Source organism: Narcine bancroftii, chromosome 2 (assembly GCF_036971445.1).
Source record: "Narcine bancroftii isolate sNarBan1 chromosome 2, sNarBan1.hap1, whole genome shotgun sequence".
In the NCBI taxonomy this organism is placed as follows: domain Eukaryota; kingdom Metazoa; phylum Chordata; class Chondrichthyes; order Torpediniformes; family Narcinidae; genus Narcine; species Narcine bancroftii.
The window spans coordinates 146,911,973-147,126,467 of record NC_091470.1 but is presented as its reverse complement, the minus strand read 5'-3'; the positions used below and the strand labels follow the sequence as shown (position 1 = coordinate 147,126,467).

The 214,495-nt window shown below is 39.6% G+C and overlaps 1 protein-coding gene across 3 annotated transcripts; it reads right to left on the bottom strand.

The window, feature by feature from the left end:
- Positions 1–366: 366 nt before the first annotated feature.
- Positions 367–214,220, bottom strand: pex14 (peroxisomal biogenesis factor 14). 3 transcript variants are annotated; one of them, XM_069918487.1, is made up of 9 exons: positions 214,046–214,220; positions 183,102–183,149; positions 115,278–115,362; positions 86,787–86,906; positions 63,522–63,604; positions 43,217–43,319; positions 20,166–20,263; positions 3,867–3,958; positions 367–2,102 (listed from the first exon to the last, which is right to left on the bottom strand). In XM_069918487.1, exons 1-9 carry the CDS (start codon positions 214,076–214,078, stop codon positions 1,673–1,675), a joined length of 1,092 nt encoding a protein of 363 aa, XP_069774588.1. In that variant the 5' UTR covers positions 214,079–214,220; the 3' UTR covers positions 367–1,672. The 3 variants fall into 3 exon arrangements, with proteins under 3 accessions (XP_069774588.1, XP_069774590.1, XP_069774589.1); XM_069918489.1 differs by lacking the exon at positions 183,102–183,149; XM_069918488.1 differs by lacking the exons at positions 183,102–183,149; positions 214,046–214,220 and adding an exon at positions 162,779–162,865.
- Between the last annotated feature and the right edge of the window lie 275 nt (positions 214,221–214,495).

Below are 214,495 nucleotides of genomic sequence, written 5' to 3'. Positions count from 1 at the left end.
CATCTTTTTCAAAGGTCAGTGGATGTGATCATCAAATTTATTTCTGAAGTTAACTTGACTATAACCGAATAGTTTGATTAATACAATTAATTACTTACCATAGTAATCGAAGACTTCCAGACAAAATATGCTGGCCTTTGATGTTTTAAAATAAACATCTTCTTGCCCCAAAGTTGAGATGATATTATTTGGGATAAATTATGAAAAGCAGGTTGCAACATTACATTTTCCAATTACAAAAGCAATATATCCAATTTATTTTGTTGATTATAACCAGCCCCTCTGCCCCAAATGTCACTGAACCTTTAATGTAGATTCTATCCCAGTACTCGGTGCATAATAAATAACTTTAAAGAGACAGGAGGATTTTAATTGCCTACATCATAAACTGTATTTCTAAATTAATGAATACATCATGTATTGAAACATTCGATGTGCTTTACTGTAAGGTTCAATTTTAAACACCACAAATATATTTCTGAAAAATGGTCCTATGCTTCATCATTGCCACCATGTTTTGGCATTTTACATTCCTTGGAATTAAACCAAATTACAACAAAGATGTTTGAAATGTACGAGACTTTTTGCTCTCCCAACACATTCTCAGAACAAAAGAAAATACAACCGAACAGCTATCTGTTCAGTGAATGGCTGGAAGTTTTTACACCAGTTGGGAGTGAGACTGGACCTTTGCCCTCGAAAGGACAGGAATGAACTGATGGGACTGCCTTGTCAGAGTGTGGTTATCAGCTTCACTTGAAAACTTGCCTCAACAGTTCATGATCTGTGCCCAGGCCCCGAAAGGAATTTGGATTATCTATTGTAATTTGCACAAGGGCTCACCATTGCTGCTTCCATAATCAGACTTCTGGATGGTTTTTTATTGTGGGTGGTGTTATAATGCTCCCTTTGACTTTACTACTCTTTATATCAGTATATTGAGGTTTCACAAGAAATGGTGCAAAGGTGAAAAAATACATTTTTGAATTAGAACTACAAGATAGTTGGGAAGAAAACCTTTTAAGCAAACAAATCAACACTGTCGTGCACATATTCTTTGGATCTACCCCAATCTGCGCTGAATCAAAAGTCACACCTGAAAGATACAAGTTATAAATCTCATATCATTATGTTCATTCATTCCCATAATACAATGAGAATTCTGCCTCTGTCTTCATTTCTGATCAGGTTATAAGCAGGAGCTAACTATACCAGGTCTTGGAATTTCTTCTATCCACAGGAACTGCTGGCACCTCGAGCAGCCATGTTACTGACTCTATTTCTTTACACTTAATGGGGAAGGGCCTGGAATGAGCGCATCCTTGATGCGGCATCACATCAACAAGCTGACTGAACACATCACAAGCAGGCTGTTGAATTTTGCTGGGTTTGCTATCTATAGGTGGGAGCTGAGCAGTTTGATTTCTTCCCCAATGAGGCTGCACTCTGAATCCTGACCTATTCTGACCTGGTCATGCAATCATGTTGCATCCACACTGCAAATGGGTGTAACTAAGCTGTATTTCTTCACCTGATGTTTACGTATGACCGCATAATTTGTTGGTTTGCAAAAATCCACTGCTCAGTATGCAATAAGCACATATTTACAGTAAATTAATAGAATTAGGGAAATTCTGTTCATGGAAGCCAATTATTGAATCACTCTTGACATTTAGTTCATATCACTCTCATTACTGGCACCTTCTGGACGTCGTAATTTATCCACTTGTTCATTTATCTGTCCATCACCACCCCGTCGATCCTCCGTTTGCACATTAAGACAATCGTCTTCATCAACATGGCTGACATCCTCATCTTCATCCTCGTCTTGTCTCTTCTCCTCTTCCCCTTGGACCTCCATTCTCACCTGACACTTCACATCCACGTCATTGCTGCTAGCAATGTGACCACCGAGATTTCCCCCTTCCGGACTATGGTTTTCTGTGGCTGGCGAGGAGGAAGCAGATTCAATGCTGACGGGTGAGATGTCGCTACTGCTGTTGTTTTGATTGACTGTCACAGAGGTGGATATTGTAGACGGTTTGACAGGAATCTGCCATGCAGGAAGCTTTGGAGTTGAAGGGGAAGATGGGAACTGTCGCCTACAAACAAAGAACAAGTTTGTGCATTAACGATCACGGGTTTGTACACTCTTCCTCCAAGAGAGAAAGAGTTTATTTTGCCCAAGGTTGCATTATCTTTCTTCCCCTTACTCTGAATTTATGAGATCATAGTTTCCCTTTGGATTTAAAAAAAATATGATTCTGAACATGGTTTCTCATTCTGGACAACCTCCATCCGAAATCATTAAATAATTACTTCATCTCAGTCTCCGTTTAATGGGTGGCATTGTTGGCCTAGCGGTTAGCGCAGCGCCATTACAGCTCCAGTGACCCAGCTTAAATCCCGCGCTGTCAGTAAGGAGTTTGTACGTTCTCCCCATGTCTCTTTTGGTGTCCTCTAGGAATTCTGTTTCCTGCCACCAATAACAAGGGCCAACTCTCAGAGACGCAGCACCTTCTCCATCACCTTGGTCATGGGACTACAGATGACTGATAAAGGATGGAGGAACTGACTGAGGAGCACAGACAAGAATTAATTAGCTGATTATCATACACAAGATGATGGAAGAAATTCTTTATTTGTACACATGAAGATATTAACGTGGAAAAAAAATAGCATTTTCTCAAGCTAATTCAATTGCTTGTTCCACTAGCCAAAGCTAAGACAAGGAAGCCAAAATCAAAATGCTATCGTCTGTCAGAAGAAACCACAAAATAGTGAATTTGATAGAGAAACATGGAAACGAGAGCCGTCTACCTCGAAATGAGTAACCTCTATAAGAAATATATTCACTTGGTGCTCAACACATTCATTTGTCCATATGTGATTGAGCAAACATAATACAAAGGAGATCAGACAGTTACACATTAATTTACCACAAGACTTTGCTGGGATAGTGGTAAATGAAGGTATTATTGCAGGAGGGACCCCTGCCACTGAGTACCAAATCTCCAGGGCTGGTCCAACATACAGGGCATCAAAACGAATGGTTATTTCTATTACCTACACTGCATGACACGCAATTTCTTTCCAGCTAAAATTTACAGCAAATGGACAGGGAAGTTCTTGAGTAGAGCTCTCCCGTGGCAGCAATTAGGAAAAAGGCATTCAGTTTTGTGAAGTGAAGATAATCAACTTTTCACAAATATCTGCAGAGAACGCCGGCAGCCTCAATAACCAAACACAAGGTTAGGGAGCAACACTTTTCCATGATCATTCACAATCCTCAAATAGTTTGAGCTGGTTGACGGAATCGACGTAGTGAAGGTAGGCCTAAATTATTCGAGGGAAAGTGATTTTAAGATCTGCAGTGGTATGTTTTAGAGAAAAGTTTATTTTAAAATGTGTTCTCCCACTTATCCCTGTATATTCCCCACTTTTTTTTTGCCAGTTTTCTCTCCGCTATTCAATGTGGTGATTTTTATTCTAAAGTTTCCATCATAACTCCAGTATTTGATTCAGGTAGCTACTCAGAGTGCAAGCCACATTAGAGAGCGTACAAATATTATATTATAATACACTATTGTATTATAATCAGGAGTGGAAATATCTGAACCTCTCACTGCCTTGGCACAGCTACATTAACTGTGACCAGTGTCGGCTGGTGGGACATATTAATGCACCCACCCATTAACCCGTCGGAGAAGATCACCTCCAACATCTTTACTCAAAGGCATTTCCAGAGCTCTCCCTTGGTTTGTAAATAGGCATTCTCCAAACACTGTGCAGGTATTAGAACATTCCTATCCTTTTCAAAATAGTTCACTCCACTACGTTCAGCATCAGCCCAGGCTCTACCTTACCTGCTTAGGAGAAGTCCTTTTAATGAAGTGATCTCGGCTTTCAATTCATTAATATTTTGAGTCTCCAGAAGCCAATTTGTCGATGAGGACGCCTAAGGAAATCAATCAGAATAAAACAGTCACCCAGGTGCACATTCTAAAAGTATTTCCAAGAAAATACACAAATACATTTCCAAAAGTGCTTGTTAATAATAACATTATCTTTTTACAATTATTATCTCTTTTGCTGTCTCAGCAAATTGTCATATTGTAGTAGTTTAATGTATGTAGTTGGTGTATCTTATGTACCTGTTGTGTGATAAGAAAGAATTTTGGTGCATCAGTACATTTGTAGGAATACATGAAAATAAACTCTTATTACACCACCTTAATGGTTGTCGGATGTTAGAATTACAGGTGATTCATTTTCAGACTCTTTTAAATGTGAAAAGCCTCTGATAACACCTGATTTTTTTCTTTTGTATCTCCTCCAAACTCCTCTTTGGACTTCTTTACTGCCACTCTTCTTTCTTTAAAATTTTTTTTTTAAATGTAGACCTACAACACGGTAACAGGCCCTTCTGGGCTACGAGCTCGTGCCACCCAAATACCCCAATTAACCTTATGTCTTGGGAACATGAAAGGAAACCAGAACACCTAGAGGAAACCCACGCAGACGCAAGGAGAATGTACAAACTCCTTACAGACAGCACTAGGTTGCTGGCGCTGTAATAGCGTTGTGCTGACTGCTACGCTAACCAAGCCACCTTTCTGTTCTTTTCCTCCAGTCCTGCTCACTGAGTCAACCTGTGGCATCTCAGATACAGAGGTGGCCTGCGTAATCTCAACCTGAGTTCATTTGAACAAAGGTCTGAGAACCTCTGGAATAAATGGCTGGGGGTGGGGGGGGCGGGGGTGGGGGGGGGAGAATCGGGGAAACAGAATGTCTGCATGTAGTTACAAACAGCAATGAACCTGTCATGCAGATGGGGCAATGGAGATAACGAAGGTTTCTAAGTTTTAGATGTATGAGGCAATGTATTTGCCACCTCAGTATGTAATTTGGTTTAAGTTGTGGGAATCTCCGAGGTAGAATTTTTTTTTTGTGTCTGGACTTGTTTCTCAAGAGCGTTTTTGTTAAAATTGGAAAGTGTATGCCTGACAAAAAATGAGAACTAATAAAATAGGTATTATTGCCCATTGCTAGTGTGTCACCAAGATGTTCCAGTTTCATGTAGATCAAAGGTAAGCTTTATTTTATACCAAAATATTGTTACCAGATGAATTCATTCAAGAGCAGAGGATCCAGGAGGAATGGATCGCAGTTTTGCACTAATGTCTCAAGAGGCAACGACATTTTTCCAGTGGAAGGCAAAGCAGCCATCTTAATAAGAACAAGTTTTATAAAATATAGACTCTAGCTATTTAATAGACTAGTTGTTCAATCATGTTAACTTGTCAGCTATCTAATGAATCTAATCCTACATTAATCTCATTAATTTATCACAGTCAGATCCCAAATGTAAATTTATAATCAGCAAGCATTTAATGTTAAATGACTGACAAATTAAGTTGCATTTATAAGCTTCCATTTATTTTGTCAATTAACCCTATCTACTTTTTATCTAACCAGTGTTTTAAATCCTGCTAACTTGGATTCTCAAGTTAATGAATAGTTGTTAGTTTATAACTTTGTTGCTTAATTTGTTTGGTACCTAGCAAGAACATCTGTTCAATTAATGGTGCAGATTACATGTTAATCTAAGCCGGATGAGGTGAAAGAGGGTACAAATAAAGCATTGTTGCAGGGAGTCAGCAAGCCTAACAGACCATTTCAACCCACAGATGCTGCCTGATCTGCTGAGTCCCTCCAGCAACATCCTGTGTTCCTCCAAGGTGAAAGTGTATGTCACTGGGTAGGTGGTATACCCTGACCATTGGTTGCCACCAAGTTACGGTTAAGGAACGAGGATTTATTCTGACCACCTAATGAAGGTTCTTGTCTTAATTCCTGTTCACATACTTCTAATTAAGGATTTACGTCAAATTTCTGATGAACTGCTTATTAGAACATAGAACATTACAGCACAGTACAAGCCCTTCGGCCCATTGACCTATATATACCTAACCCAAAAAAATAAACCCTCCCTAACTCATAACCCTCTATCTTACTTTCATCCATGAGCCTGAGTCTCTTTACCAGAAACAAAAGCAAAATTCTGCAGATACTAATAATCTGAAATAAGAACAAAAAGTGTTAGAAATCCTCAGAGAGGCAGCTTCTGTGGCCAGAGAAATGGTTAACATTTCAGGTCAATGACCTTGTATCACAAGTGGAAAAAGTTACAGATCAACTAGTTTTCAGATACTGAGGAAAGAGGGGGAAAAAAAACCAGAAGGGTTTGCCCACAATAGGGTAGGGAGCGTGAGTGGGGAAATGATAAAAGAGGTGACAAAGTTGAAAAAGGGTGTAAAGGAAATTGAGATCGTCTGGAGGGAGTGTAAATGAGAGAAGCAGAATCTTCAGTTTTTAGCATTTTATATTTTTATTACCATTAAATTGTGTGATCTCACAAAGGAACTGCAAGGGTATGGGAGTCTGGCAATTAGGTTTTCAAAAGAATTAATATTGAGAATGTTTTGCTGTTTTCACTTCAGCATCATGCTGTGTTTATTTTTTTCTACATTATTTAAACTGAGTGGATGATGGTTCCACAGCCGTTCTACGCTAAGCAACAATATGGATTTGGTTTATTAACAACTCAGCAAAGGAAATGTAGACAAACTGTTGGCAAAATCATAAACTTTAATCTCTTAAAGACAGTGACTCATCCTGGGCCATGTTTCTCAGACCTTTTTTTTTAAAATATATCTATATTTTTTAAATTTAGGGCTCCGATAGCTCAGTGGTTAGGGCAGGGGTCGCAAGTTTGTTCCTCACTGGGGCCTCATTTCTGTGAAGGGTGCTCGACAATGTGGTGACTCTCTGCTTTCCTTACGGTAGACAAAGGAAAAGAATTTCATGTATATTACATTGTAAATGCAGAATTACGCGTCAATAATGGAACCTTTATTGAGACATGCAACACAGTAACAGGTTCTTTTGGCTTGTGCTGTCCAATTGCACCCAATTGACCTACAACCCCCAGTATGGTTTGAAGGATGGGAGGAAACCAGAGTACCCAGGGAAAACCCACACAGCCAAGGGGAGGGCATCCAAACTCTTTTCAGACACGCAGGATTGGAACCACAGTCCCTATCGCTGGTGCTGTAACAGTGTTGCGCTAACCACTACTCTAACCGTGCCACCGACCTGAACTGTTATTCTGTTTCTCTCTCCACAGACGCTGTCTGACGTGTTAAGTATTTCCAGCATTTTCTGATTTTATTATGGTTTTAATACTGTTGCTTCTTCAAAACAAGTAGGAGGTAAAAGTCAGCTTCCTAACACAATGTGCACAATTTTTCCATCCAGGAAAATATAGGTTAATCTTTTAGAACTTCTAAACCACCATTTACGCTGTACTACAAAGACGATCATCAGTCAGAGCTTAAGATCACATCTGCTCATAAACCAGGACCAAATATGCAAATGCTTTTCCCACAATGTGGGACTGAGGTTTAGAAAGGAATTTTCAGAGCTTTTACACACCAACTTGAAAAGGAAATGAGAACAAGTTGAAGCAATGTTAAAATGAGTGAAAGGACAACTTAACTACACACTGTATACTATTTTTGGAATAACTGGTATCTCAGACATGTTTAAAAAGACACTTTTAGAATAAGAAATACAATAAAATTCTTTTTATCCCAACTGTGCACGGTTTTGGTCACCCAATTACAGGAAAGATATAAATAGATTTAAAGAGAAGATTTACTAGGTTGTTGCCTGCATTTCAGGAACTAAGTTACAGGGAAAGGTTAAACAGGTTAGGACTTTTTTTCCCTGGAGGGTAGAAGAATGAGGGGAGATTTGTTAAAGGTATTTAAAATTACAAGGTGGATAGACAGATAGGCTTTTTCCACTGAGGGTAGGTGAGATACAAACCAGAGGACGTGGGTTAAGGGTGAAACGTTTGGGGGAACTTCTTCACACAGAGAGTGGTGGGGGTGTGCAACGAGCTGCCAGCTGAAGTGATGAATGAGGGTTCAATTTTAACATTTAAGAAGAATTTGAACAGGAACATGGATGGGAGGGGTATGGAGGGCTATGGACTAGGTACAGGGCAGTGGGACTAGGCAAAATAATAGCTTGGCACAGACTAGAAAGGCCTGTTTCTGTGGTGTAATGTTAGATAGTTCTATCCAGAATTCAAGCAACCGAAACAAGAAAGAATGCATTCAAGCAACCAGCAAGAAAAATAAACAAGGAAATAAATAAATAAATATAAAGATAAATAGGAGTAAATTAAAAAAATTAAATTGTAAAAGTAAATGTTCTCCGAAGCAACAGAGAACCCCTGGTGAAGATTGAAGTAAGCACTCAGCCAGCGGAGCACCCCGATTGTGCCCTGCCGCAGCAGCTGATGGAATAAAGTTTGTGTTGGAATAAAATGTCTGCACCCAGGATGAAGAGCTGGTTGATGCCACTCACCACTGGGCATCTATCCCAAAGTGTCTCCCCATCCCTGCCTACCAAGTCTTTATTAGTATATTATTAAATATATTAGTAAGGCTTTATTTGTAAACTTTGGGGAGGGATGGCATGTTTAGTGTAGCGGTTAGCACAACACTGGAACAGTGGCAGCGACTGGTGTTTGAATTTAAATTTTATAAATTACAAGAATTACCTGATTAAAGTGAATTTTACATAATTAAGGACTACAATACTGATTTTATTTTCAAATTACTTTACATTTTGCACAGTATTTTCTCTTATTTATTCCAAATACTGGTGCATTAGGGCATTGTAAGATTGAGTCTCAAGCAACTGGAAAATTCACATATCTGGGATCTACCAATCCTTGAAGGTGCTGGTACTGAGGGCTTTACTGTATTAAACAGATGGTGGCACAATGAATATTACTCCTGGTATAAAAAAGATCAATAATTATGCCATCCATATAAAGTCTGCTTTAGAAGGCTGACATCAATTTGGATTTTGACAATTCTGGCTTGGTGTTAAATGTCTACTGACTTCCTAATCAATATTTCCCGCCTTAACCCACTCACAGTGAGATGTGTATTGAACAATCTGTTTAAAACTAGAAACTGTAATGTATGTTCAACATCCTGAGGAAAATTGATTACATAAAGCCAAAGCCATCTCTCCACCATCTCCTCCATTGCTCACATATTTGGTCAGAGCTTTCAGAATGTGTCTGTCGCTTTTATTGATTATTTACTATTTTTTTTTAAAAACTTACTGTCAAAATGTTTGGGTCTGTATTTTGGATGCACCTTGGGTGGCTTTTAAAACATGACCAAGATACCACTGATACTGTCAAGAAGAAGAGATGGAAAGTAATCCTATTCCACTTTATAACCTAAAATGCATGAGGCGATTTATCAGACACGTGTGAGCTATGAATGTGCAGCTTTAATACTGGTGAAACCATTGGGCCTTGATCGTGATTGCACCATGGCTCTACCTTGGGATTTACGTACATCCATAATTTATCATTCAAATCCCAAAGTTCCTGTCAGTGATTCAACCATCTACTGTAGACTGCACTGTGGTAGGAGAGATTACCCCTCCAACCACAATCAAGAAAACCAGCTGAGCAAGAATTTCAGATTACAGGTACTTGTCTCGCTGTGGAGATACCAGGAAAACTTAACCATTGATTTTGGAATGATGCACCAAATTAAAAACACACAAAGGCTGGAGAAACTCAGCAGGTCAAACAGTACCTTTATGTAGCGACAAGGAAGATACATCACCGACATTTCGGGCATCAAGGTCAAACTAAAATGACCTGATCCTAAAAAAGTAATTTTACGAATGTGGATCCTAATTCCCTCAGATAAACACCTCAAAGTAAAATGGTCTTGTACTTGGAAGATTAAAGGAGTTTAAAATCAATAAAACCTTCTAAAATAATTTTATGAAGGGAAAAGTTCATTTGCGATTGGTTGATTCACACTGTGAACACAGTGGCAATAATGTGACAAAATAAAACCAAGTAGGAAGAATTGGACAACGATTTGAGAGAAATTTTTAACTCAAAGAAATTAAAGCAGTATTAAATTGGTCAGAAAAGAGGGTGCATGAGGAGGTGTAAAATTGGTGGAAATGAAATGGTGCGGTCCTCAAGGAAAGCAATAGCAGCTACCATGGAGATTAGCAAGAGGAGAAATGAAGCAGTCAGCAGAACAAGAGGAATGGATCATAGAAGCAGGAAGCGAGTCTCACTGCTGAGTATGAACGAGGAGGAAAATTGAAGGAAGGCTCCGGGATAGGGAAGGAAGAGTTAGTTGAAGGAATTACAGGAGTCAAAAAGAGGAATACGGACAATGATGGAAAAAAGAATGAAATTAAACTGATCAAGAATTGTAGGTATGATAACAGAAGCCAAAACAGTCAATAGTTCAAAAGTACAATTAAGAAACTTGGAGAGACAGTTTGCTTGCTTAGTGTATGCAGAATAAAACTGAATTGGAACACCAAGAAGTGGGTGATTGAGACCCTAATGTGAAACTATGGGAGAGCTAACATTTCCAAATTGTCTCAATCTAACTTCCCAATGCATTTACCCAGTCCACATTGTACTAATTAGAGGTTTACACCTCAGCATTTTCTCTGCACACTAGTCTAGTCTAAAACATGACTGAATAAAGCTGTAATTTTCTACACCTACCTAGCCATAACAAAATCAGATGAACATACATTAACAATCACAGGCTCCGGAGGTCAGGACAGCTAGAAAGTGGTCGCAGGAGGCTGAAGAATGGTTACAGAAATTCCTCGAGTCAGCGGATTGGGCAGTGCTCAAGAACTCTGGTGAGAATCTGAACGAGAACACCAAGGCTGTCACACACTTTATCAAACAGCTGTGGATGAGTGTGTCCCCACCAAATCATTCAGGGTTTTCCCCAACCAGGATGTCCGGGATAAAAATAAAATCCAGAACCTAGAGAGAACCAGATCACAGGCATTATATCCACAGATCCAGATCAGAACAGCAGGAGCAGGTATGACCTGCAGAGAGCTATTTCCCAGGCAAAGTGGAGATTCCGGATGAAAATGGAAACAACAAGGGACATCCAACAGCTGTGGCAGGGCCTGAACATCATAACCTGTGACAAATCCAATTTCAGTAAAGTTACTGACAGCAAAGCTCCTCTCCCAGAGGAACTCGAGACATTCTACGCCTGATTTGATAACCGTAACAGCGAAGAACCACCCCATCTACATCCCCACGTCCCCTGACCAACCCACCCTGTCCATATCTGAGGATGACATGCATGCTGCTTTCAAAAGAGTGAATCCAAGGAAAGTATCTGGCCCGGATGGAGTTCCTGGCCGAGTACTAAAGATCTGTGTTGACCAACTTACAGAGATATTCATGGTTATCTTCAATATCTCACTCCTGCGGGGCATGGTACTCACCTGTATCAAACAGGCGTCAATCATACCCAAGAAGAGTGCAGTAACCTGCCTTAATGACCATCGACCAGTAGCATTTACATCAACTGTGAGGAAGTGTTTTGAAAGGCTGGTGATGAAACATATAAGCTCCTGTCTGAGCAGTGACATGGAACCATTCCAGTTCACCATCACAGCAACAGGTCTACTACGGTGGATGCCATCTCACTGGCTCTATACAAAGCCATGGAACACCTAGACAACAAAGATGCGTACATCAGGATGCTCTTTATCGACTACAGTTCAGAATTTAACACATCATCTCCTCAAAGCTGATCATCAAACTCCAAGACTTGGGAGTTAACATCCCATTGTGTCATTGGATCATGGATTTCCTTACCTCCAGATCACAATCAGTGAAGATTGGTAGGAACTTTTCCTCCACAATCTCCATCAGCATCAGAACACAGCCCTGTGTTCTTAGCACCGCCCCCCCCCCACCCCGCTCTACTACTTTACACCTGCGACTGTGTAGCTTGGTATGACAGTAACATCATCTTCTCAAATTTGCCGTCGATACCATGGTAGTGGGTTGTGTAAAGGATGGGGATGAGACTGCATACAGACTGGAGATTGAAAATTTGGCTGAATGGTGCACCACTAACAACTTTGCATTCAATGCCACCAAAACCCAGGAGCTGATTATTTACTTCAGGAAAGGAAAGCCAGAAGTATACAATCCAGTGATCACTGGGGGATCAGAGGTGGAGAGGGTGAACACATTTAGGTTCTTGGAAGTCACTGCAGCATGACAGTACCTCATCTTCCTCAAGAGTTTGTGGAGGCTTGGTATGACATCAGAAAACCTGGCAAATTTCTACAGATGTGTTGACCAGGTGCATCACGGCCTGGTATGGGGATACCAATGCCCTGAGTGTAAAGCCCTCCAAAAAGTAATGGACACAGCCCAGGACATTACAGGCAAAACCCTCTCCACTATTGAGTACATCTACAGGGAACGCTGCCATCGGAGGGCAGCAGCAAACATCAAAGACCCTCACCACCTAGCACACACTCGGTTCTTGCTGCTACCATCAGGAAGCAGGTATAGGTACCACCAGGTTCAGGAACAGCTGCTATCACTCCACCATCAAAAACAACAAACTCTATCAGGGACTCATTTAATGACTCTTACTTGTGCACTTTATTTACTTTGCTCTCCCTGTATTGCACAGTTAGTTTGTTTGCATTCGTTATCCGATTACAGTTTTTTTTATTGTTTATATGTTCACGCTATGTAAATCTTGCACTACCAATTAGTGGTAATTCTGCCGTGCCCGCAGGAAAAAGTAATCTCAGGATTGTATGTGATGTCATGTATGTAGTCTGACAATAAATCTGAAATCTAAGTAGATTTGGATATTTAGAATTTGGGTATTGGGTGAAGGATGGTTAGCATGGACCATATACATATTATGAAGAAAATCAGATAATCTCAATATAAATTTTAGGGCTTATTTAAGGCAGAGGTTGACAGATATTTGTTAAGGGAGAAAACCAGGGAGTGGGGCTGAGTGGGAGGATGGATCAGCTCATGATTAGAATGGCAGAGCAGACTCGGGTTCATGAGCCTGTGCCGCCCAAATATATCCAATTGACCTACAACCCCCATGTTTTGTAGGGCGGGAGGAAACCAGAGCATTTGGAAGAAACCCGTGCAGACACGGGAAGAACGTACAAACTCCATACACACAGTGGTGGATTTGAACCTGGGTAGCTGGCACTGTAACAGCGTTGCACTAACTACTTCACTAATTTAATCCAAAAAAATCCCAAGACTACAAGATGTTGTAAATCTGAATAAGCACAAAAAATGCTGGAAATACTTAGTTGGTCAAGCAGCTTCAGTGGATGAATGACTGTAACAGATCAAAAATCATTCACCAGAATTGGAGAAATTAAGGAGAAACTAACAATGGCTGGGGTCCAGCAGCATCAGTTGTGGGGGACTGGGGGGGGGGGGTGGGGAAAGGAACTGCTGATATTTTGGATCAAAACTTTTCATTAGGTACTGTCAGCCAACATTATACCACTCTTTAAAAAGAGATGAGAGAAGGGTAGACAGAACAAAATGAATGTTTGTGATAGGCCAGACACCAAAGACAATGGAAATGCTATAGGAACTCAGATGGTCTCACAGCATCTATAGGAGATAAATATACTATAATTGACATTTTGGGTCATACCTTGAGGAAGGGCTCAGGCCCAAAATATTGGTAATATATCTTTACCTCCTATGGACACTGTAAGGTCTGCTGAGTTCCTCCAACATTTTTGATTTTAGTACAATCAAACCAAAGACAATGGTAAGGTATTGAAGTCTTGCTAATCGGTCTGGAGCAGGGATAGATAGAGGGCAAACAGAGGAAAGAGACAAACAAACGAGTGCTGGCACTTGATACTGAGATCAGCAGAACTCTCTAGTTAGGCAGGTTCTGTGGAGAAACAAAGCTCACATCCCAGGATGACAAACCCCTAGCATGACTATTTCACCCTCCGCCCACCACCCCCCCCCACCCACCCCCATCCAGGAATGTTCAGGGACTGAGCCCAACTTATTAGAGCACCTACAGCATTCTATTCTCTTCCATCACACTGGTGCCACCCAGAAAGGCTGGGTTCTCGAAGTTGTCACAAGATCACAGGATAAAGGAATAGAAGTCGGCCCATTAGCCCATCAAATCTGCTCCGCTGTTCTAATCAAGAGCTGATCCATCCTCCCACACAGCACCACTCCCCAGCTTTCTCCCTGTAACCCTTGATGTCCTGACTAATCAAATACCTGTCAATATTGTTACACCCAATGATCTTGCATCCATAGCCTCCTGTGGTTACAAGTTCCACAGACTCCTGACCCACTGATTAAAGAAAATTTCCCACATCTCCATTTTAAATTGACACCCTTTTATCCTATTTGTGCTCTCTTGTCCTTGAATCCCCTACCACGGAAAACATCCTTGCCACATCCACTCTGTCCAGGTTTTTCTCAGCGAATTAAATGTCAAGCTGCAGGCTGAAGTATGCATCAATGGATGAAGAGCCGTCTTCCATATTGTTCCTTGAGCTTACGCTGGATTTTAAAGAATAATACAAGTGAGTGAAGTTAGGCAGGGAGGTCAGTGTGGGTTTAGGATGGAGGATTAAGGTGACAGGTAACCAGAAGCTCAGGGCAAAGTAGAGTATTATATATTTCTTATATAAGAAATATAACATGCTCCTGATCATTGTTTTAGGATTTGTGTGTGCAAAGATTGTACTGCTTGATATAGTTGGACACTCAGCTGAAGTAATGTCAACAGCTGAATTAGTCCTGTTTCTCAGCATTCATATGTTTTTTTTAATAAGAAACATGTGTTGCTGAACACTCGTTGTGCACCTGGAAACAATTTCTCGGTTTTCCACACTGGCTTTGAACTGTGAACAAAATTTGAATTTAATTCTGAGGACCATAATGCCAGCCACCTGTTGCATTGACAGCTTTGTTAAAAATTTTGCTCTACACATGGTGAATATTTTATCAGGATAGAATATAATACCTGACAATTTTCAACAGGATATTCAGGAAAAGGAAAGGACCCCCAAGTTCAACTGACGAATTAAATCCTGGCCAGTGCAGCTGTTTGGAACAAGTCGAATGATCATATATCAGTGTTATATTATGGCATCAGTGAAAAGCTGGCATTATTCTGGAATGCTCAGATTGACAGGCCATGTGATTTAGGATTGAAGCATAGCTTTGTTTTTGCCTGGAACTCACCAAACTGGACCCTTCGACCACCTGTGAAGAAGTTAACACTGGTAAAGAAAAATATCTCTTTTGAAACAAAGCAGGTTTGAAGGACCACCCAAGCTCATTTAAAAGCAGGTTAAAGAAGCCGGTCTTGAACGATATATGCCGCATCTGCTGGGCAAATAAAATTATTTGTGCCATTTCAGGTGCCAGGAAACATGGACGCTATTCAAGTCTATAACTCAACAATACCTACCTCTCGCTTGTGGGCCACATCCGCAGTATTAGTAATACCTAGCGATCATTTGTGAGGCATTTGTGTGGTATTACTTAATAATACCACACTCTGAACTGTGGGGCATATCCATGCAAGGTAGAGAAAAAACCTCTCCAAAGAGAAAGAGTAGCATCTTTGAAGGGTATTTGCCTGAAACACATTAACATCTGGAAGAGTGAAATGCAAAAGTATAATATATTTATTCAGATTCTCAAATCTTTGGTATCACCTTTTACTTCTCACACAAGCTGAGAAGAAATGCACAGATCCGCAGGCGATGGCAACACATCAGAGAGAATACTTGATGTTTTCTGATGATTTAAAAAAAATAAAGAAGAGCACTTTAATTTTATTACATGCCAGACTTGAGGCTCTGAAGTTGTTTGAGTACCGTACAAGTAAATTGCAGAAGGCAGATGCTAATCAACATCATTTTTCTAACATGATTTTGTCCCAAAGATCACTGGTTCCCATTTCTTTTTCATAAGGATTCCATTGAACAACACAAAACTTGCTTGAGCTATATTTATCAGATTTTTTTTAATAAAAAGGGCATTTCTAACCCCGAGCTGTTGGCAAGCGATTCTATTTAGATACAGGTCAGGCTGCTAGCTTTAATACCCAATACTTTTTGTCAAAAAGTTGATTCTTTAGAATTTCTTCACAAAAGAGAAATGTCACAAGCTGCTTCACAGAATAGTAAACTGACAAGAACTAATATTGAGTGATGGCAAAAGGACAACTCAAGTTGGCTTTATTTGTCGTTCATACCACGGTAAAGACAAGATAGCATTTCTCCAGGACCACGGAGGAAATAGAAGTTAAAATAGGTTAAAATATTATGACATTTACATTCAAAGTCCACGGTACATTATCCACAAATGTTCTAGGAATTCAGGAGCCTGATGGCTTGAGGGAAAAAACTGTTGCCCAATCTGGACGCAAGGGCCAGATGGCAGAAAGGAGAAAAGTTTACATGAGGGGTGTGTGGAGTCCTTCCCAGTGTTCATTGCTTTCTGCGTGCATTGTGTGCTGAAGATGTCCTTCATGGTAGGAAGAGATCCCCCAATGATTTTTCCCGCTGACTTCACTATCCTCTGCAGGTCTTACAATCTGAGTTAGTACAGCTTCCAAACCAGGCAGTGATGCAATTGCACAGGATGCTCTCTGTACATCATCTGTAGAATGAAGTGAGGACGGAGGGGAGGAGATGGAAGCAGAGGCACTGCTGGGCTTTCTTGGCTATGGAGCTGGTGTTAAGGGACCAGGTGCACTCCAAGGAATATGATGCTCCTGACAACCTCAACAGTGGAGCTGTCAATGGTCACTGGAGTGTGGTCCCCCTGGGCCCTCCTGAAGTTGAAAATCATCTCTTTTGCTTTATTAACGCTCAGATACAGGTTGTTGACTCTGCACCAGTCTGTTAATGACTGCACCTCATCTCTGAACACTGACATCATTCCTACTGATCAGGCCCACCACAGTGAACGTGATGATGTGGTTCGGGCTGTGTTTTGCTGCACGGTCATGAGTCAACAGAGTGAACAGCTGTGGACTAAGAACACAGTCCTGGTGGGGTGGGGGGGTGGGGGGGGGGGGGGGTGCTGTGCTGTATCGATCCAGAGTGCCTGAGGTCTCTGTGACACGAAGTCAAGGAGTGCCTGGAATTGAGGTTTGTTTAAAGGAGAATCTTAAACAGGGAAGAGAAGTGAAACAAATGTTTTAGTAAGGGAGTTTCAGAGCTTAGAGCCTCAAGTGGATGAAGGGAGTGAAGAGAAATGCAGAATTCCGAGGACATGGAAGGATTGGAACACAAGGCTGGGAAATTTGGTTCTGCTTTTCAAATTGGGTGATTTTTGAAGGATAGAGCACCACAGCTCATCAGGAGATCAGAGGAGTCTGAAATAGGGCTGCATCACTGACAGACAGAGACAGAACTAAAGCTGCATTTATACGACTTGTATGCATTCGAGTTTATTTATGTATTGTGGTGGCCATTAATTGAAGACTCCATGTCTTTTCACAGCATCATTTTGTTTGAAAAATATAAAAGCAAAAAAATGTAATCCACTGCTAAGATCACTGAAAAATTAGAAGAAAATTGTTTATGCTTCCCATTATGATGCAAATCAGAAACAAAATTCCACAATGAATAATTTGCGTTAGATCAGTGCAGCAATGTTTGACACCCAACATCATTTAAAAGGCACACTTATTTTTCTTATGTTAACAAAGCTTCCAAGTCGGGAGAAAATTTGCAAAGTTGGCCCATAATTATGATTGTTATTTCTTGTCCTAAATGCAGCATAAACACAGCTAGACATGAAATATGGAAAAGCCGACTACTTTATTGACCTCCTTTCCAACATAGACTGAATGAATTTGCCTCATCATGCATATCCACCCACCCCTAAGGGGCTGCAAGGGAGTAAAACATTAGAGATAGTTGGATTCCAGAGAGGAGGTGGCACTGACGGAGCTGTGGTAACTGCTGTGCTGCCACTGGAGAGCAAGGAGCCGAGACGCAGCACTCCCCTGCGGGGTCCAACCGCCATCAGATCCATACATGCTTTAAATGGCCTGTAAATGGAGTCGACGATGGTTTTCTTTAAAATCCCACTACCGCGGGGTCTACTCCCAAGATGGCGGTGCCTATGATGGGCAGCAGCCACGAGGGGTTGCAGACTTCGGGAAAGTGGAGGACTGGAGCAGGAGATCAGAGCCCACCCTCTACTTGAGAAGGAGAAGCAGAGGAGATGACCCACGGTGGCAGATCTATGAGGGGTTCTGCGGTTGAAGAACCACACAGGCAGTGAGCTGTCAGTGACTCAAGGCAAGGAACCCGTGCAAACTGCAGGCTGCTGGAGAATGCGGTCGAGGAATTTGCACTGGGCTGCAGACTGGCTCAAATCTAACTGAAGGGGTACCAGGTTTGGAACTGGAGCTCGGGCTGCTGGTGGTTTGATATGGATTCTGTGTGGCTGCAGAGACTGGGGGAGCACTGGAAACGAATCCACGGACACTCAAAGTCTCTCAGGGCAATTCTCCTTTGCTTCTCTTTCTCTGTCTGCTATAGAGGTGCTTCAGGCAATTTCTGCCGATGGCAAATCTGTCTGTCTTATAGCAGACAAAAGGCAATTTCATGTAACAGGACACTCTTTATTACATGAAAATAAATTGAAACATGAATCTTGTATAGTATTAGCTATATCAAAGCCTTCCTGTCAACTAGTCAATCGCAAAAATTAGAACCAGGAGTATGTATGCAATTGGCTGGAGACCCAGTTTGACCAATATCTGGATTAAACCTGTTACTTGGATTTTACCATGTGGCTTCTGTGAATTTTTTAATTCAATATGGTGCTTTAGAACAGCTCCAAGCTTCAAAGTGGTGCATGGATAGCACTCAAAAATAAGCTTCTCATTGTATCTTAGTGAAAATAAACTAAACTCTGAAACTCGGGCCCCTGAAGCCTGCCTTGCCATTTAGTGTGATGCATCTGATCTCTGCTGGCCTCCACTACTCTTCTGTGCCACTTCCCCAGAACCGTCAATTCCTTGTCCTAGTCCCACTAACCTGCACCCAATTCATACATCTACCCTTTAAATACATCAAATGATCGGTCCTCCTCCACCCTCAGGGGCAGAGTATTTCAGAGATTCACCACTGTCTGAGAAATAAAAATACATATGCTCATCTACGGCTGGTGTCAATCTGCCATGCTTATAATTTGAAGCAATTATTGCAGTCAGTAATATAATTAGTACAATCCAAGGCCCCGTAGCAACATTGATGCATGTGGTCTGGGATTAAGATACTGAAAATACATGCAAATTGCAGTAACGTTGCCCTTTAGGACGGGTTTCACTGTAACCAGTCACTATTTCGGAGGGTCTTTCCTGAAACCAACACACTAACGTTATCGTGAAGCGCATCAGCGTCCCTAATTTCTCAGGAGTTTGCAGAGGTTTGGTATGACATCAAAAACCGTGGCAAGCTTCGACAGATGAGTAGTGGAAAGTGCACTGACCGACTGCATCACGGCCTGATAAGGGTGCACTTCTGAGTGGAAAACCCTGCAAAAAGTAGCGGACACAGCCCAGGACGTCACCAGCAAAATCCTCCCACTATCAAGAAAATCTACTTGGAATGCTGCAAACTGGAAAGAGGTAGAGGTGCCATAAGATTTTTACCAGCATAGTCAGTTTGGGGTGGCACGGTTAGTGTAGCAGTTAGTGCAATGCTGTTACAGCGCTAGTGACTGGGGTTCGAATCTGGCGCTGTCTGTCAGGAGTTTGTACGTTCTCCCCGTGTCTGCATGAGTTTCCTCCCACTGTTCAAAACGTACCGCAGGGTGGAGGTCAATTGGGTGTAACTGGGCGCATGGGACAAAAGGGTCTGTTACCGTGCTGTATGTCTAAATTTTAAAACAAACCCAATTAGAGACTCGTTTAAAGATTCTTACTTTGCACATGATTTATTATTGAATATTTATTTTCTGTATTGCTCAGTTTGTTTCCACTGCCTTCTTGTTTAAATTTTTCTCTTTAGTTTACGTATCCTTTCTCGAGTACACTATTTTTGCACTACAATAAATAGAAATTCTGCTTGGCTCGCAGGAAAGAGAATCCCAGGGTTGTATGTGATGTCATGTACTCTGACAATATATCTGAACTTTGAACCCAAGTTTTGAGCATAGTTAGGCTAAGCAATGTAGTGTTTACCTTGGTACTAGACAGTTCTTGGGAGAGCTCCTGCAACCTCTCGTGCTGCCGATCCAGAAGATCCTGCACTGTCAAAAGATTTGTTTGCAGTTGTGCCACTGTGCAAGAAAAGAAAATTAAGTTATTTGATATTCACAGTGATTATAATCATGCTATGCAAGATTTCCATTTTTCAACTGCAAAGTGCAATCCTTTTTCTGCATCACTTCACAGATGTGACCATCAGTTCAAAAGGCACCCTTTCCTCCTTGCCAAGATTTGGTTTTGTCTTCAAACAAATTCAGGCAGAACTAAATTGAAATGAGACTCCAACAAATAGTAATAGGGTTCACACGATCAAAACTAAAGCACCATAAAAATTTTGAGGTATCTCTCTTCAAAGACATTCGTTAACAGTGGGTTAACAAATCAGGCTCCATTGCTGTTGGCCAACATTCGAACAAAGAAATGCTCACCCAAAATTGTCATCAAAACTATTTAAGAAACTGAATCATTTATTAGCATGTTAAAATATTAAAGGTGTTAAACCTTAATTCTGGGGTCGAGTGTGATATACAAAATGTGCTGGAGAAACTCACCAGGTCAAGCATCGTCCAAAGGAAGTAAAGGGTATGCCTTGCTGAAGGACTCGGGCCCAAAACGCTGTTTCCTCTGGATGCTGCGCGATCTGCTGGTTCCTCCAGCAGATTTGTGAATTGCAAAATATTGAAGGCATTTGTTCCCTACAGACCTGGTGAAGTTGGTGGAGATTTTCTTTGCAACATGGGGTTCATCAGGAACAGAATACACGGTACTACAGTCACAATTTTCTTACTTTAACTGGATTCAAATTCTATCCTTGTGCAGAACAACTATCTGGGCGACTATTCCACTGCCATCACTAAAACATTGCAATAAAATAATTGTTATTATCGTCCTTAATTTTTATAACAGTGTATTTTCCCAGTCACGTCAATGACTTGGTGGGGGGGGTGGGGGAAATCACATCAATGACTTTATTGGCTGCAAAAAAAAAACCCCAAAGTCCTTGAGGGTAAAATGTAAAATGATCACTGCAAGATTAATGAGAACTGAGAAATATAATAATTACATTTCACTGTAATGCCAGAAAAATAAAATGCAGCTGAACTGTCAATCATTCAAACCCACATTTGATCTATAAACAGAAATAACATTTGATTTGGATTTAAATCTCAATCCTTTTTTGTGTTTTCCAATAAAAGAAGCACAAGTGTAACTCAAGAGTTTAGTTGAAACCAGCTCATTTTTAATTACAATATTTTGTCACAATATTTAGCTCTTTAAGATCTTTTCAAGGTATCAAATGAAATGGTCACCAAGATACAAATTAGCAAAAGGAGAATTAAATAAAGCTCCTAAACAATGTAAATTAGTTTGCACTTTAACTTTGATCTTACACTTATTTAAATATCTGGTATAGATTCTTTTCAAGCTTTATGAAGCATTAAATTTGTATTTGCATTAGATTGTTAATCAAATAATCAAGCACACCAAACATTCTGAATGAATATACTGGAAAATCCAATGCAGAAAATAATTGTGTCACCTCCAAATGTCCATAAGCCATTTGCAGGTGATACACTTACGCAGCAGCTGTGGAGATGCTGCTTCACAGCTCCAGCAATCCTGGTTCATTTCTGACCTCAGGTGCCTCCTGTGCAGAGATTGTATGATCTCCCTGTGACTACATGGATTTCTCTCGAGTGTTAGTTTCCTCCCATATCCAAAAGGTGCGCAAATTTCTAAGTCAACGAGTCACTATACCTGCTCCTGGAGTGAAGGGCGTTGACTGGGTTGTGGGGAGAATAAAATGGAATTATTGTAGGATTTGTGCTGACAGGAGTTTGATGGTTTACATGAGCCCAAGGGCCTGCTTCCGGGCAGAATAATTCTGACTCTATGCAAATATTTCTAGAAAATGAATAAAACAGAATTTTTCATAAATTTTCCTTTAATCTTAGCTAGTCGTGGACAGAATGATGCTTCAGTTAAAGTCTGTCCCTGTTAATTATGAATCTGCATTAAAGTTGATGCAAATAGACTTTTTTTTAACAGCTCATAAAAGGCCCATATGAAAAAAGCTCGTCAAACAAGTAGTTGGATGATGAGATCTCCACATGAGATGCACATTAGATGTCACCAACTGGTATCTAATTGAGTGATATCACTTACTAACTATTAAATGTAAATAAACAGAGCTACATTCATTTAACGAAGGAATGATACTTCAAAAATGTTTGGTGATGAATACAGTGCATTACTCCTTTGCATAAACAGCAAGAAAATTATATTGACAGTTGCAGGATATTTAAACTAAACTGCACTCTTGATATTTATTTTGTTGCTTATAAAGCTGTACTAATAAATGCATAGTCTAGATGAGAAAACACACAAGACCACTAGCAGGGAAATGTTGGGAGTTATCTGGATTATTGCACAATGTTTCACCCAACACTTTGTCACAAAATAGGATTAATGACATTTGACGCATGTTAGATGATGAACATTTTGGACTATGAAATATGGTAAAAATCACTAGCAGGGAATGGAACAAAATGTGCCACATTTTCCCTCTCCTAACTACAAAGTCAAGCAGTATGATCCAAAATATCATGAAACCTTAAATGTTTAAGGTTTAAAGTCATTAAGGTGAGGGATTAAACTGGTTCTGATGTAATAAATGGCAGTTAGATTATATTATCTGAGCATATGCAGTTTTTTTTCTACTTTAAGATTAGTTTATTTTGGATTTACTGAAATCTTCTTTCATGACTGCCTGGTGTCTCCACAATGCTGCACCTTGAAGTCAGTAGACATGGTTATGTGTCAACTAACAACTTGTTAGAGAAACTTTGCAGGTTGAGCAGCATCATTGGGGGGAGGGGGGGGGGTTGTGGGGGGAAGTAATTGTCAACATCCAGGTTAAACTCTTCAAGGATAATCTTGATACATGGTTTCAATCCAAAACATTGACTATTCCCTTCTCCACCACTGATACCAGCTGAGTTCCACCGAAAGGTTGTTTTTTGGTTGCAGATTCCGGCATCTGGATTTGCAGCCTCTTGTGCTTAAGGTTTCGTGTCAGTTCAATATACCGTGAATTTACATCTGCTAAAACAAGTGAGGCAACGAAGGAGAGAGGGAGAACATTTCTCAAAAAGTGAGGCAAGTACAGGAACTGTATTCCACACCATTTACTAAACCAATTCTCCCTTCACAAAAATGCCAGGAAGGTGACGGAAAGAGGAAGAACAAAAAAAGTGTAGAGGGATGGAAAAGGTACAAGAACAAAGATAGAGAATAGAAGCCAAAAATATTTTTGGTAATTTAGTCGAAACTTATCAACTGTCATAATTCCAAGTTCCAATGTAATCACCCAAGATATTTTGTTTATAAAAAACATATGTTGGGGGTTTACTTTGAGGCCGACAGCATTAAAATGACATTGAATACCTTATTCCTCTGGTAATTAGGTCATTAATCACAAATATGTGGAGTGTTGCCACTATTTTTGTTTTTCACTTGATTCTTCCATTTTGAAATGAGAGGAGGTTATGCATGATATTATACAGTTAGTATACTTTTTTTATAGTTAGAGCTGCAAAATTAGTATTTAAAAATGAAGGAACACATGAAAGTGCCCTCTTCAGCATCTGGCAATTTGATGATAGCTGCTCACTTGCCACAGCCTACTAAGGGACAGATAAGATAAAGGCAGGAGAGTGCTTTCCAGAGATTGATGAGATGAGAACTATGGGACACGGCCTTAAGAGTCAGGGGAGTAAATTTAGGATGGATACGAGGAGGAAATGCTTTTCCCAGAAGTAGGGAATCTATGGAATTCTTTGACCAAGGAAGCAGGAGAAGCTCCCTTTTAAATATATTTAAGAGACAGATTTTTGCATAAATCTGAATTTATTGTTATGAACAAGTCATAAAATTCAGTGTTTTGCGACAGCATCATAGTACAGACATTCATATTCTAACCATCTTACAACATTAATGTAAAAAATAAAAATATTAATGCCCAAAAAGTAAGGCAGATCAGTGATTCTTCAGGAATCTGATGGCAGCGGGGAAGAAGCTGTCTGTGTATCGCTGAGTGCTCATCTTTAGGTTCCTGCACCTTTTTCCCCAATGGAGAAGAAATGAAGGGGAAAAGGCAGATCGGTGGAAGGTGGAAATGACGGATCAGCCGTGATCATACTGAATGGCAGACCAGGCTTGACAGCCCAGATAGCCAACTCCTGCTCCTATTTAGACTTTAGGCAAACAACACGATACCAATAACCCTGAGCATAAAGCTCTGCAAACGTTAGTGGGCACAGCCCAGGACATCACGGATAAAACCTTCCCCACCATCGAGTACATCTATGTCGGAGAGCAGCAGCAATCATCAAGGATCAACACCACCCAGCACATGCTCTGTTCTTGCTGCCACCATCAGGAAAGAGGTATTGGTGCCACAAGACTTGCACCAGCAGGTTCAGGAACAGCTGCTACTCCTCCACCATCAGACTCAACAACAAACTCAATCAGGCACTCATTTAAGGATTTTTATACTTTATTGATTTTTTTTACTCCCTATTGCACAGTCATTTTATATCTTTATTAGTTTATTTGTGTACTAGGAGTCTTTTATTTTGCACTGTCAACAACTGGTAATTCTGCCTTGCCCACAGGAAAAGGAATCTCAGGATTGTATGTGATGTCATGTATGTTCTCTGACAATAAATCTGAAATCTTGTGCCGTTGGGTGCTCGCCTTCAGGCTCCTGTACTTCCTTCCTAATGGCAGCAGTGTGAAGAGGGCATGGCCTGGGTGGTGAGGGTTGTTGAGGATAGGGGATGCTTTTTTAAGATGCCACCTCTTCATAAATTAGATAGCTGAAGTTTGAAAGTCATTATTCATTATTTTTGTTGACATAATATGCAAAGGGTTTATCAGATAAATGATGGACTAATGTTTATAATAGAGTTAGCAATGGGTTAATTGCTAGTTCAAAGGAGGAACTTTCAGCAATTAAATATGCATATATATTTTTTGCATAGGAGCATCAACTTCCTTCAAATGCTATCTTCTGCCTGCATGGACCCACTTCTCACCCAATCCTTTTGATCACACAAGGACAAATGGTTCAAATCAAGCAATATCAACAGGCTTTTTGACTGCAATAAGAAAATGACTTAAAATTTTTGGTAAATTCCAGGGACTAATCATTAAAAGTAACAAAATTGCACAGTATTGTGTCACCCGCTCAGTGAGTCATCACTTAAAATTCCCCTCTTGCATTATAAAAATGCTTATTCTCATTCACTGCTATTGAAACCATTGCCAAATAACTCCACGGAACTTCAGTTTTAGTAAGCTCTCCAAGTATCTGAGGTCTGATTAATCAAAACAAGAATTGAATAGAAATTCTCATTTCCTTCATTAGATTTAACTCTTCATCTCAGGGGTCTTGTATAAAATCCATTTGACGTTTACTACACCACAGTATTTGGAAGACAAATATTCTCGTCTGAGCTAGCATCTGTTACCAATTTCCACGCAGAGCAAGATGAAAGATATTTTTAAACCTGTAACATACCAAAACAGAATACCTAAACTTAATTTTTCTCATAGGCACCTCGTGTTTAACAGGATGAAATTATCTCAAATATCAGCCTGGATTCATTATTAAGATCCTGAATGTGGCTGCAAGCTTTCAAACCTGCCAGTGATGCTGTGAAATCACCTTGGTTATACTGAGGGGTAGCTTCATAAACAGGAAGGAAAAGAAACCCTCAAAATTGCATAAAATGAAACCAACATAATCACAGTATCAAAACACTATGGTTCTCCATCTGGCTTCCACTAAATTGTTTGAATTTCCCTTTCTAAAATTAACCTCTTTTATTCACGTTCAGGCATTGAAGGGGCACAAAAATAAAAACCCCAGAAGTAATAAAGGAATAATTTAATGCAGATTTGTACCCCTATTCAAATGATTCTTTCTACTATTTGAAAGTACAGAAGATAACAGAATCCTGACAGTTGAGGTGCAACTTCAATTTTGTACTCTAGGATTTACACCAGTGAGCTTGGCACTCATCTATCTGGAACTGGAATGGAAGTAACACCTCAAAGAGCTGGGCTTGGTTCATGTCCTAGAATGTTAATTGTCTATCTGATCTGCTCCCTGATCTGCTCCTGAACTTAGATATCAAGAGGGACATTTGACATGGAACAGGGTGCAGAAGATCAAAAATTTATGCAAGATATTTTTTTGAAGATAGCAGACACGCAAGGGAACATACTAATAGGAGGGGATTTTAACCTTAATTTGGATTCAAACATGGATAAAACTGGGAAAAAAGTTAACAGAAAGAACAAAGTAACTAAATTTATAATCAAATCGATGCAAGAAATGCAACTTTTGGATATATGGAGGAAACAACTCCCAAAGGAAAAGGAATATTCATATTATTCAGGTAGACATAAAACATACTCAAGAATAGACCTATTCCTGTTATCAGCTCGCATGCAAGACAGAGTTAGGAAAACAGAATATAAAGCTAGAATATTATTGGACCACTCACCCTGATATTGACAATAGAGTTAGAGGACATCCCTCCAAGAATGCATAGATGGAGATTAAACTCCATGCTACTTAAAAGGCAGGATTTTAGAGAATTCATTGAACGACAAATTAAAATGTACTTTGAAATAAATACGGAATCAGTGAAAGAAGTTTATACTATGGGACGCAATGAAAGCGTTCATTAGAGGGCAAATAATAAGTTATGTAACCAAGATGAAGAAGGACTACAATCAGGAAACAGAACAGTTGGAAAGGGAAATAGCAAATATAGAAAAAGAATTAGCAATGAAGGAAGACACAACTAAAAGAAGAGAATTGGCAGATAAAAAAATAAAATATGAAACACTACAAACATATAAGGTGGAGAAGAACATAATGAAGACAAAACAGAAATATTATGAACTAGGAGAAAAAACGCACAAAATTCTAGCGTGGCAGCTTAAGCCAGAACAAACTAAGAGAATGGTATTGGCATCAAGGAAAAAAGACAAGCAAATCACATATAATCCAACGGAGATTAATGAAAACTTCAGAGAATTCTACGAACAATTATATCAAACTGAAAACGAAGGGAAAGAAGACAAAATAGATGAATTTTTAACTAAAATTGAACTACCGAAATTACAAACAGAGGAACAAAATAAATTAACAGAACCATTTGAAATAGTAGAAATACAAGAGATAATAAAAAAACTACCGAATAATAAAACACCAGGAGAGGATAGATTCCCAACAGAATTCTATAAAACATTTAAAGATTTATTAATTCCTCCCCTCCTGGAAGTAATCAACCAGATTGATAAAACACAAAGCTTACCAGATTCATGCAAAACAGCAATAATTACAGTAATACCAAAGACAGGGAAAGATCCATCGCACCAGCGTCATATAGACCAATATCTTTACTTAACACAGATTATAAGATAATAGCTAAACTATTAGCAAACAGATTAGCCGACTATGTACCAAAAATAGTAAATCTAGACCAAACTGGATTTATTAAAAAAAGACGAACAACAGACAATATCTGTAAATTTATTAACTTAATTCATGCAATAGAAGGAAATAAAGCTCCAACAGTAGCTTTATTCAATGATAATCAAAAAATTTGTCACAAACATGTATATTAAACTACAAGAAAAGGAGAATGAGGAAACAAATGGTAAAACTAAACAAAAATGGGAACAAGATCTAAACATAAAGATAAAGAAGGAAACATGGGAGAAGTTATGCTCAGGAACTATGAGAAATACAATAAATACGAAGTTACGTATGATACAATATAACTGGATACACAGGCTATATATTACACCTCAAAAGTTAAATAAATGGGACCCAACAGTATCTGACAGATGTTTTCGCTGTAAAAAGGAAATGGGAACAACAATTCATGCAATTTGGACATGTGAGAAAGTGGAAAAATTTTGGGAAGATCTAAACCAGATATTAAATAAAATCACAAAAAGCAATATACCAAAAAACCCAGAGATCTTCCTCCTAAGTAACATAAAAAACAAAGAATTTGGACTTGATTTGGATGGTGCACAAAAAAGATTTGTTATGATAGCCCTAGCTGTAGCAAAAAAATGTATTATGTCAGCCTGGAAATTAGAAGATAACTTGAGAATACAACAATGGTATATAGAAATGAATAAATGTATTCCATTAGAAAAAATAACATATAATTTAAGAAATAACATTACAATATTTGAACAAATATGGGAGCCATACATGAAACATAATAGAGAAAACCTACCGGGGAGATCTACCACCTAAAATGACAGAAGGAGAAGAGAATGAAAAGAACTGACTCAGTGGAATTTCTTGTTTATTTTTATTGAGTGACAACATTGTTTGACGGGTTTAATGTATCTTATTTTCTGAACTTTAAATAAATGGGAGGGGAGGTAGGGAGGGAGGGAGGGGAGGAGGGGAGGAGGGAAGGGGGGGAGAAAACGACACTGTATATATTCAAGAAGGAAAATGTATGTATCTTGATCAATATGGTTTATAGTGTGAAAAATAAAAAAATTTAAAAAAAAAGAACAGGGTGCAGATACAGCACTGAAATAAATCTCTAGCAACAGGAACTTACGGTGGCAAGATCATATAGTACAATACCTGTACTTTGAATTTAAAATTCTTCATGTTTAACAGCTTTAGGAGTGGCCACATCTCCATTCTGTCCGTGCTGGCAATTTGTTCAAAGCAAAGCTAATTAATTCTGCAGTATGGCTACCGTCACTTGTCATATTTCAAACAAAACTATGTCAATTTTATCTGCTTTTGTCAATTAATCCCGACTAAGTGAAATAGACTACCTTCAGACACACCTCCAAAACAGTAAAAACTATCAGCCATTTCTGGCCCACTGAAATAATTCTAGCACCAATCAGTTTTTAAAAATCAAATTTTACTCACTGAACGTGGTTTGGAAAGACAAAGTACAACTTTAAAACAGTATGCCAAAGTTTAGGAAGCCTGAACATGGGAGTTGCACTAGAATATTGTGAATGATATTTATTTAAGAGAAGATTTATTTTGCAGATTTGCTTTAAGGCACCACCCCCAATGGCAAGAACACGGAAGGCAAACCCCATTAAGAGCGGCATGGTTCACGTAGATATTGTTATAAGCCCAGAGGACTCCAAAACCCAGCGGTAATAGAAATTCACCAAGACAATGGTTACTTAAACAAAAGTTGCTTTTAATTTTCTTTAAACATAATAACAGGATCAATCTTTAACTTATTACTATTAACTTAATCTAACTTAACCCTATTCTAATTCTAAGCACACGTGTATGTAATGTGCATATGTTCAGGAAAGTTCTCTGTTTCACTGTTCACTTTTCACTTCTCCACGTTCACCGTTATCAGACAATTATTATATTGTGCACACAATTTAACATTTATGAATCTTCACTAGGCTTTGGTGTTTAAAGTTAAGTGGTTACCGCTCAGGAAGGTTCTTGTTGGTTTCAGAGAGATATTTGTTGCTCGTTGGACACACACATTCTGATTTCCTCCAATCAGTCACTTCAGTGTCCTTCTGAAGAAACTTGCCCCATCATGGGTTTTCCAGGTCACCACAGAGTTCCTTTTATTTCAGGAGAAACACTCTAGCCAGCCATTTCCTCTTGTAAGGACTACAAGGGTTTTGAACAGGCTGAACTCAGAACTCACAACCTGTCTTCAAAATAGGGTTTTTCAACAAGCCTGTCAGCTTGCCATTTTGCAGCCTCAACTGTAGAACTGACTTCCATCTCTCTCTCCCAAAAGAGAAATCACCTGTTTGCTTTTCCTCTCTCTGCTTGTAAAAACCATACAATTTCTGACAGGGCTCCAAACCCAATCTTTGAAAGATCTTATCAGCCTCTCTGAGCCTGGACTTTATTGCCTATACACAATAGATCAGTATTCTTCATTGTCTCTGCAAAACCAACTGGAGCCTCAACGTCTAGCTTCAGCAAAGCTCTTGCATTTTAAATGAGACGTCTTTTGTGATGTGTTACTCTGTTTGTGAAGTATAACCTACACTAAACCCCCACAATCTCTTTTAAAGACATATTTTATCCATAACTATCCTAACATACCCCATAACAATATGAAAGCACCAGCGAATTGGGTTCAAATCTGCTGCTGTGTGAAAGGAGTTTGAACATTCTCTCATTGTCTGCGTGGGCTTCCTCCAGGTGCTCCAGATTTTTCCCACGATCCAAGGATGTATGGAATTTGGAAGTTAATTGGTTGCATGGGTGAAAGGGATTTTTATCATGCTTATCTCTAAATTAAAATTAAAAAGTGTTATCAAATTCTGGTCACCTATTAAGTGGATGCAGGGAGACTGTAAACAGGTTTGTGATATAAATATATGTAAAGTCTTGGATTCCAGTTACATTCTCACTAAAGCAGCGCAGGTGGCGTAGACAGAAGTAAAACTTGAAAGTCTACAGACACTGTGGGTGAAGTAAAAACACAATTCTGGAGAACTCAGCAGTGTTCTTAACATAGCAACAGTAAAGGTACATAACCAACATTTTGGGCTTGAGCCCTTCATCAAGATGATGTAGAGCATCAGGTTAGTACATTAGATTAAAGTTTACTTTTATAAAGGCTTTGCTTTGCAGAGGTTTATATTTTTCTGCAAATTATCCTAATTATTTGTTTGGGAGAGATTTCGAAATCAAGATTCCTTTATGTCATGGATTGTAATAGGACAGAACAGTAATATTACATGAAATTGCATTCATAAGGCCAGCAAAGAGCCACCATTAGTATTGTCTGGCATCCTTTATAGTGCGACAGAAAAAGAATTAAAAGGGAGCCCCTTCAGGGTCACAGAGCGTCTTCTACAGCTGAATGATCCATCGGCATCGGAACTCCAGATCCAAACCTTCCAAATTCCACAGACTAAAGGAATGCTTCTGCATCTCTGTTTTAAATCGACACCCTTTTATCCTGAAGTTGTGCCCTCTAATCTCAGAATCTGTACCATGGCCATTCTGTCCAGGCCGTTCAGTGAGTACAGTCCAAGAGCTAACAATCGTTCCTCAAATACTTACCCTGTCGTTCCGTGCATCATTCTAGTAAATCTTCTCTGAATCCTCTCCAACGCCAGCATGTCTTTTCTCAAATATGACACCCAAAACTGTACATAATACTCCAAGTTGGGTTTCACCAGTGCTTTAAAGAGTCTCAACATTACATTACATCCTTGTTCTTATTTGCTATCACTCTAGAAATGAATGCCAAAATTGCATTCGCCACCTTCACCACTGATTCAACTGGAGGTCAACCTTTAGGCCAGGGGTGGCCAAACATTTACATTCCATGTGTCAATTTGTCACACATTAGTTCAGATGTGACCATGTCAGTGGTTCCTCTGTTAGCGCGAAAGCCGCACTGTGATTCTGGGAGAATATTCTCAGCGACACTAGGTATTATTCTATTTAGTAGAATCCTAGCGAAGATTTTGCAGACAGCTCCAAGAAAAGTGTAGAGAACAAAACAAAGGACTCTACATCACCTTTGTTGACCTCACCAAAGCCTTCGACACCGTGAGCAGGAAAGGGCTTTGGCAAATACTAGAGCGCATCGGATGTCCCCCAAAGTTCCTCAACATGATTATCCAACTGCACGAAAACCAACAAGGTCGGGTCAGATACAGCAATGAGCTCTCTGAACCCTTCTCCATTAACAATGGCGTGAAGCAAGGCTGTGTTCTCGCACCAACCCTCTTTTCAATCTTCTTCAGCATGATGCTGAACCAAGCCATGAAAGACCCCAACAATGAAGACGCTGTTTACATCCGGTACCGCACGGATGGCAGTCTCTTCAATCTGAGGCGCCTGCAAGCTCACACCAAGACACAAGAGAAACTTGTCCGTGAACTACTCTTTGCAGATGATGCCGCTTTAGTTGCCCATTCAGAGCCAGCTCTTCAGCGCTTGACGTCCTGCTTTGCGGAAACTGCCAAAATGTTTGGCCTGGAAGTCAGCCTGAAGAAAACTGAGGTCCTCCATCAACCAGCTCCCCACCATGACTACCAGCCCCCCCACATCTCCATCGGGCACACAAAACTCAAAACGGTCAACCAGTTTACCTATCTCGGCTGCACCATTTCATCAGATGCAAGGATCGACAATGAGATAGACAACAGACTCGCCAAGGCAAATAGCGCCTTTGGAAGACTACACAAAAGAGTCTGGAAAAACAACCAACTGAAAAACCTCACAAAGATAAGCGTATACAGAGCCGTTGTCATACCCACACTCCTGTTCGGCTCCGAATCATGGGTCCTCTACCGGCACCACCTACGGCTCCTAGAACGCTTCCACCAGCGTTGTCTCCGCTCCATCCTCAACATCCATTGGAGCGCTCACACCCCTAACGTCGAGGTACTCGAGATGGCAGAGGTCGACAGCATCGAGTCCACGCTGCTGAAGATCCAGCTGCGCTGGATGGGTCACGTCTCCAGAATGGAGGACCATCGCCTTCCCAAGATCGTATTATATGGCGAGCTCTCCACTGGCCACCGTGACAGAGGTGCACCAAAGAAAAGGTACAAGGACTGCCTAAAGAAATCTCTTGGTGCCTGCCACATTGACCACCGCCAGTGGGCTGATAACGCCTCAAACCGTGCATCTTGGCGCCTCACAGTTTGGCGGGCAGCAGCCTCCTTTGAAGAAGACCGCAGAGCCCACCTCACTGACAAAAGGCAAAGGAGGAAAAACCCAACACCCAACCCCAACCAACCAATTTTCCCTTGCAACCGCTGCAATCGTGTCTGCCTGTCCCGCATCGGACTGGTCAGCCACAAACGAGCCTGCAGCTGACGTGGACTTTTTACCCCCTCCATAAATCTTCGTCCGCGAAGCCAAGCCAAAGAGAAAGAGAAGAGTTCAGATGTGACACACATCTCTTGAACCCCTATTCAATACTTGTAAAAATGTTACTATGGACATATTTAGCATTTTTATAATGATATATGATTTAATATATAAAAATAAACATTACTGATCTTAATGAGTCTTTTGAGCCTGTTTTGATTTCACCAAGCTTTTAATGTTTGGAGTTGAATTAGTTACTGAGAGCAGCAGAGAATTCTTCAAATTTGAAATAGTCAATCGTGACCTCATTTGGTTATTTATCAATTTCATGGCTGAAAATACTTGTTCACATCTGTATGTTGTTCCAAAACAACAGATATAACTCTGGGCAAATTTTCTTAGTTCTGGAAAATGTTCACAGGGTAATGATCACCAGAAATTAATCACATCAGAAGCATTTGGGACTGAGGGAAGCTCATCAAATTTCATGTTCAATAATGAATTTGTTTTCCAGTCAATAAGTTCCATTTGTATGTTACTTGGCGCCTTCATGAGTTTTTTTGTTCACCAAGTGAAAATGGGGTTATAAATGCAAGTATGCAGTCTCATTCTTTAACAAATTCACAAAAAAACGTCTTTCAAATGGCCTTCAATAACCTGATTTTATCAATATATTTTGTAAATTTGCAATTATCTTCAGTACACTCTGCTCTTTGAAGTGCAGAAACTGGGTTCAAATCCTCATTTTCTAACTGAGAGGTGAACAGTTTTAACTTCATCCTGAATATCACTTATTCAGCTAGGAAACCATTCGTTCTTGCCCTGGAGTTTCAAATTTAGATCACTGAGTTGGCTGGTAACATCAACTAAAAATGCTAAATCAAAGCCAATTTGCCCCCAAAAGGGGCTCCTTCCTCAAGCAGCTCATTTTCTCTTCTAGAAAATGATGAACAGTATTTTTCACTTTTCAAAATCTACTCAGAACCTGTCCTCTAGAAAGCCAGCACACCTCACAGCCATATTCCAAACCTAACATTTCACAATATTCTCTGAATTCTCGTCTGTTTAATCCTCTTGCTTTAATTTTATTCACTCATTTCACAACCAGTAACATAACATGCCCCATATTTAACGTTTTTCCACACAGTGACTCTTGGTGTATAATGCAGTGATATTTTAGTAGGGGACGACCCAAAAAGTTTTCAAGCAAGGTTGTTGTCCCAGTGGATTTACCTATCATTGATGCTCCATCAGTATAAACACCGATGAGTTTACAAGAATCTAGTTGTACATTTTCTGGGCAAGATTTTACTTTGTCAAATATGTCTGATTCTCTTATTTTTCCATGAAATGGCATAAGACCACTAAGTTCTTCAAAGATGCTAAAATTATCATCAGTTCCTCTTATAAAAATGCTTAACTGGGCGACATCACATATGTCAGCAGATTCATCATCCAAAGCTAAAGCAGAGACACGCATGGACAAGGTCTTTCAGTTGCTCAGATACATCATGAGGGAGTTCTTTGGTTAGTCTTGTAACCGTTTGCTTTGACAGTGCAATTTCGGCTACTTTCCTTTCGATGTTTTTAATCACCAAGACATCTTGCAAATATTTGGAGACAAGGCTTAACAATTTTTTTCTCCTTCAGAGAAAGACTTCAGTTTTTTGGCCAACATTAAAGCAATTTTGTAGGACTCTTCCTGTCATCGCCAAACTTTCACAACTTCTTTCAACAAATATATTTTGTTTTCTTTATCACATATTCTTTCCTTAACTCAGACCCAAGCACTAGTTTCAGTTTTCCTTCTGTTTCAGTCTGACGTTGTGTTTTTTAGTGTCTATTGTTGAGAAAGTGTTTTCACAAACAAATGCACAATCCTTTTCCTGGCGGACTCATTTTCCCACAGTTTCTGCTTTTCCTTTGCACTGTGATAGGGAACTGAATGTAAAAACAAAGCTTCATTTTTGAAAAAGTACAAAACTGCAAGTTTTCACAAAGGACGAACAAACCACAATTCCGTGGTGCACGAGTGTCAATTGTAAACTGACTGTGACGCACCGCGAGGGTAGCCGCCTGGTGCCTTAGGATCAAACGTGTATTGAACAGTTAAGGAACGACTGCAGAACAAAAGTCCTTCTTTCCTAGTTTGACTCATTTAACATTTTTTTTTAAATTGAAAACAGATTAATGTGAAAGAACATAATATTTGCCAAAAGATGTGCACGAAATAATAAAATTGCTAAATGTAATTGCTACGTTTTAGATTTATTCTCAGGAAAACCCATTTCTCGCTATATGCTACTTGAATTTCTCTTATAGATTTTTTTTTCTACAAATCAGTTTTTGGTTAATACATTTTCCATGAGTAGGCTTACTCTTTAAAATATTATCACTGGGGTGCAATGTGCCACTTCTAATCATCCAATGCACCACTTTTGGCACACGCGCCATAGGTTGGCCATCCCTGCTGTAGCGGCATCTTGCTCGAGGACTATAGGTATAAAGTATGGTATAAACTGCCCTAGACTACATTAGAAAATGATGCCAATGAGATATTAAATTGTAACTCATTCAAGACAAGCATTTTTGACATACTAACTAAAAACTCCAATTTATAGCAACTCATTTTTATTTTATGGAATTCCTGTTTTATCCCTTCCTATTTATAAAGTTTTCCCTCAGTATAATCAAGATGATTTTTACAACATTTTTGGCAGGTTAAGCCTTGAAACCATATTTAGGATGTCAACAATAATTTCAGGCCAAAGACCTTCTTCAAGATTAAAAAGTTCGTGGGAATCAGAGATTTAGGATAAATTTTCCAAAGATTAGGACCTTGGCAGAGGAAATCAGAACAGGAGGGATTAACTGGAGGGTAGAACAAGAAATCAGAAATGGGAGAGCACAGGGAACCTTAAAGAGTGTACTACAGGGATAGAAAAGGATACGGATGTGAAAACAAAAATAAGAATTTTGAAAAAGGCGTTGCTGGGCCAAGACCCATGTAGATCAATGAATATTCAGGTGGTGATAAAGAGGATCTGGGATAAGGCAGATCCATGATCAGAGCTTTACATGTTTACGATTTACTGAAATTGGGAGACTGGCAAATCTAAAAGGCAACAAAGAAGACAGTTCACCAGGAGATAAACTAAAGCAGGAATGTATGAGAAAATGGAGGTCTTGCTGCTGAAGCTGGAAGCTCAGCTCAAGGTCAAATATGATATCACAATTAATAATAGCTTTCATTCAGCCTCATATGGTGTTCAGAGACTAATGGAGTCAACAAACATAGACAAGAAATTTGTCGTTTGCGTGTGGTTAGTTGAAAGAAATGTCTTTTTCTCCAAGGCTGGACATTAGGCAAGCAGAGACAGAAAAGTCAGGTAGTGATGTAGAGTGCATCACCCTCAGAGTAAATGCGAGATGGGAGCCTACGTAATTTTGTGTTATCACCACGAGCTGCAAGTAGGTTTAAAACAAAGGATCCTCTGATATGGGAGGAGAAGCCATTGGCAACACTTGAATACAAGGCCAGTTCTGCACAGCTGGAAGATGAAGGAAAGAGAGTGGTGACCTATGTTTGAGGCTCCAGAAGATGAAAGGAGGTACTTTATCATTATTATAATCACATGGAATGCCATTTTTAGCTTTGATAGACTGCTTCAGTGATGTACCAGGGGCTGAAACCTAACTGGTAGATTCAAACACGGAAATGTAGAAAAGAGGCATGAATTTGGACGGTCACAACCCATTCAGGAACTTGGAGATGAAAGGAAGATTGGAGAAAGGTGGTGGATTGTAAGAGCAAGGAGAATATTTTTTTTTAAAGGGGTTTTCGCATCAAGTTTGCACAAGGTCAACCTGACAACACAGCGTTCTCCTATCCTCAGCAGAGAACACACAGACATGACACACATACAAACAAACTATACATTTGCAGGACAAGTATTCATACATACAAATAAATATTGTTTCGTGAATGTGAGAGTCTCGGATGGTTAGTGAGAGTAGTTCCTTTGGTCATTCAGCATTCTCAATGGGTTGAGTAATGATTGAAGATTTGAACCACAAGGCAAGAACCAGAGGAATGAAAATTTATTTTAATATGAGTTGACACTTAGGTTACGAAGGAAATAATGGCAGGGAGTAGCCAGGCAGGAAGGAATCTGTGAAAAGAAGATGCGTCTCCTGAACAAGATGAGCTCAGGAGACATGAGGGGTGGTGGGGAAGAAATTAGAAAAGGGATATGGTAGAGGAAGTTTGACTTAGGAGAGGAAAGCAATGAGGCAGCTGAACTGTGATCTGAACATCTGACCAAGGTCTGAACATCTGACCAAGGTCCGACAGGGCCTGTGTCTGACCAATGTGGAGGTCGGCGACATACTTAATTGGTGTAGGTCATGCCAGCCACCTCAATGCATTAAACAGGTCAGGATGATTTGCACAGAATTACCACATATGCTCCCTGTTCTTGAGGAGTACCTTGTGTTTATCTTCAAACAGATTAATGGCAGCTTGATATGGTTTTACTTACAGTGATTTATAAGCACTCAGACTCTGGTCAAGTTCAGGTTGACAAACGTCATTCTTCCCGCATCACTAACTTACTTGAAAAATTCCATTTCATGGATCATTTAAATAAATGTTTGGAGGGCCAGTATCCAACATTGATCAGCCACCACATTTATTCATTCAGAAATCGGATGAAAATCTAACATAACTGAGGGGAATGGAGAAAACACGAAAGTTTGCAGACACTGTGAAAGCACAATGCTGGAGAAACAACAGGTCAATCAGCGTACTTTGTGCAGAAAAGATGAAGATGCATTACCAATGTTTTGGGCTTGAGCCCTTCATCACGGTACATGAGGGGAATGCGTTGTGGTAGGCGCAGAGGATTTGCAGAAGCCAGCATTAGCAGGGCAGAGAGAAGTGTTCCTTAATGCTACACTTTCACAAGTCAGTCCTTTTGTTTTTTTATTATTAATACTAGTGGTACATAAATCAACGATATTTATCTGAATGAGATTAACTGTTACTGGAAAGGGTAATACTCTATTCAATATCCTGATGAAAATAACATCAATATATAATGAACTGTCCTTTCCAGACTACCCCAATTGAAATAAGCATAAATTAGATGCAAGGATGTGGAGTCTTGAGAAATGGTACCAAAGGAAGCTGTTATTTTGACATTCATAAAACATTATAGCTTGGCATTTTCCCTGAAGGAGAGTTGTGAAATTGATTCACAGCTGGCTTTTTAATCCTGAAAAGCTATGTGAAAAATGCTACAATTCTTTTAAAAAAATACATTCTGCTGGGGTGGTGGAAGTACTGCAAGTAACAGAATTTCTTTCAATCACTAATCAAGGTTAAGAAGATCATTCACCAATGAGACGAGCTCTCCATCAGCATTCTTTCTGGTGAAGAATAATGATTTGGAGTGTTGACTAACAATCTGTGGAAACTCAGCAAGATTATTTTTTTCTTCTTTTGAGGCATTAATTCAGAAGCTGCTACAATATTCCTAGAACAAACTAATTCTGTCTTGTCACTTTTATTTTGCATGGCAGAGTGTGCAAGATTGAAGTGACAAAAATAACAATAATTATGTTTCACTCCAAATAGCATGCTATCTTGTTTAAGAAAATCTTTCAAGATGAATCAGTTTCATAAAAGAGTCATTTGTTCTTGGTTTGTACAGACTTTGACTGCATGCCTGTTTAGAGGAAAATATGAGCTCCTGCATTTATTTAGGAGAACAAAATTACAAATATACATGTTGAAAACATCACAACAGGTGGAATACCTCACTTTTCCCCTAATATTTTTTAAATGTAATTTGCACCATTTTTTGCACCTGTGATGCTGCCGCTAATCAATGAATTTTGTGACACATGTTCATGACAATGAATTCTGATTTAAAGCAGAGACTGATAGGTTCTTGATGAGCCAGGGCTTCAAAGGTTACGGGGAGAAAGCCGGGCAGTGGGGCTGAGTGAGAAAATAGATCAGCTCATGATTAGGGCAGGGTCGATGGGGTGAATGTTTTATGGCTTTATAGGAGGGAGTATGCTGCTTTGGAAAGGGTTTAAATTTTATTTTTCACCTCAAGGAACCCCTATTTGTGAAAGGCAAGCTGTAAAGCAATAGTAAGGCGAAATAAAGCCCGTCAAAATGCAAGAAAAAAGATAGAGCTTTTACTGAATTACATCTAATCCCACAAACAGAACTCACATAAAAAGCTACCGGTCTGATTTGAAGTTACAAGAAGCATCGTCTACATATGCTGATGAACAGCTCTCCTCCCGCCAGAGAGACCAGCAATCACTCTTTGGTTTCCATTACCCCCCAGTACATCTTTCTGTGCCAGTTCAAATCTGAAGAAAAACCACTCTCGATTGATTGTTTTACTTTTTGGAGTGGGCCGAGACGATATTTTAATTGAACATCTTGTTAGCATTTTCATAGATACAGATAAACGATCCTTTATCCAGACATCTAAAATCCAGAAAGGTCCAAAATCCAGCAAGTGGGGACCAGCGGTTGGGGGAGGCAGCCAGGCGGCCGAGGGACCGGTGGTCGGGGGTCACGTCCAAGCGGCCGAGGGACGGCGGTCAGGGGATACATCCAGGTGGCCAAGGGACCAGTGGTTGGGGGAGATGACGGAGAGACTGCCGGGCAGCCGAGGGACTGGCGGTTTGAGGAGGGAGCCGGGGGACCGACGATCGGGGGAGGCGGCTGAGGGACTGGCGGCCGGGGGAGTCTGCCGGGCAGCCAGGGGACCGGCGGACGGGGGAGATGGCTAGGCGGCTGAGGGACCGCAGTTGGGGGAGGCGGCCGGGCAACTGGAAGGGGGTGGGGGTGGATACAGCAGCATAATTTGTGTGGGCTTTCCGAAATCCGGAAAAATCTGAAATTTGGAATACACTGTCCCCCAAGGGTTCCGGATAAAGGATCGTGTACCTGTATAAACATTTGACCCTAGGCGGTTCTTTCCCCCCGTTTCCACCATTTCCTGAAAATAGTCTCAGGAATGTAGGAAAGATCTCTGGACACAAATTGTGCTCTTGATCAAAGTCCTCAAAAATAGAAAGGCAAAAAGCCCTTGAGAAGCTGGTATACTTTTGCCTGCAGGCAACATTTATGTATCTAGGTTTATCTTTAAGTTTATAAATGGTACCTACATGGAGAGGTAGCTATAATTGAGTTAGAAAAGTAAGCTAAAAGCTAGTCACGTCTGGAAGATTGTTATGAAAAGAGAATTTCCTTGTCATTTGAACAGCTGATAAAGAAATAGGACTTGTCCAAATGAGACCTTTTTTTGTTTCCTTCAGTTACGATCCTTCCTTAGGGCCAACTCGGGCCTTGAAATGACTCTACCGGCACTCAGTGAAAAGGAGAAACTACTCCTTGAAGGAAATGCATATGTTTATTTCTAGAATGTGATTTTTTTATTGATGAGTGAGATCAAAAAGCCAGATTTGCATAAATCTAGGGAGAGATGGGAGTCAGACTTAGACACAACAATTGACCAAAAACTCTGGTCAGATGTATGTCAGGGAAGTTTGTTGGCTACTATCAATATCCGGAATAGATTGGTCCATTATAATTTTCTCCATCAACTGTACATCTCACTCTACAGAAATTACACCAATGTGAATTATCAGAGATGTGTTTTAGATGTGGTGTAGAGGTTGGTTCCTTTTTTACATTCTAACTGGCTTTGCACGAAGGTGAGGCCCTTCTGGTATAACCTCTGTGACACCCTGACCAAGATCACGGGAGTCACCTTCCCAGAAGACCCAGAGCTTTGTCTTCTGGGGAACTTTACCACGATTGGTAGATCATTAATTCTCAAATTAAATTCACCGAAATTGCCTTAGGTGTGTCCAGTAAGTGCTTAGCAGTAACATGGAAGTTGGACTCCCATCTACTCATAGATAAGTGGTCTTCAGAGATAAATAGCTGCATCCCACTTGAAAAGGTCACATACAATCTCAGGAAGGGATGCAGCACCTTCCTAAAAATCTGGCAGCCTTATTTAGAGCATTTAGATACCTCGCTGACACCAATCTAGGGTTACGATCACTATTGGCTATCTAGTAGACCTCTGTAAAGATTGTAACCCCGTGGTATTATCAAGTCTCCATACATTTTACTGTGCACACTGACAATGAGATGCTCTTTTATGTGTTTCTCTTTCTTCATTCTTTCTTTGTCAGAGAGGAGGGGACAAGGGAAGGCTTCCCTTGATGTTTTGTATTTGGTATGACTGTTGAGTTAAATATATTTAAAATGATAAATAAAATAGTACAAAAAAAAAGCTAGCTGTGGTTCTTATTCCTGGAAATGCTTGCTGAATGGTAAGAAACTGCACGAGGCTGCCAATCTTGTCTTCTCAGATTGGGTGGCCTGCTAACAATTGTTGTTGAGACTCTCAGGTGGAGTAACCACTTGGGCAGTATTTTAGAGGTGCCCTAGGTACATCACTCCAACAAAAAAAGATACCGAAGAGAAAAAAAACATACTGCATCTGTTCAAAGGTTTAAATAAATTAATTTCCATGTGATTTTCTCCAATGCTTATTTCTCAGATTAATAATAGAAAATATTTTGCAAAACAAAGAGACTTAAACACTCTGAATGGAAGGGATTATTTTCCTTGTAGTCTGTGGTGGTTTATCAGGGAAATATTTCTCGCTATCTACCCTACCAGTACCTCCTATAATTTTGTGTACTCAATCAGGTAAGCTCCACTCAGAATGAAAGGATAAGAAAACAGATGCTCATTGCAAGTCATGGACTTGATTTAACCTCACCAGGCAGTCCTGGTAATCATTTTGATAATTGGCAATTTTCTAATCTTGACAATCATAGATACACCAATCATAGATGATAAGGAAACTGGTCTGGGCAAGGCTACAAGAAACTGCAGAGTTGTGAATGCAGTTCAGGTCATCACTAAAACCTCCCTTCCCCCCATCCACTTCATCTCTACGCCCCATTGCCTTGCAAAAACAAGCAACATATTAAAAGATTCATCCCACACCAGCCACACTCTCTTCACCCTCCACCTGTCAGGAAGAAGACTCATGAGTGTGAAATTGCACACCACCAGATTCAAGGACAGACTCCTGAATGAACCTCACGCCAGTAAAATTGTGTTGCCTTTGCTTTACACCAATTTTTTTTAGACTTATAGCATGGAAACAGGCCCTATCGATCCATGAGCCCGTGCCGCCCAATTACACCCAATTGCACTCTCACGCTGGGATGCTTTGAGTAGTGGGAGGAAACCAGAGCACATAGAGGAAACCCACACAGACTCGGGGAGAATGTACAAACTCCTTATAGACAGCATTGGATTCGAACTCCAGTCGCTAGTGCAGTAACAGCATTGTGCTGACCGCTACGCTAAATCTGCCGCCCTATGATCTCTCTCTGCAACCCTGCACTTCTGTTGTACTAAGTATTGAATGTCCCGTTGAACTGCACGCAAACCAACCTTCCTCACTGTAACTTGGTACTCACGACAATAAACTTGAATTTGATATTCCAATTTAATAAACCAATACATCTGTTCTTTCACAATTGTACTTTGATACCAAGAGCAATTCCACTTGCAAAAGACCTGTCCTGCCTCAAAACTAAGTGCTGACTAAGTCCATGAATGTGCAATTTAACCGATTTGTGCCAATGGCAACGAAAGTCATTAGTCACCCCAAAGATGTGTAGATTTGTCAGCAGAATCCAAGGGAAATGCTGGGAATGTGGGGAGAATTTATGACAGAAAATGAGCTGGGGAATGCGACTGTTCTATTAGCTGGCATAGATTCAATAGGCCAAGAGAACCTGTTTCAATGTCATAAAGAAAAATTGAAAGTCACAAACATACACATCAGAGCAGGGAGATGCAACACAGTTTGTCTTATTAAGATAATGGTTTTATAAGGTTTTCATTAGAATATTGTTGAAGCCACGTACACAGGAGAACAGAAGCTTTGCCTTTGAATTTTAGAACATTTGGACGCCAGATCACTAAACTTCTTTTCAGAATTAAAACTGAGGAAATGTAAAGGTAATATACGATAGGATTAATCTTCACCTGTTTGTGATATGGTTCCACTTAGTTCTGTTATACCCGACTCGATCCTCTGTAGATGTTTCTTGTCTTCCTTACTAGATGCCAGGAGAGGCAAAATATATTTCTAGAAAACAAAAATAAATAAATAAAACATTTGTAGAGGAAATATTCCAAGCTATGGGACATGATATTTAAACCTTCTGATATATTACATTTTTATTTCTCACACAACTTAATCAGGAGAATGTGATTGTACTGGAGAGGGTGCAAAGGAGATTCACACGGATCTTGCCTGGAATGGAATGTTTTATTTGGAGGAGAGAATGGATAAGCTCTTTTTCTTAAAGCGGAGAAGACCGAGGGGCTGGGTGACCTGATTGAAGTGCACAAAAATATAAGGGGCACAAAAAGGGTAGTTAGAAACTTTTCCCCACAGCATAAGAATCTTTAAAAAAACCATGAAAGCACAGGTGCTTTTGGTGGGGATGGAAGAATGTTTTTATCCAATGGGTGATAGGACCCTGAATATTGCCTGAGATGTACTCACAAATGAACATCTAGAAAAGCAGCTGAATTACAAGGCATTGAAAGCCATAGTCCCTGTTCTGGAAGAACTTCATGGCCAGCATGGACATAGAGGGCCAAAAGGTATGTTCCTGCGCGATTCAACCACACTTCATTGCCATTATACTCTTTCAATCAAGGCAATGAGAGAGGGGAAAACTGGATTTGTAAGCCTTTCCATTACAGTATATTCCACATGGCTAAATTCCAAAAAGCATGACAAAGTCACACATTCTCTCAGATCCGCAATGAGTTGGCTCTTCATTTCAAAACAATTATTTTCACGTTTCCCAAGTCACATTTCTAGGGAGTGGAAGAAGATGCAGGCTATGCAAGAACAGGGCAATGGGAGGGGTTGGATTTCCCTCGCACTGGCTCCTTCTATGGTGTCCAGCTCCACAGTATTAACTTGCAACTCAGGCTAGAAAGAGTGCTTGGGACAGTGAATTCAACAGGCAAGAATTAAAATGATCCATAAATATTAAACAATGACAGGTTTTACAAAGGATTCCACAGAATGTTCTGCTCACCCTTCAGGGTGGCACGGTTGGTGTAGCTATTAGCGCAATGCCATTATAGCGTCAGTGATTGGGACCGGGGTTCAAATCCTACACTGTTTGTAAGGAATTTGTACGTTCTCCCTGTATTTGCGTGGGATTACCCGGGTGCTCCAGTTTCCTCCCACCATTTGTAAGTTAATAGGGTGTAAATGGATGGCACGGGCTCGTGGACCAAAAATGCGTGTTACCGTGCTATATGTCTAAAAATAAATATTCATGCAGAAATTCTAAGATTATAGCAATGCAACGGTGGTGAGTTAAATTTTGGTGAAAGATCAAACCTCAGATTCCGCATTCAGATGGCATTAGACGTGTAGAATGGTAACAGGCCCTTCCAGCCCACAAGTCCATGCCAGCCAATTAACCTACAACCCCTGAACATTTTGAAGGGTTTGAGGAAATCCGAGCAGCCGGAGAAAACTCACACAGACACGGGAAGAATGTACAAACTCCTTACAGACAGCGCCAGATTCGACCCCGGGTTCCTGACTCTGTAATAGTGTTGCGCTAACTGCTATGATTTCACGTCACCTAGGATTAACAGTTCGGACGGAAGAGCAAGAGAAAAACAGAGAAGAGCAGAGGCCATTTCAATATGAGAGAATGTTGATTACACATCCGTCTTGGGCAGTTTTTAACTCTGCATCATTTGAACACATGATCTGGTCTTTGCACACCTGAAATTGCTTTTATATAAAATGGCTGTGCTCCCAGAGCTGCTGTAATGGCAGCCTGCCAAAGGTGCGAAGCCAGGAGAGCAAGGGGATGGAGACACAACGCTGTTCTTAAGGGTTCAACTACCGACGGCCTTGTACAGGCTTTAAACGGCCTGTTAAAGGAGCCTAAGGCATTTTATTTTAAAATCCTGCAAGTACGGCATCTGTTCCCAAGATGGCGGCGCCTGAGTTTGGCAGCAGCCTTGAGGGGTTGCAAGCTCTAGGGGAGCAACAGAATGTGTTGGGCTCCAGAAACAGGGAGTACACCCCCCTCCCCAATTGAGAAAGAAATGGCCCTACAGCACAGTGACCACGGCTGCGGACCAGCAAGCGGCTCAGCGGCTGAGGGACTCACATGGGCTGCTGCCAACTTGCGATTGTGGGACCTGAACGGGCAGTGGGCTAGTGGAGACTGGCTCATGGGAAGAAGGTATTGGAGCCGGGATTCAAGAGCGCACTGAAGGCAAGCAGGGCCCGTGGCGCTGAAAGCTTCCTAATAGCGTCAGAAGTTTGTATCTGGAGCTTGGTTTGCTGCTGGAGCGAACAGGAGTGTGTGCATCAGCAGGGAGCACTGCAGGAGAATCCATAATGACTCAGTGACTGGTCTCCCTTTTGCTTCTCTTTCTCTCTTACTGTAAGGGGTACCAGGTGACACTAATGGCACTTGTGGCAGATAGCAGTTTCACAAGATATAGGAGCAGAAGGTCGGCTCATTGGCCCTTCGAGTCTGCTCTGCCATTCTAACCATGAGCCGATCCATCCTCGCTCAGCCCCACTCCCCTGCGTTCACCCCGTATTCTTTGATGCCCCGACTAATCAAATACCTGCCAATCTCTGCCTTAAATACACCCAACGGCCTCACTTCCACAGTTCCACAGACCTTCTGGCTAAAAAAAATGTCCTCATTTCTGTTTTAAATTGATACACTTTCACCCTGAAGTTGTCCCCTCTTGTCTAGAATCCCCTACCATGGGAAACATCCTTGGCATATCTACTCAGTCCAGGTCTTTCAGCATTTGAAATGCCTCTCTAAGGTTCCCCCTCATTCTTCTGTTCTCCAATGAGTACAGTTCAAGAGCCAACAATCTTTCCTCGTATCCTAATCCTTTCATTCCTGGTACCATTCTAGTAAATCTTCTCTGAACCCTCTCCAATGCCAGTTTCATGTAACATTACATGACAATAATGGAATCTTGAATCTTTGATTTTCGAACAATCTATTACGCATTTCCTCAGGGGAAAGATGAATTGCACCTTAGCATATAGCTGGTATTTTTGCAAACCTCTTTCCAGCAGTTCCACTCCTGTGATCTTTTCCCCTTTATTCTCCATCTCCTCCCTGACCACCCCATTCCATGATGCTAAATTTCAAGCCTCCGATCCCTCTTCACTTTCACAGGAGCTACCTCAAAGATTCCTGCATTTTGCTGCAGCTTTCAAAAAGAATCACGTCAAATAACATTGGTATGGAAGCACGTAGGCACTAATTTCTCAATTTAACACAAGGAGGAAGGAGTTAGTGAGCTAGATCCCCAAAAATGCCAAAACAAATCCCAAAAAACCATTCAGTAAAATCAAAATGCCACTCCACAATCTCTGTAAATCCGTGAGCTTGGTAATAATGTTTTCACTATATGCTGTGAAGTCATTTTGTAATAAAACAATGAATCCCTAATTTACTATGTGTTATACTACAGGCAGATCATATGGTCTGTCATACTTCATGCCTTGAAGTGTCAAAATCAAGGAGTTACAAGCACTTAGTTTACATTTCCTGAACAATTACAATTGGGATAACCCTCTGGGACATACCTGAACTGAGCTTTATAGCAAACAGGCAAAATTAAATATGTCAACCTGATAGTTATGCCTGGGAGAAGTGCTGGTCTTTTACAAATGTAGAGACAACGGCAACGCTGTGCTCTTTTTCTAAGGTCTAAAAACACCAATCTATTAGGCAATAATTATAGCAGGAAGTCTTACAATTAACCATCATATATTGAAGTGGCTATTAACAATTCTATAGTGCAGGGCTGGCCAATCTTTTAGATATACAGAACAGTAACGGGCCATTTCAGCCCAGGAGTCCATGCCGCCCAATTAACCTACACCCCCGGTAGGGCTAAAATGGCCTGTTACCGTGCTGCATATCTAAATTAAAAATTAAAAGGTTGGCCACCCCTGCTCTCGAGCATGTAACCTCGTAAAATGTTCCAAGGCACTTCATAGGAAGGTTGACACATAAACCTTGACAGCGAACCACATAGTGAAGATGTAGGCTTTCGGGCAATGAGAGATAGCCTGAGAGAGGGGTTTAATTGAGAGTTCGGGAGCCTCAGATTCAGATTTACTGTCAGAGTACATAAAAGACATCACGTACAACCCTGAGATTCTTTTTCCTGCGTGCGAGACAAAATTGCCACTTATTCATCCCAACTTACACGTGTAAGCAAATCAAGAAATGTAAACATTGTGCAAAACAGAGAGAGAAAAAAAAAATCAATAAAATGCAAAGGTAAGAGTCCCTGATTGAGTTTGTGGTTGAGGAGTCTGATGGTGCTACAAAGCCATATTGGGGTGTATAAAAGTGGGATGAGAAGGAGTTCTGAATGAGAGTGCAAAGATCAGGGAGTGTTGGAAAGTTATGCAACTAGGGAGGGCAAAAGTTATGATGAAATCTGAAATCAAATGCGAGGATTTTAAAAAGAGGATGATGATTAACTGGAATCTAAATTAGATCAGCAAGAGACTCAAGAGGAAAAGGTCACAGAATTGGAATTGACCAGGTTTATGACAGTGGGCATTGGGAAGCTAGATAGGATTGGATAGTCTTGATGTAACATGACTAAAGGATTCATCAGCAGTTGAGCACAGTCAAAAAAATGACCCGCATTACCGAGGTGGAATTAGGCATTACAGAGTTCAATGAGAAAACACATTTCATAACTTAAAGCATCATATTCACATTATTAGTAAAGCCGCCATCTCATCACATTTCCACTGCCACATCATTGCAATTCAATATCCATCAAATCTTTTGCTCGAGAAAATAATTATTCTCAATTAGTCTGAAGAAGGTACTTCATATACTACAATCCCAGCAAGTGCATCTCTAACCTGGACCATCTTCAGTCCTCTTTATTTCAAAAGATTCTTGACTTTTTGCTGGAGCTCCCCCCTGCCTCCATATTAGAAATTAGTGCCAACGTCTAATCCTTGTTAATCTAACCAACATTATCTGATTTTTGTAGCCTTCCTTCCTTCCTGCAAAATTGGCTTTCATCCAACGCCTTGATTTCAACTTGTAATTTTAACAAAGTGTTCATTAACCTTGATACAAGATTGATTGATGAATGGTACAAAAGAAAAGAACATCTGAACAGCTTTTCATTCACTTATTTCTACCTACTGGTAATGGATTTGAAACCCACTCAAGTGATGAAATACTGCAATTTCCCTGGGTGAAGTATAGTTTCCACAATCTTACTCAGGGGCCCTACTCATCCAAAATTCACAAACTGGTCGATTATAAATCAACACCAATTCCTAATGCCTTACCAAGATGAAAAAAATTACTGGACCCACTGTTCTGTTAGGTTTTGCAAGGGTGAGGGGTGCAGCAACCCTGTCCTAGTTCAATCCAGAAATGTTGGAGACTTTAAAATGCCTGTATTGACAAAAAGTGAAGTGATCCCAATAATATGCTGCTTTAGCCCTTCGCTTCAGTCCATTACATCCTAATGCTTCCCACTGCAGGGCAGGGAGGTATTGTAACATCTCAACGCAGCTTTGGGATTATCTGATGGTGCTGAACTATTTTCCCTATTCCTCAGTATAACCCCAGCGGCACGGTCTTCACCCTTCCCCCACTGGGAAGGAGATTCACGTGTGAGAGGTCACGCACCACCAGATTTGACAGTTTATTTCCTGCTGATATTGGACAACTGAATGAACCTCACACCAGTAAAATATTTCTGCATAGTAACTGATCTCTGCAACTCTGGGCAGTGTTTTTACTTCTGTACTATGTCTGGGGTGACTAGATGAACAGTTGGGTACATATGAAAATTTCCTCATTAGAGGTAAAAGGTTAATCTCACATCACATGGAAGATTGATCTCAGCAACATCTCCAAGCTCTTTTTGTGAACACAGAGAGACAGGAATGATATTTATTACAAAGGTACATCAATAGCTGAGATAGATATTTGATTTCTACTGAATGAGTTGAGAGATTGAGAGCAAAGAAGAGCAGTTCTCAAAGCTGGACAAATTTGGTTGCCAGGACAGAATGTTGAACAAAAGAGCAACAAGGAAATGTACTGAAGGGCACAGCTGAGGGGCAGGTGCTTCATATAATTAGAACTTGTTCAGTGAACCATTTCTGCTTTGCACCATGTACCCGAACCACTTAAGGGCATTAGCATGAGAAACTAAATACTTAACGTCTGCTAAATATCCCCGTCATTTGTTTTGGGATTTTAAATTCACTTACATCTTTTAAGTCTTTTTACATGGTTGTTTATATATTGAGCCAACAGCATGCATGACTCAGGCAGAGTAGAACATGATGCCCCCCCCCAATGGTACCCATCCATGTTATAGAAAGTTCATCTTTTTATGGGCCTGAAGGTTGGGTAAAAAATTTGTGGTGTTGGTTGTGTGAAATGTGACAGGAATTCAGTCCAAGGTGCTAGACTGAAGCAGCAGGTGAATCGTAGATTAAGGTAAATGACTTTGCACCATCATCTGGAATGCTTCAAGGGCATTAAGATGCACCAGAAATATAAGGCTGAACTTTTTTTTTGCATGCAATGCCAGACACTAGAAAGTGTAAAATTGCAGCTCATGTCAATTCTATTTTTACTTATTTCGAAATCCAGCCTACCAGATCAAATGAAGCAGATCATCTTAGTAAAAGCATCTACAACAAACTATGAAGGGTAGAGTTTGCTTTCTGTATCTTGTTTCAGTGTAGAAATGTACACAGCAGAAATTTATGGATAATGCAATATATAGCTGATTACAATTGAAGTTGCAACAAAATATTTTGAACTCGAGTTAAGTAACTATGAACTCAGGTTAATTAATTAGTCTACTGCAGGGAAGTAGTGAACACAGAACCAAGAGAATGTATTAAAACTAATTTTTATTGAGATGTAATTAGACCCTCAAAACCATTCATTGTTGTTTGTGGCAATAACTTTCATTGTTTGCCCTCTTGGGTTTAACGTACACAGTGCTTAAGAAGGAATAAGGCAATTAAAATTTTCAGCCACAAACAGGGAAGGTGTGGAATTACACATTTCACTAGCCCTCTGATCTCACAAATGCTTGCCTCATGACTGCTTCCATTTATACTGCCTTCAGTATACAGTAACAAAAGGTTTTAAGTCAATTCACAGAAGCATTATTAAATAAGTGAACAAGAATAGTCATTAGGCCTCTGAAGCGAACTGTAATCATAGGTAGTCCACAGCCCTATCTTTCCCTCATATCATTCAATATATTTGGTCAACCAAAATGTATCAATCTCAATTTTAAAATGACAGTGGACGAGGCATGTTGCTGTTTGCCGGAGTTTCACGATTTCAACCATCTGGCATGCATCTCCAAGTTTCACTTGGAGCTCGAATTTGAGACAGTCTTGATCCAGGCGTGCTGTCCAGCAGTTTTCCCTCTGTCTGCTCTATCTTGATGGAGAGCTCAGGCCCGAAGTGGCCAGTAATATCTTTACCTCCTATGGACTCTGCGAGACCTGCCAGATTCCTCCAGCAGTTTTGTAATTTTTCCTACCCTTAAGATCTTGAAAGCTTTAATCAAATCAAAGTTCTGGGAAATTCAACTTTTCTGTTATTCTCTACTCATAATCTACCCCTTGGAGATCAACTATTGCGCTGATGAATCGAAAATGAATTCTCTCCTTTTTTTTTTAAATTTTTTATTTTTCACACCATAAACCACATTGACCATGATACATACATTTTCCTTTTCAAATATATAGTGTCATTTTCTCCCCCCCTCCCTCCTCCCATCCCACCCTCCCCACCTCCCCCCCCATCCATTTAAAGTACAAAATCTAAGCTACATTAAACCAGTCAAACAATGTTGTCATTCAATAAAAATAAACAAGAAATTCAACTGAGTCAATTCTTTTCATTTCCTTCTCCTTTCGTTAATTCTCTCCTTGAGTAATGGACATCCTACCCAGGTGTGGTAACCAGAACTACTCCAGGTGTGGTTAAAACAAGACATCACATTTCTATAGAGAGACTTCTACTTGCTATAAAAGGTCAGCATTTCATTGGCCATTTTATTTATTTTCATTGTGTTACCTATCATTCTGAAGCTGCTTTTCAACATTTTGATGTAGTTCTTCCATAGCAGCTACTCTTTGCCTCTGAAGATACTTCAAGTTTTTATTTCCTGCTGGGCCCACCACTTAGACATTCAGCAGCGCATCGGGACTAAGTCTTTGGACTATTTGTCAGGCCTTGGATCACACAGCAATGTTTTCTTGGAGGGAGGTGTCTAAGGAATGTGTAAGGAGGTTCATCAATAGTCGGAGTGAAGGAGAGGGAATAGAAAATGAGGTGGGGGGGAGGAAAACAGTACTGTTAATACACAGAGACGTTGGGGGCAAGAATCAAGAGACTGGCATTGCTAGGGTTGGAAAGACAATGTAAGTCAATCAAGAGACTGGCATTGCTAGGGTTGGAAAGACAGAAACAAGTGAAGGCCGAGAGGATTGGGGATCAGAAAAATAAGAGATGGGACTAGTAGCTGTGAAATTGATAGTGATTGAGTTAAAATTGTCTATTGGGAGGACTGGCTGTTGGCATCGTTTCCTGAGGGTCAGAGGTTTGATAGGGTTTAGGAAATCTGTAATTTGGTAGTGTGTGGATGGGTGGTGGATCTTCTCAAGGCTGCTACTCAACATTTAGTCTCATGTCATCTTTCTATCACACAGTATCAGGTTTCGACAGGCACAGAGAAAGCCTGGTTCTCCTCCTGAGCCAATGTCCTGCAAACAATACAGGTCATGCATATATACTTAAAATAATTCAAGTGCCCACCCAACATGCAAGCCAATGGACACCACTGTACTTGTCTGGAGGTGGGGTGGGGTGGGTTTGATGTATTAGTTCATTGGAAGCAGAAAGAACCTGATGTTAAAATGGACATCTCACATCTGTCAGCATTAAAATTCTATGGATGATGGCAGACATATTTCAGTTTTATATTCCATCAGAATAAAAGAGTGGGGCGGTTAGAGTTTCCTCTGGGTGCTCCAGTTTCCCCCAACTGTTCAAAACATACAAAGGTTGGAGGTTCATTGGATGTAATTGGGTGGCATGGGCTTATGGGCATAAAGGGCCTTGTTACCGTGCTGTATGTCTAAATTTTTTTTAAATTCCCAACCTACTGAGTAGTTGCTGGATGCCTTCACAACCCATTGGATTACTGAAAAGTGATACAGCAATAAGCTCATGTTGTTTTGATGTTTATTTCTGTTTCACAATCAATTAGTTAAAAATAAATCTCCATGGAATTGCACTGAGTGAAGGGAATATAACAAAGCATACTGTCACACAAAACTTAGTTATAGGTTTCAGTCTCCTGTATTTCACTACAACTTATCAAGAAGCAGAGGAGTTAAAGTTCTACAATCAATGGGTCACAGAAAAGTCCATGTCTCAGACACAATTCCACTTTAGAAAGCTCAGTGACAACTGAACTTCTTTTGATACTCCACTCAATGTGGTTTAGCCTTACCCAAATGCACTTCAAACTAAACACACCCATTCTTCAATGTCAAGCTAATACAACAGATGAATTAGGAGTTGTTCAAGCCTTGATAACATGCTCCCATTTCTGACAAATGCTCTGGCTTGACACATTGGGTCTGATTCAAACCTGCTGAGTATTTTCTATTTTGATATTGGTTGCTGTTTTCGCTTCACAACAAACCCATTACCTTAAAAAATGCAGGGAAAATGTATTCTCTGGCTAAGGAATCCATTTTAAGAGTAAGGCATTTTGGAGCGAGAAATGGAGGGATCTTTCCACTCAAATGGTGGTGAAACTTTGGTACTCTCTACCCTTGAGGTCCATGACGGCTTTGCCGATGAGGTCATTCTAAACAAAGGTCAATGGATTTCTGAACACGCAAGAATCTAAGCATTTGGAAATAGCACTTGGAAATGGGACTGAGGTAAAAAGATCTGATGGGATCTTAAGGAAAAGCAGTGCAGGCACGAAGGGCTAGATGGCCAACTCTCATTTCTTGTGCTGTGTTGTGCTTAAGCTATAAATACAGCAATTATTTTAATTCCAGGATGAAGTCCAAGTAAACACCTATACAGCCATCAAATACAAAGATAAATGCTCAAAAACACAGTTGAAAAGCATCCATGATTACAAAAGGACACAATACAATTTTCCCCATTAATCGAATGAAACTATAAAGGAAACAGTAGCATAAACGACACATGACTTGTGCTATGCTAGGACCACTTCCCCAGAATGCATTATACTCTGAGATTTTAATCCACAGAACATGGAATTAGCCACTCTGTGCAAAACCCAGGCTAATGTGCATGTCACCATGAGATGTTCTGCATCAAATTCACATACTCTGAGGTCTGAGAAACTACCATAATCGATTTGAGACATCTGTTCTCATTAACTGTACCCAGTTTTTTTTTTTAACTTCAACCACGATGTCTACAGATTTTCGTGCTTCACTTCTAACATCAATCATTACTGGGAAACCTTAATGAAGGTCCAGTCAATAAAAAGTCAAAAACATGTTATTAAGAAAGCAATAGTGGCACAGAGTTTATAGATTTACTAGAAATTTACAAAAACTCTTCATCAAATCCTATGATCTGTTTTAGAAAATAATTTCCAGGAAATACGCCGACAGTTATTTTGGATGTCGATTTCCTAAATAGCAAGATCTTACAGACAGAAAGGAAAAGCATTTATATAGCACCTTTCATGTGTCTTTCAGAGCGCCCCAAAGCATCCTATAGCCCCACTCAAATATTTTTAAGTGTAGTTACTGATCTAAAGTAGGGAGCACACAATAATTTACAGTACATTAGTACAACCAATAATTTGAATTGATGAGGTATTATACTTTAGCAATGTTGATTAAAAGATAAATGTAAGGCTAGGACATTGGCAATAGCAATAAAATTAAATTTTTAAAGGGTGTTATTTGAGGGAGAAATGTTTACTGGGGATAGGTAATTTGTCTTTAATTACTGCCATGGATCCTTAATTGGGGTGGATCTTCCAATATTTTGCCAATAATAATGCTGGGATTTATTCCTGATTATCTGCAGAAGTCCCAGTCTTCAGAGCCAGTGAAGACCTAAGTAAAAGGTAGCATCATCCACCTGCTGTGTGGGCTACCAATGTCCCCTCATGAAAGCATCTCTGGCTGGGTAGCTTGCCAACTAAGTTCTGCAATTCCTATTCAAATGAATGGAATAAATCGACTCAATGGCAAGAGGAGAATTTTAATTTTTTTTTAATTGTGCATGGGCCATAATATTTTAATTTCTTTAAAAATTAGAATTTTTAAACAGTAGCTTTACATTTTGATAGATGTCAAATATTTTAAAAGTTTATGATGTCCATGAGCATTTGAAACATTCAATGACACTGACTGCTTTGACAGGCTGGTTGCAGGACCCTCTCATGAGCTATCAAAGACATTCAGTGACGGGAACAGGCTAGCTGAACCACGTCAACCTCTTGTCGTATTATTCACCACATCAGAGTGGTGGGGGCCAGGCATCCAGAGGAAGATTACACCCATCAAGTTCAAGTTTATTGCCAGTGTACATGCATGACATCACATGCAACCCTGAGATTCTTCTTACTGCGGGAAAGGCAGAATTTCTAATTGGTAGTGTAAACTGATACGGATGCAAAAGACAGAAATGTGAACAAAGACATGTAAACAAGCTGACTGTGCAAATACAGAAGAAATAAATATTCAATAATCAATAATGAGCAAAATCAGAGTCCTTAAATGAGCCTCTGACTGAGTTGTTGTTTAGGAGTCTAATGGTGGAGGGGTAGCAACTGTTCTTGAACCTGGTGGGTACGAGTCTTGTGACACCTATACCTCTTTCCTGATAGCGGTAGCGAAAGCAGGGCAAGCCCTGGGTGGTGTGGATCTTTGATGATTGCTGCTGCTCTCTGACGTCAGCGTTCCACGTAGATATTCTCAATAGAAGGGATAGTTTTGCTTGTGATTCACTAGGCCATGTCCACTAAATTTGATCTCCCCCATCCATACCAGGCCTTGATGCAGCCAGTCAACACACATCTGTAGAAGTTTTCCAAGGATTCCGTTGTCATATTGAACATTGCAGAGTCCATGGACAGTTCTTCAGCAATTCCAGAGTGACAGAAGATCTCCATTGATAGATAAATGGCATATTAGTTATTTTGATATTGTGGTATTGCTTATTTATGTGCTTTAAGAAATAAAAAGAAAAATGCTAAAGATTCATAAACAGAACATATAGCTGTCAGAAGATCAGATAGCATCTGTCGAGAATACTACAGATACTGTCATAAGACAAGCTTACAAATTAATTAAGCGTATGTCATATGCTTAACTTGCAAGGAATTCTTTCATGGGACAGAATTCCGATACCAATCCAGATTGCCATTACCCAAAATAAAAACACTCATCGGAGGAACATCTCCCAATGTAACAGAAATGGTTTTATGCCTAATTCCCCCCTCCCCCATAATACAACCTTCTTGAGTTTAAACTAAAAGCACACATAAGGAATCGGGAATTAGAAGGTTTCAGGAAAGATCAACGTCTAGTGATTTACTTGCTATTTTCCTCATATTTTGCCACTGTGATTTTAATTGGAGTCGAGTTTCTTTTTTCAGTAGAACCAAAGGTCCTATCAATAATTCAGGATTACATTTTTCATCACCATCCACATAATAGTCAAGGATTTTGCAGCTATTTCACAAAACACCAATATCAATTTAGTTTCATTAAGAGAACATTTGTTTTAGTTCTCACAAGTCTTGCTGATATTGCGTGAATCACATTGTATACAATGACAAAGTTAGCCTGGTATCCACGTGGCAAATTATGAATATCACTACATCTGAAGCAACCAACTTCAAAAGAGAAAGTAAAATCCAATTTAGCTAAAGTTTAATTTGCTGCACACTTGATCCACTTAATGACAGCACTAAACAGGTGCACAAGTTAAAAAATCATCTTAACTCTACTTGTGTAAAAACAAAGCTGCATATAAACACCTACTTAGATGAATTACAAAATATAAAATATTCCTCCTGAAATCTTTGCATAAATAGTCTGGTGCAGGTTTTATTAGATATCCTCATCCCCAGGAAAAAGCAACATCTTTAGCCACTTTCAGGTGGAATCGCCGGGAGAATGCAGCTCCGGGTGTCTGTGAAGGTGGCAGCGCTGAAGGCGGAGCAAATGCCGCCTCCTGACTGTCATCAGCCTGCCCCCTGCTAGGCACCTGAAAGCTGCTCGCCTTTTGCCTTGCTGCTTCCAGGTGCTTGGGGGGGGGCGCACTCTGAGCCGGAGAATATATCTCCCCGAGGAGGGTTGAGTAAGTGCGCCTCGGGGACGGGTTTTCCGCTTTTAAGAGGCCTCCCAACAGCCGCATTCAGGTATTTTAGGCGACTTTACATTCGGGTATTCTGGCCACCTGAAAGTGGCTTTTGTCCATAACCGCAAGAAGCAGGAGTGAAGAAACACTGCAGTCCTCCTGGAGAAGGCACTCATGTTGTACTATCAGACAGAGTGGCAGAGTGGAGTTTGACCACTAACAGTGAATAACAGCAATACTTTCACCTCAGGGGTAATTGAAGAGGGTTGCATTCTCATCTGACTTTTGCTATTCTTCGGTTGACATCAAGCGAGACTTGGCAAGTTATTCCCGGGCAATTTGTAAATGGGACAAGCTGCAGCCATGGTTTGCCATTGGTCAAAGTTCAGTATGGCAAATAAACTGCCAGTCAAGGCTTTTCCTCCCAAAAGATGTTAAGCTTCTGGAGAATGTTATCCACTAATCCAAACTGTGCAGATGAGTGAAGAGAATTCCATTACAGTCCAAAGATGAGCTTTATAAGATGGTGGAGGAGATGTGGGAGTCAGGAGAAAAGTCATACATCCATTTCCACAAGTTGTTTATGGATGTAATTAAGTCCATTGAGTTTCTAGTCAGCAGTGAATCCCAAGATAGCAATTGTGGAAGATTCAGAAGTGGCAATGCTAATCAATACCATGGGGAAATAGTTGGACATATTGGATACATTCATTGTTTGGCACAAATGGTATCATGAACATCACCTCATACTGAAATGGTGTGCAAGTCTTGCTGGGACACTAGTTAATTATTCAAATTTTAAACAGAATTAGAATTTGTGATGCAAAGGATTAACCAACAACATGTCGCTCAGGAAATCCACGTGGGTGCTCTTGAATGGTCATCTGACCAGGCAGGTCAAAAGTAATTTCCCCATACCAATCAAGGTTAGCCCACCCAGAGGTGAGGGCGCACATTACGATTGGTTCTCTCGAACACCTTGCCTCATTTGGGCATACCTGAACTGGCCACTCCAATCGAATCGAGTATAAAGCCCACCATGTGGGACATCTCTTTCTCTTTGCTCCCTTGAGACATCCCTGAGCTCCACTCCAGGTTGCGGGTCATGAGCAATGCCGAAAAACCGATTCTAAAGGGTCTGATCCACGTTGTGAGCCATGAGCGATGCTGGAAAACCAGTTGTGAGGTGAATGCCAGTACAGGGTGGGGGATATTTGTGGCAAGCACCTGGGGAAGACTGTGGTGTTTCACCCATTGTAGACTATAACTTTGCATCTTTTAATACTAGGTGTATCATGCCTGCTTGTTAGCGATAGGTGGCAGGTTTTGTTTTGTCCTCGCGTTTAACTGTGGGAACTGCGAGTAGTAGTGTTGAACTGGGGAAACCACAATTAGCAGTGATCTGTCGGGTGTAGCGAGTATTTGTGTGTAGTTGCCTTGTTAGTGCATGTGAGCGTGTTCCTTGTTGCGAATCTTCCCACCCCCCCACCCACCACCCAGCATGTGAATCAAGACCATCGTTTGTTAATAAACCGTGTCCAGGACTTGTTCCTTCTTGAACCCTTCAAACTTGTTCTCACCATCACAGAACTTCAAGGTATCATCTCCAAACCTGCAGCTGGATCACTGAACTGGAAAATCCCAGACACAAGCTTCTTGAAGATATTTTCTCTATTTTAATCCTATTTGGTCTCTCTGTATATTATATTTCATGTGGCGCACCACTGCTAAAGTCAATTGCACTCAACTTTAGCATGACTTAAAAAGAAAAACCTTAAATAATCAATAAACGTTTATATAGCAAAAATGCAGTCTATTGTTTTCATATGCTCTTTACAATTTGATACCCTTCACAACAAAACAAAGAGGGATTAAATGAGAATCAAGCTTGACATCCAATACTGTTGGGAGGAAAGCAGGTCAATGTAACTACTAGTTGAGCCTCTTAAAATAATTGTTTTTGCTTAATCAGCTTAAAATAAGTCTTACTTTATTCCTGTTTCCAATTATATATAATGCAATTGTGAAGGGCAAGCTATCACAAGACGAGGCTGCAACAATGCACTGTTTGACCACACCCAAAATATAAACCGAGAGAGTACAGAAATGGATAATGAAACAGCTCAAAACAATGCAATATCAAATGTATCACAATGGAAATTAACATTGTCATTGATATTAAATGAGCTTTAACCATTCTGTATGGGCATGGGATCAAAAACCAATTTTCTGGAAGAACTCAGATGGTTAAGCATCATCTGAGAGGGTGGGGGGGGGGGGGGGGGGGGGGGGGGCGGAGAAATTGTTGATGTTTTGGACCATAGCTTTCTCTCTTTGTTCCCTGAGATCCGCTCAAGGTTGCAGGCCAAGGGCGACACCACAAGACCGACTGTAAAAGGTCTGATCCAATTTGTGAGCCGTGGACAACACTGGGGAACCAGCTGTGAGGTACATGGAGGAGAAAAAACTCCAGAGGGTTGTTAACTCGGCCTGTGACATCATGGGCACCATCAAGACACTGTGTCTTAAGAAAGCAGCCTCTATCCTCAAGGACCACCCAGGCCATGCCCTCTTCACTCTGCTACTATCGGGAAAAAAGTACAGGAGCCTGAAGATGAGCACTCAGCGGCACAAGGACAGCTTCTTCCCCTCCGCCATCAGATTCCTGAATCAACAATGAACCACAGTCAATACTTTGACTTTTTCTTGCACTATTTATTTATTTTAATGTGTTTTAAATGAATGTTATTTTAATGTGTTTTAAATGAATGTTTTCCCTGTGACGCTGCTGCAAAACAAGGAATTTCATGACATGGCCATGACAATAAATTCTGATTCAAGCACCTGCAGTCTCTTGTGTTTCCAGCATAAGTGCTGGTTTGGATCTGGTCTATCTGTATTAATACAGATCACTTTAAAATAATCTTTTTTAGGCAGACCCTTGGGATTGAGGATGACTTCTTATTTAGTGGGCTCTGAAGTGACTAAATATGCCAGTGTGGAACACAGAGAGTCTGCACGTAAGGCAGAGGAGGAGGAAAATATGGAAGGTAGTCTGCTCTTCCCATTGTTTGTGCTGTGCTTTCATGTGTTTCTTTTGCTTGGATTTAGGGTCCTCGGAGTCATCCTGAACCCACCACCAGGATCAGGAACAGCTGCTACCCCTCCTCCATCAGACTTCTCAACAATAAACTCAATCAGTGATTACTTTAAAGAACTCTTACTTTTGCACTTGATTGTTTTTTTCCCTCTATTGCACAGTTTGTTTTACATTTCTTTATTTGTTTACATGTGTACGTTGTATACATGTTTTTTTTTGCTCTAAAAGTAAGTGGTAATTCTGCTTGCTCTCAGGAAAAAGAATCCAGGGTTGTATGTGATGTGTATGTACTCCGACAATAAATCTGAAATGGCTACGGGCCAGAGATTTCTTGGAACCAGTTAGAAGGTCACATTTTCTTCAATAAAATTTGAGCACATCCTTGTACACCTGGTAATCTCTTGCCATGAAACTATGGTCTAGCGTGCCTGTTTCAGGTGTTCAGTGTCGGACAGGCAGACGATGCTGTCTCCCTCACAAGAGTCAACTGAGTGCAATTAGGGCCTCACAGCTGTGGAGGTGTCCCTGAGAGAGAGCATTAAAGTTCATTGAATTGTTTAATTGTCATGCTTTCTTTTGTGTGCTATCCAGGCAATTTGACACAAATTTGTTTATTCTGCCCATCTTGCTGATGTTTTTAGAATATTTTGTGGAGACAGTGTTGGTGATCTCTCTTCAATGCTTTGAAGTGTCTGCTATAAACAGCCTTTGAAATATTAGTGGCCATGTCTGGAAGATTGCAGAGTGCCACACTCAAGTGTTTATTGGAGCGGTTCCAAGCATAAATATACAGTCAACACTTGGACAAGATCAACCTGTGCTTTCCCTACACCAGATCTAATTTGCTACAGGTGCGTAGGTGGAATTTTGCTGGGCCTCTTGATTTTGAGGACACGGAGCCTCAGAAGTATGTAGGCTTTAGCTTGTGTGCTGTTGATGCTGCATCTCTGACAATGTCCTGATAGCCTTTGACCAAAGAGGCTGTACCTTTGCTTACGTCAGCATTGTCAAGAAACTCAACAGTTTGTAAACCCTTCTGATGTTCATAGAAATATGATCATGGAATATGACATACAGGCACTGAACACAACTGGAAGCACTCAGAAACAGAGTCAACACCTCAGGTCAAGAACCCTTCATGAGTGGAAAACAGAGAAAACAAGCACGTGTTTCAAGTTGCAGAAAGAGGAGGGGCATAAGGGACTCCTGTGGAATGCTGCAGACCAAAGATGTCAATGTAACAATTTCTTCCACATCGCAAATCTCCATATTCAACAGATCATCCATCCTCATTTTTGCCACCTTCACAGGATTCCACCACTTTTCAGATTTTAAAGGGAACTTTCCCTCTTCAATTGTCAGATCACTGCAACAGCCTCTCCTTTACCCCTTTTGTTGTAACCATCCAGGGATCCATCTGAATTAGCAATTTGACTTCACTCACATATGATCCCTACTTTGGAGAAACCAAAAGGCACCTCAGGTCTCTGATTTGTATTCAGTCCACAAGGATGATGGTAAACTTCTAATCACCTGTTTCTTTCATTCTCCATCCCACTCAATTCTCTACTTGGCCTTTTATATTATGCCAATGTCAGCTCAAGGATCAGCTCCCATCTTCCGGCTGGATATGCTCACAATTCAATATTGAACAATTTTAGGAAACTCTTATTTCGCTTCCTCTTTCCCCGCAGATGCAATTGCACCTTTGCTTCAGTTTTCTTGCATCTTTTAAAGCAAATGTTTTCTGACAACTGTGGCCTGAGCCCTAATGTGGACATACCTGGAGTTCTCTCAGCTTCTGCCTTCTCTGCAACTTTAAACAATTTTCTGGTTCTGATGAACCAAATTTTTTTTTCTCCCATGAATGCTGTTTGACCTGCTGTGTGCTTCCAGTCTATTCTATTTTTATTTTGCATTTCCAGCATTTGTGTTTCTTTTTCTCCAAATAGATAGTCTGCAAAGTCAATTGTAGCAGCCACTGTATAATTATGTCTTTGATGCTAATCAGGCTGGCAGGTTGCAGCAGTCTGATCTGGAAATTCATTGACTGTGACCTTGAATGTGCCTTTTGGTGAAACTACACAAAATATTATATCCTACCATTCAAAATATCGATTGGAATGAACTGCCTCAAGAACCCAATATATTTTTAATGAAAAGATAGTAAAAATTCATTAAGAATTAAATATTCCAGGTACTAAAATGAAAATAGATGTTGATCTCTACAGCTATACATATCAGGTGTAGAGGAAAGCTTCAGTCTCTCACTTGAGGGAGGCAACAATGAAAGTGGCACAGAGAGGGATGTGAAGAATGGAAGGAGGGGTCTTTGCATTATGGGGGGGGTGGGCACGTGGCAGAGAGAGGGAAGCATTGAAACACAAGGGAAAGTGAGAAAAGACTTGAAAAGTGGAATAAAAAGAGAAAAAAAACTGAAAGAATTCGGCAAAATGAATGGAAGACAATTGGAGAGGTAATGAGAGAGGATTAAAATGTACAAACAAGGGAAGCATCAAAACACTGAGTTAGTAAAACATCCAGGCGGTATATATTGAATTTCTAACTTCAGATATCCAGAGAGTCTGATTAAAATAATTGACAATTAAACATAAATGAATCTTTCAGAGTAGTTATTTTTAATAATGAACATTCCACTGCATTTTTAAACTGGAATTTGAGACAAAGCTGATAAAAGAACATTTTAATCAGCTCGATAGCCCATGTACCAACATAACTCCAATTAGATGAGTAAATGAGACCCAAGCAAGAGGCAGTACAGAAATGCTACTTGGGTGGTCGTGCTTTTGGTAGGTATTATAATCTCAGGAATGGCAATAAAGTCTCCATTGTGAGTCTCATTTACCCACTACAATAATTTTCTAAATTGTTACTTACAGATTGGAAAATACAAAATTAAAACTTAAAAGCAAAAGACACCTGTGGTTTGGATCCTTCAAGTAAAGACTAATTTTGTTTTTTTTTTCTGGTTCAAGACTTAGCGATTTTTAATTATGGCTTGTAGTAAAAATACATATTGGATCAGAAGAAAAATGGTCTCGCACTTCTAAACTGACCATCTACTTTGATCAGTGGAATACACGTTCCTTTCATTACTGCAAAACAGTACATGGCACAACAGCTGTCATGGTTTACATTGATATCAGGGCGTCAGTTGTCGACAAGATGAACAAAAAGCTTGTAAGCTACTCAAGGGAGTTCCAAGAATTAATGTCATAGAAACTGGTAAGCAAGTGTTGTCACTTGATATATTTAGTTGTTTGTATTCATACCCAAGTGTTACACAGTAAAATTACAGAGTAAAAAAAAATCGTTACACCAATAGCCTGTTATGTGTTTCCTGTGAATTATGTTTGAGTTGCATTCACACGCCAACTGCAACACAAACCTACTTAGAATTATAGTGAAAAACGTAGATCAAGATCCAACCTTATAAAAGAATTCCCACAAAAGAAATCTTCACCTACTTCAAAGCCAGCTTGGAGCAGAATGTTCCATTCATTATTTTTAACTTGGTCATTGTTCAGGACAGCAGTACAACCAGCAGTATTTCACTCCAGAGCTACACAGCTCAAAATGCTCACTGTCAGAATACTTGACTTGGAATGGCAAACTCAATAAATTGCAACAAAACACAGTTCAACTGGACACAATTTAAAACATGTGAATGCTCTGTTTAAGTCCTGGTAGAAACAACTTATTGTCTTAGTTTTCAAAAGTAGAATTGTACCTTGTATAATTGGTGAAAGCCAAATGCAATCCCAGCCATGATAATTGCCAATGCACCATATTCCCGCCATCTGGAACCGGGACCTGAAAGATATTAAGATAATGCAATAAGCAAATGGCACAGTGAGTGCAATTAGCAATTGACAGAAAAGGAAAACACAAGTTTGCTATCAAAGAATTGTTTTCATCTCATGATATCGGCCTCACTTCAACAGCCTTCAGTTCCAAACTCAAAGTAGCATTATGTTTCAATTAAGAGTAAAAATACTTTTGCACGCAATAACAATTTTAACTGAGACTGAATTTATTTTGCCACATTTTCACTTTCTTACAAACAGCACCGAGTTAAATCGATCGATTGAACTTAGTTAAAAAAAATTATTGCAGTCTTTTTCTAAATGTTCAATTTGGCAATGACCTATCTTGCCAATGGAAGACAAACAATTGATCACTGCTCATTGGATTGATGTGTGCAGCCACACAGACATGCGCACACTAGCATAAACATAATGACAACTGGATCTGTGTATTAACAGTGGATGGAACATTTCTGGATTTATCCAAAATATATTTCAACAATGGGAAGACGTACAAAATTTGGAATCTTCTGCAGAAATAAAACCAGTGATGATTTTCGAGGTAGCATAACATGCATCATAAAATTTCAAAAATAAAATTCATGATTAAAATTTAGAAAATGAAATGGCTGATGGTTTGAAAGAAAATCACACAAAGACTGGTATTTTCAGAGCCTTATCTTTAATCTGTTTCCTTTTTATGATTGAAGTAACTATGGATTGAATTCTACCTTTATAAAGGCAACTGTCGTGTAATGGGAAGGTTGTATCCTGAGGAAACTATCCATAAACATGATTTTTCTGTTACACACTCCCGCTTTTTCCATCAAATCCCATGATATTAATGAAGATATCTTCCTCTCAGATGTTTTTCCTCTCATATTGAGCCATTTTGCCAGTGGTGACAAAGTGATCGACTGCTGTAATTTGACAGCTGAGGCTGACATTAGTCGGGGTGGGGGGGATGTGGCGAACATGACTTGTGGTTATGAAAGGATTTAGGAAAACTAGGATATTTGAGTTTATGGGAAATAGGTGTGTAGGATTTCAGGGAAGCAATGGGTTAAACCAAGTGACCTGGAGTAAGTTGAGTAAAAACCAAGGGATTGTTTGAACCTGTTATAAAGGTGGAAGTACGAAACAAGCTGTCTGCTGAAGTTGTGAATGTGGGCTCAATTTTAACATTTAAGAAAAATCTGGACAGGTACATGGATGGGAGGAGCATGGGTGCAGGTCAGTGGAACTAAGCAGACTAAAAATTTGACACAGACTAGAAGGACCAAAGGGTCAGTTTTCCATGTTGAAATGTTCAATGGTTCTATGTTTACATCTGTTGTGGACATAGCAAAGGAGGGGTTCAGCTGCGACTGACAAATCAATCCAACTGGTGAAGTAAATCACAAAATTCTGTTGACACCGTGGTTAAAGTAAAAACACAAGATGCTGGAGAAACTCAGCGGGTCGAACACTGTCCTTTATGTAGCAAAGGCAAAGATATATAATGAATGTTTCGGCCTTGAGCCTTTCAAAGTATGAAAGTACTTTGATGAAGGGCTCAAGCTTGAAGCGTCAGTTATGTATCTTTTCCTTTGCTGTTTGCCCCCGTATTAAGTGACTAAAAATGAACATTTATGTTTTTTATATTGAATTTGTATGCTTTTTCCGTTCTGAAACATCTCCCAACCTTCCGGGAGTGGTGTTCATACAGGTACACCAAATATCCGTATCACACCGTGAGTTTCAACACAATACCTGAAGTACAGTATTTAAGGAGGCTGGACATCCTATTCATTACCCAGTTGTTCACAGATTGCCTACAGTTCAGTTTAGACTGCAGGCCATCCATGAAAATAACTAAGGGTCAAGGAGGAAAAGTGTTAGAACAGGAATGAGACCTTATTCACGTTCTGATCTTTTTCCACAGATTGTGCCCTGGAAAATTGGGAATAATTTCCTGGCATGTAGCAGCTGTGTAAAAAACATAATTTTGACAAAATTTGTTGTTTCTTTTGCATTTTATGTTTGTTTATTTCTGTTCCCACATAAATCTTGCAAGAGTGAAATTTTTTTGGCTCCTCAAATTTTTGGGTAGTGGTCTGTGAATCGCCATTACCCAAACTGTGGAAGGTGGGTACTTGTTATTTTAATTCAGGCATTGTAAAAGATTAGCACATAGATGGCTAAAAGCATATTCTGAAGTCAGAAAAATTCAGAGCAGAATTAAAAGTTATTTGATCCACCTACCTTACATCTCTTTAAAAATATTAATTTTCATCAGAAAATGTTAACACACAAAGCAAAAAATGTGCAGCAAAGACATGACCAAACAGATATGTATATTGTTAAATATTAATTCCTGAACATAACTAGTGCAACTAGTGCAACTCACAGTGAGTTAATATTTCTATGAAACCGAGATTATAATTCTTGAAGAGACATTTCAAGTAATATGTACCTCATTCTAAACAGAGGATTCAGTAGCTGGTCATTTGTAATTACTGTATATTACAAGTCTAAATCAGAAAAGGCCTCTTGGAAAGTTAAGTGTGGAAACACAATTTAATTGACTCCTTTCTGGGCACAAGGAACTTTGCTTCCTCCTGTCATTTGTTACTTATTTTACTGAATTGGTCAAAAAAAACCATCGAGGCAGTCAGGTTAGCGTAGCCTCTACTCTTTTGTTCAGAAGCCTGTCAACATTTTTCCATACCTTTATGAAGGGCTCAAGCCTGAAAAAAGGACAGTTTGACTTGCTGAGTTTCTCCAGCATTGTGTTTTTACTTCAACCATGGTGCCTACAGATTTTTGTGCTTTATTTCTTACAGTTAGCGTAGTGGTTAATGCAGTGCTGTTTCAGCACCAGTGATGGGCTGTGGTTTCCACCCACTGTTTCCTCCCAGGGGTGTAGGTCAACCAGGTGAAATTAGGTGGCACGGGTTCGTGGGCCGAAATGTTACCGTGCTGTATGTCTAAATTTAAAATTTAAATTTAAATGATGAAATCTTGAGTTCAGCATTGGTATAAAGCACATAATAATGTGCTAATTTAGACATGGAAATTAAAATGATTGTGTCATGACAGTGTACAAGCATCCAAGAATATTTTATTTAACAACAGAAATAACTTAATTTAGATTTGTAAAGGAAATAAAAGTATTTTTCTGAACGAGAGATCAGAAAGCAGCAGAAGGCTAGCCATCATACGGATGGAATGATAAATTAATCTTTCTGCAATGTGTTTTGATCATGGATATTCCAACAGACGGTGGCCTTTTGTCACAGATGCTGTGCTAGGTTCTGTTAACTTCAGTGAATTCTATTTATTAGGCTACCTCATAAGCAATTCTAATAAATTACTCATTCCACACCAGTGTACTGACAGCCTGCTTTAAAACAGGCATAAAAGTTGAATTTTATTAAAATGTAAGCATTTTATATTTAGACATACATAGAGTATGGTAACAGGACCTACCAGCCTGTGCTATCCGAATTCAATTGTAGGTTGTAACCTACAACCCCATTAAGTTTAGAACGGAGGGAGGAAACCAGAGCACCCAAAGGAAACCTGCACAGACACAGGGAGAATGTACAAACTCCTTACAGTCAGTGCCATATACAAACTCGGGTCACTGGCACTGCAACAGCTAACCACGCCACCTGGAATCAGAAGTCACTGGGTTACCGAGCTTTGTCCTGAAGTGAAGACAATAAGGCTTTATGCTATCTGCATTGACAGAAACTTTGAGAAGTTGGTTTAACATAACCACCCTCAAGTAGATATGCACTTCCTTGCAGCAGAAGACTTCTATCCTCCATTTGTCTCCAGCCAACGTGAAGAATTCTCCCCGCTCCTGCAGATTCACTGTGATTTGTTTTTGTTGCATCAGTCATAAAACATGTAGAGAGAATAAAGTCTCACAGGGATGCCACTATCCTATCGGGTCCACACTCGTGATTTGGTCTTTCTCCAAGGAGGTGTCACCTGCAGCTGAAGCTTCTGTTATCCAATTCTAAGGATTTCAACGTCATCTGTTACTTCTGACCCAAAGTAATTCAAAATTACAGAATTTTCCAAAATATACTGAGCCAAATATGAGCCAGAAACCCATCCAAAATTACAAATATTTATCAAGACTCCATGTCAGAAAATGACCAGGTTGTTTATGTACAAATTATGTACAGATTTCAGTCTAAATATCCTCTAGATAAATACATAGACTAAGTGCATTGTTTTATAGATCAGCACCAAATGAAGTCAATTTAATTTGCATAAACCAAGTAGCGCTACCTCTTTATACATTTGAAACGAAAACTGATTGGAATTTCATAAACAGTTGCAGTCCAAGTGTGATTGATAACAAAAGATTTTGCATAATGTTCTGGACTGTCACGATGCAATTGGTTCAATGGGTGGCATTTACCCTTATCGTCAATTGTAAACCTGTTACAGATAGAATAATTACCTCAGATCATGGACAATTCCTGGATACATTACTGCCAATCACAACTGGCTGCAGACTTTTAATAGGGCTTCCTTATTAAGAAGAACTGCTTGGAGTGTTTTGCTCACCATGGGAGGTTTTCAGTTAAGCGGCTTCTACTCTATAACTGCCAAAATTATTTTCTGTGGGTTTCTAATTAGTAACACAAAGCAAATTAGAGAAAAAGGGTGAAACAACAGAGTGTTTCTTCATTTGCATCATTCGATGATCAACTGGAGAATCTTAACCCCATTGTATGTGTTTTATTCCAGTAGAAAGTTCTCCAGGGGTTAACACAGCACTGCATGCTTCCTCCAACAGTGGGCTATTACGTTAATTATGTTTTATGATTATCATAATATAACTACTTTCTTGATTAGAACCTGCAGCTCACAAAAAAATCATAAATATTCATAATCATAAAGAGCTTGCATTGAGAGTCTGAAAACTCCAAGTTATAAATTCGTACACTCAAAGGCAAAAGTACCATGGACTCCAAAGTAGTAACAAAATTTTAGTCTACAATCATTTTGAAAACAAATGTTAATGGCCAAACTTTGACTTTTCAATGCTTACAGCTATTTGAATTAGACTTCGTTTGAATAAAATATTCTACATCGTTATTGATTTGAAGAAACATTGAATCCCAGCATTGATGCACGTTAACCTGGGAATTTGCGCTCAGGGCATTACACAATAAACATACTGTTTCTTGATGTGGTTTCCACTTTATTTAAATTGTTCAAGTAACTAAAATCTAAGTAGAATTCTACTTGATGAGATTAATCTTCGGCAGTTCACAATTCTAAACAATCAATTCAAATGCTCTATCAGTACTCTGTAATCCCACTGTGCTAGCTCGGGTATTGGACCAACCAATAAATGTAGGTATCTTGTTCTTTTTTTTTCATTGTTTTATACTTCTGTTTTCCAGCTCCAAGCCTTTTCCTCTCTGTAACTGGTCAGTTTAATTAAAACATTTGTCGGATAATGTAATTTAACCATATAACCACTTACAGCACAGAACAGGCCAGTTCGGCCCTACTAGTCCATGCCGTAACAAATCCCCACCCTCCTAGTCCCACTGAGCAGCACCCGGTCCATACCCCTCTAGTCCCCTCCTATCCATGTAACGATCCAGTCTTTCCTTAAATGTAACCAATGATCCCGCCTCGACCACGTCTGCCGGAAGCTCATTCCACATCCCCACCACCCTCTGCGTAAAGAAATTTCCCCTCATGTTCCCCTTATAATTTTCCCTCTTCAATCTTAAACCATGTCCTCTAGTTTGAATCTCCCCCTTTCTTAATTGAAAAAGCCTATCCGCATTTACTCTGTCTGTCCCTTTTAAAATCTTAAACACCTCTATCAAGTCCCCTCTCAATCTTCTACACTCCAGAGGAAACAAGCCCCAGTCTGCACAACCTTTCCCTGTAACTCAAGGCAAATTTGGATCACTCAAGCTGTTTTACCCACATCAGCAACTACAACTTTGAATATCCATGAAGACTTCTGATACTTTCCTTTGAAACACTGAATGGTCAGGTTGGAGTTTTGTTTTCTTAAAGTACAAAATGATCAATAAGGTAATTAAAGGAATTTTTTAAAATTAGTTCAAATAATCAAATTGAAAATGCTGTGGCGCTCTTAAACTTTCTTTCATAAGCCATTCCAATCGACTTCTTTCCCCCCTCTTAAATAACATCAACAAGAACTATGAGCAGCATAATTATCCGTACACAAAGTTATCGCACAATTTGTCAAATTAGCTTTAATAACCCTTTGAGGATATCCTGCACACTCTCTGTTCTTTTATTGGATGTGGCGTTTCATTTCGCCCTCTATTTCTACAAAGTTCATTTGAAACACCATTCCTCCCGACCCCATCCTATCAGTACACGATGGAAGTCCTATTCAAACCAAATTGTGGGCAGGAGTCTTTCACAAATATTTTCTCTTTACTTCTATGCCGGAAGCAGAAGAGAAACCTCGTCCAACCTTCCTACTCAATCATCTTAAACTTTGGTGAACGTTCCCCTAAAGGACTTCAATTGAGATAGCAAGCTGGTAAAGGTTTAAAGAAAAGAGCAAGTTTGCATCTGTATGCAGCGGTAATTTTGGCTTTATCTAAATATTTAATTCTATTAGTAACTTCAGGATAGTAAATTTCTACCCTCTGCCCTGAGGCTGGCAGGTAACCCTGGGGCCAAATGAGGAGGAAGGACTTGAAAGAACAGCATGAAAAATCTTGTCCCAGCTGTATATTGCTTTTGTGAGACTGCACCTGGAGCACTGTGTGCAGCCCTGGTCTCTTTATTTAACGATATAGTTATTCTAAAATCACAGGGACATTGCTTGAAGGTTTCATTATTATCACTGAATACTAAATTTAGAATGAAATTCTTTTACATTGTCTCCCTTCATGAAGGGCTCAACCCCAAAACTTTCTGCATCTTTATCTTTACTATATAAAGCACACTGTTTGATCTGCTGAGTTTCTCCAGCATCGTGCTTTGACTTGGTCTCAGAATAACAGGCCAACTGCTTACGTGATGGTGTGCATTTCTCACAATGAACTGTGAATTTTTTGCAATTCTCTACTCTGGTGAACTGTGAGTGTTTCATTCCATCAGTTAATGAAGGGCAGAACATATTTTTGAACGACAGAGGAAGGATCAGGTAGGAAAGTCAAGTTGAGAGCAGAGATTAGATCTTATTTAACTACTTTAAGGCTTACTCCAGCTCCTTTCCTTGTTATACTCTCTGCTGGGTGCAGTCTTCAGACTCTTCTTTGGCTTGGCTTCGCGGACGAAGATTTATGGAGGGGGGTAAAAAGTCCACGTCAGCTGCAGGCTCGTTTGTGGCTGACAAGTCCGATGCGGGACAGGCAGACACGATTGCAGCGGTTGCAAGGGAAAATTGGTTGGTTGGGGTTGGGTGTTGGGTTTTTCCTCCTTTGCCTTTTGTCAGTGAGGTGGGCTCTGCGGTCTTCTTCAAAGGAGGTTGCTGCCCGCCAAACTGTGAGGCGCCAAGATGCAAGGTTTGAGGCGTTATCAGCCCACTGGCGGTGGTCAATGTGGCAGGCACCAAGAGATTTCTTTAGGCAGTCCTTGTACCTTTTCTTTGGTGCACCTCTGTCACGGTGGCCGGTGGAGAGCTCGCCATATAACACAATCTTGGGAAGGCGATGGTCCTCCATTCTGGAGACGTGACCCATCCAGCGCAGCTGGATCTTCAGCAGCGTGGACTCGATGCTGTCGACCTCTGCCATCTCGAGTACTTCGACGTTAGGGGTGTAAGCGCTCCAATGGATGTTGAGGATGGAGCGGAGACAACGCTGGTGGAAGCGTTCTAGGAGCCGTAGGTGGTGCCGGTAGAGGACCCATGATTCGGAGCCGAACAGGAGTGTGGGTATGACAACGGCTCTGTATACGCTTATCTTTGTGAGGTTTTTCAGTTGGTTGTTTTTCCAGGCTCTTTTGTGTAGTCTTCCAAAGGCACTATTTGCCTTGGCGAGTCTGTTGTCTATCTCATTGTCGATCCTTGCATCTGATGAAATGGTGCAGCCGAGATAGGTAAACTGGTTGACCGTTTTGAGTTTTGTTTGCCCGATGGAGATGTGGGGGGGCTGGTAGTCATGGTGGGGAGCTGGCTGATGGAGGACCTCAGTTTTCTTCAGGCTGACTTCCAGGCCAAACATTTTGGCAGTTTCCGCAAAGCAGGACGTCAAGCCTTCGACACCGTGAGCAGGAAAGGGCTTTGGCAAATACTAGAGCGCATCGGATGTCCCCCAAAGTTCCTCAACATGATTATCCAACTGCACGAAAACCAACAAGGTCGGGTCAGATACAGCAATGAGCTCTCTGAACCCTTCTCCATTAACAATGGCGTGAAGCAAGGCTGTGTTCTCGCACCAAACCTCTTTTCAATCTTCTTCAGCATGATGCTGAACCAAGCCATGAAAGACCCCAACAATGAAGACGCTGTTTACATCCGGTACCGCACGGATGGCAGTCTCTTCGATCTGAGGCGCCTGCAAGCTCACACCAAGACACAAGAGAAACTTGTCCGAGAACTACTCTTTGCAGATGATGCCGCTTTAGTTGCCCATTCAGAGCCAGTCTTCAGACTACAGACAAAAGAAATGAAGCTGGCATCCTACTTCATTTCACTCTTAATTACTGAGCACTCCAAGACAACATTGGCCACAAAACAAATCTCAGGCTATTGTCAAAGAATTATAGATAACCTTCCTTTCCCAGTGAAGATGTTTGATTCCAAAGGAAGCCTTCTGTACACCTTTCCATGGCCTCAACTGTTCCACAGTCTCACTGCATTGAACCCTGCAGATTATCATGGACATATCTGCACAAGCACAGTCACATCCCTGTGAGTACAAAAAACACGTAAATGCTGGAGAAACTCAGTAGGTCAAACAGTGCCTTTATGCAGCAAAGGTCTTCACCGACGTTTCGGCCTGAGCCCTTCATTCTGTGAGTTCAAAATTTGCAACGAAATATATTGGGTAGATTAGTTCAGAAATATTTTACATCCAATCAAACATATTGGCAATTCCACCAAAAGACCACCCTGTAGCAATGACAGAGAAGGGGTTATAATTAGTCAGTTTATGAATTATACCAATTTTAAAAAGGCAACTAAATTGGTCTTGAAGCACAAGTATTTTACAAACTGCATTTTGAGATTTCTAATTTAGGACCCATGCTTTGGGTTTAAAAAAAGTCAACATGCCATGAACAGCAGATGATAAATAATTGCAGGCCAGAAAATAAATTTTGTTTCAATTCATGCAGTTTTCTTTTCTGGGTTAATCACAAGAAAATATCACATTCAGCATTTTTCAGGCAATGCAACTGAAGTCAAAAAACCTCTCTTGTCAAAAAGTAGCAATAAAAATAACCAGACAATTCTAAAGAACCTTCTAAAGAATCTCAGTCACTGGGCAGTAAAATTATAAACATCTGCTACAAATATCACTACCTGTCGGATGCTTACACTTTTCAGAATCAGCTATTTAAAATCTTGATTAAAGGATCCTGGTAAATGAAACAGAATTGTGTGTGTATAAGCTGTTTTCAACATAGAAATATCAATCTTCGTCTGCCTGGTAATGTCTAAATTGCTCTTGTATGCCTCCTAGTTGTCAGTTTCACATTAGTATCTGTAAGGGCTTGACTGCAGGCTCCCTGATTTTACATTTGCAGACTTACAAGAGTCAAATAAAAATGATTTTGCCTTGATTATCTGAACATGGTTTATTTCTGAGTTTCTTCCACTTTTTTGAGCATTTCCCAAGTCATGTAAGGGGTCTGATCAGATGAGGTACAACCTAATGTTTGAATCTTACCTTCACCCATCTTTCCTCAATCTTACAATCTGCTTCTCAGATTCATTAATGCCCACCTAGACTTTCTCAAGGATCTGCTTTGTTTTTCAGTAGGTAAGATACCATTTAGATAAACGATCGTATCTGGTAGACTTGGGATCACACTATCACTTGTTCTTTGAAAAATGCCTGGAGTTAATGCTCTCCCAAAAAAATATGCTATATTAAAACAGTCCATGGTGACTATTTATCATAAAGTATTTCTAGAATACTTCTATTACTCAATTTGCTGATAAGCATGTCAAAAGGTTGTGGAGTTCTTTTTTTCTCTCTTGCTGAGAAAACAAATCTTGAGAGACAATAGATTTGGCTTGCTTTAATGGTCACCTTGTATAACCAGGCAGCACGGTTAGCACAATATTATTACAATGCTAGTGACCCAGGCTTGAATCCGGCACCCTCTGTAAGGAGTTTGTATGTTCTCCCCGTGTCTGCAAAGATTTTCCCCAGGTGCTCTGGCTTCCTCCCACCATTCAAACATATGGGATTGTAGGTTAATTTAGGTATCATTGGACAGCATGAGTTTAAATAGCTAGAATTGGCTTCTACCATGCTGAAAATAAAATATAAAAAAATTTAAAATTATTGATATTTGCTTCCAGAAGTCCAGCGCTAATCTCTTCCTTCATATTTTCAAATAACCCAGTGCAACAATCAAGTAAATGTTGGCATGTAAGACTTTAAGTGCTTCCAATTTCATCATGAAATTCCTTCAGGTATTTGTCAAGTGCAACTGATCCCTCCAAAACCAGTTTAAATTTTCATGGCCAATCCTGGCTCTGGAAATATAAGAGGGAACTATGCTTGGCATTCACCATTTTCCACTCTAATTCCACACATTCCGACCACTGTGATATTTTCCCCATTGCAGAAACACAGCAGATGACTCCCTGAGCTTCACAGTCCCTTCTAGTTTTTTTGTTTTTTTTTAATTTTTCACACTATGAACCATATTGACCAAAATACACCTAAACATTTCCCTCTTGAATATACATTTTCTCCCCTTTCTCTCCCCTCCCTTCCCTCCCTCCTTCCCACCCCCTCCCCACCCACTCAACTTTCAACATATGATACATTAAACCCATTAAACAATGTCATCACACAATAAAAATAAAGAAGAAAATTGTGTCATCTACTTTTACACACTGGGTCAGTTCATTTCGCGTCTTCTTCTCATTCTGTCATTTTAGGTGGTGGAGGTCCGCCGTAGGACTTCTCTGTTGTGTTCCATGTACAGTTCCCAAATTTGTTCAAATACTGTGATGTTATTTCTTAAATTATATGTTATTTTTTTCCAATGGAATACATTTATTCATTTCTATGTACCATTGCTATATTCTCAGGCTATCTTCTGATTTCCAGGTTACACAGGCTATACACCACGCCCCAAAAGTTAAATAAATGGGACCCATCAGTATCAGACAGATGTTTTTGCTCTAAGAAGGAAACAGGAACAACAGTACATGCAATTTGGGCATGTGAGAAAGTGGAAAAGTTTTGGGAAGATCTAAATCAGGTATTAAATAAAATCACAAAAAGCAACATACCAAAGAAACCAGAGATCTTTCTTCTAAGTAATACAAGAACTTGGCCTCGATTTGGATGGAGAACAAAAAAGATTTATTATGATAGTCTTAGCTGTAGCAAAAAAATGTACAGTTGATGCTTAAATTCTGCACTTGTATCATCAATTCCCAATGAAGCTCTCTCTTGCTTCAAAATACACTGATCCAGGTCGAGTACCCCTTATCCAAAATGCTTAGGACCAGAGAGTTTCAGATTTTGGAATAATGTGTACAGGGTAACTAAGCAGCACAGAAATATCAGCAGAATCCCTATACCAGCTGTTAAACAACAGCAGGCTTTCAGTCTCCACCTACGATACTGTGTTTTGATCAAAAGGTTACACACTACACTTTTTTTTCCAACACAGTAATGTTGCTGGTCATGTTACACTCAAACATGGCATTTTAGGTGGAGATGAATTTCAGATTTCACATGAAAATAATGTTTTGTACTTACCAAAAAAAAACTTAATCTCTCCTTACAAAAGAAGGTAAATGCAGCACCAAATACTAGAAATTCTGCGGGACGGCTTTTTCAAAATGTTTCCTCTAGAGTCATCACCGTCAGTAACAAACTGGCGGCAACAGAGCCCCACGTGGGCAAGTGAGACCAGATATGGAATTTTCCACCTGTGGCACTATGTCGGCAGCCAAGAGGTTTCTGATTTTGGAGCATTTTGGATTTTCGGATAAGGGGTACTCAACCTGAGTATAAACATCTTCAGGTACTTGGGAACAATTATTGCAGTCTGTTTAAGGCCTCACCATCCTCACCTAATCCATGCGAGTATATGGTTCATCACTCTTCCCACTAGGATCTGCATTGCTTGGTGACTTGAGTTTCCTTAGTCTTGGTTTACCTTATTCTAAACTGCTTTAATGGGGTCACATCCACTTTCAAAATTTTATAATTACGATAATATAGGAAATGCAGAATCCAATTTGAGTATATCAAACATCAATATACAGAAGTGTGACAATGCAACTGGATAATCTTGCCATTGACATTTTGATCACAATATAAATGAATATTGCCCTCTGTATATCTAATGACATATCTGTTCAGAGAGTAAGTGGTCTAAATCTGCAAATAATGAAAGCAGTTTAGTAATGCAGTAATTAAATGACCACTCGCATTCAAGTTGTGTGAATTTCTGTATTTGCAGCGCATAGAACCTCTGGGTGAAAATCTCTGGGTCAAATAGCAAGAAATTTGGTGCACCAGGCTATTTGGTGTCAATAAATGTTCCAGTCCAGCTAACAGACCTTCACCCCATCATTCTGGGCTGGAGTCAACAGTTACAGAGATGAAAGGCAGTTTATAAAACTCATAAGAAAAAGTCACATTTGAACAGCTGTTAAGAACCTTCACCAATAAAAAGGAAAAACTTTTTTTAAAGTTGCTGGCATGAACAAAACAAGCTATTTTCTTTCTATTTAGCAATTGCATATAATGAACCAAATTAACAGATAACTGCTAAAACAAAGAAACGCATTTACAGAGGGAATTGGAAACAGTTCACAAAAATATTTTGCCCAATGCCAAAGACTACTTCTCTGGTACTGTTATAGTTTTGTAGCTGCAAGCAGGCTTTGATGGGAATAGATGAAATAATCAAATATTGTTACAAGTCTACATATTAATATGAGTATTCTAACATCATTTTGGTACAACTTAAAGCAATCTTGCCTCGCGGTTCAGAGGTTGTGAATTCAAAACCCTCCTCTAGATGCAAATCATGTTAAGAATTGCTGTCATTTCGAGCTGATATTATGTCAAGATCCAGTTAGCAATAACTAACATTCTATCCTCGTTTACTGAGGTTAAAAAGATCAAACCACATCTCACATGTTTGCTGCTTGTAACTAAAAAAAAACGGAGGGCGTTTTCAGTCAAGTAGTTAGCTTCAAAGAGTTTTGAGACATACCAAACATCTCCGTTAGAACACAAGATGGCCACAAATTGTCATAAAGTCCCTTAATGGTTATGGACAAGCTGATTTTTGGCCTTCATCCTATTTTTCACTTCAATTTCCAAAACCTCTGTTCTCACATAGTTCAAAAATGTATCAGCCCTGAAAATACTTTGACTCAATAGCTAAAATTCTGAGGAATAAAAAATTCTAAAGATTCTCAATGGAGAAGAAATTCTTCTTCATTTTAGTCATATTTTGAATCTGTACCCTGACCTGCTTAACTGAAAGAAATACTCACAATATCTACCATGTCAAATTCTTCTGTGATTTTCGGTTTGAATGAGATACTGTTTCAATGCCCCACCTTCCTTCCTACATTGATGTCCTTACAAAATGATACATAATTCAGATTGTTCCAAAGTACTTTTCAATCAATGAATACCTTTGAAAGCATGGTCACTTTGCAATCTAAGAAATATGACGTTATAACCATATAACCATTTACGGAGCGGAAACAGGCCATGTTGGCCTTTCGAGTCCGCAATGCAGGTGGAATCAGATAATAGCAAAACTATGAGCAAACAGATTGGCTGTCTGTGTACCAAAAATAGTAAAACTTGACAAAACTGGATTTATTAAGAAAAGACAAACAATGGACAATATCTCTAAGTTCATTAACTTAATCCATGCAGTACAAGGAAAGAAGACTCCAACAGTGGCGGTTGATTTTGACGCAGAGAAAGCCATTGACAGGGTAGAATGGAATTATTTATTTAAAGTACTACAGCGGTTCAACCTACCAGAGAAACATATTAATTGGATTAAAGCATTATATAAGTTATATTAAATAAAAAGCAGCAGTCTGCCATTCAACACCCCTTGGCTGCTCTAGCATTCAACAATATCATGGATTAAATGTCAGTGTTCTTGTCAGTTTGAGCAGAAGTAGACCATCCGGCCCATTGAGATGCTCCACCATTCAACGTGGTCATGGTTGATCTGATGATTGGCTCATCTCTACCTACCTGCCTATTCCTCATATCCCTTAATTCCCTACTATGCAGAGATCTATCCAACCTTGTCTAAATATATTTAATGAGGTCGCCTCCACTGCTTCAACATATGAATCCTACATCTCTTGATTCCCTTAATGGATAAAAATGTCAGTTTCTATTCTTGAATAGACTCACTGGCGGAGTCTCTACAATACTTTTCAATCAAAAATTCCATATATCCACCAGTATTTTGCTAAACAAATTTCTTCCCATCTCACTTTCAAGTGGCCTACCCCTCATGTTGAGACTGTGACCTACAGTTCAATTCACCTCAATCAGAGGAAACATCATTCCTGCATCCACAGGTTCTGGAATAACATCATTGATCACCTCGGCTCTGTCCGCAGCAATAGCGTGGAGTAAAAGTGGCCACCCAATTCAATTCTCATGCACTTTTAGACTGAGAGAGACCATCCGCAAATTGGAGGAACAACACCTTATCTTCCGACTGGGCACCCTTCAACCAGATGCCATTAACATCGACATCTCCGGCTTCCATTAAACCCCTCCCCCCCTCTTCTTCTCTCGCCACCCAGCCTTTCCCCAGATCTAGTCTCTCTCTCTCTTCCTTTTTCCCTCTGTCTCCTTTCAGAGCCAAAATCAATTCTCACCTCCCCTCTTATCATAGCCAATTAACACCTTTTGTTGGCCTGGACACCTCCTCCAGTAGTCAGCTTGTCTTCAATCTGGTGCCTTCCTGTTCTTTGCTTATTCCTTGAAGAAGGGCTCAGGCTGAGTTCCCCATCATTTCTGTGTGTTTTTACTACAATCACATCTGCAGACTTTCGTATTTCGCTCTGTGATAACTTTGGGTGGTTCAGTAAAACATTTCTCATTCTTCTATACTCAGAGAGGATAGGTTGTTCTGCTCAACCTCTCCTCAGCAGACAAGCCCTCAATCCCAGGAATCACGCTCTCCAATTCAAACAGACGAAGCAGGATATAGAGCATCAGTGATCATTTAAATATCAGTCAGTGGAAGGTGGTGTGGGGGGGCAGTAGAGCACTGGAGGTGGCTGGATCTCTGCTGCTTCAAATCTCCATAAACAAACAATGCCAAAATCAATTTTAAGCTTGTCAAATTTGTAGAAGACACTAAAATAGAAAGAGCAGCAGAGCGGAGAATACAGTTAATCATTTGCAGAAGCTCTTAGGTTATGCAAATGGTCAGACAAATAGCTAATGAGATTCAATAATGAATGTAAAGTACTACACAGTGAAGGGAAAAATGTGTGGTAGAAGTACAGTACCAGTGAATGGAATTAGCAAAGAGATTCAGATGGGATCCTGGGTGGAGAAATATTTTACTGTCAACAGCTGGACTCTAACTGGCAAAGCAGTTAAAAAAGCAAATTAATCGCTAGTATGTGTAGTAAATATAAAGCCGTTTATGGCAATAGTTTATAATCTAGTGGTTATTCCCATTGCAGCGTGCTGTTTTAGGTTAGCTCAGTATAAATGGCTTGAATGCATTGAGATCCCATAGAGAAATAGCATAAGAAGCAGGAGGAGGTGGTCATCTCGCAATCTTTACTTTATTCCTACATTCACTGAGATTGAGGCTGTTCCAATCTTGGCCTACTCCACTTTTTAAAAAAAAACTCCTTCCTATCCCTCGACTCTTCTGTGGTCCTTGTGTCTCAATCTCCACCGAATCAACCCCACAGCTCTCCGAGTCAGGAGGCAAGGGCATCAGAGAAGAAGATCCTCCTCATCCCCATCTTAAATGAGCAACTCTTTTTCTGAAACTATACCCCTTAATTCTAGATACTCCAAGTGGGGAAAACATCCTCCAGCATTGAGAAAAGCAAAAATAAATTAAAAATGTAAAAGCAACAAGGTATAAGCAAAGATTACAGCAACCTCTAAGAAGAGAAAGTTGGATGGTACTTACAGATACAGAAAGTTTAAAAAAAGTTTAGGTTAAGTATTTGTGAAATATTACTTCTGAGTGAATGAGATCATCGTTAATGAAACATAAATTTAACAAAGGTAACTGCATACTTTTTATTAAGGAAAACTCAAATTCTGAGACTTTTGTCTTTAAGGATTTAAAACTTTGTTTCAGGACAATATGTAAATAACTCTCTGATCTCTAACCACAACTTCTTTAAATCGAGAATGTGTGCCAAAACAAAGATAGATTCTTCACACCTTTTAAAGGATCAGCAATATTTAAGCTTGAAATGCATTAATTTTGGTATTTCAATTGATCAGTGAAAGAGGTTTTATTCATCTTAAGGCAGTTACAATTATGGATCATTTACCAAAGATCACCATGCTGCAAATTTTGGTCAGCAGGAAAGATGTTGCAGAGACGACTTACACGGGCCTTGTCTGGACTCGTGGGAATATTGGGAAGGGGGGGGGGGGGGGGGGAGGGAATTATGTGCTGAGCTGCAGGGAGAGGTTGATCAAACTAGGGCTTTATTCCTTGGAGCAGAGGAATATGAAGCGCAATCTCATAGAGGTGTATAAATCATGAGAGGAATAGATCTGGTGAGCTCGGATTTTTGCCCAGAGGAGGAGAAAGAGTAACCAGAGGATAAAGGATCAAGGTGAGATTTAACAGGAACCTGAAGTGTAACCTTTTACATAGAGGATGGTGAGTGTATGGTGGAGCGGGCTGCCAGAGGAGGTGGTAGAGGTAGGAACGGGTTGCCAGAGGAGGTGGTAGAGGTAGGTACTATTGTAACGTTTAAGGAGAAATTGGACAGATAGAGTGAGTTAGAGGGATATGGGACAAATGCAGGCAGGTGGGGCTAGACTGGGGGGAATATTTTGGTCTCCGTGAGCAAGTTGGGCCAATAGGCCTGTCTCTATACTGTATGACAGCTATGTATAGCTTGATTACTTAACCAGAGTACAGTTTACTTTTTCATGAACGTCTGCATACAAAAGAAGGGGGGAAAACTGCTCAGGAGCACTGCTGTTTGAATTTTACACAATAAAACATGGGTCATCTTCCCTCTATCATTTGAATTTAAAATATCACTCTGAGCAAACTCTCTGAAGGAAATGAGAAATATTCCAATCCAATTTCAGTGCCAATAACATGAATAAATTATTGAACTCATGTAGACAAATGTGTTGGTTAAACATTCAGACCAAAGCAAAGACATTGAAAAAAGATATTTTATTGTATCTGAATTCTAAGAAATCAACATTAATTCAACCTCAACATACAAACGAGGAAGTTAATACTGATGGAACAGATACGAAAAACATTCTGTTCAAGATACCAGCATTTCACAGTACCAAGAGATGATCAGGAGAGATGCTTTGAAACATAGAATACACCTTTTCCAATTGCTGCATTATAATCACCAGGAATTCAACAAAGCAGAATTTTACATTCTGAATTCATCCCTTGCAAAATTAATTCCCACAAAACAAACTTAGCCATCCCAAATAAAGTTGAATCCAGTCAGGCAGTGGTTCACCAGCATCGAGTAAAATTCAAAATGGGCAATAAATGCAACAGATTCCCAAGTGTTGTATGTCATGTAGGACTAGATGTTAATATTCCTTATTGCCCTCATGAGACTCTGCGGGGTAGCCAAGTGAGTGGTGGGTGATCAAGTGGGTGCCCTCCTTCCTCAGTGTTTCGCTGATAGACTCACGACATCTCCAGAGGGTTCAGCAGTGAATCTCGGCATCCTGGGCTCGCCCTCTAGGTGCCATTCACTCACTTAGGGACCCAGATAGAATCCTTTCTCCTCACCCAGAGCCACTGACTACCCTTTTCAGCACAGACTATCTCTGTTGTAATTGGCAGGTCTTCTTGGTTCAAGAGAGCATTTCCCTGTGTACGAACTCAAAAATATACAAGCTGGAGATGAAGGGAACTTTCTCACATACATCTTGAACTTGCTCATCTTTGACATATGCTGATTAAAAAGTTGTTTTAGTGATCTGTCCATTATTATGATAACACCTTACATATTTAGCTTGATCAAAACTGAAGCAAAGGGATCATTCAGTTTATGAACATACATCCAGCGCCAACTTACTAGGGACATTCTACCCAAATATCTGCTGCTCATCACCTGTAGCATACTCAGCATCAAGAGTGCCAAGGGGTACCCCAACCAAGCCCGTCCTACACTTCTTTGACTGATCTTCACAATAGTTCCACACGTTTGGCATTCCAACATCTTTCACCCAGGGCTTAGGTGAACCAAAACATTCTCCTACTCTCTGATCTGGGGACTGAATTTAGTTTGAGAAAATTAAATCCTGACTGAATAAAAGTCATTGATATTTAAGCGGTCAGAATATTTTCCGAGAGATTCAGGAATCTTATGAGCGCTAGATTGGGATTTGGCTGGTTTGGACAGAAGTTAAGTAAATAATTACTGATATCCAATACAAGACAGGCAACTCTACAATATAACCATTCAAAAACTATTAGCTCCCACAATAAATAGACCGATCTGCATAAACAAAACAAATGGAAGACCCACTTCATGAAATTGCAAATCTGTCAAAATGCAGAAAGCTCATGAGAAAATCTAAATGATTGTTCCCTGGAGAGTGATTTCCTCTTCTTGTAAGGTGGAAATGTCTGTTTTTATGTGTAGGTTAACAATAAAAAGAGTGAGAATTCATGAAGCAATTTTAAACTAACATACATGGAGACTTTGGTGGGATATTGTATCAAGATGTGTATCAGGAACACACTTCAGATTTGCTCATTTAGCTTTTGTTTTACATCACTATGATTTAAAAAATTGCACTTTCATTTCAGGATCGTTAACAATATATATGTAAAATATGTCTTAGGAGTTTTGTAAATACCTGATGTCAGTGTAAGTACATCTGTATTTTTTCAAATACAGAAAATGAAACTGGGTAATGTGGCTAGGATCGTAGATTTAGATCAGAGCTTACCTGGACCTGTTCTACTCAGATACTAATTTAATATAGACATACTGATATGGTTACAACATTGTTAAGAACAAATTTTCTGAGTGCTTCATTCTCAGGTAAACCATATGTTTTACCCCTGTTTCTAAACTTCAAGCACTTTTATCCTTCGTTGGCCAAAGATTGCATTGGCACACTGAAGGTGGTGAATTTCATCAACGTTTGCCTTCACTGAGTTCTTGAGATACAGGAAATGTTCCAAGTTTTCCGCGCTTTCACTGGGAACTTTTATAAATTATAAGTGTTTCCTCACTGATCTACATTACAAAGTGTGAAATTAAGGAGTAGATGATAAATAAATCCGTGATGGGAAACGTCCAGATAAATACAAAGGTGCATGACATCTTACTCTACCTATTAGCAATATTAAAGCAACATCAAATACTTGCAATGTTCTTAAAGATAGCAACAGCTGTATAAAGTTGAGTAGCTTCATCATAAGTGGTACGAGCTAAAGATACATTTGAAAAATTAAATTATAGGACATCTGGGGGCATCATTTGATAGGATTAATCCAGAGCAACTAGAAACTCTTTAATATTTCAGTCCTGTTTGGTCTTGTGGAGTACTTGGTCCCAATACGAGCTTATTGAACAGGTGCAGTAACAGAAACCCCGAACAACATTTTGGAACATCTGTTAAACAACTTTTTCTCAACACTGCCAAGAGAACATCTCCAATCCATTAGAGCCTCATCAGGACAAAGAAAAAAAAAGCATAACTGTTGCAGGGGTTCCCATGCAACTGACATTTAGTAGCACATGTGTTTATATTTGTTAAAAGCAGAATGTAATAGACACCAAGGACTTGAATGAAGCTTCATAGACTGAGGTTTTATGACAAGAATAACCATGAAGTAACAAAATTAACTAGGGAATTGTTGAGGGAGATAGCTTGGATGCAATAATGGGGAGGTTAAATAAGCAGTTAAGGAGAGTATAAAAGTGGATTATGCCAAGAAGACTTACACAAGAATGGGAGGAGGCTCAAGTAAAGCCAACACAGGTCCTAAAGGGCTGCTTCTATGTAGTGAACTAATGTTACTTTCATTTGTCAGTTGATCTGCTTTAGCCTGCATGATTATATTGCTCTAATAATGCTGTTGGGCTGGGAATTCCAATACTCAGATATTGTGATGAACACAAAATGACTAAATCCTTCCAAGTTGCAACTGAAGAATTTGCAAGTGGTAGCGAACCTACCTTGTCATTCAAGATGATAATTTCTGTAGGCGTGTGCATTTTGATGAAGCTTTTATAAGCTGGTACAGAAGATGGCGCAGATAATTATTGCCATTGGTCAATGGGTGGCCAATCAAGTGGCTGCTTTTTCTTGGATTACATTGACCTTTTTCAATATCATTGGAGCTGCACTCCTTCAGATAAGTATTTTAACCAATTCTAGTGTGAGCTCTGTAGAGAGTGGAAGGGCCATGGGGAGTCAAACAGAATAGCAAGCCTCCAACCCGTAACGTACTTTGATTTAGTGATTGACAGGCATCTTGGTCATAAGCAAGAAATTACAGTTTGGAATATTTTGACTTGAAGTAAAGTTACTTTGTCCATTCCACTCTCTAAACCTCTGGAAAAACCCATGTTGTAGAGCAGGGGTGTCAAACTCAAATTCACAGAGGGCCAAAATTAAAAACTTGGACTAAGTCATGGGCCAAACTAAATATTTATTGAAAATTTTCAACAAAATCTGCATGTTTTCTCTTCTTTCAACATATGTAATGTTAAACTTTTTCTTATTAAAATAAATGTTTAATAATAGTTTTGGTTAAACTCTTTCCAGAAGAAGCATTAACAAATGAGAAATAAAATATTCAATAAATAATATTTCTCTATAGCCTTTAAGTTCTTTTTAAATGTTTTTTTTTCACAAGCCAACAAGTCAAAAAAAAATAACAACTTGCTTCAATGACAAACAGGTTTGTCTTTTAAAATGATGAACATATAGTCTCCCTCCCACCTGTCTTGAAAGGTCCTGTTTTCTGTCTTTCATTTGGCCATTTTTCATAAGGGGTTTATTACATGTGAGTTGGGCGACAGGTCGCAGATGCTAATGAAAGTAAAGAGAGGAGGTGGGGGCGATTAGCGGGCTGACGGGCCGGCGCCAATGCATTTGCAAAGCATTCTGGGATTTGTAGTATTAGCTGTGCATGCGCTATACTGGGGCATCGGCCAGCGGGCCAGCTCTAATACATATTTGATATGATCTTGCAGGCCAAATATAATTATATCACGGGCCAAATTTGGCCCACGGGCCTGAGTTTGACATGTGTGTTGTAGAGCAAAGCAGGAAAGTAACAATAATTACATTGTGTGTGTGTGTGTGTGTGTGTGTGTGTGTGTGTGTGTGTGTGTGTGTGTGTGTGTGTGTGTGTGTGTGTGTGTGTGTGACTGAGAGAAACAGGTTCGATGGGTCCCCATGGGCAATTAATCTAAACATGAGCTGGTTGACCAGTGGTTTTGATTCATATGCATTGGGGAGTTGCAACAGGGGTAAAAGACACACACACACACACACACACACACACTCTCTCTCTCTCTCGCTGGATTAAACGACACACTCACAACAACTCACAGATAGAAAGCTATACAATCAAGTTACCACATACAATGCTTGCCACCCCTTGATATCTCTAGCAGGCACAGGTCTTATCTGATTTAAACTAGGGACAGTAATCTCTAGACACACAACACTTCTTCTCCCAATCCTTTGTCTACGCACACCTTACCCACGACTCTCCAGCATTGCCCACAGTTCCCAACTGTGAAGACCAGCCATCAGCTGGAGGATGCAGCTCTGGTATTGATGAGGAAATTAAAGGGGCCAATGACCTGTGGGCAATCTTTGACCTTGATTGGCAGGTGGAGTGACTTCCAACTAGGTTCCAGATGGAGAGGTCACATGCCCCTCCACAATAGACAATACAATCAGTTAGAAAAAAATAGACATGAATGAAATGGAAAGTGGAGAGCAGAGGAAGGACAGGGATAACTGGGAGAGCTGAACTATTTACCTGTCACATGAAGTCTTACACATCTCTTTTGCTTGTCTTTCTCTTATTGCTGGGGTGCCAGGCAACTTTTACAATAGGCAAAAGTTGAATTATACTGTTCACATTATTTTTTTGTATTATTACATGACAGTAAAAGGAATCTTGAATATTAAAGTTACACTGGTTAACTTTGAAAATCCAAAGCAAAAACAAAATCCAAAACCTGTTACCTATGACTTAGCTTAGTGTTCAGTTAAAATATAGTAAGTAGAAATCACCAGGTTAGACCTTCAAACTACTCACTGTGTGGGTTGTAGTTAACGTTAATGGGGTTCTTGATTTAAACAGCATTATTACAAATTGTTTTTGCATACTTGTGAGCTAAAAACTCAAATGTGTGTACAGCAATGCTCAGACTTGCCAAGTTAAAGGTAAATTGGCATGAACAACATTGAAGATTAAATCTTAGTAGAGATTCTAATGCACAAGTATACTTTAGCAGTGCATTTCCATAGTAAAACCACAGGTATCTGGCACATATGGGAATTGGTAGATGCCGGATAACTGAATTTTCCAGTTGGTTAAGACTACATGCTGCGTGACTGGTGAACTAATGGCTAGATACACCAATTTTAAACTTTCGTATTTTTTACCTAATTTATTTTCTTAATTTTTTTTTCCAGTTGCTTGAGGCTACCGGGGGTGTGGTTTCCGGATATCAAGAGTTTTACTGTTGTTCCAAATTCCTTTCTAGCAAAGTAATCACACTTTACATATCAAATTAATCGTTAACCTTCATAGCAGATCTGTACAATGTAGCTGAGAGTACGTACTGTATGGCACAGCAGCAAGGTACGAAGGCTGCACCAGGTGTGGCTGAATGGCAGGTGCCACTTCATCACTGACCGTGTTTGACTGCTGGAGCGCAATCTCGACTTCTTCATCAGTTAACCCTACAGAGAAAAATTCCAAGTTAACTTTGCATAAATTCACAATTTAAAAAAAAACACAAAAACTAGGAGGTCATGCATGCAATAAAGCAGTGGTTCTCAACTTTTTTTCTTTCCACTCATCTACCACTAAGTGATCCCTTTTCCATTAATGCTCTGTGATTAGTAAGGGAGTGCTTAAGATAGTAGGTGAGTGGGAAGGCAAGGTTGAGAATCACTACTCTAGACCCCATTGTTATTGAAATATTTTGTTGGTCATTGGCCCATTTCCTTTGGAGTTATAAAACCGTGCACATAGCAAGTCCATTAGGTATGATTAAAACAGTGGTTTTAACCTTTTTCTTTCCACCCATATATCACCTTAAGCAATCCCTTACTAATCACAGAACCTACGGCATAGGGAATAATTAAAGTGACATGTGAGTGGAAAGAAAAAGATTGAGAACCACTGTTATAAAGCCAACACAAATAACTGCCATCAAAAGGAAACTCCAGTGTATCCGTGGGCCAACGATGATAAATAAGATGGAATCATTATATTCTTTACCAGAGAGTTCAAATAGAGAATGAGAGGCTTCCAATGTTTTGAAAATCTAAGCTGTTTTGAATATTCAAAAGCTAAAACAAGTTTAATCATTAAACATTCATTCCTATATTTCAGCTAATTTGTTCTATGCTGCTACCAATCATTTTTAAATTAGCTGTAGCATTTCATTCCTTGAGATAAATAGAGACAAGCAGCAGGAAATCAAATGGGTACTAAAAGGGAAAGCTCACCATCCACTTTTCCTGATGCATATGAACAACAAGGCTCAAAGCAACAGATTCACCCAGCCCACATGAATAGGATATACCAGAAGGAGAAATTATAAAATCACCAAAACAAAAATGTGTGGGAGACAGGAGATTCCAGACGCTGGAATCTGAAGCTAAACACAGTCTACTGGAGGAACTCAGCGGGTCCATCAGCATCAGTAGGAGAAAAAGAATGGTCAAATATCTCGGGTTGAAACTCTTCAGCAATCCTCCAGCAGACCTTGTTTAGCTTCAAACAAAAGTATGCCTGCATGCGTGTGTGCATATACCAAAATCCTGAACTCCATCACATGCACTTTTATTTATAATTGAAATAAAAGGGTCAATGGGATGGCGGTGGGGGTGGAGCACAGTGGGATGGCAACCAATCAACCTGCAAGGACTAGTTACTACAATTTACTATAAGGCTGCCTGCCTCAGTGCTCAGTATCATTTTAAATTAAACCTGGCAGCTGAAGCTGCTGAATGAAGTTTACTTCTTTACCCACCCTCCACTATTGGCTACCAGCTGTATCCTTCCCCACACCTACCCATCCGCCATTTCCCCACCCCATCCCAGTCCAAACCCAGACTTTCCTTGTAACTACCAATCCAGCACCGTGCAATATTTGCCAGTTCGTACTAGAAGTCAGGTTAACAGAGAGGGATGGGTGACCTCAGTAAGCAAAGCATTCAAATAGGCATGGCACATTGCATTCCATGTATCTTATCTCCACCATCAATTTGCATAAATAAACTGAAAAATTAAAATGAATACATGATTCTTAGAATAAATCAAAATGTTCCCAAATCTTTTAACTGAAATAATAGCTACGAAAGAGTAATTAGAGAGGACTGCAATCTCATCAATGAGTACAGGAAATACAACAGCTGTGATAGGAATTTATATTATACAGAGGGCACTAAAAAAAAATCTTGGATTTATAAGGCATCTTTCATAGGCAATAAAGCAATTTTAAATTAGTGACTGTTGCAATGTAGAAAACATAGCCAATTAACAAATACAGGCTCCCACATGTAACAATCTGATCACATCCAGGACATATGTTTCAATAATGGCAACAAACATTGGCCAGGAAACTATAGTGCAAAAGGATTGTTTATGTTCATAGCCCAGTTAGTCTCAGATCATCCAAATGTTGGCTCTTCCAACCCTGCAGCTCTCCACCAGTGTTCCACGTAAAGCATCCGCCTCGATCGGTGGTTCTTAACCTTTTTTTTCCCCCCACTCACTTACCATTTTAAGTAATCCCTTACTGACCACAGAGTACCTATGAAATCTAAGGCACCGGTGGCACCTACACCGTAGGTGCTCTGTGGCCAGTAAGGGATTATATAAAGTGGTATGTGAGTGGCTAAAAGGTTGAGAACGACTGGCCGAGATTTATGTGTTTGTGTGCTATTTGAAATCACAGTAAAGACACACAGGGAGTCATACCTAATATTCTGTAATATGAAGAAGATGAACTCATCCCAATTGTTTTCAAAAATCCAACAGTTCTCAGAAGTGGGAGATGGTATCACTGTTTTATAAAGCATTAGGTTTATTTTACTTAATTTGCAGAGCAATGCTGTTTCTCCCTTCCCTCTCTCGGATCAAATTTCACCATATGAACTGTGATCTGTGTTCATCATCTCTACTGACGGAACAACAATTGCGGAATAAACGTTACAAATGCAAAGACTGATAAGTCAACCAATTACTGGGAAATAACTGCTTTCACATTAGAATATAACAATGCACTCTGGGATTTGAAAGAACATATAGAATTATAATTTATCCACATCTTACTTAACACAAAGTTAGGAAAATAAAAGTCCAATACAACAGTGTTGTATGACAGGAAGTAAACCCAAGGGAAACTGCACAGGAAAGTAAGAGATCAGAAAACAAGAAACAAGACAAGCTGAAAATCCCAAGTGGGAGTCTGAAATTTGCACCACAATATATTTTGCTGTAGAAATAAATGTCATTTTGTCAAAAATCTAAATGCTCAAATTCCAAACAGCTTTAACCTATTCACTTTAAATTACTACTTTATATTCATTAATATAGAACTGATAAGTTTATTAGCACAGGATAAAAATGTATCTATACAATTCTCATTATCTAATAACTGCCTATAAACATGTTCAACACTTACTTCCAAAAGAAGATTATTTTACATGTGCTTTATTAATTCTGCATTTTGTGCAAAATTCATACAATGGACAATAAAATTTAATTTGTACATCATTTATCTATTGCAGCAAAGATAAAAAGAACCAGCTCTTCCATAATAATCTTGCTAGTTTTAGATTCCAACAAATAGTTTTGGTCATATTAAAACAAGGTAACTGATGCCTGAATATTCGACTTTAACCTAAATTTTCCAAGTAGTGCAAATATTTCCAAACTTCTTTCAAACAAATTATAATTCCTGTCATGTTTCAGAGTATGGGAGAGGAGGGGGGAAAAATTTTAAATTTATGTTAATACTCTACATAAAACAAAAATCTGCCTTACAGATCACAATAAATAGTTGAGTTATTCAGTCCTTTATGCCTGCTCCACGTTGAATAACATCATGAGTGATCTTTTACCTCAGCATCTCTTTTCAGTACTTACATTATATTCCTCATTTCTCTTAATTTAATAAAAACCTATTAATCTCAATCTTGAACATATTCTGTGGTTGAGTCTGCACAATGCTTTCGGGTACAGAATTTCAAAATTTCACAACTCTCTCTCTTCCAGTCCCAAATGATCTACCTTTACTTCAAAACTGTGATCCATAGCAGATTCTGTCAAGTTAAGTATGTTTCAATAAATACATCTCTCTTTCAACCAAACACAAAGCATTGGCCCAAACTGCTTAATCTCTCACCAGAAATCACTGCGCTGTGCATTTTTATTAGCCCACTTCCATATTCCACTTCTCTTCCCTTATCAATTTCCCAAACTTTTCCCCCCAGAGAGGCTATTTCATTAAACATATTTAAGGTTCAGTTAGATAGATCTTTACATAAATTAAGGGATATGGGGGAAAAGGCAGGTGGGTGGAGTTGAGTCAATGATCAGATCAGCCATGATCTTATTGAACGGCGGAGAAGGCTCGGCGGGCCGGATGACCGACTCCTGCTCCTATTTCTTACGTTCTTTGTGTTCCTGAATAAACAAAGCAATGCAGAAGAATCCAAAATAAAAACAGAAATGCAGTAAAGCACTGAGCAGGTAGGGTCGAAAGAGAAAAATAATTGTTTTTTTTCCCAGATCAAAATGTAAAACCCCTGAAATAAAGACATTGGAAAACTGAAATAAAACAGAAAAGCTAGCAGGCCAGACAGCAACTGGAAGTGCAATTTCACCTGCCTTTTGCTTTCCATGGATGCTGGGTGACCTGCTGTGTTTCTCCAGCACTTTTGTATTCCGCACTAGGCCCCAGCATCAGCAGATTTCTTGTTTACCCTCAATTTAAAGTGGAATTTATTGCACACACGAAAGCTTGTCTGCCATTTGCAAGCTTAGTCAAATCTTTTGCACATTACCAAAGAGAAAGCTCTCCTTAGTTTCATGGGACTGGAAGAAACATGTTGTCTGTGAATCCAGGAGAATAAGCCTAGCCTGTATCATTTTTGCTCTGGCCACCCTGCTCCTTATGAATAACCTCACAATTGTCTCTCTTTTTGTTCTAATGGAAGCAACATCCTTGGAGCTCCAAACCCCTGTTCAAAGCCCACCGCCCAGTTGTTAATGCAGTCCAGGGATCTATTCATTTGTCTGTTCTCCATGCAAATCAATATGGAACACTTTAGAAATGTCCAAGGATGTTCAGTAGGGATAACATTTGATGCTGAATATCATGACCATTTTGAATTTAACCTTGAAGACCATATGAAGTTCAAGCAAAAAAAATTGAACTTGTACCAGAAACACTGCAATTGGTTACAGTGTGTACATCAGAATGTACATTCACAATAAAAACAAGTGGCCAAACACAGTTCAATGTGCCCAAAAAAGCAAAGCAGCATTGGCAGAAGTAGAACAGCAAAGAGCAGGCAGTGGGAACCAGAACAGCAACTCCAGGCCTGCCTCAGTGCTCAGGCCTTTCAGACAGGCAAGGGGCAGGCAGTGGGAACCAGAACAGCAACCCCAGGCCTGCCTCAGTGCTCGGGCCTTTCAGACAGGCAAGGGGCAGGCAGTGGGAACCAGAACAGCAACCCCAGGCCTGCCTCAGTGCTCGGGCCTTTCAGACAGGCAAGGGGCAGGCAGTGGGAACCAGAACAGCAACCCCAGGCCTGCCTCAGTGCTCGGGCCTTTCAGACAGGCAAGGGGCAGGCAATGGGAACCAGAACAGCAACCCCAGGCCTGCCTCAGTGCTCGGGCCTTTCAGACAGGCAAGGGGCAGGCAGTGGGAACCAGAACAGCAACCCCAGGCCTGCCTCAGTGCTCGGGCCTTTCAGACAGGCAAGGGGCAGGCAGTGGGAACCAGAACAGCAACCCCAGGCCTGCCTCAGTGCTCAGGCCTCCAGACATGCACAAATATATATTAGATTACCATGAAGTTTTCGGGGTTTTTTTTGTTTCAACCACGTCATTAACAACTGAGTGTTTTATTTCCCGGGCAACGCCGGGTATCCTGCTAGTTTAAAATAAAAGAAACCCGTTCATCCTCGCTTTTATCCGGGCTTGACAGAGTATTCATGATAGGAGGTCAAGGGCCTTCAAATAAGTGAGGTTGGTCAGTATATAGTATACCCATTAAGCACTTACATTAGGGTAGAAATAATGGGCATGAACTTCATCACTATCGAGCCAACAATGACTCTGCTCTTTGCTGTTCTTTATGGGATAAAATCTACATCCCATTGCTACCTATCATGTATCACCTATTATTTCTGAAAATATTTATAATGCACTACAAACACTTAACTCTCACAAATTCACTCAATAGGATCCATTAAAACTTCAATCTGAAGCACTAAGACACTGCACCACTCAGAAAATTGACTTTCTCATTTCACTTCACAATTCATTTAAACGGATATGACAAAACCCGCCTTTCAGGCAGTGTTAACCAGAAATGAATACTCTGTAATTTCCAGATTTATTGCCTCTAAAATGATGAAGTACTGAAGTAACTAATATTGTAAATTTGTTGGTGGTTTTTGTACTTTACTACTTCTGGGACAATTTAAGGAGCTATTTCTTGGTCTTACTCCTCAAACAAACTGAATTCTTTTTTAAAGAAAATGAGAACTAGTACCCATGTACCAAACTATCAGGGTTGTGGAGGAAGCACTGTAACGTTGAGACAATGATCCAGACATTGTTCTGAAAATGGAAGGAGGCTCGCTTGATGATGGGTTGAACTGTGGTTGAAGCAGTGCTCAGAATTGTGACCCTCCCAAAGATAAGCAGAACTGTCAAGACAGTTCATAGTACAGTAGAACCTTATCCTGGCAGTGACAGTTGAAGCATAGCCTCATTTAAAATATTACACATTTGTCCCCAATATCCAAATATTACATCTTCCAAGAATCAGGATCTGTTTTTGGGTTACATTCTAATACAAACCTAAATCATTCAATCTGAAATACCTTTCTCTTTGCTGCTCTATTTCCCTCAAACAAACTATTAGATCTAGAGACACTTGATGGTGTTGTAAATGTTTCAAGAATTGATTCCAGCTTCTGGATGAAAGGTGAGGTTTAGTTAGAAAAGTTTTGCCAGCTTATCATCATTCTTGGTTGGATAATTGTGAGAATTGAGTCTACATATAGATTTTTGCTACACTCTTGAACTAAGCCTCATAACTTCATGTTCAGCTAAGCTGTAAGCTAAATCATTCTCACAAAGAATGAAATGGTTGAAAGAGAAAATATAGTTTGTCATATTTATAAAAAGAGCAGCCTTTACATTGGAATGGAAGAAAATCTCGTCCTACATAGCCAGTGACATCATCAAAGTGAGGTACTGCACTTGAAAAGACTGATAGCCAGAGAACCTGATCTTTCAATGGAGAGGCTAAAGAAATAGGGTCTGTATTCTTTAAGCTTGGAAGGACGAGAGGCGATCTCATTGAAACATGCAAGATCCAAAGGGAGCATGAGATGGTAGATGCCAAAGCATTTTTACTGGTGGGAGAGATAGGAGACTCAAACAAGGGATCACAGTTTGAAGATAAGGGACGGTCATTTAATACTGAGGTTTGCAGAAATTTCTTCCCAAAGAAGGTTGATGAATTTGTGGAATTCTTTTTGCCTCAGAGAGCTATGGGGGCTAGCTCCTTAGAGATCTTTAAAGTGGAAGTAAAACCATTGTGAAAGGTTGGCAATTGGGGGCTATGGTGTGGGGTGGAACAGCATGGCCTAATGAAATACTGGGGCAGGCTTGATGGGCCATGTGGTCTATCCCTGCCCATAGTTTCTGGTGTTCTTGAACTGCATGATTTAAAGCATTATTTAAAACATGTGAACAACAAGTAGATTCCTGCAATATTTTTTAAATGGTAATTAGTGAAAATATATATGGCAATAAAAAAAGCAAAGATTTCCTCAAATTAAGTGTTCAACAAAGCCACCCAGCTTCCAGAAGCTTTTCCATTTGCAAACTTAAATACCTCTTCTTTGGGCAACAAATTGAACAATGAAGCATATGCAACATTTTTAACATTTTAAGATGTGCAATGCACATTTTTCTCAGCAAACCTTCACAGGCTTGAAGAATCCCAAGTTGGCAACTACCACTTGGCATATTATAGAGCCTTTAAGGAGCTACCAATCACCAAAAATTTCAGGAGAAAAATATTTTTCATATTATTTTCAAATGTCTAACTGTCAGATTGGTTCTGGTAACGTTTTAATCCTTGGCATTGTGCACCTTCACCAACAAGTAGATGTAAAAAAAAAAATCAACAATTGGAAACTCTCCTCACTGCCTCGAATATCTTCCCTAGTAAAATACACACAATCTAATCAGTTAGTTAAAGCACTTGCTTAAATACAGTTTAATACCCATGGGGTTGCTTGATGAGCACAACATCAAATCCAAATGCAGTTCATCCTGTCGCTTAGCCAACAGCAGAGCCACTTGCTGCAAGTCAAGAACAAAAGATCAGGTTCTCCCCAAATGAGGAAAAATCTATTCCACAAGGCATTCTGCACAACAGTCTAACTAAAGACCGATGTAAAAATTACACACAAGGTTATCTAAGTGAAAGTGCCCATTAGCTAGGATTTAAAGAGCATGACAATAGTCCTCTAACCACTTCAACAGATTCCTTCAACAGAATAATTTAGTAGCTCACAGCCAGTAATGTACAATATAGAATTAAGCTCTGGTGAGAAACTGCTAGGAGTCTGCATGATATTTAAAGAGCTCTGATTAGAATGAACTAATCAAAAAACCAAATCAAGAACACCCCATCACTCAATTTACATTATATTTTATTGCAATTTCTGAGTTCAGGTAGCTATTAACTGCTATTCGTCTCATTTCCTATATGTGGGATCTAACTGTGCACAAAATGGATGCCCGCATAGCAGAGTGCCAAAAATTAATGTAAGTAAAATATTTTGAGGATGTGATCACTCCATGGCAAAAAACATTGTGTTTGCTGCTTCACTAGTTTCACCTTACATTAAAGATTTCTTCACATCATTTCCCACAAGACTAGAACAATCTGACAAAAAAAGTTATGTAAAAATAGGCAGGGGCATTTTAACAGTTAAATAATCCATTGACTGTTGTTAGGAAGCTCTGTAATGATTATAACCAACCCCACCTTAGAAGGTCTTGAAAATAAATATCTCAAAGATATTGATTTTTTTTCATGCTGGTTGTTACAGTTCAAAGAACAGCTTGCAAGGCACAGAATGATACTACTTCTGAATTGAAAACTGTACGACTTAACCCTGCAAGTGAAAACATTGTGAAGAAAGCTGAACAAAATTAATACTACATTTGTTCAAAAAAATATACTGTATATGACAAAACACTTTGATCTACTTTATCAACATGAAATAGTTATAAACATCAAAACAAATTCAAATGTCAGGGAGGTCAGTCTGAGAAGTGATGAGAATAAATTGGACTCTCCTTCAAGGGCAAGATATAAAAAGATAATTTTACCAAAGTATTAAATCTAACCAATACAGTCTAACAAAATGGATGCCATCTCTTTAATATAAACGCAATTCTAGAGTTCATTATCCTGCATTATTTTAGCTTCTGATACGTTAAAGGCTTTGTTTATGGTAGCCTGAATCACCAAACGCAACATCAAGGAGTTCTGTGACCTTGATCTTCTCACCGGGGCATGAAATTACAGTTGTGACACCTTAGTATTACTGTCATAAATACTGCAAACTGCATACCTAACTGCTATATATACACACTTTCTATTGTCTTCAAACATAAACCTGACCAGTATTTATTTAAAAGGGGGAAAATTGTGAAACATAGAATTTATTGCCCTATTTTCTTACCTATTTCATTCCCTCAAAAGTTTTTTTTTTAAATTAGCAATGTGGTATTATACATATCCTATTAACTCCATCCAATCCAGCATCATCGTAAATATTATATGTATCTGATTTGTGTAATACTCAAGACCATATCGCTTACCATACTTAGTTTAAACGGATTTAGGAAGAAATGTACAAAACAGTACTTAACAAATTATTTTTCTTGAAATTAATATTTGACAAGAATGGAGAACGAGAAGATTACTGGGGTCTTGACATATTTTTTTTACATCCTCTTCAGGCACAGACAAGTTCCCAGATGATGAGAGCACAGACAATGTTGTCCCTTCTTCAAAGGGCAATAAGGATAATCTAGTAAATTAGAGCCCAGTAAATCTTACACGATTCACAGAGAAATTATTGGAGCGGATTCTTGGGGATTTTCCGTATTGGAAAAGCGTGATCTTATGAGGGATAGCCTGGATGGCTTTGTGTAGTGTAGATCATGTCATACAAACTTAATTGAGCTATTTTTTTCCAGGATATGACAAAGATATGGTGGATGTTGACTATGTAGACATTTGACAAAAGTCCCTCATGGGAAGTTGATTTAGAAGATTAAGACCCTTGGGAACCCTGATGACTTTGTAGATTGAATTCAAAATTGTCTTGAGGGAAATATGATAGGCTGCAGACACTGTGATTGTAGTAAAAACACCAAAATTCTGGAAGATGTCAGTTGGTCTATTCAGCATCAAAAGGAAATGTACATTGCTGATGTTTCGGAACTGATCAGAAAAAGCAAATCAGAAATCAAAAAAAAGCAAAACAGGATATATCAGAAAGTCTCAGAATTCAAACAATGGGGGAGGAATCCAGACCAAAAAAGGGTGTTAATTGGTTATGATAAGGAACTAGGTAGAATTTATCATGTCTGTGTGAAAAGGAGACAGGGAATGGAGAGGCAAGGGGGTGGGGGGTTAACAAAAGCTAGAGAAGTCGATATTAATGTCATCCAGTTGGAGGGTGCCCAGTCAGAAGATGAGGCACTGTTCCTCCCATTTATGGGTGGTCTCAGTCTGGCAGTCCATGAGACCATGACAGACACAAGGAAAAGAATAAAATGGAGAACAAGGGAATTGGCTTGGTCGTTGAAAACAGAGGATTATCATGGAGGAGTGCATCACTGCCTGGATCTGTGACCAGTGGTGGTCTGCAGGGATCAGTGCTAACATCTCTGATATCTAAATAACGTGAATGAAAGTATAGATGGATTGATGAACATTTGGAGAAACACAAAAAGTGGTGGGCATGGGCAGAAACATGGCAGATGAAGGTTAATCCAGACAAGTATGAACAGTTGCTATTTGGGAGGTCAAATGCAAGGGGACAGTTTATAGGAAGAACAACTTTGGAGCACATAACTACAGAGGGATCTTATGGTACAATTCCATCTCTCTGAAAGTGGCCACACAGGTGGGTAGGCTGGTTAAAAAAAACCGCAGAGCAAGATTCACAATCTTTAAAAGGAATGAGGACTGCATGGATAGCATAACAATTAGAGCAAAGCTGTTACAGCATTAGTGACCTGGCTTCAAACCCAGCAATGTCTGTAAGGAGTTTGTACGTTCTCCCTGTGACCCAGTCTCCTCCCACCCTCTAGAAACGTGCAGGGTTGATAGATTAATTGGTGTATTTGAGCATCATGGGCTCATAGGCTGGAAAGGCCTGTTGCCGTGCTGTATCTCTAAAATAAAATGCTGATAAATAATTAAAAGAGCATATTGATTGGGAATATTTCAGGGGTAAAAGAGAAGAGTGGTGGCATTATGTGAACAGCTCCTTAAATAATGAACCAAGGCCCAATGGGTACTTTATTGAAAAAAAAATTCATTCTATACAGTATTTCAACTCCAACGGTACGTAAACATTGAGCACGAATGTGCACATTTATGCACAGACTCAAATGATATTGCCGAGCAAATTAAGGGCTTGATCTTACTCTTTTAGTAATTGCACTTGTTTTCCTGCAATATATTTATGAAAGATAAAATTCAATCATAAACTAAAACTTTCCATTATTTTCATTCACATTGCGAATAATTAATTCTGACCACAAAGTCAGCTGTTAATTCTAACAACAAGGTTATTAATGCTTGTTCAATACAATTATACACTATTTGCTTCCATTTTTACTTCCAATTATTTAAGGTTTTATTAAAGTACACCTTCACAAATGCATTTAACAATCAAGCTGAAGAATTATTTAATTCCAACTAACCTGGAATCCAGCATAGCCTTTTACAGAACTTGCCCAGTAAAAATAAAAGTTGCCTTCAAAAAGAACTAAAAGATATAATACTTTCTCTAAGAACCTTGATAAACATTAGAACTCACCCAGAATTCATTAAAGCATTCCAGCTTTCCACCCCTTCACAAATATTGCAAAAATCTTTTTGTCTAAAGTCCAAAAATATAACTGCATATTCAGCATTTTCTCATGTTAAGGATGATTGGTATACAGCAGAAAAATCACATTTTAAACTGTTTCCTTAATCGATATTTATTTACACAAACAGAATAATTTCGTTGACAGAAACTGCTTTTGTTTTAGACCACATTTCAAAATATATCTTCTGATAGCAATCTAAATGTGCCTAACCATGTGATAAATTAAGCTTGCTACTTCCTCCTTATGAAACTATTTTTTCTTCTGACGGATATTATTATCCAATCTCCAACTTCTACCTCCTTAACCCAACAGTTGTTTTTTTAAAATATTATAATTACAACTTTAAAATAAGATGTTTTGAATGGGGAAGAAAATTTTCATCTGCATCCTGCATCCTGCAAGGGAGACACCTGAATGTTAAGAAGTAAATTATTTGGTTAGATATTAACATTTCAAGCATATTGTATATATATTCCGGGTCTGTGCAGGACATCATATCACTTTACATATTCAAGCATCAATTGTACACGGGGCCAAAGTGCAAGGAGAAACTAAAATTCAATAGAATAGAAAAACAAAGATCAGACCCTGATCCTGCAAGTGATAGAACATCGAACAGTACAGAAATCACTGTGTCAAACGTGATGCCCAAATTAAATTAAAACTCAGCTGCTTGCACATATCATATCCCTTGATTCCATGCACATTGATAACAACCTACTTTTTTTCCTTTAAAACAATTTTCTTTGAAAAAATGAACAATATATGGAAGACGATTCACGTAGAAAGGAAAAAAACAAATTACCAACTACAAAAATTATTATTGATGCAAAATCAGCTAATCTCTTTTACAAGAGATAACCTTTCCTTTAGAGAATGGGAGAGAAAAGGAATCAAAAGAACAGAAAATTGCTTTTTGGGAAATAATTTATTAACATTTGAACAAATTGAAGTACAAATATGGAATAACTCACGGTACAATGTTTGCATATCATCAACTGAAAGCTTATTTAAAGGATAAATTGGGAAACAGACTGAGATTACCAGAAGGAAGCAGCTTTGAATATGTGATTACAGAAACAACGATAATAAAAAGATTTATAACGGACATGTACATCAAGCTGCAAGATAAGGAAAATTATGAAATAAGCTACAAACCCAAATAAAAGTGGGGAAAAAGATTAAACAAAGATAAAAAATGAAACATGGGCAAAGTTATGTTCTGGAACTATGAAGAATATAATAAACACAAGGTTACGCATGATACAGTATAATTGGTTACACAGGTTATATATCATGCCTCAAAAGTTAAAAAAGTGGGATCCAGATAGATGTTTTCACTGTAAGAAGGAAATGGGAACAACAGTACATGCAATTTGGGCATGCGAGAAAGTGAAAAAGTTTTGGGAAGATCTAAATCAGGTATTAAATAAAATCACAAAAAATAACATACCAAAAAATCCAGAGATCTTTCTTCGAAGTAATATAAGAAGTAAAGAATTAGGCCTCAAACTGGATGAAATGCAAAAAAGATTTATTATGATAGCCTTAGCTGTAGCAAAAAAATGTATAATGTCAACTTGGAAATCAGAAGAGAGCCTGAGAATACAACAATGGTACATGGAAATGAATAAATGTATTCCATTCGAAAAAATAACAATTTAAAAAATAAAGTCACATTATTTGAACAAATTTGGGAAGCATACATGGAACATAACAGAGAGGTCTTGCCTCAGACCTTCACTCCCTAAAATGATAAGAAGACAAACCGATTTGATCCAGTGTGTAAAAGTAGATCACATATTTTTCTTGTTTATTTTTCATTGTGTGATGACATTGATAAATGGTTTTATTGTTTTGTATATGTTGAACGTTTAAGGGGTTTGAAGGGGGGAAGGAAGGTGGGAGGGACAAAAGGGGAGAAAATGCCACTGTGTATATTTAAGAGGGAAATGTTTGTATGTATTTTGATTGATATGGTTCACAGTGTGAAAAATTTAAAAAAAGAAAAAATGAACACAAGTGTATAAAATAAGAAAAAAAAATGAACTCTTAGACATTGGTTGCATTTATACCCTTTCAACCAAATGGGGAAACCCATTCCAAAAGGTTTGAACAGTCAACCAAAATGCTACACTAGTCAAGATTCAAGGTATTATCGGAGAACTAAAACAGTGTCACATGATATGAAATTTCTTTTTGCCTGCTGAAAGGCAGATAGATTCGCCACCAGCAGGAATTGCCCAAGCGCCTCTTAACAGTCAGAGAGAGAGAGAGAGAAGAGAGAGAGAGAGAGAGAGAGAGAGAGAGAGAGAGAGAGAGAGAGAGAGAGAGAGAGAGAGGCAAAAGAGAGTAACCCACCCCCCCACCGAGTGTCCGTCGATTCACCTCCGGAACCCCTGCAGCCTCAAGAGTCCAGTCCAAATCATTGGGCAACCAGAGCTCCAGATCTGAACCTCCAACATGGTCAAGAACTCTCCAGCACCCTCGGCAACTCCTGGCATCCTGGTTCCAATACGTGGTACCCCTCCAACCAGTTTGAGCCAGTCCCCAGCAGTCTGCAGCCTGTCTGAGTCTCTCGACAGCAGTCTCCAACAGTCCACAGCTTCCTCGCCTCAAGTCGCCAGCGGCCTGCTGGATGCACTGGTCTCTCGGAAGCAGAGCCCCCTCACTGGTTCGCTTCCTTGGTCCCCATCCTCCACTTTTCCCTCTCAGGCCTAGCATGATTTTCCCATCCTCTGGTGCCCTGCTCCGGTCCGCTTCCCCAGAATCTGCAGCCCCTCTTGGCTGCTGCTGATCAAGAGGGGCTGCCAGCTTGGGCGCAGACCCACAGTCACGGAATTTCAACTAAAGCCACCATCAACTCCCTCAATGGGCTGTTCAAAAGCCCATGCGGAGCTGACTGGACAGCTGGATTCCGCAGGAACGCTGCATCTCCGCTCCCTCGCTCTTCGTGGGTGTGAAACAGCGGCAGCGCTGCCATCTTCATAGGCAATGCATAGGCAGTCTGGTGTCACATATAGGTCAGAGTGAAACTCAGACGCTGTGATTGGAGGAGAATGACTCAGTTCCTCCAGCATTTCTGTGTGTTTTCACAGCAAGGCCAGTCTGGGCAAGGATGACAGATATCCTCTCAGCATTATGGAGTGATTTTTTTAAATAAAAATTCTGTGATGCAGTGTGAAAGAGTAACTGAAGTCATCATTAAGAAGAACGTCTAAAAGAAACAAATTTTATGCTCAAAGAACATTTCAGGATATTATGTTATTTCCAGCCAATGAACCGATTTTTATGTGATCACTTATTTGGTAAACAAATACTGCAGCCAATTTGCCACAACAATGTGTAATAAATAGCAAAGTGCATGGCCAGTTTATCTTTTTTTGGAAAATGCCATCTATCAATATTGCACTGAAATTTCATCCCAAACTGTATGCTCATATTTGGTGAACTTTGAATCATGAGAATAAGAATGGTAGTGTGAAACAGGGAGGTAATACATAGGAGATTGGAGATGAGGAGCCAAGGGTTGTGGGACAGAAAGGTAGACAGAAAAGTGGAGAGTAGAGCAGGGCAATGTCATGGATCAACCCTGTAATGCCCAAAAGGTTATATCCCACTTAAATTTCTGAAGTACCATGCATAAAGTTTTCAGGCATGAACTAATCAGAAAATAAATTCTGCACGATTTCATCCTTGATTGCTTATGTCAACAAAAGGAGAGAACAAGAAGCTTTTGGCCCTGAAGTCTGAGATTGTGTAATGTTTACTCCGCCTTCCTAATTTATTTAATTGGAAATGTGAATTTAAAATATCTTTTATGCAAAGACCAAATATTTTGCAATTTTGTTTCTATTATATACATCTACTGATGATTTAGAAAACAAACTGTGAACACAGCTTAATTGGTGACCACAAACTGAATGACAAACTCAACACAGTGCACTGCTGGTCAGCATCAGTGGAGATAGTGACATCATATTGAACCACTTTATACAGTTCATAATCATTTCTACCAGGGAAAAAGTTGAACCTTGATTCTTCAACATGCAATTTTCAGAACTGCGCTTTTAATTTTTTTTTTACAAGGTCATCTTTACTTTGATTTACTGGTTTGAGAAGCAACTAAACCCATCAAGAGACTGACTACGCATCATATTGTTTATTTAAATTGAGATTTCAGATAGCATAAAAAAGGCAGACATTTGCTTTGCAGTTCTGATTTGGGCTCTCCATATTTGTAACAAGATGACACCAGTATTTTCAATGTTCAATAGCTACATATTGGGAATGTCTTCAGTGTTTTGAAAATTAACAAGAGCAGTATTCACCTTAAAGCCAAAAGCTGTCAGCATTGATTTAATGTTTTGTGAAAGTAAATTTGATGTGAATTAGAAAAGTCTAGCCCTGATGTGCAGTTACTCACATTAGTATGGGAAGGACACAAATGTCATTCACTGGATTTTATAAAAAGACAGCACGAAAATGCTATATTTAAGGAAAAATACAACACGTAAACAATTTCAAAACACAGTTTGAACTGCGTTCAATTGTTTTATCCCGTGACCTTATTCTTAACCTGTAGAATGAAATTATAATAACCCTGTGAGACACAGCCATTTCAGCATTAAACCCCCAAAGAAACTATTTTTTTCACATTTTCCTAAAAAGGTTGATTTCTTTTTAAAAAAAGGTTCTGCACCTTTCTACAAGGAATTCAGAAAAATTAGACAAATGTTGGACTGAAAAGAATCTTTAGTACTCCAAAGAATAAGCTGGAGACTCAGTATAAAGTAGTGGCTCTCGACCTTTTTTCCGAACTCACATATCACCTTAAGTAATCCCTTACTAACCACAGAGCACATATGGCATAGGTGCTCTATGGTTAGTAAGGGATTACTTAAGTTGGTATGTGAGCGGAGGGAAAAAAAGGTTGTGAAGCACTGGTGTAAAGCCACTACTATACTCCATTAATGTCAAATCTCCACTGATTTGTGGAGCTTGAATTTGACTTTTTTCCCCAAACAACCACATACAAGATCATAGGAATTATGTGTGGGTGTTAAAAAAGACCATAAAGTCCATCTAATTCAAGGAGATGCATGATGCAATAGCAGAGCGATGACTAATCATATAATCTTATCGAATGTCTAAAGCAGACCCAAGCATAATGTGGCCAAAAGTAGATCCAAGGTCAGCTTTTCCTGCCAATGTGCTGCATTTAACCACGTTGTCTCACATTACTCAAACTACATTCCAAAATGTGATTTTCTGAAAATTACTGATTGAATTGCTAGGTACCTCTTCATCCATGAATTCAAGGTGGTTCATGCACTTATTATGCATAGATCAGCTCAAAATACAAGACTGTACTGCTTTTCCCATACTACTTCCTTGCTGCCTTCTTACAGTCTCTGTTTCTTTCTTCCCATTGTTGGTAGCCACCCTTCAACCACTTAATCTTAAACTGCAGAAATGTTTCCCAATCAACATCTTGCAGCCTGCTGACACCCCTTGAAACCTCAATATCTCCGTCTTTAGCTCAGTTAATTTTGGTCTGCTGCCACGATAGGAAACATTAAGAATGCACTAAAAGAGCCCCTTATTTGTGGGAGCAGTTATTATTGATTATCGTTGAAGGGTATGCCCCAGGAAAAAGTACAGTAAAGCCACTGGTATCCAGCACCTCCGGATAGGTGACTTTTCTGGTTGCTTGAGACTATATGTGCGTGAATGGAGAACTAATGGCAAGGTGTGCTGATTTTAAACTTTTGTGTTTTTTACCCATTTATTTTCTGCAATTTTTTTTTCCGGTTGCTTGAATTCCAGATAACAGGAGTTGTGCTGTTAATCATTTCTTCTGAGAGATCAGTAGACGACCAGCTGGTTTTGTTACAAAGCAAAGTTGATTGAACAAAATCCAAGAACTACTTCATTATAAAAGTTCAACTATGATCAGTGCAGCACAATTTTTTTCCATAGCAAATGATGCAAAACAAGATCCTAATTTGATACAACTTTTAGTTATTTATCTTTATAGAGATCTAAAACAGAAAAATGTCAATATTATCGTTACATCATTTTGTGCTTCAAGCACAAAAGTATTACTATTTTTTCCTCAACACTGACCTATTGGTGATGAGAGCCTAAGATATCTTGCAAAAGGATTAATATTATTGCAGCCAATTAAAGCAACAAAAAAATTGTATTAGAGCAATATCTTTCTACTCCCATTCAATAATTGGTCTTCCAGTTACGAGAATGTGTGGCTGAACCGTCCAGCCAAAAAACTCCATGGTTCAATTACCATCTAAAATGAGTTAATCCAACTCAAGAATTCTAAGTATTGTTCCTTGACTGGGTACAATTCTCAAGTCTGGATTTTTTTTTTCCAGTTTGAATGGAAAACGACCATCATCCACATTTCCAAAAGTACACCAATTATCACTGATTCTCATTAACCCAATGTGTAATTTGTTTCCAACACGTAGTCCATACTTTTCGTTATTTTTTTTTTAAAAAGCTACCTCATTTTGTAAGGTAGAAAAACTGACATTGGTACATGACCGGGCTACTTCTGCATATTTCTTGACAATAAGAAAAATTTAAGACTGTAAAGAAAGGAAAATAACTCAACATTTATTCCAACAATGATACCCTGGTTTATTCATCAATGCAACCAAGTGCTAAATGGTTCCTGATCACAAAGGTATGAGGTGACTGTGCGAATTGCTCAAATAATATCAAAACACCTGGAAACAAAATAAATCGTGTTGGCTTCAAGTTCTTAGTACTCTATCCTAGATCTTAATCTTACCATATTCTATAAAAGAAATCTGTGTGAACTAAATAATTACTTGGAACATAATAGACAAGACATACAAGTCACTATAACCCATACGTCAGGTTCAAATTGTTAGTGCATAGCTCTCTTTTGGATATTACCTTAATTCCTATTGTGCATTAGTTTTGGTTGGGGGATGGTGCTATTTTGTTCACAGGCAGTTCAGGACAATCAAGTCTAACACGAAATGAGTGGCTGCACAGCCTCAGATTTCAATCTCAGGTATCCCTATTCTACCATGCAGCTTTGCATCTGTTTACCCTGGATTGCTGCCTCAATCAAGCAATGAAGCTCAAAAGCTTTCATGATTAATTAGACCTGATAGTACATGCTTTTCTTCAGTAGAAGATTGTTTAATTGTGTAGCTGCAAAATAACTTGGACCTAAACCCTAACACAAGCCAACCATTTATGTTTCCTAACAGAGTCAGTAACCCATAAAAGGATGTTATCAGCAGCATTTAAAAAAAGGGTGGGATGTAATAATCAATCTCAGTTGTCATGCATTTTCATTGCAGTTCTTTTCAGCTACCTTCAGCTCTTCCAACACCAAAGCTTGTACAGATAGCTCTCTAGCCAGGACTACGAAAAATAACTGTGATATATTACAATAGAATTTATTATACCAACAATCAACTGTATATGTAATGAAACATTAAAGACCAAGATTTAGACTGCGTCACACACATAGGGAATTTAATTGAGCTGCATAATCTATCAGAAATGATTAGAGTCAAAGAAACCATAATAAACTGAAGGCCTAAAGAACCCGTCCGCACAGCAAGTAACACACAAATAGTCATTTTAGTCAATTAAAAGACTATAATTCCATTCATCTAACTTACTGTCCAGAGAACTGTATAAACCTATTTATATGGTGCTTTATAAAAATTAGATACTATAATAAGTAGGGTCACAAAAATACAAATATATTATGTCTAATCTTTTAAAATTTAAAAAAAAAACAAATGGCAAACCAGATATTATTTGGAAGTCATGGTTGAATTTTTTTTTTATTCTGACCACTGGTCTAACTACATTTGAGTACCGTCCCCACAGAGTTTGATTCTGTCTTTTGGCTACTGCTAATGAGCCAAAGATCAATTGCTAATCAAAAGCTTCACCTCACACAAGAGTATTCTATCTATCCTCACATGTATTGCCAAGAGCAGACTGAAAACTCACTTGCAGTGCATGATTCAGCTTCTAAACAACTCAGCATTTACGCTATGTTAGCAAAATCTTTGCCACTACATTAAGGTGTATTCATTCCTGACAGTGCCAACTACTCCCAAAATTTAACTAGCACAGGGGATAACAGAGATAGCTAAACATGGGACATCTATGCACAGATTCATTGCTGCGAACTCTGCAGAGGAGGTAAAAGTCCTTGCCACTATTATACTGGACAACAAAGAATTTGTTTCCTGAACACTTTATGGATTTTGAGCTGCTGATCACAAAAACCAGTTTAAAACTTTCCTATCACAAACCGCTTTTAGACATACCCTATTTTTGTGATTTCTTGTCATATTTTAAGTCTACTTCAAGCATAGAAAACCATGAAGTACATCGTGTCATTGAAAATTCATTTTCTGCATTCACACTTAGGACTTTCTCTCTGCTGATCTTGGTGCAGTCAGTGATGAACATGGTGAATGTTTTCACCAGCACATTGTAACTTTTTTTTTTGAGATTTCAGATTTATTGTCAGAGTACATACACGACATCACATACAACCCTGAGATTCCTTTTCCTGCGGGCAAGGCAAAATTTCTATTTATTGGTCATGCAAAAAAAAACTCTACATAACATAACTTTTCAAATTCAATAAAAGTTAATTTAATGTTTCTCCAACTTCCTACGTTACACTGAAAATCTGAAATTATCTGTGTTCAGCTTGAAGTTGTCTATTATAATCCCCAAACTCATTTCAGGAAGCAAACATTTTGGGGAAAAAAAATTGTTGTCCAGTAGTCTGCATCAAATTTTCCAGTTTCTATTATACAGCAAAAGAGAGTAATTTGAGGCAAAATTATGTATTAGTTTAACTTAATTATCTTAAATCATTTAACAAAGCTTTAAATACTTGACAATGACAGAAGCAGAAAAAATGCAAGTTCAAAAATAATCTGCTGGAGGAACTTGGGTGGGGGGGGGGGGTTGAGCAGCATCAGTAGGAAAAGAATGGTCAACGTTCATCCAGAGCAGATGTTCAAACCCAAAGCATTGACTATCCTTCTTCCTGAATGATGAGGCTCGACCTGCTGAGTTGCTCCAGCAGTTGGTTGGTTGCTCCAAATTCCATCACCTGCAGTCTCTCATGTGTCACTAGAACAAATGCAAGTTCTATTTAGCAAAATATAAAAGACCAATTACATCTCCAAATTTCTCATAGATTGTATTATTCCAGGTAAGAGTTATGAACCAACCAGTAAGACTAGTTTAAGTCATTTTTCTGTCCTCTTTTATAAAAAACTAACTGAAGCATCAACAGGACTATTTTTACATGTACACGAAAAATCTTTACAAAACTTCACTGTATTTTTACAAAGTGCCCCATCAGAAAATAACAGTATGGATTGAATATTATCTTCAGCTTTTCAGCAAGTGGATGGGTGTCAACATTCTAGTGTATCAACATTGTTTAAAAAACAGACAGTACTGAAATGGCCTCCATTTGCCAGATACAATTGAGTCAGGTAAATGTGCAGTAATGCACCTTGGTGGGGGGAGAAACAGAAAGAAGTACAAATGGTATTATTTGAAAGAAGAGCTGGAGCAGAGGGAACTGGTGTTTAATAGTCAAGGTAAAGAGGAAACTAATTACGAACACGGGAAAAGCAGCTTTGTAAACGGAACTGGTTACAAGAAGCAAGAAAGTCACCTTGAACTTTTACAAATCAATGCTCTAAAAGTAATTCACTGCCATCATTCAGGAGATTAGTGGATTCAGTTATGTAGAGGGTGTGCAAAGAAGGTTCACTAAATTGATGCCAGGGATGGCAGGATTTACATATGAAGAAAGGCTGGATCGACTAGGCTTAGGGAGGGGGGGATCTTATAGAAACATACAAGATTCTTAAGGGATTGAACAGACAAGATGCAGGAAGGTTGTTCCCGATGTTGGGGAAAACCAGAGCCAGGAGGTTACAGTTAAAGGATAAGGGGGAGGTCTTTTAGGACTGAGATGAGAAAAAAAAATTCCTGTGGAATTCTTTACCACAGGAAATAGTTGAAGCCAGTTCTTTTATCTATATTTAAGAGTTAAATTTGGCCCTTGTGGCTAAGGGGATCACTGGGTATGGGGAGAAGGCAGGTACTGGGTACTGAGTAGATGATCAACCATGATCAAAATGAATGGTGGTGTAGGCTTGAAGGGTCAAATGGCCTATACCTGCACCTAGTTTCTATGTTTCTAGAAGACAAGATTGTTTCCTTTATAATAATGTAGGTTAAAAGGAAGACCTAATAAGGCTGTTTAAAATTTTGAAGGGCTTGATAAGGAAGATAGGTTTAAAATACGAGTCTCTTCTGGCAATTTTGTATCAGTCAATGAGTTTGATCCAGTATGGGGCTTGGCATTATAGTTGGGCTCAAAGTAAACAAACAATTGTACAGCTAACATAATCAATTTAGTCAGGAAATAGTTAATTTAATGGGCAGAAGAGGCAGAACTAAAGGAAATTTTTTTTCATAATTTAAACATGTTCTTTGTGTTAGATAGGTAAAGTGAGAATAGTTTGATTTCAGTCACTTACAGTAGGCTCAACAACCATGGAAATAATCAATCATATCCATTCCCTCAAAATAATAACAAAGGCTGTGGATAGATTTTAAAGAAAACAATTGCTACCTCTGCACGCTGAAAGTCCATCCTGATGTCATTTCACTTAAGCTACTCTACCTTTTCCAAGACAATAACATTTTCCTCCCCAAAAATAGAGTCAGAATTTCAAGAGGACGCAGAGTTCCAAAGTATGGAGAGAAGGTGAGATGTGCAAATATATTAAACAGATTTTAGAGATGTGAAATAGGCAGACAGGCTAAATAATCTATTTCTTATTCTCCGATACCATGATGCTATTATTCTGTATAGCCAAATACTGTGTTCTACAACTCATCAAGCTATGAATTGCATTTATGGATAGTATTTTTCCAAGGTTAATTATATGCAAATACCGTCGTTATGAATTACATGCAAATATAATTATCTACATCTTTGATGCAGATCTATGGATTTACAAAACAGTCACATAACATAATTTATTGCTGCTCAGTTTGAGCTAAACACAGCAATGTTGGTTTAAAAAAAATTCTAAAGACCAAAGCCCTTATCATTTAATTTATAAAAGTAGACTGCAATAATGTCATAAGTGTGTGTATGTGTGTGAATAAATATATAAAATATATACATATACACACGCACACACACACAATTTTATTTTTAAATATCAGACAGTAGCCGCTGTCACTCTTGGTATATCAAAAATTTTATTATACAATGCAGCACTCAGCTGCAAAAGAGGTTTAGCAGCCTTTGACACAAGATGCCACTTTGGTCATGGAGTTGAAGCAACTGAAGAATTTGAGGACAATAAAATTATCTGCCTTCACTCATTAAAGAGAGTTATCGGCATTCTGAATAGGAGCATTTCAACTAGCACTTTACCTCACCAGAAAAAAAGTTAACAAGTTTCAATAGAAAATTTTAGGCACCACTCAAAAACATGATTAGCTTTGACTAAGCTATTGTTAACTCTGCTAGAGTTTTTTTTAGACAAATTAAGGGGCATTTTAGGAAAATTTGTTGAGACTTCAATTCTCAGAGAATATTAATTCCAGAAATTCTCTGAAGATTTCATCGAAAGTCGATGAGAGCAATTCACTGGAATAACATTTTGGAATCCCCATCAGATGGTGAGTACTAGGTCATGGGCATCTTGGCCTTCTTGGGATGCAGGAACAATGAGCAAGGACATAGAGACTACAGTTGTTACTTGCTAGGGGACAGAAGGACTGGGTTCACTCTTCCTTCATTGTGATTCAAGACATTTCTCCAGCTCCATACAACCTAGACCAGGAATTTCAGTACAGAACAGAATGTTTTATCCGAAACCCGTGGGACCAGACACTTCAGAATTAAGAATTTTTTGGAAAATAGAATAGCAATGCCAGTACGTTAAGTAATTGCCCCGGTTTCAGATTCATGCAAAACAAATTCACACTCTAACTAGAACGCTCTCAGGACTGGGGTGGGGCGAGGGGGCAGGGGGGTGGGGGGGGGGGGGGTTGCAGCGGTACTGGACAAGGAGTGCTTCTATAATTCCACTGTGGTTGCAGGGGTGCTGGAGGGTTGGGGGGTGTCTGGCAGAGGGAAAAAATGTTCAATTTTCTGATGTTTTCAGTATTCAAAATTTCAGATAAAAGATTTTGTACCTGGACCAGAACTAGGAACTTGTGGGACCTCTCCTTTGCTTCCAAAGTCATCCTGTAACATGTTCTTTTATGACAGCAGATGTTCCCTACTTCATTTAAAGAAGGGGGTGTTCCCCCCCCCCCCCATAAGTGTAAGAAATATTAATTCGACAGGTATCACTTTTATCAGTTGTCAGCACTTACTTCGCTGTGATCACTACCGACTCATAGCGAAGTACTGGTCACTCCAACTCAAACGAAGTTGAATCAAATTGAATCAAAGTTGCACCACAACAAATCAAGACTCTGAATTTAGACCATGCTTGGAATGAGACTCTCTGATTTCAAATTTTCAAAAAATACCAAGGATTGTGACCAGATGCAAAGTCTCGACATTGATAATTCTTCCAACCCCCCCCCCCCCACAAGCACTGATGGTGGTGCTCAACCTGTTGAGTTCACCAGCAGATTTTTTATTTAACCCAAGGTTTTTAAAATCAACTTCTTTACTAAAGTGGTTTAGTATTTTAATACTTGACCAGTGGACTTTTTGCGACTGATGCTCAATGCAGAATATAGAGAACGATACAAAAGTGGAATGCTGAATAGCCAAGTAAAATTATATTACCCAAAGGAATGGTTAGGAAGGAAATAAGAGGTGAACATATATGATTTGTTTCATAATGAAGTGCAGGAAGTCACTTAGAAGGATGGTGCAAACTTATTTAAATGGGATGAAAGGAGAGTTTCGGTTTTCAATGTAAATGTGGGTGGGAGGTAGAATTTTTAATGTATTCAAAGAATATTGATAAGCTAATGATGGACACAATGGTCCGAATAACCTGATTCACCATCTACATCGATGATAATCTCATGGTCATTGCCCTGATGTCTCATCGAGAGACTCAATGTCAAATTTTTTTTGTTAACACTCTTGTGAAGCACCGTTGGAAGTTTTGGTCCATTAAGGGTATTATCCAAACAAAAGTTGTTGATTAAAATAAGTTCCCATGAAGTAAGTGGCAGAAGTAGAACTGCCAAGTAGGATAAAAATGCCAAAAAAACTAATTTTATTATAGTGTAGTTCTCCTTTCTGCTTCCATTGGTACAGCTTAGCATTCAGTGGCTGAACTATCCAGGCAAGTGTGTTTCCATTATTTCATCGAGCAAATTATTCCAAACGTTCATCATGCTTTGAACAAATACACTTTTCCCTGGTCTATTTTAAATGTCCTTTTTGGTCATTGAAATTAACATTCTCCCAGATCAAAGAGTTTACCATTTTCATATGTTTATTCATTACATTAACAGATCCAAAGCAGGTTGCACCAAATTTTCCCTCTTGACTATGAATATTTTCTTGCACCTCTCAACTTTTATACTTGGGATTGTTCTTTCTAATCTGACTTGAATAATGGCAGAAATAGAGTGGCCATTCCAAAAGGAGGACATGGTCATAGGTTCACATGCACACACGCACAGTTTTTAAAAAATTACATTCTTAATAAAAACTTAAATGGTGTTGCAAAAACAACAAATGCAAACACAAAGTGTTTATATATTTACATATATATATATATATATATATATATATATGACCATGGCCACCCTAGGCAGAAAATGATAGTAAAATTAACCATTTGAAAAATGCATTGATAATGGGAAAAATACATCCTATGATATTATACTTCAGGAGTCATCAAAACAGATTTTGTCACCAATGATTGCAATTAGTGACTTCATTTAGCTCACTTATCAACATATTTGATTTGGAAGCTTTTAAAAGAAAAGATAGGATGGAAACCCATTGCTATTCATTCTGGTGCAAAGCAGCAATGACATCGTGTGGGTCTAGAGTCTCCTACAGGCAGCAGGTAGGAATGATTAGATCCCTACCCTGAGAAGTGATTGTGAGACAGTATTTTTTCTCTCCCTCCATGATCCAGCGGGTTTAAAGTAAGCCTTCAATTTACAATGATGATATATGAACTCTTAGCCTTCTGTTTGTTGGTCCAGTGTCGTAACCAATTGGCTCCCATCCCCAAAAGCGCAGAGGATTGTACTTCGATGAGATGTGCCTGGTTTTCTGCTGTAACAAGGCCAAATTTTCATCCTGACTTCTTACATAACTATGATTCAAGAGGAATGAGTTTTAACTTGCACGGAAAGCCAGTTTACCAGATGATTAGAGTTGCTTAAAGTCGAAAGTCCCTTTCCTCAAACAAAACACGTTTCCTTGCAGGGGGTTTGTGCGGTGACTAGATAATAATTAATACCCAAGTAAAAGCATCGTGCTATCAGCCCAAAGTTTGCTTTAATAGTAACAAAAGATTCTCTTCCACAGGAATCTCGGTTGTTGACTCTGACAATGTTCAAGTTTATTATCATCTGACTGTACAATGCTACCCAACAAAAGTGTTTCTCCAGACCACAGTGCCTGCACGCACACACGCATGCAGTATACAGAACAACACAACACATACAAATTAAAAATAATCCAAGAATCAGAGTTAAAGGAGAACTCAAACTCATTATCTTTCACAAAAAGTTGATGAAAAGCTTAAACCTGTTCAATCAAAAGTTTTAACACTGTAACAAGTCACAAGTGAGCAATCAATCTGGTCATGAAAAATCAATTTTCTAAGCATGAAGCCTCATTCCCTCCGAAGAACATTTATGTTTTTTAAATATACAAGTTTGTACTGTTCATTCTGTTTCTCTCAATCCTATATCTATGCACAATCTTAACTATGACTTAAAGATAATTTGTATTTCCTTGATTTTACTTTGTGCTTTGCCATGCGTGAACATTTCTCATTCTGCTGACCTGATCAACATCCCTGCTGCATTGCCTCATGCAAACATTCTTCATTCTGATAGGCTGATCACCAATTTCTTAACCAGTGTCAGATGAGGAGCAGTCGATGTTCCAAAGCCCATTAAAACATTTGTCAGTGAATTAAAAGTGACCTAAAAAATTGGGTTTAAACAGAGACAACACTGTTGCAGGGAGCAGAGGTTTAGAAACAGAAGCCCAGATTTCAAGGACATAAAATCTACACAGGAGAGAGAAAACGCTAACAAAACTGGCAAAGCTTCTGGGGGATAAATCTAACTAAGTCAGAAAATTCATGGTGGGCTTGAAAGTTAGAGAATAAGAAGCGATGGATTCGTGACAGGTCAATTTTTCTAATCATTTAGAGAACGAGGCCAGCATTTATTTCATATCTGTAAATGGCCTTGTAAAGATGGTAGCCTCCTGCCTCCTTAGCTGCTGGCGCACAAAGTGTACTACAAGCTCTCATACATGACAGTTGGGTAGGGAGTTCCAAGGTTTTGTCTCGGCATCGATTTGTTCTGCAAGAGTTTGTGATGCAAAGTTCTGGATGAGTTTCAGATTTCTAAGTTCTGAATAAGAATTACAGTAACATTGGTACTGAAAACAGAGGCAGGCAATATACAATTACAGGTAAACCCTGCTTTACAAATTTGTGAAAATTCGCTTATATGAAGAAACCCGTGTTCGTTTTTACAAAGAAATTATAATGGGTTTTAGCTTTTACAAAAATTGTCTTCAATAGTAGTCAATGGGTCTTTGCTTAATGAATTTCTGGTTTACCAACAGTTTCTCAGTAATACTCTACTTTTGTAAAGTGGGGTATACCTGTAAACTAATCTTCACTGGTACAACAATTTCATTAATGAAAAACTCACAGCTCCATCACTAAAAAGGTGGCAAATTCTGCAAAAGGTTAACAAAGAAAAAATTGTATCCTTAATATGCTTGGCCAACCAGGAACTGACAATGTACCTTGGATATTAATTCTTTCGACAGTTATCTCTAATTTTGATTTTATCCATGACCATGTAAAAAATGGTCATTTTCAGCAAGTTTTGCCTGAAGGTTTGGGTGGAGAGGGGAGGGAACATTATATATTTGGTGCATTCCATATTTTGATCTTGAGCAATTTTGTATAAAAAAAATATCATTAATGCCAACAGAAATCGTTTTACTTTTGCATTTTCCATCAGTAATCATACCATTCATTTTTTTTGGTTTGCAAAATTTGCAAATGCTCAAAATAAAATCACAGAAAAATTCGATTCAATGTTCATAAGCCTGAAAAATACTGCCCAGGGATCACGAAGCCAAGAGTGAAAAGATTCACCGTAAATTTCTGTTAAAGTGTGCTTTATTAGTTTTTCAACAACATGTATGGAACAATTCTAAAACAATCTCAAGCCTCCCCCCCCCCCCGCCACCCACAAAATATCATTTACAGCCACAATGTGAAATGTCATTTTAAAAGGCTGATTGGTTAATTTGACATTGATTTGTTCAGCAGGACCATCAAGCAACTCTCTCTGGAACTGAACGAGGTGGGAAAAGGACATACCTTTCTTTTTTAGGAAGGCTTTTCTTGTTGCTAATGGACTCTGACGAACTCTTTGGTTTTGCAAAAACTTCACTGCAGTGGTAATCTATTGGCAAAGAGAAAGGGACAATCCATTGAGTTAAAGGTAAAATCATACTGAAGATCAAATAGCATACCAATAACAACCTTCGGAAATGATCAAAAAATACATTTTGGTGGGCATTTTATTATTTAAAGGAAATATGCCATGCACAAAATTTCTTCAAGAATATTTTCAACTACCCAAATAAATTCACAGAATCAATGGAATCCTCAAAATTCAGCCCATCAGGCCCACAGTTTGTAACAGTGGAAGTAGTACAGGTATATCCAATTCTCCAGCTCCTTTTATGTACCATACAATTTTCTCCCAAATTACTTTTAGAAAACCACAATATTTATGTGGGCATTTTTAAACGTATGAATGTTTACCAATGGATGGTGGGGCTATTCATTCTGGAAACATACCAAACCAGGGCTTTTCTACAGACTGGAATAATATTAAACCATTAAAGGGGGCCATCACAAACAAATTTACGGATCTCGGATTATGCGTGGGAGAGGACAAAGATTACCTCCTAATCAGTATCTAAAGATCTATGATAGACTTCCAATGTATGATCAGGGTGCAATAACACCACCCATCTTCCCTTTATAAGTCATGTTAATAATTTTCTGAAGTGAATAAGTTGGGCTCTGCTTTTATGTGCTTCTCAAAAAATATTTCAGACAATACTATTTATTCTGCAAGTCCAACAACAGACTTAAGGATTGACTTTGATACCTCACACTTCCCTTATTTGAATATTAAGGTCCAGAGAGAGCCTCTCTTTCTGACATGATTAACTGTAACAGATTAATTAGCCCCATTCACACTGGCACTATTTCTTTCTTTGGCTTGGCTTCGCGGACGAAGATTTATGGAGGGGGTAAAAAGTCCACGTCAGCTGCAGGCTCGTTTGTGGCTGACCAGTCCGATGCGGGACAGGCAGACACGATTGCAGCGGTTGCAAGGGAAAATTGGTTGGTTGGGGTTGGGTGTTGGGTTTTTCCTCCTTTGCCTTTTGTCGGTGAGGTGGGCTCTGCGGTCTTCTTCAAAGGAGGCTGCTGCCCGCCAAACTGTGAGGCGCCAAGATGCACGGTTTGAGGCGTTATCAGCCCACTGGCGGTGGTCAATGTGGCAGGCACCAAGAGATTTCTTTAGGCAGTCCTTGTACCTTTTCTTTGGTGCACCTCTGTCACGGTGGCCAGTGGAGAGCTCGCCATATAATACGATCTTGGGAAGGCGATGGTCCTCCATTCTGGAGACGTGACCCATCCAGCGCAGCTGGATCTTCAGCAGCGTGGACTCGATGCTGTCGACCTCTGCCATCTCGAGTACCTCGACGTTAGGGGTGTAAGCGCTCCAATGGATGTTGAGGATGGAGCGGAGACAACGCTGGTGGAAGCGTTCTAGGAGCCGTAGGTGGTGCCGGTAGAGGACCCATGATTCGGAGCCGAACAGGAGTGTGGGTATGACAACGGCTCTGTATACGCTTATCTTTGTGAGGTTTTTCAGTTGGTTGTTTTTCCAGACTCTTTTGTGTAGTCTTCCAAAGGCGCTATTTGCCTTGGCGAGTCTGTTGTCTATCTCATTGTCGATCCTTGCATCTGATGAAATGGTGCAGCCGAGATAGGTAAACTGGTTGACCGTTTTGAGTTTTGTGTGCCCGATGGAGATGTGGGGGGGCTGGTAGTCATGGTGGGGAGCTGGCTGATGGAGGACCTCAGTTTTCTTCAGGCTGACTTCCAGGCCAAACATTTTGGCAGTTTCCGCAAAGCAGGACGTCAAGCGCTGAAGAGCTGGCTCTGAATGGGCAACTAAAGCGGCATCATCTGCAAAGAGTAGTTCACGGACAAGTTTCTCTTGTGTCTTGGTGTGAGCTTGCAGGCGCCTCAGATTGAAGAGACTGCCATCCGTGCGGTACCGGATGTAAACAGCGTCTTCATTGTTGGGGTCTTTCATGGCTTGGTTCAGCATCATGCTGAAGAAGATTGAAAAGAGGGTTGGTGCGAGAACACAGCCTTGCTTCACGCCATTGTTAATGGAGAAGGGTTCAGAGAGCTCATTGCTGTATCTGACCCGACCTTGTTGGTTTTCGTGCAGTTGGATAATCATGTTGAGGAACTTTGGGGGACATCCGATGCGCTCTAGTATTTGCCAAAGCCCTTTCCTGCTCACGGTGTCGAAGGCTTTGGTGAGGTCAACAAAGGTGATGTAGAGTCCTTTGTTTTGTTCTCTGCACTTTTCTTGGAGCTGTCTGAGGGCAAAGACCATGTCAGTGGTTCCTCTGTTTGCGCGAAAGCCGCACTGTGATTCTGGGAGAATATTCTCGGCGACACTAGGTATTATTCTATTTAGTAGAATCCTAGCGAAGATTTTGCCTGCAATGGAGAGCAACGTGATTCCCCTGTAGTTTGAGCAGTCTGATTTCTCGCCTCCTGTTGGAGCTCTGCGCAGAACAGCGGCTTGTCATTACAAACACCCTTTTTCAGCAGAGGGACAGCCTTAAGACCACCTGGATGCATCCCCGATCCAAACACTGGCACCTCCTGGACTACATCCTGGTGCGAGAAAGTGACAAACAAGATGTGCTCCACACCAGGGTCATGCCTAGCGCGGAATGCCACACTGACCACCGGCTGGTTCGCTGCAAGCTCAACCTTCACTTCAAGCCAAAGCCCAGGAACAATAAAGCCCCCAGAAAGAGGTTCAATGTTGGAAAACTGCAGTCAGACGAAGCGAGAGGAAACTTCCAGGCAAACCTCAAAGCAAAGCTCGACGTTGCAACCCGCCTCACGGACCCGTCCCCTGAAACCCTCTGGGATCAGTTGAAGACTACCATACTGCAATCCACTGAAGAGGTACTGGGCTTCTCCTCCAGGAAAAACAAGGACTGGTTTGACGAAAACAGCCAGGAAATCCAGGAGCTGCTGGCAAAGAAGCGAGCTGCCCACCAGGCTCACCTTACAAAGCCGTCCTGTCCAGAGAAGAAACAAGCCTTCCGTCGCGCATGCAGCCATCTTCAGCGCAAACTCCGGGAGATCCAAAATGAGTGGTGGACTAGCCTCGCCAAACGAACACAGCTCAGCGCGGACATTGGCGACTTCAGGGGTTTCTACGAGGCTCTAAAGGCTGTGTACGGCCCCTCACCCCAAGTCCAAAGCCCGCTGCGCAGCTCAGACGGCAAAGTCCTCCTCAGCGACAAGATCTCCATCCTCAACCGATGGTCAGAACACTTCCAATCTCTTTTCAGTACCAACCGCTCAGTCCAAGATTCCGCCCTGCTCCAGCTCCCTCAACAGCCCCTAAGGCTAGAGCTGGATGAGGTTCCCACCCTGGATGAGACATATAAGGCAATCGAACAACTGAAAAGTGGCAAAGCAGCAGGTATGGATGGAATCCCCCCCAGAAGTCTGGAAGGCTGGCGGCAAAACTCTGCATGCCAAACTGCATGAGTTTTTCAAGCTTTGTTGGGACCAAGGTAAACTGCCTCAGGATCTTCGTGATGCCACCATCATCACCCTGTACACACTGGCACTATATCCCATTAATAAACTGCCAATACACCAGTTAACAGGCCAGTGCGAATGCTTACGAATCGGCTCACAGGTGTCAGATCACCCCCAGGGATGGACCACCAGGCAGGGTGTATCATCCCCAGGGCGATGTGATGCCTGTGTGCCAGTTAGCCCAGTGTGAAAAAGATAGGGGATATCCTGGGACCAACTGAGGATCAGTTGAGGATCAGCACCCCTCTCCCCTGGGATGCCGGGTGGTGAGTGCGAAAGGACACAGAAAACCGGTTAACAGTGGTCCAGTGTGAACAGCAAAAACGACTTCTTTAACCGGTTTGTTGAATGGCCAATTTTCACACTGGCTAACAAGTAAAGTAACTAATTTCCTTGACACATCTCTCTTTCTCTCTCATTTTATTTTAAAGAGAAATTTAAATTGTCTCCATAACCATTGTGGTGCAGTAACTGGTGTTTGTAAACTCGCATCTCTCTTATTCTTATTTTCCCAGATTTTTAACAAATTTAGCATCTCAACTTCTTTCTTTTATAAATTTAAACATACACCACGGTAACAGGCCATTTCAGCCCACAAGTCCGTGCCACCCAATTTACACCCAATTAACCTGCACCCCCAGTACATTTCTAATGGTGGGAGGAAACCAGAGCCCCCAGAGAAAACCTGCACAGACACAGGGAGAACGTACCAACTCCTTACAGACAGCGCGGGATTCAAACCTCAATGCCAACCGTGCCGCCAAATTCACTGGGCTCAACTCTTTTGTTCCTTAATGTTTCCACCAAAATTCCAAGTAGATATTTCACTGCATTGTGTGCTTTATTGTTGAAAGAAAACACAATACAATCTTAACGAACTTGAAATGCTGTCTGTCATTTTACCAAATGTCGTTCACACCTTTTATTTCTAACCATTTCCACATTAAATAAAGAATTGGATTGTCAAATATGTAAGGCCCAATGTGACATTTTGTATAATACGGAGTGGGTAGATTGACAACCAGATGATTTAAAAAATATTTTTATTCACACAAACCTCAACATCTCCTTCATTATAAAATATTTCGACCGTCTGGAGATGGAATGCATCAAAGCACATCTCCCACAGGTGCTGGACCCATTTCAGTTCACCTTTAGAAGAAACTGTCCCACAGATGATGCTATAGCCTTGTCCTGACCCATTTGGAGAACAACACCTCATACACCAGGCTGCTGTTAATTGACCAGCTCGGCACTGGTGCACCTCAGGGCAGTATGCTCAGCCCATTCCTGTTCACAACTACTGACCCATGACTAAATCACCAGATCCAGCTCTAACAATGTATTCAAGTTTGTAGATGACACAACAGCAGTCGGCCTCATCAGCAACAACTATGAGTTGAACTACAGAGAAGAGGCAGGAAATCTTGTGAAATGGTGCAAGAGGAACAACCTGAGTCTCAACGTGGACAAGATGAAGGAGAAGACCATGGACTTCAGGAGGATCAGGAACCACTACCTTTCATTACATATTAACATCTCTGTTATGGAGTGAGTAGAGAGCACAAATTCCTTGGAATTCACTTAACTAGTGACCTTTCATGGATAAACAACATCTCCTTACTTGTCAGCGACAGCAACTGTACTTCCTGAGAAGATTGAAGCGGGCAAGGCTACCAGCTGCCATTATGTCAACTTTCTACAGAAGCTTCATCGAGAGCGTCCTAGCCGGCTGCATCAGTGTGATACTATTGCTGCAGAAAAATGGATCAGAGGTCAATCCATAGGACCACAAGAGTGGCAGAGAGGATCACTGGGGACTCCCTCCCCTCCATCAAAGTCACCAACAGACATGCAAATTCTTTGAGGTCCTCTTCCATCCCACACACAGCATCTTACAGCTGCTCCATTGGAAGAGATACAGGAGTATCAGCGTCAGCACCGCCAGGATGAGGAACAGCTTCTTCCCACAGGCATTGAGAATGCTTAGTGACCAAAGGAACTGCTCAGACTAACCACCTGAGACTCTCAGACTTATGGAACACTAGTCTGTCTATCTATCTATCTATCTATTTATTTATTTATTTATTTGTATTTACGAATACTTGTCCTGCATGTGTTTCTTCTTCTTTGGCTTGGCTTCGCGGACGAAGATTTATGGAGGGGGTAAATGTCCACGTCAGCTGCAGGCTCGTTTGTGGCTGACAAGTCCGATCAACAAAATGATAATATTTTGTTACATTTTGCATTGTCAGGGGATAAATATGGTAGAATTCTTTGTTTGCATGTTTATATATGTACGTTACGCCTGGTTGTATGTCTTCTTGTTTTGCACGGAGGACCAGAGAACACTTGTTTTGTCAGGTTGTACTCGTACAATCAAATGACAACAAATGTGACTTGAGCTCTATCTTGGAAGAAACAACTAACATGTTAAAAGACTCATCCCACCGCTACCACATACTCTTCATCTTACTCTCCCATTAGGGAGATCGTACGTCACCAGATTCAAGCACAGGATTTTTCTCACTGTTATCAATCCTGAACAAACCTTACACTAGCTGGACTGCTCGTAAAACAAACTTTCTCGTTGTACCTCGGCATATGTGACAATACAGAATTTATGTAAAGTAACAAAAGGCAGCAATTTGGAAACGTCATTACTGCATTAAATGCATTCCTCATACTGAAAATTATTACAATATGTTCAATTCCAACACATGTAGTTAGTGATTCCATTTTACAAATCTTCTACAATTGGTTAAAATGTTTATATCTGCATTATTCTTTTAAAGTCGTTCATTTTTAACAATTGTGCCAAGTTTTTAAATTCTTGATAATTTTGATACCCGATGTGAAGGATCAAGTTTAACTATTAAAAATGAAAAGGATTAATTAGAAGTATTGCCCTTTATGTTTCTTGCAATCAATACATTATAGCACAACGTGGGCTGTTTTAAGAGCAAATTATTTCACCCAATGCTCCCTAAACTGTTAAACTACTACCTGAAGTCTACATTCCTTTGCTTAAATATTTAAAATCAAATTTCTCCTCATTTCCATGCTCCCTGCCCTCACATCCTTTCCACCCATCATCTTCCCAAACATTCTATCCCACTTGGATGACACTTAGACAAGTTTGCACTCTGCTATTTGCAAGGATTGGTAAAATATCACAGAAACAAAAGGAATTCACGCCACCATATGCTTTAATGCAAACACTTTTCAATCACCCAGTCCTAGAAAAATCTCGTCGTATGCATTTATTGAAAATAATTATTTCAGCTGATCCTCAGAAATTAACAGATTCATCTGCAGTTTAAAGATATCGTATGTTTGGTCCCCAAATAATTTTCTATTTGAAACCGATGATGCTCTGTATCCCTGGGTAAATGAAGGGAAAGAAGAACACTACATTTGTACTTATACCATCTACACACTAAATTTTATTTTAAAACCAATAAAATTACAAAGACCTGCAAAGTGACCAGATGAACATTTCAACAGTGGATAAACTTCTAAAAATCTCGCAGCTGCAAAAAAAAAACCCTTTCACACTGACATCATTCATGGGTCACTTTTGCACCCAGGTGGCTCGAATTTCCTACATATAAAACATCCCAAAAAAATTACCCTCAAATATACTCCATTCAAAGCTATTAACAAACAGAAATGAAAACCCACCAGTCATCAAGGTCAGTGAATGACAACGATTTAGGGAAGTACAAATATCAGCACCAATGGGGGATTTAAAAAAACCCCACAAAGCAATTATTTGCTTTGATTAATCTAAACATTGGAGCAACGTTTGAAAATTCTGTAAAAATATTCTCCATCAAAGATCAATTCCTACTCAGCTGCTTCCCAACCTATCATTGGTAACTAGAGAATTTTTTTTAAAAACATATGTTCCTCTGACATATCTTGCTGTAAATAATACTCGCTAAAGTAGGAAAAAAGCAAGCAAATTTCCCCATCATATGTGTGTTTTTTGCTTTCATTATATCATGGCACACCACAAAACAGATGGATGATAAAGGTAAAACAGCTGTCCCTTGTGTGATAAGCACACGTCCATTTATTTAGGGAACATTGATAGAAAAGAATAAATTTATTTGTCAACGTACAGTTGAAAAGGAATAGAAAATTTCCAGGATCTAATAATAACTTTTGTACATTCATTCTGCCACTTCAACATTCTACAACGGCAATATCCCCGCTCATTGGAGAAATTGTAATCAACCATATTGTCAAAGTACTGTATATCTATCCGGATGCATGGGGATACAAACTACTCCAAGATGGTTAAAGAGTTTCCTATGGAATTGATTAAGTACACGAGAATAAGAACATGAATCACATCGCAAAAGGAATATTTCTTTTCGTCAAAATTAAAATTTGCACTCAATTCCACTAGGAGCAAACAAGGACTTGACTGTCTGTCCTTAAAGAGAAAATTAGTTAATTTTTCTTAACATAGTTTCATTCAAAATTAGCAATTTAACCATCCCGGTCCTATTAATAATTTTACTAAAATAAAGTCAATTAATTAAAACATACAGATTATTAAATGTTGAAACAGATCCAATTAGGATTTCTTCATGAAGTACATTTTTATATATAAAAATGTTTTTGAAACATTGGACTTTATCGAGAGGTGGGGTGGGGTGGGGAGGGGGGGGGGGGGGAGTAACCTGATGGAATTTGAAACCACAGAAGTAGCTTAAATTGCAATAATCATGCTTGTCTTTCCCAGCTTGTTAGGACTGACAAGGAAAATTATTGACTTGAAGCATCACCTCTCTTCCTCTCTTCAGGTGCTACCTTTTCTGCCACGTATTTCTAGCAATCTGTGTGTTCTTTGTAATTTTGGATTTTCAGCATTCAGAACAATACTTTCCTACTACCTGAAGTCTACATTCCTTTGCTTAAGTATTTAAAATTCAATTTCTCCTCATTTCCATGCTCCCTGCCCTCACATCCTTTCCACCCATCATCTTCCCAAACATTCTATCCCACTTGGATGACACTTGGACAAGTTTGCACTCTGCTATTTGCAAGGATTGGTAAAATATCACAGAAACAAAAGGAATTCACGCCACCACATGCTTTAATTCAAACACTTTTCAATCACCCAGTCCTAGAAAAATCTCATCGTATGCATTTATTGAAAATAATTATTTCAGCTGATCCTCAGAAATTAACAGATTCATCTGCAGTTTAAAGATATCGTATTTTTGACGGGTTTATTTACTGCAAACTGCTATAATTCGTCAGTATTATCCTTCAGTTAAACTAAAGGCAGTCGGCTTATTCAGTAACATTTTATTCTCAGCAGCAATTAAAAAATGCTGAATAGGTGCAATAGTGGTGCTCTAATTTTTATTTAATTTTAAAGCTGTGCCCTGGGACAAGCAATTCCAAAATCTACAGGAGGTTTAGCTTTTTGTAAACCATATCATCAAAGCAAATTAAAGCAGAAGTAAAGGTGTTAAAAGTTCTCCTTTCCATAGACTTTATGGGGTGTAGATTGTTAATACACTCTCATATCTGGCTTACAAATTAGTTGCTTTGTGTAAATGTTTAAAAAATAGAATGACATAACCCCAAATGTCCATCTATTTGCAAATTAACTATTGTACTAGAGAGACAAAGAAATGACAAGCGTTGGGCGCCCTCTAGCTGAGTCTTAAATTATTCCAAAGGAAATCATGCCAGGTGCTTTGAATCTACAACAGCTATGAAAGTGCTACTTTTTCCACTAATGGTAATACTGCTGCAAGCTTAATAACCCAGTATCACCTCAATCAATTATAACCTAATTTAGTTGTTTTTAGCTGCTTTTAGCAATGCTGCCTTAACATCTCACTTCCTCTAAAGGACCAGGAGAAGTTAACTCCCTAAATTAACCCTTAATTTGCCACCCAGCTATTAAATTGGGTTTTTCTTTAGGCAGACCACATTGTCTCATGCAATACCATTTGCTCAGATTAAAAGCTGAACAAACTTGCTGTTGTGTTCGTATTTTCTTAAATGAACTAAGCAAACTACTTTTCTTAGTGTAGGTTTAATCTATTCTCTTGCAATTATTTAATCTTTAGTTCAGCACAAATATACCTACATTAAATTTCCATTACAGTTATTGGAAAAAAATACAAACCTATAGGGTCAAGAAAATGTCACAAAACTTTAAATTTCAATGGACCACAATGAAAAAGTACCGTGCTCTGTCATAATTGCGGCTACGTTTCAAAAATATTTCACTAGCGATAAAACACTCTAGTATATCGGAGACTTTATGAAGCCTTCTTCCTTTATTTCTTTCGTAGCCAGTAAAAAGCAGCCTTACTTTACATCAGCGTTGAAATTATTACGTAAATGAAATCTAAATCTAGTGCCCAGGTCCAACTTTACATTGCAGCAACAATCCCTGGAGATGGGATTTATAGTTCAATCCTTATTCCACTCAATATCCGGTTTGAGCCATTACAGTCTGATTTATGCAATACCAAGTTTTCTCAATGTAAAGATGAAATGGCTTCACATTAATAGAAACCTTGTAGTACGAATTACATTTCCTTTAATGTAATACAAGGTGTTCTCAATGTAAGATGACTGGGATAAAAATCCCATTTATGGATTCAATGTACAAATCATTCACAATAAAACCATGCTTTTCTCAGCCTTTCATATTTATATTATTTGCAGCTTGGAAATTATGGAAAGATAAAATGGAACGACAACAGTTCTATTCGAGGGCACAAATCACAAAAGGAAAACCAATCTCTCTCTTGTATCTCGTCAAATGTGATCACAAGCATTTGATGTAATTAGTCTATATTCTATTCCTCCCCCTTCATCAAATTCTGGAAGCTATTATGGGTGCTCTGTAGTGAATAAAGAAAAGGATGTGAACAATTTCAGTGCCACAAGTACTAGGATAGAGTGCTGCTGGGCATTCTGTACTTTCTTTCCAAATCTCCCAAAAATACTTGTTAACAACAATGACCAGAGAATAAACATGCAATGAATGTAAGCAGTTGGTAAAACAGAAATGTCTTCCGAGATTCCTATAAGTATTACATGTTAACAAATCTGGGGAGAAGTACACTTCAGGTAAAATGCCTACAATTTGGAGACACGGACTGCAAACAAAGCAAAAAAAAACACTGAAGTTCAAGTTTATTGCACAAGTACAATCTGACGAAACAGAATTCTCCTGGTCCGGGTGCAAAACATGCAGAAACACAACCAGACATAACACAAATGCAGACAAACAATACATATGCAAGACAAGTATTTCATTTATGCAAATAAATAAATATTGTTTCATGAATACGAGAGTCTCAGATGGTTAGTACGAGCAATTCAGCATTCCCACTACCCTCGGAAAGAAGCTGTTTCTCATTCTGATGGTGATATTCCTGTATCTCTCTCCTGATGGGAGCAGCTGAAAGATGCTGTGGAAAGGGTCCTCAACAATTTTGCCCTCTTCAGGCAACGATCTTGGTAGATCACGTCGATGGGGGGGGGGGGGGTCGGAGGGTGTGAGAACAAAGAATCCAGTGATCCTCTCTGCCATTTTTATGGTCCTGTGGATTGATCTCTGATCCAATTCTCTACAGCAACTGTAAAACAACCTGAGGAACTCAGTGGACTAAGCAGGTGGAAGAAGTAATTGTTAACATTTTAGTTAAAACTCTGCATCAGGATTGACCACAAAGACTTCAGGACTCGTGAGAAGACTGGAGAAGCTGGGAGCCCTATCATACAGCAGGTAAGGTTAGGGAAGATTCAATCGGCCTGTGGATTGGCAGGAAGGCCAGTAACCAGAAGATTAGTGGTCATGATTTGGCAAATGAAGAAGATGAAAGATGAAGAGAAAATAAATTTAGATGGAATTGCATGCAGGCAGGTAATGCTAGTAGTTGATCTCATAGAAACATTCAAAGGAGAATGGGTTATGTATTTGCAATAGAAAACATTGGTGGGCTATTTTTGGGTGGAGATGAAATCAGGAGTGGGACTAATTGGATTGCTTTTTCTAGTACCTGGCATTGGTAAGAGAAATGATAATAAAATAAGAGATTATTTGAGATCAATTAAATTCCCAGTGTTAAAGGAGGATGGAAAGATAAGAATGTCCGAGAATTTTTTAGAGAAAGAAGTTTATGAGACTCTAATGTCTCTACAGAATAATAGTGCCAGATGAAGATGGTACCCACCAAAATTTTATAAAGAGTTTAAGGAGCAATTAATACCTGCATTGATGGAGGTTATTAGGTCAAATGAAAGAGGTTTATGATCTACCTGAATCTTCTAAAACAGCATTATTAACTGTAATTCCAAAAAAAGGGAAAGATGGTTTACAGCCTTCTTTATATAGACCTATATCATTATTGAATACAGACTATAAAATTGTATTGAAATTGTTAGCTAATAGGCTGGTTGAATTTTTGCCAAAATTAATAAATTTAGATCAAACTGGTTTTATTAAAAATAGAAAAGCAGCAGATGACATAGTTAAACTTTTTGGCATTCGATACAGAGAGAGCATTTGATCAATTGGAAGAGGATTTTTTATTTGAGACACTTAATGCTTTTGGGATTTCAAATTCTTTTATAAACTGGATAAAGGCATTGTACAATCAACCAAAAGCAAAAGTGATTACGAATAAACAAATCTCACAACCCTTTTTGCTTGAAAGGTCTTCTAGACAAGGTTGTCCATTATCACCCTTTTTGTTTGCATTAGCGATTGAACCATTAGCAGAAGTAATTAGAACTGATAATGAAATTAAAGGATTTGAAGTAGGTAAAAATGAACATAAAATATGATTATTTGCTGATGATATTATAGTATATTTAACGAGACCAGAAAGATCTTTAAATAAGTTGAATGAGAAATTAAAAGAGTATGGGTTAGTATCGGCTTATCAAGTGAATGTTGATAAAAGTGAAGTAATGCCTATGGTGGATAATGCAAAAGATTGACAAAATTTAAATGGCAAAATGAAGCAATTAAATACTTAGGGAATTAAAATTAGTAGAAATACAAGTAATTTGTTTAAACCAAATTATTTGCCATTGTTAAAAAAAATTGGACGAGGATTTGAAAAGTTGGAAAGATTTACCAATAACGTTAATAGGACGAGTGTATGTGAATTTCTTTGGAAAGGTAAGATGTCAAGAATTGGTTGAAAAAAATTAATGCGGAAATTTGATCAGGGTGGACTAAGATTACTAAATTTTAAGAATTATTTTAAAGCAGCTCAATTGAGGATTTTGTCCTCCTGTTATCAACGGGATGAAAACCAGCTTGGGTTCAAATAGAAATAAATAAAATTGGTGAAACTATTCTGGAGCAAATTTTGTATAAATGGAATAGTGAGTCATTTAAAGGAACTAAATATTTTTGCATATTGAAACGTATTTTAAACAAATGGAATAGAATTCATATTGAGAGAGGAATTAAAAATTATCAATTGCCAAAAATGTTGTTAAAACAAAATCAACTTTGTCCTTTTACTTTGAACAATTCTTTAATTGATCATTGGTTTAGTAAAGATTTACAGAGAATAAAAAGATTGTTTCTTAAGATCTTTTTTCTTAACTTTTGATCCATTAAAAGATAAATACAATATACATAATAATACAATTTTTGCATATTATCAATTAAAAATGTATTTGAAAAAGAGACTGGGAGCAGATTTGAAACTCCCAAAGCAAAGCCAATTCAAAGATATAATAACAGATACATTTGTTGTTAAGAAATTTATTACTAATATGTATATACTGAAAATAAAAAAGATTTATACAAATCAAAAATCCAATGGGAAAAAGATTTAAATATACAAATTCGGGAAAAGATTTAGTCAAAATTATGTTATGAAAGTGTTACGAATACAGTAAATGTTAGACATCAAATGGTTCAATATAATTTTCTTCATCAATTGTATGATACTCCACATCAGTTCAATAGACTTAATCCTAATTATTCAAATAAGTGCTTCGATGTGTGAAAAAAATAGGGATTTTTTTTGCATTCAGTGTGGTCTTGTGAAAAAGTGGAAAGGTTTTGGAATGAACTGAGTATATTATTAGGGCAAATTATGAAGATAAAGAAGCCAAAGGATCCAAGAATATTTTTACTTGGGGATATCTATGAAAAGGATATAAAATTTAAATTGGACAAATGCCAAGAAAAAAATTTTAACTATTGCAATAGCCAACTGCAAGAAATGTCTAGCGATATCATGGAAAGTAGATGGTAATAATGAGATGCCTTTGGAAAAAAATTACATATAGTTTACAGAATCGAGATGAAAATTTTTATAATCTTTGGAAACCATATATGGATTTTATGGATCATTTTCTGTCCACCTCTTCTATCTTATCCACTCCTCTTAATTAGTAATTTTTAATAACAATATTATTATATATTAAATGGTAGGAGTTTCTTTCCTTTTCTTACTTTTGAGTGGGAGGGGGGATGGGGAGAAAAATATAAAAGCATTTTTTGGATATTTGATTAATGTTTTATTCATTTTTTTTCCTGTAATGATGCAAACAATTAAATTTTATTTATTTATTTTTTTAAGTACCTGGCACCTTCGGTTCAACCATAAAGTTTATCTAGGTTTAACACTGGAAGTTCTTCAATCAATCTGACAGTATACGAGCAAATCTTAAACTTTTTTTTTAAATATCAGAATTCTAAAGTTTAGCTCAACATTCCAATAGTGAATTCCAGCATTTTTTTTAAAAGAATCCTCCAGCTGAGTTTGATTGCATCTTTGAACAAGAGCAGAGATGCTTGAAAATTTTATCTAAGTGACATTTCCAAGGCTGCAGGCTGCTTGATAAATTCATTAATCAAAAATGAATCATTTTAGATGCTATTACATTAGCTGCTTCAAGTAAAAAGATAGAAATCATTAACAAGTACAAAATTCAGCCTGCAGATCAATTCAATTCACACATTCATGTAAAAATATCTTTTATGCAATAAAGGTTCATAACATGTCTAAACCTTGTTATGCCAGTCTCAGGTTCCTGTCAAACAACGTTTTTTTAAAAAATGAAGCGCTATTTTAATTAGCAAGATTCCTGAGTGATTTGATAACAGCAGTAGTTGCTTGAATGCTTTCAGCTTGATGGGATATGGATACATGAAGTCTGCAGCTAGAATAGATTTGATGTAACTAGATATTTCTCTTTGCTCTTACTTGTGACATGTGATTATTCTGTTCTACACTTCAACCTTTCTGCCTCAGGCCTATCACAGCGTACAGAAGACTTGTGGAGCACATTTCAACCTCCAAACCTGCACATAACATGCTGAAAAAGATTTAAATGAATCACATAATCCAAATATGTCCTGTTACTACTGGTTTCTGAAGTTCAGGTTTATTATCATCTGGCTGTGCGTGTACCTATTTGGTGAAATATTACATCAGCCTTACGGCAGGCAGGTTATTTCATGTAATATTACGTTTTGTATTATTACATGTCAGTAAAGGAATCTTGATCAACTTGGCTGTTCATTTCTCACATCAGATTCAGAATATCCTGCAGCACTCAAACAAATTATTCTTGCTTGAATTATCAAACAACAGGCAATTCTAATGCTTGTTTTCTCCAAAATAATAGTTTCCAATGAAACAGATAGATACTCAGTTGAGGTACAACATTTAAATTGACGATTGCACACCTTGAGAGAGGACCGTAACAGCAACTTGAGATAGCCCTGTGGTACGTGTACATTACAACATGCACTCAACAGCTTTCCTCAACCTGACCTCAGTGATATTCACACCAGTTATCAAACTCTCCAGCTCATTGGCAACAGGATAAATCTGAGGATTTCATGGGCAATTGTTCAGGCTCCAGAACTCTATTAACAATAATGCAGTGACAGAAACAGGACTAATGGAATCTGTTCAAATGTTGCTGCTTATGTATAAAGGTTGCAAAGTAGGGAATCATACGTTTGTTGGGGATAAAGGGAGATAAGACACTAAGTGTAAAATCTACATTCAGTGGCTCTGTAACTAATCTTAAAAAATAATGAATGGGTGAAAAACCACCTGCCATATGCTTTGATCGGAATTCAGTGAAAAAATCTGGCACTATTTTGTTTTACAATACCCTATGTCTTATAGTTTACGAAAAAATTCTCCAGCTGAAAGAACTAAGCTTACAAATTTTGTAGCATATTAAGAATTGATAAGAGATCACCATTATTCTTTACATTATCAAATTTCAAAATAAACTGGCACACCATGTCCTGCAGGCACAACACAGAAAACAAGCATGCTTTTGAAAATATCCAATTCCTTCCAATAGCCACAAATATCATTGTATTGGCAATGAGATGAAAATGAACAATTCTTTTCATATCACAAAAAAACTTTCAATTAATAGTCTCATCTTGTAATGGCTATTATGTACATCCCCAATAATCCATGCTCCCATTGTGGGGGGGGGGGGGGTGGAAATCAAGGACACAGTAGCTGGGCCTTCCTGTTACTTTCCCCCTTCACAATTTCCTAGAACAATGGATTGACTATCTGATTCATAGATTCAGATTCCACTAGATCCTTCCTTATACAGTGATTTCTTCAGATCCAGAACAATGGGATTAAATGCTCCACTGCATCGATTAATAATTCTAGCTGCATAGGTGATCAGTACGGTAAACTAGATTGTCAAAAGGTAGAAACAGATAAAGTACAGGAACAGTAAAAGAACAGTTAAATCACCCATTTCACATGAGATAGGAAGAAGAAATTAGACAGACATTGGTCTTTTGATACAGGGATGAAGGTATATGACATACTGGAAATATTACAGTTCCAAAGAATGGGAGATGAATAAATCTGTGCATTAAAAGATAGTCAACTAATGTCAGTGATGGGAAACGTTTAGATGCAATAATCAGAAAGATAATTCACAACCACTTGCAGATGCATAGAGTATTAAAGAGTTTTCACAAGTTTCTCAAGACAAATTGTGTTTAACTCAAGTTCTGATGTGGTAACAGGTGTGGATGAGGAAAATGCAGCTGATAAATACCACTTAGTGTATATGTGAGCAAAATTAAAGTCCCTAAGTAATAGAATCACGGGTGCAAAAATGCTCAATGAACATAAAATTATGTTCTGGTGAATGATTTCCATTACCTCATTGGATGGTGCTATATAGTGGAGTTCACGGATTTTCTAGGATGGTTTTAATACACTTTAGTGATGTGGACAAGATATAATTTCAAAATTTCCAATGAAATGAACTTGGAAGTGCAGTAAATAAGGAAGATTAGGTTCCAAACCCTGGAACTCAGCATTGTGGGCACACCCTCAACTCAAGGTATGCCAGGGCTCGAGAAGACAATTCACCACCACCTTCTCAAGGGCAATTACTGGTAGGCGATAAACCATCAACCAGACACACTGACGCTAGCCAAAAATGCTGAGGCTAGCCAAAAACCTCCTAAGCCCGTTAACAAAGGACAAGAGCATCTGGCCCTTCTAATTTTCTACATCTGTATGATCCCCTCCAATTAAGCACATCATTCCGACTTGGAAATATTTCTCAATGTCTTCATTCTCCTGGACAACCTTTCCCAATAGCACTTTATTGTCAGGTAATAGTACAGAACATGTAACCCTTTTACCAGAAGGATTCACCATCATCTTCAAGGATAATTAAGGAGAGGCCAGTTCAATTTTATTGTCACTTGCTGAGGTGCAGTGAAAAAGTTTGTTCTGTGTGATATCCATACACAAGTACACCAGAATACAGTGCAGAGGGTAAGGTTACAGAGAGATCAGTTCTATCAGAGTACGGGTGACATTATTTTACTAGTGTGAAGTTCATTCAATAGTCTGATTGTAGCAGGAAAGAAACGGACATCGAATCTGGCGGTGTGCGATTTCACACTCTTGAATCTTTTTGCGAATGGCGGACGAAGAGTGTGGTTAGAGTGAGATGAGAACTTTAGTTTATTGGCTGCTTTTTCCCAGGCATTAGGTTGTGTTAATGGATGGAAGGGAGAGTGACGGTCTGAACTGCGCTCAAAATTTTCTTCAAGATATTCTTGACTGTTCATCTGTAGAAATTGTTGAGGGACATTGAGGTTCCTCATGTCCTGAGGAAGTAGATGTATTAATGAGCCTTCTTGGCCATCACATCAATGTGGCTGGTACAGGCCAGGTGATTAGGAGATGTTTGTTCCTGGGAAATTTAAAGCTATCTATCATTTCCACCTCAGCATCATTGATATGGACAGGGGAGTTGGTTCCACTCCTCTTCCTGAATTCAATAACAAACTCCTTAGTTTTGCTGACAATAACCATGAAAAATGAATGAAACATAAAGCATTCAATACAAACTGTGAAAGTGATTTTAGTCACTGGTCATGTAGTTTCTCAAGGACCAGGGTGACCAGGGCAACTTGTATAATTACAAAATTAAAAAGAAATTGTTCCTTTGATTGTTGCTTTCCCTTTCAGATAAGATTGCCAAGCCCAACAAGACTGGGCTTCTTGAAGATGCTCAATTCTTCAAATAAAATCAATAGATCCCTGCAGCATTGAGGAAGGAAGGAAAAATGAAGGGTTAATATTCAGCTACGCCAAGATAACCTGTGACATATCACATCACAAGGGAGGATAATGCAAGTTGACAGTGTCACCATTTTTCATCTATCACTGAATCTTAGTCATTCAGTTATTTATTGTGGAGGTGCTGCCATCAGTAATTCTTTAATCCATCAGATTTCTGTAGAATTTCCTGCTCAGTTCACAGCAAATACTATTACATAAATGTACCCGAAGAAGGGAAAAGAAGAAATACTAAAGGTCACCTGCTGTGTAACAAATTTTAAAACCTCTTTGTGAGTGTCTATTTACTCTTCTTTAAAGTGTCACACTGGTCTCTAGCTGAAACAACAGGCTGACAGCTCAAAACTGCTAATGGCAGCCTGCAACTAAACATTATGTCGATGAGGGAATGCTGCCAACTGGCAGATTTCAGACTGCAGGATTACATGCTGAGGGATGCAGTGAGGCCTGGCACAGCCAACATGAAGACACTGTGGGAAAGGACCACAGTCTACACCCCTTCCATTACCAGTCATTGAGGGGCTATGACAGAGGGGAAATCCCTCAAACAACAGAGGGGAGAATAGCGTAATGCTATTACAACACCAGTGACCTGGGTTCAAATCTAGCACTGACTTACAAGTGTCTGCGTTCTGCCAGTGTCTGCTGGGCCTTTCCCCGATGATCCAGTTTCCTTCAACCCTCCAAAACATAATGGGGTTGTAGGTTCATTTGGATGTAATTGGGCAGCATGGGTTCAAATGGCCAGAATCAACTGTGCTGTGTGAATTTTAATTTTTTGTTTTAAATTTAAAACTGAAAAGGTGCCACAGTGGTGGCAGTGGTGCTAATTAAAGAACAAATGTAATAATGTACATGAAGAAATATATGTATGACACTAAGGATATGAGAAGATTTGGAATGAATTGGTTTTCTGGAAATAATTTGTGAGTAAAGTTTATTTTTGGAAATAAAAAAAATAGAAAGGGTAGAAATAATAACAACATAAACAGGAGTCGGAAAAAGAATAGACCAATCAGTCTCTTATCTACTATTCAAAAGGATTAGAGTTAATTCAATCTCAGCCTCAACACCACTTCCCATTTTCTCCTCCTGCTATACTATTTCTTTGTAGTTCAAATGTCTATCAAACTTTGCTTTGAATATATTCAACTTAAAGATTACAGACTTGGCTCATAAACGTGCCCCTCCAAGAACCAGTCAAGTAGAATCAGTTTTTTGAGGTAGAGAACTTCAAAAGGTTCACAAACCTCAGAAAGGAGGTCCTCTCTCAGTTAGAAATGGGCAACACCTTACAGCTAGTTCTAGTCACCAGGGGAAACATTCTGTTAACTCCCCCATGTTTCAAAAAGATTACCCCTGATTTTCCTACACTCCACAAGCTCAACTCATCATCCTTTGACAACCCCTTCATACCAGAGATCAGTCTAGTGAGCCATCCTTGCTCTGCCTCCAACATAAATATATTATTCCTCAAGTATTAAGACCAAATTGTATGCAATACTGCAGGTTTAGTCTTTCCCAAACCCTGCCAACCTGCATCAAAATTTTCCTACTTTCATACTCCATAGTCCCTGCAATAGAAGACAACATTTCATTACCCTCCCTCATTATTTGCTACACCTTTCTGCCATTTTTCATGTTTTATGTAATTCAAAGCCCAGGTCCCTTTACACCATAAATTTTTGTAATCTCATTCTATTTAAGTAATAAATTGCTTTTTTATTCCCCTTCCAAACTGGATCACCACATTTTCTCACATTACATTCCATACATCAGCTTCTTATCCACTAACTTATGCTGTCCTGGAGCAATAAAGTCTACACCAGTGGATGCTTTGTAGTTAAAGTAAGGGATTACTTAAGGTGGTACAAGAGTAGAAAGAAAAAGGTTGAGAACCACTGTTCTCACTTTTTTTTTTAAGTTGTCTTCAACTTGCTATCCCACTTATTTTTACATTTTTTACATCAGTGGTAAATCATCTTAATGTATACTTAAGTCCTTCCATCCAAGACCGAAGCTTTGATGAGAAGTAGTTGAGGCCCCAGCAGTGCTTTAGTACCCCATCATTTATTGATTCCTAATCCAAAAATGAGCCATTTATTCCCGCTCTGCTCTCCATCCCCATATCCATGCCAATAGATTGCACCAACTCCATTTGTGTAATTTTTTTCGATGGAACCTTCTGAAAGCCTTCTGGAAATCCAAATGCACTGCATCATCACTTCCCCTTTATCCAGCCTGTTTGTAATAGCTTCATAGATCTGGCAAATTTGTCAAACAAAATTCCCCTTTCATAAAACCATGCTGATTCTGATTCTCCTGTTGTTACCTCCATAATAATGAATCCCAGCATTTCTTCAGTGGCACATGTATGGTCAATTAAATTATGGCTTCCTATCTCCATTCTTCCCTGAATAGGAATGCTACATTTGCAGCTTTCCAATCCTCCTGGGGTCTTTCCAAAATCTTGAGAATCTTGTCAGATTACCACCAACTCGTAAATTACCTCTGAGGTCACTTCCTTTATGTCCCCAAGATGCAGGTCACTGAGTCCAGGAGACTTCTCTATCTTTATTCCCCTTCGTTTTCAGTGATGGTGAATGCTTTGTTCCTTCTTCCATGTAACCCCTTCATTATTATTGGGATATTATTTTCGACTGAAAACCATTCCAAAATATTTTTTTTAAAATCTGCACCATTTCTCTAGTTCCCATTTTAACCACCCCCCCCCCCAACACCTTTTACATCCTCTAAGGGACCAATACTGACAAGCTACTAACTTCCTTTATATATACCTCTTGAAGCTCTTACTATCTGCTTTTATATTATTTGCTCTTATTCTTATCTTCTCCTTCTTTATAACTCGCTTCATCAACCTTTTCATTATTTCCCAATCTCCAATGATTTGCACAACAGTGCATTCCTTGCCTTTAATTTGATTAAATCCTTAATTTTGTTAGTCAGCCAGATGGTGCATTCTTCTCATGGAGCCTTTCTTTCTCATCTGTCTGACTTTGCTGAGATTTATGAAATAGTTCCTTAAATATCTGTCATTGCTCATCGACCATCATTCCATTTAATCTATTTTCTCAGGCTGCTTGGACCAAGTCTGTCCTCATACCATTGTAACCGCCTTTAGTTAAGTTGAGGCCATTAATTCAAAACTATGTTTCTCAACCTTGAACTGCATTTGATATTCTACCACACTGAGCTCACTCCTTCAAAACAGCAATAGGTTACCTCACTGCAGATGAATATTTTCAGCATTTTCAGTTTTTATTCCAAATTTTCAGTTTTTATTTCAGATGTTTTTGTTCTTCGATGAAAGAGAACTTTGGGTGCAAATATGGAAGTGCCCACTTATCCTTGGAACTCAGTACAGGAGGTTCAGAGAGCTTGCAGCCTCGCTCTGCCACAGTTCCAGCAACTCAATGCTGTCCGTGGGGAGTCTGCATGTTTTCCGTGATCATGTGGGTTTCCTCCCATATCCCAAAGACACCCAGGTTTTAAGGTTAGTTGGCCACTGTAAGTTATCCTTAGCCTGGATGAGTGTTAAAATCCAATGGGTGGAAAGTTGAAGGGAATGTAGGGAGAATAAGACAGAGTCAGATTTGCAAATAGAAATGGGCGGCATGGACTCAGTGGGCCATCGGGCCCAATTCAGATGCCTTCATGACTATACAATGTCAGCATATATTCCTGTGAGTAGCCACAGCCTTAAGCAGAAGAGAAAGTTTACGAAACTATTAGACAAGTTTATGCCTTGAATAAAACAGAGTGATTCAACTACTATCAACCTTTCTAAAAAGTTTATATCAAGGTCTAGCAACATTTTCAACTGAAGTAGCACTAAAAGCTTCATTGCCATTTCCTTCCTTTCTTCTGTTCCCAATAGATTTGAAGAGAATTAGATCCACTGTTAAGGGAAATTACTTCATTTTACTTTGAAGAGTCTTATAAAACTCCCAGTAAAACCAGAAAACAAATTATTTAAGTGCTTTAAATGGATTCAGCCTTAATATATGAAATATTGCATACTAAGCAAGAAGAGGATCTTTTGATAATCTGCCAAATCCTTTACCGAGAAGCTTAATTCGGGTTTTTCTACATATTTGCAGGTAAACGTACATATCCTTGCATCCTCTTCCTCCTCTCAAATATAACCCACTTATAGTTCCTCTTGTCCAATACTCAAATTTACGACTGATCTTAATTTATAGAATTGAAATTGATCCAAAGCCTTACAATACTAAAACTTGAATCACTAAAATTATGTGAACTTCTTGGGTGTCTTTACACATTTCATGAAAGTCTTATATTTGACAATATTTTAAGAAAATTACAAGATAAAAGTACAGGAAAAGGACTATCAAGGCCTCCTTTCAAACTCATTGTAGCCACACACACGATCAATATATACCACCTTAAGGTGCTGAATTAGAGAGAAGATGGGTGAAAACAAGAAAAATATACCTTTGCTTTATCCTCAAACTTCTCTCAAACTGTGTTTATTTTCTCTGTTTATTATCTGTGTAGTGTTGTTGATCTTGACCCAAAGTGGCAGATTCCAGAAATCAAAACAGTACCACTGGGCTATATGAGCTATTGGAGAGGACGAAGATGACACAGATGAAGACAAAGAGTGAAATCTCAGCTACAAAATAGCATAAATGTAATTAGCCCGAAAGTAACACAGATCCAATCAGAAGTTCAAGGTGTTTTTATATAATGGTTGACATTATTAAAAATTCATCTGATAATGTTATGGCAATCTTTGTGCCATACCCTGGAGGATGCAATTATATTTATTGTATTGTAAGATACCATTATTAAATACACTTTGTATTGTTATATCAGATACTGGTAACTGAAAGCATGCTTCCATTTACAATTAATTTTCACAGAACAGTCATTTGAAAAGTTTAAACAAGAAGCCATGCTTCAATATAAGAAAAAGCTGGTGCTTTTAGAGACCAGAGTTCAATCCAGACATTGGATGCTCTGTGTGGAATTTGCCTGCCCTCCCTATGGTTTATTTAGTTTTCTCCAGATGTTCTGGTTTCTTCAACATCCCAAAGATGTGTGGGTTAGGATAACTGGGCACTGTAAATTGCCCCCATTGTGAGGTGAATGGTAAAATCTGGGTGGAATTACTGGGTGCGTGGAAAGAATAAACAGGGTCTTACAGTAGATTAGTGTAAATGGGTGGTGATAGTCAAAATGGGCTTTTGGGTCAAAGGGCCTATTTCGGTATGACTCTATAATGCAAGAGTGATAGGAGGGATGAGAAATTGGGGAGGGGGAGTGTAGATGAAGGGGGGGGGAGACAAAGGTGATGGAGAAGAGAAGGGGTGGAAAATGAAGGGCACAAGATAAAGTGAGTAAGGTATAATGAGAGTGTGGGGAAAAGTGATCAAGGAGTGGGACATGAGAAAGAAACAGGCAGCAAAATCCAAGTGAGCTGGTGGCAGAAAACAGAGAAATAAGAATGAAAATTAGGGAGAGCAATTCAGAGAAATTTAGGAGTGGGAAGATTACAGGAAGATAAGAGTAAACAGAGAAAATAGACAAATTGATATGGAGCGTTCTACATAGGCAGAGAAAGGTGTACAGAGACAGAGAAACGTGGTCAAGACTCTAGCCTATCAGTTTTGACTGGAATACAGGAAAATAGTGGACATTTTTTTTCTTTGAGCTTCTTCTGCTATTTAGTTAGATTGTGGCAGAATGGCCACATGGTATTGACAAAGACTTCTCCAGTTTCTGTTAGCACAACACCACCATCCCAGTTTATCCTCTTTCATTTTCCATTAGTCTCCTTTCCCTCAGCTCTGTATTCACAGAGGCAAAGCACTCCCCTATCAATTCTCACCTTTCCACATCCAATCAATACCTTTTGTCTGTTGATCTATACTCATTTCCCTGCCTTTTCTTTCCTTCTCCCTATCCTTATAATTCAGGTTGGATGATTGCAGGTGGGGGGGGAGGGGGGGGGGAGGAATGTTGGTCCTGATGTTCTTGACTTTGTGGAGAATTTTACAAATTCTTCGTTTGTGGTAAGGGAAGCATCAGATTTGGTGTTAGGTGTGGAACCAATGATTGAATTGAGGGTATTGAACTAGACCTTGGGATTTTGAGAGTTGCTGGAAATTAGGTTGGCAAACTATTTTGTTCTTTCAGCCTTTACTGTTTATTGGTATGTGTGCAGGTTGTTTTTCAGAATTTCAAGGGGAATTTGTAATTTGTCTCACTTCCACCTACATTCGACTATCCTGCACTCCCTCCTCAGGGTTTTGGCGATGTTATTGAGCCAAGCTGCAGTCTTGAGCTTAGATTTTTTCTCCTTGAGTGGGTTATGGTATTCAGAATAGAGGAACAGGTGGTACCAAATAGGGACAAGTTCCTCCGTGTTGAGGTGAGGAGGGGGGCATCCCTATGGTGGTAAAACCTGGGGCAGCTACAAGGGCCTCTGAGAACCTATTTGCGATTGTGAGTTAACGTAGTGAGAGTAGCATATAGGAAGACTAGGTTTGTTTGCTCTTGATATACCTGTAAAAACCCTTTGGATTTATTTTCACCTTACTTGACAAAGCAACCTCAGATCTCCTCTTAGCCTTTCTACTTTCCTTCTTAAGATTCTTTATACATTTTTTTTATATTCCTCTACTTCATTCAGTCTATACTTCTTGTACACCCCTCTCTCTTTCTGAACCATATTTCCAATAATCCTTGAAAACCAAGGCTCCCTAAAACTTTTAACCTTTCCTTTCATCCTAACAGGGACATACTGTCTCTATACCCTTAAAATTTCACCTTTGAATTCCCTCCATTTTCCTTCTACATCCTTCCCATAAAACAATTTAACCCAGTCCACATCTTCCAAATCCATTCTCATCTCCTAAAAATTATCCTTTCTCCAATCAAAAATCTCAACCCTGGTCCAGACCTTTCTTTCTCCATAATTATTTTGAAACCAATAGTATTGTGATCACTGGTCCCAACACACAGCTCCATTACCTGACCTATCTTATTTCCTAACAGCAGATCTAATACTGCCCCTTCTCTAGTTGGTACCTCTATATATTAATGTAGAAAACTATCCTGTAAACATATAACAAACTTCAAACCATCCAGCCATTTACAGTATGGCCATTCCAGTCAATGTGTGGAAAGTTAAAATCTTCTACAATCACAACCTAGTACTTACTACAAATATCTGCTATTTCCTTATAAATTTGTTCCTCCAGTTCCCTCTCCACATTAGGTGATCTATTATGCACCCCCATAAGTGTTACCATCTCTTTCCCACTCCTCAATTCCACACATGCTTCTCTAGCTGAGCCCTCTAATCTATCCTTCCAAAGCACCGCTGTTATACTCTCTCTAACAAGCAATGCAACACCTCCCCCTCTTGTTTCCCCCTAACTATCACACCTGGTATGTTTGGTTGCCAGTCACACCCCTCCTGCAGCCACATTTCACTAACGACTACCACATCATAATTCCAAGTATTTGTCCATACTCTAAGCTCATCTACTTTTCTCGTAATGCTCCTAACGGTTAGTGCAGCGCCAGCGATCAGGACCAGACTGGAGTTCGAATCCCATGCTGTCTGTACATTCTCCCTGTGTCTGTGTGTGTGGGTTTCCTCCTACCCGCTCAAAAACATACCAGGGATGTAGGTTAATGGAGTGTAAATTGGCCGGCTCGAACTCATGGACCGAAATGGCCTGTTACCGTGCTGTATGTCTAAATTTTTTTAATTAATTTAAATTCCTTGTAAAAAGGCTTTAATATAAAATGTGCCAACTTATTCTGGCAATCTTCTGCCAAGTACCTATTCCTAATTGCTGTGTAAAATCAAAATGCACATACGCAAATTCCACCCCTCCCCCATTTCTCTCAATGGATGCTGCCTGATGCAATGAGTTCGTCCAGATTCTTATTGTTTCTATACAACTTATTTCTACAAGTTCAATAATTTCTTGTTCTTATCATTTCATATAACTAGCCTGGCTATAGTTAATGTTAACCAAAAAAAATACCATTTTAATTTATTTTTTTTAATTTAGACATACAGCACAGTATCAGACCCTTCCAGCCCATAAGTCCATGTCGCCCAATAACCTACAACCCCCGTACATTTTGAAGGGTGGGAAGAAACTGGAGCACCTATAGGAAACCCACACAGACACGGGGAGACGTACAAACTCCTTATAGACCTTGTTGGATATTTTGATTGGAATACAGAAAAAATAGTAGATATTGAACATTTGAATAGAATGCTTTTCCAAAATGGCCTGCAAACCTAAACAGAGATAATACCATTACAGCCCAACTGCCCCTTCCCCAAACTTGCTCTCTAACTCCTCTCATTGGTGCTGTTCTGTTTAACGACAGAGACCTAACATACTGGCAAGTATCATGAACTTGTACAATTTGAACAAATATTTGGCAGCTTAGTTCTGACAACTTTAGTCTCAACGTCAATGCTAGTCTTAACTAATAGTTGCGGAAAAACATAATTTTTTTTTAGAATGGAAATCACAAACTTCGACTTCTCAGGATGTTTAAGAGTTACTACAGGGCAGAAAGTTTATTTGACTTGTCACGTCATCTTCTGGGTGAGCTCTTTTCAGCTACTCAACAGGATATTCCAGAAGCATCCAAATTGGAGCTCTTTTCAGTTACTGGCTGAGCTCTTTTCAGCTACTCAACAGGATGTTCCAGAAGCAATACTTTACAACCATCCATATAACCATTTACGGAGCGGAAACAGGCCATGTTGGCCTTTCGAGTCCGCACTGATTTTGTGCGCCCTCTTCAAGCATTGGTCCCGGTAGGTCTTCATTCAATAACGATGGGCATGTGTGAACCTTGAGGTCGGCTCACGAGCTTGGGCCCAGCACAGCCTCAGAACTTTGGTCCAATTGGCTGTTTTTACGAGAAACAGGAGTAGATAAGGGTATTATAATCATAAAGTTAGAAATGGGGTCCAAGTGCAAACGGGACTATTGATGAGACTGGGTTCAGATGAGAGGGGAAAGGTTTTAAAAAGGGACCTAAAGGGCAGAATTTTTCCCCCACACTGAAGATGGTGGGAATTTGGAATAAGCTGCCAGAGAAGGGAAGAACCAAAATAAGCAGGGATGTCTAAGAGGATAGGTGTTAGATGCCCCATCACCACATAGGACTGTCCATTATATCCACCCTAATACTCCAGCACATTAAGACAGCAATGAGTGGAACATGATGCTAATATACAGCAGGTCAGTCAGCCAACTCCAGACAGACATGTTAACAATGCAGAACTGACATCATGACAAGTTGTATAGAACAGGTCGTCTCACTGGAGAGCACTGCAGTTTGAATATGATAATAACTTTTGAGTAGATTAGAATTAGAGGAACAGAAGCTAATAATCTATTATGAGTAAAAAGTAATATATTTATTTGCACTGGGAGCATTTTATAATAATTACTTGCAAAAAACAAGGCTTAAAAATCTTTTACTCTCCCCTGTAGAGACTTGTCAACTCAGCTAAAACTGTTTCTATAAACAAACACAATAATAAAATGATGGTGAAAACAGAACACTGATAATGTATAATTACTGTATGCTAATGAACTAAAAGTTCAAAGTTACTTCCTCCCAATTGAGCAACCCTTACCCTCCTCCCTCTGCTCGAACTTCAGCATCTCCAAAATGCTGTGGCTAAGTCAAGACCTTCTTCTCTACCAATCTCATCACTACAGTCTCTTTGAACAGATAACCAAGTCACAGCAGTAGTTGCTTTCAAAGCTGGTGCATGAACCTGCAATTTTGCACATCCTTGAGGAAGTGAAAGACTCAGACTGCACCACAATTCTCAAATTATTATTCAAAGGCAAGGGAGAATAACATTACATACAAATTCAAAATGTCTAGATATGAATATTTCCCATCATTCATTTTACAAAACAGGTTTTTGCTTTAGTCTCTTATTCTGAGAAATCAAAAGGTATACAGGTACCTGAAAACAAACAGTAATTCTGCTGTTGGTACAGCAGCAAAGATTTTCCATTGAAGCACAATGCAAAACCTACGTAATAATGCAACAAGTGAAATGAGAACACGGTAATCTTCCAAACTAATTTAAAAAGCCAAAGTAAATACAGCAACTCTATACTAGATATTCTCCTGGGCCTTTCCACTGCAAATGCAGTACAAGGAAGAAAAGAAGCATTCGATCACAGGGTTAAATTTTATAGAACTATTTACCAAGTAAACTATGATGCTTTTCGTTTGGACTAACAGGTTTTTATTTCACTAATAAATAGTACATTCTGGTTGCTGGTTTTAAGACCTACAGATTGTGGATATGATGGCTAAATAAGTATCATTATGCATAGTCCACTTAAACACAAGACTATACGTCGGAGAAATTTAAGCCACAAATGGTCAAAAGATAGGGAGAAAAAGACTGCAGGCACTTTACCACTGAAGGATATAACCTTGGGAATGGAGACAAGGAGGAACTGCTTTTCCCAGAGGGTGGTGAATCTGTGGAGTTCGCTGCCGATCCTCAGTAAAACAAAGTTGGATAGATTTTTTTTTACAAAGTAAGGTGGGGATGAGCCTCTCACGATGGTGGAGCTGGCTTTTCGAGTCAGATGGCCTACTCCTGCTCCGATTTAGGTTCTTGTACAAGATGCCCTACTGAACATATGCTTGTGATCAACAAGCATCTAAGTAGGTGTGAGAAGGAGATGTTAACTTTGGTTAAAATCTGGTATTCTTTTTAAAAAGAACTAAAAATGCTGTAACGGCTCAGCACGACAAGAACATCTATGGAAAAAACAGTTCATTATTCAGGTTGGTCGCATTCCAGAAGTTGTCATCTTTATTTACCGTTCATGCCATGCTCACAGGCTGAAGTCAAGACAGTGTTTTTCCAGGATCACGGAGCATATTTACATAAATATAAGAAATAAGTTAGAATAGTTAAACATAATAAAGTATTAATACGTATACAGTAAAAGTCCACAATACACTAAGCCATACGTTCTGGGAATTCAGGAGTCTGATGGCTTGGGGGGGGAAACTGGATGTTAGGGCCTGAGTGCTGCAGAACTTCCTACAAGATGGGAGAAGGGAGAACAGTTTACGTGAGGGATGTGTTGAGTCCTTCACCATGTTTAATGCCTTTCGTCTGCATTGTGTTAATATAGATGTCCTTCATGGGAGGAAGAGAGCCTCCAATGATCTTTTCCACTGACTTCACTATCCTCTGTAGAGCCTTGCGATATGAACCAGGCAGTGATGCAGTTGCAAAGGGGCATGGAGACAGGCTATTCTCCTGTGGTACTCTTTATCCCATAGCCTTCTCATCAACTTAAAGCAAGTCTGGGAGTTCTAGGCGGCATGGGTCCGTGGGCGGGAAGGGCTTGATACCGTGCTTTATCTCTAAATTTACATTTTTTTTTAAAAATCAAAAATGAATGGGTGTTTTAAATTATGTTACACCATATCCCATCAACCTGAAAGCTTAATATTCAGGAAAAACATACCACATTATTTTTTTTAAAGTGGGCCTTCTCATTAGCAAATGAACAAAATACCTCTGTCTGCCCTCTATATATCAATGAGCTGATGCATCACTTTGTCCTTACAAATTTCTAACTCTCATTTTCAGCTCACCTTTTCTTCAGCTTTGAAATGCACAAAATTTGGAGAGCTGTTAAAGAGCTGTAGGATTTTATAGAACATTTAAGCTTCACTCTTTAATTGATATGGAAATGACTAAATAAAGGCAATACCAACATGGCTTACAATAAAATTTCAAGGTCATTTCATTTCTTGATATGATATTATACTTTAAAAATACCAAAGCAGTAGGAAAATGGCAGCTTAGTTACGTTTAACATTGAATAAAATTATAAATGCCTTCTGGTGAGAGAACTGTTTTAAATGTAGACCTCTGTCCTCAATGTATAGGTTAGGTAAGGAAAAACATCAGATATAAAACTTAAAAGTAAATTTCCTCAATAATTCCAAGTTTTGTTCCATTGGTAACCACCTCATTTGAATCAGTGAGTTGTATTTCCAAGATATACCTGAAAAAATTAACACAAGTTCTAATTTATTCGAGTGGTGTTGCAAATGCAATATTCCAGGGATGACAAAACTTGCTGAACACAAGAGCCACATACGATAAACTTCAGATGTTTGAGAACCGCAAACACACGATCACAAGCCATCCCCACTAACACTACCATTGTGAGCACCGGCTTGTATGATTCCCGTCTCAGCCAACATATTTCCGCGAGCTGCACGTTATATGTTAAAGAGCTGCATGTGGGCTCATGAACCACAGTTTGGCCACCCCTGCTATATTCAGATCTGCATGTGCCATTTTAAGTAGAATGTAAAAGACCCCACATTATTACTTAAAGAGTAAGGATCTCTCCTAGTATTTTGATTTCACTTCAACAAAGATAAAATAACTTCACTTATTTGTAGCATTGAACTGGACTGTTCACCAACACAAAAAGCAATTGCATTATAAATATAAAACCATTGGCTGTGAAGTGCTTTGGAATACGAAAGAAACAAATACATACTCATTATTTACTCAAACCCCATAAGGTTTCATAATAGCAAGAGCGTTACTCTGTAACTGACTGGCATCCAACATTCCATCTTTCATAAACCTGAGGTCAACCAAAACTCTGCTGCCTCTCTTTGAACTTGCACAAAATGCCATAACCCACTGCCCATATTGCCTGTCCACATTTGATTAATCTGTTCAAATTCTTAACCTTATTTACAAATACCTCCAAGGTTTTACACTTTCAACAGACAGCAGCAAGATCCCTCTTTGGCTATTATTACAACATCTTAAAATGGTCATAATACAGCATCTCTCAGACCCCCATGATGTCTTCCTTTTTGCCAGCTGTGAACAACGAAATTGTGGATTCATGACCTCCAAAACAACTCAACCATCCAACCTTGTCCACCTGTGGCATACAAAAACACCCTTGCCCGCATTCACTTTGCCAGCCTCCTTGGAATCCACATCACTGGAATGGAAGCCATCTTTGACCCAGAGGGTAATACCACACCACCATCACCAGCCTACACGTTGAGGAGTTCGCACCAGACCCAGGAGGCCCAACACACCTGTGCGGTATGTCTATGGACCACCCCGGCCAATCCTGCCAACGACATGGAGATGGCGGGTATTCAATCAAGTGCATGGACTCTCTCGTCCTTCAGGTTTGTATGACGTGAGCTTTGGTGCGAAGTTTCACTTTGTGCAAAAACTTGTGTACAATGCCAACAAGCAAAGGTCCATTGGCACTTTAAAGGTCCAATGAAACGTTTCCTATTCTGCAGCAGACAGGTTCAACCACATGCATAAGGACATTGTAGAGCCCCTTCCCATCAGCCAGGGGATGAGGTACCTTTTCACCATGGTCGATCGCTTTACATGCTGGCCTGTGATACAGAGACTTGTGTGAGAGCCTTTATCTCACAGTGGGTCATCCATTTTGGTGCCCCTTCCCACATAACTTCAGACCGGGGAGCCCAGTTTACCTCCTCCCTCTGGGCGATAATGGCCAATTTCTACGGCAGCCAGCTACCCCACATAACTGCCTACCACCCCCAATCCAATAGGCTGGTAGAGCGCTTTTATTGCCATCTAAAAGCAGCCCTCAAATCACTGCTGCATGGGTCCAACTGGATGGATGAACTCCTATAGGTCTTGCTGGGCATCCACACAGCACCTAAACAGGGCCTCCCCACTTGATCGGCAGAAATGGTCTATGGTGTACCGCTCTCCATCCCATGCGATGTTCATTTGGGCTCCACGGAACCACCACCGAACACCCTGGATGTCCTACAGCGGCTGAGGAACCACATCACCTACCCACGTCCACATCCTACCACCAACCAGCCACCTCCCACAAGAACTAAAGCCGCAGACTTTGTCTTTGCAAGATGGGGCAAACCAGGTATCCCCTCCAGTGCCCTTATGAAGGGCCTTTCAAGGTTCTGGGAAGGAAGGAAGTTGTATATACTCTGGATATTGGAAACAGGCACAACATGTTTACAGTCGACTGCCTGAACAAAGCCCACTTGGACTGTTCAGAGCTTTTCCTTGCCCCTACATTATGACCCCAGAGGTGCCCGCCCAAAGACAATTGGGCGGGCACCTCACCTAAAGAGATTGTAGCGGGCCGGGTCAACCCCACACGTGACAGGCCAAATCACCACAGCAAACCGCCAGCACAGCAGGGCACAGGACTCCCCCCACCGTGCAGAAGTTCCAGACTGCAGGAGGCACTGCCAGGGGAACAGCCAGGCCTCACGGTAGCAAAAGGAATGTGCGTGGTTGGTATAAATGCCAGTTACTGGTTTACTTGCTTGGTGTGGACAGCATTTATTTTAGAGAAGTGCTACACTAGAAAATATATTTTATTCATAAAGTATAAAATTGAACAATATAGGACACTGCATTCTTCATTCACTGTACAAAACATCATCACATTCATGAACTATATTTACATCATCTACAAGACATCAATTTTCTATTCCTAAACAGAAGCTTAAGGGATTTATTTTTATATACACAGAATCCAGCCCCTCAATTTTCAATGTTCAGTGATTGGAGGCCTTTCTCCATCCTTTGCTGTGGCTGCACCAGATTTCAGTGTTTTCTTTAGCATGTACTCCAACCTCGTGCATTATTCTAGTCAAAGTCTCTGCGCTAGTTTGGAACTTGTGATGTCAAGGCATTCTGCCAAATGACTGAGACTCTGACGTGTGTCTCTGTGACCTAGGATCGTCACCTTCCAAGAAACTCACATCCTTCACGAAGGGTTCGGCCAAAGACTTGATGCAACACAAACAGAGAAGCGACAGCCTTGCCCAACTCTAGATTTGACATAAGAGCACAAGAAATAGCATCATAAGTGGGTCATTTGGCCCATTGAACCTGCTCTACCATACATGACTGATCTGGCCATAGACTCCGCTCCACTTATCTGTCTTTTCCTACTTAATTCCCCTACTATGCAAGAATCTAATGGGAAATAGTTCCATTTCCCAACTATTCATCTGGAATGTGTTGCTGACGTCCATGTAGAGCATTGAAATCCACTGACACATTCCCTCCCCAAACCTCACACTGGAGAGCATGACTATTATGTATTCTTTCAGAGACCTTCTCCTGATCCAAGGTAAGGCCAGCAGACACTGCACAGGCTAGAAACCTCGGTTATGTTGAAACATCGTTGACCGGCTGAATATTTCCAGCAATTGTTTCCAGCTATCTCACATTGACAAAGAAATTTCTGAAAATAACCCATAGTTAGCACCACGCTATTAGAGCGCCAGCAACCCAGGTTCAAATCTGGTACCGTCAGAAAGGAGTTTGTATGTTCTCTCAGTATCTGCGTGGGTTTCATCTGGGCACTCTGGTTTCCTCTCACCCTTCAAAATGTACAGGGATTATAGGTTAATTGGAGAATTTAGGTGATACAGGCTCGTGGCCAGAAAAGTCTGTAATTGTGCTGCATGTCTAAATTTAAAGAAAAATAACATTCCTGAAATTCATTGAAAGAGCAAGTGCTGCTCAACTCTCCAAGTCACACAGAGAAAGGAAATGAGAATATCTGTGCCTTTCAAATCTATTTCAAGGCATCTTTAAAGAAATAAATCGCTTTTGAAGTGCAATAACCATTATTTTGTTGACAAAAGGCAATGTTTAAAATGTACAATAATGTGCTAGTGTTCACAGCTTTTATAAAATGTATGGGTTTAGCACATACAAGTTATATAGTGTTGCTCCATGTCTGCATTGCACAGAGAACCTGTATTCTATCGAGTTTCACTGACTTTGGAAGAAAGGGGAGAATACATTCCAATGAACTGCTTATTGGGTCACTTTTAGAAATGGGATAAGATTTTCATTTTTCAAAATACCTGCCCACACACAGCTGTTACATTCTATCGAAAAAGCATTAGGTCTCATCATTTTGACATAGTTAGCAAAAATGCTCAAAAAGTGCTTGCTTTGAATTTGTTCAAAATTAATGATATTGCAACAAACCTTTGAAAAAAAGTGGCATGTTTGGCATAACAGTTAGGGCAACGTCTTTACAGCGCCACCGATCAGGACCAGTGTTTGAATCCCGCACTGTAAAGAGTTTGTACGTTCTCCCCGTGTCTGCATGGGTTTTCCCCCGGGGGCTCGGATTTCCTCCCACCATTCAAAATGTACCAGGAGTGTAGGTTAATGGAGTGTAAATTGGGCGGCCCGCTCATGGGCTAAAGTGGATTGTTACCATGCTGTATGTCTAAATTTAAAAATTTAAATCTTAAAACTCAATATCACAAGCCCAAAAATTAATTAAATGTTTAATCATCACCAAACACAATGATATTCTACAGCAAAACATAAATACTAATTTAATGGAGTCTAATGTCTTCAAGAAATGCTGCAATAAGACAATGGATACTTATAACTCTTGTCAGCTGAGAAAATTAATGCTTTATTGAAGACCAACTTCACAATCAAGTTGGTTTCTTAGATTATCATTCATTTAGTCTCTGAAGTAACAATGAGACTGAGGTCCAATCACATGCAGAATGAACCATATACAATGCGCTCCATCATTCTTGAGACAAGACACTTTTTTCCTTTATTTGCCCCTGTCCCCCACAGTTATAAATTTGCAGTCAAATAATTCAATGTGATTAAAGAGCACATTCCAGATTTTATTTAAGGTTATTTGTTTTCATTTTGGTTTGACCATGTAGAAATTACAACACTTTTTATACATATTTTCCCCGCATTTCAGGGCACCATAATGTTTGGGACATTTGGTTTCACATGTGTTTGTGAGTACTTGGGTATGTTTAATTGCTTTATTGGTGCAGCTATAATAGATCTAGGCTTGCTGCTTAGCTTTCGATCACCTTTGGAATCTGTAGTTGCCATTTTTTCAACACGAGGACCAGGGTTGTGCCAACAAAAGTCAAAGAAACCATTATGAGGCTGAAAACAAGAAAAAAAAACAGTAAAAGACATTACCCAAACCTTAGGATAATAACAGAAATCAACTGTTTGGAAGATCATTAAGAAGAATGAGCATTACTGATGAGCTCAATAATCGTAAAGGTACTGGCAGGCCAAGGAAGACCCCCATTACTGATGACAGAATTCTTATCATAATGATGAAAAATCCCCAAACTTCTGTCCAACAGATCAGAAAAACTCTTCAGGAGGCAGTGTGAATATTAGTCGTAGAAGACCATGAACAGAAATGGAGATTACACTGCATCACAAATCACTAGTTAGCCACAGAAATAGGATGGCCAGATTAGAGTTTGCCAAGTATTTAAAAGAACCTGCAGAATTCTGTAAAAAGGTCTTGTGGACAGATGTGACCAAGATTAACCAGAATCAGAGAGAAGGGCAAGAGCAAAATGTGGAGGTAAAGGAACTACCCAACAACCAAAGCATTTCTCCTGATCTGTGAAACATGCTGGTGGGGGTGCTAATAGCCTGGGCATGTGTGGTTGCCACAGAACTGGTGCATTTATCTTCATTGATGATGTAACTGCTGATGGCAGTAGCAAAATGAATACTGAGGTGTACCAAAATATCTTATCTGCTCAAGTTCAAGTAGACGCCTCCAAACTCATTGGGCAGCACTTTATCCTATAGCGACATTGATCCCACATATACTGTTAGAGCAACAAAGGAATTTTTCAAAGCTAAAAACTGGAAAATTCTTGAATGGCCAAGTCAGTCACCCAATCTAAATCCAAATGAACATGCCTTCCATTTGCTGAAGAGAAAACATAAGGGGACGAGCCCCCGAAACAAACAGGAGCTGAAGATGGCTGCAGTCGAGGCCAAGGAGAGCATCACCAGAGAAGATACTCAGCTTCTGGGGATGTCTAGGAATCACAGACTTCAAGCAGTCAATGCATGCAAGGGATATGCAACAAAGTACTAAACATGACTACTTTAATATACCTACCATTGCAATGACCCAAATATTATGGTGCCCTGAAATGATGTGACTTTGTATAAAAAGTGCTGTAATTTCTACATGGTTAAACCAAAATGCATACAAATAACCTTGAATAAAATCTGGAATGTGCACTGTAATTACAAATTTTAAACTGAGGAGCATAGGGGCAAATAAAGGAAGTGTCTTTGTCCCAAACATTATGGAGGGCACTGTATATGGTTCATTCTGCATTTAAATGATTGGATTGTACTTTATGAGCCAGTCACAATGTTACTTCAGAATCCAAATGAATAATAATTGTCCTGTATATTGCTGCATAAAAGGCAAAGCAATGATTACATTTGACAATTTTCTGTTGCCAGGCCCTTCAAATGGTCCTCTCATTAATTAAATGTTCCTGCCCTTGCACTGTTTGAATTGTACTTTTTCCTCTCGAACCCAGGTCTCTGCACTTTAAATGTATTCAAGGATAGACTGAAGTGCCTAGATTGAAATCAAAACATTTTTTTTTAAATTTCTCTCAGTACATGTGACTAAGCGATTGAATAAATTTCACAGAAAGTCTGATAGAATTTAACCCCCCCCACCAACGACCACATATACTATGTTGGGATCAACATGACAAAATCACAGCACTTAAGCTTCTTACAAATGGGCTCATGTTTGAGTGAGCACATTGTGGTGACATTCTTGAGGGGTGGGCGATCAGTGAAAGACATTACAGCACCATCAGCTTTTCCTCAACATTTTTTTGTGAAAACGACAACAAAACCATAATTCTAGCAGATGTCATTGTTCTCCAAATACCAAAGTGAAAAAGCTATTCAATGTTACTTGGGCCTGTCATTCAGAAATGTATTAATATAACTCTTCTTTGGCTTGGCTTCGCGGACGAAGATTTATGGAGGGGGTAAAAAGTCCACGTCAGCTGCAGGCTCGTTTGTGGCTGACAAGTCCGATGCGGGACAGGCAGACACGATTGCAGCGGTTGCAAGGGAAAATTGGTTGGTTGGGGTTGGGTGTTGGGTTTTTCCTCCTTTGCCTTTTGTCAGTGAGGTGGGCTCTGCGGTCTTCTTCAAAGGAGGTTGCTGCCCGCCAAACTGTGAGGCGCCAAGATGCACGGTTTGAGGCGTTATCAGCCCACTGGCGGTGGTCAATGTGGCAGGCACCAAGAGATTTCTTTAGGCAGTGCTTGTACCTTTTCTTTGGTGCACCTCTGTCACGGTGGCCAGTGGAGAGCTCGCCATATAATACGATCTTGGGAAGGCGATGGTCCTCCATTCTGGAGACGTGACCCATCCAGCGCAGCTGGATCTTTAGCAGCGTGGACTCGATGCTGTCGACCTCTGCCATCTCGAGTACTTCGACGTTAGGGGTGTAAGCGCTCCAATGGATGTTGAGGATGGAGCGGAGACAACGCTGGTGGAAGCGTTCTAGGAGCCGTAGGTGGTGCCGGTAGAGGACCCATGATTCGGAGCCGAACAGGAGTGTGGGTATGACAACGGCTCTGTATACGCTTATCTTTGTGAGGTTTTTCAGTTGGTTGTTTTTCCAGACTCTTTTGTGTAGTCTTCCAAAGGCGCTATTTGCCTTGGCGAGTCTGTTGTCTATCTCATTGTCGATCCTTGCATCTGATGAAATGGTGCAGCCGAGATAGGTAAACTGGTTGACCGTTTTGAGTTTTGTGTGCCCGATGGAGATGTGGGGGGGCTGGTAGTCATGGTGGGGAGCTGGCTGATGGAGGACCTCAGTTTTCTTCAGGCTGACTTCCAGGCCAAACATTTTGGCAGTTTCCGCAAAGCAGGACGTCAAGCGCTGAAGAGCTGGCTCTGAATGGGCAACTAAAGCGGCATCATCTGCAAAGAGTAGTTCACGGACAAGTGAACTTGTCCCTCACCCCAAGTCCAAAGCCCGCTGCGCAGCTCAGACGGCAAAGTCCTCCTCAGCGACAAGATCTCCATCCTCAACCGATGGTCAGAACACTTCCAATCTCTTTTCAGTGCCAACCGCTCAGTCCAAGATTCCGCCCTGCTCCAGCTCCCTCAACACATCCCTAAGGCTAGAGCTGGATGAGGTTCCCACCCTGGATGAGACATATAAGGCAATCGAACAACTGAAAAGTGGCAAAGCAGCAGGTATGGATGGAATCCCCCCCAGAAGTCTGGAAGGCTGGCGGCAAAACTCTGCATGCCAAACTGCATGAGTTTTTCAAGCTTTGTTGGGACCAAGGTAAACTGCCTCAGGATCTTCGTGATGCCACCATCATCACCCTGTACAAAAACAAAGGCGAGAAATCAGACTGCTCAAACTACAGGGGAATCACGTTGCTCTCCATTGCAGGCAAAATCTTCACTAGGATTCTACTAAATAGAATAATACCTAGTGTCGCCGAGAATATTCTCCCAGAATCACAGTGCGGCTTTCGCGCAAACAGAGGAACCACTGACATGGTCTTTGCCCTCAGACAGCTCCAAGAAAAGTGCAGAGAACAAAACAAAGGACTCTACATCACCTTTGTTGACCTCACCAAAGCCTTCGACACCGTGAGCAGGAAAGGGCTTTGGCAAATACTAGAGCGCATCGGATGTCCCCCAAAGTTCCTCAACATGATTATCCAACTGCACGAAAACCAACAAGGTCGGGTCAGATACAGCAATGAGCTCTCTGAACCCTTCTCCATTAACAATGGCGTGAAGCAAGGCTGTGTTCTCGCACCAACCCTCTTTTCAATCTTCTTCAGCATGATGCTGAACCAAGCCATGAAAGACCCCAACAATGAAGACGCTGTTTACATCCGGTACCGCACGGATGGCAGTCTCTTCAATCTGAGGCGCCTGCAAGCTCACACCAAGACACAAGAGAAACTTGTCCGTGAACTACTCTTTATTAATATAACTGCTTGCATACTAAATCTACAGAATTACTTTTTTTTTTAAAAACATCGTCAAACTCCAATGTCTTGTATAATAGTAAAAGATGCATCATATTCTAACTTCTCACAATCAGGTAATTCTTACAAATCTGTGATCAGTTCACGAAGAAGATTTGGCTCTGCTTTCTTCAATAATCCAAGTAAGTGCTTTTATTTTTCTTTCCGATGTGGTGTTCTGCATTTTTGTCTCCAAAATAATAGTTCTTTCTGGGGGGGGGTGGGGGGGGGGGGGGGAAATATATTTTACATCACAGCTGCTCTAGTAATCTGAATGATCTTTTGTGCCTGTTCTCGTTCATGCTCGCTCATCGTTTCTCTTTTAAATATACGTTTTGGTTTGATTAGCCATTCTCACATCCAGTTGCCATGACTTTACTCTTGCATTTGGTCCATTACTCAATCAAGAAAACAGATCAGAGTCAAAACTGGTTATTTATTTTTACAAGAACATTTAGTTAGCAGCCATGACATGTAAAAATGCCGTCCAGTTTGCACTAAAACCACCATCACAAACATAAAAAGTCGTATAGCATATTTTTACTTCTGTGCACATTCAAGAACAACTTTCCATTCATATATTTTCATGGATCTATAAATACATAAATACTTTTTTTTAAATAAAATGCCAAACACTGATAGGTTGTGAAACAGCACAATGTTGAAAGGTTAACATCTCTATTTTACACCACAAATTCTCCACGGCACTGTCCTCTCAACTGCCCTCATAAAATATCATTTTGCTTGAGATGGTGTCATTACAGCAATTGAAAAGGGATACAGATATCCAAGTGGACCATATGATTCAGATTATGTGGTTGATTCTTTGCATCCTGTGAAGCAACTCATGAAACTACTTATCCAATCATTGCTACAAGGTTAAAGGAAGAATAGAACTCACAATGGTTAATGTAAGCACCTCTATCAGGACCACACAATTCATTTTTTTTTGGTTTTTTTGGAGAAAAGTAAATGTACCACAATATTGATACAAAACAAATTGCCCAAAACTGGGAGAAAGCAGCATGCAATTCCCCACAATGGGGGCGGCATGGTTAGTAGACCATCTGTAAGGAGTTTCTACGCTCTCCCCACAACCCGTGGGTTTTCCCCGGGTTCTCCAGTTTCTTCTTCCAAAATGTAGAGGGTTTTAGGTTAATTGGATGGAATAAAGTAGCATAGGTCTCAATGGCCAGAATCAGCTTTCACTGGGAATGTAAATAAAATGTAAAATTTAATTCTAAATAAATCCACATTGCTCACCTTCTTACATTTTAGGCACCATATCTTTTTCATCAAAAGCAAACCACTGTGGAAGGACAAATGTATGGTTATAGTAACTCAGAGTTCTGTTAAACAACATTTCAAAGCACAAAAGGATGGGCAATGTAGTAGACTTTGAAGCACCTTACAATTTCCCAGAACAAAGGATTGGAACCTCTACTATGATATAATAATCTTGAAATAGATGATTGGGGTTCAAAACTGGACACAAATCCTGCCCAGATCAAATGGATTAAAGTCACGCCTGTATGTCGAGGAACAGAAATTAAACTTACACAAACCTTGGTTCAGCTACATTAGGTACAATGTGCACAATTCGGATGTGTACAGAGGACAGCAATGCACTCAAGAAAATGCAAAAAAGATATATCACAATGATATCAGATATGACAGGTTAAACTGATCATTAAAAATTGAACAGACTGGATGCTTCTGCGGGAAAAAGGCAATTCTGTGGAAGCAGAGCAGCAAAAGACAAAGAGAAACCATTTTCCAATTTCAGATAAGGCCCACTCCAGAAGCTGTTAAATTTAAGGATTTATAATTAGCAACCTGGGAGAAAGTTGACTAGAGCATAGATAGAATCCAGTATCACAAAATGAACAGTATGGATTACATACAAGCACTTCCAAGAAGAAACGCAAACTCACACTGATAGCACCAGAAACGTAGTAAAAGGAACAGGCTGGTGTCACACAAAACACCACATGTATCTGTTAGGTTAAATAAAATGTTTGTGCCCTGAAAATCATTAAGAATTTCAACTGGAGTGTGTGTGGAGCTTCAATCCAATTCCACCTGCACCTCAGGGTTTGGCAATGTAGCATATATTATTTCAGCGTACAAGTTGAGTTGAGAAACCCAAAAAAAAACTCTCGGGGGGGGGGTTGGGGGTCAACTTATACTCTGTTTATACTTTTGAGACCTTAAATTCAACTCAAAATCCAATTCAGCACCCATGAAAAAAAAATCGATTCGATGTACAAGTCAACCCTTGAAAAAAAAACAAAAAGGCGAATACAAGAGACTCAATTAGATTTTTATTGAAAACAACAATTAGAACCCTTCAAAATCACTCTCATCATCTGAAAACAACAGAACCTTTCAAAAATCATTCTCGCTATCAACATGAGAGCACATCCATACTCTCACTGTTTAAACAATCATCAGATGGGTCCCAGTCTGTATCTGATGAGGCAGTTTCAGCTTTGTCGTCAGTGTCCCACAATAAATCATCTTCCGTGCCATCAATTGCACAAGAGGTAACGCACTTTTTGAACAATTTTATCAGTCTCTACTTTGTCCCATGCCTTGAGCACGAAGTTACACATGAAATGATGCAGCATGCATTGCCCAACCTTTCGTAAACGACTTTTATGTATTCAACATCCACGTATTCCATTCCTCGCGTACATGGTTCAAGCAGACATCAAACCTCCCAGGATAACCACCAAGTAATATGTAGTGCTACTCTACTTTTAGTGTTCTCAGTTAAGTGGCTACAAAACATATCCCAGACCAGCAAACTCCTTTCTTTGCGTAAACCCCCGGCCGCCTGTTCCACACATTGTCTATCCAGAGGATTACACCGTTTTCATCCATCCACCCTTTTTCATGTTCTCATTTTATTTTGGGTGACCTTGTAGCAATCATGCCTCTGTTCACTGCAATGTGATTTTCAAATTCTGGCCAACGAGTGATTCCTTTTCTCAATGAACATTTCCTTTTTGGTATTTTTCTTAGTTTCTTCTTTCTTCCTCCAATCTTTTACCAAATTCTCATCCAGATCAAATTCTCTTGCAGCAGCGTAGTTGTTGGTTTTCTTGGTCATTTCTGACACTTCCAACTTAAAACTCACTTCATACTTACGTCACGAGTTGCAGTGTTGATTGTCCCACCATGATATCAATCACCTCCAGACAACGTGTGATCTTTCGAGGTTGACTTATACGTCAGTCAACGAGCCAACTGAGGCATCCTGAAAATCCTGCCAGATGTACCATAAATCCCATAAAATGAGGCTGAAAAATGGGGGGAAACTTGTTCACTGAACCATTAATGCAGAAGCAGAAGTTTCAACTCCACCATGGGAGCTGGGGAACTTGAATTCAGGTAATTAAACAAAATGGTGACGGCAGCAATGAAATGACAAAAGCATTACAAAAACTTATCTTCTTCAATGTACTATTTCAGGAAGAAAATATGCTAATCTTGCCCTGTGTGGCCTATGTGACTCCAGAATTCGAAATAGGCAAGTAAGGCACTCTGTCCAAGGGCAAATTACAGATAAGTAGTATATGCTGATCTTGTTAGCTATGCCTTATATACCTAACAAAAACATTACATCATTCCCAGGAAAAGTATAAATGTTTTTCTTTCAGCTACCCTTTTTCTCCTACCTTGCCATTCATCTAATTTGCACTTCTGATTCCCAAGTACAGAAGACAAGTTTAACACTGCAGACAAGTCACACCCCTACCTTACCCTAAGTGAAATTACTGGCTTCAAGCTCCATTCCTACACCAATACAAATCAACGGTCCCCAAAGAATTCCAACTCAAGGGAGTTCCTTGTTGCACGTCTGGGTCAGTTGTAAACTACTTGATAGATATTGATTTTCATGACAAGTCAACAACCCATTATCATTGCATCTATCAGCCTGGTAAAAGGCAAATAACATGGGCCTTGATTCTCTCTACTAACTCCGTCTGAAATTGCAGGAGCAGCAGAAAGCTCTTTGCTGGAAGAGTAGTTCACCTTCATATAGACTGCAGTAGCTGCCTCAAAGCTCCCACTCAACAGATGGAGGCCCTTGGCCTGTCAAATTCACGTAGGCTAATCCATTAGGTCCAAATCTCCTATTCTTTCCCTTCTGCTCTACAGTTTCAGATGCTGATCCAATTTACTTTCAAATGTACCAATCAAAGGCCATTGGCATAAAGCATCAAGTCTTTGATCTGCACAGAATGCTGCCTGAAATGCTTTCTTCTAGCACTTTTTATCTCAGATGTCCAGCATTTACATCTTTATTATTTCCAGTCACTTTAAAAGCCTTGTTTGATTTAGTTCCCACCACTCTTATAGGAAGTTCCAGAAGACAGCCAAACTCTGCGTAAGAAAGCTTTTCCAATATTTAAATATATTTATTTTAAATTTAAAGTATATTTAAATTTAGACATACAGCATGGTAACAGGTCCTTCTGGCCCACCAACCCATGCCACCCAATTGGCCTACAACACCCAGTACGTTTTGGAGGGTGGGAGGAAACCGGAGGCCCTGGGGAAAAACCCACACAGACATGGGAGAACATACAAACTCTTTACTGACAGCACGGGCTTTGAACCCCGGTCCCAATCACTGGTGCTGTAACAGCGTTGCGCTAACCGCTATGCCAACTGCCCTGCCCATATCTCCTGCATCTTTTTTTTCTCCCCCTCATTGCTTTAATGTTCAGCCTCCTTGTTCATAAACCATCCACAAACAGAAAGTTGCCAATCTGGAACGGGTCCTGGTTAGGGGAGAGCTCAGAAATGTAAAGATTTGGGCATGGGAGGAATTCTGTTTCCCCAGTGTTTAAATCAAGTTTGTTCACCGAGTGCCCAAAAGATCCTTGAGAAACCTTAAAGGTATAAAGTGACTACTGCCATCCCTCTTGAGAATTTCATTGTGTTTTGTTCCAGAATTAGCTGTAGGACCCCCATTCAAAATTTGCATTCCCAATGTAATGACATTATATTATGCAAACAGTACAAACAAGCAACCAGCAATTATTCCAAATTTGCAGCGTCAAATAAGACGACTTGATGTTGTTATTATAGAGAAACCTTTATCATTATGAAGAAGCTCTAGCACTTTGAAGTGCACTGCACTAGATCCCAGCATCTGCAGATTTTCTTGTTTACCTCATTTTAGATTCAGAGTTGTACAGCACATAAATGGGCCATTCAGCCCGCACACCCACACATCCATGTTAATCTTTCCCTCCCCCCCCCCAATCAGCATTAACCTTATTCCTATTTTAGGGCAGAATCTTTCTATGTTTTACTAATTCAAGTGTCTAAATGCCTCTTAAACATAGTCATTATATGCCAGATATTTTCATGGAAAATATTATCACTTCGAATTGTTGTTCACATTCCAGCTAGATTACTTTCCGAGAAGTACCTGACTAGCCTATTTTACCACTTGTACTATTCAGTTGTTTTGTAAACCATAATCGGTGTCCAAGAAACGTGCTTTCAGATTCAAGAATGTATTCAGATAGTAAAGTAAATTAGTGATTCAGACTCTCCTTCATTGATTAATCTAAACCTCCTCCACAAAACAATAAGATGGCAATACTAAGAGGTCATTCTACTTTTTCATTTGAATGGTTTGGCCTTGAGAGGAATAAAATTCAATATTTAAAATGGTTTAAAATTAAAGTACGTATGATTTAAATGAGCTATTTCAAATCATGCTTCATCAGCTTACCTGCATACTTCCAAATAATCAATACCATTCAATTTGTTTTTCACATGGTGCAGATGTGACTGGAGGGGGAGGGGGCAGGAAAGGTGGTTGGGAGTGTGGGTTGAATGCTGCACAAGTGTAATCTGGAAAGTATAATATACAAGCTCAAGGAGTTGGAAGGTAAAAATATTCCTAGAGTAGCGCTAATGTTCCATTATGAATATTCTATTAAGTGAATATTCCTAATTAGAGACCAACATTTTATGGCAAACAGATCAGTAATTCACTATTGTCAGAACTGAATGCACTTGCCATTGCTGAGGTTCTGTATTGGCTCATGCAGCATTGTTGAAACATTAATACTGAATAAGCTTCAACTCTGTTAGGAAATATCAATTTGCTTTTAGAATTGTCTTGTGGGGATAAGAAAGAAAAACTATTTTTCTTTCACTAACTGGAACTGCACAGCTTTTAAAGATTTTCTCGCAAAATGATTGGATTAATTTCCTTCACATACATCTCTGCCAAGGTTAGTCTGGAACAATTGACTCAGATTTTGCACTGAGAGCTCAAGTAACAAAAGTAGCAAAAAAAAAGTTTTTTTTCCCCCCTCCCTCATTTACAATAGTAAAGTACTAAAGAACATGTGTCAAGATTATTCCTGGATACAGCTCAGAAATAATGGTGGACATATTTTCAAGAATTCAAGATATACATTTTCTGCCCAATTCTTTCAATCCCCAAAAATGTCTAGTCAGTTTCTCCTTTCCCCCTTCCCCCAGCCCACCCACTTTTAAATGTACTTTCAATGTTCTCTGCACCAATCGACTTATTAATAACACCAAGTCATTTTATTCATTTGTTATTATTCCATTATCTGCTCCACAAGTTGACATCTCCAAAGAACTTGTAACTTTTTTGACCATAACTTCGGGCACATATCGATAAACAATTCAATACATGATTCTGCAACATCAAGAAATTTCATCTGTTTCTAAAATTTCAAGTAGGACTTTAAGCAGTAGTCTGCAAACACTGTGATTGAAGTTAACACAAAAATACTGGAGAAACTCGGCAAATCACGCAGCAGTTACACAAAACTCAAGTTGCAAAATCAGTCGGACTTTACTTTTTTCTGTCAAGATACAAGACTATTGGTGCAAAGAAGGAAAATGGAGGAATAAATTGGATGTTGAAAATTACTGTATCCATCAACTTCTTTTGGTTGAAATAATTTTTATAGCTCACTTAAAATAAAATTCATATTGCATAGAAATCCACACATCCAAGTTCTCTGCTTACAGTTTACATCATTCAAGTCCTCAGTTAGTTTGAGCATAATACAACAAGGCTATCAAACTGAAGTGTCAGCCTGGTTCCTCCCATTCCTGATGCTGCCAAACCTGCTGAATATATGTTTGCATTCCAAAATATAGCACTTGCTCTATCACGAGAATCAAATATCCTTCTGCCTGCCACTGCTTGTAAGTTTTCTGAAGCAATCAGCTACTCTAGAGACCTCACAAACATAACAACAGAATCTACATTTTATTTTCATAGAACAGAAGAAAACTTTTTTTAAAAATCCAGCAATTTCAGTGCTAACTGTTTTGGTGAATAGTCAAAAAGTGTGCAATTAATATGCACATTTCATTAAAACGCAGGAGAATTTTACGACCAGCTGCCTATTGACAATTATTAATTAATTACATAATCCTAGAATTCTCTGTTATCTTTGAACTTTACACATTTGGGAATTCATATTTGTTTAAATGTGACAAACTGCTTCAATGGTTTACCAATCAAATATATTAATACTGACAGTTAAAATACATCAGCACAAACCCAACTAGATTACTGATGGCTGATCTAAGGCATTTTTAAAATTTACTGATCAATTCTTGCAACTTCTAGTTATTATGAGCAACCAATAAGATGGAATCATATTTTAAGCTGGAAGAGGAGAACTTATTCCATGCAGTAGTATAGAGAGCTTAAATTGATTTAAAACGCTTTCAGATTTAGCTGAACATATTAGCATATTAAAGTCATCAAATTTTTATTTTTGTCTTAATATTTAATGTTTATTTTATAAATTAGTCATTACCATTTAAAAAGGAAATCCCTTTCAATTTAGCTGAGTGGATAAACTGGGTTTAAAACCAAACCACAGTGTGATTATCTTCTTCAGAAAAATTATCAAGAGTTCAAGGGAAGTCGATTCCAAATCTTGTAATCGACAAATACAACGTGCAGGAAAGAAGGAACCTTTCAAGGGTATTCTTGCACTGCATACAACTCAGTAAAATTGACAATTCATCTCTCCCCCTAAAAAAAGGAAACACAAGCTGACTATTCAACAATAAAGTCAAGCTTAGATGCCAGAGGCAGTTCTAAAAATTCCATAGATCAGATTATAAGAAAGCCATTAAAAGGTCACTTTCCAATGGATCAAGTATAATTGATTGAAAATGTTAACTGACAGCAAACTAAATATTTTTCCATCCAAGTAAGCTAATATGAATTTCATAGCACAGCATACCTGTCATCTCTGAAAAGACTGGCAATATCCTTAGCAAACTATTTTTTTTTTTTTTAAAAAGTACCTTTCCACAACTCAGAACGTCACAAGAAATGCAGATACTGCGATCTTCAGTAGCTCCGTCCGCAGCATCCATGTTGAGACACTCAACATTTTAGATTGGGACTCTTTGTCAAGACTCGGGGTGTTAGACATTGGACTGATGCATGCATGTAGTGGCTCAGACCAAGGTTCATCAGTAACATCTCGAGGGCAATTAGGAATAAGCATTTTTTAAATTTCCAGTTCCCTTCAACATTTTAGCGATATGGCTAAACCACAACTCAACTGTTGCCCAATTTAACTCAGCTCAGGGGATTGCCCATGCTTTGTTATTTAATGAGTAAAACACCCTGCCAACATCTACTTGAGTTGAAATGAAAAATCTGAAGACAAACTAGCCAAAGGTTTTATTGCCAAATCCTTAAAAGCTTCTGTTCAAAGCCAATACTACTAGGTCTAATTTTTACTCTGCAGATCAATAATGAACAAGTTACTAAAATTAACCTAACAAATAAAAAGTTCTGAAGTAATCTTTGCATTACTCAGGTATTACAGTGCAAAGGCATTATTCTGTGAGGCCTCGGAGGGAAAAAAAAACAATGGCGGGCATAGAATAAGAGTGGAGTAGCATAAGAAGTTGAGGTCCCTACAAATATCAACTATAAAAAAGTAATTATAACTTGTATGTAAAGTCCAAAAATGAGGAACCTAATCAACTGGTTCCCCCTACTACCCCCCACCCCCACCAAACCATGACTTAGCACATTTAGTGCAAAGCAATGCATTTGACAGGTTTTCATTATTTTATGTTTACATCAATGCAAAATGAGTAAGTTGCAAAGTCACAAATACAAGTGTAATTTAATTCAAAAGGAGATATGACATGATCACTCAGCCTGCAAGACCAATTCTAGTGGGGTGGGGGGGGGGGGGGGGGATCCTGCTCTGCAAAGAAGAGGAATAATGCACTAAGGCAGTTTGCTGGGGTGCACCAAATTTTTTTAAGAAAGTCATGAAACCCACCTATTCACTGCAGCTTCAAAAGTTTACTGGTTATACAATTCCCCACAAATCTCTTACAGAACCAAAATTCTACATTCCTTAATATAGTTAGTACAAATGTTACATCTTCCAACATCCAACTTTCCTTTCCACACATACTGCAGCAAAATTCCGCACTTTGTAATGAGTAATTGGTCAAGATATGTCAAGCAATGTATTTTGCATTATGATTCGGGAACCAGACTCAATAGCCTTCCAAACGCAATTTTGGGTGAACACCTGAAACTGAAAAAAGTCATATGCGGGGGAATTGTACTAATTCAGTTACATTATGTAACAATCACACTATTTACATGCTCAATAGCCTCCCTGTGCCACAATTTACTTAATTCTCCAATCTGAGTTGTTTGCACACATGACATTTTAGATTTTAAAAAATTCAACAGATCTTCTAATACACAATTGCCCTGTGCATGCTAAATTATTCCTTTATTATTCAAGTAAGAGAAATTTGAATCATTATATAAATTAGTCCTCCTGTACTGTACCTTTTCTCGAACTAAAATGTCTTTTGGAGTGAATAATGCATTGCATTGTGAAATACTGGCACTGTCTGGAACCCATGAAAACAATTTAATGGATGCAGTCAACAATGTTCAATGCATTATTGGTACTGCATTTACAGGTGCAAAACACCCATTTTAAAAACCATAACTCACAATTGTTATTCCTAATATTCTGGTCTTCTAACATGCTCTTTTTATTTTATTCATATGTAAGTATAATGCAATATTTGGTTTTGCTGTATTAGTTTGCTGATTTCCCTCGAGAGTGGTGGGCTGGATTAGATGGGCCCTCTGGACTTGGCACAAATATCTAAATAACTTCATGCTTTGTTCTATGTGACCAAAACTGGGAAACCATCTTTGTATAGTGGCAGGCAACTAAAACTAGGGACCGACCACTTTGTAAAAATTGCCTTTGTTCTTTTTCATCTTGTAATCGACCCACTGGGTATCAAATGTTAAATTCTCAGATATTGGTGCTGCTCAATAAAGACACTGAGTAGTTTAATATAGATTTTTTTTATTTAAAAGCCACATTAGAACACAATCCAACTTCAATAGTGTATTACAAACAAGTCTCACTTTAAAAGCAGTCCAAAGTCATGGCAATATTAAAAATCATTCATTTCTTGACCTAGAACTCCAGTTACATTTACTTGGAAATGGGTCAAGTTTAAAATATTCATAAAATACATGAAGCACAGAAACAAAACCCATGTTCCAAAATAAGGAAATATGAAAGCCAAATTACAAAACATCTTTTCACTGTGTAGATAATGCAGGAGATAATTGTTCTGATGCACAGGTTGCACAAGTTCCTTGGAAGTACCAATTTAAATTTGCTTCAATTCTTAAATTCAGTAAAAACCCTAGCATCTGGAATTCAAAAAAGCATCAGCCTCAAGCAACTGCAAAAAAAAATTGAGGAGAATCATTTTTTTTTTTAAATTAAGAATAAAATGATAGGTTAAAAAATATGCAAGTTTAAAATTGTAAAAGTAAAATGTTCCCTGATGAAGACGGGAGCAAATACACAGCCAGAAATGTGTCTTTGCCGAGCTTTGCTCATAGCAGCTGTTTGAATAAAGTTGTGAGAAAGAGCAATGGCGTCGCCCAGGAGGAAGAGCTGGTCGATGCCGCTTGCCATTGGGGTCACTCTCTTTAAATTTTTCCTTATCCCTGCTAAATAAAACTCGCCCTGGTCAGAGGCTTCATCTGTAAACTTGGGAGAAAGTGGGGATGATTATGTATAATGTTACTGTTCATCTTTTGGGCAACTCTGTGGAGGGATAGGAACCTGCAGATGCAGCAACAATTAAAGGTTTTCAAAGAATGTGAAAAAAGTTTTTTTATATTCATACAAGTAGATTTTGTTCAGTGTACCACAGTATATTTTTGCCTTTTAGACCGTTTATTCTTAATGCAGGTGTATTAGTTATGCATTGTAAGTGTCAAGCAACCGGAAAATACACCTACCCAGCATCTACCAATCCCCACAGGGGTCAGATACCAGCAGCTTTACTGTATGTATTAACAGCTTTCCCCTCACCAAGTAGGCCATCAACCAGCACAAAACAATGCAACAACGCATGGAAAAAAAAGGCTGAAACAACATTTATATCAAGGGGATTCCAGAGGAAGTTGGTTGAAATTGCAGAAAATAAAATATATTTTTAGTTGCGATGGAACTTTACATGCCTCGAATTTTTTTTAAATGTGCTGAAAATTATTGAGTTCTGTGATTCTATTTAGGAAGTTATTTTATTCCTTTTGGACCTGAAAATACCATGTCTTGAACGAATATCACTATCACAGCCTTTCCAGGCTTAATCATTTTTTGCTCTCACTAATAACCACCCAGGTAGTTGTTGCCATTCAAGTCAACGTCTGATATGAAATAATTACAGAGTGGAGTGCCTCTGCAGCATGGTTCTAATTCACCATGGGAATCTCCAGGTATAAACAGATATCATCTACTGCAGGAGAGCATGTAAATAAATTAACATCAAAAAAACTTACTCTCAAATCCCAAGAGGCTGTCAAAACAACTTCAAAAACCATATCTTCTTCCAGTGCCAAGCATTATGTTAGCAGGCACAGTTCTTTAAAAAGAATTCATAAAATACATTCAACCAGCAAGCATAAAAAACAAAGGTATGATTAGAAACCATCGTATCAGACTAAAAACAGGATAAACCCTTTTTAATAGACATCGATCACTGGGACATGATGACTTATTTTTGTTAACTGTATATTGGTAACGTGCAAATGGACCAGAAACTGATCAAGCTTTTCGTCATCTCCAGGGTTACAAGGTGTTCAAGGAGCAGGCAGCATATCATTTGGTTTATAAATGAAAGAATTAAACTCAAAGCATCCAACTAAACATTTCTTGTTTACTGTGAAATATTTATGATGGAAGCTATGATTATAGAGAATTCTCAGAGACGATCTGGAGTTGTTGGCCATTTCAAAGATATTCCAAATTTTAAAAAAATACATTGGGAACATTTAAATAACTGACCCAAATTCAAACTCATCATTCAAAACAAACTGAAATTCACTGTTGTTAAAACACAAAATGCTGGAGGAACTCAGCAGGTCTCGCCACGTCCATAAAATAGAAAGATATATATATATATATATATATATATAAACACCAATGTTTCGGCCTGAGCCCTTCTTCAAGGTGAGGCCAAAAAGCAGGCAGGTGCCTGAATAAATAGGCCAGGAAGGGAGGAAAGGGCAGGGGGAGGAAACACAGGCCAACAGACAAAAGGTGTCTGCCTGCTTTATGTCAATACTTTGAAGAAGGGCTCAAGCCTGAAAGGTTGGTTGTACGTCTTTACCTCTGCAAGGTCTGCTGAGTTCCTCCAGCATTTCTGTGTTTTTTAACTATAGTCACAGTGCCTGCAGATTTGTGTTTCACACAAAAATCAGCTTTCTTGTCAATTTTGTTTTTCATGTAAAGAAAACAAAACTAAATTGGAAGAGTTGCCTCTCTGACTCTTCTACGCTATTGGTGTTTAAAATTAAATAGCCTTAAAGGAGTCACCGAAAGTGTTTTACATCTATTAAGTTATTGTATTTACAACCTGCGAAAGGGGAAAAAAAACATTTGTGGTGTTCACTTGCGAGGAATTTGCTATCTACATGAGGGGGTGAAGTAAATATGCAGCTTTGCAGTGTCGTAGTTTCACTACCAATTGCCACAGTATCCGATTCGCATGGCACAATAGCAGCATCTAGTGGTGCTGTTGGTACAACAGAAGCTCCCTGCAGGAAGGCACAAGTGTAAGTCATACTATCAGGACTGGTGGAGAAGTTAAAATCCACACTGGACTTGAAGCCACGTGGAAAACTACATATAGTTCTAATAGTGTTCCATCATTATTAATTTATATCACCACACTTGGATAGCACAACACACAAAAGTGCTGGAGAAACTCAGCAGGTGACAGTATCAGATTTCAAATTTATTGTCAGAATACATACATGAAATCACATACAACCCTGAGATTCTTTTTCCTATGGGCAAGGCAGAATTTCCACTTATCTGTATCACAAAAAATTGTACACAAGCACACATGTAAACAAATGAAGAAATGTAAACAAACTGTGTGCAATACAGAGAGATATTTTTTTAAAATCAATAAAGTGCAAAAGTAAGAGTCCTTAAGTGAGTTCCTGATTGAGTTTGTTGTTGAGTCTGATGGTGAGTGGTAGCAGCTGTTCCTGAACCCGGTGACGTGAGTCTTGTGGCAGCTATTCCTCTTTTCCGATGGTAGTAGCGAGAACAGAGAGTGTGCTGGGTGGTGTGGATCCTTAATGATTGCTGCTGCTCTCCGACAGCAGCATTCTCTGTAGATATTTGTGATTGTGGGGAGGGTTTTGCCTGTAATGTCCTGGGCTGTCCACAGGGAGTCAAACACCATCAAGGTTTCGGGACTGGGTCCTTCTCCAGTACCCTACTGTTATGACATAGACCAACAACAATAGAAATTCACTAAGACAACAGTATCTTCAAAACAATCATTTTTATTAATAACTATTAATAGCACAAGACTTCTTAACTCTAAACTTAACCCCAGTATGCATAAGAGTGTGCACATGCGTGTGCATCTTTAGAAATCTTTTGTGTTGTAACTCAGTCTTTGATGCGTTGTTCAAAATTATGAAGTTGGCAAGGCACCAAGTATTCAGACTTCTCAAAACTCACAAATTACTGTAGAGTTGCTTTTAGAGAAATAGTTCTTCATGCGAATGACTTTTCACAAATTCTCCTCTCTTGTTTTTCACATGATGATTTCACCAACACAGGCAAGGAATAAATGAAGTAACCATTACAAATGGACATGCAGAACTACCCTCTCTTGACAAAGAGTCAAAGTAGCCAATTTCTTCCAAAGTCACTGGATTTTGTGTTTCTTCCGTCAAAGGGCATACAGCAAAGCAGTACCCCTCCCACTGAAGGTTACTGCATTTCTGACTTCAGATGAATCTGGTTCAATATTAGAGATGCTCTCTTGAACTGGTGTGATCACATGACATGACATCACCGCTGGCTCTTTTTCGAAAAACAACCCAGCAGTGGTTTCAGACTTCTCTACACAGTTCATAAAGCAAATGGCTCTGTTTACACAGGTGTCTTTCTGAGCAAACGTGCATTGTGTTCAGTATTTCTTTGGAACAATCATAACTCTTTTATGGCTGTTTATAACTTTCAGCTGAACAAAGATACAAGCTTCTTCACTTCCCACTTGACAGAGTCTCGGTATCTGCTTTGAAATTATGTAATGTTCTCTGTGTTTTCCCCATCCCATTTCCAAACCCATAAACCCCACTTTACTATTAAAATACAATTTTAACCTAAAGATTACATAATTCTGTAACACCCATCATCTGCAGACTCTGGTTTAACAGCTTTGGATAGCACCTCAAACAAGACTGTTGAAGACAAAACTAAAAGGATTATCAAGATTCAATTCACTGTCATGTAATGAAAGCAGTCATATTACATGAAATTGCTTTTGTCTGCTGTAAGGCAGACAGATTCACCATCAGCAGAAATTGCCTGAAGCACCTCATGCAGTCAGAGAAAGAGAAGCAAGAGAGAGATCCTCCCTAGAGTCACGGAGTGTCCATGGATTTGCCTCCAGAGCTCTCACAGCCTCTGCAGCCACACAGAGTCCAGTCCAAACCATTAGCAACCTGAGCTCTAGATTCAAACTTCGGATGCCAATAGGAACCCTTCAATGCCGGTGGCACTCTTGCATCCCAGTTCCAATACCTGGTAGCCCTTCAGCCAGTTTCGAGCCAGTCTCTCGCAGCCCACAGCCTCTGTGGGTTCCTCGCCTCAACACCAGCAAGCCGCTACCTTCAGCTGCAGAACTGGTCCGCTGCATGGTCACAGTCTCTTCTGCTTCTTGTCAGACGGGGGGTGGGGGTCTCCTGATTTCTGGTGCCCTGCGCCAGTGCTCCTCTTCCCTTACTGTACCCATTTCCATCAATAGTTGCTTTCACACTTGCATCCCACTAAATCAGCCATTCAGTGTCCAGGGATAGGAATGGGGGTTTGGTTTTTCACACTAAAGACACTTTTGACCACTCCTAATTGGGACACTGCACGCTTTCACACTTGCAAGGAGCCGTCACTGGGGTAAGGGCTGTTCAACCTTCTACTGGTGACGCCATGACACACCAAGTAATGGTGGACCTGCCCTAAATCCTGATCAATGTATTATGATCTTATATTTGAACAAAATTAATCATGCCTAATTATAACATAATTGGTGTTGTGCCAACCAATATGAACCTTTATAAGGGACCATGGGAAAGTGCTAGCAATGAATAGTAATACCTGACAATTTTTAAACAGCATGGGAAAGTTGGTCATGCTATAGCACACAATTCATACAGACCGTGGGAAAGTTGATAGCACTTTTGCATACAATTTAAACGGTGTGGGAACGTTGGTAGTGTTATCACACACAATATAGAAATACTGTGGGGGGGGGGGGGGGCAATGGCAGACCTGCTATCCCAGAATGCCATGCAGCAAAGAAAGGGCCGTATGCATGGCTGCATGCACAGAGCACTCGGAGGGGTTTCTCTGCTGCACAGTATTCTGGGAAGTCAGGACCGCCATCATTTTACCCACGGTCTTTATAAATTGTGCGCTATAGTGCTACCAACTTTCCGTCGCTGTTTAAAAATGGTCTGCTATTACTATTTATTTCCTCTCTTTCCTGCTCCAACTTTCCCACGGCAAAGTTCATACCTTCATTTTAATTTATTCTTCCTTCACATTCCTAAACTCATGCAAAAACTTGGGTAATTTCAATCTCAATGCAATTGCCCATTCTACATTTGCCTGAGTGCAACACCATTAATCCCCAGCATGAGACGACGTCATCTGATGCCGCCGTTGAGAATTTTTCTTTCACACTGGACACTTTAAAGGCTGGTTGGCCATTAATTCCTGCGACCACTTGTAAGTATGAAAGGGCCTATTCTTACACAAGCAACACTGAACAAAATTAAACAGTTCCACATTAGGGAATAAAATTTAAACATTTATTCAAATTCTAGATATTTGATTGAATAGGCCAGTAGTTACCAAAATCAAAACACTTCTATTATCACTTTTACTCAGCTTATGATTTGTAATTACATCCACAAGAAGCTTTCAGTGAAAACTTCACCAGATTTATGGAGTTTCATTTGACTATACCCTTTGACAGATACTTAATGTAAGCTTTAAAAAAAAAGCTCTGATTTTGAGTTCTCAGAATGTTCAGAATTCATGCTTAGAGGATAACAAGCTGATCCGTGTTTCTTCACGTTGAATCCAAGGAACAATGTTGCAACAAATAAAAATAAATTTTATGGCAAACCGAACAAAGTATTAAGTAGTCAAATCACACTGTGGAAAACTATTGAATTCATAATCGTTGCTCAAAATAATTTTATATAGTTACCAGCTATTCCTTCCACTGCCTAATTGGGATTACACACAGGTCCTTAGTATGACATGGCATTCTAGTTTCTCAAGATATTACCACTGAAGGCTGCTTTGGTCTGTTAATTACAAATAATATTTTCCTGAAGTGTTTATTGAATCATATCTGCCTCACAGATATTGAGTTGTGAAACAAATTATCCAAAGAAATACACAAAATTATGTGAGCAGAAATATAGGCTAACGCCACAAAGCACCCATTTGGCACACAATGGGTTATTGTGATGTGCACTTTTGCAAATCGAGCAGTAAATTACCCCCAATTCATTGCAACAAACATCTTTGTGAGAACTGTAGAACAATCTGAGAATGTTTTGCTTCAAACAAATGAGAACAGAATAAAAATATATTTATGATAAAGTATGACCAGTATAAGAGGCCACCACTACCAATCTTAATATGCAAACTTTAAAAAAAAACAACTGAATTACAAGTATGACATCCAAATAACTAGCTGAATTCTGCTTCCACTTCCTCCCTCTCCAATTACAAAAATCCACACAGGACTCGAAGCCATGTGCTGCTCCATCACTCATCATCATGACCTCACCACACAAACTTGGCAAATGTTTAGAAGAAGTGGTCCTATTATTGTATCTGCTACATCTTGGATGAGAGTAGCAGGAAGCACTGAGTCAAGAGTTGATCGGGAAAAAATATATTGCATTCAGTATTACAAATATCTGCAAAAGGGAGTTTATCAGCTTTACTAACTGAGCATTATTTCCCAAGTTAGATGCAAAAAAAATAGGATGCAGAGCAAGGTTGGAACTCTAAGCTTGGAAATGTCCTTCACGTGGCTATCATTACAGTTCAACTGAACAGGAAGGAGCACGCAGTTCACATTCTCGTGAACATGGGGAGAAAGTGTTATACTTCATTGACTAACAAACTTTGTCGCTCAAGACAAGGTCCTTGCAGCCTGAATTAGGCTGGAGTTGAAGCCTCAAAAGATTGAAAAATAGGTTTTAACCAACTACACTCTTTCACTCCTCCAAATTTAAAAAGAGCATTGGATGTAACTTGAGTCATTTGCTTCTCGTGGCCAATATACCCAGTCAAGAAAACAACATAAATTTACAGTTCCATATCATTTTCAAGATTACAGCTCCACAAGTTATAATTCAGAAAAAGGGAAAGGCTCCATTATTTAATGATGAGAATAACATGCCAATTTCAAAGATCTTCTGCAGGAAACCAAGCCCTCAATTATTAGAACAGAAAAGCACAACTGACAAAGCTGGTATCTTGAGTGAACAAAGAGAAGCTGGAGGGTCTCAGCAGGTCAGGCAACATCATAGATAGAAATAGTCAATCAATGTTTAAGTCGGAACCTTTCATTGAGGCTAAAGTAGGAAGGGGTGATATCAAGGGGGGGTGGAAATAAACTGGATGCAGAATTGGGCAGAGAAGTGGCAGAAAGAGTTGAATCTGGATCAAGTGCTGCATTTTGAAAAGACTACCCATAAGGCTGAGTACGGGGTTAATGGTCAATTACTTAAAAGCATGGACGAACAGAACGATCATGGGGTGCAAATCCATACATCCCTCAAGGTCACCGCACAGTTGATAAGATAGTTAAGAAGCCCTCTGGGATACTGGACTTCATTAGTCAGAGGATTGCATTCAAGAGTAGAGAGATCATGTTGCAACTCTACAAATCTCTGGTGAGACCATACTTAAGAGTATTGTGATCAGATCTGGTCACCTCATTATAGGAATGAAGTAGAAGCTATGGAGAGGGGGCAGAGGAGATTTACCAGGATGTTGCCTGGATTGGGAAACAAGGCTCATGAGGCAAGGTTAGAAGAGCTTGGACTTTTCTCTTTGGAACACAGAAGGACAAGGGGAGACTTAGTCTCCAAGATTATGAGAGGCATAGTTAGGGTGGACAGCCAGCACCCGCTTCCCAGGGCAGGAATAGCAAACACCAGAGGACATATGTACAAAATGAAGGGAGGGAAGTTTAAGGGAGGCATCAGGGGTACTTTTTTTTTAAAGTAAAATATAAAGAGCTGTGGGTGCCTGGAATGCCTTGCCAGGGATGGAGCTGGAGGCTGAAACTTGAGGAGCATTTAAGAAACTCTTAAGTCAGTCACATGGAAGGAAGAAAAATAAAGGGTTATGGGGTTGCGAGAGTTTAGTACTTTTTAAAAAAATATGGGTCAGCACAACATTGAGGGGTGAAAGGCCTGTACTGTGTTGTTCTTAATCAAAGAAGAAATTTAACAGATCATTTTTGCAAAGCAGTGCATGATGAGAGGTCTATAAAAATTAAGAAAGTCAAGGCAAAGGGTTCCTTGTGCAGTGTATTAAAAGGTTGCTACATGACCAAGAAAGACTGGCCAGAGAGGTTGTGGGGCAGTGGGATAGATTTAGTCAGTACACTCAGGAAGAGTCACCAAAAACAAAATGGCAAGTAGCCAACTTCTTTGTTTTCATCTTTAATGTCCCTTCACAAATGATGCCAAACTATGAATGAGAAATTCTGCCAATTCCAACAATATACAACAGCATCAGTAAAAACTCCTCAGCAGGTGGTGATGGTTTAAATGTAGGAGTCACAGTTCCATTGTCACAACACAATTTGCTTTTACAAATAATTTACCGAGAGTTCTATAAGTGGCAAGATATTTCTAGTTGGTTTAAAATTGCAAAACAATATAGATTTCAAAAATGCCAATCTTGATGTTGCAGTCTCAGAAAGGACATCATTTCTCAGCATCTCTCACACAAATAATACAACTCAGCCTTAGAGATGGTGGCAATAAAAACAAGTTTCACTAGGCCCCATAGCAGCTTTTTGTAGTGTGCATATGTGCATTACAGGATAAATTAACACCCTGCCAGAAAAATGATCTACTGCCACCTTGTCAGCCAAGTACCATAATAATGGCCCGGATTGTACCTCATTAATGATAGCAAACTGTCATTGTTTGCCATTTTTCTGCCTTCAAATTGACAACAACATCTGGATTATGCCCATGCACAGAAATCCTAAACTGTTCTCGTGAATTCCTGGCATCCCTGCAGGATTTGCCACTCTCTATTCTACTCCAGCATAATCAATGAATTGATGAGAATTTTGTAGGCTTTTTAAAATTTTTTAATTTAATTTCATTTAGAAATACCACACAGTAACAGGCCCTTCTGGCTCATGCCACCCAAATATACCCAAGTGATCTACTAATCTTGTACGTCTATGGAATGTGGGAGGAGACTGGAGCACCCGGAGGAATCCCATGTAGGTACAGAGAAAAAGTACAAGCTCCTTACGGACAGTGCTGCAAGAGTGCATCATTTTCCTTCTTCACCACCCTATCCACTCACGTTGCCTCTTGTGCAGAACTTCGAATTTGGACCTCTCGGCCTCTGTGTCAATCAATATTTCCTGGTGCCTTACCATTCACTGCATATGTCCCAGTCCTATTTAACTTACCATAATGCATCTTCTGTTGAATATTTATCCTCTGTTTTAGATCATCCACAAAATAATTATTCTCACATAAAAGAAACTGTAGAAAACTTGCATTCTGTTGCATTTAGTGTTAACTGGTTTTCAAGGTGCATTAAGCCATAACTACTGCCACTTGATTCTCCAATTCAATTTATTTGTAAAGTTTCTGCCTCATTAGGTATTTGTGATAAAGGATTCAATGAAAGTGATTTTTATCCAGCTTGCCTACACATTTTTTCAGTATTCATGCATTGGGCAAATATGCAAGAGGGATGGGAAAGTTGACTGTCAGATCATTAGAAAATGGAGGAGGTCCAGATGCTTACCACAGTTACTTCTTTAATCGACCACCTGGCCACATCCTTCCATTCTCCTTGTTTCTCCCTGGCATTCTCGTTTCCACCTCACAAAAGAGCCTTTACTTCCTCAGGAGTTGGCGAAGGTTTGGTAGGACACCAGAAACCCTGGGAAATTTCTACAGATATGTGGTGTAAAGTGTGCTGACTGGCTGCATCACGATCCAGTATGGGGACACCAATACTCCTGAGCACAAAGCCCTGCGAAGGTAGTAGATGTAGCCCAGGGCATCACAGTCAAAACTCTCCACACCATCAAAAACATCTAAAGGGAATGCTGCCGTCAGAGAGCAGCGGCAACAAGGATCCACACCACTCAGCACACGCTCTGTTCTTGTTGCTACCATCAGGAAAGAGGTACAAGTACCACCAGGTTCTGAAACAGCTGCTCCCCCTCCACCATGAAATTCCTCAACAACAACTCAATTATGGACTCATTTAAGGACTCTTACTTTTGCATATAATTGATTTTTTTTTTAATTCTCTGTATTGCACAGTTTGTTTACATTTCTTTATTCATTTACATATGTTATATAATTTTTTTTGCATTACCAATAAGTGGTAATCCTGCCTGCAGGATAAAGAATCTCAGGTTTGTACGTGATGTCATGAGTGTACTCTGACAATAAATCTGATTTTTACTGTCTGTACAAGATTAATTTTCTTGTTTCCTCAATTTGGTTACTGCCTACATGAAAGTAACCTACATGGCGAGCACATCATCCACTGATGTGATCATTTATTGCATCAATTTCTAGCATAGAATGATGACTCTTCAAAATACACTGTTGTAACTTCCAATGACCATTCTATCAGTACTACTTCGATAGGGGATTGAACACCACATGTTGAAGTACCAACCCCATTAACATCAAGGCCCCTCATTTTTTTTGCATCTTTGTTAGGATGAAATCCTGTAATTTCTTACCATGAACATTGTAGGATCAACTGCACAAATTCCTAGAAGGACCTTCACCACTAAAGGTGGCAGTTCAAGGGCACCAAGAGAAGGAAATAGTAGCCTTGGCAGCAGCACCCACATCCTAAGAATTAATATATTAAAAAGGCCTCAGGCCTTTCACTACCCTTGGCTCTACACAAATCATCATCAAAATGGCTCCTGAACAAATCTCAGCTTCCATCAATCTCTTGCTCTCAAAAACAATGAAAGGTCAGCAGAAAATACCAGTAATTAATTATTTAAACTGCATCCACCTCCAGGCAAGATGCAAATTCCCCCTTTCCTGCAGAACAATTATGAGTTAATGAAGGAGAATTAGACACGTAAAATTATAATCATGAATGACATGCACAAAAAAAACAAGACAAGCCCAAACCCTATAATTTCACCTTCAAATTCTTAACTCACATAATTTTATTTAAAAATAGTCAATTACAGTTACTGGTAATGTACTGTGGTTCCAATAAGATAAATAAACAATGTTTTTCAGAAAAATTAAATTTGGAGATGCAAAGCTCAAGAAATAATAAAAGGATTTAAAATGATACTCTGTGGTATTTCACAAATTGCCACAGAGTAGAACCACAGTTCTAAACAGCTTACTGCAAATTTAAGTCAACAAAAAGAAACAGTAGAGAAGAGAAAAGGTTAAGAATCAATTCTGACACCATCTTTGAGCTGAATCATTAACTCTTCCCCTTTCCCACAGATGCGGCCTGATCTTTTGAGCACTTCCAGTTTTGTGGAATTTGCACCAAACCTCAAAATTCCAAATGTGAAATTTAGCTGAGTGCCTGTGTCCTCTGGTCTATTTAGAAACTGCAAAGCAACTATTTTTGCTGGTATTGTGTTTCACTGTTTAATGTTAAAAACATTCAAATTAAATTTAAAAAGATACATTTTCTACCAAGAACATACAAATCTCTCAACCCATTTTGTTTCTTAAAAGTAGAAATAGGTCAATCTTTATCCAAGTCATATTCTTGTATTTCAGAAAGCTGATTGCAAAAATAGTATTGACAGAGGAGTCACGTGATGGAGTAGTGGCCGGTCGGGGAACTCCAGCCCTCTCCAGAAAAGTAAAAAAGAGATAGAGAAAAAACAAAGGCACAAACATAGAAACCACAACAAAGTGAAAGTGAAAGTGTGGAGAAAATGGCAGCGAAGAAAGAAAAACCAAAAACAACGGGAAGAAGAAGGAAGGACGTCGGAGGAGGAAGGTGAAGGCCTTACCGGTACGAGGAGGCCCGCCGTGGAGAGAGAAGCCCGCTCCCTGAGGTCAGTGGAAACCCCGAGCTCGGGACTACAAAAATGGCTCACAGAGCCAAACAAAAGTGCGCAACCGCGCAAGACAAAAATAACACTGACGGGAGGGGGGACCAGCTGAGGAGAAAATCTCCACAGCTGAAACAGACAACTACGACACAACAGCAAGAGGTAAAAATAGAAAATAACGAGAACAAGAAGGAAGAGAATAAAAATAAGAAATCAAAGAAACAACAGATGACCAACCCAGAGGAAGAAGACCAACACCACTTTTAATAAAAATAGGAAGACCAAAAATACCCAACAAAATAAAACAAACAACCCAACAAGAAAACCAGAAGAGACAGAGGTAAAGGACACAGATCCTGGAGTGGACTCAGAAGAAGAGGAAGAACACAGAGAAATGGAAGATGAAGGGAAGGGCAAGTACATGGATATATTTTTTTTAAGAATATATGGAAACAGTAAAAGAATGGCAGTCACAAGAATTCAGTGAAATAAAAAGAATAAAAAGTACAGAAGAAAAAATGAATAGATTAGAGGTGATCATGACAGATATAGGAAAAAGAGTAGACAAGGTAGAAGAACGAGAAACAGCCATAGAAATGGAAGTAGATGACTTAAAAAAGAAATTAGAAGAATCTGATAAAAAGTAGAAATAGGTCAATCTTTATCCAAGTTATATTCTTGAATTTCCTCAGCTGGTCCCCCCTCCTGTCAGTGTTATTTTTGTCTTGCGCGGTTGTGCACTTTTGTTTGGCTCCGTGAGCCATTTTTGTAGTCCCGAGTTCGGGGTTTCCACTGACCTCAGGGAGCGGGCTTCTCTCTCCACGGCGGGCCTCCTCGTACCAGTAAGGCCTTCACCTTCGTCCTCTGACGTCCTTCCTTCTTCTTTTCTTCCCATTGTTTTTGGTTTTTCTTTCTTCGCTGCCATTTTCTCCACACTTTCACTTTCACTTTGTTGTGGTTTCTATGTTTGTGCCTTTGTTTTTTCTCTATCTCTTTTTAACTTTTCTGGAGAGGGCTAGAGTTCCCCGACCGGCCACTACTCCATCACGTGAAATACAAGAATATAACTTGGATAAAGTTGTATTGACAGAGGAGTCACGTGATGGAGTAGTGGCCGGTTGGGTGACACAAGAGCTGTTTAGCTCAGAAGATAGATATAATGGAAAATTATAATAGAAGAAACAATATAAAGATAGTGGGCCTTAAGGAAGATGAAGAAGGCAAAAATATGAAAGAATTTATAAAAGAATGAATCCCCAGGGTCCTAGGAAGACCAGAATTACAGGAAGAAATGGAAATAGAAAGGGCTCACAGAACATTAGCCCCTAAACCACAACCACAACAAAAACCAAGATCCATTCTAGTAAAATTCCTAAGATATACAACAAGAGAAAATATATTGGCAATGAAAAAAATAAGAGAAGACAAAAAACCACTAGAATACAAGGGTCAAAAATTTTTTTTCTATCCAGATATAAGTTTTGAACTCCTGAAGAAGAAGTTCAATGCAGCAAAAACGACCCTATGGAAAAAAGGTTATAATTTTATGTTAAAATACCCAGCGGTACTTAGTTATTCCGGGGCAACAAAGCAATCTATTCTCGGATCCGGAAGAAGCACCAAAATTTGCAGAACAACTACAAAACGGACAGAGAGATGAAGAGATGTAACAAGAACAAAAATGACAACAAACTATATATACACATATATATATATATATATATATATATATATATATATATACACATATATATATATATATATATATATACACATATATATATATATATATATACACACATATATATATATATATATACACACATATATATATATATATACACACACATATATATATATATATATATACACACACACATATATATATATATATATATATATACACACATATATATATAAAAAATTGAGTATAAGTAAGAACTAAGAAGGGAAAGAAAGGGAAGAAAGGACGTAAGGAGGGAATTAAGAGAGTGACCTTTGTTATATATGAAGATTAAAATCTTTTCTGGGGAGGCTGGGTGGGGAAGAATTACAGTCACTGCGAAATCAGTTGACGCTTGCGAGCAGATTCGCAAATCCAAATGGAGAGGGGAGATGTGGTTGCCCGACAAGGGACAAAGGGCAACTCAGAAAGAGGAGGGACTATTGGGGTTAAAGGAATTTTAGATATGAGAATAGTGGAAATATTTTATGTTTTAGAAATGTTGTCTTATAATGTGTTCAAAAAAAAGAAAGCAGAAATGGATAAGAAGGAAAGGTGGTGATGAGGAAACGGAAAGGAAAGATAAACAAAGTATGAAATGACTATGTTGAACTATATGACTTTAAATATTAATGGAATACATAACCAAATCAAAAGGAAGAAACTGTTAAATTTACTGAAAAAATAAAAAATTGATATAGCATTCGTACAAGAAACACATCTAACTGAAGTGGAACACAAGAAATTAAAGAGAGATTGGATAGGACATGTAACAGAAGCATCATACAATTGAAAAGCCAGAGGAGTAGCTATATTAATCAATAAAAATGTACCAATCAAAATAGAAGAGGAAATAATAGATCCAGCAGGGAGATATGTAATGATAAAATGTCAGATATATTCAGAATTTTGGAATTTACTCAATGTATATTCACCTAATGAAGAAGATCAAAAATTTATGCAAGATATCTTTTTGAAGATCGCAGATACGCAAGGGACCATACTAATAGGAGGGGATTTTAACCTTAATTTGGACTCAAACATGGATAAAACTGGAAAAAAAACTAACAGAAAGAACAAAGTAACCAAATTTATAATTAAATCGATGCAAGAAATGCAACTTTTGGAAACAACACCCAAAGGAAAAGGAATATTCATATTATTCGGGCAGACATAAAACATACTCAAGGATAGACCTATTCCTGTTATCAGCCCACATTCAAGGGAGAGTTAGGAAAATGGAATATAAAGCTAGACTATTATCGGACCACTCACCCCTGTTATTGGCAATAGAGCTAGAGGACATCCCACCAAGAATGTATAGATGGAGATTAAACTCCATGCTACTTAAAAGACAGGATTTTAGAAAATTCATTGAACGACAAATTAAAATGTACTTTGAAATAAATACGGAATCAGTGAAAGATAAGTTTATACTATGGGACACAATGAAAGCGTTTATCAGAGGGCATAAGTTAAGTAACTAAGATGAAGAAGGACTACAATCGGGAAACAGAACAGTTGGAAAGGGAAATAGCAAATATAGAAAAAGAATTAGCAATGAAGGAAGATACAACTAAAAGAAGAGAATTGGCAGATAAAAAAATAAAATATAAAACACTACAAACATATAAGGTGGAGAAGAACATAATGAAGACAAAACAGAAATATTATGAGCTAGGAGAAAAAATGCACAAAATTCTAGCGTGGCAGCTTAAGACAGAACAAACTAAAAGAATGGTATTGGCATTAAGGAAAAAGGACAAACAAATTACATATAATCCAACAGAGATCAATGAAAACTTCAGGGAATTCTACGAGCAACTATATCAAACTGAAAATGAAGGGAAAGAAGACAAAATAGATGAATTTCTAACTAAAATTGAACTACCGAAATTACAAACAGAGGAGCAAAATAAATTAATAAAACCATTTGAAATAGAATTACAGGAGATATTAAAAAAACTACCGAAGAATAAAACACCAGGAGAGGATGGATTCCCAATAGAATTCTATAAAACATTTAAAAACTTATTAATTCCTCCCCTCCTGGAAGTAATGAACCAGAATGAGAAAACACAAAGCATACCAGATTCATGCAAAACAGCAATAATTACAGTAATACCAAAGACAGGGAAAGACCCACTAGCACCAGCATCATATAGACACAGATTATAAGATAATAGCTAAACTATTAGCAAACAGATTGGCCGACTATGTACCAAAAATAGTAAATCTGAACCAAACTGGATTTATTAAAAAAAGATGAACAACAGACAATATCTGTAAATTTATTAACTTATTTCAAGCAGTAGAAGGAAATAAAACTCCAACAGTAGCCGTTGCTTTAGACGCAGAGAAGGCCTTTGACAGAGTAGAATGGAATTATTTATTCAAAGTACTATAAAAATTCAGCCTACCAGAGAAATATATTAATTGGATTAAAACATTATATAAGGGGCCATTGGCGAAAGTGACAGTAAATGGATATATATCAAAACAATTTAACTTAAGCAGATCAACAAGGCAGGGATGTCCACTATCTCCCTCACTATTCGCGTTAGCTATAGAACCACTAGCAGAACTGATAAGAACAGAAAATAAAATAAGAGGGATAAAAATAAAAGAGAAGGAATATTTGCAGATGACGTCATAATATACTTAACAGAACCAGAAATATCAATAAAAGAATTACATAGGAAATTGAAGGAATATGGAGAAGTATCGAGGTACAAGATCAACACAAATAAAAGTGAAGCAATGCCAATGAATAATGCGGACTTCACAAAGTTTAAGAAAGAATCGCCATTTAGATGGCAAACACAAGCAATGCAGAAATAGTATTGACAAATCCCCCAGATTCATTGACAACTTTGCACTACCAAAAAACTTAGGTGCTGATACCCACCATGATAGGTGTCGGCTAAACAAACATGATTTCCCCTGTGTATACCACCCTGACTTGGAAATACAACTTCAGCACTGCAAAATCAAATTCTTGGAATTCTATCCTACAATACTGGAAAAGTATTTCACCATCTGATTTTAGCTGTTCAGGCCAGCAAGTCCACCACCGACCTGCTCAAGAAAATAACACTGGAAAATGCTTCCTGAACACTTGTGGATGCAATTTATAGATCCTGGGCTGCTGATTACAAAAATCACCTTAAAATTTTCCTATTACGTACCTTTTTTTGGATATAACCTATTTTTGTGATTTGTATGCTTCAAGCATACAAAACCCCGAAGTGCAACACGTCATTAAAAATTCATCTGCATTTGCACTTTGACTCCTTCCCCGCTGATCTTGGTGCAGTCAGTGACGAACACAGTGAAAGGTTTCACCAGGACATGGCAACCCTGGAAAAGCAGCATCAGGGCAACTGGAATCAATCAATTCTGGCCGACTAATTCTGGACGCTGACACGAGAGGCATCAGATGTTGAGTACAATTGAAAATCAGCAGCAAAACGTTTTTTAGGTCGGTTGAACTAACACAACGTGTCAGCATCATTATGTGATTAAACATGCTAATAAATTCAATAAAAATTAATTTAATGCTTCTCCAAGTTCCTATGTGATATAGCAAATCTGAAAAGACCTTTGTGTTCAGCTTGAAGTTGTCCTTCATAATCCCCAACTTTTTTTCCAGGAAGCAAATCTTTTGAAAACATTTTTTTTGTCCAGTGTTATTAGCAGTAGTCAGTAAATGGAGATTTTGCCAGTGGCAGACAGATTTGATGTATGAATAAAAAAACGTTCAGTGAGGCTTCAATAATGACACAACTTGTTTTTGTAGATAAGTCAACAATCTCCTGAAACTGCATAACACAATTTTCCCTCGATTGGCACAAGGTAAACAAAGACTCAAAGTTCTATGGAATTTTTAAGAAAGTAATTTCTCATCTAAAACATTGTTTATGAGTAGGCTATTGTGGTGAAAACTTTCCATAAACACAGTTTCAAGAGTGTTTGATGACTTACCAGCTGTTCCCTTGGCACACCTTCCTCCCTCCCTGGAGCCGAGTTTGACTGCAAACAGAATAAATATTAGGTTAGAGCATCATCTGCTGGATGGCTTGTAAACTGAACTACATCATTCTAATTGACACCATACATCTTTTCCCAGTCATTCTGGGAAGTGGAAAATGCACGAGAAATTATCCAACTAGGAACACTTCCTCGAGGCAAGGAATTCCCCCCCCCCCCCCCATTTTTCTCCATATTACTAATTTCTTCTTTGTGTTCTCGCATCTTCTGCAAGATTGCCAAGTGACCATCAATATCATTTTATTAAGTTCTGCAAGTAATTTTGGAAAGGATCAAGCTGATTCATCTGAGAAATTTCTCTCCAGTTTCCTGCAAAAAGTCTTTAGTACTTCCCTCAAGGCAACAACGAGGAAGGCAGTGTAGGGAAATAGGCAGCAGGAGAAAGAGGGACAAATACGTAGTCAGATTGTGGAAAGTCACAGTGGATGGCTCGTATTTCCCCAATACTTCCTTGATTCCAAGAGGCTTAAATGAGGCAGAATTAAAACATGAAATTCTGTAGACACTGTGGTTGAAGTAAAAATACACAATTCTGGAGAAGCTTAGCAGGTCAAACAGTGTCCTTTATATAGCAATGGCAAAGTCACATAACCAACCTTTCATCCAAGTATGGATAAATGTCGGCAGGCATCCAAGCAAAAAAGTAAAGGGGGAGGGTGTGTGTTGACAAAAGCAGGGGGTGATAGGTGGAGAAGGGAGGGAGGAGACATCAGCAATCAAGGGAAGGAGGGATGGCTAGGTGGAGGAGATCTGGAAAGGGGAAGGAAAGAGGAGAGCAGTTTAGCAGAAACCAGAAAAGTCGGTTAGTGCCCAGAAAGAAAATCAGGTGTTGTTCCTCCAATTTGCGGGTGGTCTTGGTGGGATAGTACACAAAGCCACGGACAAACTACCATGTATGGGAGTGCGACACAGAACTGAAACAGTTAGCTACTGGGAAGTCACTGTTGTGGACAGAGTGAAGGTGCTCAGCGATCTCCCAAACTGTGTCCAATCTCTCCAATGTAGACGCCACAAAGGGAGCACCAGGTGCAGTAAAGCAGACCCGAGGATACACAAGTGACCTGTTGCTTCACTTGAAAGCCCTGTATACACAGATTGGGAGATCACTTCGTTGACCACCTTTGCTCCTTTATGTATTTTTACCTTTGCTAATATAAAGGCCCTGCCAAGTTTCTCCAGCATTGAACGTTTTTAAATGAGGCAGGATTTTGTAGCCACATCCAGGAAGATCTCTTGACATAGTATGCATATAGTCTACTATGGGAAAGAACTTGTATTGAGAAATGAGCCTGGCCAGATGTTTGGGGTTTCAATGGGAGTGGGTTTGGGAACAGTGATCATAACTCCTTAAGTTTTATGACGGTTATGGCTGAGGATGTCAGGGGAAAGTGCCAAATTAGGAAAATGACAACTTCAACAGTGTTGGGAAGGAGTTGCGGAGAATAGATTGGGAGTGACTATTAGTGTATATCCACTATATTAGTGTATAGTGTGGGAGTCATTTAAAGACCAGCTAATTAGGGTTCAGGGCAAACATACTTTAGAGAGGAAGAAAGGCCATAATAGCAAGGTTTGGGAACCTTGGATTAGAGGGACTTTATACATTTGGTCAAGAGGAAAAGGAAGGTTATATAAAGTTCAGAAGCTGATTGCACCTCATCACAACAATGGCACAGCTCGATCAGTTTACTTCCCATGGCTACTGTGCAGGAAGTAGTAATTGGGGAATAAGGATTCTTGTGTATGGCTCAGTGACATCACCACCTCTTCCAACTCCAAAGTATGAGCCAAATACAAGGGAGAACTCAGCTCTACATAACCCAGACACAGTAAGAATAAACATGCTGGGTTTGAACATTTAATACCAAATGAGGATTAATTCTACTTTAAAGGCAATTCTAAGAGGCTTCACGGTATTTATTTTAAGCAGAATTTCATGACTTAATAAGGAATGGAATCATTGCTAAGAAAATCACAGCATATCTTATTTTCCTTCTGCTTTTTAATGTTTATCAAATCTAAGACTGAGAAAGAGAGAGAAAAGGGTGCACTTCTGAATCCTTTTCACCAACAAAGCCATGTACGAGTCAAATGAAGCACAAACCTATCTCCAAACTCCCCATGCTCTAGCCTTCATGGGAAATTACAATCTTTAAAACAGCCATACAAAACAATGTACAAACTCGTCTGGTTATTCGTTGCAATCGAGCTGGAGGTTAAAATGAATCATCGAAGACATTCAACAGCAGCCCAATCATTGTTCACACAGGATAACCATCAGGTATGCTCACACCAGTTACAGCTTTGCAATTTGCACTTTTTAATATTTAATTTATATTAATTTTTAATTTAGACATACAGCATGGTAACAGGCCCTTTCGGCCCACAAGCCCATGCTGCCCAATTACACCCAATTGACCCATACCCTGGTACATTCTGAACGGTGGGAGGAAACCAGAGCACCCGGAGGAAAATCACGCAGATATGGGGAGAATGTATAAACTCCTTACGGTCAGTGTGGGATTCAAACGCCGGTCCCAGTGGCGGACACTGTAACAGCTTTTTGCTAAATGCGACCGACGCTCACTGTGCCGCCAACTTGCTTGAAAACTGCTCAGAGTGCATCTTTTCATCCTCCTCTCAGTTCTCTCCCCCACAGTCAGAATGCACTCAGCAAAAGTCCAATGGATACTTCATAAGCATTTTCAAATATGAAAAACTGCTTTCCATTTCTCAGGAGATCAGCTACGGTTTACTGAAATCCAATTTTCACAAGAGCTACAATTTCCTATTATATTGTTTTCATTTATTTTTCTTAATTGTGGTTGCAGTATTGGAAGCATCAGCATTTAAAACAAATTCCGGAGTGATCACTTCATAATCAACATTTCAAAGGCTTGAAATTTTCAGTTGTTTGGATCTGGACCTAATTCTATAGAAACTAATTCTATAAATATCTTGAAGCAAATTGGATAGAACAAAAACTCAGGCTAATACATGAAAATAGAGATGTAATATTAAAAGCATTGTTATTTCAAACAGCAATTCCAGGTACAAAGAACCAAATTGCTGCTTTCTATGTATGCCATTAATATTTTTTGAATTCCAGTACTGATGGAATCTTATCAAATCTGTGCCAAATGCTCTATGAAGATGTTACCCTATTCACCGTAACCTGGTTAATTGCATTAATTAGTAAAAGCAGGAAGTAGCTAAGAATATCTTAAGCCTTAACAGCACAATATATTGTGCAATTTATAACTGGCATTTCATCACTCAGCAATTTGGCATCACTTCCAAGCAATATCAGACAAGTGAAATATTTATATAACTTGCCAGCAAATGTACATTTGTTATTCATATGAATCAAGAGAGTTAAATTTTAGAGACACGAGTCATCCTCAAAATCGTGATCAACCCAAGAGGTAAACTTAGTAAAAACACGATCTGGAGAAACTCAGCTGGTCAAACAGTGTATAGCAAAGATAAAGATTCAGAACCAATGTTTCGAGCTTGAGCCCTTCAGCAAGCTCTGAGCAAAATGTCGGTAGGGCATCAACCTACATTTCTCCACACCTTGATGAAGGGCTCAAACCCAAAATATTGGTTCTGTATCTTTATCTTTGCTATACACTGTTTGACCAGCTGAGTTTCTCCAGATCGTGTTTTTACTTCAATCATGGCATCTGGAGGCTTTCATGTTTTACTCCAACAGGTAAACTGCCCATTCTCCGCGCACCCACCTCCACCCCCGGCCTGCCCCATCACATTCTGGTTAACTACCAGAATCCAAAAAAAAGAATTACTGTTAAATTATATTCACACTGGAGTCAATTTGGTTTGGATTCCAGAAGATCTTTCATAGGCAAGCACCACAAGTCCAAGTTTTCCATCTTCTATTGAACTAGGTTTTCTTTCCAGTAAAAACACAAAATGCTAGGGAAATTCAGTAGGTCTTGTAGCATCTATAAAAGGTCAAGATATATGACTGACATTTCAGGCTTGACCTATTCTTCTCTATATTACATTTCGGAATCCTGGATTATTTATAGCAGGCATTTCAAGGGTCCAGAAAAATACCATCAACCAAGTGTCTGGAAAAGTCTTTGAATTCATTGAAAAAAATACGCAAACCAATCTCAAGGTCTTCTGCCAAACCAAATCACTGACATCAGCTTTAGTAGGCGACAAAAGGCTGGCCATATTCGAATATCCGCCAACAGAAACAGAGGGAGAAGATCACCAGGTGGACAGACAGTAAGATTTGAAAATATGCTCAGTTAATTTAAAGAACGTGAACAACCCCAATGACCTCTGGGAATCTCTGGCCCATGACCATTGAAGTGGAAAAGGAGCATTCAGGGTGATATTGAAGCCATCCATAGGGAGTGCGTCAGCAGCCACAGAAACATACCACTACACGAGCCTTATTGGCCACTTAGGAACCTATAAAACTAGAATGAACCTCATCAGCCTCAATACTGTAGAGTTTTTAAAAAATAACCAAACCTCACTGGTAACGAATCTGACCATTTTTAAATTGGCCATACCATGTTGAATACAATTGTATAGTTTGGGTTGCCCAAAAATAGCTCCAACATGTGTCATTTGCAATGGAAGATTTTGTTCACACCATATTTAACAATTTATGCAACCACACAAACTTGGGTTGCTATGTAACAAAACAGAAACATTGCTATACTTAAAGGTTACCCATTTCACAGCTTCTACAATGAGACTCATAAAATTTCAACTGCCACTATGCTTAAAAAAATAAGGAATAAATATATAATTCAAGACAACTGTATATACATCTCACCGAAAATCAAGCATGTGTTTCTTCAAGCAAAAAAAAAATTAAAATAGAATCCTAGTTCTAAGAAATCATCCATACCACTGAAACATTCCTTGTTATTACTCCTTAATTATATATGCCACAAAATATCTGGAATTGTCAGGTCCACAAAGAAGTCCTGTCAGTATTGGGGAAATTCAAGTCACCCACTATGAAGTTCCACAATCAGCTTTCCTTTTGACTAAATGTATAAAATCTCTCATCCAAGGTTCACAAACTTTCCTATTATTGCCTTTCTTCCTCTCTGAAACATATTGGTCTAAAACCGGTTAAGCTGATCTTTGAATGACTCCCACATACACTAACCACCTCTCCCAATCTACTTTCCCCAGCTCCTGCCCATACTATTGAAACTGACCTTCCCCTTAATTTAGGACTTCCCCTAATGTCCTCATCCATAACTATTCTTAAATTAAGGAGTTGTGCTCACTGTTCGCAAAATCCACTCCCACTGAAACCCCAAACTGGCCAGGCTCATTTCTCAATACAAAGTCTGATATGACCCTTTCCCATATTAGATTACATGAATACTGGGTCAAGTGACCCTCTTGCAAGCGCCTACCAAATTCTGCCCCACTTAAGCCTCTTGTAATCAAGGAAGTCCTGACAGTATTGGCAAAATTCAACACATCCACTATGACTTTCTGCAATCTGCTGCCTATTGGGAAGACGATGATACAAACACACCATAATGATTTCATCTTTGCGGTTTCTGAGCTCTACCCATATTGCCTCCATGGATAAGCACTCCAGTTTGCCCCGACTGCAGCTGTGACGTTGAGAAGTGTAAACATAGTTTTGAATACTAGAACTCCTCCATCTATAAAAAGTAGAAGATGGATGGGTACGTCATGATTCAATTGATAGACATGTAATAAAATGTGTTCTATTACAAGAACTTGCTTTTGCCTGCTGTAAGGCTGGCATATTCGCCATCAGCAGGAATTGCCTGAAGCACCTCATACAGTCAGAGAAATAAGCAAAAGACAGAGTGACTGAGCATCCATGGATATGCCAGTGGCCAATTATTTTGATTCTACACCCCATTCCACCACTGACACGCCCATCCATGGCCTCATGCATGGCCAATCCGAGGCCACTTGCAAATTGGAGGAACACCTCATATTCCATCCAAGGGGCATCGACTTCGACCTCCTGTTTCCGTTAGGCCCCTCCCCATCTCCCTCTTTTCCCTTGGTCTCCCTTCTCCAGTTCCCCACCCCCTCCATTTAGAGAGCTGCACCCCCCACCTCTGCTTTTCCCCTCTTCTTCCCTCCCACCCTTGCCTGTGGTCCTGTACTCATCCCTTCCACCTTTTAATTCAGCCACCTGCTTGCTTTCTGCTCATGAAGGCCTCAGGTCCTTCCTATGGATGCTGCGTAACCTGCTGAGTTTCTCCAGCACCTTTGTGCATTAAACTTAAAATGTATCTGTCACCTTTATATGAGGAAAAAGTTCCAGTAGGATTTGCTAATTCTCCAACTCCTGTCCAATTCAGATTTAGAGGAGTTGTAATTATACAAGATTGTTTCACCCCTAAACAAAATTAAAAAGATTGGGAAATCTAAAACCTAGAGAAATTAATAAGATACATTAACAAGTTTTAATTAAGAAACTACTTAATCCAACTGGTTGTCAAAATATGGATCTCATTTCCACATGATGTACTTGAGGCAAGGAGTACAGATGCTCCTGAAGGGAAGCTGGATAGGTACAGGAGACGGAAAGGAATTGAAGGAAATACTAATTGGGTTGAATGGGGTAGTGAGGATGTTCCAGCATGGGCACGTTGGACAGAATGGCCTGCTTTTGTGCTGTGAACTATACCTGGTGTAACAGCAATACGAGCAGTTTCACAGTAGCAATTTTAGACTCCGAATACAATCACAGGTGAACAAAGTTGAATGAAAAATAAATGAAACAGTAACCTCAAGTGTTTCACTCACAGGTGTTTTGTTTTTTTCCGTCAGCCCTTTGAGTATGTGTGTTTATACCACACATGGTGGCTGATTGCTCCCACAGAACTCCCCAGATACAACATTTAATAGATTGAGACAACACCCTCACTCTCGGAGGAGTGCTCTGGTATATTGAGATGACGTGGCAGCTAACGGGCTCAGAACAGCGACTGGTGGTGTGCACAAAAGGAAACAGTCAAAATTTCCAGTGTTTATAACAGAAATCCTCAAAGAGAAGGTTGTAACAAAGATATAATTATAATTGGTACCAAAGCAGAACAAAGACACATGTGGACAACACAACTTCATAATTACAATGAGCGTAAATGAAAATTTAGGAATGATTGTGCGAGAAAACTTAATAGCAGCAATATTTTTTTGTCATTATTGCAGATTGACTGAAATAACTTGAAAAAATTTCCTCTAACAAAGGTTTTGCAATATGGAATCCCATAATGTTCCAGAGAAAAAGAGCAGTCGAAATGATGGGTGCTTATTAACAAGCTGGCAGATACAAAACATAAAATCAAGTGGGCAGATGCAATTCAGGGGCACGGATGGGTTAGCGTTATTGATCACAGGTGGTCAATCTGTCACAACTCCAGGTGCGTATTCCAGTGTATTCAAATTTCCCTTGTACAAAAACACCTCCTTTATCATTTGACAATCTGCTGAGATGCTAATAAAGAGGCTTTTTTTTAAATATAAAGGAAATTTTCAGATTTATTGTCAGAGCACAAATATAACGTCACATACAATCCTGAAATTCTTTTTCCTGTAGACAAAGCAGAATTACCACTTATTGGTAGTGTAAAAAAAAAACTACACAACATAAATCAAACTGCAATACAGAGAGAATAAAACAAATCAATGTGCACAATTAAGAGTCCTTAAATGTGCCCCTGATTGGGTTTGTCGTTGAGTCTGATGGTGGAGGGGTAGCAGCGGTTCCTAAAGCTGGTGGTGCGAGTCTTGTGGCACCCATACCTCTTTCCTGGTAGCAGCAGCGAGAACAAAGCTTGTGATGGTTGGTGTGGATCCTTTTTTATATATAATTTTTTTTATTTTTCACACTGTGAACCATATCAATCAAAATACATACAAACATTTCCCTCTTGCATATGACACAGTGTCATTTTCTCCCCTTTTTCCCCCCCCCTCTTTGCCACCCTCCTCCCTACCCACTAAACATTCAACATATACAATACAATAAACGCATTAAACAATGTCATCACACAATGAAAATAAACAAGAAAATTGTGTCATCAACTTTTACATACTGGATCAGTTCATTTCGTCTTCTTCTCATTCTATCATTTTAGGTGGTGGAGGTCTGTGGTAGGACTTCTCTGTTGTATTCCATGTACTGTTCCCACATTTGTTCAAACATTGTGACTTTATTTTTTAAATTATGTTATTTTTTCCAATGGAATACATTTATTTATTTCTATGTACCATTGCTATATTCTCATGCTCTCTTCTGATTTCCAAGTTGACATTATGCATTTTTTTGCTACAGCTAAGACTATCATAATAAATCTTTTTTGCGCTTCATCCAGTTTGAGGCCTAATTCTTTACTTCTTATATTACTTGGAAGGAAGATCTCTGGATTTTGCTAATAAGAGGCTTGATCAAAAAATGAAGCAAGTTAAATAAAAATGATGCATATTCTTTACCTTCCAGATGAAACTATTAAAGAGAGAATTTACTCCAAAACAGTGGAAAATTGTGCTGAATCAGAATGGTGAAATGCTAAGCCAATTGTGATCTGATTGTACACAAAACAGCATTCTCCTGTCCTTGGTGCAAAGCATGCAGATATATAACTGCCCGAGAGGATGTTGCACAGGTATAGAGGAGTCAAAATAATACTGGAATGAAGAGGAGAAAGAATGCTGTGGAAGAGGATCAATTCGTCGCATCTGAGATAACATTCCAGGAATGGTATTGTTGCTTTTGGAACTCAAAATAAAAATTCCTACCTACTGTACTCGGTAAATGCATCATTGCCTGATGCTCCATATAACTAAACGCAAATCAGCAAATGGAGCAGTGTGTTTGCTCACTACCTCCATGTGCCAGCAGCCAGGCACAAGCATCATCTCACTGTCTCGAATTCGGATTATGGCGAGGGCCAACATTCAACCTAAAACCCAGAGTTTGCTGCAACCATTCTAGGGCAAAGGGCTCCACCTGCAGGGGAGGAGGACAAAAAAACTGAAGTTGTTTTCTATAATCATTTTACGAACAAGACAAAACAGACGAGCACACCTTCTTGGATACCATTTTCTTTAAAATTCCCATTTGCCCAAGTCCAGGGTTGGACTCAAATTGCTATCCGTCTCTTCATAGTAACATCAACAAACCAGAAAGTTTTAACTCCTGTTTAATAACCAATATTTCATTATCACTAGCTCTGTTAGAAACTGAAAAGATGATTGATTCTACATCACCATTTTTCACAACTAATTGATTTCTCTGGTGCACAGAGTTGGGCACAATCAATTTCAATAGAAAATTGTGCATCGATACAACATCAGTGCCATTGGAAGCAACATTTCAAAAGTGAATGATCTGGCAAAGGAAATCCTTCTAGCAGTAATGTGTGATGTCCCTTTTGCGGTTTTAAGGGCCCTAAACCTATCCTTTAGAAAATTAAAACTGAGCAGGGACACTGCTTATATACAAATGTTCACACCTATTGGATAAGATGTCAAACCAAGGACCTTCCTTAATGTACAGTAAAGATGTCAGGTCACTCTTTCAAAGGACAGTGGAGTTATGCCCAGTGCTCTTGGCAATATATTTCTCTCCCAGTTTACATTATGAAAATACATAATCTGGTTATTGCCACAATTCTTATTTACATTCACAAAATAACCACCACATTCCTGTCGTCTCAAGTCAAGTTTATTGTCATCTGATTGTACAAGTACAATCGACTAAACATGGTTCTCCAGTCCTCGGTGCAAAAGCATGCAGACACCCAACCAGACATAACACACAGACAAGTTATATATATATATATCTATATATAGGACCAAATATTCATATACACAAATGAATACATAAATAAATATTGCTTCATGAATATGAGAGTCTCGGAGGGTCAGTGTGAGCAGTTGCTTTGGTCATTCACCATTCTCACTGCCCGAGAAGAAGCTGTTCCTCAGCCTGGTGGTGCTGGCTCTGATCCTCCTGTATCCCTTACCCTCTTGGGTACCGGGATGATGATGCTGGCTGTCTTGAACCCTGCAGGAACAATGGACTACTGCAGTGAGGTGTTGAAGATGTCCATGAGACCTCCGTCAATTGATCTGTACAATCCTTCAGTACCCAACCAGGTATGTTGTCTGGTCCATCTACCTTGTGTGGGTTCACCTTGGATATAGATCTCCTCACCTTGGCCACAGCTATGCCGGGGGCGTGGGGGGGGGGGGGTGTTTATCAGGAGACATAGATCTTTCTTTGGCATCATTCTGTTCTTCTCATCAAACCGTCCATAGAAGGTGTTCAGTCTGCCCGGAAGGGAGGCGTCATTGTCCTTAATTCACACAGTTGACTTGCGATCCCTTGCCACGTGCGCCTTGTGTCACACAGCTGTATGTGGATCTTCTGTGTGCACCCTCGCATTGCCTTCAGGGTTTCACTGGAGTTCTGCCCTAGCTGATCTTGGTGCTATGTTATCCCTGTCCTGAAGGCAGCATCTTGAGCTCTGAGAAGGACCTGGACCTCTGCTTCCAACCACAGCTTCTGGTTAGCCCAGGTTGTGAAGCATTTGATCTCAGAGACATCCTCAATCCCCTTACTGATGTAGCCAGTCACTCTCATGTACTCCTCATGGTAGGTGGCCACCTCCCTGAAACAGCTCCAGTCCATACTCTCAAAACAGTCTAACATTGCTGCCCCCATCCTGATCTCCCTGTGTACCGACCTAGTTTCCTTTGCCAGTGGTCTGTACACCAGGGTTAGCAGGACAGATATGTGATCTGAGTAACTAAGGTGGGGGTGAGGTGCAGCCTTGTATGCACCAGGGACGTTAGTGTTCACCTGATCCAGGATGTTCTCTCCTCTGGTGGCGAAGTTCACATTCTGCTGAAACCGTGGTAAGACCATTTTCAGGTTGGTGTGATTAACGTCGGCAGCAACAATCATGGCACCGTAAGGGTGGGAAGTCTGGGCTTCACAGATGGCACCATAAAGCTCCTTCATAGCTTCACCCTCGTTAGCCAAATGCAGAACAGATTGTGCCCATCAGCATGGCTGAGAATTCCCTGGGCAGGTAGAAGGGGCTGCATTTCACCAGGAGACACTATCTCTGCTGAGTAGAAAGTCTTCACAAGAGAGACATTGGTGCCCCAGTTCTCATTGATGTAAGTGCACGGTCCCTCTCCTCGAGTCTTGCCAGAAGCAGCAGTGTCTCTGTCTGCCCTGAAGGGGATAAGGTCATCCAGCCAGATCACTGAGTCTGGAATGGTGTCCTGGAGCCATGTTTCTGTCATCACCAGAGCACAGCAGCTCTCTCTTAAATACTTAACAATATCAGATTTAACATTAAATACTTAAAAATACTAAACTGATTTGAAGGCAGTTTGGATGCGCCAAAAAGAACAGGAAGGATGTTGTTAACACGTGGGTATTCTGTGCACAGTACAAAGATTGCCTGATACCGGAGATTGGACTGTGAATCAAAGAACTTTCCTGAACATATACACACACACTTGCACTTAGAATTAGAAGGGGCTGAAGTTAAGTTAATAGTAGTAAGTTAAAGTATGATCCTGTTTTTAATGTTGAAAGAGATATTGGTCTCTTGATGTTGAAAGAAACAACTTTTGTTTAAGTAACCATTGGTCTTAGTGAATTTCTATTGGTGCTGGGTTTTGGGGTCCTCTGGGCTCGTAACAAAATGTCAGGTACTGCTGGAGGAGTTTCCTTTGCCAGATCATTCACTTTTAAAACATTGCTTCTATGTATGCCACTGGAGACATACAGGATCCAGGCTCTTTTCAGCAATCTCACATCCTGTTACTACTTTGTTTTTCATTACACCATATTAACCACTTCAAAATAATCACATTTTCTCCTGCAAAATGTGGAAGCCTGATTTAATTGCACAAGGCCCTCTTCATTCTCATTACCATCCTCACAATCAAGTCGCAAATATCCTCAATCCCCACCCCAATGGGAGTTTCTGCAATTCTCATCAATTAAGAATCTAACAAAGTCCTAATGACAAAGTTATCCCAGCTGACCACTCTTCTGAACTGATCCACTGACTTTAAGAGATAGGTTACACGAGGGAACAAGGGACTAGCAGATGTTGGTAAATTACAATGTTGGTAAATTTAAAGTCATCCACTTAGGACTTTTATTTAAATGGTGAAAACATTATAGGGCACTGTTGTGCAGACATATGAAAGTGCTTGCACACGAATTGCAAAAAGCTAGTTTGCAGATGGTGCAGGTCATCAAGAAGGGAAAGAGAGTTGTCTTCATTGCTTTAGGGATTGATTTTAAGAGCAGGGAGGTTCTGCTACACTATACAGGGTTATTAGTGAAGCTGCATCTGGAGAACTGGTCTGTGGTGGTGGTGGTGGGGAGGGGGGAAAGAGGGCGCGGGACATTCAGGGAGCAGTCGAGGGGACGTGATCGAGAAAAGATTATAGAAGAAGAATAAGTGGAGTACAGGACTGAATAGAAATATCTGGGAGTCACAAGCCCCAACAGGCCCAAAAGCTTTCCTCTTGCCTTCTTAAGAGGATGAGAAAAAAAATAGGAAACTGTGAGAAAAGAAAGAAATAGCAAGGTATTAATTTGGTGGAAAATAAACCAGCATCTAAAAGAGGCAACTTGAATGACAAGGTCAGTATTAAGTTAAACTAAACATCCTGCTTCAATATTTTCTGGCTTTTTTTTTGAGAATTTGTATTTGTGGTTTCTGCATGCTTATTAAGGGTGTACAGAACTGTACTTTATCAATTTTCATCTACATTACCTTTATGAGATGTTTCTGCCTTATTAGTGCTCAGATGACAAAAATATAAACAAGCTACAAAAATATATCAGCTTTTATCCACAAGATGTTAAGTGGACTGACAACTGAAATAATTTCAGTGGTTTTGTCAAAATGATCCCGCTAACATCTGCAACCTCTCCATTTAAGGTAAATGATGCATTTTTTTTAAAAAAAGGAACAATACACATGGAACGTAACGAGCAACATCATGAACTCAGAGTTTTTTTCCCATGAGCAGGTCATCTGGCAACTTTAATAACCCTCGTCAGTTACAGAAACAAATATAATCTAATCCTTAAATAATCTTATGTAGCAAATATATAAAAACAGAAGTGAGATATTGCCAGTCTTTTCTAAAAGTCTGCACGTTTGTTAACTGCACCACATGGTGGCACCAATGATCCATTTAACTCAACCAGCACATTGTGAACATTGGCAATTGGCCCTGGCTTTGAACACTTCAATTTGTTCCACAGAGCAACATCAAAACTCCTGGCAGATAAAGGGCTGAGCAATTAGACTTAAATGCAAGAATTGATGAGCAAACCTGGTCTGAGCTATGTCGGGACAGTATGACTAATACAATAAATGTAAGATATAAATTAGTACAATATAATTTTTTGCATCAATTACATCTCACGCCACAGAAATTAAACAATTTATCGGACCAATGTGTTAGATGTGGCGAGGAGGTAGGAACTTGTTTTTACATTCAACTGGGTTATGTTCTAAACTAAGGCCGTTTTGGGTTGATCTAGGAAATTTCCTAGACCAGATCAATCACAGGAATTAACTTTCCACAAAACCCAGATATATTCTTACTGGGTAATATTACAACACCCAACCCCAACCAACCATTTTTCCCCTGCAGCCGCTGCAACCGTGTCTGCCTGTCCCGCATCGGACTTGTCAGCCACAAACGAGCCTGCAGCTGACGTGGACTTTTACCCCCTCCATAAATCTTCGTCCGCGAAGCCAAGCCAAAGAAGAATATTACAGGGATAGGACTAAATTGAAACTATCTAAATATCAAACAAAATTTGATAAAACTGCATTGGCAGTGACTAGAAAATGTATAGCAGTTGCATGGAAGTCTGATTCACATCCAGGTAAGGAGCATTGGAAGCAGAGATGCATAGTTGTGGTCCCCTTGAGAAAGTTACCTATAACTTAAGAAATAAGTATGACATTTTTTTTACAAGTTTGGTGTCCACATTTAAAAATCTCTGGTGTAAATCTTTAATTATGTTCATCCTAATCCTCGAAACCTGCACTGATCTTCTCCAAAGAAAATTAATTGAATATGAATTTATGATCAGTGGAGTGTGCAGCTCTCTGCAATCCATTCTGCTTTTCTTTACTCTTGCATTTCTTTCCAAATCTATCTTTTTCTTTGGGATTTTTTTGGGTGAGGAGGTTGGGGTATAACCATCATGGAGTAAATACTGGATTTACTTTTGAACTTATATTTTTAATTTTGTAATTGACTGCATGTATGGTCAAAATTTTAAATAATTTAATTTTAAAAATAAACGTCTGAGCCACGCCTGTAAGTCCAGATCTGACCTCAAATGTTCTAAAATAATATACTCAGGTCTGATAGCTGGGCTACAGGTTGCAGGCTTCTCTTTGCAACTAGGTGAGGAATCAGTTCACACTACTGGCATCCTCTAGGACAGGGATTCCCAACCTTTTTGTTCCTCTGTACCCCTTGGGCATTTTTATAGTTTCCTGTGTACCCCTAAAAATTAAGGATTAAAAAAACACGACATTGTGCAATCTGACTGCAGATTACAACACCATGTATTGCACAGTAATGATTACTCTCTCAGACCCAATGTACCCCCTGAAAAGTGCAAATGTACCACTAGGGGTACATGTACCCCAGGTTGGAAACCCATGCTCTAGGACAAAGGTCTCCAAAGTGGTTGATATCAACCCCTAGGGGTCCATGGGTTCATCCAAGGGGTCGAAAGCAAGGGCGAATCTACAGAAAATTGCACCTCTCAAAGGGGTGGCCAACCTCTTGTGAGAGCTGGCATTGGTGGTCAACCTCTCACAGGAACAGCCACCATGTTGCATTTGGCTTCGGTGTCTAATATGCTGAGAGCAAACAGGAGGATGAATGGCGGATGGCCTGCACCATCAACCCCCCACCTCAGACAATGCTGCCACCAACCCCAGACAGCGCTCACACCCCAACCCCCCATGCAAAGAACTCTTCAATCCCTGGGGGTTGATGAGGGATCAAAGATTCCATTAAGGGAGCGATCCATTATAGGGCCCTGCTCTAGGAATAGACATTATTTGCAATAGCTCAAGTATTTTTTTAAATAACCAACAGACTAAAATTTATTATTTATCCTTTCCAAATAACTGTTTTATTGACACAAACATTACTAACATTGCCCAAAAAGGTAAGAGCAGAATTGGTCAACCTCTGCAGACCTATTAATGTAATTTACTGATTTGGAAGGAACTACAACCTAATTGAACAAACACAACTAGGAGTCTGAGTGGCAAAAACTGCAGAGTGTACACAGCAACAAAATTCTACTGTGTTTCAACAACCCCTGTTAATACAATCCAATGATCAATTGACTGCCATTTAAATAAACTGCAGCTGAAGATATACAAGACATTGGTGACGCCAAATTTTGCAGTATTGTGTGCAGTTTTGGTCACCTAACTGTAGGGAAGATGGAAAGAGTGCAGAGAAGATTTATGAGGATGTTGCCCAGACTTCAGGAACTGAGTTTTTGGGTAAGGTTAATAAACAGGTTAGGACTGGAGTGTAAAAGAATGAGGGGAAATTTAATAGAGGTATTTAAAATTATGAGGGGTAATCGACAGATTAAATGTAGATAAGCTTTTTCTACTGAGGGTAGACAAGATACAAACCAGAGGACATGGGTTAAAGGTAAAAGGAGAAAAGTTTCGGGGAAACTTCTTCAGAGAGTGGTGGGAGTGTGAAACGAGCTGCCAGCTGAAGTGGTAAATGCGATTCAACATGTAAGAATTTGGACAGGTGCTTGGATGGGAGGGGTATGGAGGGCGACGAAATGGGTGCAGGTCAATGGGACTAGGCAGAATAGTTTGGAATAGACTAGAAGGGCCAAAGAGGATGTTTTTGTGCTGTAATGTTCCGTGATTCTAAGTGACTTTAGTGATCCACTATTTCCCCTGAACCTCTGCCACGTTCAGCGTGTTGCATCACTGATCCAATCACACTCTCCCTTATAATTTTCACCTGAACTAATTAGTTTATTTGTGTACACATTAAAAAGCTGCTTACGATTCCAAAATATTAAAATCCTTCCAAACCGGATTTGTATTTCAAGCAGTCTGAAAAAAATTAGCAATTTTCCCTAGATTTAATTAAAAATTAAGAGTGAAATAGCAAGGTTCCCTCCCTGGTGCATCTTCCTTCTTATCTGGAAACCTTATTACCTGCTTTTAAATCAATTTCATACCCAGCAGTTTGCTGTTTCCTCTTCTGCACCTCGCTCCCTTAATGAAATCTTTCTGAATACCCAACATCTCCATTTCTTCAGGTTAATTAAATATAATCCTAATATCCTGAATTATTGCCAAACACACTTTAAAATTATTTACACCCTCCAGATATATAGTTTCAAAATCTTTACCTGAAACCCAGGAATAATCTGTCTATGGTTTCCTAGCACACCTCTCAAGTAGTTATAAAACAAAACACAGTCAGAGCAATACTTACATTATTAAAATAATTTGACATCAATCACAAGACCCTTCGAGGTACAGCCAAGTAATACATTAATTCCAGGAACAGACCTCTCAGCCCACTATTAACTGCAACTCCCATTGAATCAATCACTTTCATGTGACAAATAGGATGAGCCCAAGTTACAATGGGTAACTTTAACCATCTCCTTGAAAGGACACAGTTGTTTGATTGCTCGTTACATTTCCCTTGAACTGATTATTATCCCACAGGCAATCAATCGATTAATACTGACCAGGTGAAATCCAAGCACACATTTATCCTTGTAGTCCAGGTAAAACTTTTTATCAACCACGAATGAAGCTGTGGATTTTTTTTCTAAAGTACTTGTTCACTGCAGAGAGTAAGCATTTCAGTACATGGGCACATTGAACATGTATGACAGTAAACTCATTATCCTATACATTGTACAATTATACCATCTCCTTTGTCACGTCAAAGTACAGGGCACTATAAGAGAGGAAATGAATTTTCCCCAGTGAGTTCTCAAATGCACCAAAATATTCAAAGAGTAAAATGCTGGAGGAGCTCAGCTGGTCATGCAGTGTCCATAGGAGATAAAGATATATAACCAAAGTTTCAGGCCTGAGCCCTTGGTCAAGGTGTGAGCAAAAAGCAGGCAGTGAAATGAGTGCCTGAATAAAAAGATTGGAGGAGGAAGACAGATTGAAGGGCTCAGGCCCGAAATATTGGTTACACATCTTTGCTTCCCATGGACGCTGCGTGTCCTGCCAAGTTCTCCCAGCATTTTCTGCTGCAATTACAGCATCGTGTTTCACAAAATATTCAAACCATTGTGTTTCACAAAATATTCAAACAGTTGCCAGATAAAAGCTGTGTTGTACCACCTGTGAGGGTTTAATCATTCTTTTATGCATAGGTAGCATGATCCTAAAAATTGTTCATGGCGAAACATATTACAGTAAAACTTCTGGTATCCAGCACCTGTGGGAATTGGTTGTGCCAGATAAGCAGGTTTTCCTGTTGCTTTGAGACTCACCCCTACAATTCCCAACTGTTTAAAAGACAAACTTATGATAAAAGTTTACAAATAAAGCCTTACCAATAAATTTAATATACTAATAAAGACTCTATCGAAGCAGGGATAAGTAGACACATAAAGAATCACCCTAATAGTGAGTGGCATCAACCAACAGGCCCATTTTATCCTGGGCAACGCCATTTTATCCTGGGCAACGCCATTTTATCCTGGGCAACGCCATTTTATCCTGGGCAACGCCATTTTATCCTGGGCAACGCCATTTTATCCTGGGCAACGCCATTTTATCCTGGGCAACGCCATTTTATCCTGGGCAACGCCATTTTATCCTGGGCAACGCCATTTTATCCTGGGCAACGCCATTTTATCCTGGGCAACGCCATTTTATCCTGGGCAACGCCATTTTATCCTGGGCAACGCCATTTTATCCTGGGCAACGCCATTTTATCCTGGGCAACGCCATTTTATCCTGGGCAACGCCATTTTATCCTGGGCAACGCCATTTTATCCTGGGCAACGCCATTTTATCCTGGGCAACGCCATTTTATCCTGGGCAACGCCATTTTATCCTGGGCAACGCCATTTTATCCTGAGCAACGCCATTTTATCCTGGGCAACGCCATTTTATCCTGGGCAACGCCATTTTATCCTGGGCAACGCCATTTTATCCTGGGCAACGCCATTTTATCCTGGGCAACGCCATTTTATCCTGGGCAACGCCATTTTATTCAAACACAACTTTATTCAAACACCTGCTACGAGCAAGGCACTCAGCTGGGTGAATATTTGCTCCCATCACCAAAGGTTTAGGTGTTACTTCAGAGAACATTTATAATTTTAAAACTTTTATTTAAATGTTTATTTATTTTAATGGTTTTAATTTATTTATCTATCTTGGGTTTTTTTTTGCCAATTGCTTGAATTCCAGTTAACAGGGCTTTCACTGTATTCAGTTTCTGTTTTGTGTTCTCAGTTTGGAATCATTTTAAAACACAAACAACACCAAGAATACGTGGTGTGAAAATGTAGAGCTCAGTGAACAAAGGCAACTAGCAAAATAACCAAAAGTTGTACAGTAAAACTCCATTAATCAAAATCAAAGTTCAGATTTATTGTTATAGGACATCTGGAGATTTTTTTTTCCCTGCACGCCAGGCAGAATTTCTACTTTAATCCAGTGCTCCCATGATTTTAGAGACAAATCCTAACAAATTTTCCAGACTTTGGGATTTTATACTAAAACGATTTGATTTTTTTTAAAAAACAGATGTAATCTAGTAGAATAACGTGTTTCAATTACTCCATTAAGTTTTAAAAGGAGGGAATCAAGCCAGTTGAGAGTGCATAAGAATTGAATCCCCAGTGTGTTAAAGGGAAGAATGGGCAGTGGAAAAAGGGGACAGTCCAAACATTTCTGACCAACTCGGCCCACAACGCTCATCGTGCGCTATCAGTCAGGTGAGCTGGGGGTGACTGCTTGGGATGGAGGGCCAGGGATGAGTCTGCCCCGAACAGTGACTGACTGCATTATATCAGGTGAGATGTAAATTAACCCTTTTCTATTGCTAGATAAATTGGCTTACTATGTTTTATTTGTGAAATACATACGCTTGTTTATAGTGTTAATTAGTTGTTCTTTTAAATTAGCAGTAGCCCTCATATCAAGGAGGGGTATGTGTCGATGTGTGCAGTAGTGGTAAACTCAATTGCATTATTCAAAAGGGACCTTCTAAAGAAACTGGGAAGAGGAACTAAATACTACATGTAGATGTCTGGACTCAAGAGGCCGAAAGGTGTCCTTCCACACTGTTCAATGCTATAAAGTTTCAAGGGAGCATCCTGTTTGATGTCACTGTATGCCAGCATACATATAAAATGCCTTCTGTGCACTAACATGACGTACCAGCAGTCAGCTTGACATGTTCAATGAAGATGTCCAGCACTCGGGACCACAAGTTAAAAAAAAATCAATAATTAATTGCATGAATGGTCAAGTTACTTTTTAAAAACACAAATTTATGTACCAAAAAAAGTTTATATTCAATGGATTAAATGAAGAGATAGATGTCTTGATCATGAGAGGAGAGAGTCAAGTGGTCTATTCTTGTTCTTCACATCCTATCCCAAACAAGCGAGCTCATTGTACAAATGGATGTGAAAGTCTCCTTAACAATTAATAGCACCAGATAGCACTGGAATTAGCGCACCTGCAAACATGTAGAAAATGGCAGACCTGCCACTGGTGTGGACCCGGAAGAGCTCCAAAAGGTTTCAACTGCCCAACCCCAATGCTGGCAGCTCTATACAGGCTTTAAATAGTCTCTTAAAGAAGCAGGCGGTGTTTTTAAGTAAAATCCTGCAACGGCAGGATCTGCACCCAAGATGGCAGTGATGTCCATGCAGTTGGGGGTGGGGTCACAGATGCTGAGGGAGCAGCAGACAGACGTAGGGCACCAGAAAAAGGAAGAACACTCCCTGTTGAGAAGAAGCAGAGATGGCCTTACAAGGAAGGTGACCTTGGCAATGGGCCAGCAAGGGGCTCAGTAGTCGAGGGAGCAACACGGGCTGTGGGAGACGCAGTCGAGGTAACCGCATGGGCTGTGGGAGACTAGGTATCGGAACTGGATTTAGAGAGGGTGCTGAGGGCAAGATGGGCTTCCAAAGGCCCTCTGTCACTGAAGGCTTCCCGATCGTGTCGGAGGGTTGGATCTGGAGCTCTGGTTGCTAACGACTACAGGAGGGCTGGAGGGAAATCCACAGACACACAGTTATTCTGATCAGACTCTCTTTTGCTTCTCTTTCATACTGCAAGGGGCACCAGCTAATACTAATGGTGTCTCTTTGTCTGCCTTATGGCAGACAGAAGTTAAAGTATATCATGTATATTACATTTTTAATGTACAGGATTATTCTGTGACAATAAAAGGAATTTTGACATGTTTCTGGAAAGCCACAGTTGACATACCCGCACTTACAAGGACATGCTCTCATTGACAGCAAAGATGGTCTTAACAGCTTGCTTTCCAACAGATTTCTCAGTTGGGGAAATATGAAGGTGAACCTGAACAAAACTGATCTTGGTCATATTGTATAAATAAACAACACTATTTCAAATGAGCAGGATGCAGTGCAGGTATAACATAAAGTTTTAATAAGATGAAGAAAAATGCTATTTTAAAATGGATTATTTATTCAAAAGCGAATCCAGAATTAGGCTGATTCTTAAAATAGAAAATAGTTCCACAGCCCATGGATTTTCTGAGCCCAAAACACAATGGGCAGAGAATGAGTAACTTAACTCATTTTGCATTAAACCAGGATTATTAAGCCTAATGCTTTTAGCATCGGGTACATCTCTAACATCACTCAAAACATTTCTGAATAGAAATAAGCATGGAAATATCATTACTTCGAACATTTGATCAATTTCAAAATCTTTCCAATGGCCCACTCTTCCAATAAGAAAGCCAGACCGAGTTACTTGAATTTAACAAAGCACGAAAACAGTAGAAAGATCTTATAGAACCATTTACCGAAAGTGAGGAATAACAATCAGATTTATCGTCACGAACATGTGTCACGAATTTTGTTGTTTTACAGCAGCAGTATTGTGCATTACAGGTTCAAAAATCCGACAAATTACAGATCCAAGAATACAAGATTTTTAAAAATAAATGACTAGTGCACAAAGAGAGGTCGGGCAATGCGATAATTTGCTTCCTGGTTCTGGGCAACTCAGTACAACCGCCATGGACAAAGGATGAATGCCATATATTTTCCTGTCACATCACTAGCTCCAGATTATTCCTCCAAAGTTTATCTCTGCATAATGCCACAAATTATCAGGAATATTCAAGTTCATTTATCGCCACATGATGTAGTGATAGCTTGTTTTGCAAGTAGACCAATTAAGCATTAATACATTGTACAAGTAATATACAGTACACAAGTGCAGTTACAGAGAGAAATCAGATAGTCCCAAGCAAAGGCAACATAATTTTTGCTGTTCATTCAGGAGTCTGATAACAGATGGAATGAAAGAGTCCTGTGGTACATGAATCTTCATCCTGACTGGGGTTGGGGATGGGGGGGTGGGGGGGGGGGGGGGGGGGGGGAGGTGGAATTAAGATATTGTGGCTGGGCTGGGATGCCTTTTAACATGTTGATTGCTTTTCGAAAGCAGAGGCATTTATATATCAAGACAATGGAGGGGAAGTGGTGGTGGGTGGGTGTGATCGCCTGAGCCATGTTCACAACCCTTTGCAGTACCACACAGTGATGCATTCTGATAATGGTGCTCCAGTAAATGTTGTTAAAGAATACAGATTACATCCTGCACTTTCTTGATCATTGCAATGTCATGAGTAAACCAGGATTAGACATTAGAGAGGATTACACAGAGGAACTTAAAGCTATCTACCATCTCCACCATAGCAATGTTGATGCAGACTGGGGACTGCTCCTTTCCGGAAATCTATAGCCAGCTCCTTGGTCTTGTTGATATTGGGAGAAGAGGTTGATGTTCTGGCACCAAGCTGATCTCCCTTCTGGACTCGTCATTAGAGATCCTGCCCTCAATAGTGATGACATCCACAAATTGAAGATGGAATGATGTTCCAATGGTGTCACGTAGTCAAGGTGGTACAGGGAGTGCAGAAGGGTGTACATGTAAAATTGTGGGGCCCTAGTGTTGAGAATAATCATGGAGATGTACTATCAACCAATTCTCATTAATTGCAACCTCAGGATAGAAAGTCATGAATCGAATTGCAGAGGGTGCTGAGACCAAGGTCATGTAGTTTGGGGCAGAATTTATTTGGTGTTGAAAGCAGAGCGATCGTCAATAAACAGCAGTCTGACGTAGGTGTACTGGTTGTTCAGGTGTACCAGAGCTGAGTGCAAGGACAGGGAGATGGTATATGCTGTAGAGTTGTGGCAGCGGTATGCAAAATTGGGATGGATCGAGGGATGCTGGTAGACTCAAGTTAATGTGAGACATTACCAACCTCTCGATGCACTTCACGATGGTGGATGTCAGAACTACAGGTAGTCATTTAGGACTGTCACTTCATTTCTCATAAGCACCGACCGTTATGATACAGGTACTCCTCAATTTACAATGGGGTTCCATAACAGCAAACCCATCACAAGACAAAAAAAATCATGTCGCAAAAGAGGACAGCTATACCTTGTATAACACCGACAATGTCGTATCAATTCCCACACTGATCCCACTGCCCCACTCTCGCCCAACCACACTGGATCAGTCCCCACACTGATCCCACTGCCCCACTCTCTCCCAACAACACTGTATCAGTCCACACACTGATCCCTCTGCCCAAATCTATCCCACCAACACTATCAGTCACCACACTGATCCCACTGCCCCACTCTCTCCCAACAACATTGTATCAGTCCCCACACTAATCCCACTGTCCCACTCTCTCCCAACAACACTGTATTAGTCCCCACACTGACCCCAAAGGCCCACTCTCTCCCAACACCACTGTATCAGTCCCCACACCGATCACAGAGGCCCACTCTCACCCACCAACACTGTATCAGTCCCAACACTGATCCCACTGCCCCACACTCTCCCATCAACACTGTATCAGTACCCACACTGATCGCAGCACCCCACTCTTTCCCAACACAACTGTATCAGTCCCCACACTGATCCCAAAGGCCCACTCTCTCCCAACACCACTGTATCAGTCCCCACACTGATCCCACTGCCCCACTCTCTCCCCACAACACTGTATCAGTCCCCACACTAATCCCACTGCCACACTCTCTCCCAACAACACTGTATCAGTCCCCACACTAATCCCACTGCCCCACTCTCTCCCAACAACACTGTATCAGTTCCCACACTAATTCCACTGCCACACTCTCTCCCATCAACACTGTATCAGTCCCCACAATGATCCCAGAGACTCATTCTCTCCCAACAGTATATCAGACCCCACACTGATCCCACTGCCCCACTCTCTCCCAACAACACTGTGTCAGTCCCCACACTGATCCCAGAGGCCAACTCTCTCCCAACAACACTATCAGTCCCCACACTAATCCCACTGTCCCACTTTCTCCCAACAACACTGTATCAGTCCCCACACTGATCCCAGAGGATCACTCTCTCCCAACAACATTGTATCAGTCCCCACACTGATCCCACTGCCCCACTCTCTCCCAACAACACTGTATCAGTCCCCACACCAATCCCTCTGCCCCACTCTCTCCCAACAACACTATATCAGTCCCCACACTGATCCCAGAGGCCCACTCCCTCCCAACACCACTCTATCAGTCCCCACACTGATCCCAGAGGCCCACTCTCTCCCAACACCGCTGTATCAGTTCTGCCCCACTCTCTCCCAACAACACTGTATCAGTCCCCACACTGATCCCACTGCCCCACTCTCTCCCAACAACACTGTATCAGTCCATACACTGATCCCTCTACCCAAATCTATCCCACCAACACTATCAGTCCCCACACTGATCCCACTGCCCCACTCTCTCCCAACACCACTGTATCAGTCGCCACACTAATCCCATGGCCACACTCTCTCCCAACAACACTGTATCAGTTCCCACACTAATTCCATTGCCCCACTCTCTCCCAACAACACTATCAGTCCCCACACTGATCCCACTGCCCAACTCTCTCCCAACAACACTGTATCAGTCCATACACTGATCCCACTGCCACACTCTCTCCCAACAACACTATCAGCCCCACACTGATCCCACTGCCCCACTCTCTCCCAACAACACTGTATCAGCCCCACACTGATCCCACTGCCCCACTCTTTCCCAACAACACTGTATCAGTCCCCACATTGATCCCAGAAGCCCCCTCTCTCTCCAGTTGTCAGACCCCTCACTGATCCCACTGCCCCACTCTCTCCCAACAACACTGTATCAGCCCCACATTGATCCCACTGCCCCACTCTTTCCCAACAACACTGTATCAGTCCCCACATTGATCCCAGAAGCCCCCTCTCTCTCCTGTTGTCAGATCCCACACTGATCCCACTGCCACACTCTCCCCCAACAACACTGTATCAGTCCCCACACTTATCCCACTGCAGCAATCTCCCAACAACACTGTATCAGTCCCCACACTGATCCCAGAGGATCACTCTCAACCAACAACATTGTATCAGTCCCCACACTGATCCCACTGTCCCACTCTTTCCCAACAACACTGTATCAGTCCCCACATTGATCCCAGAAGCCCCCTCTCTCTCCTGTTGTCAGATCCCACACTGATCCCACTGCCACACTCTCCCCCAACAACACTGTATTAGTCCCCACACTTATCCCACTGCAGCAATCTCCCAACAACACTGTATCAGTCCCCACACTGATCCCAGAGGATCACTCTCAACCAACAACATTGTATCAGTCCCCACACTGATCCCACTGTCCCACTCTTTCCCAACAACACTGTATCAGTCCCCACATTGATCCCAGAAGCCCCCTCTCTCTCCCGTTGTCAGACCCCACACTGATCCCACTGCCCCACTCTCTCCCAACAACACTGTATCAACCCCACACTGATCCCACTGCCCCACTCCTTCCCAACAACACTGTATCAGTCCCCACATTGATCCCAGAAGCCCCCTCTCTCTCCTGTTGTCAGATCCCACACTGATCCCACTGCCTCACTCTCTCCCAACAATGCTGTATCAGCCCCACACTGATCCCACTGACCCACTCTCTCCAACAGCACTGTTTTGGACCCTACAAGCTTTCCAAATGAACTAAAAGTGATTGAACAAGAGGGCTACAGAGAATTCACCTTCAAAGAATTATCAACATTTATTAGAAAAATTATCGATGCTTTAGATTACCTAAAACATATTACATGACAGTAAATAAATGACAGTCACACTTTTGTTCCATCGTAAGTCGGACCATCGTAAGTCGGTGTAGTGACTTTCTTGAAGCAGGTGGGTACTTAAGCCTGTTTGAGAGGTTGAAGAGTTCTGTGAATACTTCCTCCATCAGGCCTATGCAGGCATGGAGGACACATCCAGGGAGTGCGCTTGGATCTGTCACTGTCTGCAGGTTCACTTCAGTGAGCCAAACTGAGATCTGCAGCAGTGACCGGATGTACGGGAGTGCATGAGGTAAGAGAAGCGTGTTCCACTGGCTTGTTGGCCTCCTTCAGTGAACACAGAATGTGTTGAGCTCACCCAGGAGGGATGCACTGTCATTTGCTATTCTGCCTGATTTTGCTCTGTCTGTGGTAACATCCATGCCCCACCACTAGGCTCAAGTGTCCATGAAGATTGTCTGTCACTTAAGTCTGGTTCTGCCCCTTGGCATGGCTGATGGCCTTGCGCAGGTCATACTGGCTTTGTGTTATAGGGCTGGGTCTCCTGACTTGTACACCATGTTCCTGGCCTTCAAGCGGCACTATGGCAATAGTGACTACTGGCAACTAGATTCTGACTCAGGCCCTGTGTCCCTCCCCCTCCCCTTCCCCCTCCCCTTCCCCCTCCCCCTCCCCCTCCCCCTCCCCCTCCCCCTCCCCCTCCCCCTCCCCCTCCCCCTCCCCCTCTCCCTCCCCCTCTCCCTCCCCCTCTCCCTCCCCCTCTCCCTCCCCCTCTCCCTCCCCCTCTCCCTCCCCCTCTCCCTCCCCCTCCCCTTCCCCATCCCCCTCCCTCTCCCTCCAGGAGGGCAACTTTTTTGAAAAATCACAATGAAATGCAGAAACAAAATAACATAACAGATACTGAGGTTTACTTGCGTTATTTTTGAATAATGTCAAACTTCATGCTGCAGGATTAAGGATTTGGAGGAGGGTGACATTTGGCACAATGTGCCAAAATGAGAAGCATCATTCCTTAAAATATTCCACAATATGATTTTATCCCTCTCAACCAAAACAAAACTATTAAGTTAAACAATTTCATTTTGCTTCTAACAATTCCAAGAACAACTAATATGGGAATATAAAAGTGAAGGAAAAACAAACAGAATGATCAGATTGAAGCATTTGAGCTGCGCAAGAGTCATTAGTGAAATGGAGAAACTTACAACCATTATTTGATACAACAGAAGAAACAGAATCCTTTAAAGCATTCTTGTTCCTCATACATGAAGCAAACAACAACAAAAAAACAAGGTACTCAACAAGTCCACCAGCTTCATGGAGAGAAAATTCCTGGACAATAATACTTGTCGCACTACTTGAGGATTAGGAATCTAGAATTTGGTTGACATGAACAGCTGAGACCATTCAGCATCTTGTAACAATATCCATCATTTTGTGTTTGTGCTATGAAACTCTTGTTCCAAGAGCAATTCTCAACATTGGTAACAATATAGCTTCTTCACATCCATGCAGGTTACATTACATTACACTTCAGTCAGTCTTCACTGAGGATCAATGTTTCCCATTAAACAGACAATGGATAGCAAAATCTACTAAGTGAAGCACTGGAGTTACACATTTACAAGTTCCATTAGTACCGTAAACCAAATTAATAAACCAAGAAAAAAAAAACAATTAGAAACAAGACCTGAAGGTGACAGTACTTATAACCCATCTTTAAGTAAACAAAACTCAAATTCCAACCAACTAAATGAACCTACATCTAAGCTTACTACTTGCAGTTGGACTTTACAATCTGATAATAGAGATTGAAATGAAACTCAACAGTGCAAGTCCAAAGAATAACATGGCCCATAAAATTGAGTCATAAAATTGACTTTCTCCATTAGGAAGGTCAACGGATCCTATTCTGTCATCAGTACCCAGACACAGTCAAGTGCTGACTGTATTTGGGTACCCAAGAACCAAAATTTGATCAAATTCACAATATTAATCATGAACCATAGAACACCATTAATCCAAATATTTTATGGTTACTGAAATACTTTCTGAATGGTAACTGTTCAGGGCTTTCTTTCTTCTCACTGGGCCATGTGCTTTTCGAACTTTAAGGCAGACTCTTGATAAGGAAGGGGATTACTGCAGGTACAATACGATCAGTCTCAGTGCAGAGCTCTGAGAAGTCCAGGAATCTACCCTAATACATGATCAATAAGCAGCTCATATTTACATAAAGTAAATAGAAAAGCTAAAAAAAAAATTGGCTGCAGTTTATTGATAGGATATTAAATGCAAAAAATGAGCAGGAAAGGGCTTTGGCAAATACTAGAGCGCATCGGATGTCCCCCAAAGTTCCTCAACATGATTATCCAACTGCACGAAAACCAACAAGGTCGGGTCAGATACAGCAATGAGATCTCTGAACCCTTCTCCATTAACAATGGCGTGAAGCAAGGCTGTGTTCTCGCACCAACCCTCTTTTCAATCTTCTTCAGCATGATGCTGAACCAAGCCACGAAAGACCCCAACAATGAAGACGCTGTTTACATCCGGTACCGCACGGATGGCAGTCTCTTCAATCTGAGGCGCCTGCAAGCTCACACCAAGACACAAGAGAAACTTGTCCGTGAACTACTCTTTGCAGACGATGCCGCTTTAGTTGCCCATTCAGAGCCAGCTCTTCAGCGCTTGACGTCCTGCTTTGCGGAAACTGCCAAAATGTTTGGCCTGGAAGTCAGCCTGAAGAAAACTGAGGTCCTCCATCAGCCAGCTCCCCACCATGATTACCAGCCCCCCCACATCTCCATCGGGCACACAAAACTCAAAACGGTCAACCAGTTTACCTATCTCGGCTGCACCATTTCATCAGATGCAAGGATCGACAATGAGATAGACAACAGACTCGCCAAGGCAAATAGCGCCTTTGGAAGACTACACAAAAGAGTCTGGAAAAACAACCAACTGAAAAACCTCACAAAGATAAGCGTATACAGAGCCGTTGTCATACCCACACTCCTGTTCGGCTCCGAATCATGGGTCCTCTACCGGCACCACCTACGGCTCCTAGAACGCTTCCACCAGCGTTGTCTCCGCTCCATCCTCAACATCCATTGGAGCGCTTACATCCCTAACATCGAAGTACTCGAGATGGCAGAGGTCGACAGCATCGAGTCCACGCTGCTGAAGATCCAGCTGCGCTGGATGGGTCACGTCTCCAGAATGGAGGACCATCGCCTTCCCAAGATCGTGTTATATGGCGAGCTCTCCACTGGCCACCGTGACAGAGGTGCACCAAAGAAAAGGTACAAGGACTGCCTAAAGAAATCTCTTGGTGCCTGCCACATTGACCACCGCCAGTGGGCTGATAACGCCTCAAACCGTGCATCTTGGCGCCTCACAGTTTGGCGGGCAGCAACCTCCTTTGAAGAAGACCGCAGAGCCCACCTCACTGACAAAAGGCAAAGGAGGAAAAACCCAACACCCAACCCCAACCAACCAATTTTCCCCTGCAACCGCTGCAATCGTGTCTGCCTGTCCCGCATCGGACTTGTCAGCCACAAACGAGCCTGCAGCTGACGTGAACTTTTTACCCCCTCCATAAATCTTCGTCCGCGAAGCCAAGCCAAAGAAAGAAATGCAAAAAGTAAGTAGGTTGCTTTTTGAATTTATAGTGCCTCAGCGAGACGACATCTGGTGTATCATTCAATGTTAGGTTTTTATTTAAGGGTGATGATACATTAGATGCAGCTCAGAAAAGGTTTACTAAACTAATACCTGGAATGATACAGCTGACTTACAAGATTGGACAGGCTAGATTTATAAAACCCAAAGTTTAAAAGTGACAGATAAAATTCAAAATCAATGTGCAAGATCTTGTTTGTGGGAATAGTTTAAAACTTCAGGGTCAGTTCTATAGATGTCAATGAAAACAAAAAATAAAATTATAGTGGCACAGAGAGATACAGGCCTTTCAGCCCATCAAGTTCACGCACACCATAACCACCCATTAAACGAATTAATCTCATATTCAACCACACACACTGGGAACAATTTACAGTAGCTAATTAAGCCATTAACCTGCATGACTGTGGATTGTTGGAGGAAAATCCACACTACTAGAGGGAAAATGTGTAGACTTCACATAAATTGAGTGCAGGTCTCTGGAGGTGAGGCAGCAGTTCTCCCAGTTGTAACACTATGACATCCTCAGAGAACTCCTCAGTCTTTAGAACTCAAAAGAATAATGGAAGCAGTCTTTAAATAGTATGGGATGGAAAGACAGAAGAGGGGTCCATGCATACCAGGAGAAGGGTTAAGAGACCAGTAGTGAATGGGAAGGAAGAGGGTAAAGACAGGGTCAGGGTCCCGTAAAATGGAAGTGGAGTCTGAAAGATAACTGGAGAAGGATTAATGTCTTCAGACACTGTGGTTGAAGTAAAAACACAATGCTGGGGAAACTCAGCAGGTCAAACAGTGCCCTTTATATAGCAAAGGTAAAGATACACTAAGATCTGAAGAAGGGAGTCATCAGCAAGAGGTAGATGCCCGAGTCCTTCATTAACGTATAAGTAAACTCGGGCGCCTACCTACATTTTGCTTAACCCTTGATGAAGGGCTCAAACCCACAACATTGGTTATGTATCTGTATCTTATATATATATATATATATATAATCTTATATACATATATATATATATATATAATCTTATATACATATATATATATATATATATATAATCTTATATATATATATATATATATATATAATCTTATATACATATATATATATATATATATATAATCTTATATATATATATATATAATCTTTTATATATATAATCTTATATATATATATATATATAATCTTTTATATATATATATTATCTTAGATATATATATAGATATATATATCTATATCTATATACATACATACATACATAGATCTATCTATATGTTACAAAATGTAAATCTTTGCTATATAAAGTGCACTGTTTGACTGCTGAGATTCCCCGCCATTGTGCTTTTACGTTATTTTTAAGGGGTTCGAGTGGGAAGTCAAAAAGGAAAGGTGGGGAACCAGGTGTGGAACTGCTGATCCTCTCGCAAAGTGGGGGTGACATAAGAGGGCCCCGAGCCATTCGGCCTCCCACCTTCAGGCTGACAGTCGGGTGGGGAGAAGCGGGTGCCCGGGTGTGGAGCTGCTGACCTCGAAGAGTTGGGGAGTGGAGGGAGGGGGGGAAACGAGTGAGGGGGAGAGAGAAGGGGGAGGGGGAGAGGGAGGGGAGAGGGACACAGAGGGCCCAAGACCCCTGCTGGGGTCCCCCGCCCCTCTCCCCGCGTGCCCCCCTCCAGAGAGACGGGTTAACTGTCCACTCGCACCGTAAAGCCGAGCAGAAGCTCTGGTGTCCTGCTCCCAAAGGGAAGGGCTCCTACCTGCCGCTGCTCTGCCTGCTCGGGGGACGCCATCTTTACCGACTCAACCAATCGATCGCCGTCACTCCACCTGTCGCCGAGTTTCCCCGAGCAAGGGCTGGAGCCGGGACGACATCAATCCCTTCCCCCCTGACAGGCTCTGCTCGACCCGCTGAGTTCCTCCAGCGCCTGCACTTTCTGTTTCCGCTGCAAATTCCAGCTTCTTGTGCCCCCCCCACCGCCTTCCCGCTCAAAGCACGGCCAATCGATCACCGATCTCATCGGACGATTGGCAGCCCGTTTATTTGGAAATGATTTAATCCAACGATTTTAAAACGAATGGGTGATAATCACGGATCCAGTTTTGCTCTTGAAAAGTAAAAAATTGAAGAAACCTGGAACTAGAGCATTCTGGGAACTGTAGTTTTTAAGGCACTGAAAACCCTCCTTAGCAGTGTTTCTCAACCTTTC

Coding starts and splice junctions, on each gene's coding strand:
- pex14 (XM_069918487.1), bottom strand. CDS start 214,078: ATGGCGTCCCCCGAGCAGGCAGAGCAGCGGCAG. Junction 63,605..86,786: donor CCTTGCTGCTGTGCCATACA/GTACGTACTCTC, acceptor AATATCTTTCAG/GTCCCGGTTCCAGATGGCGG. Junction 3,959..20,165: donor AAGAACTGTCTAGTACCAAG/GTAAACACTACA, acceptor TGATTTCCTTAG/GCGTCCTCATCGACAAATTG.